At 39.0% G+C, this 288,358-nt stretch overlaps 1 protein-coding gene across 1 annotated transcript; it reads right to left on the reverse strand.

The window, feature by feature from the left end:
• Positions 1-15,421: 15,421 nt before the first annotated feature.
• LOC149170017 (protein RADIALIS-like 3) lies at positions 15,422-214,452 on the reverse strand. Its single transcript, XM_089427208.1, has 2 exons — positions 213,707-214,452; positions 15,422-15,812 (listed from the first exon to the last, which is right to left on the reverse strand). The coding sequence occupies exons 1-2, from the start codon at positions 214,045-214,047 to the stop codon at positions 15,785-15,787; spliced, it is 369 nt and encodes a 122-aa protein (XP_089283334.1). The 5' UTR covers positions 214,048-214,452; the 3' UTR covers positions 15,422-15,784.
• Positions 214,453-288,358: the final 73,906 nt, after the last annotated feature.

Here is a 288,358-nt window from a genome sequence, read left to right on the forward strand (position 1 = left end):
AAATGATACAAAGAGAAGATGAGAGCTTAGAAGATTTACTTGAAAGATTTCAATATAACTTGAAGAGAGCAAAAATGAGTACCTTGGATGAAGAGACCTTAAAAGCCCTCTTATTAAAAGCCATTAGGGATGAATGGATAGACATCTTAAACATGATGGGGAAAGGGGATATTTCTCAACTTTCTCTCAATGATATAGCAAAACTTTGTATTCATCTCTCAAGGGGCAAATCAAAAACTCAAAAAGGGCCTAGAGATCCTTCTCTCCTTAGGGCAAATAAATCTGCAACAGGATCAGTAAGTAGGGCTGAAATCGGCAATATGCTTGATGAATTTAAAACTGACATCTTAGGGAGTCTTAGTGAACAACTTGATACCCTTAAGATTCACAATAAACAAAAAGCAGAAGCTGAAGCTTTGGCTATCTTTTGCCCGAAGTGTAGAAAGAAACATGCTTTAAGGGAATGTCCCTTAGATGCACACGTTGTAGAAACATGTGTAATTTGCTCAGAAACTCATGAGACCAAGGATTGTCCTTCAATTCCTGGCCTCAAAGCAGTCTTTCAAGAGGATCCAGATACACTTGAATCTCTCTGTTTTATTGCAAGGAGACCTTGGCAAGGACAACAGAATCAAGGGTTTAACAACTCTATGAATTCTCAATCCCAACCAAATTGGAATCCTTGGCAACAACCTTGGCCTCAACCTCAAAATGCTTTTCAAGCATGGATGCAAAGCATGCAAAATCCTTATGGGAGATTTGCTCAATTCTATCAATATCCTCCATCATTTCAGAATCAGCAAGCTCCACAACTTCCAAACCAAGGTCAACAACTATCATTGCCATACCCTCAACAACAACAACCTCCTCCACAAAATCAAAATTCTCAACTATCGCTTCAATCCCAGCAGAAATCAAATCAACTTCCCTCTCAGCCATTACCAAATCCAAATAATAGGAACCCTCAAAATGCTTACATGATGGAAGGTCAACCATTCCCTACCTATATGGTTGTTCCTCTCAATGAAGTACAACTCAGATCAGGTAGAATCTTAGATCAACCTTCCACAAGTGTTCAACAACCAAGCATTTCTGAGGAAGAATCTCTCAAAGTCAATAAAGGTTCTGAAGTATCACTTCAAAACCAAAATATCCAAAAAGAAAAAGAAAAAGAATCAACCTCTACAACTCCCATAGTTGAGCAACCTACACCTGTAGCTACACCTCCTTTTCCTGAAAGATTGCAAATTGACAAAGGAGTGGAAAAGCAGATATGGGTGCCTGACTATAGTTTCCTAGATGAATTGAAGAATGTCTGTATCAAGATCCCCTTGTTACAAGCCATTAAAGAAATTCCCATTCTAGCAAAGACAATAAAGGAGTTGAGTTTGAAGAAAACAGGAAAGAGAACCAGAGATACAAAAAGGATACATCTAGTTGGAAAAATTGCAGACATAATGATGGGTAAGATTACCATGCAAAAATATGTAGATCCTGGTAGCCCTATTGTCAAAACTCATATTAATGGGGTTGAAATCCCAAATACTCTGATTGACTTAGGAGCCGCGATCAACATCATGAGTAGACAGACCATGGATCAGTTAAAGCTTCCTAACCTTCTCTTTACACCTACTTTGCTGCAACTTGCAGATAGATCAATCATTAAACCTAATGGTGTATTGGAAGACATTCCAGTCTCCCTAGATTCTTGGGAATATCCAGTTGATTTTATGATTTTAACTCCCAAGAATAATCTAGGAGGACATCCTCTTATTTTAGGAAGACCTTGGCTGGCCACAGCTGATGCTTTCATAAGTTGTAGGTCTGGGGACATGTATATATCCGATGGTAATTCCACCAAGAAATTCAACTTGTATCCTCCAGCAAAGGCAATAACAGAAATAGGAGAAGATGAATGGGTAGAGGATGAAGATACTATTCAACCTGTTCTAACCATCTCTGAGATCAGTGAGGATAGTCAAATTCTAAATACATTAGAAAATTTTGAAATACCTTTAGAATATGACTCTACACAGTTTCAGTTAGATGCAGACATTGAATATCTTTCCTCTAGACAGATGTCTCTCTTCTCAATGGAAGAGTTTGGTAGTTCTACAGTTGAAATCCTTCCAGGAAAAACATTGAACATTAACAAAAACTTGGGAAGACCACAACAAGAAGAATTAACTAAACTGCTGCAAAAACATTCCACTGCCTTTGCATGGGAATACACTGACATGAAAGGAATCGATCCTAAGACTTGTATTCATCACATCTATATTGAAGAAAACAGCAGATCTATTAGGCAACCACAAAGAAGGATGAATCCAAACCTTAGGGAAATCGTGAAAGAAGAACTCCAGAAATTGCTCAAGGTAAACTTCATTTACCCCATTTCAGATAGCCAATGGGTTTCTCCCTTGGTTATAGTGCCCAAAAAGAATGGTAAGTGGAGAGTTTGCATTGATTATCGAGAATTGAACAAGGCAACCTTAAAGGATCATTTCCCTCTACCTTTTATTGATCAGGTACTAGACACTTTAGCAGGTAAAAAGTATTTCTCATTCTTGGATGGTTTTAGTGGGTATAATCAAATTCAGGTAGCACCTGAAGATCAAGACAAAACCACATTTACTTGTCCTTGGGGAACTTTTGCCTACCGAGTACTCCCTTTTGGATTGTGCAATGCACCCGCTACATTTCAAAGGGCTGTATTAGGAATCTTTTCAGATCTGATTCATGATTGTGTAGAGGTATACATGGACGATTTCACAGTTTATGGTAATACATTTGAAGAAGCTTTGGAAAATTTGGAAAAAGTACTGGTAAGATGTAAGGAAACAAATCTTTCTTTAAGTCATGAAAAGTGTTTTATGATGTTTACTGAAGGGATTGTTTTAGGACATCATATTTCAGGAGATGGGATTAAGGTTGATAGATCCAAAGTTGAAGTCATCTCTAAGTTACCTGTTCCAAATTGCCAGAAGGATGTTAGGAGTTTTCTTGGGTTTACTAGGTATTACAGAAGATTTATTGAAAACTTCACTAAGATAGCATCCCCTCTTTTCAAATTGCTTACCAAGGACTGTGAGTTCAAATGGGATCCTGAGTGTCAATCTGCCTTTGAAGCTTTAAAGACTAGAATCTCTGAAGCACCCATCTTAAGGGGGCCAAATTGGAAACTCCCTTTCCACATTTCTACTGATGCTTCAGATACAGCTCTAGGAGCTGTTTTGGGACAAAAGGATTTGATCCCTTATGCCATTTATTACACAAGTAAGAATTTGACTCCCACTGAGTTAAATTATACTGTTACAGAAAAAGAGTTCTTAGCTGTGGTACATGCAATCAACAAGTTTAGACACTACATAACCGGCTATGAAACCTTTGTCCATACTGATCACTCTGCCATAAGATATTTAATGAACAAACCTGTCACTAATGGTAGAGTTACAAGATGGCTTTTACTTTTACAAGAATTCAACATTACTGTGTTAGATAGACCTGGAAAACAAAACACAGTAGCTGATTTCTTGTCTAGAATCCAAAACACTAATGAAGATTCTCCAGTAGAAGATAAGTTTCCAGATGAATACTTGTTTGCAGTGACTACCAAGACTCCTTGGTATGCAGATATGGCTAATTATCTTGTTACAGGGAAGCTTCCTCTACACTTATTTCCTAATGAGAAAAGGAAAATCATTCAGGAGAGTGCACATTATTCTTGGATTTCTAATGAATTGTTCAAAACAGGGCCAGATTGTATAATCAGAAGGTGTGTCCGGGAAGATGAAATGCCTGACATCCTTAAGGCATGTCATGATGAACCATGCGGCGGGCACTTTGCTGACAAGAGGACAGCCTATAAAATCCTTTCTCTAGGATATTATTGGCCTTCTCTCTTTAAAGATGCAAAGCAGTATGTTAGAAGGTGTGACAGCTGCCAAAGAGTTGGGAAACCAACTCCTTCAAATGAAATGCCTCTACAGCCTCAGGTATGCATCGAACCCTTTGAGAAATGGGCTCTAGATTTCGTTGGACCAATTAATCCTCCATCAAAGCAAAAGAAGTATATACTGGTTTGTACTGATTATGTTACTAAGTGGGTAGAAGCAAAAGCATTGCCTTCTGCCACTGAAAATTCAGTTGTTCAATTTCTTTTTGAGGATATTTTCACTCGTTTTGGTGTCCCAAGGGAAATTGTGACAGATCAGGGCAGCCAGTTTACATCTAAATTAATGGAGAAGCTGATGGAGGAATGTAAGATCAAGCACAGAACATCTACTCCATACCATCCACAGTCAAATGGCCAAGTGGAATCTACCAATAAAGTTCTTGAAGGCATTATCACCAAGACTGTTCATCTTCATAGAAGAGATTGGGCGGAAAGGCTCCCTGAAGCCTTATGGGCCTATAGGACTACATGGAAGAACACAACAGGACATTCTCCCTATGAACTTGTTTATGGGAAGGAAGTCCTGCTCCCCATTGAGTTCCAAATCAAGACCTTCAAGATGGCAGTCCAATTGGGAATGAGCCTCTCAGAAGCTCAAAGACACAGAATGGACCAGCTAAATGAGCTAGATGAAATAAGACAAGATGCAATTCTAAGGACCGATCTAGTTCAGCACCAAAGATCTAAATGGCATGATCGTCATATCAAAGAAAGAAAGTTTCAGAAAGGAGATTGGGCTCTATTGTTTGATTCAAAGTTCAAAGACTTCAAAGGAAAGTTTCAAACTCATTGGCTTGGGCCATATGAGATTGATGAAGTCTTTAGCAATGGAGCAGTTCGAGTGAAAACTATTGATGAATTTCATACTCCTCTTATTGTGAATGGCCATCGCTTGAAAATCTACCAAAAGCCATTCTCAAAAGAAGAGTTTGTCAAGTTGTTTAAAGAAGATTCTGCAATCAGGTTGGTGGAGAAGGATTCTTCTCCTCCATCAGCCTAATCTTTGGTTTTTGAAAAAAAAAAAAAGAGAAAAAAAAAAGAAAAAAAAAATGTATGAGCCTGAAAACCAATCTCTGATTGGCAGTCTCATGCAGAAAACCTGAGGTGAAAATCAGGGTCACCTGACACCTCATGTTTTCCAAAAAAAAAAAAATCTCTCTCTCTTCCATCTCATTTCGCCATTTCATCCACCTCATTCACCATCTCATTCATTTAATCACTTTCACTTCACCTCATTTCTTTTCATCCATCCATCCATTCATTACATTTCATTCCATCAATAAAGTTATTTTTTTTAGACAACTAAAGTTATTTTGTGCAGCCGGAGGGTACCACTGCAGATTCCGCAGCCATCTGGAGATTCTGCAGCCATCTAACGATTCTGCAGCTCTCTGCACCTGCATAAAAAAAAAACACAGTCTGTTTGAAAAGAAATTTACAGTTCAGAAGTCATCAACAATAAATGGAAAAGAGTCATGCAACAGCAATAAAACAATGAAGGGTTAGTGGAAAATGATCAAAGGCAATCCAAGCGCGAATCTGAGGTATGATCTAAATCTTAAACTTACGGTTATCTCATTTTGCAAAGTTTCCGAGGTTATGTTTCTTGCCATTTAATGTAATGATTACCAGTTTTCCCATCATACGACAAAAAAATCCACGTATCCCCCACACTTATCGGTCATGATCCTCACGATTTTGAAACTCAACTGCGGTTGCTCCTCCATTAAAGATTTTTGTACCTAAGTGACGTAGAATACTGTACTACGTCTCTCTAAGTCATAATCCCGCAGCCAAGTGTGAACCTATGACCGAAACCTAAGGACCTAACCGTTTCTACCCATCATTTCATAACCCTCATATTCTCGTATCATTCCATTCACGCTGTTTCATTTCCGCAGTTCCCTTATTCCGCTGTGCTCACTACGCTGCTACCTTAGCCATACTCCGTTTTACGTCTTCCTCTCTGCTAATTTTCATTATCAGTGTTACGGCTGTTACATTAGAGCCGTAAATTTACGGTGTTAAGGCCACTGTTGAAGCCGTATAACCTTTTGATTTAGAACAGAGCCGTAAATTTACTGTGTTAAGGCCACTGTTGAAGCCGTGTAACCTTCCTTTTCCAAAAGTTTTAAGAACAGAGCCGTAGAGCCAATGGGTAAACTCTTAAGGGCAGAACCCGAGGGTTCAAAATTTCTGGAGGGATATCCTCAAGTTAAAGAGGCTTTGCAAAAAGCAAACTGGCTTCAATGCATCCAGAAATTCAGAGGTTACCACAAAGAGGTTACGAAGGCCTTTGCACGTTCCTTCAGAGACAAAGACAATCAAGTGGAGATAGGGGACCTGAAGTTTACAGTCACTGAGAGCAGTATAGCACAAGCCACTTCACTCCCACAAACTGGAGAAAGATGGTTTAAAAACCGATCAGTACAAGACCAACAGTGGAAGCAAATCTTAAAGAACCCAGGTATGGATACCAGCATTTTTACAAAAGGGATTCCTGTTACTTATGTCAAGGAAGAATGGACAACATTACTGTTATTAGTGCAAAAATTCTTTACTTGTGAGGGAAGGTTTGGAGTTTTATATGTTTACCATGCCAAAGTCATGATGCATTTCTTAGGAGATGATATTAACCTTCCATATTTTCTACTCTCAAGTCTTAGAAAAATGTGTTCAATTGTCCAAAGGAACCCAAGAAACATTGAATCACATCTGTATCATCATGGTCTTGTTAAGATGCTAGTTGAGGAACAGTTGAAAGCAAAAAGAGATACCTGGGAGAAATTTCTTGTGAGAAACCATTTTGAAGAAGCAGGAGAAACCTCTGTGCCTAGAAAGAGTAGAAGAAAAAGAAAAGAGGCTACCCCTGAAACTGTTGTCCAAGAGGAAACTGTCCAAGAACAGATTGAAGAAGAAACTGATGTACATCATTCTGAACATGAAATTGATCCTGAGCCTGCTGTGGACATTGATCAAACAGCTCAAGGAATCATCACAGAAACCCTTTCAGAACTTGCCCAAGAAGTTGCTCAAAAGAGAAAAGGGAGTAGGATGAAACAAAAGAAAGATAAAGGCAAAGTTGTAGCTCAAGAAACTTACGCTACTCCTGAGAACTCTAGTGAAGAAGATACTCAGCCCTTAGCACAAAGAATGGCCAAACTCCATGAAACTGCCCTTTCAAAGAAGGTAAAAAAACAAAAGCAAAAAGCATAAAAAGAAAAACAGAGCACCACCACCGTGAGAAGGAGCAGCAGGTTACAAAGAAAAGTGGGGGCCACAAAGGGTAAATCACTCATCATTGACTTGAGCACACCTGAAAAGGTTGCTACAAGTCCTGACTTTGAGAAAAGCTCTCCACACGCTGAGTATGTTGACACCAGTCTTCCACGTGAGGAAAGTCCTTTTGAGCATGAACCTGAATATGAACATGGATCCGAATTTCAGTATGAGCCTAGCCCAAAGCGTTCACCAGAGGTTGACCCTGATCAGCAGAAAGTTTATAATTACCTGGAGACGCTAGAACAAGCAGTTGTTGGGCCAAGTACTGCTCAACCTTTGGAGCAGCAAGTCCAATCACTGAAGCAGGAAATATTTGAGCTAGAGGTACTAAATCGCCACATCAAACAAGAAAATGAAAAACTGAAGATACAGAGCAATGTGGACAAGATGGTTCAAGATAACACCATGCTTCATATGGGCCTGTGGCAGAAGGAAAACAAAAAGCTCAAGAAGAGATGCAGGAAATTAAACAGAGCTTTGATCAATCTGAAATTCAGGTGTTTGATGAAAAGACCAAGAGTCAATGTGGCCACACAGAGAAAGAAGAGAAGGCTGGATGTCTTAGCAGAGGCATCCCAGCAGGTGGACTGAACCATGTTTTTGATTGCATGAGGACATGCAATGCCCTCGTAGTGGGGGTATGTAGAGCCTCTACTTTACACTTGATTATCCACCATTACCTACAGTTTTCCCTCATTCATCTCTCACTTTTGCCTCATTTTCCTTGCAAACCAACCCAGATCATTACATTATATGACTTTAAGCATGATTAAGGAATTTTGCTAATGTGTGACTGTTTTGTTTAGATTTTGACATATTTACAGGCATTCCGCAGCCATCTGCTGATTCCGCAGCCATCTGCTGATTCCGCAACCATCTGATGATCCCGCAGCCTTTTTGTTAATCTCAAGGTTCCACGTGTCATTTTGCCAAACCAGCCACATGGGTACTTAGGAATCAAGGTGCTCGAGGTTCCTGTGCTATTTTTTCAGCCATCCACGTCATTTGTACCTCCGGTCAACGAGGGTCAAGTTACGGTCAACAAAGGCAGCTTAACGGTGATACGTAAGCTGTTGGGTCACGTCAGTTCAAACGGTGATTTGTCCGTGTTACGCAGGTTGTGGGGGACATAATCCAACTCTGGATTCAATGCCCATAACGACCAGAACCTCCAGCTCATCCACGCAGGCTTCTGACGTGTTATTGAACCTTAATTACGCATGACAGTTAGTTTACTTTTCAGTTTTCGCTGTACGCATTAGGCCATCTTTCAGATGCCTATAAAAACTTGCGTCTGCGTACGCTTATGTTACTTTTTAGTTGCTGTGTTTTATGAACTTGTTATAATTTTAGTGCATTCCAAGGCTCTGTTTTGATAGTGTTGTTCTAGCACTCTTGACTGTAATTTTCTGCACATGGAGTAATAGAAGCAGTGTTGTTCTGAAGTTTTCAATACCTTGAGTCTTCTTTGGGTTATATGAATGGAGGGCCCCTGTTCATGTTAGCCTTGTATAGTATTTTATGTTCAGCATTTCCTTATTTCCATTCAGCATTTCCTTTTCTTGACACATGTACAGCGTAATTTACTTTCATGTTATTTCATTTCCAGCCTTTATTTTAAGCTGATCAGCATTGTTCTTTTGCAGGTTTTTAACCCGGGATTGCTTGTGTGTTTGTGTATTTGCTTTACATCTAGTGGTAGTTTCAGTTGACAGATTCAAAGTTGCTGCCTTTACTTTATTTTCATAGCTGATTTTTAGTTTTATTTCTCAAATCTGTCTGCTAACATATGAATGGTCTCTTTATTATAAATTGTCTATCTTTTAGAGATCAGAATACTAATAACTTGCAGCTGGCTTTGGGTACTTTTTAGACTAATCTTTAACTACTTTCTAATCGTGCTTTACACAGTACTATGTGTTAGAGGCAGAGAGTTAGAAAGAGCAAAACATTATAACTAGTCTTTAAAGTAGATTTTTCTCATTTTTATCATTTCTTAGACTTATCTTTAACTACTTCCTAATCGTGTCTTACACAGTACTATGTGTTAGAGGCAGAGAGTTAGGAAGAGATAAACATTATCATTGGTCTTTTAAGTGATTTTCTTACCTTTTATTTGCAGCAGCATGAATGGTGTCTAATGCCATTAGAAAGTGGTTCTTTACTTTCAGTTCATTTTAATTTATTTATTTCTTTCAAGCTTTTCCTTTTCAGCAAGTAGTTAGAAACCACTAATCACACACTCTCACTCATCTAGAACTCACCTTACACACACCATCACTCATCTGTTTATAAATCACCACTCCATCTTAGGAAGATAAATTAACCACAAACAACACCCCAAACGACAAAAAGCTCTAAGAGGTTGCTTAAGTACATATAGTACACCTTCACTTCATCAGCTTACGAGCCCCGGGTTGACAATTAATGACATCAATTTAGGAACACTAAATTGACTAAACAGGGCTATGAAGAAAAAGGCACTTTCAGTACTCGGGAGGCTTATAACATCATTATCAAAGATTATATTGTCAAAGATCCTCTCTGGAACAAAGTCTGGAACCCAACTATATGGCCGAAAGTCTCAACCTTTTTATGGCTTTTATGTCAAAACAAAATCCTCACGTGGGACAATCTTAGGAAGAGGAACTATCACGGGCCCTCCCTATGTCCCAACTGCAAGCAAGAAGAGGAATCCACTAAGCATCTTATGCACTCTTGTCAGCTGGCATGCAAGCTCTGGGAAAAAGTCAGCTTTCGATGCCAAAAGGAAGGACAGGTCCAAGGAGACATCATAGCCACTATTCGCAATTGGGATCAGAATCCATTTAAAAGCAAGATTTTAAATTTCTTATGGAAGCTCATTCCGGGCTTTCTCATGTGGACGATATGGAAGGAGAGAAACCGGAGAATCTTCAAGGATCACTCCTCGCCCCTGGAAACTCTATGGAACATGTTCTGTCAAAATATCAAGGAAACCTTACTTCTCCACACCTAGCATGAGGAGGACTTTCCTTCTCTCCCTCAGGAACAAAATATATGGGCAAACTGGAACCTTCAGTGGAATCAAGAATTGATAATCAAAGGAAAAACTCCAGTAAAGAGCAAGACTCGTGAAAAGTGGCTCCGTCCTCCCATTCATATGTTCCAGCTAAACTTTGATGGAGCCTCGAAAGGAAATCCAGGCAAAGCAGGTTTTGGAGGAATATTTAAAGATCATAAGGGAGCTCCCCTTCTAACTTTCTTAGGTTCAAAAGGATGGGACACAAATAACTCGGCCGAACTTGAAGGACTATGGCAGGGACTCATTCTAGCTCAAAAAAATGGCTATTTTCCGCTTATCATAGAAGGCGACTCTCAAATCCTCATAAATATGGTCAACAAAATTATGCAAGGAACATCTTCAAGCAAAGTGAGCAACAGCTGGAGAATGGCAAATAGGCTTGAACTTATTGAAATCTAGCTCTCTTCTCATAGAGCGATCATTCTCAAGCACATACGTCGGGAAGGAAATAAAGTGGCTGATTTATTGGCTAATATCGGAGTGGAAAGTGGGATGGATCTACATACAGGTTCACTCTCTATGTTGGCCACTGAAGACCAATCAATGGAATACCAGAATCTTGCGAAGAATGAAATGGAACAAGGAGGCGAAGCGCACCTGGATGCGGGTGAAATTCCAGAACATTAATGGTGAAACGATGGCTTGATGACACTCGGCCCAGCCAGATGGTGGCCAGCGCACCCTCCCAGGTCCAGTTATGGCACCTGCAGACTCACTTCAGGCGAGAGCAGGCCAGCCTATAGGAAGCCTTTAATGCTCGCTCCGGCCGAGGATTGAAGGATGTTCGATTTAACATGGCACCATCAACCCATCGGTTTGCCCTCCCTCCTTCAGCATTTGCCCGCTCCAAGCAGGAAACCCCAGCAGTAGAACTGTTACAGGAAAACGTTGTTGGCTTCTCTGTTGTCTTGTCTTTGGCAATGGGTTCCATTACTCCCATTCTAAGCACTGCCCTTTGAACCCTATCCAGGAGCCCTCTTCGCATCCTCTACTTTTCTTCCAGGCCCCCAATTCTCCTGAGCTTCTCTCCCGTCGCAGTGTGATGGTTCATCACCACATGCGGAATCGCAGAGGAGGTGACCGAGGTGGTAGCGCTCGCTCTCAGGGTGCGCATAGTGATGCTCCGCCACCACCACCTGTTTCTCCGCCTCCTTCTCAGGCCAGCTCTCTCCCTCCTAGTCCGCCCCGCAGACACTATCCTCACTCTGCCTTCCATTCGAATCATTTCAGGTTCCAGAGCAACCTGAACCGGCCCATTATTACGGCTAATGTCACTATCATTTTCTCAGAAGAAGAAGAACAACACAGTGCTCCTGCGCGAAACTCTGCAGAGCAACCTCAGGACATTCGCAGAATGGAAGTTTATCTGGGCTCTGAGCAGCTCCCGTCGGATGAAGGCAGGGCAGCCAGGCGTGGCGGTCAGAATGTTGAAGGTGATATTGCAGGCGACACTCGGCATCCAGGTGGCAGCGCTCATGGAGCCACAATTTCGAGGGCTATTGCTGGTAGTTTGAGCGGCATTCCTCAAGCGACGGAAATTCCAGGTGGCAGCGCTCATGGAGCCACAACTCCGATGGCTATTGCTGGCAGCTTGAGCGGCATCCCTCAGGCGATGGAACTTCCAGGTGGCAGGGCGGATAGCAACGTGGCAAAGGAAGGCGAGATTTGGTATGGGAACGCATGTCCCGTTGTCGAGGAGGCTCCTGACCAGGACATCCCAATGTAACGCCATGTGGCCTCCCAAGTGCCACCTCAAAGTTTTGCTGCTGACTGGTCAAGTCCTATTGTCTTTGGTTTTGTTTCTCATTCTCTGGTTAGGCAATTCTGTCTTGTTTCTCAACTGTTTCAAATGGTGATGTCTCAAGTCTTCATTCCGGTTTTGTCGATGTTCTCCCGGTCTTCTGCTTGGTTTTTTGTAAGTTTAAACTGGTTTCCCAAATATGGGGCAGTTATGATTCCCAGAAGGAACTTAGTTGTTCTCGATTGAGGCTGCAGCCTCATTGTAATTTTATTTTTCTTTCCTTTTAATAGAATTAGCTTTTACAGAGAAAAAAAGAAAACAGGTTTTCCCCGTAGAATATTGAAGGGGATTTGCTTGGGTCTAAGTTGACCAAAACTCTGTGTACTTTTATGTGTATTGCTAGTTTGTTTATGTCCATATTTATTTTCAACATGTGTTGACAGTGCCATGTGTTTTAATCTGAAAATTTAATTTCCAGAATTCTATATGTTGAATGTATGTTTATGGGAAAGGGCATTTAACTAAATGGGAATGATAAGGTGAAATTAAAACTGGGTTGGGATTGCAGGAAAATTTTTAGTCATCAAATTTCAACATAAATGTGTGGGAAGTTGATGTTGCAAGCAAACAGAGGTCATGATGAAAGGCCATCATAAAAGGTAACTTTGATTTGATGTTCATTTTGATTTTTTGAACAACATCTGGTTGGATTGATACAGGGCCACTAAAAGAGAGTTTTAAATGTCACCTACAACTAGCACTCATGTGGTTGGAGGGAAGATCCTAAAGGAAACATGACTTGGAAGATGTAGTTGTATGAAGAAAAGGCAGATGTGGACTAGAAGATCACTTTCCGATGAAAAAAGTGATGACATGACTCACATGGTTTGTGAAGGAAAGTGATGGATGGTTGATGCCCTACAAAGAAAAGATGAAGGCTCCATAATGATGAATATGAAATTTATGACATTGAAAGAAGGAGCTCTACAAGCAGTTGAAGGTACCATGATCTCCACCAAAGAGCAAAATGTTGTTGGAAACAAGTCCCTCTTTAAGAGGGAGCCTAGACAAGTCCCAGGTTAAGAGGGAGCTTGGGTACATTCCTTTTATAGGAATGGGTTGGCCCTCCCTGGTTAAGAGGGAGTGGCAGATATGGTTTTCTACTTCATGTGTCATGCACTAGACTAGGACTAACAACCGTAAGTCTTAGTGAAGGCCATGAGGAGAGATAGACACATCATTCTTGTTTTCATATTGTGAAGGAAGAATGGAGGATTGGGTAAGCATCTGCAATCGTTCCCGATACAGTTTGAGGATGAGGTAGGGCATCCAAGATAAGAGTAGTCAAAGAGGAAATTCCTTGAGGATGTGTTATTCCAAGAGAGGAAATGTCCTAAAAGGACATACCTTGTGAACACTCAGGTGGGTTGTGTGCCTTGAGAGACAATGATGATGGTGTCTATCAGTCATTGGTCTTGCCAGCATTGTGCTTTGATCTTGTGGAGATATAGAGTTCTTTATGAAGGCCTTGCTAAGTGACAATGTTGGTTGGTATGATGAGATGCTCTGGCTTACCAATCTGACTCTTATGAGAATTCTTCAATTTGAGAATGTTCAAGTACCTTGTATGGATTATGAATACCTCCCTAGTTAAGAGGGAGTGTTGAAATATGTAACTAGGTTTGGTCTTCATAATGACATATGTAATCATGATTTTATGTATTTGATGTAAAGAGACAAATAAATTTATTATTGTCATTCTTGAGGCATGGGTTTCACGCTCAAGGAAAATTTATTTTCAGGTCAAGCACTCATTGAGTGCTTCTAGGCCTTGTTATTGAGTCTACAAGTCAATTGAGTCATTGTCATGTATGGAAGACCATTTTGGGCATGTTACATATTGTAAAGAAAAATTATTTGAGTCAAAAATAGAGTCAAAGACCCTCCAAGACCTTGTCAAACAAGTAGCAAAAAATTGGCCTACATGACAGGACAAGTCGGCCTAAAGATAGCAATTCATACCCCTCAAAATCATATATATAAGAAGGAGCTCGACCTCATTTGGATACACTCGCAAGAAAGTTCGATCTCCTCAAAATAGAAGTTGGAAAAGGAAGAAAAAGAAGAAGAAAAACAAGATCGAAGTTGTTCGGGCTTTCTCTCCCTTTTGTGTTAGGGTTTCTAAACTTGCTGGAAAAGCCTAGTTGGTGGAAAGTTGTTGGGAAAGTCGAATTGCTGGAAATTTGTTGGGCAAGTCGAAGTGTTGGAAAGTTATTGGGCAAGTTGAAGTGTTGGATAGTTGTTGGGGCAAAGTTGTTGAAGAAACTGTTGGGTCAAAGTTGCAGAAGAAACTGTTGGGTCGAAGTTACAGAAGAAACTGTTGGGTCGAAATTGCAAAAGAAACTGTTGGGGTCAAAGTTGTTGAAGAAGTTGTTGGGGTCAAAATTGCTGGAAAGAAAGCTCATCAAGGAGAAATGTTGATTTGCTCTTAGTGGGGTCTTTGTCAAGGGTCTTAAGTCTTGGAATTCGTCATTTGAAGATTCTATAAGAAGAGAAGAATTCTTGTGGGTTTTCCTCTCAAGTGGAGAGGTTTTTTGGCCCTAGCTGATCGCCTACATCTTGTTTCCTCGTCTCATTGTTCTATATGATTTGGTAGCTGTTTGATGATAAAAACACTAAATATAATCAAGAAAAAAAAGAAGTTAATCAAGTAAAAATACATCACAAACAGTTATCAAAGTAACGGAAATCACCTAATCTAGCTTCCCTAGATTTCTCAACATCCCTTAGCTTAAAAGGCTCGTTAATCTTAATGAACTTGCTAAGTTGTGGGTCCAGATGTCTTGATGAGGATGTTCATAGTTTTAATCCTGACTTAAATCTAACATAAACTTTAGAAGTGGAAACTGTCACTTCTAAATCTTTATGGATATCATGTATGGTTTGTCAATATTGGATAAAAATTTGAAATGCATATTACATGGTTGTAACTCAACCTGCTTCTGCCCTTGATATGACTGCAGTGATGAGCATATTCCAGACAGGAAATCAGCCAGCCCAAGCCCCCCAAACTGAAAAACTGATATAATGCTTTGTATAAAATTCTTCTAAATAAATGATAATGCATGGTACTGAAGCAATGTAACCGTGTGCCAACATAAAATTCATGCCTTCGCAGCACTCAACTATTCAGACATTTTCTTAAGACCAAAATGATATATACCTACAACTCAAGGGGACCAACTTGATACCAAATTCAGGTTTACAAAATACTAAATTTTCAAATTCAGTTTATACTATTTGCTCGGAAAAGGAAACAGAACAAGGTGCATGATTGATAGACTAATGTCACGTTGAAAAGATGGCTTTCAAATCAACATGACAGTCCAATACAATCCAGGATTTATGATCAAAGTTGATATGACACAAACAGACGGTAAACCACAAAAGATGTCAATTGTGAATATCTGATATTAAAGGTCAAATATAGCTAACAAAATAAAAAATTGCAAAAGGCTTAAGAGAAACAGATAATATGGTCATAATATGTTCTTGTCAGTAACTTATTTTTCTATGAAGAGGGTTTCCTAGTATACACATTCCCACTTCATGCTTACTCGTTCTACTTGGATTAGTTGTCATACATTTCTCCATTGGCTTTTGTTGTTGCTACTGGGGACATCAGGCACATATATGAAGAAAAGATAAAAGAAAGCCATATCAATGAAATGCTGGTTCATTTTCACTGTATCTTCAAGTGCCTTAAAACCCTGTACAAAAACATTATGGTTCAGTACAATGATATGAAAGCAACCTGCAACTAACCTCCCCACTGATAACATTGTGGGCGGGGTGGGGAGAGGAATCATAACATGAGAAAAAGCATTGTCATGAATGTAGCTTGCATTAATCACACTATAAGACTTGCTAAATATCCTAAATGATTTATGTGTCATTTCAGTAATAACCTGAGATTCAAGTACAATATGTAGATACCATAACAGATAATCTGGTTTATGATGTTTGTTTCATTCCAAATTTAATTCTGTGATATCAAACATACCATCATCCGTACCGTACTATGTGCTATATCATCATTTCCAATAATAATTTGTCTCCCAGAATTGTTATGTCACTAAACAGACAAACAGCAAAACTATAACCCAGGAGGCCTCTTGCAGAAAGAATTCTGATCTCGCCCTTTTTTCCAAGTTTTCAGCTTAAATGATAGTTCTGTTGATTTTTCTCTTGACTATAAGACTACTTTAAGGATGGTTTTCTCTAGTAAAGCTTGTAAATGGTCCATGTAATGAAATTCAAGTACAATAAATAGATACCATAACAGACATAAACTGTTTCGTGAAGTTTGCTTCCTTCCATATTTAACTCTATGATATAAAGCAGACTATCATCTGTACCATACTATGTGCTATATCATCATTTCCAATAACGATTTGTTTCCTATAACTGTTGTGTCACTAAACAGACAAATAAGTAAAACTACGATCCAGGAGGCCTCTTGTAGAAAGACTTCTGTACTCCCCTCATTCCAAGTGTTCAGCTTAAATAATAGTTCTGTTGGTTTCTCTCTAAACCATAAGACTGCCTAACGTTGTTTATTTTTCTCTAAACCGTAAGACTACCTTAACGTTGTTGATTTCTCTAGTTCAGTTTGTAAATGGTCCATATAGCGACATAATGCTGTCATCAAGACATTACATTCATACTTGTTTGCTGCTATTCCTGTTAACTATCTTCTGCTAGCTGAAAATTGACGAAGTACTCGTTACTGGTTGCTATAAAGTTCAGTTCTTGGATTAAATAAATAGAAACGTTTTCAGTGTTTTGATTTGTCTTTAGTAAGTCATCTTTTTTCCTCAGAGTTAAGATAAACAAACCTCTGTAACCTAATTTTTTAACTTTGGCTTGATGTTTATGGTACAGCCTATGCCATATTTTATACATTTTTTTGTAGCTGATATATACCTACAAATCAACGAAGCTGACTTGATGCCACATGCCACAAATCAAGGGGACTAACTTGATGCCAAATACAGTTTTACAATATGCTAATCTTTCAAATCAGTTTAAATTAGTCACTCCTTAAAGGAATCTGAACAAAGTGTACGATTGATAATCTAATGTCACCCGGAATGGATAGCTTTCAAATTGACATGACAGTCAAGAACAACCCAGAAATTTACCCTCCCAAAGTTGATGGTGCAGCAAAAAGTAAGGATGTCAATGGAAACTATATCATATTAAAGGCAACAAATGGCTAACAAAATAAAAGATTGCAAAGGTCTTAACAGAAGCAGATAAAATGGTTCGTGTTTCCCTTATTTTTGTATGACGAAGGTTTCCGAGTATACATATTCCTATTTTATGCTCTCTCATTTTTCTTGGATTACTCGTCATACATATCTCCATTGACTTTTGTAGCTGCAACTGGAGCTATCACTCACGTATATGAAGAAAAGCGAAAGCTATATTAACGAAAGACATTCATTTTCGATGCATCTTCAAGTGCATTAAAAGCCTGTACAAAACTTTTATGGCTCAGTACAATGATAACAAAGCAACTTGCAACTTCCCTCCCCACTCGTATCATTGTAGCCAGGGTGTTGAGGGGGGGGGGGAATCCACAACATGAGAAAAAGGGTTATGAATGTAGCTTGTATTAATCCCACTATAACGCTTGCTCAATCTCCCAAATTATTCATGTGATGTCATTTTCTTAATAACATGAAATTCAAATAAAATAAGGAGATAGCATAACAGACAATCTGATTTATAAAACATGCTTCCCGCTCTATAATATAAAACAGACTATCAGCCTGGCTATGCTATATTCTATATTATCATTTCCAATTACAATTTTATTTTCCACAATCGCAATGCCAATAAACAGATGAAAAAAATAAAAGTATGATCCAAGAAGCCTCATCTAGAATGATTTCTTACGTTGATTCTCTCTAAACTGTAAGACTACCCTAAGGTTGTCGATCATCTTAGGTTTCCCATATATTCCCAGAACAATGCTTACCTGTTTGTAACTGGTCAATGTAATGCCATACAGCTGCTATCAAGGCATTACATTCCAAGGTTGCTTAGGTTTCCCATATATTCCCAGAACAATGCTTACCTGTTTGTAACTGGTCAATGTAATGCCATACAGCTGCTATCAAGGCATTACATTCCAAGGTTGCTTGGGAGCGGGAGTGGAAGTGGGAGCGGAAGTGGAAACAGAGCGACATTTTCAAAAGTTCCTAGGTCGGGAGAGAATTTTTATATAATATATATTTTTGTATATTTTGATGCATATATGTCAACAAAAGCATGTAGAATGATGAATTAGATATAAAAAGCATAAAAACATAGATTGAATCATATAACATCAATCATCTAGAAGTTATAATCTTCATCGACCACGTCCACAAGTTAGTAACATATAACATATTGAGTCTCATGATTCATCAATCTTAAATATTCAAGCTTTCAAAATTCAATATATAACATTTAATCATCATTGATCACTAAAGTTGTAACTTGTACTTGTAACCATTACCATTACCAAGTAACCAAATGATAACATGTTGATTTGGGGTAGCATCGGATGTGCTCTAGCCACGAAAATTGATGGAGAGGCTAAAGCACATGAGATCTCCAATACTAGAAATGGTTTGGGCAGAATCTAACCAGTTTGAGAGATATTAAAATAATTAATATTTTTAATGAAGTCCCTAAGTCTAAACTTAGGGAAAATAAAATATTAATGTGAATTAATATAAAACTGAGTGAGAATGGTCCAAAAGTCATTGATCAAGCCAGATCTAATCTTAACCATTGATTAGGGACTTAATCTCGGCCGTTGAAATGTCAATGAGAAAAGTATAAGAGGAGGCTTGAGGGTCACTTGGAGAACACACCAAGAGATCAAGATTTCGACTTTCTGGGGCTGGGTTTGCTAAGAAAGTTGAGAAAGTGATCTGGAGTTGTCGCTGAGGGGCAGTGAATACAAAAGCAGAGAGGCAGAGATAGTGCCCGGAGAATCAGCGCAGCAGCCGGGAAAGATAACGCAGAGGGCAAAAGTAGGAACAGCCAGAACTGTCGGGAACTATCAGGAAAGCTGACGCAGAGGGTAGAAGCCGGAACTGCCAAGAACAGCTGGAACTGCTGGGAATTGCCGGAACAGCTGGGAAAGCTGACACAAAGGGCAAAAGCCAAAACTGCCGAGAATAGCCGGAACTGCCATAACAGCCGAGAAAGTTGACACTAAGGGCAGAAGCTGGAACTGCCAGGAACCGCTGGAACTGTCGGGAACTGCTGAAACTGTCGGAAAAGCTAACACAGAGGGCAAAAGCCGAAACTGTCGGGAAAGCTAACACAGAGGGCAGAAGCCGGAACTGTCGAGAACAATCGAAACTGCCAAGAACTGCCGGAAAAGCTGATGCAGAGGGCAGAACTCGGAACTGTCGGGAACAGCCGAAATTGCCAAGAACGCTGACACAGAGGGCAGAAGAGGCTGACGCAATCCCTAGAGGTGGACATTGGGGTTTTTCATGGGGCAAATTGGAGCTGAGGACTTGCCGGAGTGTTTATCCGGGGTTTCAGCCAGAGCATCTGTCTCCGAAGGAGAGGTACTACTGCCGAAATTTTTCTTTGTTGGGTAAGCCATATTTGGCACCCAGATTGTATTATGAAACTGCTTAATAAATCAAACCCTCAAGTAGTTGCACTGGTTTTCCCGCATTGGGTTTTCCGGGGACATTAGTCCAAAAATAACGATGTCATTTGTGTGCTTGTTTCTGTTTCCTTCAGTTGATGATCTGTAATGTGTTGAGCATGTACTTGTGTTTATTTTTAGTATTTACATGGTAAATAACTTGTTAATTAATCAGAACAAGTAGGAAGAAATAAATCAGAAAGTACATGGAGGGTTTCTAACTGTTAGACTTAGAAACTTCAACATAACAAAGAATATCTAACATGAAATGAAATGTTTCAACTTTCACGATGCATCATATTCATAATTCATTACCAATGAGTTATAATTGCCAACTTCAAACTTCAATTGTCATATATTGTTTACAAAAATATCATAATAAATATGAAAGAGTCAACAGTTATAAAAACTGCTAGAAACTAGAAAAGACAAGTAAATCTATTATCTATTGCATGGGCATTGTTACCACTCAAACTAGCAAGGGACCTAAAGGGGATCCCTAAAGGGCAAATGGTAGACCAAGGGCAACAAATGGAGACTTAGCCCACTGTCACCTCAGATAAGGCTCCCTACTATTTACGGACTTTCACCGATGGGAGGCGACCCGATATATTATGGAGTCACCAATGGAAGATAAACCAATGAATGGATGTGTTGTGACCCAAATGGTTCCTTTTTAGAAGAGGTTGAAGGATTGAACTTGCTTGCTTTTAAGCAAGGTACAATGACTTCTAGGAGAGGCATGAGAGGATTTAAGCGTTAGGTTTAAGGGATATGATTCGTGAAAATGTTTCCCAATCCCTACAATCCTTATTGAAATTGGTATCCCAGATGGTTCTTAAAGAATTGTTTTTTCAAAGGAGTAGGACCACATGAGACCAAATGGACCCAGTCTAGGATAGGAGGAAAGAATAAGACTATGAAACCAGATTCGTCTCGTTGGCCCATTGTGTCCCGAATCAAGCGAATCGGACACGATTCGATCGAATTTGTGGCCTTCTGATCATGTCTGGTCGTGTCTAATCGGGACATGACTGTGTCCGAATCGTGTCCCGATCGGACACGAATCCCGAAATTCGGACCTCTGCGCAGCATTAAAAGGCTGATTTGGCCATTCTATTTCACATTCACCTTTCTTCTTTGTTGTGGATATGTGAGAGCAAAGAGAAAAGGGTGTGGGAGGATTTTATAAGAGATTCAAGCAATAGGTAAGTGCATTTTCTCTCTTTTTTTTTTGCATTTTTATTACAATAATTCGCATGTGCATTTCTTTTATAAATTTGTGCAAAGATGACTTTGGATATAGAGAAGAAGGATGTAGCAGAGGAGAGTAGTGGTGACCATGATGATGAGTACAGTGATGTTGATTTTGATGTTGAGGATTGATGACTCATGAGCTACCCACTGCTTTGAGGCTTAGAAAAAGGTTTAATTGAACCAGCCCGATCCCAGTGGGCATGCAGAGCATTCTATGTAAACAAGCATAGCGAAATCAAGTGAGGCAGACCAAGAATGGTGATAAACTACAAGCCTCTCAATACAGTTCTGAAGACGATTTCCTATCCCCTTCCGAACCAAGTAGCTCTCCTACAGAAGATGAAAGGGTGTACAATCTTTAGCAAGTTTGACCTTAAATCTGGTTTTTACCAAGTTGGTATAAAGAAAGAAGACAGATACAAGACAACCTTCGTTGTCCCACATGGACAATATCAATGGAAGGTAATGCCCTTTGGTTTAAAAAATGCTCCATCAGAATTCCAAAAAAGAATGGAAGATGTGTTCAGGGGATTAGACTGGTTAATCATTTATATTGATGATTTACTTGTTTGTTCTAAGAATATTCAAGAACATCAAAAACATCTCCAAATATTTTATGAGCATTGTTTTAAGCATGGTTTAGCTCTGTCAAAGACCAAAATGGAGATTGGTCTAACTAATGTGGATTTCTTAGGTTTACATATTTCTAATGGCAACATCCAGTTGCAAGATCATGTTCTCCATAACCTGCAGAAATTTCCAGAGAAAATCACAGATAAAACGCAGTTACAACATTTTCTTGGAAGCTTGAACTACATCAGATGGTTTTATAAAGGCCAAGCTCAAGATCTTGTCATACTGCAACAAAGATTGAAAAAGGCACCTATTCCATGGAATGAAGCTATGACACAAGCGGTGCGTACAATCAAGGAGAAAGTTCAGTTTCTCTCTCCATTAAAGCTTCCTACAGACGAAGGGTTCTACATTTTAGAAACTGATGCATCAAACGTTGCATGGGGAAGTGTTCTACTTGAAAAGATAGGTTCCATCGAACATATTTGTGCCTACATATCTGGTTCGTTTCATGGTGCAGAATTAAACTATCCAAGTAGTCATAAAGAAGTTCTGGCAGTAAAGAAAAGCATTCATCATTTTAGGTTGTATCTAAAACCAGTCTGATTTCTTGTCAGAACCGATCTTAAGATTATGCCAGGCATGATTAAGCTAAACAAAGAACTAGCTGATAATAATGCAAGGATATTACGATGGGCAGCATGGCTTGATAGCTATGATTTCAACATTGAGCACAAGGCTGGATATCTCAATTGCCTAGCAAATCTTCTGACACATGAAGCAACGACCTCTCCAGCATAGTCAAAAAGATGCATTCCAAGGCCTACATTTACTTTATGTTTTGTCTTAATATACATTCGGTCCCCACATGTCGAAAGACTTTCTCAACCAAGATAAGGGATGAGATAATACAAGTTGTCCACTTGTACCCGAATATTAGGTCGAAACTGGCAGTCCCCAGTTTCTTGTCACCGGACAACCGGTTGTAAATCCTATATAAGAGTGGCTGTGTCCCTCATTTTATTCACGCTGAGTAGTCTCGAGTTCCCAGAGCTATTAGTAAGCTTTCTTACTTCTCTTCTTCTCAGAGATATGCTAGATTGCCTCTTGGTGTCATGCCTTGCAGGAATAAAGTATCAGTATCTTGCCAAGTCGTATGAGTCTGTAACTCCGAGTTTATTAGCATCCTTATAGAAATAAAGTGTTCTATTTTACTGTGAGCATCTGTGCATGCCCGAGTAGAAAATTGGCTATTTCTATTTGCCATTGGCATTGCATTACCTATGTAACACATTTTATTTTAACGACTTAATAAGAAAACTACAATATCTTACTATCTTGTCTTTCTACCTATTGGATCATTGATGAATTGAATATGTATTATGATTTATCATTTATGTCACAATTGTATTTTATGCATAATGTTACTTTGTAAAACTTACATCTAGATGAAGATCTATGTTTGAATTAATGAATTTGTATCATGAATGAAAATTTGTGTAAGAAATGTCTAAATTTTAATATATATATATATGTGTGTGTTATATATATATATATATACGTATCCAAACGTGTCCTGTCCCAGGGGGTCAACGTGTCTGTGTCCGACACTCGAATCCCCATGTCCTTCATGTCCCGTGTCCCCATGTCAGGTGAGTTAGGAATATGACAACCAATGATGTTCTTACCCTAGACAAGGTGGAGAAAAGAATCAAAGAAATATTTTTTCCTTAAAGGTATTGAATTGATCCTATGAGGCACTAGCCTTGGCGATGCTAGGAAAATGTTTGATCTTAGAGCTAGGGCTTGTCTTTTCTCACAACTCCACCGTCGAAATGGCCTCAAATTTGGAGGAGGGCTTGAGGAGACACCGGCGCAGAAGAGGCTAAGAGATCGAACTTTTTGGAGGGATAGTTTGACGGGAAAATAATGCCCTAGGTGACCCAATTTGGTTAGACCTAAAAAAGGGTGAAAAATGTATGATTTTAGGTGACCACCTCTTGGTAGATCAATGTCTTATTCTTGGGAGAATGGAGTCTATGATGAAAATAAGTGAGGACCTTTGGTTCTTGGTCAAGGAGGCCTCAAGGCTACTTCACTAGCCTTCTACGTCAAAGAGAAGCAATCTTGCAGCTTTTATACTTCAATGTGCAAAAAGTGATGGCTTATCAAGATCAATTCGTTGTTAGAATTACCCCTCGAAGATTTCGTTCACATTACATGGCCCATACATTGAGAGATGTTATAATAGAGACAAATTCCACAATTCAAAACAGTAAATCCATGCAACAATTAGCCGTAAGAATAGCGAAAATCATAGTCCAATGTATATGAAAAAGTAAAACAAGAATAACATTAAAAGCATGTACTTACATGTAAAAGAATGTATCCAACCATCCACAATTTGACAAGAGAGAAGCTCCAAGATAAGATAGACAAAATCCACACATCAAAATTCATCCATAAAGCTCCAATTCATCCACTGAGAAAAAGTGTGAAATTCTCAAGAGAGAGAAGAGATCCAATCCAAAGTGATGATGAGAAAATGAACTCATCTCACTTGTATTTATACACTAATGAGGAGTTTGAATTAGTCCCCTAGGCCTACATAAGCCCCAAAAATAAAATAATGTGCTAATAATCTAATTTTTGGTGACAAGCCCACCAAACTAGCTCACAAATGAAAGAATAAGCCTCTTAAGAGGTCAGATGATGAATAATACATGTCGTAGGGCCCTCCAAGAGGCTTGATGAGGTCCATGGGTGCCATAATGAAGAGTAGGACCCTCAAAAGTGATGGACAAGGGGTTGGCCCCTTGTTCTCCAAACAATAAACCTGTGGTACTCCCAATGGGTGTGGGGGCACAATAATAACCTCATTAGTCAAAGATGCCTCTAGATTGTCTGCAAGGGCTCTGATGATGGTGTAGGGGATGCCACATCATCCTACAAGTCCTGGGTCAACTGCCAAGTGCATGGTACATTTGTGGGGTCGGTTGGGAAAAGGTGAACCAGGTGCATCTTCCTCATCCAATAAGAGTATCTCGAGCGTCTCAGACCATCCTCAGGCATCCATGGAATGTTGTCTACTGCTGTGGTGGCCCATGGCTCTCAGCACACAACCTACATATGCCAATGTAGCCTTCTGGAGGATTAGGACCCCGTATAGGGAAACCAAACCCAAGATGTAGACCATCTGCAATCCTGCATAAGATCCAATGCATCCCCTAGCCTTCCAGTACAACAAGTCATTAGAGAAATCGAGTAAATGAGCTTACCAACCATGGACCACAGGGGGGGACTTCATAATTGTCTACCCTTTCATAATGGGCTTCGAGATGTGCCAATGTCTCCTAAACTCCAAATGGGGTTAGCCAAGAATCATATTATGTGGTTTCTACTTCTAAAGGGGATAATATGTTCAAGGTACATCCTTCGAAAGGCGTTGGCATGTGACAGATAAATGAATGAAGTAAGGGATGAGAAGGGGTAGCCCTGGGCCACATGCTAGTGTACAAGGGTAGCTAATAAAAGGTAAGCCCACACCAGGGTTTATAATGTATAGGACTAAGTCACCGGATTCGTCCTAAATCCCCTACGAATCCCGAATCCAGCGAATCCGACACGATTCGGTCCGGATTCGTGTCCAAATCATATGACATGTCGTGTCCTTTTCCGACACGTCGAATCCGAGGTCGTATCACGATTTTCAAAAGCGTGTCGCGATTTTGGGAAACGTGTCCTGTTCATGGTAATGTTAAATCCTCAGAGTAAAAGTGACATTCTCCTTAATCTTCATTTTCATCCTTTTAATTAAATTTAACATTACCATGAAATGACTCAGGATGTTTGAGAGTGGTTCCGGCCCCATTGGATTTCATATGGAGAAAGTAGAATTTTAGATTTCATTCAAAATCCAGCAGACTTATCAGTTTTTCAGGATTTTAGGATTGGGGGATTGCAATGTTTCCATTGAATTTTGTCATGTATTAGGGTATGGAACTCGTATTTAATCAAGAGCACCAATCCCTCTATGTACCTTGATGTTAGTGACATTGGTTGTCGAACTCCTGTATCATGACCCTCCTAAAAATGTACGCATCACTCAAACAAAATCTTGACTTGACATGTTATGCTTGTTCTATCTTATGTTAATGCTTAAAGGGTGATATTAATGACAAAGATCCCTATACAGATACAGAGGTAATGACAAAGATACCTCTAGATATTAATGCTTAGAGGGTGATATTAATGACAAAGATCCTGATTTTCCAACAAGACTAAAAAATTAGACATTTCTCGTGGTGCAAGAGGGCCAAGCATAAGAAATAGATAATAGATTGACATGTATTTGAATTTTGTATGTACTATGCATGCTAATAGCTATAGATGAAGATCTATGTTTGAAAACAATAAATTTGTATCATTAATTAAAATTTTTGTAAGAAATATGATAATATCTAATTTTTAATATATATATTTTTAAATATATATATATATATATATTTAAATATATATATATATATATATATAAAATAATATATAACGTGTCCTGTTCTGGGGGGTCAGTGTGTCTGAATCCGACACCACGAATCTTGAATCCTACGTGTCCCGAATCCCCGTGTCAGGTGACTTAGGTATAGGAGGGAGCAATCGTGGTACAGGAGGTGCACCGGCCTTGATTTTTCCACCCCTTTCTATGGCTTTTGCCTTTTTATGATTTTCTTTGACAAACTGCTCGGGGCTCAAGCGGTAAGAGCATGATGCATAAGATATAGCAGTGAATACCCCCTTTTAAGGTAGGGCGGTTCATTGCCCACCAGGGATTGGAACAACCATGGGTTCCTATATGATGAAGGAGGCTCATAGAACCTGTAGAAACTAGGGTGATGGACATGATGATGGGGTATAGATCATGTATTGGCTTTTCCCCACGTGCTAAATGTGTTTGTCCCGCTATCTTTTGCATTTTGTGGTACATTTTCTTGTTGAATGTAGCCAAATATGCTTTTATCTTTCTTTTTAGTTGCATCAAGCTCTGAGGTATCATTCCAGGCTTGACCCAAGGTGCGGGAAAGGGTAAGGGGCAAGCTAACCCTATGTGGACGAAGTGGAGGAATGTGGACCCAAGTGGGAAAAATGATGAATGGGGTAATAATGAGTGGAAAGGGGGTAATATAAGCAGATAAGGGAGTGGGACCACACAACCAAAATCGGGGTTTCCCATGAAATACGATCCTTAAAGCCAAATGGTCAGTAAAAAGAGATCCCACATGACTAAAATCCAAGGTTAATATCCAAAAGGGGTCTAGGGGACAAGAGCACATACCTAGCCCATTCTTTCTATCGAATCCCCCCCATTAATGCATGCCCAGAAGTGTCCATGATAAGCAAACTACAATACTCAATTACCAAATGACAAAGCATACCTTTAGGTTTGGGAGGCCCACCTTCAAACATATGATCATGGCAGATGGGCAAGGGACCACATGGCTAGCTCAAGTGGTGGAGAAATGGCACAATGATCTAGCCGGTGGCTGCAAGGGGTTGTTCGCGGTCGGCTGAGGACCATCTTGGGGAAAAAAATTCTCCTAGGGATATTACCCACAAAATGGTGGGCAAAAGTCCGCTTGCCACGAGAAATGTCTAATTTCTGAGAAGGTCGTGGTGGTCTACTGGGAATCTCCTCTTGCATAGTCAAACGACCATGTCCAAAACTAGAATCAACAAGCACATAACATCCACATGAGGATGTAGATGGAGGTGGCAGCAGCAAAGGCAAAGATTGTGGAACTCAAGCACTGCTACTGGATGATGGGGATGGCATGGTTGTTGTTGTTGTTTCATCATCATCTTCAAAAGTTTTGTTTCCAATTCTTCTAGATGTAGATCGCCATCCTCCAAATTATCTTCGTATAGGTTGTTGTCCCAATATACATTTGATGTATCATCACGAGCCCACTCACAATAATGTGTCGACAACCTCAAGTTGTAGTGCACATAAACCAAGCTTTCTACCTGGTTTTCATAGAGTTTGTTTCTTCTCACATTATGGATGAAGCTATAGGTGCTCCAACAGCTCTCTGCAGAAGAAGTATTTACAATCTGTGAAAGCACCTTTTTTGCCAATTTTGCCAAAAGCCCCTGGCCACCATACATGTTCCACCATGCAACAGCATCAAATTTGTCCCTATCTTCCATTTCATGCAAAGAACCAAACACTACAATGCTAGTGAAGTATTTGCCTAATTCAAGACACAATCTAGCACACTCCTCCCTGTCAGGGACCAACTTATCTAATGTTATCATATACCCATTTTGAAACTCTAGATCTGTATGAGGTTTGGCCCTAACCCCACCCCCAAGTGCAGGTGTGCCAACCAAGAGTGATCCAAGAGGATCTTCTCAGATCAATTACACAGGTTTAGTTTCGTCGACAACATTCAGTGTCCGGTATCTTTAGCTTCGACAGTGATGTTTATGGTTCAGGTTGTCCGGTGATGTCAATGGTTTTCATGGTGTTCGAATGATAGGGTTTTGTACCTGCTTGTCGAAACTTTTTTGTCGTCAATTCCGCCAAGGTTTGGTTGTCGACACGCCTTCATCGTCAGTTCCACCAGGGTTTGGGTTTCCAAAAAGGATCCATGGTTTTCATCATATGGGTTTAATGTCACATTGTGACTATTGATTGTAAAAAGGGTTGTTTTAAGAATAAAGTGATGTAAAGTCTTAAGGACTAAAACCTAAGACATTGTTCTAAAAACCTAAGTCTAAAACCTAGCACTACAAAGCTATGGTGGAAAAATGCATTATCCTAAGTCTAAAACCCCTAAAACCTAACCTTTCGAACCATTACAAAATATATTGCAAACCCATTGTATAAACAATACAATACAACACCTAAGTCTAAAACCCTCTCGGCCTTTGTAAACACCACAAAACATTACAAATTATATAAAACAGTTCTAACCATCGAGCTTGGAGACCGCAGTGGGACCACGAATATGTGAACAAGAGTTGACCGGGCGGAGATTAATCGAGCAGTCAGGCTATAAAACTGTTGGCGAAATACAAGACGCATGTGAACACATTTACTGCACCATCAACTGACCATCGCGGTTACTGCCTTGTTGCCGAAACTGTCGAGGAGATGTGTTGTCACATGGCACGTCACAGACCGCTAGCCGAAACCGCCGAGAAATCAACGTCAGGTGTCAACCTGCGGTTAGACCGCGGCTGGTCACACGTTGACAATCACCTATTCCGCCTGATTAGCAAACCGCCTGCAGGTTTATGTTTATCCAAAGTTCTAAATTGGGTTTTTGGTTATTTTTGTCATTAAACTAATTCGAAGACCATGTAACAAATCCCTAGGTGTCTTTATGACATAATGGCAAACCCTAATTTCAGCGCATTCATCTCGAACTCAACCTAAGGAGGTTAGAGTGCATTTGCAGGGTTATAAAGGCAATTTTGCTCGTTGAAGATGGAGGATTAGTGGTTTTGAAGCTCGTGTGCAGATTCTGGAGGTTATAGGCAGTTTTTGTTTTCAGTGTAACAGGGGCATCGGGAGTCAGAATTGGGAACCGAGACAAGTGTAAGAAAGCTAATTCGGAGAGCTTTCTCGTAACAGTGACCAGAAGTGCCTATGTGCACGATCAGTCTGGTCAACTTTTTGTGTAATCGACCTCCTCAGATTCAATCCTAATAAAGCGGTCGCCCATCTTGAAAGTGGACCCGGAGACGTAGTCCATCAGGGACGAACTCTGTAATCAATCTTGTTGTCTGGTATCGCTATGTTTTGTTGCTTTTCACTTCTATTTTACATCTTTCTTATGTTTCTCATCTATCGTAAAATCTTTCTTCTCAAGCAATTCTCACGGTTTAAGCACTTTAAGTTAGCATTCTGTTCACTATTGGCATTAATAAATTCTATTTCAGTTTAACATATGATCATTTCAGATCATATAATTTGGTATCATAACAGGTTGCATTTGTAGAATTTGTCAGTGAATGTTAACCAAGTCAAAGTCGCAACGTGGAGAAGGAATCCTCGAGGAGATTAATCCAGAGATTGGAAAGCGAAGAGTCGCTCATAAGTTGACCATGACAAGATCTGATGCAGGTGAAACTCCAAAAACTAAGATAAGCAAGGAACAGTTTCAGCAAGCATTCTTGACTATGCAGCAGATGTTGGGAGAAATTTACGAAGATAAGAAGGTGAGAGATGCAGCTTCTTCTTCAAAGACATCAAAGAAGGACAAAGGTAAAGGCAAGGTTAATAAACCTCCTTCACCTCCATCATCTCCATCATCATCTTCTTCTTCTTTTTCCAGTTCAGAATCTGAAAGAAAACATCTCTTTTGAAACTTGATGTAAAATTTGAGTTATTATGATGGCGAAATGAATCCTGAAAAGCTAGATAGTTGGATTAAGCAATTAGAAGTGTATTGTCGTATTCAGAACATTTCTGACGATAAAACGAAAATTCAGTTATCTACACTTAGAATGGGGGGAACAACTTTAATCTGGTGGGAAAGTAAAACTCAGATAGATGTAAGGCGAGAAGGTAAAGTCATCTCTTCATGGTCTAAGTTTTTAAAAGCTTTTAGGAAACAATTCTATCCTTTAGGATACATGCAACAAGTTGTTATTGATTGGCAACATTTGAGGCAAGGTAAAGGGTAGAGTGTTCAGGAGTTTACTCGGGAGTTCAGAAAAAAAGCATTGGTGCTTGGTATTTCATTGGATACACGTGAAACTTTATTAAAATACATCGGCAATTTACATTCATATTTGCAGCATACATTATTGATGTTTAATCCTGATGATTTTGATGAAGTGTGTGTTCAAGTCATACATATTGAATTAGGTGGCTGACCATTCAAGTTTTCATCGCAATCATCCAAAGAGTTGGAAATCAAGGATTCCAATGACAGTAAGGGAAGAACAATTCGAAGAGAAAGAAATCAGTGATAGCTTTGAAGGAAAAACCTATTTGTTCTCATTGCCAGAGAATCGGTCATGATGAATCTAAATGTTGGAAACTTCATCCAGAACTTAAGCCCAAAAAGTTCCTTAAGGAGAAGGATGAAAAGAAGGCAACTGCAGTAGTCCAGCAAGATCTAGTTTCTGATTCAGGTGATGAAAGGAGGATAATTGTCATAGTTTCGACAGGTAAAACTTCTGACACTGGTTCAAGTTCGAATACTATTGCATCTTCATCAAACATAAATCCTTCAAATGAGGATAAATGAGTGGAATTATTTAACATAAGGATAACTTCTAAGCACACAAAGATAGATACAATGTTTGACAATGGATCACAGGAAATTTTAATATCTAAATATTTAGTTAAGAATTTGGGTTTGGAGACACGGAATCATCCAAGATCTTACCCATTAGGATGGCTAAATAAATCAACTCAGATAAAAGTCACAAAACAATGTCAATTACGATTTTCCATTACAGCTAATTACATTGATGAAGTGGAATTAGATGTGGTTCCTATAGACATATGTGGAGTTGTCATGGAAAGTCCTTATCTTTATGATCGTGATGCAGTGTTTTATAGGAAAGAGCATAACTATCACCATAAAAAAGATGTGGTTGAATTTATTGTTAGGGCACATCAAAGTAAAAATCACTTGAATTTAGTTGTTGCTAATTAAATGAAGCAATTAATAAGTTCAAATAAGAGATTTGTAATCATATGTGTAAAGGAACAACATAAGAATCAACATGATGTTTGTTCAAGTTATGAGTCTCAGCTTAACGATAGTTTGATCCAAGAGGTAGAAACATTTTCAGTTGTATTTAAAGAAACCAAACATCTTACTCATAAGCAGGGAATACAAAATGAATTACATTTGATGCCTAAAGCTCCTCTTCCAAATGTCAAAATGAATCAATTCAGTCCAAGTTTGGAAGTTATAAGTTACGGGGATGCAGGTCAGTATTGGGGAAAGTCAGTGTTAAATTTCTCTTGTATTGTGTCACCATTTCATGTCTCAAACAGTCTGGAAGCCTCTTTTCAAGTGGAGAGGAAGCCCATTTGTTTTCATATCAAAGCCTTTTCTAAAGCAGTGTCAAAGTATCCAATACATCTAAGGGAAACTTATGCATCAAGGGAAAGTTCTAATGCATGGAAACATCATTTAATGAATGAAGAAACAGTGATTCAAACAAATCAACAGACATTTCAATACTTTCAAAAACAAACTAAGTTGCAGCAGTTGTCACCTCATAGTTTGATGAGTTTATTGCAGCAAGTTCACTTAGTACTCATGAATCAAGAAAGTATATCAAGTCAAGTAGCTGGTTTGATGTCAAAAATGTCTTTGATTGTCTTTGTCATTCCGCAATATAGATTGTTAATACATGTCAATAGTATTGAACAATTTCCTGTAGAGACCGTTTTCAGAGATGTTTATGAATCACTAATTCATGGTATTTCGTGGAAAGAAGTCAATTGCCATGTTCATAACAGGTTGTTTGACCATCTTCGCAAGTTGTGCATACTGCAGATAGATGGAACAGTTCACGAATTCAAAATGTGCCATGATCAGCATCATCAGGGTCATCACTTTTAGGTGGTTGATCGAATGTATTGGTACATCTTGTTAAAATTGGCAACTAGGGCCAAACTCCATGTGGGTTATCTTATTCATGGCTAACAATATTTTTATTAGATTCCTCTCATCGAGAGGTGTAGGATTGATCTAAATATCATCCGATTTCAATAAGAATTTATGGAGATATGAATTTATTTTGATTATGGAATTATTATCAAGCCGACCTACAACTCATGTAGGCTCAGAATCCCAACAATCGCATCTATTCAAACATCAACAGTTGTGTATAAATACAGGAGGACTTTTCCTCATTTCCACTCACTCATCTCATCAAATCTCTCTCTCTCTCTCCTGCACAGAAAAGAGGCTCTTCTTTACTGCGCAGAAAAGAGACTCTCTCTCACACATGTGGAAGGAAGCTGTTGAACCTGAAGCTACAACTGCAGATCCAAAATTTGACCAACGTTGACCATCAAACCTCCTCTTCTGAACTGCACTGTAAGCCCATCTGGACCTCCTCTGAAGGCCGCATTTTTTGGTGGTGCAATCAAGTCGATTCGACGGTCGGTTTGCGAGATATCAACTGCCCTAGTTTTGATGATGAAGCTGCTAACGCTGATGATGTTGATCTAAGGTTTGCTACTACTGATAAAAATCAGATTTATTGTACTATTTCTCTCTGCTAAATTATTGAAGATAAAAGAAGATTTGATCAAAGGGTTTCCCCACACATTGTGAGGTTTGTCCCTGGCTAGCCACCATATGTTGTGTCTCTTGTCTTGGCTTGTTTTCTATTGATCGTTTAATGTTCTATCTTCACTTTACTTATGCACATGTGATTGCTAATCTATGAATAATAATAAGAAAGAAAAGTAAATTGCTCTAAGCATAGAACATACCATAACTTAACATGGTATCGAAGCTGAGGTGAAGACAAAACCCAAGCAAGAGCAAGAGCAATCACCGAAGAGAAGATTGGCAAGGTTATCCTAAAAGAACTATGGGGTCCTCATCACTCTTTCCTGCCGAAGACAAGCTTCGTGAGAAAGCTGACTATCACGGATGGAAGATGTCTATCGATCTAACCTTAGAAGATCAAGGAGTGTTGGACCATGTGAGAGACAATATTGTTGAGCCTCCATCAAATGCATCCGCTGCTGCCAGGAACAAATGGAAAACTAGAGAAGTCAAAGCAAAGAAGATCATCCGAGACTCTATTGACAAGCGCTCGGTGGCCTACATCTCCAACCTGAACACCTCCAAGGAAATCTACGATAGACTTGTGAGTTTATTTAAAGTTAATGATGCAAATCAAGTTTTGTTTCTTAGAAATAAGTTGAAGAAAATTAAGAAGGGTAAAGATGAGAGTATGCAAGCATACTTCTTAAGAATCACCAAGATCAGGAACAATCTCCTATCTATTGGGGAGACTACTACTGATAGGAAAATGGCACTCACGACTCTTGGAGGATTACCATCCGAATGGTACGTGTTCAGGACTACTCTTTTGAACAATAATGTAATTCCTGGTTTTGAGGAATTAATGGCTAGATGCATCCAAGAAGAAACAAGGGTAGAAGAGCAAGAAATTCCCATGCCTAAAGGTCCTCCTGCTGCCTTTTCTTCTCATGCTAAGAAAATAAATAATTCCGGGACTAAATCAAAAAGAAAGGTTGGACCTAAGGGTGGAAGAAAAGGACAATGTTACATCTGCGATAAAATAGGTCACTATGCAAGGGAGTGCCCTAATAGAAAGGACTCACACTGGGACGATGATCAAAATCCCTCTGATGGCAATCAAAGGAATGTCAAATTCAATAGCAAAGGTAAAAGGAGCGTTGGAAACCAAGGAAGAGTATAACCATTCAAGAAGGCTAGAAATTCCAGGTATGAATCCAACATTGTTGAAATAAGCAGGATAAATATTATCTACTAGCTGCTCTATCTACCTCTGCTCCTTCGGACCCAATGGGAATTTGGCTCATTGATAGTGGTTCCTCAAGGCACTTCACTGGTTACAAAGAAGTTCTCCATAATCTGATAGAGAAAGAAACTAACCTAGAAATTGTCCTCGGAGATAATATGAAATATCCCGTGAAAGGTGTAGGCAATGTCTCTCTCAAATTGAATAAAGGTAATACGATTCACTTACTGGATCTATTATATGTACCTGACCTCAAAAAGAACCTGGTGTCCATCTCGGCAATGGAAGACAAAGGCTACAAGTAACCTTCAGCAATGGCAAGGTACGTATATGGAAAAATAATGTTAAAGATGCCTTTACTCTTGGGTTTCGTGTTGATTCATTATATTAGGTCGGTGGAAGTCCGCTAGGTGTCATGTCTTATGACACATCTCTTCAGACCGAACTTTGGCATCGGAGGTTTGCCCACCTTCATTATAAAGCTCTATCCAAAGTAAGACAAATGGTGACAGGGATGCCCGAATCCCGAGTAGAGAAAGGTGGTGTATGTCCAGGATGTGTCGAAGGAAAACTCAAAAGGGGACCATTCCCCTCAAGCCAAAGCAAGACCTCCGACATATTACAGTTGGTTCATTCAGGCATATCTGAGGCTGACATTAAGAGGAAGACTACTACATCACATACTCCTGAGCAGAATGGTGTGGCGGAAAGGAAGAACCGTACGACTGTGGACGTTGTCTATGCCATGCTTCATGATCAAAGACTTCCGAAATTTCTATGGGTAGATGATGTAACAATGCCTGATGTGGAAGAACCCATGGATCCTATTTATCCATCTAAGCCTTCCTCTTCTAGGAAGAGGCCTTCATGGCTTAGGGGGCTACTTGATGATGCTGAAGGACATGTTGCACCGCGAGGAACCTTCCGTGAAAGTAAGAAACCTAACAGGTATCAGGGATACCTGACTATCATGAGCACCATCATACAAAATGAGCCTTCATCATTCTCAGATGTTGTCAAAAATCAAGCATGGCAGGATGCTATGACCGAAGAATATGAGTCTATTATGAAGAATGATGTCTGGAAAGTAGTTCCCAGAACCCAGGTCAAGACAGTTGTCACTTCAAAATGGCTTTACAAGATAAAGCATGCAGCAGATGGAAGTATGGAAAAGTATAAGGCTCGTTTTGTTGCTCATGACTTCCCCAGAAGGAAGATATAGAATATGATGGGATATTTGCACCTGTTGCCAGATATACGACCATCGCTCGATCATAGCCCTTGCGGCTTCACAAGGATGGAACCTACATTAGATGGATGTCAAGAACGCGTTCTTGCATGGTTCGATCAAAGAAGAGGTTTACGTGGAGCAACCCGAAGGATTTGAGATTCATGATCGAAAATATCATGTATGCAGGTTAAAGAAAGCTCTCTATGGGCTGAAACAAGCACCTCAAGCATGGTATGAGAGGATCGATAGCTACTTGATGAAGTTGGGATTCACTAGGAGTGAAGCCAATCCTAACCTTTATTTAAGGTTGAAGATGACAAACCTCTCATACTGGTGTTGTATGTGGATGACCTCTTCCTAACAGGTGCAGACCCTCTTATTCACAAATGTAAGAGGGAGTTGGCTTCTGAATTTGAAATGAAGGATCTAGGACTGATGCATTATTTCCTAGGACTTGAAGTACGACGGAAGCCAGGGGAAATTTTCCTATCTCAAGGAAATATGTGGTGAAGATATTGGAAAGATTTGGTATGGTAGACTGCAAGCCTGTAACTACCCCAATGGAGCTTGACTTCAAGAAGTTAAGCGGTAGTGCTACTAGACCTGTTTTACAAAATGCTACAGAGTATCGGCAACTTGTCGGATCATTAATGTTCTTAGTGAACTCCTGTCCAGACATATTCTTTGCAGTCAACACATTCAGTCAACATATGGTTGAACCTCACCTCATACATTGGATTGGTGCCAAGAATCTGTTGAGATATCTTCATGGCACAATCACTTATGGGTTAAGATACACTGCCAGAGATGGGAGACTACTTGGATATATTGATGCTGATTGGGCAGGCAATGTGGAGGACCATAAGAGCACTTCCGGGTGTTGTTTCTCCTTGGGATCTGCTTTGATATCCTGGATGAGAAGGAAGCAGAAGTCAGTGGCTTTGAGCACCGCCGAAGTAGAATATATTACTGCTAGCATGGCCTCCTGTGAGGTAGTCTGGTTGCAAAAGCTCTTCAGTGAGCTGTTTGGATTTACATTGGATACCACCGTGATCCTATGTGACAACCAGAGTGGGATTCGTTTGTCAGAAAATCCCGTATTTCATGATCGCTCCAAGCATATTGATATCAGGTATCACTATATTCGAAATATGGTGCAGTGGGAGCTATAAGGCTCCAACATATCGGTACAAATGAACAAGTCGCCGACATTCTGACAAAGCCCCTAGGGAAAGTCAAATTCCTAACTTTCCAAGAACAACTTGGTGTTGTTCAAAGACCCTCCGATGAGGGTCCTATATGATGCATTGAGCTCTGGGAGCTCCGGGGGGTGCAGGGTACTTCTTGGAGCGACATATGACCACAGGGTGATTCACTATCCCCTGGTGGTGTACATGTACACCCCGTGGCGACTATGTAGCAGGATGATTGGTTCTCCTGTGAGGTCTGGATGATGTGTTCTCCATGACGATTATGTAGCAGGATGATTAGTTCTCCTGTGAGGCCTGGATGATGTGTTCTCCATGGCGATTGTGTAGCAGGATGATTAGTTCTCCTGTGAGGACGGGATTGATTAAGTTCTCCTGTCAAGGCATCCTACCCATGCAGTCAGGGACTCATGGGAAGTACCTCTCATCTGATCAATGAGCAGGGAAATGAAGTTAGGGACCATAGTAGTACCGACGGATGCATTGTTGTATCTACCGTACTCCCTATGCTAGGATGACCTTCATTGATCTGGGATCAATGATACTAGTCTGGGACTAGTGGTAGGAGTTGTACCCACTATGATGCTGACTTCCGGTCAGTTGAGACTGGTCTGGGACCAGTGGTACATACTCTGAGACTAACCTCGGGTCAGTGCAAGACTAGTCTGGGACCAGTGAGAGTGGTACATACTATGACACTGACTTCGGGCCGATTGAGACTGGTCTAGGACCAGTGGTACACTCTCTGAGACTGCGATACTAGTCTGGGACCAGTGGTACATACTATGACGCTGACTTCGGGTCGGTTGAGACTGGCCTGGGACCAATGGTACGCACTCTGAGACTGACTTTGAGTCAGTGGAGGATGATACTGGTCTGGGACTAGTGGTAGGAGTTGTACTCGCTATGACGCTGACTTCGGGTTGGTTGAGACTAGTCTGGGACCAGTGGTACATACTCTGAGACTGACTTTGAGTCAGTATGATGCATCCACGATCATTTTTTCTTCTTCATAATTCAGTCAAAAGCATAGCAGAACAGAACAAAGCAAGAGCAGAGCAATACATATCAGTAGAGGGCAGAACAAGACAAAGCAGTACAGGCAGAATAGAGCAGAGCAGGGCAAGGGTCAGGCTGTACAGGGCAGTGCATTTGATGGATGAATAGTAGTGACCGACAGACAAATTGCATATGGAGCTCTCCCTAGTTGAGAGGGAGTGTTAAAATTGGCAACTAGGGCCAAACTCCATGCGAGTCATCTTATTCATGGCTAACAATATTTTTATTAGATTCCTCTCGTCAAGAGGTGTAGGATTGATCTAAAGATCATCCGATTCCAATAAGTATTTATGGAGATATGAATTTATTTTAATTATGGAATTATTATCAAGCCGACTTACAACTCATGTAGGCTCAGAAGCCCAACAGTCACATCTATTCAAACATCAACAGTGGTGTATAAATACAGGAGGACTTTTCCTCATTTCCACTCACTCATCTCATCACATCTCTCTCTCTCTCTCCTGCGCAGAAAAGAGGCTCTTCTCTACTGTGCAAAAAAGAGACTCTCTCTCACACATGTGGAAGGAAGCTGCTGAACCTGAAGCTACAACTGCAGATCTAAACTTTGACCAGCGTTGACCATCAAACCTCCTCTTCTGAACTGCGTTGTAAGTCCATCTAGACCTCCTCTAAAGGCGCATTTTTTGGTGGTGGAATCAAGCCAATTCGACGGTCGGTTTGCGAGATATCGACTGCCCTAGTTTTGATGATGAAGTCGCTAACGCTGATGTTGCTGATCTAGGGTTTGCTACTACTGATATAAATCAGATTTATTGTAATATTTCTCTCTGCTGAATTATTGAAGATAAAGAAGATTTGATCAAAGGGTTTCCCCACACATTGTGGGGTTTGTCCCTGGCTAGCCGCCATATCTTGTGTCTCTTGTCTTGGCTTGTTTTCTGATGATCGTTTAATGTTCTATCTGCACTTTACATATGCACATGTGATTGCTAATCTATAAATAATAATAAGAAAGAAAAGTAAATTGCTCTAAGCATAGAACATACCATAACTTAACACATCTTCTGGACAAGGTGGAGAGTGAGGGAGCTCTACCCTCATTTACTATCTGTTTAAGTCAAACTTTTGGTCGTCCAAAAGCTTTCAAGTGGAGAGGACTGATCTAGGAGGATCTAGTCAAATCAATTACACAGGTTCAGTTTCGTCGTTAGCATTCAGTGTCCGGTGTCTTCAGCTTCGACAGTGATGTTTATGGTTCAGGTTGTTTGGTGATGTGAATGGTTTTCATGGTGTTCGAATGATAGGGTTTTGTACCTAGTTGTCAAAACGTGTTTGTCGTCAATTCCGTCGGGGTTTGGTTGTCGACACACCTTCATCGTCAGTTCCACCAGGGTTTGGGTTTCCAAAAAGGATCCATGGTTTTCATCATATGGGTTTAATGTCACATTGTGACAATTGATTGGAAAAAGGGTTGTTTTAAGAACAAAGTGATGTAAAGTCTTAAGGACTAAAACCTAAGACATTGTTCTCAAAACCTAAGCCTAAAACCTAGCACTACAAAGCTATGGTGGAAAAATGCATTATCCTCAGTCTAAAAACCCTAAAACCTAACCTTTTGGACCATTTAAAAATATATTGCAAACCCATTGTATAAACAATACAATACAAAACCTAAGTCTAAACCCCTCTCCGCCTTTGTAAACACCACAAAACATTACAATTATATAAAACAATTCTAACTGTCGAGCTTGAAGACCGCAGCGGGACTGCGGATATGTGAACAAGAGTTCATCGGGCGAAGGTTAACTAGGCAGTCAGGCTATAAAACCGTCGACGGAATACACAGTGGATGTGAGATGCATGTGAACATGTTTACCGCACCGTCAACTGACTATCACGGTTACCGCGCTATTGCCGAAACTGTCCGGGAGATGTGTTGTCACATGGCACGTCACAGACCGCTGGCCGAAACTGCTGGAAAATCAGCATCGAGTGTCAGCCTGCAGTTAAACCGCGGCTGGTCACATGTTGACAGTCACCTATTCCGCCCGGTTAGCAAACTGCCTGCAGTTTATGTTTATCCAAAGTTCTAAATTGGGTTTTTGGTTATTTTTGTCATTAAACTAATTTGAAGACCATGTAACAAATCCCTAGGTGTCTTTATGACATAATGGCAAACCCTAATTTCAACTCATTCATCCTAAACTCAACCTAAGGAGGTTAGAGTGCATTTGCAGGGTTATAAAGGCAGTTTTTCTCATTGAAGATGGAGGATTAGTGGTTTTGAAGCTTGTGTGCAGATTCTGGAGGTTATAGGCAATTTTTGTTTCAATGTAACAGGAGCATCAGGAGTCAGAATTGGGAACCGAGACAGGCGTTGGAAAGCTAATTCAGAGAGATTTCTTGTGACAGTGACCAGAAGTGCCTATGTGCACAATCAGTCTGGTCAATTTGTTGTGTAATCGACCTCCTCGGATTCAATCCTAATAAAGCAGTCACCCATCTTGAAAGCAAACCCAGAGACATAGTCCATCAAGGACGAACTCTGTAATCAATCTTGTTGTCTAGTATCGTTGTGTTTTGCTGCTTTTCACTTCTGTTTTACATCTTGCTTATGTTTCTCATCTGTCGTAAAGTCTTTCTTCTCAAGCAGTTCTCACGGTTTAAGCACTTTAAGTTAACATTCAGTTCACTGTTGGCATTAATAAATTCTACTTCAGTTTAACATATGATCATTTCAGATCAAAGAGGGAGAGTAGTATTTTGGCATAAGGATATGCACCAAGGCATGTAGTGGAACATTATGTTCATCCCGCCATGCACACACAAAATTGTGAATAATATCATACAAGTTGGGATCTTTTCTCTAAACAATATCTTTTATTTGCCCCAACATGTTATCCATCTGCTCATACACCTCCCAAATCACTAGTGCATTTATATCTGCAAAACGAATCATGTTATAAATGGGCTTGGTGTATTGCAGAACATCCTTCACACGTGCCCAAAACTAACCATCAAGAGTGGTCTCCTTGTTAAATTATGGTATGTTCCAGTGTTACTTGGGAGCGGGAGCGGGAGCGGGGAGCGGGAGCGGAAGCGGGAGTGGGAGCGACCATTTTCAGAAGCTCCCGGTTTGGGAGCGAATCGGGGAGCGATTTTTTAAAAATATATATATTTTTTATATTTTTTAATTTTTTATACATATATGTCAACAAAAACATGTAGAATGATGAAATAGACATAAAAAACATAAAAAAACATAAATTGATCATTGAACCATATCACATCAATCATCTAGAAATTATAATCGTCATCAACCTTAGTAAAATAATAAATTAAAATAACATTCAATTCAATAACATTTATCATCATTGATCACCAAAGTAACAAGTTGTACTTGTAAGCCAAGTTTAACCATTACAAGAAGTAATATCGAAGATATTTCTAAGTCCTAACTTCTAACTGTTAACATGATATGAAATGTTAAAAATTTATAAAATGAAACATGAATAATGAGATGAAATGAAACAACTTTAGTCTTTCACAAAGCATCATATTCATAATTCACAATCATTACCAATGAGTTATAATTGCCAAGGCCCAACTTCAAACTTCAAATTTTCATTGTCACAGTCACCAGTGATATAATGTTTACAAAAAATATCATAATGTCATAATGATATGAAAGAGTCAAGAGTCAAGAGTCAAGGACTCAAAACTCAACACTGAACAGTTATGAAAACTAAAGTGACAAGTCACAAGTCTAATAGAAACTAAAAAAGACAAGTAAACTGTAAATCTACAAGTGGCCCTTGCCACGAGAGTCTCCAGGAGTATAAGTAGGTCTTGGCGGTCTTCTAGGAGTCTCCCGCCCAGACCGACGACCATAACTAGAGCCTCCACGCGAGGGTGTCGATGGAGGTGGCGACAGCAATGGAACAAGACTCGGGCCCCGAGAACTGGATGGTGGAGGTGGAGGTGGCATGGCTGCTGCAGCTGCTTCAGCTTCATCCCGTACAAGCTCATCTTCTAGTTCTTCCATATGTACAATGCCATCTTCCAAATTGTCGTCCTCAGGGTGATTGTCCCAAATTTTATATGTGGGATCTTCATTAGCCCGATCACAGTAATGGCTCAACAACCTCAAATTGTAGTGCACATAAACCAAGCTTTCTGCTCGGTTTTCGTTGAGCCTGTTTCTTTTCACATTATGTATATAACTGTAGGTGCTCCAACACCTCTCTGCAGAAGAAGAATTTACAACCTGTGCAAGAACTTTCAATGCCAATTTTCGCAAAAGTCCGTCGCCGCCATATGTTTCCCACCATGTGAGAGAATCAAATTTATCTTTGTCGTCCATTGCATGGAAGTTACCATACAAACCACTGCCAGTGAAGTATCTGCCTATTTCAAGGCGCACAGCTGCACATTCCTCCCTGTCAGGCACCAACTTTTCTAATGCATCCAGATATCCTTTAGTTACCTCTCGATCTAAATGGGGTTTGGTCCTAACACCACCCCCTGCTGCAGGTTTGCCCAACCAAGAATCTGAGTAGTATTTTGGCGTAAGGATATACGCCAAGCAATGTAGTGGAAGGTTAAGCCTTTTCCACCGTTGACACACACAATCGTGAATCAGATTGTACAAGTTGGGATCTCTGTTATTAACAATGTCTTTTATTTCCCCCAACATGGTATCCATTTGCTCATACACCTCACCAATCACTGGTTTGTCTGTATCTGCAAACCGAATCATGTTATAAATTGGCTTGGTGAAATCCAATACCTGTCTCACAGTTGTCCAAAACTGCCCATCAAGAGCGGCCTCCTCCACCGTTTCAAAACCTGCAATGTCAGCTACATTTGTAGCCCTTTCCTTTAACACCTGCCAATTTGGACTTGATACCATGCTAGCTAAACCCTCTCTTACCTTCAAAAGGCGCCTGAAGGTGAGGTAATAGCTACCAAATCTAGTCCTCGCAATCTTCAGCAACTCCAATCTCGAGTGACTGCGGAAAAGGCCATGGGTATTGCTATGATTTGTAATAAATTTTATCATTTTTTTTCCTTTCTTGTACAAATCACCAATCCATTGGTATTGTTCATTTTTGTTTTTGACAATATCATGCAACAGAAGGTTCAATGTGTGAACCAAACATCCAGACCAAAATATGTTCGGGTATCTATCCTCAATAATTGCTCCCGCTGCCTTACAATTAGGAGCATTATCAGTGATGACTTGGATGACATTGTATGGGCCAATACGCTCAATTGTTTCAAGCAATGCTTCTGCAATGTTGATCGCGGTCTTGAACTTGTCTGAGTAATCATGTGCAGCTAGAAAAATGGGACCACTTCGGGACACAGCGAGAACACTTATCAATGGCTTGCCTTTTACATTTGTCCATCCATCAGATACAATGGACACCCCATTGTCAGTCCAAGAACTTGTCATTTTATTCAAAGAATGTGATATTTTTGTTTTTTCATGATCAAGGCCAACTGTTCTTGCCTTGTCATACCCAGGGCTCTTGTATCCTTTAGGGGCATCATTTATGGCAGAAACCATTTCGTGCCAATAAGGTGAGCGTAGAACATTGAATGGTATCCCATTTGCATAGAGGAACCTGTAAATTTTTGAATCCACATCATTCCTACACCCCTCATCAAGGAAATCTGATATGGTTCTACGGCGTAAAGATGATGACCCTGAGCCTCCATGTCCATATCCACTGCCTTGGGAGGATGCTGAAGGAGTTCTTTGTGAGCTTTCAAAGAAACCCCTTGATCTTTTTGCTTTGTATTGGGCGTCCTCCTCTTCCTTTATGTATTTGGCTCTATCTTCTGTTGACACCTTGTCGCAAGTTCTGATTCCTATTTGTTTCTCTCCATCCCATGCCCTTTTCCCGCAAAGGTGTCTTCTCAAACGGGTGTATGAGCCTGTGAAATCAGAATTGCAATGGGGGCAATGAAATTTAGTGGTTCCACCCCCTCTCCCTGCTTCAGGCCTCTGAACATATTTCCACAATGGAGTTTGGTCTTGTTTAGTTTTTTGACCCTCATGTTCACCCTCCTCCACATCCTCCTCACTGGGGTTTTCACCTATTTGACTTCCTCCGGCTTCTTCATCCACCTCTTCAGTTTCAGGCCCCCTCCGTTTCCTACTCTCCACCACCATAATAACCAGAAAAGGGACCAGGAAGAGGAAAATGCCAATAAAAATCCCCAGGTCCATCGTGTTTGATGTTTGTAGGGTTTGAGTCTTGAATCTGCAAATTAATTTAGTTTATTGGGATTAATTCATTTAATTTATTAATTTAATTTAAATTAATGATCTTTAAACTCAAACAGGTAAATTAAACTAACCAAACTAACCACCTAACCAGCTAAACTAACTAAATGATTAAGTTACTTACCTCTGCAAGCTTGCTCCTCGCTCCTTGGCACTTGCTCCTCGCTCCTCAGCTCTGGCTCCTTGCTCCTCAGCTCTTGCTCCTTGCTCCTTTGCTCTCAAACTCAAGCTCAATCTCATTGAAATGATTTTGTTTTGGCCCATTGGGCTTATAAATCCAAAAAAATAAGTTAAATTTTTTGTTTTTTTCGGGTCCGCGGAATTTTTTTCCGCCGAATCGCTCCCGAATTTTTAAAATTCGCTCCCGGAGCGTTTTTTAATGCCCGGGAGCGATCAGGGAGCGATCGCTCCCCGATCGCTCCCGGGCATTAAAAAGCGCTCCGGGAGCGCGGGAGCGATCGCTCCCTGAAGCGCTCCCTCACAGACCAGGGAGCGCAAATTTTTTTACGGGAGCGCGCTCCCGAAAATCGCTCCCGTCCGGGAGCGATTTGGGGAGCGCGCTCCCGACCCGCTCCCGAGCCGCTCCCGCCCGGAGCGCGCTTCGGGAGCGGGTTCGAAGGGGGGGGGGCGCTCCCCCGCATCACTGGTATGTTCTATGCTTACTGCAATTTACTTATTTTCCTTTTATTAGCAACAAATTAGCAATCACATATACATTAAGTAAAGTGCAGATAGAACATTAAATGATCAACCGAAAACAAGCCAAGACAAGAGACACAAGATATGGCGACTAGCCAGGGTCCAGGGATAAACCCCAATTTGGGGAAACCCTTTGATCAAATCTTCTTTTATCTTCAATAGTTCAGCAAAGAGAAATAGTACAAAATCTGAATTCTGTAATTTTATATCAGCAACAGCAAACCCTAGATCAGCAAAGTCAAACTTGGTCAAACTAGCTGAAATTGACCTCTAAAATACTTGGTCAATTTCTGGTCAACTTGTCCTCGAACAGCCTAAAGAAACAGCCCTAGAACAGCCCCAAAAGTTCAGTCAAAGTGCAGATTTCTGAAGTCAACTGCAGCCCTAAACTAGGGTAGTCAATACCAGTCAAACCAGAGGTCAAATCACCTCGATTTTTGTGCCAAAAATTGCGGCCTGCCTAGAAGAGGCAACCATACCCAATTCGCACTCCTTGGAGGGTCAACACTAATCAATGCTAGTCAAAGATGCTTGCTGTCCTGTTTCTGTGTCCTTTTTGCCCTAGGACGTCTTCCTTTTCAGCCACACATGTGAGAAAGAGAGAGACTCTTTTTGTGCAAGAGAGAGAGAGAGGGAGAGATGTGTGTGAGAGTAAAGTGTCCAAATGAGGAGAATTCTCCTTGTATTTATATGCAAAACATTGAGGTTGAATAGACATGACTGTTGGGCTTTTGAGCCTACATAAGTAGCTGGCCGACTTGACCATTTGTCCATAATCAAAATAAATTCATATCTTCATAAATAATTATCGGAATCGGATGATCTTTAGATCAATCCTACACCTCTCGACGAGAGGAATCTAAGAAAAATATCAGCAGCCATAAATAAGGTGACCCACATGGAGTTTGGCCCTAATTGCCAATTTTGACACTCCTCCACCTCATGAAAACCTTGCCTGACAAGTGCAGTTGGAGCCCTATCCTTTAATACCTGCCAGTGTTGACTTGATACCATGCTACCCAATGACTCTCTTACCTTCAAAAGGTGCTTGAAGGTGAGGTAATAGCTAGCAAATCTGGCCTTCACAATCTTCAACAACGCCAAACTTGATTGATTGTGGAAAAGCCTATGGGTATTGCTATGATCAGTAATAAATTTTATCATTCTCTTGCCTCTCTTGTACATATCACCAATCCATCTGTATTGAGGGTGTTTGTTCTTAATAATATCATGCATCAAAAGGTTCATTGTGTGAACCAAACACCCAGACCAAAATACGTTGGGCTATCTATCCTCAATAATTGCTCCCGCTGCCTTACAATTAGAAGTATTATCAGTGATGACTTGGATGACATTGTATGGCCCAATACTTTCAACTGTTTGAAGTAATGGTTTTGCAATGTTGATGGCGGTCTTGAACTTTTATGAGTAATCAAATGTTGAAAGGAAGACTACACCACTAGTAGACACACCAAGAACACTCATAAAATAATAAAACTACTTTTTCAACTCGTATTGTCCAGCCATCAGATAAAATGGGTACCCCATAGTCATTCCAAGAATTCGTCATTGTACCCAAAGCATGTGTTATTTTTGCTTTTTCATGATAAAGTCCAATGGTTCTACCCTTGTCAAACCCAAAGCTCTTGTATCCTTTGGGGGTGTTGTCACTTACTGCAAAATGTGTTTCTAGTTGTCAAAAGAGTAAATGAGCATAGAAGTTTGCAGTCATTTTCCAAGCAGCAGAAGGACTCAAAACATAAACCGAACTCTCTCCATTGGAAAGTGCTCTGAACAAGCTTTCCAACGATATGTGGAAGTCCAAAAATGGACTCCTGGATAAAAAGATATGGTCTGTTGAAGTTCAAGGATTATAGACTTAGGAAGGAATATCAGAGATCGCATATCGAAGGTCTAGGGATATCGGTGATCGCAACATCAAAGCATCAGCCATATTGGCGATCGCAAAATCAAATCATCAGGCATATCGGCAATTCCAACATCGAAGCATCAAGCATATCAGCGATCGCATATCGAAAGTCAGGTATATCGGCGCATAGCATATCGGAGGTCCTGAATATTAGAGCATCGGCACATCGGAAGGTCAGTGAATCGAAGAATCAGAACTACTTAAGGTGACAACCTTTAAAAAGTTGTGATATGCATGATGTGTCGATAGTGTTCAAAACTGCCGAGAACGCCGACAAAGGATTAACAAAGGATTTCATCGCAAAACCAAAGGTGGGCGGGCCCTTTTCTCTCTCCTCTAGTAGGAGACATGGTGGCATATGATTGGTCCTAATAAGCTACAATGGCATCTTACGCCAGTATGATGTGGCGGTACGGAAGGACATGTGGCAGGCAGTTTTGGCATTTTGAGGGGGCCTAAGGGGACAAATCTGGGTGACACATGTCACCACTCATGAGGTGCCATGTGGAGAGATGATGTCATATCGGAGGTTGAGGATGTCGGCACTTTGTAACACTTGATACTTGAAAAAGTTCCAATAAGGGGGCTCTGATATTGGGTTGGCACCACGGTCGCAAAGACTCAAAGAACCAAGGGCATTGAGCACTTAACGAAGGAAAAATAGCCCCCGACAGGAACAAAAATGCTCTAGCAACTCAAGGCTAAGTGGCTAGTCACGGCCCTCGATCCTATGGTGAGAAATGTTGGAAGGACTAAGCGGAAGGAACTCGTCATATTAGAGGTCGGCAATCAAAAAATTAGAATATTGCACCACTGTGAAAATTGCGATATGGAATTTCTCCGATAAGCACGGTACAGAGAGTTAAAGGCATATGGGTCGGCAACTGCAAGATTGAATGCGGGAACGGAGGAGTTGGTCTCAAGAGTAATGGCGGTTGCAAAGATCGTTGGGTCAAGGGAGCAAGGACCACGATCCGCAAGAAAGAGTGTTGGGTCTGCCTTGAGGTGATACAAGCCATCTCTGTGTTCCAACGCATGTCTTCAGTGAGTAAATAGAGGTATGGGACTCAGGAAGCAATGTGCAGGTCACCTGAGAATTAATTTCTTAACATGCAACTCCACGCAGTCAGGCAATGAAATACTGCTAGGTCAATCTCTGTTTTTGCATTGTAGCAAGCAACCGACAGTTGATTGCTTCCAGCTCCAGATAGTGGGGAATTCAAGCAGTTAAGGTGAAAGCAACAAGTGAACCAGTCAAACAACTAAAGAGGAACATCATGGCAAAGACGTGCCCTGATGGGATGCCATCACAAGAATGGCAGGGAGATATTTTCCTCAACCATCATTCGGTTTTCTTTATGTCTATTATTCTGTAATTTTTGCATTTTCAAGAACAGCATCAAATCTTATTGTAATCATTTTGGGCAGCAGAACCTTCACACCCTGAGACAGCTAGTTGATTAGACAGTTGGAGCTCGACTGAGATATTTTGTAAATGTTGTTCAAAGCTCCCCCTCTCCTTATAAATAGAGGGAAGAAACACTTAAAAGAGGTTCCCAATTTCTACAATCTAGAGGCCCAAATTCTGCTTTTGCAATTTTTGAGCTCTGTTTGCAGAGAGAGTGGTTCCACTTTGGTTCAATTTGCTTGTTCATAAGGTGCTCGAGCACATACAATTATTAAATGTAATGGACTGGTGATTTGGACTCCATCTTCAAATATTAATGAAGCAGTTTTGTTGATTCCAATCGGAGCAATGCGCAATATGTTTTCCCCTTTGTATATCATTTCATGTATGTCTTTCCTCTTCTGAAATTGTGTAATGAAGTTGTCAGTTTCACTCTCATGGTTGTATGTATGCTGCTAAGTAGTGAGAAGTACCTGTGTAAACACATATTTACTTGTGTTATTTGATAGCTTGCAGTACCTGTGTAATCACGGATTTACTTGTGTTATTTGATAGCCTATAGTACCTATATGTAAGCACAGATTTACTTATGCTAATTGGTGACAAATGTATTCATGAGGCATACAGCTTGAGACCTTAATTCGCACTCCACTTTTTCTGCATTTTCACCTCCTCACTCTTCCATATTTCTGTTGGAGATTGTTGCTTAGGATTTTGTGTTATGTCCAGCCCTCTGCATCGATTTCCCTCATTTCCCTCCTCCTATTCATCTATACTATAATAACAATATTAAACTGTGTATTGTTGTGTGTTGGCCACCAAAACCAACACATTTCTCTCTGAGATTAACCATTATCTATCAATTTGTTTGCTTGAGTTTACCTTGGCGAAGGGTTATTGATCCAATTACGTGGCAGATGGAGTGCAGCAGAAAGCCTTTAGATAATCTTCAAAACCACTCCTCTCGAATGCCCTAGGCACTGGTATCCTATCAACCTAGAAGTTGTCTTAAGGAGGCTTCTATATCTTCTGAAGCAATTGTGTGACAGCAGATAGAAAAAGCTACAACATTTTTGTGGCGCAGTTGCCGGGGAACGAATCATAATATTTTTCCCTAGGTACGACAATTTTTACATTCCCTCTGTCAGGAGAGCAAAGGAAGTGTGGGTTGAAGATCTCTCACCTTGGCGACTCCACTGTTTGAACCTTATTGTAAACATCTTTCTTTGGCCCGCAACAGTATATATCAATTCCAAGCCCAACTAGAAGGTTCATGGAGGAGATTAAAAGAGTTGAGCATCAAATATCAATTTGGGGGCAGTGGTGCATGCATGTTTTAGTTGTTGACTTCCAAGAGAACAATGGCATAAAGTCTAGTACTCAAATGTTGGGTTGGTATCATTGGACGGTTGACCTCACTTGGGTGAATTGAGCCCTATGCCTAAGCAGGAGTTGTATATAAATAAGCTCAATATGTGAGTGTTTAATTTCTAGTTTTTAGAGTTTGTAGTTTTTGCATTTCAGTTTTATGAGGAAATGACTCCCAACAAATAAAGTTGCATGGAGATTTCCAGGTTTTATAGGTTCGATATATTTTTGACGCCATGCCCAATGGTGAAAGCTACTAGTCTACAGGTTCTCAGCACCTTGCCAGCAAGGCACTATCCCCAATTGGAGCCAATGTTGTCACTTACTGCAAAATGTGTTTCCAGTTTTCCAAAGAGTAAATGAGCAGAGAAGTTTGCAGTCATATTCCAAGCAACAGAAGGACTCAAAGCCTAAATTGAACCCTCTCCATTGGAAAGTGCTCTAAACAAACTTTCGAACGATATGTGGAAGTCCAAAAATGGACTCCTGGATCAAAAGATATGGTCCGCTAAAGTTCAAGGATTGAAGCCTTAGGAAGGAATATTGGAGGTCCAATATATCGGAGATCCAGAGATATCGCAACATTAGAGCATCAAGCATATCGGCGATCACAACATCAGAGCATCAGCCATATCAGCAATCGCAACATTAGAGCATCAAGCAAATCGGCGATCACAACATCAGAGCATCAGGCATATCAGCAATCGCATGTCACAGGTCAAGCATATCAGCGCATTACATATCGGAGGTCCTGAATATCGAATAACCAGCACATCGGAAGGTTAGCGAATCAAAGAATCGGAACTTCTTAAGCTGACAACCTTTAAAAAGTTACAATATGCATAATGTGTCGATAATGTTAAAAACCGTCGGGAACGCCGACAAAGGATTAACAAAGGATTTCATCGCAAAACCAAAGGTGGGTGGGCACTTTTCTCTCTCCTCTAGCAGGAAACGTGGTGGCATATGATTGGTCCCAATAAGCTACAATGGCATCTGACGTCAGTATGACGTGGCGGTACAGATGGACACGTGGCTAGCAATATTGGCGTTTTGGGGGGGGCTAAGGGGACAAATCTGGGTGACACTTGTCACCACTCGTGAGGTGCCACGTGGAGTGATGATGTCATATTGAAGGTCAGTGTATCAGAGGTTGAAGATGTCAGCTCTTTGTAACACTTTATACTTGAAAATTTTCTAATAAGGGGGTTCCGATTGGGTTGGCACCACGGTCGCAAAGACTCAAAGAACCAAGGGCGTTGAGCACTTAGCCAAGGAAAAATAGCCCCCGGCAGGAACAAAAACGCTCTAGCAACTCAAGGCTAAGTGGCAAGTCACGACCCTTGGTCCTATGGTGAGAAATGCGGGAAGGGTTAAGTCGAAGGAGCTTGTCATATCAGAGGTCGGCATTCAGAAAATTAGAATACTGCGCCACTGTGAAAATTGCGATATGGAATTTCTCCAATAAGCACGGTATAGAGAGTTAAAGGCATATGGGTCAGCAGCTGCAAGATTGAATGCGGGAATAGAGGAGTTGGTTTCAAGAGTAATGGCAACTGTCAAAGATCATTGGGTCAAGGCAGCAAGGACCACGATCCACAGGAAAGAGTGTTGGGTCTGCCTTGAGGTGATACAAGCCATCTTTGTGCTCCGATGCACGTCTTCAGTGAGTAAATGGAGGTATGGGACTCAGGAAGCAGTGTGCAGGTCACCTGAGAATTAATTTCTCAACATGGAGCTCCACGCAGTCAGGCAATGAAAGACTGCCAGGTCAATCTCTATTTTTGCACTGTGGCAAGCAACTGACAGTTGATCACTCCCAGCTCCAAAGAGTGGGGAATTCAAGCAATTACGGCGAAAGCAACAGGTGAATCAGCCGAACAACTAAAGAGGAACATCATGGCAAAGACGTGGACTGATCGGACGTCATCATAGGAATGGCAGGGAGATATTTTCCTCAACCATCATTCATTTTTCTTTATATCTATTATTCTGTAATTTTTGCATTTTCAAGAACGAAATCAAATCTAATTGTAATCATTTTGGGCAGCAGAACCTTCACACACCGAGACAGCTAGTCGATTAGACAGTTGTAGCTCAACTAAGATATTTTGTAATTGTTGTTCACAGCTCCCACTCTCCTTATAAATAGAGGGAAGAAACACTTAAACGAGGTTTCCAATTTCTGCATTCTAGAGGCCTGAATTCTCCTTTTGCAAGTTTTGAGCTTTGTTTGCAGAGAGAGTGGTTCCAATTTGGTTCAATTTGCTTGTTCATAAGGTGCTCGGGCACATACAATTGTTAAATGTAATGGACTGGTGATTTGGATTCCATATTCAAAGATTAATGAAGCAGTTTTGTTGATTCCAATCGGAGCAATGCGCGGTATGTTTTCCCCTTTGTATATCATTTCATGTATGTCTTTCCTCTTCTGAAATTGTGTAATGAAGCAGTCGATCTTACTCTCTCATGGTTGTATGTATGTTGCTAAGTAATGAGAAGTACCTGTGTAAACACAGATTTACTTGTGTTATTTGATAGCCTGCAGTACCTGTGTAATCACGGATTTACTTGTGTTATTTGATAGCCTACAGTACCTGTATGTAAGCACAGATTTACTTGTGCTAATTGGTGACAAATGTATTCATGAGGCATAGAGCTTGAGACCTTAATTCGTGCTCCACTTTTTCTACATTTTCACCTCCTCACTCTTCCATATTTTTGCTGGAGATTGTTGCTTAGGATTTTGTGTTATGTCCATCCCTCTGCATTGATTTCCCTCCTTTCCTTCCTCTTGTTCATTTATACTACAATAACAATGTTAAACTCTGTATTGTTGTGTGTCGGCCACTAGAACCAACACATTTCTCTTTGAGATTAGCCATTATCTATTAGAATTTTTGCTTGAGTTTACCTTGGCGAACGGCTATTGAACCAATTACGTGACATATGGAGTGCAGCAGAAAGCCTTTAGATAATCTTCTAAAGCGCTCCCATTAGATGCCCTAGGCACTGGTCTCCTATCAACCCAAAGGTTGTCTCTAGGAGGCTTCTATATATTCTAAACGCAATTGTGTGGCAGGAGATAGAAAAAGCTACAACAGGGGGCATCATTAATGGTGCCAACCATTTCATTCCAATAAGGTGAGAGAAAAACATTGAATGTTATCCCACATGCATAGAGAAACCAATAAATTTTTTCATCCACATCATTCTATACCCTTGGTCAAGGAAATCTGATATGGTTCTACGCCTTAAAAGGGATCTATGTTCGTATGCCTCCATATCCACTACCATGGGAGGATGTTGATGGAGTTCTTAGTCTATGTGATTGTGGACTAGTGGTGTCATGTTCACAGTCACCCTTTGATGTTTTAGATTTGTATTGGGCTTCCTCCTCTTCCCTTATGTATTTGGCTCTTTGATGTTGTGTCACACTTCCACAAGTTTTGATTCCTATTTGTTTATTTCCATCCCATGGCATTTTCCCACAGAGATACTTTCTGGCACAGGTGTATGAACTTGTGTAAGTGTTTTTTCAATGGAGGCATGTAAATTTAGTGGTTCCACCCCCTTTCCCTCCTACAGACCTAGAAACATATTTCCACAATGGGGTTTGGTCTGGTTTGGTTTTTGTGCCCTCATCATCTCCACTCTCATTATCCTCCTCCTCCTCACCAAGGTACTCCTCTTCTCCAGGGTTTCTTATTCCACCACTCCCCACTTCTTCATCATTCCTCCTTCTGCTCCCCAACATCATCATAACCAAAAGAGGAACCAACAAGAGAATGCCAAGCCACATACCCATCATGTTTGAAGTTTTGAACTTTGGTGGAGTTATAATTTTTTGCCTGCAATAAAATGGAGGAATGGGAATGGCAAAGAGAGAAGAGAACATTTTTATTTAACAATGAACATATTAAAAAAACAAATGTTAGATTAGAGTCTAGATCCTACCTCTTTGGCCTTCAATTCCAAGTTCCAATCTCCCTTGCAAGCTCCTCAAGCTCCCAATCAACCCTTTCAATCTTCCTCCTCAACTCAAGCTCTAACTCCAAAATCCCTCTCTTGCTCTCACAATATGCAAATGGTGAATTGTGGGAGGGGAGGAGGGCCTTTTATTTCTTTTTCCCCTCCCCTCCTTCCAAAAATTTGCTGCACCATTTTCACCCACAAGGAGTGAATTTTTTTAAGGCGGGTGCAGTCAGGAGGCGATTGCTCCCACCTTAAAAAAATTCACTCTGGGAACGAACAGGCGAGGTCAAGGAGCAAACGTTCCCTGACCACTCCCTTGTTCGCTCCGGAAAACCTAGGAGTGCACTCTTGATGTCGCTCCGGATCTACTCTCAAGTAGAGCGCTCTTCTGGAGCGGATTCGAAGGGGGGGTGCTCCCCCACAACCCTGTTACATTCATTTTTGTTTGTTGCTATTCCTTTTCCTTATCTTCTGCTAGTTATAAATTCACCACATACGAATTATTCACTAATACGAAGTCCAATTCTTGGATTGAAATATGAAAAAATTCCCAATGTTTTTAGCTTTAGCAATTTATATCCTTTCTCAAGAGTTACTAAGATGAACAACTCTTTGTAAACCTACACTTAATTATTCTTCAACACTTCCTCATTTATGAAAACCAAAAGGACCTTGGTACTTTCATTCCACCATGAAACGTTATTGGCCTTACAGGATGGCAAACATCATCATCCTCAGCATTTATGTTACAACCTAACTCAAGTTTGATACATATTATGTAATGCATCCACCCACTTGTTGGAAATATTGAGAGGGGAGTAAATCAATATTTCACTTAATTTTTATTTATTTTGCACTTTCAGAGCATTAAGCACAAATCAAATCAGATAAACAGCATCACATCACATGAAAAATACACAAGAAATTTTACTTGGAAACCACATGCGGGAAAAATCCACAAAATGCTTTGTAATATATTTGATGAGTATGATAATTTATCAGCTCCAACTAAAGGGAAGCACCAACTCCCTAGTCCTCAGTGAGAAAAGCATTCAGTTTTATCAGGAATCCCCAACTCTCTGAAAGGATGCGCCAACACCTTGGTTTTATCAGCTCCAACTGGAAGGATGCTTCAAGACCCTACTAGCATCAATCTACTTCCCTAGCACCACCACCTTTAAGTGTTTTCAAGCTCCAACCTAAAAGAGACTTCAATATCCACCTTGCACCACCCTTAAGATAATAAATAAAATAAAAATGTACAGGCTCTCATACCAGGGATAATGACCCACTCACAATGACATACAATAATACTTCTTTGTTATCTTTGTTAATATATGCCAAGTTGCTACTGTGTCACTGTCTAAGAATTTGAGCAAACAATTTAAAATCTATTCCTTAACCTTTAGAAATCATTAACCTTTTGTCTAGATATTTGATCACATTGGAGGATTAGAGCTTGATCTTGCTCACTGTTAGTTTTTGACTAAGTAACCTGACACAGGGATTCAGGATTCATAGGATACGGGGATTTGAGTGTCGGACTCGGACATGTTGACCCCCTGGAGCAAGACACGTAGGATTCGTTATTTATTATTTTATTAAAATATATATATATTAAAAATTAGATATTTCTTACACAAATTCTCATTAATGATACAAATTCATTGATTTCAAACATAGATCTTCATCTAGATGTTAGTTTTACTGTATACAAAGTAAGTTAGTAACATTATAGCATGCACAGTACATACAAGATTCAAATACATGTCACATAAATCGTGATTCATAAATGAAACACAACTTACAATATAGTAAGATAAAGACACTGACAGCTGTAGTTTTCTCATTAAGTCATCAAATCAAAATGTGTTACATAGGTAGTGCAATGCCAATGGCAAATACAAATAGAAAATATAAAACAACTACAGGTATACAAGCCTCAAGGCAATAGGTAGCCCATGACTCATGAGTCATCAATCCTCATAGTCATCATCAGAATCAGCATCAATGTCCTCATCATCATGGTCACCATTGCTCTCCTTTGCATCCTCCTCCTCCCCTGTATCCATAGTCACCTCTGCATCTGCTGGTGTGGAGGATGACCCCTCTAAAATATCACCGTCATCAAATCTAACAGGCTCTAGCACTGGATCATTAAGATCCATGTTGGCCAATGCCAACTCAACACTGTTGTCCAGACCGATATCATCAGGAAAGACATCCCACATCTTTGTCTTTCCCCTCAACCACTCTTCCCTCTGCTTGTAAATAAGATGAAGGTTGGTGTGCACATACAACATTGTCTCTGCCCTGGACTGCTCAAGCCTGCTCTTCTTCACACTATACAAATTCCCATTTGTGCTCCAATTCCTCTCGCAACAAGAGGATGAAGTCACCTGAGAGAGAAGCCTCATGGCTAACTGTTGAAGAGGAGGGCTTGTTGCCCCATGGTTTGCCCACCAAGAATAGGGCTTCTTAGCCCGCTTGTCTCTGATTACATCATATCCTGCAAATCGACCAGTGCCAGTGGAAAAATCTGCAAAGGCATCCTTCACCTCATCAAGCACTGCTCTATCCTGGAAAACCCGCCTGAATACATCTTTCCTCCCCTGTGAGATTTCGCCATCCATGTGAGGAGGGAATCTGCAAGAAGGTCCACCATTTAGCCACTCATGGTTGTAGTATTTTGGGTTCAATGACTGAGCCAAACAATGTAAAGGTGTGCAATTCTTGTCCCATCTACTAACAAGAATATCCTGTATAGTACCACAAAAGGCCTCTAGTGATGTCTCATACTCGGGGCACTCACTCTATATAATAATGCTCCTCACAAACTCAATCATGGAATTCCATCCCTCAGAAACCTCTCCTAGAATGGGTTGGTCTGTATCTGCAAATCGAAGCAAAGAAATGATAGGGTCCATTATCTGACTAATTAGATATACCCTCTCCCACCAAGCATCATCTAGGATTGTGTCCTTCACTCTTCTAGAGGCTACTTGATCTGTCTTTCTCCAAAAAGACCAAAACTCAAAAATTACCATGGCCCCAAAAGTGGTCTTGACCTCCCTCAACCTCTTCAACATGATGAATGAAGAGGAAAACCGTGTATCAGCAATCTTTAACAATGATAGATTGTTGTACTCCTTGTAGATAGTGAGGGCATTTGTATGATCTTGCACAAAGTTACGGATATGTCATGCATCCTCAATAATGTTGCCAATCCAAAGCACATGAGAAGCAATGGATTTCAGTGCTAAGTTCAATGAATGGACAATGCAAGGTGTCCAAAACACGTGTGGATATTTAGCTTCCACAATCATGCCAGCAGCCTTGCAAACAGGTGCATTACTTGTAATGATTTGCACACAAGAATCAACACCTACATCTTCAATAACTTTAATAAATAGCTCACCCATAAATTGTGCATCCTTGTATTCTCCAAGTGTATCCACTGCTTTCAAGAAAACTGAACCATTCAAGGAAGACACCATGAAGTTGATGAGTGGTTGTCGTGCTGGATCTGTCCATCCATCAGAAACAATGCTAACCCCAGACGTTGGCCATGATGCTTTAATAGGCTCAAGCATTTTTTGCACCTCTTTTTTTGCCTTCGTCAACAATGTGGTTCTAAGCTTCTCTGAACCAAGAGGCACATACCATGATGGAGACCCGTGAGTTAGAGCTTGACACATATCAATAAATAGAGGTGAGCGTGCAACATTAAATGATATGAAGTTTTGATTAAAAAAGAAGGCAATGGTGCGATCAAGCTCTTCCCGTTTCTCTTGTTGAAAAATCTTGTCCATTGGACCAAGTGAAATTGCTTTTCTTTTTGCTGCTTATCCCCCAATAGAACTCTCAAATGGAAATTTGGTGGTGCCTTTCCTCAAAAATGGAAGGGGGTCTTCATTCTTGGTTTTTCTTGATTTTGCAGCCACATTTGCCATACCAACAGTGAACTCTTTTTCCATTTCTTTCCTCTTTTGTAAAGGAACAACTTTACAAGCTCTAACTCCACAACCTGGTAAAGCCAACAAATGGCCTTTCACACAGTAATATGTGCTTTTGAAAGAACTGTAGCAAAATTTGCATCTCCATTGCACATTGCCTCCTCCCTCCCCTTGGTGCTTGTCCCATCCTCTCTTGTGACATATTTCCACAAGGGATATTTCTCAATGTTGTCTTTAGGAGGAATTCTTCCCTCAATATTACTTGCAGCAGACTATGATGATATTGGGGGAGGAGGGGCAGCTCCAATGGAGACATTATTCCCCTTCCTTTGCCCCCTACCTGCTTCCCTTGATTGAACCATGAACACTGTAAAAAAAAATAAACAAAACATGCACAAATTTGTAAAAATTCATATACAAACTACTGTAATAGAAATGCAAAAAAATAGAGATGAAATGCACTTACCTGGTGCTTGAATCCCCTTGCCAAATGCTCCAAACCCTTAGCTCCTTGCCCACAACTCACTATTTGCAAAAACAAATGAGAGAAATGATAAATAATGAAAAGAACAGCGTTGTTTTTATGCCGCGGGTTTCACTTTTTTGGGATTCGAATCGCAAAACTAGGACACGGTGTGTCCTAAAGGAACACAACCGAGATTCGATTGTGTCCCGTTAGGACACGTCTTGTCCCATTTTTGGATTCAAATTCCCATCGAATCATGTCGGATTCATGGGATTCAGACACGTGACCTGTTTTGGACGAATCTGGGTTCAAAAGTTTTTGATTGATTTGGTAGCATTGGACAAGGGTTCTAGTTTAGATTTGCCTCTAAGAGGCTAAGGAACACGAGATCTCCAAAACCCAAAAAAGGTTTCGTGAGATAAGCTTGTGAAACGCCTTAATTAAATTAGTTAACCAGCATATAAATATTTCCTAATTTTAACATAGGAAAAGTGGTTAATTAAAGTGAATTAATTAAGGAGATCGACTTATGTTCTAAAGACTTCCAGAAAATGACTTGGATCGATTCTAAGATGATCTTAGTCGTCGATGAGGATCTAATCATGGCCTTTGAAGCTCCAATGAGAGATAATAAGAGCAAATTGATGGAATGGAGAAAGACACAAGAGGGGAGCGAGTCACCTCAGCAGATCAAGCTATCCAATTGCAGTGATTCAGCAAGGAAGAGAGTTCGAGATAGAGGAGAGCATCAGTGATTGAGGGAGTAGCAAAGGAGAATTCTAGAGAGTTTCCTAGCATTTTTCTAGTACCGGAGAGGCAGGAAAAGGGAGGCCAAAATCTATCTACAGAGAGGTCGAGTAGCCAGTGCGAGCAGCCGGAAACCCCAGTGTGAGTGTTAGAAAAGAGGGCGTTTCAATTGTTGAAGGCTAGGAGATCATCCAGAAAGCAGAGCGAGTCATTTCTAGAGGCAGAGAGACGTTGGACAACTCAATTAGAGCCAAGTAGCATGCAGTATGAATTTCCCAAGCTAGGTAGTGTGAATTCCAGGGAGGTCGAGTTACCAATGAGAGGGTTCGAGCAGGCCACAGGAAGGCCAAATTGATTGTAGAAGGGAGAAAATTTATCAAGTTGATTTTGCCAGTGTATTTTCCAAGGGATTCCCAATTTGGCATCCAAATTATTGTACTCCCAGAATTTGTTGCATAATAATAAATAAACCCTCATCTGCCGCATCGGTTTTCCCTTCAGGGTTTTTCCACAGACATTAGTCCAAAATATTGGTGTCAATTTTATTGTGTGTGCATCTATTTCTTAGCTCCTGATTTTATTTTCTGCAACGTATTTTTATGGTGATGATTGCAATTGTGAATTATTTGTTAATTACCGTAAACAATTAAACTGCTAATAATTCGGAGAATAATATCCAGTAATTGCAATCAAGGAATTTTCACATGGTATCAGAGCATTGAAGATTAGATTAGAAGCAAGATCAGACTTCAGTAGATCGTGCAGTTTCAGAGGGATATCTGAAGCACAGATTTCATATATGTGCAGGCCAAACAGGAAGTGTGAATTGTTGGGCAGGAAAATCGATTTCCAAAGGATGCAGAGTGCAGGAAAAGTTCGATTTTCCCAGAGCGAGTTCCAATAGGTTGTAGATTTGTCGGGTAGCAGTTCCGGTGAGCAAATTAGTTGATCCATTGAGCAGATCTAGGCGCAGTAGATTTGCAGCAAGGGTTGCAGTTGCATATCTGGTTGGCAGGAAGAGAAAAGCACAATATAGGGAATTTCCAGAAATTCGAGTGTTTCCAATTTCCAAGAGGAGATCTAAGATTTCTAGTTGTAGCAGACCATTCGAGTTTGCTATTATAAACTTTAGCCAGTTCAAGTTGTAGAGATTACAATTCGTGTGCCAGTCACTAGAGAAGGACATTTGAAAGGTAGAGCGAGAAGTCTCAGTGAGCAACTAAACACAGTGTATTAGCTGGAGAAGGACATCCGGAGGCAGATCTCTGCATTCCTCAAGGAGTGTGATTAGCAAAGAAAGAAGGTCGGGCAAGAAAGGAGAAGGATATTTCCAGATCTAGTCTCCAATTTATCTGAGTTTCGCAGAAATGGCCACAGCAGGTCTCAGAGATCAGGATAGACTTGACGGAGCTTCTAGCTTTGCCATCTAGAAGGCCCAGATGCTATTTCTATTGGTTGAGCATGGTCTGAAGGAGATTGTGATAGTATTTGTAGTTGAACCGACAGATCCTATCCAGTATCTTGACTACAAGAAGGATATGGCCAAAGCCAAGAGGATGGTCCTAGACGAGTTTTAGGATCATATCGTCTAGCATATTACAGAGAAGAATATAGCAAAAGACATGTGGGAGGTCATTGTGAAGTTATACCAGGATCCATCATAGAATCGTAAAATGAATATCAAGGAGAAGCTAAGGACCACAAAGATGTAGAAGGGTGCAGGAGTTACTTCCTATCTCACCAGACTTCAGAATGTCTGTGATCAGCTATCAACTATAGGAGAGGAGCCTGATGACAAAGAACTTGTGTGCATTGCTATAAATGACTTTTCAAAAGAGTGGACTACTTTCGTTCAGGGAAGTATTGGACGGGATAAATTGCCAGATTGGGAACACCTATGGAGTAACTTCACTCAAGAGGAGCTAATGTTCATTCTTATTGGGCGTACTACTAGCAAAAATAGCAGAGGGCCAAAGGTTAAGAAGGCAGAGGAGAATGTAGCACTTGCTAGTGAGGAAAAGGTGAAGAAAGGTCCCAACTAGGGACAAAACTCAAAGGGAGACGAGAAGAAGAAAATGAACCTGTTGAAGGTCAAATGCTTAGGATGTAGTGATTTTGGTCACTACATCACCCAGTGTCCCAAGAGAAAGAAGGACAAGAAGGGGCATCAGTAGACAACAGTTTCGGCAGAGATAGATGAGTTGACCTCTAGGTTGGAGGAGTTTTCATTGATAACAGCAATACCTCCAGATGGAGGAGGAGCATGAGGCTTCAGAGTTGTAAGATCAGGCAGGGTCCGAGTAGGCACAACATCAAACAGGTGTTTCCTCATGGATCATTACCTTAGCTACGAGGGCCCACAGTATTTAGTAGCAGGGGGATCGAGATTTCAACAAGGCACAGTCAGATCTTGAGAGATAATGCAGAGCTAGTTGCAGTCAGATACTAGAGGGACACAGAGACAATTAGGTGCAATCAGATACTCAATAGACAGAGCAGGGCTAGTTGTCGTCAAATACTAGAGGGACACAAAGACAGTTAGGCGCAGTCAGATACTCAATAGACAGAGCAAGGCTAGTTGTAGTCAGAGAGTTAAGGGACAATTACAGAAGCTAGTTGCAGGGACAGTAGATCACTTCTCAATTGCAGTAGTTGCAGCAGCAGCATGAGATTAGATGCAACATAGGCAGTATTGGCAACAGTGCAGGAGGCACAGTCTAGTGTCAGCAGTAGCGCAAATGCAGAGTGGTTCATCTACAAGGCTAGCAGGGGAATCAAAGTATGCACAATAGCTTAGTGAATAGTGATAGTACATTGCAGATGTCAGACATCAACAACGTGATCTGGCTATAAAGGAGAGTTGTTGGAGAGAGAACACCTTCCTCGCTAAAAGAGGGAGCATTAATTTTTTATTGATTTGGTAGCATCAAACAGGTGTTCTAGTCTTGATTTGTGTCTAAGAGGCTAAGGAACATGAGATCTCCAAAAGCCAGAAAATTTTTCATGAGATAAGCTTGTGAAACGCCTTAATTAAATTAATTAGCCATTATTTAAAAATTTACTAAGTCTAACTCAGGGAAAGTGGTTAATTAAAGTTAATTAATTAAGGAGATCTACTTATGCTCTAAAGACTTCCAGAAAATGACTTGGATCAAGTCTAAGAAGATATTAGCCATCGATGAGGATCTGATCATGGTCGTTGAAGCTCCAGCAAGAGATTATAAGAGCAAGTCGATTGGATGGAGAAAGACACAAAAGGGGAGCGAGTTACCTTGGAAGATCGAGCTATCCAGTTGCAGTGATTCAACAATGAAGATAGTTCGATCCAAAGAAGGAGAGCATCAATGACTGAGGGAGCAGTAGAGGAGAATTTCGGAGTTTCCCAGCATTTTCCCAGTGTCGGAGAGGCAGGAAAAGGGAGGCTGAAATCTATTTCTAGAGAGGCCGAGTAGCCAGTGTGAGCAGCTAGAAACCCTAGTGCGAGTGTTGCAAAAGAGGTCGTTTCAGTTGTTGAAGGTCGGGAAATCACCCGAAAAGCAGAGCGAGTCATTTCTAGAGGCAAAGGGAGGTTGGACAACTCAGTTAGAGCCAAGTAGCGAGCAATACGAATTTCCCAGGCCAAGCAGTGTGAATTCCAGGAAGGTCGAGTTGCCAGTGAGAGGGTTCGAGCAAGGCCAACGGGAGGGAAAATTGATTATAGAAGGGAGAAAATTTCTCTAGTTGATTTTGCAAGGGTATTTGCCGAAGGATTGCCAGTTTGGCATCCAGATTATTGTACTCCCAAAATTTGTTGCATAATAATAAACAAACTCTCATCTGCTACACCAATTTTCCCTTCAAGGATTTTCCAAAGACGTTAGTCTAAAATATTGGTCTTGATTTATTGTGTGCATCTATTTCTTAGTTCCTGATTTTATTTTCGGCAGCGTATTTATGGCAAAGATTGCAATTGTGAATTATTCGTTAATTTCCATAAATAATTAAACTGCTAACAGTTAGGAGAATAATATCCAGTAATTGCAATCAAGGAATTTTCACATTCATTGTCTTACCTCAGATGAATGTTGAGATTGATCTTCAATTCTGCTCTCTAATTCAGGATTTAAATCACTTTTAACTTTGCCACAAACTAGGTCTTGGTCAGCTCTTCAACAGCTGCTCAACAGGCCTTAAAACAAGCCTTACTCAGGTCTGATCTAGACCCTTAATTGTGGCTTTAAAACATCCCTTACTTCTGCTTCAGATTTGTACTTCAATTTGTCCTTGGAGAAAAGTTTAACCAACCATTTGAATTTAGGTCTCACACCATGTTTTAATTCTGCCTTTGACTTCAAAATACAAGCCACGAATTAGCCAGGCAACTCGGCCTTGATTAAACCTCAGAACAGACCCTCCAAGACCGCCTTGAAACTCAACCTAATCAGGCCTTTCTTTATGGCTACCATAGGCCTATTTCAACCTCCTCTTGCGGCTGCTATAGGCCTGAAATTCGCCCCTTCTTGTGGCTACTATAGGTCTATTTTGGCCTCCTCCTGTGGCTGCTACAGGTCTAAACTTCAGCCCCTACAACAGACCTTACACAAGTTCATACTTGCCCTTAAATAACCTTCACAAAGCTTGGTCTCAAGACATCAAAAGCAGCCACAACCAAGTCGAAAACAACTCTAGGAAAGTTTCTACTCATGACACAAATCAGGCCAAATGTCACTTCAGGAAAGGCCTCAAATGTGCTTCAAGAACTTGGTCTATCAAAGACAAAGATAATAAATAAAATCCCAAAAACCCATGGAAACTCAGCCCTGCTCCAGATTTGCGTTTTAACCCTTGGCCTTCAATGTTTCAGAACAAAATGACACGAATGATGAGAGTGGAATGATGCTTTTTGAGGACAGATGGGTGCCTTATTTATACTTGAGCGAGGGGGGTCTAGAGGGGAGCCAACTTGAGACATCCTTTTTGAAGCCATTTTCGTAATATAAATTTCTCTTTTTGAGGCTGACTTGGTCAATGATTGGTAACAACCACGACCCATGTTTCCATCTAATTTCAATATATTTTCATTTAATTTTTTATGCCAAAATTGGACCAATGATAGAGTTGTCTTTTCCATTCATCTGGGGCACCTTGACCAAACTCTAGGCCTTCAGCTTTAAGATGGCATAACTCCTCAACCGTGAGGAGTTACGAGGCATGCCACCTATTGTTAGAAACGACATGATGAGTACTATTAGATGATGATGGTATGGCATGCATTCTCACAATCATATGCCATAACAATAGAAGGGAAAGTGGGGCTTCTTCTAGCTTCTGTTGGAGTTGACATCAACGACAACCAATTTACAACAATCTCCCCCTTTAGCATTGTTGGCAACACTTATACTCCCCTTGCGATAGTTTCTCCCCTTGTCTTCATCCTTCCGATTTTTCTCTCCCCCTTTGACATCAATGGCAAAGGTGACTCCCCCCGACAAAATATCTTCCTTTGGCTTCCTACTATTTTCCTTTCTCCCCCTTTCTACTTGGCTTGACGGAATGCAGATCAATGTTGTAGTGCCCCACTCTAGTTGATTAACCTTGATGTGACATTAGTATTGATTTAGCCTTAAGGCTCACACATTATTCTTTGAGGACCTCAAGCTGAGGATCCGTACACTTGACTCTACTATTAGCAGATGTGATGGTTATGTTTGTTTCCTAATGATGACAACTGTGATGGATGTGTTTATTTCTTAGTCAGTGTTATGATGATGATAGCTTTGATGGATATGTATGTTTTCTATTGATGTTATGATGATGATAGCTTTGATGGATATGTATGTTTTCCACTGATGTTATGATGATGATAGTTGTGATGTATGCGTTCATTATGATGGCTACTTACATTAGTTCTAGTTCACGATGAACAACGATGTGGATGACTATGTCATGTTGATGGTTTAACATATGCTATTATGTCAATGACTAACACTGTGAAACATTGTTACTGATGATTATCGAGTATGACAGGAAACCACCAAATGCACTCGCATGTGATGAGTCGACGACATCTAGTTTGATGGAATTGAATATTTTGTCTTTGAAATTTTAAAGTTCAGTTTGAATCTTGCTATAACTTCTAATGACATGTTAGTGGCTACAAGCATAGGTTAGTTGCTTGGCCGAATGACTCACACATGGGTGATGGGGCTGTACAAATAGATGGAATTGCATGGGAGGGGTGGGACAGTGTCCCTGATTTCACCTGCTAGCACTCCCACCATGACTTGGGCTAGAAGGGTTGGGACACCTTCGCCTTGAAGATCACAATGTTGTGGGGGAGGTCCCAAATTGGGTTGCGCACAACGATTTCACTGGGGGGTGCGCATCAAAGTGAACTCCTTGATCCCCAACACCATTAGTCTCACTATAGAGGGCAACATGAGAGATGATAGTGGTCTTTGTAATTGCACTAGATTTCCCCCTCGTAGTCACTAGATGTTTGAAGGGCAAGTAGCATGGCACCCATGGAACTTCAAGTGAAGTTCTTGAAGGGCATGACCGACTTGGCACCCTTGGCATCAACAAGAAACTACTAAATATAATCAAGATATGAAAATCCTACCAATTCACATCAGGTGGTAAATGAGGTTAGAATCAAAGAAATTAAATCAAGAATAAAACTTGGGGAAAATCGAGAATAAGAAGAAATAAAAATATTGTACATTGAAAACTCTACCCTTCCCATGTTGGAAAATATTAGGTAGATAATGTACATAAGTATTTTAATAGGTAAAAGGGGGGAAGAGGGACATAGAGTTAATTATAAAGATTAATCCTAAAATAGTTAAACTTCATTAAGAAAAGAGGGTGGTGAATTAAAATAAAGATTAATAAATTAAATTAGAGAAATTTAGAGAACCTCCATGTGGCAAGAGCCAACATAAGAATATTCATCTAAGAGACAAATTGAGTTAAATTAGGAGGTAGTTAGGGGACCAAATCTGAAACTTATCAATTGACTTCAGTAATGAATACAAATTAAGGAGTATAAAAGGGGGATCAAGAGACAACTAGGAGAAGAAAAAGGGAGTCTTGTTTAGGTGAGGAAAAATATTATTTTTGAATTAAAATTTAAGTAAATAATTTTGGAGAGCTTTGGTGAGAGGGTGATACATGGGTGGGTGAATAATCAAACTTATGGATTAATAAAAATAATTAATTATGCATGAAGTGCCAAGTGTCACCTATGAAGCCTCCTATAAAAGAAGGGGCAAGTCATGGGAGAAGGGACTTTTTGCTTACCCTATTGTTGGATGGATGAGATTATGTCATTGTGAGTGGCTACGAGCTATAGTGAGTTTGGTGAGGTGGAGGTCTTTAGAGAAGGGACTCTTGAGCCAAGGAGTGCTCACCTCTATCAGCTAGCACACTTCCTCTATTGTACAACCCCATTGCAACTCGGGGGTCTGTGGGGAAGAAGAGTACACAAGGAGTAGGCTAGGAGGTCAATCGTTGGGTCACTAACATTTGATCGGAGCACATCAACATTCACATTTGGACGTGCATGATAGCAAGGAGTGCAAGGAGTGCAAGTAGCGGCAAGGCCAAGATCGAATCTCCTCTCTGGATGAACATTACCTATTATATTCATGATGTTCTATTACATGATTTTGTTGTATCTATGGTTAATAGAATGTAAAAAGAGATGAAATGTGGAATGCTTTGTAATTCATGGACATTTGAAGTAAATGCCTTAATATCTCTACGTTTCCAATGTCAGTGGGTGTTTAAGGTGTTTCGTGATCTTGGTATGGATGTTACTAGCTAATGATTAGTTAAATTGAAATTACTTATTTTCTTAAGGTTGTAATCTAAGCTTAACTGCATTGTTTATTCTTCAGTTTATATATATATATATATATATAGTGTCATAGGGAGGGTCCCTACAAATGTGAACCCGGAAGTACTCCGAGCTTTTACTAAAGATACTCAAATGTCTCTCGTGGAAGAGGCTTGGTGAAGATGTCAGCTATTTGTTCCTCTGTCCTAATGTACTCTACCTTAATATTCTTTTCTACAACTTGTTCTTGCAGAAAGTGGTATTTGATAGGAATATGTTTGGTCTTGGAGTGCATCACAGGATTCTTGGAGAGACTTATGGCGTTAGTGTTGTCACAAAATATCGGAATGGGCTCATCGTACTTCACTTGTAGATCTTGCAGAGTTTGCTTCGTCCAGAGTTTGCAATACTAGTTTTTATTGCTACAACACAAGATTCTTTTGGTGTTGCTTGGCACCTTGCCACTCGTCCAACTACCTGCATCACATCTGGTCTTGAAGTTGTCACATATAGTAGGCTACCAATCATCAATCTATAGTCTTTGGTCTTCTTCCTTGGATTCATTGTCCTTGCTTAACTTGCAACTGGTCACCATGTGAGTGCTTACAGGTTTACAATCTTCCATTAGGAACCTTTTCTTACCTTGATATAATTGGTTTGGGAAATGAATATGCCTTTATCTTCCTGAGATATCCAGAGTCTTAAGAAGGTGGTCAATTCTCCAAGTAGAGACATCTCAAACTCATTCTACATATCTTAGCCAAACTTCTGACTCAACCTGTCATCGTCGCTTCCAAAGATATACTTCAATAATAGTCACGTTGTCTCAATCAACCTTTACATATAGATTACTATGTGCACTACCTCTTCATTTTTGTTCCTTAACCTTTATAAATCATTAACCTTTTGTCCAAATATTCGATCACACTAGTGGATTAGAGCTTGATCTTGCTCATTGTCTTGCCTCAGATGAATGTTGAGATTGATCCTCAAGTTTGCTCTCTAATTCAGTCTTTAAGATGGCATATCTCCTTAACCGTGAGGAGTTACGAGGTGTGCAACCTACCATTAGAAACGACATGATGAGTACTATCAACTAATGATGGTCTGGCATGCATTATCATGATCATATGCCAACAGGTAAAATGGGGCTTGTTGCACTCATTTTGTCAAATTTCAAGGAAGCAGAAGTACCAATTTTTTCAATAGGATCGGATCATCTATCAGCAGCTTGTGTCATTGTAAACTCATTCTGCAAGTTATGTAATGTAAACGATGCTAGTAAGACCATGAATGTATGTAACAACCTAGGTAAGCCTATTATTTTGGAAAGAGTTTCATCCTAGGAGGTTTTTCGTCTCACTAATTCATTTGTATTTTTAAACATGGATGGTCGGCAGGATTTTTTCCTCCAACATCACCCCAAAACTAGGGTCTAATTCTTCTTCAAAGTCTTAGGTGAGTCCTAGTGTTCTAGTCGAGTCTTATGTAAAAGTGATTTTGGAATAATTTAAGCTAATTGGCTAAATTATTTTATTACAAATCACTTGGTCTACTAGATCTTATTGTGTCGCAGATTGTGTATGTATTTTGAGGGTCTAAGTTGAACCGGTATTCCCCCTTTAAGTGTTGAAATCTATGTTGCAGGAAACACCTATTTTGGTGACGTACAAGTACTCGGGACGCATAGAAACGCCGTCGAACGGTACGGTCGGTGGCGTTTTGGCGGAGTTTCAACGCAACAAGCCGAGCTTCAACAGCGGAGAAGAAATGAATTTTTTTTTGTCTTTTTTGGCCATCTCAACTTGTGGAAAGAGGGGCGTGGGCCCCATCTAACACCAAAACACACTATTAAATTAATTTTTATGTGGTTGTTAGCTAAATTTAATAGATAAATTACAAATGGAATTCTCTAGAGGATGAGAAGAATAGAACTCTCTAGAAACCCTATGAGCCTCTTCTTTTCTTTAAAAAGGCACTCCATTCACTCATTTCTCACACATTGTTTTGCAATAAGAGATTCCTATAGCAGCAGCAAGGAATTTGTTTGTGTTTTGGAGCGTGAGCAGCAAGAGGAAGGGCGTGGGCAGCAAGAGGAAGAGTGTGGATAGCAGCTAGTTGGGTGAGTTTTCATTTCCTAATTTTGCATCATTCATGGCTTCTCAAAGTAGTGTTTCAAGTGCCTCTAGATTGGGTGAGTTTTTCATTTTGTATTATTGTAATTTTGCAGCAATCATGGCTTCTCAAAGTTGTGTTTCAAGTGCCCCTAAAGCCACTCAAGCCTGGAGTATGCCGTAAAACTGCTTCTGCTTGGCTAAGAGCTCGTCTTCCTCGGACGTAGGAAACAGGTTAACGGCAAGACCCAGAGGCATCTGGCAGGAGTGAAAGCCTGCTCCCTTATTATTACAGGTTGGTTATGGTAGTGTTCCTACTGCTGAGTTTGATAACCTTCGGAATTTACTTCTTTTTCTTATTATATTCCACCGATTAGCAATCACATGTACATAAAGTAAAGTGCAGATATAACATTAAATGATCGACAGAAAACAAGCCAAGACAAGAGACACAAGATGTGGCGGTTAGCCAGGGACAAACCCCACAATGTGTGGAGAAACCATTTGATCAAATATTCTTTTATCTTCAATAATTCAGCAGAGAGAAATAGTACAATAAATCTGATTCATATCAGCAGTAGCAAACCCTAGATCAGCAGCATCAGCATTAGCGGCTTCATTATCAAACTAGGGCAGACGATATCTCACAAACCGACCGTCGGATTGACTTCATTCCACCACCAAAAGTTTCGGCTTCCAGAGGAGGTTCAGATGAACCTATAGCGCAGTTCAGATGAGGAGATCTTCTAGGCCACGCAAGTCAATCTTTACTTCTGCAGTTGCAGCTTCAGTTTCAGCAGTTTCCGGCTTCAAACTAGGGCAGTCGATATCTTGCAAACCGTTCGTCGGATTGACTTCATTCCACCACCAAAAGTTGCGGCTTTCAAAGGAGGTTCAGATGAACCTACAGCACAGTTCCAAAGAGGAGATCTTCTAGGCCACACAAGTCAATCTTTACTTCTGCAGTTGCAGCTTCAGTTTCAGCAGTTTCCGACTTCAAACTAGGGCAGTCGATATCTTGCAAACCATTCGTCGGATTGACTTCATTCCACCACCAAAAGTTGCGGCTTTCAAAGGAGGTTCAGATGAACCTACAGCGCAGTTCCAAAGAGGAGATCTTCTAGGCCACGCAAGTCAATCTTTACTTCTGCAGTTGCAGCTTCAAATTCAACAGCTTCCGGCTTCACATGTGTGAGAGAGAGAGACCCATTTCAGCGCAGTAGAGAAGAGACTCATATCTGCGCAGTAGAGAGAGAGAGATGTGATGAGATGAGTGAGGCAAAATGAGGAAAAGTCCTCTTATATTTATACACAACGTTGGTGGGTGAATAGATGCGACTGTTGGGCTTCTGAGCCTACATGAGTTGTAGGTCGGCTTGATAATAATTCCATAATCAAAATAAATTCATATCTCCATGAATACTTATCGGAATTGGATGATCTTTATATCAATCTTACACCTCTCGACGAGAGGAATCTAATAAAAATATTATTAGCCATGAATAAGATGACACACATGAAGTTTTGCCCTGGTTGCCAATTTTAACACTCCCTCTCAACCATGGAGAACTTCATCTGCAATCTGTCTATCGGTCGTTACTATTCATCCATCAAATGCATTGCCTTGTACAGCCTGACCCTTGCCCTGCTCTGCTCTATTTTGCCTGTTCTGCTTTGTCTTGTTCTGCCCTGCACTGATCTGTATTGTTTTGTTCTGTTTTGCTCTGCTCTTGCATTGTTCTGTTCTACTCTGCTTTTGTCCGAATTATGAAGAAGAAGAAATGATCGAGGATGTATCATACTGACTCAAAGTCAGTCTCAGAGTATGTACCACTGGTCCCAGACTAGTCTCAACCAACCCAAAGTCAGCGTCATAGTGAGTACAACTCCAATGGTCGCAGACCAATATCATCCTCCACTGACTCAAAGTCAGCCTCAGAGTATGTACCACTGATCCCAGACCAGTCTCAACCAACCCGAAGTCAGCGTCATAGTATGGTACAACTCCTACCACTGGTCCCAGACCAGTATCATTGATCCTAGATCAATGGAGGTCATCCTAGCGTAGGGAGTACGGTAGTTACAACGATGCGTCCATCGGTACTACTATGGTCCCTAACTTCATTTCTCTGCTCATTGATCAGATGAGAGGTACTTCCCATGAGTCCCAGACTGCATGGGTAGGATGCCTCGACAGGAGAACTAATCAATCCTGTCCTCACAGGAGAACACATCAATCCTGCTACAATTGCCATGGAGAACACATCAATCCAGGCCTCACAGGAGAACACATCAATCCTGCTACAATTGCCATGGAGAACACATCAATCCAGGCCGCCATGGAGAACACATCAATCCAGGCCTCACAGGAGAACTAATTATCCTGCTACACAGGAGAGCAGATCATCATGTTCCACAAGAGAGAGAATCATCTTGTCCCACAAGAGAGCGAATCATCTTGTTCCAGTGTGCACCACCAAGGGAGGGTGAGTCACCCTGTGGTCGTATGTTGCTCCAGTAATAACCGCAAGCACTCAGAGCTCCCAGAGCTCAATGTATGCAACATGCAGGACCCTTGTACAAGGGTTTCTTACCGACTCCAAGTCGTTTGGGAAAATCAAAATCACAGATTAGATCTTTCCTCGGGGCTTTGACAAGGTGTATCAACCTGTACATCATCTTAATGCGATGGAGCCTCCTTGCTCATCAACTTACCATATCCAAGATGATGTCTATCTGCTGGAGCAACTGACGAATATGGGATTCCTCAATAATCGAATCCCACCTCTGGTTGTTACAGAGAATCACATTGGTATCCAATGTAAATCCAAACAGCTCACTGAAGAGCTTTCGCAACCAGACTTCCTCACACAAGGTTATGCTAGTAACAATATATCCTACTTCGGCAGTGCTCAAAGCCACCAACTTCTGCTTCCTGCTCATCCAGGATATCGAAGCAGATCCCAAGTTGAAACAGTACCCGGAAGTGCTCTTACGGTCCACCACACTGCCTACCCAATCAACATCAGTATATCCAAGTAGTCTCACAACTCCGGTAGTGTATCTTAATCCATGAGAGATTGTGTCCTGAAGACATCTCAGAAGATTCCTGGCATCAATCCAGTGAGGCTCAACCAAATATGAGCTCAAACAATGCTAACTGCAAAACATATGTTCGGATGGAGGTTCACCAAGAACATCAATGCAAATGAGTTTTTGAAACTCAGAGGCATTTCCCAAGTCTGGTCCGACATCACTACCATATAACTTCTAAAAGTTAAGATCCTCGAGGTAGTCACAGGCTTGCAGTCCATCATACCGAATCTTTCCAATATATTTACCACATATTTTCCTTGAGATAGGAAAATTTCCCTTGGCTTCTGCCACACTTCAAGTCCTTGGTCCTTCATTTCAAATTCAGAAGCCATCTCCCTCTTACATTTGTGAATGAGAGGGTTTGCACCTGTTAGATAGAGGTCATCCACATACAACACCAGTATGAGAGGCTTGTCATCTTCAACCTTAAAGTAAAGGTTAGGATCAGCTTCACTCCTAGTGAATCCCAGCTTCATCAAGTAGCTATCGATCCTCTCATACCATGCTCAGGGTGCTTGCTTCAGCCCATAGAGAGCTTTCTTCAACCTGCATACATGAGATTTTCAATCATAAATCTCAAATCCTTCAGGTTGCTCCACATAGACCTCTTCTTTGATAGAACCATGCAAGAACACGGTCTTAACATCCATCTGATGTAGGTTCCATCCTTGTGAAGCCACAAGGGCTATGATCAAGCGGATGGTCGTATATCTGGCAACAGGTGCAAATATCATAGTCTATACCTCCCTTCTGGGAGAAACATCGAGCAACAAAACGAGCCTTATACTTTTCCGTACTTCCATCTGCTGCATGCTCTATCTTGTAAAGCCATTTGGAAATAACAACTGTCTTGTCCTGGGGTCTGGGAACTACTTCCCAAACATCATTCTTCATGAAAGACTCATATTCTTCGGTCATAGCATCCTTCCATACTTGATGCTTGACGTCATCTGAGAATGACGAAGGCTCATTTTGTATGATCGTGCTCATGATGGTCAGGTATCCTTGATACCTATTAAGTTTCTTATTTTGATGGAAGGTTCCTCAGGGTGCAGCATGTCCTTCAGCATCATCAAGTATCCCCCTAAGCCATGAAGGCCTCTTCCTAGAAGAGGAAGGCTCATGTGGATGAGGATCAATCGGATCCATGGGTTCTTCTACATCAGGCATTGATTCATCATCCTTTTCTTTCGGTTCCCTGGTGTCGGCTTCTTGAGAGCTACTCAAAGTCAGCAGATTGTCCACCTTGCTGAGAGCCATATCTTTGTCAAAGGTGACATCATGACTAATCACGACTTCCCTTTGACCAGTGGTGAACATTTCTTCAGGAGTTTAGGAACCCAATGCTTGATGAGGGCATCGATTTTGTACATATACGGCGGTGATTGTAGTTTCATCCCATAGAAACTTTGGAAGTCTTTGATCATGTAGCATGGCCCGAACAGCTTCCATCATCGTGTGGTTCTTCCTTCCCACCACACCATTATGCTCAGGAGAATGCGGTGTAGTAGTCTCCCTCTTAATGCCAACCTCAGGTATGCCTGAGTAAACCAATTGTAATATATCAGAGGTCTTGCTTTGGCTTGAGGGGAATGGTCCCCTTTTGAGCTTTCCTTTGGCACATCCCGGACATACACCTTCTTTCTCTACTTGGAATTCGGGCATCCCTGTTACCATCTATCTTACATCGGGTAGAGCTTTGTAATGAAGGTGGGCAAACCTCCGATGCCAAAGTTCGACCTAAAGAGTTGTGTCACAAGACATGACACCTAGCGGACTTCCATCGACCTGATATAATGAATCAACACTAAACCCAAGAGTAAAGGCATATTTAACATTATTTTTCCATATACATACCTTGCCATCGCTGAAGGTTACCTTGTAGCCTTTGTCTTCCGTTCCCGAGATGGACACTAGGTTCTTTTTGAGGTTAGGTGCATTTCATACATCTTGGAATTTCTAGCCTTCTTGAATGCTTGTCCTCTTCCTTGATTCCCAGCTCTCCTCTTACCTTTGTTGTTGAATTTTCCATTCCTTCGATTACCATGAGAGGGATTTTGATCATCGTCACGGTGAGAGTCCTTTCTATCAGGGCATTCCCTTGCATAGTGACCTGCTTTATTGCAAATGAAACATCGTCCTTTTCTTCCACCCTTGTTTGTTCTTGAATGCATCTAGCCATTAATTCCTCGAAACTAGGAATTACATTATTGTTCAGAAGAGTAGTCCTGAACACATACCATTCAGATGGTAATCCTCCGAGAGTTGTGAGTGCCATTTCTCTGTCAGTAATGGTTTCCCCAATAGATAGGAGATCGTTCTTGATCTCGGTGATTCTTAAGAAGTATGCTTGAATACTTTCATCTTTACCCTTCTTGATTTCCCTCAACTTATTTCTAAGAAACAAAACTTGATTTGCATCATTAACTTTAAATAAACTCACCAGTCTGTCGTAGATTTCCTTGGAGGTGTCTAGATCAGAGATGTAGGCCACCAAGCGCTTGTCGATAGAGTCCCGGATGATCTTCTTTGTTTTGACTTCTCCATTTTTCCATTTGTTCCAGGTAGCAGCAGATGCATTTGATGAAGGCTCAACAATATTGCCTCTTACATGGTCCAGCACTCCTTGATCTTCAAGGGTTAGATCGATAGACATCTTCCATCCGTGACAGTCAGCTTTCTCACGGAGCTTGTCTTTGGCAGGAAAGAGTGTTGACCCCATAGTTCTTTTAGGATAGCCTTGCCAATCTTCTCTTCAATGATTGCTCTTGCTCTTGCTCAGGCTTTGTCTTCACCTCAACTCTGATACCATGTTAAGTTATGGTATGTTCTATGCTTATAACAATTTACTTCTTTTTCTTATTATATTCCACCGATTAGCAATCACATGTACATAAAGTAAAGTGCAGATAGAACATTAAATGATCGACAGAAAACAAGCCAAGACAAGAGACACAAGATGTGGCGGCTAGCCAGGGACAAGCCCCACAATGTGTGGGGAAACCCTTTGATCAAATCTTCTTTTATCTTCAATAATTCAGCAGAGAGAAATAGTACAATAAATCTGATTCATATCAACAGTAGCAAACCCTAGATCAGCAGCATCAGCATTAGCGGCTTAATTATCAAACTAGGGCAGACGATATCTCACAAACCGACCGTCGGATTGACTTCATTCCACCACCAAAAGTTTCGGCTTCCAGAGGAGGTTCAGATGAACCTACAGCGCAGTTCAGATGAGGAGATCTTCTAGGCCACGCAAGTCAATCTTTACTTCTGCAGTTGCAGCTTCAGTTTCAGTAGTTTCCGGCTTCAAACTAGGGCAGTCGATATCTTGCAAACCGTTCGTCGGATTGACTTCATTCCACCACCAAAAGTTGCAGCTTTCAAAGGAGGTTCAGATGAACCTACAGCACAGTTCCAAAGAGGAGATCTTCTAGGCCACGCAAGTCAATCTTTACTTCTACAGTTGCAGCTTCAGTTTCAGCAGTTTCCAGCTTCAAACTAGGGCAGTCGATATCTTGCAAACCGTTCGTCGGATTGACTTCATTCCACCACCAAAAGTTGCGGCTTTCAAAGGAGGTTCAGATGAACCTACAGCGCAGTTCCAAAGAGGAGATCTTCTAGGCCACGCAAGTCAATCTTTACTTCTGCAGTTGCAGCTTCAAATTCAACAGCTTCCGGCTTCACATGTGTGAGAGAGAGAGACCCATTTCAGCGCAGTAGAGAAGAGACTCATATCTGCGCAGTAAAGAGAGAGAGATGTGATGAGATGAGTGAGGCAAAATGAGGAAAAGTCCTCTTATATTTATACACAACGTTGGTGGGTGAATAGATGCGACTGTTGGGCTTCTGAGCCTACATGAGTTGTAGGTCGGCTTGATAATAATTCCATAATCAAAATAAATTCATATCTCCATGAATACTTATCGGAATTGGATGATCTTTATATCAATCCTCCACCTCTCGACGAGAGGAATCTAATAAAAATATTATTAGCCATGAATAAGATGACCCACATGAAGTTTTGCCCTGGTTGCCAATTTTAACAATTATCCTCTATGGAAGTATGTTACCAAAGTGAAGCAGATGGGTTTCGGTGGTACATGGGAATGGAAGTGCAATTTGTGCAAAAATGAAAAGACCTTCAAGGGCTCTTACACAAGAGTGAAGGCTCACATTTTGCATGAAGAGATAAAGGGTATTGATGTGTGTGCACATACCAAAAATGCAGAGGTGAGGGCTAGATTCAAGAAAGAGAGTGATGATGCTCAAAGGTTGAAGGATCAAAGAAGAAAAATCGGCATGGGCACTACCAATCCTCGCATGTCTGATAGCGTTGAGCCAAGGATTGTTCAAGAAGCAAGAAAGAGGAGGGCACTAGAAGTAGAAGTTGAGTTATCAAAGCCATCAACTCCAATTCAAGACAGCAGATTGGTGAAAATGCTTGATAGTCAAGGGAGAGAAGAAGCTGACTCAAGAGTGGCAAGGGCCATCTTTGCTTGTGGCATCCCCTTTAATGTGGTTCGATCCCCATATTCGCAGGATTGGTGAGAGCAATTAACAAATATCCTCAAGGTTACAAAGGCCCAAACTATGAAAAAGTCAGAACAGTTTTGCTGAAGAAAGAGAGGCAACTTCTTGATGATATTCTCAAACCAATTCGTACCTCATGGGGTAGTACAGGGGTTTCTATTATCTCAGATGGTTGGACTGATACAAGACACGGGCCTTTGATTAATGTCATTGCATCATCACCAAAAGGAGCCATGTTTATCAAAGCAGAAAATTGTTCGGGTGAGATAAAGGATAGTAAGTTCATTGCTAATATTTTAATTTCTGCTATTGAACAAGTAGGCTCAGAAAATGTGGTGCAAGTTATCATAGATAATGCACCTGTTTGCAAAGTTGCAAGCTTGATTGTTGAGAGTAGATACAATCACATCTTTTGGACTCCTTGCATTGTCCACAATTTGAATCTGATTTTAGAAGAGATCGAGGCAAAAACAAAATGGATTAAGGAGGTCACGGGGCAGGCTAGGGAGATTATAAAATTCGTCACCAACCACCACCAATCTCGAGCAATATATCAAGAATACTCCAAATTGGAGTTGTTGAAAGTTGCCAAGACACGGTATGCCTCAAACTTCATCATGTTGTGTCGCCTTGTTGATGTTAAAAACTCATTAATGAGTATGGTGGTGGGTCCAACTTGAGCCGAATGGAGACAGGTAGTTTCAGAGAACGGAAGTATGGTGAAGAGGGTGTTGGTTGATGAAGATTGATGGAGCAAGATTGATTTCTTGCTCAAGTTCACATCGCCTACATTTGATCTTCTTCGAGTTGCAGACACAGAGAAACCTTTCTTAGGAGAGGTTTACGCTGGCATGGATACCATGGTTGAAAAAACTGTGGAAATTATTATACAGGAGGCCCCCACTCTTCTTTTTGTGGATTTTGATTTTGCTGAACAAGTGAGGTCCATTATTGTTACCAGGTGGAATGGCTTCAACACTCCATTGCACACTTTGGCACATGCTCTGAATCCAAAATTGTATGATGAAGAATTCATTGTTGGAAGCAATGGAAAGAGGAAGGCACCACATAAGGACAAGGAGGTGGCCAATGGAGTGAAGAAATCCTTTCAGACGATATTTCCAGCTTCTTTACAAACTGATGCAAGGCAAGAATTTTGTGTTGCTGCTGAATTAGAGGATTTTGCAGACATATCAGCTTTGGATGAGAGGAGGGCCATGGACCCAGTTAAGTGGTGGACTCGTCATGGGGTAAGTGGTGTTCATTTTCAAAGTCTTGCCACTCATATCCTATCACAAGTGGCAAGCTCTTCATCAACAGAATGGAATTGGAGCACCTACAATTTCATTCATAGCGTGAAGCACAACAGGTTGGGATCGCAGAAGGCAGAGGACCTTGTATATGTGCATTCAAACCTACGCCTTGTGTCTCGTAGGGGTGAAGAATATATAAGTGGACCTCATAAAGAATGGGATGTGGATGCAAAATGTTCAAATTTAAAGCTCTCTCTTTCTGCTCTTGATATTTCTGTCAGTGGTGATGCAAATGCATCTGGAAGCACTAGTAGAGTTGTCTCTTCTACTGAACAAGCATCTCGTTCTACTTTGCTGATGAGGATGAGAAGTTGTATTAGTAATGATATGTTGATGTAGCCATGATTGTCTTTAGTTCATGTTTTATTTCAGTTTGTAAAGCCTCATCTATAAAGGTTAATTTTGAATATTTGCATCATGTAATCATCTGTTAGAGACTTGGAGTTAATATATATTTGGATTTCCTTCTAAAATGTCATTTATATGTCTCATTCTTTCTTTTCTTGCAAAATAATGTATTATAAATTATAATTTATTTAATATTGTCTATATATATATATATATATATGACGTTTCGGTCATGTTTCCATTTTCCGGGGGTCGCATTTGGAGTTGTCCCCATTTCGGAAACTTCTAGACGTTTTGGCGTTTCCTGCAACTTAGGTTGAAATTGAAAATCTTATGTAAAAATTATTTTAACGCATGGTCCCTCATACTTAGACATCATGGTTAAAATATTAGAAAGGTCGAAAAAATAATTAATCCCCTCAAGTGTCAATGAATTAAATTTTCTGGCAAAATTAAATTAAAATGCTAAGCCAAAAATTTAATTAATTAAAGTTCAATTAAAATGTCTTAAGAAAATTAAATCCTCCAAGTGAAAAATTCGTTAGCCTTAAAAGAAATTGTTTTTGGAGGTCTTCCACCAAGGGAATAATGGATATTTCAAGAAAAATTGGACCCTTGGACCTTGATGGTTAAGTCAAAGACAATCTTTTTAGGAAATTAGCTCAGAATAATTAATTTTGAGCTAATAAAAATGGAATTAAATGATAAATTCGAAAATTCCTCAAAATATAAAATTCAATGGCTAGGAATAAAAGATGATCAAGTATTTTTCAACAGTCAAGATTATTTTGACAAGGAACAAACAAACTCGCCGTTATTTTTCACTTGGAGGATTTATCTATAAATTAGAGTCATTTGAATCTCTAGCCATCCGATATTTTGCTAAGAAATTGCTGCTGAAGCATTTATGTAAACTATTGTCCCGCTGGGGAATATTTTTTCTATCATAATAAAGACTTTGGGGTGCAACTCGAGGTGTCCATGTTCATTGATTTGTGGTATGTACTGACTACGGGCTTTTCTATGTTGTGCTAATAAATATTAAGATATGCTTTTCATTAGAAGGAGATAAAATCATTCTATTGAAAGTTTTGGGCTAATTTTAGGTGATTTGATTCGCCATATTATTAACAGATTATCTTGAGATAAATACATCGTGTTTGCAGGTATTTTAGTCCTTGGTATCCAAGTTCACAAACTGTGAGTAGGTATCAACTTTGCTTGAATCTTGAATATTTATGCGATGGATTAAATCTCCGCTAAGGCTATAGTGTGCATGGGGTTTCTAAAGTGTTTTTAGCCATTTATAAAAGAAAATAGCCATAAAAAAATTATTTCTCAAAAAAAATATTTTTCAAAACCCTTGTATATTTGTATATTTGTAAATTAATTTGTAAACTATTTTTGCTAATTGGGGTTTTGGGGTTTTAAGATTTTGTATATATCTGGTGTTTGGGTGTTTTATTTTCAATCTTTGCAGGTAAAATCATGGGAAGAGGTTGAAATAGAGCTAGATCTAGGCCCTTGAGGGTAAGATCTAGTCTCCAGAAATTTTTTGTAGGGCCAGCCATTGAGAAATTTGCACCAAAATTCAGATCTAGAAGAGAAAAAAATTTATGAAGCAATGGTTTCATTTTTTAGGCCTCCTGAACCTAGATCCAACCCTCCTAAGGCTAGCCTCTCCCTTCCTTGGCCTACATCAGCCTTTTTCAGCCTCTGCATCATCCTTCAGGGCCTCTAGATAGTTGGGAATGTTCTTCAACTATTTACACTTCCTTGCTTGCTAGTCTAGATACTCCTTGTCCTCTTGCTCTTATGTCTCACAATCATGCTCGTCGAGGTAGGTATGCACTTCTTTTTCATAGTCTTCTCAGTTTCTTATAGCAGCCTTCTGACATCTTAGCCTCTGGCTAATGTCTTTTCTCTGTATTTTTTTGCACATCTCATATAGATCCCTATTGTTTTGCAGACATAACATCCAGCAACAACAAACCAATAATAGCCGTATATGTTTCAACATTCAACAGAATATAGCAACTAAGCAATTAATTTTCTTAGTAACACCAACCAACTATAATGCTCGAAATTAAGATTCAACAACAAAACAAATTGCACAGCACAATGTTATCATCAAATTTCTAGGGCTATGTTTGAAAGATTCCACTCTCTGCCTTAAGATTAAACAGTAGAAAATTATATCATTTTCGCCTTTGCAGCCTCTTCATCCGCGGCATGGGAGGTAGGCCGACTTTTTGGGTTTAATCGGGAGTATAACGATTAAATCGCGATTTTTTAAAAAAGTCAGGGGATTAAATCGTTTAGTTTAAAAAATTGCATTTTTAGGATTAAATCGGGATTTTTTGCAGACATTTTCCACACTGATTTTAGTAGACATAGGGGTATTGTGTTTTTCAAGGAAGTTGGGTTCCTAAGAGTGAATTAAATGTAATTATCCATGTTTTGAGTGATTTTAATGTGAGAAGCTAGAATAGGGAATTAATTGAATATTGTGAGGCATATTTGTAAATGTTCTCGAATATAGGAGAACATGAGAGATTTAAGATAGTAGAGAGAATGAGGGATTGAGAATTGATTGTAAATCCTAGATTAGGAGTCAGTTCCTGATTTTAGGGATTAGAGAGGAGTTTTCGGAACAAGAAGGAGATTTAGGAAATTTGTTAACGAATTCATGGATCTAAACCAGGAATTGGTTTAAGAGTCCTTATGTATAAATGTAAGACTAAAAGGCATAGACAGAGGTTAGATAGGTTAGATATTTGGAGTGATTGTAAACTTACAGGCAGAGTTGGAATAGAGTGCCACTGATATTAGAAAATCAAGCCAGAGAGACAAAGATCTCATTCTACAATTAACTGTTTGTGTTTATATATACAGGGATTGGTTAAATCTATATAAAAGTGTGATTGAGTGTTGAATGATAGATTGAATGCATCAGAGAATTGCATATGTATATTCAATGTCACACGGTTTGAATTCGAATTCGAGTTCGACAACAATTAAGTTCGATTCGAATTCGAATTTTCCGATCAGGTTCGAATGAGGTTCGACATTAGGTTCGACTATACATATTTTTCAATATATATATATATATATATATATATTTATATATTTATATATATATATATATATCTATATATGACAAAATAATAGAAAATTCAAAATCGATCCATAAACACATGAATATAAGTTATTTCTGCTCTTTCAAACATTCAAATAATTAGCAGCCATCCAAGATATGGAGAGAAGCTATGACCAACCATGTTTCAGTTTAACTAAATAGAACCAGAGTTGTGTAACTAGTACGTACTACAAATATCAGTGTTTTGCAAAAATGTACAAGTAATGATTTTCTGTACGCACAATTAACTTTATTTACTATTGGCATGAAAAAAATATAAACACCATTTGAAGAAACCTCGAATGCATTCTTAGTCCAAGTCACTTAGTTACCATGTGTTCCTCTATAGCATCATGTTATCCAGGAAAAACCATTTCTTCTGAATGCAAGAAGACTAAAAAGATTCCATGGTCACAACAAACTATAGACACCTATGTGGTCCAAAGAAGGAACAAATGAAAGTTCTCTAAAAAGATTCCATGGTCACAACAAACTATAGACACCTATGTGGTCCAAAGAAGGAACAAATGAAAGTTCTCAAGGAGAAGCTAGTAAAAAAATGCAAATGGAAAGGGCATACAACGGTGCCATTGAAGTTGAAAAGCTCTGGAAATGAGTCGTTGAAAAACAAGTAACATGCCTCACTAATTCCATAAGTAATAAGCCATAATGCTATTTTCCAGAGGAACACTTCAAAGCTCAATATCAACATTTTTTAAATATACAAGATCTTTGTCCAGCCAAATCAAACTTAATAAAATAGTTGGTTCAGGAACCTTGGTGTTGATCCTGACAAGATATGATAGGGTGGGCAACTGCCAGCTCCTCTATCCTTGGTGCATTCTATTATTAACATAGACAAATATAAAAAGCCTTAGAACCTATTATTTTTAAACGAATAAAACAGTATAAACCTTAATCAGAAAGATGATTGAAAATCCATAAAAAATAGGAGGACAAACTTACTGAAGATATTTATATATATGTACAATATCGACTTTCTCTTGCCTTTCAGGCCTTACAGTCTACAGATACTCAAAGTACAGTGAATGGCTAAAGCTGCAGGGTAAGGTATTGCTAAAACCAGCAAAATACAACACCACAATCGTGTTGAAGATTGATGTCAAAGACAACTAAGGCATGGTAAATTTTTGAATAACCTGTAATATGCTTCAGAGAGTGGGAATCTTCTTGCTATATTTGCAAACGATTAAGTGAACCCAACTAAACAGCTCCATCACAGATCTGTCAAACCACACTCACAGCGATCTCAAACGCAAGACCACAGCATACAGCGCAATGACAAATTGACAATCAAACGCACTCGACAGCTTGTGCCAAATCCTTCCGGCACCATCGTTATAAAGAAAATTTTGGCGGGAAGCGATGAAGAAAACCAGTATGCGACCCAAGGTTTTCTCGTAAACAGGCAAATAAAACTGCCAAAAAAACCATCGAACCTAAAAAAAACCGTTGAAATTCGCGTTAAAATACGTTCAGGTTCAATTTTCAAGTTTGATTTTTTAGGTTCGATTTTCAGGTTCGATTAGGTTCGAATTCGTTCAGGTTCGCCGTTCAGGTTCAACTTTCAGGTTCGGCGAACCTGAACGAATTTCAAAATTTTTTTCAGGTTCGGCGAATTTCGAACCTGAACCTTTAGGTTTGCTGAACCCTGTGACATAGTGTATATTTATGCAGGCGAAGCGCAGTGAACGCAAAGAGGCGGAGTTCAGCGAATGCACAGAGAGGAAGAGAGCGATATAGAGGTTCGTAAAGGTCATTGAACCATTCGAAGAACCAATCAAAGGCCAACGGGGGCAATGATAAAAGAAGTCACGAAGTTAGAACTCAAATGGAAGTGAATGGAAGGCGAAAGGAAAACCTTTAGAAAACCCGGAAACCACAGAAACCTTGAATAAATGCGCTAAAATCTAAGTAAAGAGAAAGGCAGAAGAAATGGAGTATGGGCGAATCAAAGCCGTTGGATCTTTAATGATCAACAGTCGGGATTAAATCGTAGTGGCAATTGGAGAGAACTCGCCATCGGACGATCATCCAGCGCTAAAGTAATTGAAGTTTAATTGAGAATCCAGACCCAAAATTTATTAGGGTGGGAGTTTATAATTCCCATCGGGTCCGAAAGAGGTGTTAAATGTCGGGCTTGTTACCAACCTGAAATGATTGTGAACCGTTGGATCTACTAAGCGCAGATCAACGATAGAGAACCGTCGGAGCAGCTTTGGAGATTGGGAGCATTAATGACCGTTGGATCAGGATAAGGATCAACGGTGGAGATGTGATCGGATCGCAATGTTTTATGGGAATAGACCGTGGCTTTAATACATGCGATATGCAATTATGAGAAGGGCCGATAGGAGCGGACCCAATAGGGAAATGAAACATGGTTAACAATATTTGAAGTCCGGAAGGTTATGCATTATCGCATATCGGCGGAGACGAGGGAACATATGTTAAGAAACCCGCAGAGGATGCGATTGTCGATAGCGATAAAGTTAAGCCTCGAGGAACATGTAGAGTCCATACCAAAAGAGGAAAAAGGTATGATTTGCGTATGTTTTCTTTTGTAAATGGTTTATAAGGAAAATAGCCCCGATGGGAGAGTTTATGCCAGGAACATATATTAACCAAGGGTTAACAAAGGTAAAAGTTATATATATGCGAGTAAAGGGTTTTTAAAGGTTATGAAAGGGTTTATAAAGTCCCGATAGTCCCAATATTAAAGGAATGGAAGGTCTAGAAGGGTGTATGTGTTCTGATAGTAACGATAGGAAGGATTTGAAAGGAAGACTTTAATAAAGTCCTAATTGAAGGCTTAAGGGGTGATTTAAATTCTGATAAGTGGATATTGCCTAGGAGTTAGGCATTGATGGAATTTTAATGAATTATTCCACAGAGTTTGAGAAAGGGGCCTTAAACCTTAGAATTGATGACTTAACTCCTTAGTGAGTTAAAATTCCTGGGACAGACAGCTATATGCATAATCCATGCATATTGTGGGTAAAGCAGGGGTAACCCTGCGTCATTTGGTATCAGAGCATAATTATTATTGAAACAATTGATAGCAGAATAGAATAAGGGAATTCTGTAGAAAAGGACTTAGAACAAAGTTGTGTTTTAAGGTGTGCATGCAGGCAAAGAGGAAGGATCAGATTTTAATCTGAGAAATAGTAGGCACACAGAGATGATGTGGAACAGAACTTGCAAATGCAAGGAAAAGGAGGACAATCCACTCAAAGTACAGGTAAATGGTGGAACAAGATCATGCAGAGATCTTGGAGGTGAGATGACATGTTTTGTTTGATTTGAACATTGGAGGATGTGTGGATTTTATATTGATGCACAGGTAATAGCATAAGGAGGTGAGAAGATTGCAGCAATAGCCTAAGAGCAAGGAGTGCTCAAATGGTTCCAGAGGAAAGAACTAGAGAGATGCTGAAAGACTGAGCTCAGAGGAGAGAAGCTTAGTGAAGCATATGTAGCAAGGAGGAGACTTGTTACTGCAGAGATATTGTTGCAGATCACAAAAGCAATTCCACAAAGGATGTGGGTAGAATTGCCAAGGTAATGAAAGAAGCTGGTAAGACTTTCTAAGTGAACGAAGAGGTGGTCAGAACCAAGTATTTCATGGTAATTGAAATACAAGAGGACAATTGTGTTCTTGAGAAGGTGCAGATGATTTGAAGCCTGAAGGAGCAGAGAAGAATGCTCAAAGGAGGTTCCAGAGATAGAGAACCAATTGCTTGCCAAAAGACTGAGTGAGTAGAGCTTGGTGAGGTAAGTGGCAGTAGGAAGACTTGCTGTTGTAGAGGCTTTAATGCAACTCATACTAAGTGAGTAAGGAGCTCACAAAGATAGAGAAGAAGATGGCTACTGGTAGTCACAGTAGAGGTTCTGAGGAAGACCACAACAAAAGAGAGGTGAAGAAAGAGAATGTCAAAGCAAATGGCAAGAGGATGAGTCAAGAGGAGCTTGACAAATAGATGACAGCAATGAAAGAACAACTCAATGTATTGATGATGATACTTGAGGAAAGTCAGAGACAAGGTTGGGTCTTGAGGAAGAAGCTAGTGAGGTGGCATAAACTACAAAGGAGGCTACAAAAGAAGAGAAGTCAGTAGGTGAATATGCAATTAGCAGAAGAGCTGATTAAACTTGAACAGGTACTAGGTGTTCAAGTGAGATCTAAAGAACTTAGAGAAGCAGAGTTAGAAATGGAAGTATCCATTTGTGAACCAGAGCAGGGTGAACTTCTGGGTGAAGATGAAGACTTGAAGACGGAAACTTCAAGTGAGGGCAAAAGGTCTGAAGATTTTAAATTTGATAATTTGTGTATGTTTACAGGTGAAACATGGAAAGAAGGACAATTTGCTGATATTGTCATAAAGAGGGAAGAAGACAGGCAAAATCTAAATTTTGTTTTAAAAGAGGAAGTACAGAAGGATATTAAGCAATCAAGTAAAGGACTTGATGAGATTGAGGAGAATACCATCGAAATATTTCTAAGTCATGCAAAGGGCTTGGAACAACAGGAGGAATTGGTGATTGAATCATCAAATGAGGGTATGATGTCTTGTGGTTTTATAACTGACAGGTTGTGTATGAATGCAGGTATTGCAGAAGATAAACCATTTTATGGAAATGACTTGAATGACGCTGAAAATTGGCTGGTAAAGTATGATGATGACTGTCTTTCAAATGAATATCAGGTTGATTTATTACAGCAAAAGGAGTTCATAAATTCCATGCTTAATGGAGGAAATATCTTCAGTAGAGATGAGACAGTTATGTCCTATGGTAAGAAATTTGCTATTGAAGAGAATAACGAGGAATTTATTTTGTTAATTGATCAAAGGGAGAGTAATGGGCAGACATCTAAAACTATCAAAGGTGTTGACCACTACATATCAACTACCCATAGTAGTACACCCCCTTTTTCGCAAAAGGGATAGCGCTTGATCGACATGTCCGTGCCATTTGACAGTCATCATCGACCTAATCACGTTATGTTGTAAACCCAGTCTACATATGTAAATTGTAAATAATCGTAGCAGATTTGAGTCTTGTATGTAAATTGCCTAGGTGGACCTAATTTTCTAGTGATAATCTACGTTCCGGAAGGTTTTTTGTCTCACCGATCCATGATCGACAGAGTTTTCCTTTAGCCTAGCCCCAAAGCCGAAATGAATTTTGTCATTAGAATCTTAGGGGAATCCTAGTGTGTTGATCTGCTAGATTATATTTGTGTCGCAAGACTGAGTGGTCTATGAGGGTCTATGTCAAATGGGTTTTCCCCCTTGAGATGTAAAATTGTAAAAGTCATGATGTAAAGTGTCTTGAGGGTTAGAAAATGTTTAGTGATAATCCCCTCATAAGTCCTAAATCCTAGGTCCAAGGTGATTTTTCCAAAGGCTAAGTTCGAGGATCCAAAAATTAAAAAATTAAAATATTAAAAAAATATATATATAAATAATAAAAAAAATTAAAAAAATTAAAAATAACTAAAAAATAAAAAAAATTAAAAATTAAAAATTAAAAAAAAATAAAATAAAAAAAAAATAATTTAAAAAATAACTAAAAATTAAAAATTAAATTAAATTAAAAAAAATTGAAAAAATTAAAAATTAAAAAATATATATATATAATAAGTCAAAATTTTGAGTAAATAAATGCAGGATTTTAATTTTTTAATATGTTAAAATGCATTTAAAAATTTGACGGATGAAATTAAAATAGATTTTGATCCTCATCGACGGTCGAAATTAGTTTGACATGGATCACTCGAACTAGCCGTTGGAAAATTTTCCTTTAAATAGGGTGTTAGGGGTCATTTGAGATCAGATTGGATCCGAGAGTCTGGTGCTAAAGAAAGCTCTCTTGTAGTCATTTTTTCTGTGCAATAAAGAAAGACTTTGGGGTTAAAAATCTTGCTGGTGTTACTCTTATGGAAGTGTTGTAAGATGATTTATTTTTCTGCATAATTTTATTTTCAGCCATTGATAATACTTGATGAAGATTGATTTAGGCACAAGTATCTTGTCTGATCTTTGGGGTTTGAATGATAGTTTAGATTCTGAAATATAATGGCAGGTATCTCCATTTGATCTGAATTTCACTACTGTTTTCTCCCTCTATGTCAATGGTTGATTTTAAGTTGTGCAGGAAATCTTTTTTTTAGATTACTGGGCGTTCGGGGAAGTTCTCAGTTGAACCAGCCAACTCCCGGAATGTATTTTCTGAAAGAGCCCAGCCAGTTTTAATTCCGAGCTTATCATTTGAAATTTTCTTATGAATGCAAGAAGGGTTTTCTGAAGTATCTCACATTAAGTTTAAAATTCTGAAAATATTATTGTGGATTATTGACAAATCTAGCTGCTTCAGAGTCGAAAATCTGTATATATTGTAAATTTTTAACTGGTTTTAGGGTTTTCAGGTTTGTTTCTTTCACATTTTACTTCTTGGTGTTCTGTTTTTGCCATTGCAAGTTGCAGGTATAGATCTTAAAATTTTTCGGGGTTTTCAGCAGACAATCTGAAGTAGCTCGTTCAAAATTTTAAGAGCCCTGGTAAATCTTAAGAGGGTTTTCCGATCCATTTATCTACTGTCTAGGGTTTCATTATTCGCAGGAAGTTTGTTCGAAATTTTTTATGTGCTGCCCTGGGCCTACAACAGTCTCCCCATCAATTTCCCGCGCAGCCTTCACGCTGCCATACATATCTGCTTCTTCCCCATGCTGTGTCCTTCTCCACACTGCCTGTACGCTGCCACAGCTACAAAAAACCTACGCGCGCATCCGTCCACCATTCAAAACTCACGTACCCTCTGCTTGCAGTCATCCATCCTCACGCAGCTCTATTCTGCTCTCCACTCTTCTCAGCCTTCACGCTGCTCATTCCTCTGCTCCTCACGCAATCCTCGCACCTACAAACAACACTTCATTCCCTTGCTTTCACTCTCCCTGATCCGCATCTCCATTTGTGTTCCACGCAGTTCCTTCCTCCTCCGTCAACCCTCGCCAGCCCTCAAAACTCCGTTGCTCTACGCTGTTGTACCTCTCTCACCCGCAGCCCCATCTCCACGTTGCCATTTCCATTCCGTTCCTATGCAGCTCCCTATGATTTCTTTTTCCACGTCGTCCGCTTATCATCCACCCCTGATTTGCAGTCGCACCTCTCCAGCTCCACATCTACAGTTCATCGACCCTCCATCGCTGTTATCCATCGCTAAGCCTGATCTTCCTTTCCGCCGTCAGACCTGCAATTAGATTTTTGTTACTGTTGTGTGTGCGTGCGTTTGGTCAAATAAAATTTCGATTTTGGTTTGAAAACTATGCGTAAGTTTTTTTGGTTAATGTATATATGATTAGGGTAGATTTAGATTCTTAGTTTTTTTTATCGTATAGTTTAGATTTCTATCTGATTTTCATTTAGATTTAAATTTCTTTTATTTAGATTTTTAGAATTAAATTTTTATTTTTAGATTTTAATTTCAATTAGATTTATTTTACTTTTTCTGTAGTTTAGAATTTAAATAAAAGAAATAGAAAAATATATATATAATAAAATTTTGGGTTTATATATATATATATATATATATATATATATATATATATATATATATTCATGTGTTAGGCCCTTTTAGTTAGGTTTTAAATTTAAATTAGAGTTATGTTTTAGCTTTTAGTGTAGTTTAGTTTAATCCTCATTTTTTTAATTTAGTTTTGTTTTATTTTATTTTAGAATAAATCAATAAAAAAATAAAAAATTCATAAAAGGTTAAAAGGTTCCTTTTTATTTTTATTAGACTTTAGTTTAGATTAGATTTTATTTCTATTTAGGATTTTAGTTTTAGACTTAGACTTAACAAAAAATTAAAAAAAATCATTTTGGTGGTATCTATGTGCCAATTTTCCATAGTTAAATGCACTTAAATGTTTATTTGAAGTTAGCTATGTGAAAGTGGTAACTGGTCAGCGTTTAAATTTTATGATCATTTAAAGCATTTGATTTTTCTTTAAGTTTAATAGTTGGATCATTGTTAAAGTGTTGAGTTTATTGAATAGCCTGTATTGCTCGAGATATTTGATGATAAATGATTGCTTTACATGGTTCATATTTCTGCAACGTTTAATAAATAATCATTTAATCATTAACTTCATAAGGCACTGGTACATTAATTTCCAAAATCAATCAAGTGCTAAATTGCCTTGTTGTGTCTCCCAACCCAACTGGTTCACAGTTGGTCTTCATTCATCCCATAGGGTCTATCCCCCTTAGCCTCGGGAGACAGCTTAAACGGAGGGATCGGGAATCAAGGTAACAGCCCCCGGTCTGAGCGTTCTCGTGACAATATGTGCGACAACAAAAGGTATAGAGGATCAGAATTTTATTCTAACCGAGAATGAAGAAATAGTGTCAATAAGTTATGCTTGTGACAAAGGAGAAGATAGTGAGGATTGTAGAGAGCTTTTGGGAGAAATCCCAAGTGAAATGGCAAATTTGTGGCATGAGTTAAGTCTTTTGGAGAAAAGGCTAGAAGAAGAAAAAGTAAGTGTTCAGGTTGTAAAGTCAGAATTGAACGAGAAGGAAGGAGTTCACTACAGTGGACAAAGGCAGAAAGACATCATAGAAGCAGATGGTGTGGAGGAGAGACTAGTTGATAGTCTCATGAATTCTGCTGAGAATTCAAATCAGCATACTGATGTGCTGATAGAGGAGGAGAAAACAGAGCAGCAAATTGAATTGTTGCCAAAAGGAGATAAGGCATAGAAGCCTTATGATTTTTATTTTAACAAGTGTTTTATGAGTGTAGGTTTAGTTGCAGATGCTGGAGGAATTTTGGCACAAATGAGCAGCCAAATAAAAATGGAAGAAGAAGATTCTATGGAAGAATTCAATCCATGGAACAGAGGTGTTCAATTGCTGGAGAGAATGTTGGACAGTCATGATTCAATGCAGACAGGGATAATCATGAAAGAGGGTAAGGATGAAAGGGAGGCAGTCAAAGTCATCATAAGAGTCAAGGTAAGCGTGGGACTCAAAGCAAGAGCAAGAGCAATGTCTACAACAAGAGTAAGAGTAGAAGAACAAGTAGTAAGGAACCAGCAACTACACGGTGGAAGTAACCAACAGCAGTTTGAAGAATTGGTGGACAGCAGCAACAACCTGAAGCAGAAGGAAACAAATAGCAGTAAGTGGCAAAGTATGAACCAGTCCAAGGATGTGCTGGACACAGAAATTGAAGAAATGTGGCAGCTAATGATGAAACGAGCCATAGGGAGGAGAATGATAGCAGCAAGAAGGATGATCAATCAGAGTATGAACTTGATTGACAAGGAGAGGAAGATAGAGCAGAAAACAGCAAACATGCAGCAGTAGCGAAGGAACAAAACATTTGGACAGTTACAAACTAAAGTTTGGGACCCTGGAGGGTTTATATGAACATATGAAGACACATGATCAAGAGATCATGGAAATTTTCTACTTTGGGAGTCTGATGCAGGAGCATTCAGGCCAAGAAAACTCATTGTATTTTAGTAGACATAGGGGTATTGTGTTTTTCAAGGAAGTTGGGTTCCTAAGAGTGATTTAAATGTAATTATCCATGTTTTTAGTGATTTTAATGAGAGAAGTTAGAATAGGGAATTAATTGAATATTGTGAGGCATATTTGTAAATGTTCTCGAATATAGGAGAACATGAGAGATTTAGGATAGTTGAGAGATTAAGGGATTGAGAATTGATTGTAAATCCTAGATTAGGAGTCAGTTCATGATTTTAGGGATTAGAGAGGAGTTTTAGGAACAAGAAGGAGATTTAGGAAATTTGTTAAGGAATTCATGGATCTAAACTAGGAATTGGTTTTAGAGTCCTTATGTATAAATGTAAGCCTAAAAGGCAAAGACAGAGGTTAGATAGGTTAGATATTTGGAGTGATTGTAAGCCTACGGGCAGAGTTGGAATAGAGGCCACTGATATTAGAAAATCAGGCCAGAGAGACAGAGATCTCATTTTGTAATTAATTTTTTGTGTTTATATATACAAAGATTGATTAAATCTATATAAATGCGTGATTGAGTGTTGAATGATAGATTGAATGCATCAGAGAATTGCATATGTATATTTATGCAGGCGAAGCGCAGTGAACACAAAGAGGCAGAGTTCAGCGAACAAAGAGGAAGAGAGCGATACAGAGGTTTGTAATGGGTCGTTGAACCATTCGAAGGACCAATCAGAGGCCAAAAGGGACAGTGATAAAAGAAATCACGAAGTTAGAGCTCAAATGGAAGTGAATGGAAGGCGAAAGGAAAACCTTTAGAAAACCCGGAAACCACAGAAACCCTGAAGAAATGCGCTAAAATCTAAGTAAAGAGAAAGGCGGAAGAAATGGAGTATGGGCGAATCGTAGCCGTTGGATCTTTAATGATCAACGGTCGGGATTAAATCGTAGCGGCGATTGGAGAGATCTCGCCATCGGACGGTCATCGGGCGCCAAAGTGATCGAAGTTTAATTGAGAAGCTGGACCCGAAATTTATTAGGTTGGGAGTTTATAATTTCTATCGGGTCCGAAAGAGGTGCTAAATGTCGGGCTTGTTACCAACCCGAAATGATTGTGAATCGTTGGATCTACTAAGCGCAGATCAACGGTAGAGAACCATCGAAGCAGCTTTGGCGATCGGAGGCATTAATGACCGTTGGATCAGGATAAGGATCAATGGTGGAGATGTGATCGGATCACAATGTTTTATGGGAATAGACGTGGCTTTAATACATGCGATATGCGATTATGCGAAGGGCCGATATGAGCGGACCCGATAGGGAAATGAAACATGGTTCACGATATTTGAAGTCCAGAAGGTTATGCATTATCGCATATCGGCAGAAACGAGGGAACATATGTTAAGAAACCTGCGGAGGATGCGATCGCCGATAGCGATAAAGTTAAGCCTCGGGGAATGTGCAGAGTCCATACCAAAAGCGGAAAACGTATTATTTGTGTATGTTTTCCTTTGTAAATGGTTTATAAGGAAAATAGCGCCGATGGGAGAGTTTATGCGAGGAACATATATTAACCAAGGGTTAACAAAGGTAAAAGTTATATATATGCGAGTAAAGGGTTTTTAAAGGTTATGAAAGGGTTTATAAAGTCCCGATAGTCCCGATATTAAAGGAATGGAAGGTCTAGAAGGGTGTATGTGTTCCGATAGTAACGATAGGAAGGATTTGAAAGAAAGACTTTAATAAAGTCCTAATTGAAGGCTTAAGGGGCGATTTAAATTTCGATAAGTGGATATTGCCTTGGAGTTAGGCATTGATGGAATTTTAATGAATTATTCCACAGAGTTTGAGAAAGGGGCCTTAAACCTTAGCATTGATGACTTAACTCCTTAGTGAGTTAAAATTCCTGGGACAGACAGCGATATGCATAATCCATGCATATTGTGGGTAAAGCAGGGGTAACCTTGTGTCACTAGGCTTTGCTCTCAAAACCCTAGTTTTTTACTGTTTTATTATTGTTGTCATTTTTGTTTCATAAAAGTGATAATTAAGCCCTAAAATCACTTTTAATCGGTCAAAATAGCAAAAATTGAATTTCCAAAATTTTGGCCACTTGCACATCAAGGATCTAGCCTAGATCTAAGTTTTTGTTTGTTGGAAATTACTGCATAAATCACTGAACCAATTCTGAAATTTTCTGAATTATACACTCTAAAAAACCTAAAACTTGATTTTTTCAATTTTGGTAAACTTTTCCTAATTTTGGGCATATTGGGCACTTGTTGTAGCATCATTAGTTTGTTGATGTATTGATTTGTTCACTGCTGTAATAAGTCACTTCAGATCTGATTTATCACTGAATACTTCATCTTAAAGTGGGCTAAAATCATAAATTTACATGTGTTAATCATTGGAAAATTTTATGTTTCACATGCTTGGTGAATTTCATGATCTAAAGTGATTCTTTTAACGTTGTCATAAGATTAATAAGCGCTGAAATTTCTAAAGTATTATTGCTGATCTGAGTTGTTGGAAATCTAAAATTTGTTTATCTCATCTTGGTCATGAGAATTGTCTAAGTTTGCACTTGAAAACACTCAAAAAATCTAAGTCTAATCCTGTTGATGAATAAAGTTAACTTGAGCATCTAAGATCTAATTGGCATAGGAATATTATTGAGAAACTTTGATTTGCATCCCGTGTTGATAATCATTGGTGGATAAGTGCTCTACTTTCTTTAGATTGGTTAAGCATCATGGATTGATCTATAGTTGAAGCTTGCACTTGTATCTCTAAACACTTATCTTGTTTAAAATTGTTGTCTAATCTTGTTAAGTACTTTTGCTACAAGATAATTCACATTAAGTACCTAAATAACATAAATTAATCTTAACTCACGATAATTTCACTCATAATCATTGCACAAGCATCCTAGGACTTGGTTTGCATTGATAACTTACCTCCAAGCATAAGTTTGGTTGATAGACTCCTAGGGAAACCCTTTTACAATTAACTTGAGAGATTATGCCCTTCTTAGTGGTTAACGCAGTGACCTTGCTATTGGAATTTCTAAGTCTAACTGTTAGAAATACTTCATGTACTTTCTGATTTATTTCTACCTACTTCTTCTGTTTAATTAACAAGTTATTTACCATGTAAATACTGAAAATAAATACAAGTACATGCTCAACACATTATAGTTCATCAACCGACGGAAAAACAAGCACACAAGTGACACTGTTATTTTTGGACCAATGTCCTCGTAAAAACCCAATGCAGAAAAATTGGTGCAGCTATCTGAGGGTTTTATTATTAAGTAGTTTCAGAAAACAATTTGTGTGCCAAACCGGCTCACCCAACATAGAATGATCTCGACAGTAGTACCTCTTAATCGGAGAGATATTATGGTTAAAACCCCGGATGAACAACCCCACAGCTCTCAGCTCCAATCTGCCCCACAAAATCTCCCGCATCTACCTCTAGGGACTACGTCAGCCTCTCTGGCCCAACATCAGCCCAACGTCACCTCAACTCACCTTGCATCAGCCTCTAGAGTCTCTGTGTCACCCACATTGGCTCTCTCTGTCACTGCGCAGCTCTTGGTTGCCTCTGCATGGGCCCTGACTGGCTCTGCGTGGCCTCTAGCTGGCTCTGCATCCCTCTCTCCCAACTTCTGCGCTGATGCTCCCAGTACCCTCACTGCCTCTCTGCTTCTATATTCACTGCCCCTCAGCTGCTAGTCTGATCACTTCTTAGATTTCCTTAGCAAGCCCTACCCCAGAAAATCGAATTCTTGATCAACTCAGTGTATTCTCCAAGTGACACTCAAGCCTCCTCTTATACTTTTCTCGTTGACAATTCAACGGCCGAGATTAAGTCTCTAATCAACGACTAAGATTAACTCTAGCTTGATCCATGACTTTTGGACCCTTCTAACACAGTTTTATATTAATTCACATTAATATTTTATTTTCCCTATGTTTAGACTTAGGGACTCCATTAAAAATATTAATTATTTTAATATCTCCCAAACTGTTTAGAATCTGCCCAAACCATTTCTGGGTATTGGAGATCTCATGTGCTTTAGCCTCTCCACCAATTTTCGTGGCTAGAGCACATCTGATGCTACCCCAAATCAACACTTGCAGTCATCAGAGCCATAGTTTCTGCAACGCCGGAGACACTGGGTGGTAAGAACACAAGGGGAGGTATCGTTTAGCAGGCCACTGCCTGCTTCCCGTTGGCTTCTATCTCGCAACCTACTCTGAAGACTGTTTCTCAAAATAGTTAAGGGAGAGGTTCAACCTAGACTAGGCATTTAATCTAAAATTAACCAACACCCTTGAATCACACCTAGTTCTTAGGACTTGCATCTCATATAGGTTAGTCTATTATGCTAGGCAGTGGGTGTCCATCAAGTTACTTGGAATTAATTTACATTAAGCAATAATTGTGACTCCATAAGGCACTAGTCTCATACTTAAAATCTAATCTAATCATTAATCTTGCTAAATTCTACCGAGTAGCTAGGCCACTCATCTGTGTCTCCCAAACAAATTGGTTCCCGACTTGTTTTCCTTCACCTCATTTCCATAGGGACTACCCCCCATAGCCGGTTGTTGGGAGACAGCTAGAACAGAGTGGGCGAGGATCAGAGTGACAGCCCCCGCCCTGAGCAATGGTCGCAGTGCTTGTGCAATCCGAGCAACAACATTTTGTGGCGCCGTTGCTGGGGACCAATTTATTGGACCTTGGTGTTGACGACACTCTCATTAATCTTCCATCATTTTTGCCTCTCATCACCTTATTCTCTCTCCTCTCACTAATCCTCTCATCTTGTTCATTCACACCTTTAACACCTAGACATTTAGGTTGGTTTCCTATTTGGGTGGCAACTCCACTTACTCATCCATTTTTCTCAGACAGGAAGCTATCCTTGATATCCATCTGCTTGATCCTTGACTAACCTTTCAATTTTTTGCCTTTTGGATCTTGGAGCTAGATTCATGTTCAAGTAGCGACACCACTTCTTCCATTTCTTACAAGAATTTCTGCTAGAAGCTCGCTTCTTGTGGATCTCTTGATTTTCTTGAGTCAGGATCTCTTTCTCTAGCATCCATTTGGCCCCTCTTCCCCTCAAGCAGGCCATCATGAGTAATTTCACCCCTTGTCGCTTTACTGACATTCTTCATGATCTTCCAGGAGAGGCCCTTGATAATTTGCCTTCTTTCATGGGTAATGATGCAGTCACTACTAATGATCATCTTACAAAGTTCGTTTTTCGTATGGCAAAGTTCGATGGTTGTACATATGATGAACATGAGGATGTCAAGATGTGACTCTTTATTCTTTCATTAGAAGACAATGCACAGGATTGGTTTTGGGAGTTCCCTGATGAAACTTTTGACTCCTTACAATCAATTTTTGAGGCCTTTAAAGACAAATATGGGGCTCGCCTTGTGCCTCTAGCACTGATCAAAGAGATGAGATTAGTCATGTGAAAGACCCAAATATCATAGAAAGATATCAAGAGGATGTGCCATATTGCAAACCTTGCGAGAAATTTCATGATGAATCCGCTTGTCATAGCAAGACGAATCCGCGACACATCGACAGCAGAAAAGTAGGGACAAGTTGTCAAATTGGTACCGATGATGAAAAGGAAAAAGATAAGCAACTAATCAATAAGTTAACTCAAATGATGAAAACCATGGAACTAAATCAAGAGAAATTGATGGAAGATCACGCCAAGGATATGAGAACCATGTATACCAAATTATTGGCCATAGAAGAAAAGCATGATGAGGAGCTAGAAATCATGAAAGTTAACCACTCTAATCAGATGACCACCATGCAAAATTATTTGATCACTATGGAAGCAAATCATAAGGAAGAAATGAGTTCTATTCAAATAAATCATGATAAAGTGATAAAGGACATGCAAGCCAGTCAAATGGCTCTTCATAACGGGTTACAGGTTATGGAAGTTACGCAGCATAATCAGATGATCACCTTTCAAAATATGATGAACACCATGGAGGAGAATCATGCCCAGAGAAATCAATGCTATGAAGGATGAGCATTCTAATCAAATGAATGCCATAAGAAGCAAACGAATCATTCTTCAAAATAAGTTGCAGATAATGGAAAAATCACAGGTTCAGGAACTCCAACCAAGACCAAAGGATCCAGAACACGAGCCTCCAGCTCACAGAAGCAACCTTCATCTTATTATGAAGTCATTGATTCCATTGATGCTTGCAAGGTTGATCCACCAGTCATAACAGCTCAAGTTCATGAAAAAGCAGAGCAGGTCACAAAAGTCTTGGACGTTCCAAATTTTTCGTATAAGAGTTGTCCAAATCAGATAGAAAGTTGCACATCGATCACATCAACATCAACATCGCATCTTGCCGAGAGAAAACGTAAAAAGTGAAAGAGAAAAGGAAAGAGGTTCGATGCATCCGATGGCCAGGAGCAGCTCGATATTTGGATAAGACAAAGTCCTTCGATATGCAGGATCGGGCATGGCACATCCAAGAAGCAGCCCACAGAATTGTCGGAGAGTCGGCAGATGCTCAGTATGAACTATCTTGAAAACATCTGATGCCATGGGGCATCGTTTGTATAGTATCTCTAACCCTACTCTCGTTTATTTCATGTCATTAGATAGTTTTATTTCATGCATTTATATTATGTCTTTTATATTTCAGTTTGCTAAAGTAGATTTTTCTATTCCAACGAATTTATTATGTATACATGATGATCTGGATTTTGAATGGATATCTATTTGATGGACTTTTGTTTTCTTGGATGCAGGATTCTAGGGTTCTCACGTTCCTTCGTGGAAGCAACGTGTCCCCAAATGGAGCCAGATGTTGCACTCATTTTGTCAAAGTTCCAAGGAAGCAAAAGTGCCAATTTTTTCAACAGGATCGGATCATCTATCAGCAGTTTATTTGTCATTGTAAACCCATTCTACAAGTTATGCAATGTAAATGATGCTAGTAAGGCAGTGAATGAATGTAACAACTTAGGTAATTCTATTATTTTGGCGAGAATTTTATCCTAGGAGGTTTTTCATCTCACTAATTCATTTGTGTTTCTAAAAACAGAAGGTCGACAGAGTTTTTTCCGCCAATCTCACCCCAAAGCTAGGGTGTAATTCTTCGTCAAAGTCTTAGGTGAGTCCTAGTGTTCTAGTCAAGTCTTATGTAAAAGTGATTTGGGAATAATTTAAGCTAATTGGCTAAATTATTTTATTACAAATCACTTGGTCTACTAGATCATATTGTGTCGCAAATTGGGTATGTATTTTGAGGGTCTAAGTCAAATGGGTATTTCCCCTTTGAGGGTTAAAATTGAAAATCTTATGTAAAAAATATTTTAATGCATGGTCCCTCATACTTAGACACTATGGTTAAAATATTAGAGGGTGGAAAAAATATTTAATCCCCTCAAGTGTCAATTAATTAAATTTTCTGGAAAAATTAAATTAAAATCCTAAGCCATAAATTTAATTAATTAAATTCAAATTAAAATGTCTTGAGAAAATTAAATTCTCCAAGTGAAAAATTCATGAGCCTTGAAAGAATTAATTTTTGGAGGTTCTCCACCAAAGGAATATTGGATATTTCAAGAAAAATTGGAACTTTGGACCTTGGTGGTTAAGTCAAAGTCAATTGTTTTTGGAAATTAACACAAAATAATTAATTTTGAGCAAATAAAAATGGAATTAAATGATAAATTCGACTCAAAATATAAGCATTCAATGGCTAAGATTAAAAGATGAACAAAGTATTTTTCGATGGCCAAGATTATTTTGACAATGATCAAGCAAACTAGTCGTTATTTTTCACTTGGAGGATTTATCTATAAATTAGAGTCATTTGAGTCTCTAGCCATCTGATTTTTGGCTAAGAAATTGTTGCTTAAGCATTTGTGTAAACTATTGTCCCGCTAGGAACTATTTTTTCTATCATAATAAAGACTTTCGGGTGCAACTCGAGGTGTCCATGTTCATTGATTTGTGGTATGTACTAACTACGATCTTTCCTATGTTGTGCTAATAAATGGTAAGATCTGTTTTTCATTAGATGGAGATAAAATCATTCTATTGATAGTTTTGGGTTAATCTTAGGTGATTTGATTTGCCATATGATTAACAGATTGTCTTGAGATAAATACATAGTATTTGTAAGTACTTCAGTCCTTGGTATCCAAGTTCACAAACTGTGGGCAGGGATCAACTTTGCTTGAATCCTATATATTTATGTGGTGGATTAAATCTTTGCTAAGGCTATAGTGTGCATAGGGTTTCTAAAGTATTTTTAGCCATTTATCAAAAAAATAGCCATAAAAAATTTATTTCTCAAAAAAAATATTTTTCAAAACCCTTGTATATTTGTACATTAATTTTGTAAATTAATTGTAAATTATTTTTGCTAATTGGGGTTTTGGGGTTTTAAGATTTTGTATATATTTGGGGTATGCGTGTAATCAAGAGAAGGGACTGAAGTAGAGCTAGATCTAGGCCCTTGAGAGTAAGATCTAGTCTCTAGAAATTTTTTGCAGGCCAGCCATTGAGAAATTTGCAGCAAAATTCAAATCTGCAAGAGAAAAATTTCTAAAGCAAGGGTTTCAGTTTTTAGGCCTCTCGGGCCTGGATCCAACCCTCCTAAGGCCAGCACCTCCCTTCCTTGGCCTGCATCAGCCTTTTTCAGCCTCTGTGTCATCCTTCGGGGCCTCCAGAGGGCCAGCGTCAGCCTTTTCGGAATTTGACCTTCCCTTGTGGGCCCAGCGTCAAGGTTTTAAGGCCTTCTAGGCTTGGCTGTGGGGCTTAGAGGCTCCGGCCTCTTTCTGCGGCCCTCTTTCCTCCAGTCGTGGCCTTTGTGGCAGTGTTTTTAAAACCGGAACCGGTGACCGGACCGGTCCACCTAATGAACCGGTTTACCGACCGGAACCGGTCTAACCGGGACTGGTTTGGTCTAAACGAACCGGTTTTTAAAAAATACATTAAATAATTAATTTTTAATGAAACAAAACTATTTTTAAGATGTAAAACCATGATTCCAAGCCAATAGAGACAAAATATGCAAAGTTTGCTCATTTATATACCATGCAAAGGTGAATATATCAAAATGGCACCGAGTGCAATACATATCATCGACAAAATAGCAAAATACATAAGAAATGAGGCTCTAAATGGCCTATAAAGTCCAAAAACAATGCTGCAAGCTATGAGGCCATTGGCCTACTACAAGTCTACAGTGTACACATGATCAATCATCAAGTCCATCACCACTACTAGACACAGGATCATCATCAGGAGCTACATAGACATCATCTGGTTCAGAGTCTGAGGATGCCTCTGCCTCATCTGCAACATCAGTATCAATGCCACCAATGACAATAGAAGTGGACCTAATGGAAGCACGAGTTTTTCAACCTGCACGACTAGTGCCTTCCATTGGTTCCTTGCCTTTCCTTGATGCCGCTACTGATCCTGGTTCTGATGCCGCCACATAATCTGCCTCATCCTCCGCTAAAGCCATGTCGATATCAAAATCAGCCTCAAACACAGGATCTTCAGTCTCCTCCACCCATTCTGATGTTGGATTAATATCGTCCAACACAATGGGATCTAGATCAGGTGATTTGCTCATCATTTGGTTCCTCCTCAGTCGAAGGTTGTATTGCACAAAAACAAGATCATTTAACCGTTTTTGTTCCAAACGGTTTCTCTTCTTTGTGTGTATGCGCTCAAAAACATACCAATTGCGCTCACAACCTGAAGCACTGCAAGTTTGACTGAGGACTCTAATTGCAAACCTTTGCAATTGAGGACACTGGCCACCCAATGACTCCCACCAATGTGCTGCAAAGAAAAAGACAATAATTAGTAACTTAGTTTATAATTTGAATTGTAAAGAACGTAAACAATTTTAACTTGAAATGAAAAAGAAAATGGAAATTGGAATTGCTTACCTGGTTGGTCCACATCTCTTGCCATCTTTGCCAAGTTTTTGCCAAAAGTACCACTTGCTTGATTGAAAATAGTAAGCTGTCTATGTATTTCCAACTGGTCTACATGGTTAGGGACCATGCGCTCCAAGCAATCAATCAATCCAGCTCTGACCTCCCCATCATGCTGATCTCCTAGCCGATTTTTATAGTGATACCTTGGGTTCAAAAAATACCCGGCTGCATGTATAGGACGATGGAGTTGATTGTTCCATCTGTTATCAATGATCTCCCATATACGGCCATATTTAGCTAACCTGTCATTGTAAGCTGCCCGTATCTGCTCCTTTGCCTGATCCATAGCTTCATAAATGTAGCCCATGGCCAATCTTTCCCCATCCACCAACCTTAGCACCTTAACAAGGGGCTCGGTAATTTTCACAAGCTCTACAGACCTTTTCCAAAAATAAGTGTCTAACACTTTCTTTTTGGTGTCTTTTCCATCTGGTCTACGAGCCCACCGAGATTCAGACCATTCTTCAGAGGAAAACATTTTCTGCAAGTTTCTATGTTGACCATTGAGACATTGCAACGTGAGGAAGTGAGTTGCAAATCTCGTAATTGCAGGCCTAACAAGCTCTTTGCCTCCAGTGTGTTTCCTCATTAGGCTCAATACCCATGAGTGGTTGTAAATGTATTTTGTAATGCACTTGGCATGCTCTACAGTGTTTTTTACCCACTCCACTTTGCCTATATCTTCAAGCATGAGGTCTATGCAATGTGCAGCACATGGAGTCCAAAATATGGTCTTATATTTGGCCTCAAGCATCTTTCCAGCAAGAACATAGTTTGAGGCATTATCAGTGATGACCTGCACAACATGCTGCTCCCCAACTTCCTGAATAATGTTATCCAAAAGCTCAAATAGAAGGCTTGCATCCTTTACCCTATCAGATGCATCAACTGATTTCAAAAACATGGTTCCTTGAGGGCAAGAAATAAGGAAATTAATGATAGTGCGGTTCTTTCCATCGGTCCATCCATCTGACATAATGGAACAACCTGTTTTGAGCCATGACTCTTTAAACTCAACCAAATACTCATCAATGGAAGATATCTCTTTTTGCAAAAGAGCTCCCCTCAAGTCATGCATACTAGGGCCTTTGAAGCTCTTTCCTGCAGCTATAACAGAGTCCCACATAGCTTGGTAATAAGGTGAGCGAGCAGCATTAAATGGGATATCTGAATCATACCACCATCTAGCAATGTATTGGTGAGAAGTTTCTTTGCATTGTTTTTTCCAATGTTGATCCAAAGTGGGTTGAGAACTTGGCTGGGAGGAAGTGGGATTAGATTTAGAAGAGGCAATGTTGGCAGAAGATGAGCAATAACTTTGGATGTTTGGTCTCTTTGTTCCTTTTGATGGTTGGTCAACTCCAACAGAAGGATGAACATAGTGAAAGGGGTCATTGGTGGAAGGGATAGAAGTGGAATCTTCAATCTCATAATCATCATACCCACTTTCTTTCATAAGATTCATGGCTTCCATTAATTCCCTCTTCCTTGCAATTTCATCTTGGATGGCCTTCTCCCTAGCCTTATCCTCATAAAATTTTTCAAGCTTGGCAATGTATTCTGCCCTAATAGGACCTAACAGTTCTTTTGGTGCATCACATGGCTTTACTTGGCCTCTTACCCCAGCCAAGTGTTGTTTCAACCTAAGAATATCCCCACCTCCAATAGATTTATGGCATAATTTGCATATCATTTTTCCCTCAATTACATCACAATGAACCCATGCACTGTCCTTTCCTTTTGGAGCCATGTTTGCTTGAAATAATAACAATTTGCAAAGAAATCTGCCATTTAAAAAAAAATTGCAGCTAAGCAAAATGGAAAACCAAAGATAAATGTAGGAAAACAAATGCACATGCAAGGCTCAAGCTACAAAATTTGATAGCATAGAGGCTTAGAGCTAGAAGTAGAGAGTTTATAGCATACATGATAGATGATAGATCATAGAAGTGAGAAGTTTATAAGTAACACATTAAAAAAAAATTCATGGACAGCAGACTCAAATGAGGAATTATCAAGTGAAAATCCTTACCTGGAAATGCAAACTAGCTCCCTTAGCCTCCTCTTGAAGATGGCAACTCCACTGACAGCTACACACTATCTCCAAAATAGCTCCAACTCCAACTCCAAGATGACTACTTCAGCAAAAACTCCACACTCTCCAAGCTCACAAACAAACTCACAAACACTCACAAACACTCCAAATCAGTTGTGTGAGACAAATGAGAGTGAGAGGGGTGTCTTATAGCAAGTGTGAGGGTGTTTTTGGAGGGAAAATACCTTTCCCTGCCCCCCAAAACCCCTAAACCACCCCTAAAACCAAAAACCGCTGCGCTTTTTCTTTTAACCGGCGGGCTGTCCATAAACCGGCCGGTTTAGGACGGAACCGGCCGGTTTGCTATAAACCGGCCGGTTCCGCCCTAAACCGGCTGGTTTTTACCGGTTAGGGCCGATTTTTGGGCACATGAGGGTGTAAACCGGGTTAGATGGGCCGGTTCGGACCGGCCAGGCCTCCAACCGGCCGGTTAGGCCGGTTACCGGTTTTTTCCGCCGGTTTTTAAAACTATGCTTTGTGGGGCCCATGGTAGCACTTTTAGGGCTTTTTCCCTAGTCGTCCAACCCTCTGGGACTTCCTTTGTCCTACGTCAGCCTTTCTTAGCCTCTTCCGCCCTCCATTCCCCTTTCTTTAGCCTCCTTAGCACTCAACGATAGCCCTACTAGGCCTAGTGTTGACCCTTCTTGACTCTAATCTGACCTAAATTCATCTATGTTTTTTCCGGCCTGAATATTTGGTGGTTTTGCAGGTTTTTTGGCCCCAAAAGATCTATTTTTCAAGTGGCAACTTGATCCAAAGTTTCAACAAATTTTGGCCAAGGGATCTTCAAGGCCTTTGGGCCTAGGGTTTGCTCTCTAAACCCTAACTTTTCACTGTTTTACTACTGCTGTAAATTTTGTTTCATAACAGTGATAATTAGGCCCTAAAATCACTTTTAAATTGGTCAAAATAACTCAAAATAGCAAAAATTGAATTTTCCAAAATTTTGGCCACTCGAGCATCAAGGATCTAGCCTAGATCTAAGTTTTTGTTTGCTGGAAATTACTGCATAAATCACTGAATCAGTTCTGAAATTTTTTGAATCATACACTCTAAAAAAAACCTAAAACTTGATTTTTTTCAATTTTGGTAAATTTTCCCTAATTTTGGGCATATTGGACACTTGTTGTAGCACCATTAGCTTGTTGATCTGTTGATTTGTTCATTGCTGTAATAAGTCACTTCAGATCTGATTTATCACTGAATACTTCATCTTAAAGTGGGCTAAAATCATAAATTTACATGTGTTAATCATTGGAAAAAATTTCTATTTCACTTGCTTGGTGAATTTCATGATCTAAAGTGATTCTTTTACTGTTGTCATAAGATTAATAAGCGCTGAAATTTCTGAAGTATTATTGCTGATCTGAGTTGTTGGAAATCTAAAATTTGCTTATCTCATCTTGGTCATGAGAATTGTCTAAGTTTTGCACTTGAAAACACTCAAAAAATCCAAGTCTAATCTTGTTGATGAATAAATTTAACTTGAGCATCTAAGATCTAATTGGGATTGTGGCACTGGCAAAGGAATATTCTAGATTAACATTGATTTGCATCCCGTGTTGATAATCATTGGTGGATAAGTGCTCTACTTTCTTTAGATTGGTTAAGCATCTTGTGGATTGATCTATAGTTGAAGCTTGCACTTGTATCTCTAAACACATATCTTGTTTAAGATTGTTGTCTAATCATTGTTAAGTACTCTTGCTACAAGATAATTCACATTAAGTATTTAAATAATATAAACTAATCTTAACTCAAGATAATTTCACTCAGAATCATTGCACAAGCATCCTAGGACTTAGTTTGCATTAATAACTTACCTCCAAGCATAAGCTTGGTTGATAGACTCCTAGGGCAACTCTTTTCCAATTAGCTTGAGGGATTCAACTCTTCTTAGTGGTTAACACAGTGACCTTGCAGTCGTCAAAGCCACAATCTTTGCAGTGTCGTAGGCACTGAGTGGTTGGAACACAAGGGGAGGTATCGTTAATCAAGCCACTGTCTGCTTCCCGTTGGCTTCCATCTCACAACCTACTCTAAAGACTGTTTCTCAAAATAGTTAAGGGAAAGGTTCAACTTAGACTAGGCATTTAATCTAAAATTAACCAACACCCTTGCATCACACCTAGTTCTTAGGACTTGCATCTCATATAGGTTAGTCTATCATGTTAAGCAGTGGGTGTCCATCTGGTTACTTGGCATTAATTTACATTAAGCAAGAATTGTGACTCCATAAGGCACTACTTTTATACTTAAAATCTAATCTAATCATTAATCATGCTAAATTCTACCAAGTAGCTAGGCCACTCATCTATGTCTCCCAAACAAGTTGGTTCCCGACTTGTTTTCCTTCACCTCATTTCCATAGGGACTACCCCCAATGCCTGTTGTTGGAAGACAACTAGAACAGAGTGGGTGGGGGATCAGAGTGACAACCCCCGCTCTTAGCAGTTTTCGCGGTGCCTATACAATCCGGCCGACAACGGGGCTTCTTCTGGAGTTTACATCAATGGACACAAATTTTCAACACCATTAACCCATCCTTCGATTCAAGCTGTATACCTTAAATTTCTCCATGATGCACTAAATTAGAGCAACAAAAATAAATTCTTAGTTGTCAATTCTGTATCACTGAGCATATGAGTGAAACCAACGCTGCTTGGAAGCGGCAGTGAAAGCAGAAGCAAGAGAAAGGAGTGCCAATTTTCAAAAGCTTCTGGGTCAGGAGCGAATCTGGAGCGAATTTTATATAATATATATTTTTATATATTTTGATGCATATATGTCAACAAAAGCATGTAGAATAATGAATTAGTTATAAAAAGCATAAAAACATGGATTAAACCATATAACATCAATCATCTAATAGTTATAATCTTCATCTACTGTAGGTCCACAAATTACAAGTTCTCGTTTATATAGCATGTAAGGGTGCACATAACCAAAATAGCATCCAGTGCAATCCATCTATGAACCGAAAATACATCAACAAACAGTCTCTAGATGGCCCCTAGCAATTAAAAAAGTCATGCTACAACAAATACCTACATATCATCAAAATCATTGCCTATCTTGAGATTTTTGTCACTAATAACACCCTCTAAGCATTAACATAAGTTAGAAAAAATGTAGCATATCAAGTCAAGATTTTGTTTGAGTGATGGATACACTTTTAGTAGGGTCATGATAGAGGAGTTTGACAACCAATGTCACTAACAACAAGGTACAAAGAGGGCTTGGTGCTCTTGATTAAATACAAGCTCCATACCCTAGTACATGAGAAAGTTCAATGGAAACATTGCAATCCCCCCAATCCTGAAATCATGAAAAATTGATAAGTCTATAGGATTTTGAGTGAGATCTAAAATTCTACTTTCTCCATATGAAATCCAATGAGGTCGGAACCACTCTCAATCATCTTGAGACATTTCATGGTAATGTTAAAAATTTAAGTAAAAGTGACATTTTCCTTTATCTTATCTTTTAGTTTCATCCTTTTACTTTAAGAATTTAAACTTACCATGAATTCATATCAATACTAGGGCCATAGGCTTGAATATTAGGTTGCCCCAATAAAAAATTCTTGTTTCTTTGAAAAAAATTGTGTTTGGAACGTCTTTGCAATTTTTTTTTGTGAAGAAAAGCTAGGGAGTAATTTAATTTGAGGGAGCGCGCTACCGAAATTCTCTCCCAAATGGGAATATTTCCGGAGTGCACTCCCAGAGTCACTCCCTGAGCACTTCAAGAGCAAGAGCGAGGGGGGGAGGGGGCACTCCCCCGCAGTAATGAGTGAAACCCATGAGCCTAAAATGCAGTTTAATTAATTAAAAGCATCACATCAAAACTAAAGCCTCAGATAAAGAGTGAAGTAAAAAAGATAATCACACCATAAAACAAGATACCTAAAACAAAGACAAGAAATTACCTCTAGAAGATTCACTAGCCAGCCATAGGATTTTCCTCAAGTAGAGCCACCCCCAATCTAAGGGTCATAGTGTGACAAGGGTGAATTTCATAATCTCCCCAAGCATTTATTAGATGCACCAAATAAAAGACTCACACAATGTCACAAGACAGACCACATATATCACAAATGATACAGATATGGCATATAGATTATGGCTAAGTTAGGACAAAGAACTTCTTGGGTCCAACTAAATTAAATTAGTATAATCATGATTCAATTTATCTGCATAAGCATGGTCCTAGCAACACTATAGGATACCCCCTTCTAGTCACTACCAGATGAAAGCCAGTTTCATCTCTAGTACATCAAAAATTAGGAAAACTAGAGTCCTCGCTGGTATCAAAAACGCGTGTGCATTAGATCTTGGACTACCAATTATTTGCAATGTTCCACCAAGACTCCGGGACGGGGAGACGCAGGTGCGAGGAGATGCACAAGGGGGACATGTGGGAGTACCCCCAAATTTTAGGGAAATTTAGGGGGAACGGGGGGACGTCGAGGTAAATATTTTTTTTTCTTTTTTAATATAATATATTTCAAAACATATTCAATAATGAAAGCATAAATACAATGATACATACATAACTGAATTAAATAATTAAATACATTGATCCATACTCATCATTCTTACTAATACATACATGATTCATCCATAGACCACGAGATTCAATAATGAAATACTCTGATCCATATTCATCATTCATTAGTCACCATTCTAGAAACTAAATTGATTTAAATATTAAATTCATCATTCATCATTCTAGATTCTAAATTGAATTAAAATTAAAATTCATCATTCATCATTCAAGAATCTAATTAGTACTAAGCAAAATAGACTATAATAGATACTGAAATCTGAAGACTGGAATAGTAAATTGATATAACTAAAACTCAAAAGCAATGGAGTGATGGGTCTAAAAGTCACTCTAAAGTACACAGAGGACTTGGTGCTCTTGATTAAATACTAATTCCATACCCTTGTACATGGCAAAATGCAATGGAAACATTGCAATCCATTGAATCATGAATTCCTGAAAAACTGTTAAGTCTGTTGGATTTTGAGTGAGATCTAAAATTTTACTTTTCTCCATATGAAATCCAATGAGATCGGAACCATTCTCAAACATCCCGTGTCATTTCATGGTAATGTTAAAAATTTAAGTAAAATGATGGAAATGAAAGATAAAGGAGAATGTCACTTTTACTTTAAGAATTTAATATTACCATGAATTTCATAGCATTAGTAGGGCAATTTGGTCAAATACTAGGTTTCCCTGGTCATAAATCATTGTTTACAAGCAAATTTAAGGGGGCGCACATAGCCCATTTTGAGGGGGGGCGCTTTTGGGGAGTCGCATCCCCCAAACTGGGGAAACGTCCCCCCTACGTCTCCCCAAAAGGGGGATGTGGGGAAACGTTCCCCTAAACGTCCCCCCGTCTCGAATGCGTGGGGTGCAAGGGGTGCGTGAACCCGACCCTGGGGGATGTGTCCTCATGGAACACTGATTATTTGGGAGTGGCACCTACAACCATATCGAAGCCTTTGCCTCCATTCCTACCATCCATCCTCTATTAGAATGGTAGAACCAAGAGTTTGTAGTTTTGTTATCTCTTATATTTGCTCCAGCCAAACCTAGGAAACAACTATGAGTAATTAGCCCAAGGTCATTACTAATTACTCCCTTTGAATTGATGTTTCTGGTCAGAGGGGGGTGTGCTGAATAACTATGTGTTGATTTTTCATAGGTCTTCTAAACTGATAATTACTTCTTATGATTTCTTAGGTTAATCTTTTCTTGCATTCACATTCATCATAAATCAATTACAAAAAAGATCTCAACAGTAGAAACAAAATGCCAGTAGGATCATAAAGAGACAACCAAACAAGAGACACAAGAATTTACCCTGGGAAAACCCACATGAGGAAAAACCCAGCAACCTTTTTCCTTAGAGAAATTATTCAATTCAACAAATATACATCTAATCTTTTCAATCAAAGACAAGGTCAAACTGACCATAACTAAACCCTAGTCTGACCTGGATAAACAGAGATAAGTGACCTCAAAATTTTAGGTCAATCTGCTCCAAAAGAATTCTTCTTTAAGAAAACTCAACTCCCTTCCTTCATGAGTATAAATACAAGATATGTTCATGTGTGATCCGAATAGTTCTTCCATTTTAGCCTCAGATTTGGTCCTTGTATTTGTTGGATTGTGTTATATTCTTTCCATATTAGGTGGGCGAACCTATCTATGGTTTTGTGCATGGTTTTCGCACATGGTTTTGGGCGCGATGGTTTTCGGTCCATGGTATTTTGTAGATCCGGTCAAGGGAACTACTGTTATGTTTTAATCCAAGGTTAATGGATTGGGGTTTATGGATGCTTCAGCGTGTATATATATATATATATATATATATATATATATATATATGTATTGAAACATTTAAAAAAATCAATCTAGTAGTTTTGGTTTTGGGATCCAGAGGAAAATCTCTGTGTATATTTGTTTTATGTGTTTTTTGTTTTTTAGAATTCTTATATAGGTAATTTTTGTACGGGGTTAAAACCTACAGTGTTTTCCTTCAGATAATGCCTCAAAATTTTGTCCTTCTTGTGATCCGAAATAAGCCTCAAATGATCTGAAAATGGATGCCCAAATTTGAGAGAATGAACGCCAATATATATAGATGCTAAAAGGGCCGAATGGGCGTATCCCTTCAAGCTAGGCGACTTGACATTGGGGAGGCCGACTTGATCCTTTTGGAACCAAAATTCAAATTTCAAAAATAAAGAATTCTTTCTTTTGAAACTAACAAGAAGAACATGTCTTATATAATTCAAGGGCTAAAATATTAATTATGAAGACCTGTCGTAGCTACAAAATTTTACACTATGAACTGTCAACACTTGCAAAAATTTGTGGTTAGTATGAGTGATCGATGCATGAAGTATTAGTCCATGATATACATGCAAGAAGTCGAGGACACAAGAAAGTTTTAGTTAAATAATGTGAGGGATTTCACTTCACAACAACTAAACTATAACATTAGAGGAAATTTCAGCCTAAAAGTGGCCTCCTAAGGAAAAATAATAGTTATAATAATAAAATAAGAGTTATGAATTTTGGAGGGAAAAGAAGAAAACTACTTTTTAAATTGTATTTTTGGTTTATCTCCTTATAGGTTTACTCAAATCTCAAGTGTAGACTCCCTTGGATGCGGAATTTATCCATGCTTTTTAGAAGACCCACATTGATAAAAATTGAAGATACATTAAAAAAATGTGTTGAAAATGTTTTTTTAATATATCTTCAATGTTTATCAATGTGGGTCTTATTAAAAGTATGCGTAATGGATATTCGTTGAATGCGGAATTTAATTATGCATCCAACGAGTGTCTACACGTGAAATTTGAGTATACCTGTAAGGAAATAAGCCAAAAATACAATGAAAAAAATATATATATTTTTTTTTATTTTCCCTCCAAAATATTTACATGTACCTCTTTTTAAATTTAAAAGATTTTGATTGGCTTACATATTATGACATGGAAATTATGTGAAAAATTCATGGGCACTTTTAAGCTAAAATTTCCTCTAATGAAGATGAAAGAAGAGATGGACATGCACTCTAAATGAAATGTCAAAGTAAAGGCGCTTGGGCCACCCACACCACTGTAATGAAAGCTAGAATAATTCAACCAACAAATTTGAAAAGATGTAACACATGGCATAATCAAACCTTATTTTGAACTGACCAAAAGACTATTTGCATCATGATGGCAAGTACAATATTGGCTATATAAGTAGCATTGCACAAAGTGGAGGCAACAATGAAAGGAAGAATGGGAGAGAAGGAAACAATGGTTGTAGACTGCTACCCAATAAGATCTCTCTCTAACTTTGTCCTCTTCACTCAATTCTTATAGAGTCAAGATGTCATAGCACAAGTTTTCCTACCTGTGGATGCATAGAAACCTAAAATTTCCCCCTCCATGCACGTTGAACATCGAACGATTAGTTACCAAACAAAGAATGCTATGAATAAAGAACTCAAACCCAAGTCCAATCACACCAAAATAAGTGAATACATTGCTATCAATTGGGTTTATCTTGGGTGGTTGGGAGGAATGATTGTTAACCTCTTGAGTCTCCACCCAAGTTCAATTCCAGCAAGTGACATATTGAACACATATCAAGTATATTGTTGTAATGGCTTTGAGCCTTGTTGATGTATGGCCTTGAGCCCTAAAGAATATCTCACCTTATCTTATCGGTTGGAGGGTGGGTTGCTTGGTATATGGAAAAAAAAAGTGAATACATTGTCGTTATGGTGAATTGGATGGCACACTTGTTACACATGTCGAGTAGAAGCTTATCCTTTATCATAGCAGTAGTAATACATCAAGTTATAAAAATGGATCATTTTTCTTGAGAGAAATTTGATTTCCAAACTTGAAAGGGGACTCGACCTTGTAACCCACCAAAAGTGGGTACCCCTAAGAGTTCATCTTCTTCCAACTGACAATCAACATCCCCTGAGAACCACTTTGTAGCCAATGCGATGTGCCATTTTATCTCTGACACCTAGATCAATTATATGTTTCCTTGCCCCATTTGTCAAGAGCACATGTTAAAAGGTGGGCAGTCTGACCCAAAAGGTATGCTTTTCATTATGCAATCAGGTGCTTATGCTTGTTTTTCATTTGGGCATTTTGGGCATGGACCATTGGGTGACTTGGAAGAAGGAATGGCTTTGACCATGGTTTTGTTCCCTCACCTTAAATGGGGGGTTAATATTCAATCGTAGTCCTGTGGGATCTCCCCTTTGGCCTATGGATTTAGGAAGGGCACTACTTAGGAAACCTCGATTTTGGTAACATGGTCATGTTTTCTTGTTCCATATTCCACCATTCCTCTTCTCTGGGTCCACATTACCACTAGGTCCGAAGGGCACTAGCACACCCCCTCCCCTTGTCTACAAATTTGGGTTGGGCCTGGAAATGTTGCCCCAGAGGTTGATGTAGCTAAAATAAAGTTAAAAGCATATCATTGCCACAAGCAAGAAACAAAAGATAAAAAAAAAAAAAAAAAAACATAAAATGCAAAAGATGGTCAGGACATTAATAATAGCACGTGGGCAAAAGTTGAGCATGAACTCTACCCCTTATCATTATGGCCATCACCCCGGTTCCTAGGGCCACTTATTGCCCCATCACATCATTAAAGGAACCCATGCATGTCCCAACCCCTGGTGAGTGATGAACTGCCCCACCTTTAAGGGAGTAATAACTGTTATACATCATACACATCATGCTCTCATTTCCTAGAGCTTCAAGCAATAATACAAAGAAAAATCAAAAGGAAAATGAAGAGGGGTGGAAAAACAAAGGTTGGGGTAGCTTATGCATTCAGGATTGCTCCCTCCTTACATCTATATACCCAATATGTGGACTTCCTCATTATTGTTATCCTTCTACCCATGGCATTTGGCCCTGAGACCCCTTCATCCCCATTTTGTTCCATCATTATTCCATGCCACCTACTGATTGAAGGATGTATTAGGGACATGTCTTTTCCCTTAGGGTCTGGGAACACCTAATAGGATCATTTATTAGCGACTCCTACCTAGGGAGGTAACATTGTTACATGATCAAAACCCCAAATTTGGAAGAGAAGCCCCATATGAAGTCTCAATTTTCCCTTGACTAACAAGCTTGGTTCACTTAAATGCACTAATCATTAATTGTACCTAATGGTGAAGATGCAACACTGGACATTGTGTGTGATTGGTAGGTGGTTTTCATCATGGGTTGGGCAACTTAAATGGGGCCTAAGTCCACTAGAGGAGCATATGACACCCTACAGGTGAAGCATTGAGAGCCATGGGACTCCTATTACTTGCAAAGCATCACTCCATTCCATGGGCACCTGCAACACCCCAGCATTTTGTGCTTTGCCCCACATTATTCACGAGATGATGCACTTGGACTAGTGTGCCCCCAATCGGCTTAGCAATATGTACAAGTTGTGGAAGTTGATCTAAGGCCCAAATGAGGCTTGTCTCACCCCTTGAGACGTGGGAGGGATAGCACCATAGTTTGAAACCTCAATGTTGGAGCAGAACTAGATTATTCTATCACTAAAAGACCTATGGTCAAAAGGGTAGAAATGGTGAGGAATTCCACATTCTAGGCATACAGATGTGAGCAGGGAGCAATTGTGGATGCATAAGTTACCTTGGACTTTGTTTTTCCACCTGTCTTATTGCCTTGTACTTTTTCTTAATTTTTCTTTGTATTAGTGCTCAAAGCTCTAGGAAATGAGAGCGTGCTTTTAATGAAGTGTAGTAGTGGTTACCCCCTTAATGGTCGGGTAGTTCATCGCCCACCAAGGGTTGGGACATGCAAGGGTTCCTTTTTAATGATGTAATGTAGCAACATTGGCCCCAGGAACTGGGGGATGGCCCATAATGATAAGGGGTAGAGCTCATGCTTGGCTTTTGCTCATGTGCTAATGTTAATGTCTCAGCCATCTTCTGCATTTTATAATTTTCTTTCTTTTGTTTCTTGCTTGTGGCCATGATATTCTCTTTCTTTTTATTTTAGCTGCATCAACCTCACAAGGCAACATTTCTAGGCCCGACCCAGATATGTGGAAAAGAGGAGGTGGTGTGCTAAATCCCAGTGGACCCAGAGAAGGGAGGTGGAATAAGGGCTTGTAATGTACGAAGGGGATTGATAAGTATGGAAATGGGATATATGGGACACGTTGTCTCGATCTCGGATTCCCAAGTAGTGCCCCTTCCTTAAAGCAACAAGCCATTAGAGGCAGTCTCGTTGGACTAGGATAGAAAATTAACCCCCCATTTAAGGTGAGGGAACAAGACTATGGCCAAGACCCTTCTTTCTTCCGAGTCACCCCAAAATTCATGCCAAATGCCCAAAATACAAACAAGCATAAGCACCCGGATGCAAAATGAATAATGTACCTTTTGATCAGAAGCCCACCTTCCAACATGTGATCCTGACAAATGAGCGAGGGGACTTATGACCAATGCAGGTGGCAAAGATATGAATGGCACGTCACATTGGCTACAAGGTGCCTCTCAAGGGTTGTTGGCTGCCAGTTGGAAGAGATGAAGAGGAGAAAAGTTTCTTCTAGGATTCACCCACTTTTGGCAGGTAACAAGACCCTTCTTATCTCAAGTTAAGGGACAATGCATATGGGACCTCTTATCTCAAGTCACTCTCCAAAGCACAATATTGGGATTAGCATTGGCACTTTCATTATGATTCACAGAGTTGTTGGCACAATCTTGCTTCAGACGTTGGCTATATTCTTATTTCTCATGACCCAATCATCCTCTCCTACTACAAAATATATTTCCTCATAAAGAGTTTTTGTCTCTACTACATTGTTTAGGGTTTACACTTTTGGGTCCAGACTCCATCTTCTATCAAGTTTTTTATTTTGATCCTTTTCGTTTCTTGTTTTAGGAGATTCTTTAACCACTCTTGCAACATTGTTGTTACTTGATGTACTTTCAAGCCCCATTGACCTATTTTCATCATTCTTGGAAATTGATTTAATTTCCTTCTTTCCTCCATTCTATCTTCTCCCATTATCTTGCTTGAAAGCTTCTCAATAAATCCTCAAGGGACCAATGCAAACCACAAAATAGATCTTCAAGTGGAATCCATAGGGTAACACATCCAAGCCCAATGATTCTCCCTTGGCCACATCTTATACATCCTCGATCAACGCAAGTTTATCTAGGGGTCAAAACAAGAAAGATTGCTCATGCTTCGAAATTTTAACAAGAATAAAGCACGTGAAGTAGAATTTCTTTGCAAGTAGATAATGAAAAATATCTTTTATGATATCTTCCTTCTTAGTTAGTATTCCATATTAATCTTTAATGATGAGGTTTCAAAAGCATATTTTTATTTTAAGCATTGAAAATATGTTTTCATGGAGACATTACCCTCTTCATACTAATTATACTCCATCTTGATTCATCCCCATTGGCTCTATAGTCCTCACATTCTCTAAGTTGATGTTGAATAATTCCAACAGGACTACTTTTTTAGGTTGAAAATATTCACCTCTAATTCCTTTTTGGCCTAGATTAGCTAAGTTTTGAAATGCATCTCCTTAACTTCATTGTTCTATGTAATCATCTCCCCCTTCCATTAAGAAATGTTGTTGTTTTTTAATAGAAACTTCCCACCATAGGATCCAATTTGAGTTACTTTTCAAGTAAGGCATAAGATTCAATATCTATGAAATAGCATGTACACACTCTTGGGATTCCAAAAGGGAGACATTCATTATGTAAGGAAAACAAAGTAGAAGGCCAACTTTCCCTCCTGCAACCATGGTGCTACAAATGGCTACACGATTTGACCCTACAATGGAATTCTAAACTAGATAGTCTTTCTAGATTTACTCATGAAGGTGGGAATTTCATGGTTTACATAAAATCAAATAGTTGTGCTTGAAGACTAGTCAAAATGCTTTGTCGGTTGGACCATGTACACCACCCTGCTACTTACAATTGTTTCTACTTAAGATTGATATAGAAAATCCCCAACAAAAACTTACATTGTATCAAGATTTTCTTTTGTGGGACCTAGAGAACTAGGTTTACCCCCAAATTGATCATTGTCCCCATCAACCTTGTTAAAATTGTCACCAATATTCCACTCAATCAATTGTAAAGACTAGGATATCCAATTGAGATTCCAAAAAGGCCATTAGAAATGTACACAAAGAAAAACCCACATAGTATTCCAACAAATGAAACTATTATCCAACAATATGTAACAAGAAAGTCCTACCTTCTACCAACGATGAAGGAAACCAACCTAGTAATGTTTACATTATTATATCTCAAGCACATACTGACGAGTTACAATATTTATTATAGTAATAATGAAAATAATATTAATAAGATTTAAGGTTAAACCTAGGAAAACGTCAAACTAGCATATGAGACCCCCTTGTTTGTGGGACAAGGGAACCACTTTATGCAGTGATTTGACTACTTAGTCTATAGAGGTGTGCTAATTGAAATTAGAGAAGGAAGGGTTAGAAGAACCCGCATGTGAAGCTAAGGCACAATCTTACTTTCTCTTAGTGTTGACTTAGGAAAATTCTCTAATTTCCCTATAGTCAAAAATAGTAAATCGAACTCAGCATGCATGGAGATTTTATCTCAATTCGACTTCAATCACTGAGGTAGTTTGGCTCGAGTTCAAGATGTTAGTTAGACTTGAGTTTAGTGAGGTTGTTCGACTTGGGTTTAAGAAGCCAATTTTCTTGAGTTGAAGAGTAGTTTGATTCTATATAGAGAAGGGCACAGACTTGGTGAGACATGTGATTATGCACTAGTGAGAATTTGTGTTTTTTGATCTTAGGAAAATAGTTCTAGATGAGTGCGTGAGGTCAAGGAAAGCCGGAGCATATCACTTCAAGAGACCGAGATAGCTTGTCCAAGGAGGTAGTTCAACCTATACAATTTTTATAGCCTACGCAAGAGAGAGGTCGAATTGGTCTAGGGTGTGCAAGATATTGTGTTAAGGAATAGAGAGTTGGAAGATAATTTTTCAAGTGCTTTGTAAATAATTACTAAGATTTTTTTGAGCAGATCAATAAAAAAACACAAATTAGAAGGTTTTCTCCAGTTGAGGTTTCTTGGGTATTTTTGGTGTTTTGTTAATTGTGTGCTTTAGTCTTCATAAATTTATTTTCTACTACAATTTCGTTAGAATACTCAGTATATTGGATCAGTGAATTTCGCAGTTCAATTTCTAGTTCTTTCATCTCAGAATAAGTGTTCAAATTAGTTGTTGGGTATTAGAAAACTTACATATGGTATTAGAGCTACGGACTGATTGAAGACCAGAAAGTCGTATATTTTTTCCTCAAAATTGAGTGTCAGTTATAGTACAAGGTGTGTAGTTTCCGCAATCTTCTCCCATGAAATCAATTGCGCAGGTATTTTCTCTAGCAGGCTTGCGCAAGGGTGTTTCTGAGCAATTCAAGTTAGAGCATGGCATACCTAGGTCTAAGATTTGAGGACCACTTTGATGGGGCCTTGAATTTCTTTTCTTGGAAGGAGAGGATTGGTATAGTATTGGAGGAGCAGGGAGTTTGGGAATTTGTGGAGATTCCACCAACTTCTCCAACAAATCCTCAACAGTTAGGCCAGCATAACAAGAAGGACGCAAAGGCAAGAAAAATAATCCTTGAAGGAGTCAAGGATAACATCATATCTCACCTTTATGGAAAGAAGACAGCTTGGGCCATGTGGACAACTATCTTAGGGTTGTACCAAGGTACGAGTGAGGTCAGGAAGTTGGTACTCTGAGATAAGCTCAGAAATATCAAGATGACTAAGTCTGAGTCCGTGATCTTTTACCTAACCAGATTCACCCAAGTGAAAGACAAGTTAGCTAGGGTTGGAGAGAGTCTCGAATAGAGACCTTGTCAATTTTGCACTATTGGGTTTTCCCAAGTCATTGGAAAACTTCATTGATGCAGTGAGTGGTAGAGAAAAGTTGTCTAATTGGGAGTGCCTATGGAGTGATTGCATGCAAGAGGAGATCCAAAAGCAAGCTAAATTTGAGTCTCATGTGAAGACTGAGGAACAAGAAAACTTTTCCCTAGTTGGTAAAGGGGGCAAGGCCAAGAGCAAGAAAAATGTAGGAGGAGTTGAGTCTAGTTCAGGAGGTAAGAAGAAGAAAGATCTCAACAAAGTGAAATGCTTCTCTTGTCATCAGTTTGGGCACTATTCCACCAAGTGTCCAAACTTCAAACAAGAAGAAGGGATCCAAGAAGGATCATGTGGCAGCATCAATAGAGATGGAAGAGTTCACTTCTCAATTTGAGAAGGAGTTTTGGCTCATAGCTTGCATGGCAAGCTCAATGGCCAACAGCATATGGTATATTGATAGTGGAGCATCCTTTCATATGATTGGGAACAAGAGTTATTTCAGACAGTTTACAGAGAAGGATATGCAGTTCATAAAGAGATGGGAGATGATGGCAGGTACCTAGTGCAGGGCGTGGGTACAGTTAAATTTGAGAGGGAGTCTGGAAAACCTCTCTACCTTAGAGATGTCATCTATGTCCCAGGGTTGAAGAAAAACCTTGTTTCAATCTCAACCTTGGAGAGCAAGGGGTATGAGGTTATCTCCAGTAGAGGGAAGGCCTTCATCAAGCCTCTCAACTTTGGAGCAATTAAGAAAATTGGAGTTAGGGTGAGGAACCTCTACAGGCTATAGTTTGAGACAGAAGTAGCCTTGAGCAGTAGAGAGATCAATGCACATAGATGTGACTTTGGAGAGCTTTGGCATATGCGTATTGGTCACTTACACCATGGAGCACTAAAGATTTTGAGGGAGATTACCAAAGGGTTACCACAATATAGTGTAGATCAACATGACGTGTGCAAGGGTTGCACACTTGGAAAGTATGTCAGGACTTCCTTTTCCAGCAAAGACAACATGGCTAAGAGCATCTTGAAGTTGGTACATTCAGATGTATGCAAACCATTTTCCTCTCCATCCCTGAGGGGATACAAATATTATGTCACCTTTATTGATGACCACTCAAGAAAGACATGGATCTTCATCATGAAGAAGAAAGATCAGGTCTTCTCGAAGTTCATGGAGTTCAGAGACTTGGTGGAGAACTAGACTAGTAAGAGGATCAAGGCACTGAGGTCAGACATTGGTGGGGAGTACATCTCCAATGCTTTCAGAGACTTGTGTGCCAAGGAGGGCATCAAGAGAGAGCTCATCGCATCTCATAATCCTCAGCAGAATGGGGTGGTTGAGCACAAGAACTGGAGGATTGTTGTAGGCAGGAGTATGTTGCATGACCAAGGGCTACCCATGTTTCTTTGGGGAGATATGCAACATTGCTAATTTTTGCAAAACAAAAGTCCACACAGGGTGCTAGGCAGAGTCACACCAAAGGAGACTTTCACAAGCAAGAAGTTTGGCATGTCTCACTTCGGGAATTTTGGCAATCTTGTTTACTACCATGTATCTTCCAATAGTCGAAAGAAGTTGGAGCCCACAACAGAGAAGGGAATTTTCATGGGCTACAATGAGACATCTAAGGCATACAGGGTGTATATTCCAACACTCAGGAAGACAGTGATCAGACATGATGTGAAATTCGAGGAAGGGCTCTCAGGAAGTCCTTGGAGCGTGAGCAAGGTGCAGCATAGGAGGAAGAGCAGGAGGCTCAGCCAATTTCTTAGGCTCCATCACAGCCAATTGTTGGGCAGGCCGACCAACACGCAATTGAGGAGAAAGCGCGGGAACAGGAGGAGAGAGAAGAGAGGTGGATCCCACTTAGCGAGTGACTCCTAGTGTAGGGAGAGGTCGAGCCAGGTGGGTAGACCAATTAATTAGGGAGGCTTGGGAGAGAGTTGGAGCTCCCAGTACCACATTTAGACAGAGTAAACAACCATAGAGATATACAAGGTACATGGCACTTATGATTGAGGTGATAGACTATAACGACCTATCTATAAATATAGAGAACGCAAGGATAATAGCGGGCATACGATGCATGCATATGATAGCTACATATGCATGTGTCGCATACACCGCACTAGTATTATATACTGAATTAATTATAAGTGCTAAATACCATGACACTTCTTTGAATAGAGATTCTACTCATCCATCAATATTGCTTAATGTATGGGTAAATATTAAAAGAGGACTATATAAATTATATATTCCAGTTTATTAAAAAATTATATTAATAAATTAATAAAATAAATTTTTAAAATATATATAAGAAATTAATTAAAAGGGGCACTAAGTATAAAGTTATAAGGTTTATATTAAAATAATACTTAATAAAACACAATGTGATATATTAAATTAAGACATATATATACGATATAAGGTTTATATTAAAAGAATATTTTAATAAAACATAATATGATTTATTAAAACATAAAACATATACATACGTGACCTTTAAAAAAGGATAAAGGAAATGATACGTGACATGGAGCGTGTCACTAGCAAACAGAGCGGTGGGCTGCAGATGGAAGAGCGGCCACCGCCAAAAAATAATATAAAACCACGGGACAGTGACTTGGGAAGGGGGAGAAAAACGGAGGGAAGAAAATGGGAAGGAGGAGGAACATCATGTACGGAAATCATTCACAGGAAGAGCTTGAGTCGTTCTGAGGTTCTGGGCACGGGGGAATAGTCAGCTTCTGCTAAGAAGCTTACTGGATTGAGCAGCCAGGTTCTGCTCAGTTTGGCTGGGTGGATTCGATCTTTTGGTAACTGTAGGCTAGAGGCATCTTCAACCACAAGGCACAGGTAGGTATCTCCATAGTTCTGTTAGTTGATTTTTGTAAGATTTTCAGGAAATTGTTTACAGGTTCATGATATAAATTCTTTTATTGTATTTGCTCTGTTAACGGTCTTTACATTTGGTATCAGAGCCTTTAATCCTCCAACCTCAAATTATTAAAACCCACTTGCGTTTTCCTGAATTTTGACTTGAATACTGTCTGTAAATTCTTCATTGCCCTGCCCTGCCTGTATTCGAATTATAGAAAGTAATTTATTCCTTACTGGTTCGTGGAAATCGGTCTTTATGCTACAACCTAATTGTCTAGCAAGATAATACAAAGCATTAGGAGGTCCAGAATCAAAATTGAAGAACAGTTTCTCAAATATCAACACTACTTTCTGTTCTAACCACTTGATGCAAGGTTCCAGTTCTACCACTATCTATCTGGCAAGTATATAGCTGTATAAACTGTCTTAGCAAAATAACAATTTTCCAAAACATTGCATAATTCAAAATCTAGTGATGTTCAGGCTCACTGTCGGCTTTTAGATTGTCATCGGACTTGGTTGACCGAACAACAGAGGATTGTTTCATTGCTTAGGCTAATCGTTGTTGCACAATAGCATACTCGAAGTGGAATGATGTGCAGACAATTTTCCATGTATATCATGATGATTGTGCATCTCTCCCCTAGGCTCTTTAAAACTACCTGACCTACCAAATATTGAACTGCAAGATGACAAAATTCCAGAACGTACCCATTTTAAAGGCTTCCACTCAACTGAACTGCCTAAGTGGTCTTCCGGATGATTATGGGCTTCTGTAACATGATTATAATAACTGCTAAAGCTTCCATACCTGTCAAATCTGGCCTCGAAATCATTCTCAGATAATCTCCCAATATCATTTCCAGATGCCCTCCTCTGTGCATCAACTGTGTGGTCCATACTAGAATACTCCACACCTATGTTTCTTGATCGTTCCTTGGATTGAACTTGATCCCATGAGCTCTCTGAATCAGAAAGTAGATGGGGGAAATGCAGAGAAATATGATCCACTGATTTTCCACTTAAAATATCATATCTAACTGTGGAAAACAAACTTGTGTCTCTAGTGTCCCACTGTTGCAATTTCTGGTCTGTATGAAGATATCTGGAGCCAAGACTTGATTCCATGAGTTCCCTGCTATTCTTACTGTACCTCCCCTCCACATGGAAACCCGAGTTCTCATCTTCATGCACTTTCTCCCGCAAAGGGACATCTGTGGGAGGGCTGAGCGCAAACCTCTCATTTTTCTTTTCATTGAGATACTCCTTCCCGTCCCCAGGTGAAAGTTCTGAAGGCATGTGATGTGATAGGGTTCTAGAGCATACAATCCAACCAAGTCGAAACAAGAAACTCTAGCTCTGCATCATACCGAGAAAAGAAATCCTACAGCTGTTAACAGTTTGTACATTTAAATTTGTATTTGAAAACCAGAAATTTGCCAGATCTTCATACATAATAATACTAACACCAATAAAGACGCTGTGTTTAAAAACAATATCGTACCAAGAAATACATATTAAGGAATGAATAAGTCATCTGCTCTGATGGCGTCGGCGTCTCTGTAAATCCACGACAACTACGGTAATATTGTCTTGGCTACCTCGAGCAATCGCCAGCTTGTCAGCAATGCTGCAGCGATAGCAGCGGGAGTGTCATCTCAGCCCTCTGCCTGAAGACCGTTGTAGCTTCCATGTGATCGACATAAGGATGCTCAATGGTTTTTGGAATATATTGACACTTTTATTCACAATCGAGGGCCAGAGACTATTGTGGCATCAGTGAGCGTATTTCCCCTAACAATGCACAGTTAAATTCATCTCCCATAACCCGAATACAATTATAGTAAGTGGAACGCACAGAGCATAGGAGCAGTTGTTTGAATTTCCCGGTGTGGTGGCAGTATCGATGCTACGTGGAAGGTAGTTGGAGTAACACCATGTAGTATGTGACACGTAGCATCTTATAATGTTACACATTTCAACCGGTGGTATCAGAGAGCCTAGTCTCGAGCACCATATGTCTCATTGACTGCAACAATGATCAAGGTGAAGTCGAATGAAAAGGACACATCTCTGTCGACTATGGACGTCATTGATGTAATGTATTATGAGCTTGGCAGGTCATGCCGACAAACCCCAATGTCGACCATGCGTTAACACTCCCTTCACATTTAGGAAAACTGCAAACCTAACACTACTTACTGGGTGCATAAGCTCTTTACATTGAACTCACGTGAACTAAAATCTTTTGTAATGCTTTTTACAATGTACCAAGATACAATTTTATCCAGGTCTAACCTGTATGGTATATTGTATGGGATAGACTCGTACGTATTAATGGCTTGTTAAATATTCGTTGTTTTTATATTTGTTGTAGTTCAAAGTAAATGATATTGTTTAATTAATTATAAATCAAAATTTGATAAGAAGAATAAAGAATGTAAATACTATGTTAGATAAATAAATATGATATTTTGTTTAAATTGGTACAGACTAAGTTACTTGGTTCTATTAAAGTTTGACCCTTATATTTATCTAAAAAAAAGAATAATTGTTATAATTGATATTCCAGTAGTATACATTTAAGTAACATATTCAACATTGTAACTATATGTGTTCTTCTTTAAAGGTAATAGTTAGAGGCGTGATGGGTGTGTTGATGATATTCATTATAACGAGATATTTAATATTTAAATATTTAATTTTGTGGATGTTACTTAGTAATTAATTTTGGATGATCTACCTTAGGCATTAATAACCATACACTTCTGCATTATTTCATATTAGGATAGAATACCCTGCATTAGGACAAGGAGGTCGTGAGACCACCCTCCTTGACCTCGGTACCAGTAAGATCTGCCTAGCAGATAAAAATAACAACAAAAAAAACTATACCCGTTTATGAATGTGAAATTGCAAAAAGAAAACTATATGTTAAATTCGAATGTCTACCTCAAATTTTTATGGAATTTTATTATGTACACAGGAAACATTACAATGATAAAGACATATGAGCGACAACGACGTGATCAGGCAGCATCACCGTCACTAATGCCGCCACCGTCGCCATCATCATCCCCATCGCCACCACTATCATCATCATCTCCACCAAGACCATTATCAACACCAATTGCTCCAGACCAGAGTTGACCGTGATGATGAACTCATTGGAAGCCTTATTGGAGACATTAAAAGAATCAACTAAAGCTAAGACCAAAGAAGAACTTCAACCCTTAACTACCAATTCAGTGGAACCAAAGAATTTTGACCACAAAAGATCAAAAGAAGATATTTGTAGGGAGCTTCAGAAAATTAAACTCCCAGAATTTTCAGGAGGGCGAGCAGGTGAACGCGCTGAGGCATGGTTAGAAGGAATGAACTGATGCTTTAGATTAAGAGAATATTCTTCTTCTGCAAAAACAAAAATTGTTGTATTTCAATTAAAGGAAAGTACCTTGATTTGGTGGGGAAATCTGGAAAAGCAACTGCTCCTTACATCGGATAATGTCCCTTGGGAACTATTTGAGGAAAGATTCCGCGCAAAGTAATTACCTCCATATTTTCAACAACAACAAGCCAGAGCCTTCCATACCTTAGTTTAGGGTAATAAAACAGTGGAAGAATATGAGATAAGGTTTATGGAGCTTGTAAAATACATTCACTACTTAGATTTTGATGAACGTCAAGTTGAACGCTTCATATTTGGGTTAAATCCTCACATCAAAGCCTTGGTGAGCATGTGGAAACCATCATCAGTAGCTGAGGCGGTAGAATGTGGTCGTTATGCAGAAGAACATCTAGGGATCAAAAAAGATGTAGGGCCAGCAGAACCTTTACAATCAGGATTTCCAGGAAAGACTCCCCGAAATTTCTTCAGAGGAGGTAGCTCGAGGCCACCTTATGGTAATAGATTTACCCCAAGAAATGTAGGAACAAGAGCTCCCATGGCAGTAAACACTATAGCCACTGAATCATCAAACACCAGTCCATGGACATCTCGTGGAACTGCCAGTAGAGGAAGAAATTCGAGAGGAAATAACATGAGAGGACGAAGCTCTTTATCTAGAAATTCACGTCCTGATTCAAGAGGATCAACGCAACTTAATTGTTGGGGATGTGGAGGACCGCATTTTCAATGTGATTGTCCAAAAGCTTCGTCAAATATATTGCATAGGACTGGAAAGGAACCAATATCAAATAATCAAGGTAATCATAGAATTCATGCAGTAGTCAACAACGACCAAGTAGCACATCAATCCACTATAGTGGAATCTTCAGGTATTATTAATGGTATAAAACTCAAAATCTTATTTGATTACTGGTGAAACCACAGATAGTTTTTCATTTCGTCATATGCATTAAACAAATGTGGGTTGGCAGCTCACAGACAAAATGATTTCAAACAGGTGGAAATGGCCTCAGGAGAACTCCAATCCGTAGACTTAAGTGTGGATCAATGTAAAATTGACCTAGGGGTCTGTACAACTAAACTGAAAGTTTATGTCACAACCTTAGGAACTTATGATCTTATCATAGGTATGGATTGGCTAGAAGCTCATCAAGCTTGGGTAGACTGTTATGGGAAAATAATTCTAGGTATAAATGATGAAGGAGAAGCAATCCAAATTCAAGGAATCAAGAGGAAAGTATCTTTACGCTACATAGCAACAATGAAAATGAAGTGTTGTTTAAGAAAAGGTTGTCAGGCATATGTAATTCAAGAAGTAAGCAAAGAAAAAGTGCCATCCCTAGAACAATATCCGGTGTTAACCCCCTGTAAGAGAGCTGGATCTCACTATTGAATTGAAACCTGGTACTCAACCAATCTCTAAAATGCCTTATAAAATGACAGCTCCAGAACTTCAAGAATTGCAAATTCAATTGAAGGAACTACTGGATATAGGACATATTCGACCCAGTATATCACCTTGGGGTGCTCCTGTAATTTTTGTCAAGAAGAAAGATGGATCCTTAAGATTATGCATAGATTATCGAGACTTGAATCGAGCTACAGTAAAAAATCGATATCCTATGCCTCGAATCGATGATCTTTTTGATCAAATGAAAGGAGCCGCTGTCTTTTCAAAAATTGATCTTCGGTCAAGCTATCATCAGCTAAGGATTTCTGAAATCGATATTTCTAAGACTGCATTCCGAACACGTTTTGGACATTATGAATTTACTGTGGTACCATTTGGATTATCAAATGCACCAGCAATATTCGTGAATCTTATGAACAGTGTTTTCCGTGAATATCTTGATCAATTTGTACAAGTCTTTTTAGATGATATTCTCATCTATTCCAAGAATAAGAAAGAGCATGAAGATCATTTACGGATAGTATTGTCCTGCCTTAGAAAACATCAGTTGTATGGAAAATTATCCAAATGTTCATTCTTTCAGGAAAAGATTCATTACTTAGGTCATATCATATCAAGTGAAGGGATTTCAGTAGACCCTGAGAAGGTTAAAGCAATTATGGGATGGCCAATACCGAAAAACACACATGAAGTACGAAGCTTTATGGGTTTAACCGGTTACTACCGAAGATTTGTGGAGGGATTCTCCAAAATTGCAAAGTCGATTACAACCCTTCAGCGTAAAGGTGTTAAGTATGAATGGCCTGAGGAATGTAATAAAGCATTCTCTGAACTCAAAAGACTACTCACCAGTACACCAATCCTAAGAGTCCCTGATATGGACAAGGATTTTACGATATGTACTGATGCATCCAAACAAGGGCTGGGTGCAGTATTGATGCAGAATAGAGGAGAGATAGCATATGCTTCCAAAAAGTTAAAACCTCATGAAGAACTCTATGCTACTCACGATTTAGAGTTAGCCGCTGTAGTACTAGCTTTAAAGATCTAGACATTATCTAGTAGGACGAAATTTTATACTTAAAAACAACCATCAAAGAATACAATATTTGTTCACCCAAAGAGACTTAAATGCCAGACCAGAGTTGCAGGAAGCGCCCCCCCCGCGGGATCCGAGGCCGGAATCGCGCCCCGTACGGAAGCGTTCCGGAAGCGACAGGCGAAGCGCGATTCCAATTTTGGCGAAGCGCGGTTCCGGTTTTTTTTTGCGCTCCCTGGTTTTTCGGAAGCGTGGGCCCCGAAGCGCGCTTCGGATGGCGCTTCGGGCCTCCGAAGCGCCACGCTTCGGGCCCGGAAGCGTACGCTTCACGATGCGCTTCCGAGCGCTTCCTCCATAATCCGCGCGGGCTGGAAAATACGCATCTTTTTTTTAATTTTTTTTTGAAGTTAACTTAACTTAAGAGTGAGGGGGTGGGTTAGGGTGAGTTTAGGGTGAGGAATGAAAAGAATAAAGCCCCCATTCATTCCTCATTTTCTCACTTTGAGTTTATGAGAGTTGGAGAAGAGAAGAGAGGAGAGGAGAAGAGAAGAGAGGAAAGGAGAGGAGAAGAGAGGAGAGCTTGGAGGAGTGAAGAAGAAGAAGCTAGGAGAAGGAGGAGGAGCTTGGAGCAAGAGCTTGGAGGACTTCATCTACAAGAGCTAAAGAGGTAAGTTCAAACCCCAAACTCCCTTGTTTTTTTGAAAAAAAAATTGTATTTTTCTCCTCCCTCTCCTACTCTTTCCCATTGTTTCTACTTGCTCCTTTATTTACAGGTTGTCCACCACCTATATCCATATTCCAAGATGGTGTTCTTTTGGCTTCTATGTATCATTCCACTCTTGGTTTTAATGATGGCAAGGGTGAGGAATAGAAGGGAAGAGGAAGGGGATGAACTTGGTCCTAATAGTAGTGACCCAATGTATGATGAGGAGGAAGGGTTTGAAGAGGAAGGGGATGAACTTGAAGGGGACACTGAAGCACAAGATGGGAAAGGTACATCAACACCCTTGTGGAACTATGTGACCAAACTTGATGGGGGAAAGGGTGGTGGATCTTACAAATTTGTGTGCCCTCATGGTTGTCATGGAGGAAAACCATATTGTGGTTCATATACCCGTCTGAGGAGGCATCTTTGTGGGGTGCTGGATAGTGATGAAAAAAAGGGTTCTGTGGGGGTACAAATTTGCCCAAACATTTCAACTGAAGAAACAAGAAAATACATCCAAATAGAGATGGCTGCACAACAAAAAAACAAGAAACAAAAAACTCATTCTGAATCAAGTGCAACCTCTAAATTTGGTAGTTGCCCATCTCCTCATGGTACTTCTGCAACCTCTGGAGGTAGAAGAACAATAGGGGATTTCCTTAATGTTGCTGGGAGGGATGATGTGGATGGAAAGATAGTCCGTTTTCTTTGTGCTTGCGGTGTACCATTCAATGTGCTTCGCTTTCCCTATTGGCATGACATGGTAAAGGCCATCAATGAAGCCCCAAAAGGATACAAGGCCCCCAACTATGAGAAAGCTAGAACAGTGTTATTAGAAAGAGAAAAAGCTAAGGTTCAAAGAGCTTTGACACGTTTTACACATGAGTGGGTGGATTCTGGGGTATCCATTGTATCAGATGGGTGGACAAATATTAGAAACCAACATTTGATAAATGTTCTTGGTGTTTCTTCTAGTGGTGCAATATTTATTGCATGTCATGACTCCTCCTCCATCAGTGCAACTGCACAAAACATTGCAGATCTCCTATTGAAATCAATCAAAGATGTTGGTCCGAATAATGTGGTTCAAGTGATCACAGATAATGCAGCAAATTGTAAGGCAGTAGGAAAAATTATTGAGCGTACTCATCCACACATCTTTTGGTCTGGGTGCCTGGTTCACACATTGAACCTTTTGATGCATGATATTGTGAAACACAAAGATTGTGGGTGGATTGCTGAGGTTTACAGGAAAGGGAAGCAGCTCATTAAATTCATCGCAGGGCATACAAGGGTAAACTACTTCTATGGCACTTACTCCAAGTTGCAATTGCTTAAAATTGCAAAGACAAGATTTGCTAGTTATTACCTCACCTTTAGGTGGCTAGTGAGGGTGAGACAAGCTTTAACTAATCTGATGTGTGCTGAAACATGGGATGAAATTAACACTGACACAGATGGTGCTAATGTAGTCAAGGACACTGTTCTTGACAGTTACTTTTGGTCACAGGTTAAATATGTTTTGCAATTCACCAAACCAATTTATTACATGATCAAGTTTGCAGATTCAGATCGACCAGTAATTGGGGAGGTGTATGAGCAAATGGATAGCATGTTGGGGCAGATTAAAGACATTGTTGAGCCTAGAGATACCACCTTGTACAATTATATTCGTGTAGAGGTGCAAAACCGATGGGAAATGCTAAATATTCCATTGCATGCATTAGCATATGTTTTGACACCTAAATACTATCATCCATCATGGCTTTCAACACCAGCACCTGGGGGGGGAAGCAGGAAAAAACCACACCAAGATAGAGAGGTTCACGAAAAATATATGGCTGCATTGAGTAGATTAATCCCTGATGATGAGGAGGCTGCATTGGTACGGAGACAGGTGAGCAACTATACGCTCAACACTGATCCATTTGGGAGCATGCATGCAATTCAAGATCGAGAGACTTTTTCTGCTCTTGAGTGGTGGAACATGCATGGAGGGGGTACTCCACTTCTACAGAGTTTGGCATTGCGGGTGCTATCACAGGTGGTAAACACTTCTTCTGCAGAGAGGTGTTGGAGCTCTTATTCTTTCATCCACAGTGTTAAAAGGAACAGGTTGAATTTAGACCGGGCAGAGAGCTTGGTTTATGTTCATTACAACTTGCGATTGTTGTCCCATTACTGTGAAGATGCAAAGTCTAATAAAGACTTGTTGATTTGGGACAAGAATCCAGAGGAGCCCAATTTGGAGGATGGAGTGTTGCGACTAGAGCAATTAGAGGATGCTCTTATCCAGGTATGTCCATTGTGGTATGAATTTTCCAATTTTCCCTTATAAAGCATTTCTCTAATTCATGTTTTTAATTTTTTTGTTAACTAGTGTTTTTTTTTTTTGCATGAATTTTTTGAGCGATTCTAGGATGATGATGACCGTGTTGATATGCCACCACCCCCACCCCCATCTGGTCCCTTGGTTCCTAGGTTCCATGGTTCAACACCAACAGTAAGGGGTTCTTCTTCATCAGTTTCAGTGCCACGACTTACACAGGGACCATCTTCTTCATTGCCACCACGTGGAGGCCCGCCATCACGTTCTATTCGTGGTGGAAGGAGGAGAGATTAGTAGATATATTCACAATCTACTTCTTTTTGTCATAGATTACTCATTAGACTTGTAGACTTGTGAATTTGAATTTTGAACCTTTTTGGCTTGGCGGTGACCAAGTGACATATTTTGTAAACATTATTATTTGAATTTTGGACATGACAAATGTTGACAGTTGCTCACTTGCTAGATAAATCATAATATGTTCTATGTTTTATGTTTTATAATATGCTTAAATGTTTTATGTTTTATAATATGCTTAAAAATTTGATGTATGTTTGTAATAGCTAGAATATAGATGATTGTTGTACATACTAGTAACTACAATGGAATCATGGAATGCCATATCTATCTTGATTTATGCAAAAATATGCATGTTTTCATGTCTTCTACAATTAATTTGGTATTTGGGATGTTTGTTTTGAGTATAAATGCAAAAAAATATAAAAAAATATATATATATAGCAGACGCTTCCGCGGACGCTTCGCTTCCTAGATTTTTGGAAAATGACGCTTCCGCGCTCCGCGCTTCCGCTTCGCTCCCGCTTCGTGCAACATTGTGCCAGACAAAGGCGATGGAGTGAATTCCTAAGTGAATATGACTTTGGAATATTATACATTAACGGAAAAGAAATTGTAGTAGTAGATGCTTTAAGCAGAAGACCACGGATATTCTCTCTCATACCTATCAAAGTAGACTTAAGGCAGCGAGTACTAGAATATCTCATAAAAGATAGTTGGTATTTAAAGGTGAGATCTGGTCTTGAGGGTAAAAGGCCAAAAAAATCTAAGTTTGAAGGATATGAAGTAGAAAATGATGGAATCTTACGATTCCATGGAAGGATGTATATTCCTAATAATAAGGATCTTCGAGACACTATCCTTATGCAAGCCCACAGAGCAGTATATTGTGCACATCTTGGAGTAAAGAAAATGTATTCGGATACTAAGTAACTCTTCTTCTGGTCAGGCATGAAACATGATATCGCCCAATTTGTTGCAAAATGTTTGGAATGTCAACAAGTAAAAGCAGATCATTGTCATCCAACAGGTCTTTTGCAACCTCACGACATTCCTATGACCAAATGGGAGATTATTTCTATGGATTTTATCACTGGGCTACCTCTTACTTCTCAAAGACACAATGCCATTCTGGTAGTAGTGGATAAATTAACAAAAAATGCCCATTTCATTCCCATAAGAGATACTTACAAAGTTGCTGATGTAGCTCGAGTATTCATAAATGAAATTATCAAATTTCATGGAGTACCTAAGAAGATTATATCCGATAGAGATTCGCGATTCACTTCAAGATTCTGGACTTGCATGCAATCAGCCTTAGGAACTCAACTAAATTTAAGCACTGCTTACCATCCTGAGACTGATGGGCAAACAGAAAGGGTAAATCAAGTACTTGAAGATATGTTGAGAATGTATGTTATGGATCAGCAATCACACTGAGAAAAGTACTTACCCTTAGTCGAATTCGCATACAATAACAATTACCACAGTTCGATTGGAATGCCTCCATTTGAAGCATTATACGGCAAACCTTGCAGAACACCGTTAAGTTGGGACAGGTTAGAAGATCGAGTGATAATAGGACCAGAATTAATCCAAGAAATGGAAGAGCAGGTAAGACAAATTAGACAACGATTAAAGGAAGCACAGGATAGACAAAAGAGTTATGTTGATGCTCACAAAACTGATAGGAAGTATGAAGTAGGGGATCAGGTTTTCATCCGCATCAAACCGAATAAAAGTACTATTCGATTCGGAAAAGGGACAAAGTTATCACCCCGATTTATTGGACCATTTAAAGTCACGGAAAGAGTTGGACCTGTCGCCTATCATCTTGCCCTGCCACCTCACTTGCATAAAAATCATAATGTATTTCATGTATCTGTATTAAGACATTATATAGTTGATCAATCTCATAACCTTCAATGGAAGGAATTGCAGGTATCGGACGAGGGAATCGTATCGGTCAAACCATTACGTATATTGGAACGTAGGGTTCAACAGCTCAAGAATCGCCTGGTAGACCAAGTTAAGGTCCAATGGGACAAGTATAGTCCTGGATCAGCTACTTGGGAAGATACAGAAGACATATGTCAAAAATACCCAAATCTGTGTCAATTTTGAAGAACTTTAAATTATGTTTAGTATATATTTACTTCACTACAAATCAGAGACTCAAAACCATTTTGAATGATCATATATAAACGTGAATTTTTATGACATAATATATGTTTAAATTATGCTGGTACATGGATACCAAAACGAAATATGTTATTGATTTTACTAAATTATAGTTGTCAAAGTAAAGTTTAAGACATTTAAATGATTTTACTTCTTATGGGAATTAAGATATTATAATTCTGTTTTATTTATGCATGTCAATATGATTGATGGAATAGAAATCAAAGAATAATTACATTTTAAATGGAAGTCAATGACATGAATAGAATATGGCAAAATATGTTACACTGTAGTTGACATATGTGAATTATACATAAATTATTTTGAATATGTTAATGCACATTTTATAAATGCATAGATAAGTGTATAATTGCAAATAATATCTGTTACCAAAACGACCACGTGATGACAGAACCTCAGAACAATTAAGGCTCGAAGAGATTCTATGATAGGGTATTAACCCTAATTCTACTAAGAGGGGTGGAGGTATTGCCCACCGTTTATACTCCGAACACTGGAGTCATGGGAGGACTGTGCGAATCACGCTCCCCTAGATGTGTGATGATGACTACCGGATGCCTACTGGAAATCAGGTCGATATAACCGACGTTGTCATCCTTAGAGTTTATGAATGGTTAGGTCAATAAAACTGACGCCATGGCGTACTCCAGTAGAGGACGGATAGGATGGGAGCAGAAGAGATTAGGAAGGATAGGATGATTTTGAATAGCTTGGGAACCTAACCATTAAAATTATAAACCCAGAAGTATTCAAAACACCAATTTTATAGTACCCTTATATTAAATAAGAATTTAACCTCAGTTTACAATCCTAAGAAGAATGTACTAATTGCTATAATAAGTAATCATATAAAAAAAAAACTCTAACTTCGGGACGAAGTTTTCTGAAGGGGGAGTGTATGTAACGACCTATCTATAAATATAGAGAACGCAAGGATAATAGCGGGCATACGATGCATGCATATGATAGCTACATATGCATGTGTCGCATACACCGCACTAGTATTATATACTGAATTAATTATAAGTGCTAAATACCATGACACTTCTTTGAATAGAGATTCTACTCATCCATCAATATTGTTTAATGTATGGGTAAATATAAAAGAGAACTATATAAATTATATATTCCAGTTTATTAAAAAATTATATTAATAAATTAATAAAATATATATAAGAAATTAATTAAAAGGGGCACTAAGTATAAAGTTATAAGGTTTATATTAAAATAATACTTAATAAAACACAATGTGATATATTAAATCATAAGACATATATATACGATATAAGGTTTATATTAAAAGAATATTTTAATAAAAAACATAATATGATTTACTAAAACATAAAACATATACATACTTGACCTTTAAAAAAGGATGAAGGAAATGATACGTGACATGGAGCGTGTCACCAGCAAACAGAGTGGTGGGCTGCAGATGGAAGAGTGGCCACCGCCAAACAACAGGATAAAACCACGGGACAGTGACTTGGGAAGGGGGAGAAAAACAGAGGGAAGAAAATGGGAATGAGGAGGAACATCATGTACAGAAATCATTCACAGGAAGAGCTTGAGTCGTTCTGAGATTCTGGGCACGGGGGAACACTCGGCTTCTGCTAAGAAGCTTACTCGATTGAGCAGCCAGGTTCTGCTCAGTTTGGCTGGGTGGATTTGGTCTTTTGGTAACTGTAGCAGCGTAGCTGGAGGCATCTTCAACCACAGGGCATAGGTAGGTATCTCAGTATTTATGTTAGTTGATTTTTGTAAGATTTTCAGGAAATTGTTTACAGGTTCATGATATAAATCCTTTTACTGTATTTGCTCCGTTAACGGTCTTTACATAGACCCAAAGCCTTCTTGTTACAAGGAGGCAGCTTCTCAGCAGTTTTGGTGTGATGCTATGATGGAAGACTACTCTTCTATGATGCAGAACGATGTCTGGGAGATAGTGCCAAGACCAGTTGGAAAATCAGTTGTGGGATCACGTCAGGTGTACAAGATCAAGCATGCAACTGATGGGAGTGTGGAAAAGTGTAAGGCTAGATTCATGGCCAAAGGGTTCTCTCAAGTCAAAGGGATTGACTATGATGATATGTTTGCACTAGTGGCCCGATATTCGTCCATTAGGATTATTCTAGTGATTGCAACACCAATGGGGTGGAGGATCCACCAGATGGATGTGAACACCACCTTCCTTAATAGAGTTATTGAGGAAGAGATTTATGTTGAGCAACTTGAGGGATTTGAGACTTTCAATGAAGACATACACATTTGCAAGTTGAGGATAGCTCTTTATGGGCTCAAGCAAGCAATGAGGGCATGGTATGCCTAGATAGACAGCTACCTTCTCAAATTGGGCTTCACCAACAGTGAAGTTGACCCTAACTTGTACTATATTTTGGTTGAGGGCCAACCTCTCATTCCTGTGTTGTATGTTGATGGTATGATATTGACAGGGGCTGAGGAGTTCATCTGTGACTGCAAGAGAGATCTTGCAAAAGAGTTTGAGATGAAGGATATAGGGTTGATGAACTATTTCCTTGGGTTAGAGGTATAGCAAGGTGATGGACAGATATTCTTGGGATAGGGAAGATACACATAGGAGATTCTCAAGAGGTTCCACTTGCAGGATTGCAATCCCATGACCACGCCTTTAGTCACAAACTAGAGGAAGGTAGATGCTACCATAGATGAGCAAGTGGACGCCACTCTATAGAGGCGAGTCATAGGGTCGTTAATGCATCTTGTGAACACACTATCATACATTTGATTTGTATTTAACCAGTTGAGCCAACCAGAGTGCATTGGGTTTCCGCCAAGCACGTGTTGAGGTATCTCAGTGGCACAGCATATTATGGGTTGTTGTAGAAACAACTTGATGTAGTGAGTCTTTAGGGATTCACAAATGCAGATTGGGCAGGGGGTTCAGTAGACAGGAAGAGCATTTTAGGTTGTTCTTTCAGTGTTGGGTCACAGTTGTTTCTTGGTTTAGCAAGAAGCAAAAATCAGTGGCATTGAGCTTAGCTAAGGTCGAGTACATGGCTTCCAGCTTAGCAGTTTGCGAGGCTATTTGGTTGAGGAAGGTACTTGTTAGGTTGTTCAGTCAGAGGTTGGATCCCACGGTCATAAACTGTGATAATTAGAGTTACATCAAGCTCTTTGAAAATACAATGTTTAATGACCGCTCCAAGCATATCGAGATTAGGTACCACCATATCAAAGATTGTGTTCAGAGGGGTAAAATCAAACTTCAATATGTACCTACAGAAGAGCAGACAACAAATATCTTGGCCAAGGCATTGGCAAGAGGCAAATTTGTCTACTTTAGAGACAAACTGGGTGTAGTGCAGAAGACTTTCCTGTCTAAGAGGGAGTGTTAATTGAAGTTAGAGAAGAAAGGGTTCTGCTAAATTTAGAAGTGCACAAAATTTGGTAGAAAAAATCGCATGTGAAGCTAAGGCATAGTCTTATTTTCTCTTAGTGTTGACATAGGAAAATTATCTAGTTTTCCTATAGTCAAAAATAGTAAATTGAATTTAGCATGCATGGAGATTTTATCTTGGTTCGACTTCATTTCAATGAGGCAGTTTGACTCAAGTTCAAGAGGCCAGTTCGCTTGATTTCTGTAGGAATGTACAGAAATCCAAACTCTGATAGGATCTGACGAAGCCACAAGGCTTCCTTACTGGCTTCTACAGCACCACGATACTCTGCTTCTGTTGAAGAAAGAGAAATGGCACCTTGTTTCTTGCAAGCCCATGTAATAGGTCCTGAACCAAGAGTGAACACATAACCTGCAGTAGACTTCCAATCATCAGGGTCACCAGCCCAATCGGAATCAGTGAAACCAACCAATAGAGGAGATGCTTCGGCACTGTAATGAATCCCAAACTGAACTGTACCTCGAACATAACGAAGTATTCTTTTAGCTGCTTTCCAATGACTTTCACGTGGGTTTTGCATAAACCAAGCAACAAGGCCAACGGCAAAGGAAAAGTCAGGACGAGTATGGGTTAGATACAAAAGTTTTCCTACAAGTTGACGGTATAAGGTAGCATCAACTTCAGGAGAAGTACAAGTGACTGAAAGTTTGACTCCAGACTGAAAGGGAGAAGGGGTTGGCTTACAGTCTTCCATGTGAAAATGGCGTAGAATATCACAAGCATACTTGGACTGGGAAAGGGAAATACCTTCCTTGGGTTGCAAGACTTGAAGACCAAGAAAATAATGTAAGTGTCCTAAGTCTGTCATTTCAAACTTCCTTTTAAGGCTAGACTTCACATGGTTTATAAGGTTGGGATCACTACCAGTCAGGATAAGATCATCAACATAAAGAACAAGAATGATAAGAGACTTGCCCACTTTCTTGGTGTAGACAATATTGTCTGAATGACACCTAGAAAAGCCATTTTCTAAAAGAAAGTTATCCATTTTGGCATACCAAGCTCGAGGAGCTTGCTTGAGACCATAAAGGGATTTCTTAAGCCGACATACAAGGCTGGAGTCTGTTTGCATAAAGCCAATAGGTTGTTCCATATAGATTTCTTCATGCAAGTCCCCATGCGAGAAGGCAGATTTAACATCCATCTGATGGACTTCCCATTTGAAAGAGGCAGCAAGGGAAAGAACAAGGCGGATAGAGTTCATTTTGGCAACAGGGGAGAAGGTTTCAGTATAGTCAATGCCTTCAACTTGTGAAAAACCCTTAGCAACAAGACGAGCTTTATGTTTATCAACTCTCCCATCTAACAAGTTTTCATCCCTTTGGTAGAGGAACAAGATCCCATGTATCATTTGCCAATAATGAATGATATTCTTCATTCATAGCTGCTTCCCAATCTGGATGGCCTGAAGCTTCTGCAAAGGTGTCAGGATCATAATTCACTGAAGCTTGAGCCAGTAAAGAAGAGGCTCTATCAAACTGAGAATGTGTACGTCGCTGATCTGTAGGATCACCGGCAAGATCACCTGCTGCATCCCGAGTAGCACGGACCCATTTTGGAAGCTGAGGAGCTGAAGGAGGATCCTGAGAAGGTGGGGGAGGATTTTCATCCTCGCTTTCATCATCTGAAGAAGAAATATTTTCAAAAGTAAAAGAGATAGGGAGAGGTGGCACATCCGCCGAACTAGGCTCGTAGGCCAATATATTTTCAACAAACTTTACATCTCTTCTAATGATAACATTTTTGGACTTAAGTGGAATAAGTCTATATCCTTTGACATCTTCAGAATATCCAACAAAAATACATTTTTCACTCTTAGGTTCTAAAGCTTTATGTTTCTCATCTGGAATATGGGCCCATGCTTCACTTCCAAAAACACGAAAGTGACTTACATCTGGTTTGATTGAGCTCCATGCTTCTTCTGGAGTGATATTCTTTAAAACCTTAGTAGGAGTGCGATTTATTATGTAATTTGCACAGTTAATTGCTTCTGCCCAATAATTAAGACTAAGTCCTTTAGATTGAAGCATACAATTAGCCATTTCCTTTAAGGTGCGATTCTTCCTTTCAGTTACACCATTTTGTTGTGGAGTATATGGAACAGTATGTTGCATTTGAATTCCATTCTCAGTGCAAAAGTTGATGAATTTGTTGTTAACGTATTCTCCGCCATTATCAGATCTTAGCTTAAGAATTTGATGTCCAGATTGTTTTTCAACAAAGGCCTTAAAGGCCAAGAACATGTTAAATACTTCACTCTTGAGTTTTAAGAAGTATACCCAAGTGCGTCTGGAGAAATCATCAATGAAAGTTAAGAAATACTTGTAGCCAGAGAATGAAACAACTGGAAGTGGACCACATAAATCACTATGCATGAGCTGTAAAGGGGCTGAGGCGTGCCAAGAGGCACGTTTTTCAAAACTATCCCGATGATGTTTTCCGAGTACACATCTGGAACAAACACCATCTCTGCAAGATACCATTAGAAGACCTGTCACCATATTTTCTTTACATAGATTCTGAAGGGAGCGATAGTTTAAGTGACCAAATCGCTCATGCCAAAGTTTGCTCACTTCATCGTTATGAGCAACAAATACTGAGGGAAGATTTGATGACCCAAAGTTGTGAAACTTATACAACCTTGTAGAATCATCAGCAATGCCAGTAGCTAAAATCTGTCTAGGATCTCTTAGGTCCTTAATTACAACATCGTGAGGTGAAAATTCAACGATTTTACCTTCACCTGAATGCGTTATCTGATATACAGATAGAAGGTTGCAGGAGAAGGTTGGAACACATAATACATCATTAAACTGACCATTGTCTATATGAACAGTTCCAGTCCCTACAACACTAAGAGATCTATCATCACCAACATATATATTTTTGGTGTTACAATCATTTAAAGAAGAAAACATGGCTTTGTATTTGGCCATGTGATAAGAAGCTCCAGAATCAATGAGCCACTCATGAGAATGAGAAGAAGAAGATACATTTAGTGCATAGCCAGACCGAGATGCTTGACAACCACATGCAGAAAGTGCCATTCCTGAAGATGAAGTTGAAGTTGAAGAGTGCTCCAAATGGATATTATGCTTCTTCATTGCTGCTTCCAAGGCTTCCATCTTCTTAAAGCATTTGGATTCTAAGTGGCCATCTCGATTACAAAAGTTGCAATGTCTATCAGTCTTCTTCCCTTTGTTTTTATTTATCTTATCATTTTGTTGAAATGATTTTTCATTTTGAGGCTGAGATTGCTTAGGACCCTTGTTTGGTTTAGAACCATTCCTTTTAGGATACAACTTCTTAGGATTCTTTGGATTTTGTTGCTGCTGGGCGGCTAACGCTTTCTTGGAAGAGTTTCCAAGATTAAGAAGACCAAGGTGTAAGAGTTTTTCTTGTTCTCTTATTAAAGAATCACAAAAAGAATCAAAGGAAGGGGACCTGTAGTCTTGTCTTTGAGAAATGAAGGCTTCTCTTGTAGAATGGAAGGTGGAAACAAACACAGAGTAGGCTGGTCCCAAATTAGTAAGAATGGAATAGATAAGGTTACTATCTTCTTTCTTAACCTTAACACCTTCCAAGAGAAGTCTAAGGATCTTGAACTTGGACAAAAAATCTTCAATGCAAGAAAAATTATTGGGGTCCAATGTAAGCAACTCATTTTCAAGTTGATAGACTCTAAGTTCATTTTTTATTCCAAAAACTTTAGTAATCTGTTTCAATGCTTCATCAGGAGTATCAAGTTCTGTAATATGGAATCTAAGATCTGGAGAAATAGACATCCCTATCAACCCACGTGCTTGATCTTGCCTATTTTCCCATTTCGTTGCCTTATCTTCATCTTTCGGTTTGGTTTCTTGGCCTGAGGCTATTCTGTAGAGACCTTTACTTCTAAATAAATCCACAATGTAGGACCACCATTGGAAGTAGTTGGTGCTGTCAAGAATAACTTGGCATGGAATTTCCATTTTAACAGAAACTGAAGCTATAGATGCTGAAACTAAGTGTTCCAATGGAAAGATCTCGAAAAATTAGGCTGTTTCAAAAAAACGGTTCTGAAAACGGCTTCCGGATGAAGAAATTATGGCTTTTTGAAGAAAATTTGATGAAGATGCCGACGAAGTGCGAGAATGTGCGGAAATGAAAAATCTACCCCCACAAAAAGGAGACTTGAACTCAAGACCTCTACTCTCATAAATTAGCTTTGGACCAAGTGAGCTATACAAAAAGTTTGAGAGAGAGAGAGGGAGAGGGGGGGGTTGAAGCTTTGGGTTGCGTGCTTGCTTTGAGAAAGCTCTTTTTCCCTACAAAACAAAAAACACAAAACCCAACACGGACATACAAAAAAAAAACGAACCTTGCGGCTCGAAGTTAGCTTTAGCCGGAAACTAAATATTTTCCTCAATGTTTCTGATTTTCCGAGATCACACTAAGGCGCAGCGGAAAAGAGCATACGCATGAGAAAAATCCTTCCTTTATGTTTCTGATTTGCCCAGATCGCACAGAGTCGCGGGGCAAAGAGCATACGCAGAAATGAAAGGTTCAGATCCGGTAATAAAAAAGCTAAATAAACCGAAACCGAAATAAACAGAGAAAAAATAACTGTAAACTGCAAATAAACACTGTATACCTCCAGATCTTAAAAATGACGTAGCTAGGGCTACCGAAAACCTTTTCGCATGAAACAAAAGGGGTTCCTCACTGGAACAGATGCTCCCAACACAATAGAGCAGTCCTCTCGGCCCGAAAGTAGTCAGAAACAGTAGATCTAGGAAACAACAGTCGGATGCAGTTCTACCGGCTTCAGATTTGGATCACCAATGGACGCGGCCCTCAAATAGCTCTGATACCATGTAGGAATTTACAAGGTAAGTTCCTCAGACAGAACACCAAAGGACACCGCTCACAAACAGATCATAGATCAATACACCAGTACTTTTGACGTGGTTAAAACCCTCAAAGAGGGAAACAGTCCACGGCCTGAGCCAACGCGGCCACTTCAGGCAATTTATTAATAAAAGAATGAAATTTTACATAAGCTTCTCTCATGAACAGTTAACCTACAAATGACCCTCCATGCTCTTTAAATAGAGATCATGGACCAATCGGGTGTTAAGCCACGGATCAAGTGTCGGTAATACCGAGGAGAGAATGAACCGTCGGATCACTACATATCGTGACCGTCGGATTGTAAGTTACAAAATGTACATAGTAAAAAAACACACTTTACCTAACTCTATACTAGACCAAGTTATACTTAACTATTTCCTATGTGTCGGAATATCCTAACAAGTTCAAGATGTCAATTAGACTTGAGTTTAGTGAGGCAGATCGACTTGGGTTTAAGGAGCCAGTTCACTTGATTTGAAGAGGAGTTTGATTCTATATAGAGACGAGCATAGACTTGTTGTGACATATGATTATGAACTACCAAGAATTTGTATTTTTTTGAGCTTAGGAAAATAGTTCCAGATCAGCGTGAGGTCAAGGAGAGCCAAAGCACATCACTTGAGGAGGCCGAGATAACTTGCGCAAGGAGGCAATTTAGCCTATACAATTGGTACAACTTGCACAAGAGAGAGGCTAAATTGGTCTAGGATGTGCAGGATATTGTGTTGAGGAATCTATGAAAATTTGGATGCCCAAATTTCTACTACAACAACTGATTATGTTTCTTCTATTTTTTAATTACTAAACAAAGTTATTTATTGTTTCCTATAGTAAACACTGAAACTATTACACTGCAGCCTTCACCATTTAAACAAAATGCAAAACCAAGAAACTGAACAAGAAAGAAATACACAACACATCTACATAGTTATTTTTGGACAAATGTCCCCGGAAAAACCTGATGCGGGAAAACCTATGCAGCAACTGAGGGTTTTATTATCATGTAGTAGTAATTCTAAATACAATCTCTGGATGCCCTCCTGGCTATCCAGTACAGAGAATATCTTTGACAAAGAGATAAGTGAGATTACCTCACACTATCACTGGAGATCTGACTAATCCAGCCACTTAATGAACAGCCCTTGGTTGCCTCTACACAGTCACTACATCAGCACAACGTCACAGCCTCTAGGAATTGCACTACCCCTTCTGCTGATCAATTTGATGCCCAGGAACATCAATTTTCACCTCCCAGACTCACACCCCGGCTTTTGGCCTTTGAAATTGATTCCTCTAGCAAATTTTTGGACCTCCTCAGGGCTCTGCGTTGCTTCTGCGTCAGCCTACACTACCTCTGCATGGCCCTGCATCAGCTTCTTTTGCCTCTGTGTTGCCTCTCCGGAATCTCTCTCTGCCTCCTCTGCTGAGTATTACCGAATAAGGACAAATCTCCAACCAAAACTATCCCTGCCCCTCACTACAACAACTTACTTCGAATTTCTCACCGGCAGCTACTCTGCATCAGAAATTCAATCTTCTGAACTCTTCTTGATGTGTTCCCCAAGTACCCCTCAAGCCTCTTCTTATATCTTTTTGTTAGACAACCAATGGCCCAAATTAACTTATAATCAATGGCTTATATCATTTTGGCTTGATCCTCGTCTTCCTCTAGAAGTTTCACCCACAGTTAGATTAATACCCTTTAATTATTTTAATACATTAAAAATAATTAATTATTTTAATAAAACTGTCTCCAGGTGGAATTTCCCAAAACGATTTATGGGTATTGGAGAATGCATGTGTCTAAGCCTCCCTACAAATTTTGAGACTTAGAGCACATCCGATGCTACCAGAAATCAAAACTCCCTCTTAGTGAGGAATGTGCTCTAACAATGCACCCCGTTGAAGCATCACTCTGTTTTGTAACATCTCCTTCTGTGCTTCCAATGTTTGACATCCTATCCACCAACTACCGCGCAAATGCTGCATTTGTACTGCTGCTAACCCTACCACTGTCGACACTGCATCCGTACTGCAACTCCCTCTCAATTTTGCGTATGTGTTGTTGTTGGCACTGCCACTGCCAATATTGCATCTGCACTGCAATCTTCTCCAACTGTTGCTGCTACAGCATCAGCAACGGAAAAGCATCCCAAATTACTAAACAAGTGTTCAGTATGATGCATCTCGTTGCTGGATTTTTAACTGCTATTAGTCTCTACGCTAACCCTCTAAAGCCTTTACACTGTTGCTAACTCTGCTTTGTGCCAACTGCACTGCTGTCAACTCTAGCTCTGCGTTGCTCAATATCTGGCGCTCCTAGCCACTGCAACTGTCATTTCGACATTCCTCTGCATCAACTGACACTGGTCCATCCTACTACTTTTGATTTGTTCTCCCGTAGCAAGGAATTGATCTGAGAGGTGGGCTCCTCAAGGATCTTGCCCATCTACAGTCCTTTCAAACTACAGCTCTAGATCACCCCACCTCCCTCTTGGAGATACCTGGTCTATCATGGCGAACTCCTCCTCCTCGATATTTGCTGCTGCAACCTTCAGATCATGCTTCTCATCTTTGTCCTTCTTCCTGAGAGGACATTGTGTTGCGTAGTGACGGAATTCACCACGCCTGAAGCATTTAATCTTCAAGACATCCTTATTATACCTCTGCTGCTCCTACTGCCCCTTGGATACGAGGGTTGCATTCTCTTCGACCCACTGTTGTTGCTTCCGTCAAGTTTACACTTAACCAAGTCTCTCCTCAGCTCCTCTTGCTTAAGAGCTGCCAACATTCCTTCCTAGTCCGGCAAGTTCTTCCTGCCCAATATGCTCTAGACAAATACTTGCCACTCCTCTGAAACTAAGTGGAGGGCCAGTCTTACGATCTCGAAAGACTGAGGTGTAGACCCCACAACTGCTAGCTCATCTCGGGTTTCCTGAAGCTTTGCAAGGAACGGATCAATGTGTTCCCCCTTCTGCATCTGCGTGGACCTCATCTTCTGCTCTAAGTACATCTTCCGCTGCTCAAAAGATCCCTAATATAGTGTCGACAAAGTATCCCACATCTCCTTGGAAGTGTCTTTGCTAGCGATGTGACAAACTATATGATCCTTCACTCGGTCGAGGATCATTCTCTTGGTCTTCGCCATTTCTCCCTTGTACTTCTTGAGCGGATCTAGATCCGCAGGCTCAGCTACCACATTTTCGACGTAGATCTTGAGAAAATGCTCATCCAGAAGGCATGACATCTTTGCCTTCCACATCACATAGTTGGATGCACCATCCAACCTATCCTGGTCTCTCAATCCACTAGTTTCCATATCTGCCTATCGAAAAAGTCAAATGACCTCCTCTCTCCTGCTGTTGCTCAGCAAATGAGAATTTGAATTCCCTAGCTAGGAATTCTCTGAGGAAGAAATTCCCTCAAGTGTCTCTTCTTCCTTATGATGTCTCTCTGCCCAGCAACTGCTTGCAAAACACTGTCACACCAGGATCCCCTCTTCGTTGAAGCTTTTGTTGCATTGCTCCCTCTATCGCTGAAAAATCTTGATATGGAAATCCTACCTCTCTGTCGACTCACTCAGAGAGAGATTTACCACGAAAATCTTGCCCTCTTGGCCTGAACTGTGCACTCCCTCTGGGGATTCGATTTGTTGCCTATGCAGCACTTCGACTTCTCTTCTTCCTTTAGCATTGGGCTCTTCTAGTACTTCTCTCTTGTTTCACCTGCAGCTCTGATACCATGTGAAAATTTGGATGCCTAAATTTCTATTGTAACAACTGATTATGTTTCTTCTATGTGTTAATTACTGAACAAAATTATTTACTGTTTCCTATAATAAACACTGAAACTAATACACTGCAGCTTTCACCATTTAAATAAAATGCAGAAACAAGAAACTGAACAAGAAAGAAATACACGACACATCTACACAGTTATTTTTGGACAAATGTCACCGAAAAAACCCAATGCAGGAAAACCGTTGCAGCAGCTGAGGGTTTTATTATTATGCAGTAGTAATTTTGAATACAATTTCTGGATTCCCTCCTGGCTATCCAGTATAGAGAATATCACTGACAGAGAGATAAGTGAGATTACCTCACACTATCACTGGAGATCTGATTGATCCAGCCACTGAATGAACAACCCCTGGTTGCCCCTATGCAGTCATTGCATCATCCCAGCGTCATAGCCTCTAGGAACTGCGTCACCCCTTCTGTTGATGGATTTGTTGCCCAAGAACTTTGAATTTCACCTCCCAGTCTCACACCCCACCTTCTGGCCTCTGAAATCGATTCCTCCAGCAAATTTTCGAACCTCCTCAAGGCTCTGTGTTGCTTCTGCGTCTGTGTGGCCCTACGTCAGCCTCTTCTGGTTCTGTGTTGCCTCTCCCAAATCTCTTTGCCTCCTCTGCTGAGTATTCCTGGATCAGGAGAAATATCCAACCGAAACTATCCCTGCCCTCACTACAAAAGCTCACTTCATATTTCTCACCGGCAGCTGCTCTGCTTCAGAAATTCGATCTTTTGAACCCTTATTGATGTGTTCTCCAGGTGCCCCTCAAGCCACTTCTTATATCTTTCTGTTGGACAACCAACGGCCCATATTAACTTCTAATCAATGGCTTAGATCATTTTGGCTTGATCCTCGTCTTCTTCTAGAAGTTTCACCCACAGTTAGATTAATACCCTTTAATTATTTTAATTTCCTAAGTTTAGACTTAGGGACCCATTAAAAATAATTAATTATTTTAAGAAAACTATCTCCCAGTGGAATTTCCTAAAATGATTTATGGGTATTAGAAAATGCATGTGTTTAATCCTCCCTGCAAATTTTGAGACTTCGAGCACATCTGATGCTACCAAAAATCAACAGAATCAAGAGTTGGAAGAGAATTTTTCCATTGCTTTGTAATTAATATTGAGATTTTTCTGAGCAGATTTTTGTTAATTGTGTGCATTGGTCTTCATAAATTTATTTTCCACTGCAATTTCATTAGAATGCTCAATATATTTGATCAGTGAATTTCACAGTTCAATTTCTAGTTCTTGCATCTCATAACACTGTTCAAATTAGTTGTTGGGTGTTAGAAAACTTACAAGGTGTGTATAGTATAATCCCCCTTCAAATTTGAACTTGTGACCTATAAGGAGGAAACACATGTTCTTAATAGTTAAGCCCACTCAAAACATATATCTCAAACACATACCAACAAATTACAATATTTATAGTTGAATTGAGGCTTCTGTGATCCATATCAAGTTTATGAGAAATTGTTCGGCGTAAATCACATGATATTTCATTTGTCGACGCGATGAACCACACTGGTTGGTTCGAAACGCATCGACAAATGAAATATCATGTGATTTACGCCGAAAAATTTCTCATAATACAATATTTATTTTAGTATATCTCAATCATTATTAGGTATCACCACACCTAATCAAGGCCCCAAAATTGTCTAATATTGGGGGTGAATTCCCTGAAAACTAAATTTTATTACAAGTACCACAAATTACTTTATGCCTAAGGAATGACCCTTTTCATGCATTTGAAAAGAATATGTTCTTGAGGATTGCACAGTAAAGGATTACTACATGCAAGTCCTCAACCAAGTTCTTTCGGATATGTTTTGCTCCTCATGAGCCAATTGTTAACTAAGTTTCTTCATGAATCATGAGCTATGAGAAATATCTCACCCTTGCTTACAAGCAAGCTTGTAGTGTGGTTGGTTCATGTAAAAAAAATAGAGAGAGAAAACAAAAATGCATAAAAACTTGAGATGAAAGAGGACACAAGTTAATGAGGTAGCAGGAGTGGGTCGGGTTCTCAATAACCAAAAGGGAAGATGAATACTCCTATGCATGGAGTCTAGGAATTTGTTCCAACAATCTTGTCAAGGATTATGCCCTTCTGCAAGATTTAAAGCTTGCTAATTCTGTTAACTTTCAAAATTTGATTGTGGTGGAGGATTCAAAGAATGTCATTTGACATATGGTTTTAGACACAAAGCCAATGGATTTGAGACTAGCAGAAGTGTTTATTAGAATTCAGCAAGCCTTAACCCACACTCCGAGCACAATTTTTTTTTGCATGTGCTTCGTGAATATAATCAAGTTTTGGAACGTTACACAAATAAGGCTATGCATGAAAATCGGGGAGCACCATTATCAACAACAAGGATTATATATCTAACCAATCCCGTGAAGACACTTGTCCCCTAACGAATTGCCAAATAGAAGGGGCACTCAGCTCCTTTTATGAAGTACAAATCTCAAGTTATAAGACCAATGATGTGATGGCTCTCATGTCGCACACCTCATTTCCATTATTGCTGCAATTATGAAACAATGAACCTCTACTCACACAATTGAGGTGGGATTAAGAGCATGGATCTAGATGCAGTTGTTTTGGGCTTCTGGTTTCTCGGCTTTTAGTTTGGGTAGGAGAGTGTTGGTGTGGCCTTTGGCCTAATGGAATTTTGGCTCTTGGATTGGCCCTTAGCTCAATGGCCTAAAGTTTCTTGGATCAAAGGTTTCATGGCTCAAAGGAACTACGATCTCTACTTCTGCTCTATTTTGGGTAAGAAGTTTGCTCTTTTGTTCTATGTTTTCTAGAATCAAGGGCTTGCTCTACTTATGACCTTGCTTGTTCAATGGCATCTCTTTCTGGTGGGATGTTACTAGATGCGGTGTTTTCCCATTTCCCATCTTGCTTCTAATGGTCTGGTTTGGCCTCTTGGAAGTCGACCCTTTGTGTCATGTAGGGTTTTCAATTTGGAATTTTACCTTAATCGAGTTGCATTCAAGAGGGGGCAATTGCTTTTGCAGCCACACTCCTTCAAGTCATTGGTTGAGGCTTTTAGGCTTTGGATTGGAGTCTTCTCTCACCATTTTCCCTAAGTCATTCTTGGGTAGTGACTTGTTCTTTACAGATCTCACGGATCCGAGGAATGATTTTTGGCAATTTGTTTGAAGGCCATAGTGCCTCAATACAATTTCTTTCCAAGGAAGCTACAAGATCAAGAAACAAACACAGCAACACAATTGGAAATTGTTATAGGCATACCAATTCAACAAAAGAATCATATCAACAAGCTAGAAGAAGAATGTGAAGCTATGCGCCGCATTGTTCGTAAATTATCTCAAGGGAATCAAGTTCGCCCCTCTGTGATAAAAGAAACCTTGGCATCCAATCAGGACAAGAATGCTTTAGTTCATCCACTTCCAAACTTGAATATGTAGGTGTAGGACAATGACAATGAAGCGGTGGATGAAGCACCAAATGAAACCAGTAGCAACCCCATAATAGTAAGGCTTTTACGGACATTTTGTAAAAATTACACAATCAAGTTCTTCCTTGAAATTTTGTATGTAAAGCTGCTTGAAGTGGACATGTTACCCATCAATTTGCTGGGTAAAGTGATAGGTCCATAGGGTTCCATGGATGCCATGTTTTCATGGAATAGTGCATCCATAGAGATATTTAGGTCAATTTTTTACTGAATAGAAGACTCAGCAACAAGTACAGTTTTAACTTTTGATAAATTGCCTAGCAAGGAAAGTTTCCTGTGGGTTTTAAGAATTGTATATGCGGAAGGGCGTTGATGGAAGCCTTATGCTATGCCTCTACCTCTAGGACGACCCTCTTTTTGGCAAGACCTAGAGGTCCTTAGGCCAGGCCATTGTTGGCCTTGGTGGGTATGAAAGGGCGGAGAACTTTGTTGCTGAATACTTCATACAGAAATTCTCTTACTTTGCAACTATATTTATATGTGGGTGGTCTGTTAACAGGGTCTAAAACCTGTCTATTAATTTGGGGATTGTGTCATTATCTATGTTTTGAAATTGAACAGCAAAGATTGGCAAAGTAAACATACAGTGGAGTATAATTTGTTTGTCATATTTCAGACCACATAAGAAGTGGGGTGCTGGTCTTATTTTGAGTAAGGATACAAACTGAAGTCTCAAGTTAATGTAATGGAAGTGGTTACATACATTATAAGCAATCAACAAAATTTCCACGGGTAAGATTCATTAGCAGATTTGCCAGAGAATGCTCCTTGAGTTGCATCTTTTTCTCAGCCTTTGAACTCATCACAAGTGCCGAGCAACCTGGAACAGATTTACCCAACATCAAGCTGTTGCATTATCTTGGATCTGTGGTGCGCTCTAATTTTGAGAACAGTGTAGACAGGTGCCCAGTGATTCTGGCAACAGAACAGGCCGAGCTATGAGGAAATTACAGAGTTTGAAGAGACGAGTGCTCCATAAATTTGTTTCTAACACAAGAATATTTGACGTGTGTGTGTGTGTTCAATGTGGGCAGAGATTTATTTTGGGGGAAAGGCCGGCCTGTAATATAGGCTAAGGCTGACCTGGTGTTTGACATATGTGTGTGTGTGTTGACCGCAGGCAGAGATTTATTTTGGGGGAAGGGCTGACCTATAATATAGGCTAAGGCTGACCTTATGTAATGGAAATATTCATGAGGTTTTCAAAAAGAGTTGAATGGAGCTGACCTTTGCATTATGCCTTCAAGTTGGAGTAGGTCCATATTTCAAGGATTATTTGTGATATTTGCAAGGACCTTTGGGGTTGGACAAACCATCTTGAAACTCCACCTTTTGTGTCATGAAAGAGTGCTCAGTTGGAAGAGGGTTACTTGCCCACCAAGACAGCCCATCTTGGTTAGGTATATACACTTCTATAGAATAAGCCTGGAGAAGGAGCCTAGAGGCTAATGGAGGACCAAAGTGTCCATGTTGAAGGCTAGTGTTGCACCTTTATGTAGGCTTGAAGGGCACCCTTAGAAATGACATAAGAGTATTTGTACATGCTGGAAACCATTTGGGTCTGTGTACCCAAATTTAGAGGCTTTGGGGTAGCAGATTGGAAGACTTTTGGAGGAACCCATGTGGTTGAAGGGCCTTTGGAGGCTAGACACTGCACCAGCGCCCCTTATTTTCCCTTCATTTGTGGAAAAGGGCCATATTTAGAGGGCTTATGTCCATAGATTTTGTACATGTGGCCTTAGAAGCCCAAATTTGTATTTGGATTAATTAAATCGTAGAAAGGGCCTTTTGCCACTCAAGCTAATTTAAGGGATTTTAGCTTAGGAAATTATTATTTATTATGAAAGAAGTTGAGCACCTCCTCTATATATAGAGGTGTACTTCCTCTCATTTTCTCATGGAGTTTTTGGGAGGAAATCCCACAGCAATCTGAAATTTGTGTGATTTTTCCTTGTAAAAATTTGGCTTTGGATATTTCAAGTGAGCAAATTGTCTTGGGGAAGATATGTTTTGCAAGGAGGAACTTTCTTCGGATTGAGCAAGTGATACTTGGATGAATAGCATTATTTTATTGCGAGTATTATCTTCCATTTCGCTACAATTGTTCAATTGGGGTTTATCTTGTGCCATATTTAAAATTGTAATATCTTTTTATGAGCTTTGATTCCTTCATATGCAAAATTTGTCCTCAAGTATCCATCAAGGAAATTAGATTGCATTTTGTGACCCTAAGTCTCGTATTTTAGAAAGACCTAGAGACGGAGATTCTCTAAGGAAAGCTGAGAAGGAGCAGTAAGAAGGATAGAGACAGAGTTTCTCTAGAAGGAGCCGAGGAGAGTAGTTCTAGATCAAGAAGAAAGGCAAAGGAAGGAAGAGGCAAAGCATCAGAGTTAGTGACAAGATTCTTGGGAGCATACAAGAGTCAAGGGTCTATGTCATGGTCTTGGTACTTCCCAATTGAAGATCTAGAAGAAGAATTTTGATCAGGTTTTCCCCTCAAGAGGTGAGAGGTTTTGGCCCTGGCTAGAGAAGCCTACTTACTATGTCACTCATCTTTTATTATGCATATTGGTAATTGTCTTGATGAAAGAACACATTAATAAGCTAACAAAAAAAAGACTATAAGTAAAAGTGCATCACAGGCAATTATCAAGCAGAGAAATTGTTAACTTTGAATGCCCTAGATTTCTCAACATGGTATCAGAGCTTAGGTGCTGAAGACAAGAAGGGGCAGTCAAAGCAAGCTGACACAAGAGAATGGATCTTCAAAGAATGATCAAAGCAAGTAAAGAGATCTAGTTCTTCATCAAACCGAAACCCTAGATCAAAAGCAAGAATCTTGAAATTATCTTCAAGAAGGAAGCAAGAAGAAAGACCAAAACCCTAGAAGCACTCTAGTAATCTTACATCACCCAGGAAGTGGAAGCTCTTCAAATCTAAGGAAGATTAAATCAAAAGTCAATCCTCCCTCACCGAAAGGTTTGAAGTAAGAAGCAGCAAGTTCATCATCAAGTTGAAGATTTGATCTTCACAAGTAAGTACCTCTTATTATAATACAATCTAGTAAAAATGACTTCATGTTTCAAGGAAGACCAAAAGCTGGTTGGGATATCAAACTTCCTTGTATGGAAAAGAAGGATAGACATTGTCCTCGAAGTAAATGAATTCATTGATCATGTCCATGGGAAGGTCTCTAAGCCATCCGAAGAACAAGCATTATCTGAACACATGGAAAGGGATCTCAGGACTCAAAAGATTCTTAAGGAATCTATCAAAGATCCACTTATTTCCTATGTAGCCAAGCTGGAGACATCTAAAGAAATATATGATAAGCTGGGAGAATTTTTCTCTAGAAGCACGATAGAAAAGATCTTATCACTTAGATTTGATCTTCATAAATTGAAGGTGTCAAAGGATGAAGGGATATTGTCATGTCTCTCAAAGGCATCTCAAATAAAAGATCAATTGAAGGATCTAGGAGAGATGGTATCTGATAACGAAACATTCTTCGTTATTCTAAATGCATTAATTGATGAACAAGGTAACCTCATTTCTACTAGGGAAGAGGAAGCTATCCCATTCATCAAATTATGGTCTCTCTGCAAGGCAGAAGAAGACAAGGTGAAGAAGGAAAGTGACGAAAGATCAGATAGAAGGAAACAATTAGTGTCAATTCAAAAGGGAAAATTTGGAAAGTATAGTACTCTAAAGAAGAACATGGCTAAGGAAAGATGCTATGGTTGTCATAATCTTGGGCATTATAGAAAAGATTGTCCTTATTGTAAGAGAGACAGGGAAGAAGACTATTCTACTAAAGTGAAAGAACCAAAGACAAAGAAGCATAAGGAAGAAGCAAAAGGATGATAAAGATTATCTTCTTCGTTAGAAAGTACCCTTCACTTGTAATTTATAGGTAGGAATAGTGTAAATAAGATAGGATGCATCAAATTAGAAAGAAGCATCGTGATAAAATCATTAGAAGCAAGAGATCGTGACATGGGAAGCAGAAAGTCTGTCTGGTACAAATCCTACTGATTACAAAGAATAGGAAGCTCTTAGGAAACCTCATTGATACTTATAGATAGACTTGTCATTTTGGACTTCACCTGGGAAGGTAGAATGGAGGGTTGTGTAATCATTTGGCATCCGATACTCTTATGGGATGAGATAGGGCATCCCATGAAAGGGTAGTCGTGGAGGACCGATATTCTTTGTGGGACTAGGGAGTACAAGAAAAGAAAAGTCTTCATGGAGCATATCTTGAGAGAACCCAGGTGGAGTATGTTCTGAGAGAGACAATGATGAGTATGTCTATAAAGCATTAGTCTCGCTAGCATTGTGCTCTGATCTTGTGGAGAGATAGAGTTGTTAGTCAAGGCCTTGTTATATAACAATGTTGGTTCATATGATGCTATACAAATGAGTTACAAATTCGAATTCTTCTTATGAGAGATTCTTCAGATTGAGAAAGTCCAAGTACCATTATGAATACCTCCCTAGTTAAGAGGGAGTGTTGAAAAGTGTAACTAGGTTTGGTCTTCATAATGACATGCAATTATGATTTTATGTAATGAGATGTAAATAAGAAAAATAAAATTATTATATTGACTTGCTTCATGGGTTTCGTGAGCAAGGGAATTTGTTTTTGAGTCAAGACTGTTCACCTAGATTGTCATTGATGTCAATATGGCAATATTCTAGGATACTAAATGATGATATGAAGCCAAGGAGAAGCAGAGTAGATCCATGAAGAAACAGGAGCAAGAAGCCAAGGAGCAAGGCCATCAAGAAAGCCAAGCCATGAGTAAGAGTTTGTTAATGGAGGAGTTAAGAAAGAAGGCATATCAAAGCTATCGCTTATGCTTAAGAGTATTGCAGAGTATCAGAGGAGTTAACACATCAGAGGAGTATTGCAGAATATCAAAGCAAGAGAGGCATATCGGAAAAGATATCAGAAGCCATCAAGGTATGAAGGTATCAGAGAAGTTCATTGAAAGACATTGCAAAGCTAAAGGAAGACCTATTGGAGCAAGAGGAGCCATATCGGGAGTATCACATGTATTATATGCCCAAGAAGTCCCGCAAAGAGGAAGAAGTCATCAAAAGAGAAGGAACAAAGAGGAACACGCATCAGGAGGAGAAGCCAGCGGAAGAGCAGTTAACAAAGGAACCATATCATGAGATATCGGAGGAATATCAGAGAAGAGCTATTGGAGCAGTGTATCGAAAGCCATAGGAGCGACAAGCCAAGAGCAGATAAGAGCGGAGCAGTATATATATATCGGAGAAATCACATCGGCAGGTTCTATTAAGTACCACATTCGGGTAGATAACAAGCTCAGGTGTTAGTCGCGAAGGAAGGCGGTTTTATAAACAAAAGCGGGTTATCGGGCGAGAAAGAAGTGGTAAGTGGTATTGAAGGGTGAGCACCCGATTCCACTAACCGAGCGACACGTAGCAGCGAGGAGGAGAGAGGAAACCGCTTTATCGGGCGGTTAATCCCCGTGCTTGTTGTCTACCCGAAATCGTTGTGAACCGTCAGATCCATTGAGTGCAGATCGACGGTGGAGGATTGTCGCGCAAGTTTGATTGATCAGGCTAAGAGACAACCGTCGGATCGAGCGCCAGATCAATGGTCCTGATTTAATCGGAGATCGGAGAAAGGAAGGAGTCGCGCTGCAGAGGTGTCTTTGATGTGCGGACCCGACGATTTATGAACGCGGTTCATTATTATTTGAAGTCCGGCTTATGTGTTCGGAGCAGGGTTTTTCCCATCAACCGTCAGATCTGATGGAGGGAAATCTACAGTGGAGAATGAGCCTGATAAAGGTAAGCATCGATAAACGCGCCAAGGCTATGGAAAAGCGGAAAATGTAAGTTTCCGTGTGTTTGTGTATATTCCCATTATACGAGGGTTATAATAGAATTAAAGGGGATAAAGGTTTATGGGTTAAGTTTACGCATAAACAACGTTAAGAGAGGGTTTTGTGGTTAAGTCTGATATATCAAAGCAAAGTGTGAAGTTTGATTATATGCGGCTTAAGCATATCAGGAGTTATGTATCACAGGGTTTAAAGCCTTGTCACGTTAAAACTGCGATAGCGATATGTATGCGGACCCGACTACACCATTGCAATATGATTTAATATATTATCGCATCCGCCTATCGGAACTCTCAAAGCGCAAGTTATAAAGGTCTGTCACCCCCGAAACCTCCGATTGTGATAATATATGCGGACCCGCAACTCCATTATAAACTGCCCTAATGTAATATCGCATTCGTTGTGTCACTAGTCTCTAAGGGATGTTAAATCCGCCGATTGCGATTGAACTATGGACTCAACGGATTTATTAACAACAGTTTATAATCATATCGCATCCAGTAGAGGCAATCGGTAATCGGCCATCGGCGATGTTATAGACATGACTTATCAAAGACCTCCTGAAAGCTACGATTGCAATTGCGAATATGACGTGGCATGTGGGACCTCCCTGTTGGTATAGTCTCTCCAATGAAATCCTCCGTAAATAATGAAGTCTAATGTATGAATATTATTAAAGGAAAAAGGACCTCTCTGATATTTTTTAATAAGCAACAATTCTTTGTATTTCGGCCTCTCTTCCTCCTGAACGTGTCCTATGAGTATTGGAACACTCGAATAGACAGAGGAAGCCATGGATCGGGAAGCCGAAGTGTCAAGCAAGCATAGATGGTCGAGCGAGCACAGAGGAAGCTAAAGCGACCAGAGGAGGGAAGCCAGAAGGTCAAGCGAGCGTTGAGGAAGCCGAAGCTCAAGCGAGCGAAAGGGAAGCCAAAGGTCAAGCGTATCAAGATAAGAAAACAGAGAATTGTCTTTATGCAGTAGTTGTTGGCGAACTGGAAGAAAGAAGGAAGCCGATGGTCTAGTAGGATAGAAAGAGGCCGAAGGTCCAGCAAGACAGAAGGAAGATGAAGGTCCAGCCGGACAAGAGTCAGTCGAAGGACGAGCAACTCTGTTGATCGTGTTACCCTGTGAAAGACTCAGATTTGTGTTGAATTAATCAGGTACATAATGCATACTGAAGAAAAACTCTGTGATATAATAAATAAAGTTTCATTTGATATCGCTTGAAGGGAACAGTAGCCAACACCAATATTGAAGCATATGTGACCGTATTTCTGGGAAGTAAGAGATTGCAATAGCAAGAACAGTCACGCTGGAAGCATTCACCATGACAGTGAGAACAGAGGCTTGAAACAGAGAGTTGGTTCTTGTGCAGAGCTTAGTGTAGCTAATAGTAGACTCACTAAAGCTGTGTGGAGACATTATCAGAGATCATGATGACTATTTGATATCATCATGAGATAACTTTTGCAAATTCTGTGTGGACAGTATGAAGAGTTGTAAAGACTTCTTCATATGAAGACTGGTTGCCATTGATGTTGTAGCATGGAGACTACAGTAAAGCTGTAAACAGACAAAATTCAATAAAGAAGAGTTTTGGGAGCAGAAAATCATTATCAAACATGCCTTGACAAGATTGGGGCGGAGCCCTTGGGGTTGGAGCCTCAGAATTGGAAGGATTGGTGTCCTTGAGGTTGGTGCCTCATAAATGGAAGGATTAGTGTCCGGGGAGTTGGTGCTCCTAAGTCCAAGGTTGGTGCCTTGACAAAACAGAGTTGGTGCTCTGGAGGTTGGAGCCTCACAAAAGTCCAAGTTGGTGCTTGGCAACAGATTGGAACCATATATCTATTGTATCTATTTATTGCAAAGATTATTTTAATAAAAGCATTTATTCATGTTGTTCATCTTGTGTTCTGAATATAAATGCTTTAACTGGTAAAATATCAATTGAAAAGAAATACTGATTCACCCCCCCAGTGTTTCCAACAAAGACTCCCATTGAGAGTCTTTAGGATTTATTTGTCATCTAATCATAAAATGTTAGAGTCATTGTCATGTAAATGAAGTCATGATACACTTTGAAAAAGGTCATATTGTCTATGTAAAGTATCCTCCAAGAACTTGTCACCTAACCTCTTCAAGTCGGCCTACAAACGATGAAGGAACTCTCTAGATGAAGTCGGCCTAACTCTAGCTGTCAAGTCAGCCTAAAGATCATGTGAAGTGGTGTATAAATAGCCTAACTCGGCCTCCATTCTAAGCAAAAAACTCGATCTGAATTCGGTCTAGAAAGAAGTGTGAAGAAAGGGTGGAAAGGAGTGTAAAGGAGCTGTGAAGAAAAGTACGAAGTTTCTTCTGGGAAACTATCTTCTGGGTATAGTGAAGTTTCTTCTGGGTAGCAAAGTTTCTTGTGGGCAAGTAAAAGAAGAGGTTTCTTTTGGGGCAGCAAGAGAAGGATTCTTCTGAGAGGTCGAAGTAAAGATCTAGAGACCGAGTTTCTCTAGAGGAAACCAGTGAAGACCTAGAGACCGAGATTCTCTAAGGAAAGTCGAGAAGGAGCAGTAAGAAGGATAAAGATCGAGTTTCTCTAGAAGGAGCTGAGGAGAGAAGTTCTAGATCAAGAATAAAGGTGAAGGAAGGAAGAGGTAGAGCATCAAGGTTAGTGACAAGATTCTTGGGAGGATACTAGAGTCAAGGGTCTGTGTCATGGTCTTGGTACTTATCAATTGAAGATCTAGAAGAAGAATTTTGATCAGGTTTTCCTCTCAAGAGGTGAGAGGTTTTGGCCCTGGCTGGAGAAGCCTACATAATGTGTCACTTGTCTTTTATTATGCATATTGGTAATTGTCTTGATGAAAGAACACATTAATAAGCTAACAAACAAAAGACTATAAGTAAAAGTGCATCACAAGCAATTATCAAGCAGAGAAATTGTTAACTTTGAATGCCCTAGATTTCTCAACAACCTTGCCAGTTAGCCTGGAGGGTGTCTGGAGACTTGGAGCAACATGATTGTTGGGTTGGCACCTTGGCCGTGAAGGTACGATTATTATCAGTTATTGTTGCCTGTGGAGTTGGAGCCCCAGCTTAGGGGTGACCTATGGTTGAGAATTTATGAACTACAAGGTCTGTGGTTGGGAGGAACATCAGAGGTCCACAGCCAACCAACAACATTCACAGATAAGTATTTGAAAATTGGTTTTACGTTTATTCCATTGCATTTACATATGGTTATGTAATCTTGTGGTTAACTATGTGAAATTTTGGTATTATGGTTAATTTATGCATATATTTTTGGTTATGCTTGGATCTATTCGATGTATTTGGTCCTTATGTATATATATTTCTGGTTTAATTTTGCCTAGGGTTTTAAGCAAAATGGTAAAATTCTAGGGTTTGTGTGAGTGTCCTTACCTAGGGGTGGTTGGGGACATTACATTATACTTTATGTAAATCAATAAATTCAAAGCAGCATGTGTTTGGGAAACTGTTTGAGCATTCTCCAAAGACTACCTTGAGCCATCAGTTCTTTGACCTCACTACTCCATTCCACCCAAAGCCATACTTTATTGAAGATTATTCTGAAGTGTAAAATTTGCAAGCTCATTAGAGAGCCATTTCACTTAGGAACCCTTCTTCATCAAACCTCTAAGTTTTGTCGAGGAAGCCTCCCTTGTGGGGATAACATTTTCCCACAAACAACAAGGGAATTTGCTACTAATGTGATAGTGGAGGTGGATACCATAATTCATAGGGATCTAGTGCGGTCTAGCACTAGGGTGCTAGATTTTGTAGTAACATGATACTTTCTGGCCATATTCAAACTCTATTTTCATCTATAGATATAGGCATTCAAAATTTCTTATGTAACTCTGTTGCAAACAATTGTTGCATCTTTTTTGCCTAATATAATCATTGTTGATTTTTGTAGCATCAGAAGGTCTTCCACATAGACTTGGTGTCTTAGCATGTGGAAGAGATGGTCCTCTTTAAGTGGTTGCCCATGAAGAGCAACTAATATGATTTCCTTCCTAAGTTTAACTTAGGGAAAGTACATTGATTAATTTAAGAGATTAATGTAGACTTGGGCTAATGCTTTATCTAAGCATAAATAATTAATTATTTAAGTGACTTAGGGATTTAGTCTTGGAAAATTATAAACAAGCCTAAGGAGAGGATGAAGATGGTATTGCACCCTTTGGAAAAGTATAAGTACAAGGGTGAGTGATACATTCTAGTGTTGAGTGATTAGGAGAGAGAGTTTCTCAAGCGCAACTCAACTTAACTAAAGAGGGGCAAGAATTTTGTTGAATGGAGGTTGAAAGGAGTCAAGTGGAGGAGAGAGAGATGGTTAAGTACAACCAAAAAGAAGGCAAAGTTATTTGTTGAAGACAGGTTGATTTAACAACTAGCTAAGCCCACACATGCACAGGTTATAAGTGTTGAAGAATCAAGAGCAATTAGGTGTAGTGTGATTCTTCTTGACTTGATAACAATTTGTGGAGTCTTTTTACTTTTCTTGTTAGCTTAATCTTCTTCTTCTTATTAATGCATGTGTGTGTACTTCATCAAACTACTACCAAAAACATAAGAACAAGAACACAAGATGTTGGCTCTCTACCAGGGCCAAAACCTCTCTTCTCCTAAGAGGAAAACCCTTTAGTAAGTTTCTCTTACTAAAGCTTCTTATTGATCAATGCCAAACCGTATACCCTTGACTAGAATGTCCTCCAAGCACAAGTCAAATCCTTTCACCTTTCTGCACTTTGTTCCCTGACACTTCCTTCTTCCGGCACTTCGTTCTTCTTTCAATTGTTGGTACACCTTGTTGCACTTTCTCTAGATGAGATGCTTCTCTTCTATACTTAGAGATATCCTTCACTTATTTAGACACCTTCCTTCAAATGAAATCCTTCTTGAGATGTAGGTGTAGACTAAAGTGACTATACAGCAGCCCTAGATTCTCGCACGTGTGGGAGGTTTACTTGATGTTGTATACCCTTTTCTCCTTCACTTGAGTACCCTTCTTCTACGCTTGAGTAGGAGGCCTTGTAGGCCTAGATTTAGCCCCAAACAAAGAGAGATAGATGACTGTGAGTTGTTGTTGTCATAACCGCAGTGACAGCCCTCTGTTTCTACGTACGTGTGACTGCAGCTACCCTAGAACAGACCTCTTAAACTTGGTTGTGTACCCTTCTTCCTCGTTGCACTCGGAAACCCTTTTCCTTCGCTCTTTTCCACCCTTTTCTAGTCCCTTTACTTCGCTAATTACAGAGAGGATTGCTTGATGTTATGGTGGAGTGGACAGCCTCTATATATAGAGGAATGCCCCTCCTTTTAGGCCAACTAGAAGGCCGACTAGCTGTTTGTAGGCTGACCTGATGTCTTAGCTTCCGTTGGCTTCTTTTGATGGTGTCTTTGCTTTGGAGGAGACTCTTTGATGGTGCCTTTGCTTTGGAGGAGACTTGGTTTTGCTTGGAAGAGTATTCTTTGACTCTTATACAAACATATACATGGTGCAACATGCCCTTAAGGTCTTCAATATTTTCTTTGTTGATTTGTGGTAGCATCGGATGTGCTCTAGCCACGAAATTTGGTGGAGAGGTTGGGGCACATGAGATCTCCAATACCCAGAAAGGGTTTGGGCAGATTCTAAACAGTTTAGGAGATATTAAAATAATCAATATTTTTAATGGAGTCCCTAAGTCTAAACTTAGGGAAATTAAAATATTAATGTAGATTAATATAAAACTGTGTTAGAATGGTCCAAAAGACATGGATCAAGCCAGATCTAATCTTAGCCGTCGATTAGGGACTTAATCTCGGCCGTTGATATGTCAACGAGAAAAGTATAAGAGGAGGCTTGAGGGTCACTTGGAGAGCACACCAGATGATCAATCATTCTATTCTCTAGAGCGGGGTTTGCTAAGAGAGATAGAATCAGTGATTGGATTTGCAGTTGAGGGGCATTAAGTACAGAGAGATAGAGAGGCAGAGATAGTGCCAGGAGAGCAGCGCAGGAGCTAGAGAGAGTGACGCAATAGCAACCAGAGCTCACGCAGAGGCAACCAGGAGCTGCACAGTGCTTCAAAGAGGCCAACGTTGTTGACGCAGAGGGCCAAAAGGCTAACGCAGGGCCTTTTGAGGCTGACGTAGACCCATCAAGGTGATGCAGGGCCAGTGCTGGGCAGAGAGAGGCTGATGCATTCCAGAAAGGCAGACGCTAGGGTTTCTTGGGCAGATTGGAGCTGAGGAGCTGCCAGAAGGTTTATCCGGGTTTTCAGCAGGGACATTTGTCTCAAACTGAGAGGTATTACTGCCAAGGAAATTCTCTGTTGGATACAGCCGGGTTTGGCACCCAGATTATACTCTAAAATTGCTTAATAAGAAAACCCTCAGATAGCTGCACCGGTTTTCCCACATTGGGTTTTTCCGGGGACATTGGTCCAAAAATAATGGTGTCATTTAGTGTGATTGTTTTTGTTTCCTTCAATTGATGATCTGTAATATGTTGAGCATGCACTAGTGTTTATTTTCAGTATTTACATTGTAAATAACTTGTTAAGTTACAAAAACCAGTAGGTAGGAATAAATCAGTAAAGTGCATGGAGGGTTTCTAATTGGTAAACTTAGAAACTTCAACATTCTTTTGACTATTTGACTCACCTATAGCACTTTAACATGTGCTAGACCTATTTCAATGAGCAAGAAACTCATTGTCATATATTATAAAAATAATATTTCTTTACTTGAATAAATACAAATATCAAAAGTACATTTATGAAGACCGAACCTAGTTAAATTTCCTTCAACACTCCCTCTTAACTAGGGACATATTCAAACAACATTACAAGGTGTTTGGCTATGTTTCAATCTTGAAGAATTCAAATAAGAGAAACCGGATTTTCAATCCATCTATTATAGCATCATGGTAACCAACATTGTTTCCACAGCAAGGCCTTGACTGACAGCTCTCTCTCAATAGATCAGAGCACAATGTTGGTGAGACCAATGACTTATAGACACCTTAGTCATTGTCTCTCAAGGTACATACCCACCCAGGTGTTCACTGAGTATGACCTTCTAGGACTATTCTTATCTTGGGTTCCCAGCCCTCAAAGAATATCGGTCCTCTTGCCTACTCTTGTCTTGGATGCCCAACACATCCTTTAAGAGTATCGGATGCGAGATGATTACCCAACTCTCCCATTCTTTCTTCCCAAGTGAAGACAAGAATGTTGTGTCTATCTCTTCCTCTCAATTGAGGAAGACATGCCCAAGTATCCTTTGACAAGGTACTTGTCCAAGTTCCTTTGTAATTGGGAACTTGTTATAACTCCCTCTTAGCTAGGGACTTGTCCATTCATCAGCAACTTCTTCTTCGTGGGTCCTCCAGTTGCTTGATCTCCTTCCTTCCTTTGATGTCATGAAGTCTTTGGTTGAACTTCTTCCTGGTAGGGCACCATCCATCGATCACTTTCCTTCCCTGTTTGTCATGCCATTGCTTCCTTCTTGGAAAGTGGCCTTCTTGTCATATATCAAGTTCTCTTGTCATCTGGTCATTCTTTGTCATCTTGTCTATGCTTCGGACTACTCTTCACATGGATGCTTCTTTGTACTTGCTTGTTCCCATGCTTTGATCTAGTAGCCCTTCATGACTTCATCCTGATATTGCTTCAACATTAAATGGTGCTTTTGTTGGATGGCTTCTTCATCATGACATCTTTGTAGAGTAGAATCAGTTATCTGCACCTTTCATATCTCCAAGGCCTTCATAGGTGTCAAGGGTCCTTTGATCTTTTTCTTCCTTTGTCAAAGTTGTCATGCCTTCTTTCGGGAGATGTCTTCAAAGTATCTTTGTCAGATAGTGATTCTTTGTGATCATGGTGTTCTTCACATGCTTGATCTCTTTCTTCATTTGCTTCTTCATGGATAGATTGATCAACCACCTTCTACTCCTTGTGAGAGCACTTCTTCATTGCTTGCTTCTAGGACTAGTCAACATTTCTTCTTGCTTCTTAGTCAGCAATCTTATACTCTTTATGTGAGTATTTCTTTTTGTTGACCTTCATTGTATTGTAGTACATGCCTTCGTGCATGTTATTGGTGAAAGAGATTCTTTCATACTTGATCATGTCATAGAACTATTCCCATAACTCAATAATATACATATAATAACATGACTAAAATTTGATGCATACATACCTCATCTTGATTCTCCTTTGATCATTTTAGCTTCATTTGGTTGTCCTTGGTTCCTTGGTGTGGTCCTTCTTGTTTCATCTTAGCTTGCTTGCATATCATCCTTTTCTTGAATCACATGAATGGGATTCCCAATGAGACATCTGCTTTTGTTTATGAATCTTCTTTTGAAGATTCCATCATAGGATCTTGAAGACCCTTACCTTGCAAATGTTTCTTTCCTTTTGATGATGGAGGCCTCCTACGATTCTTAATCATGATCAATTTTCTTTCATTGTGGATGAGGTCCTATACTAGGTATGCTCCTTCTACATGAATATCTTGAGCTATATCTACCATTCTCCTATATTCTACAAGATATTTCTAATCATGCATTTAGTTCTATTATAAATGCTCCTTCTACATGAGTATTTAGAACTCTATGTACATCATGCTTCTAGATTTTAGAAGATGTTTCTAGCCATGCAATATTATTCTATTCCTAAATGCTTCTATCCTACTCAAAACCTTGAAAGAAGACCTTAAGTAAAGAAGTAGACTTAATCATAGTAGAGATCCGGAGGATCTTCCTTCTTTTGCTTCTTCTCTTTTTCTTTCATTTCTTGAGTCACGTGAGCTTCTTCCCTTTTTCTTTTGCTGTTGTTGTCCTTCTTTAGTTTAGCACAATTCCTCTTGTAGTGTCCATATTCTTGGCATCCATAGCATTGGAATTTGGACATATCTTTGTTGTTTGTTCTCGTGGACCAAATTTGCCAAACTTTCCCTTTCTCTTGACCATGGTAGCAAATGCTTGCTCCTTTGATCCCACATCTTCCTTTGCTTTAAGTCTTGTTTCCTCTATCTTGCATAGAGACCACCATTCACTTAGTGGGGTGGATTCCTTCTTGGCATATATGTTTGATGTGAAGTTGCCCCAATCCTCAGGTAGAGCATTGAGTACTACAGTTGTCATTTCTCTGTCAGACATGACTTCCCCTAGCTCTTGAAGTTGATCCCTCATCTCAGAGATCTTCATAAAGTAGGGAGCTATTCCTTCCTTTGATATCTTCATCTTGTACAATTCATTTCATAGAGAAATCACTTCTCCAGTTGTGGTTACCGAGAATAGCTCTACTGGTTTGTCATAAATTGCTTTGGATATCTCTAACTTTGAGACATAAGGAATGAGAGAGTCTTTGATGGATCCTATTAGAATCCTTTGAGCTCTTGTCTCATCCTTATTATACTTGGCTAAGGCTTGAGTTTGCTCCTTAGCAGGAATAGTAACATTCCCTTTGATGTGTTCTAGGAGTTCATTCTCCTTAAGAAGTAAATCAATCCTCTTCTTTCATGCAAGAAAGTTATTGGTACCTACCAATTTATTACTTTCCTTGCAAAAAGACATTGTTGTATATTCAAAAGGGGACATATACTTACTTGATAGATTTTTGTTAAAATTGGCAACTAGGGCCAAACTCCATGTGGGTCATCTTATTCATGGCTGATAATATTTTTATTAGATTCCTCTTGTCGATAGGTGTAGGATTGATCTAAAGATCATCCAATTCTGATAAGTATTTATGAAGATATGAATTTATTTTGATTATGGAATTATTATCATGCCGACCTACAACTCATGTAGGCTCAGAAGCCCAATAGTCGCATCTATTCAAACATCAACAGTTGTGTATAAATACAGGAGGACTTTTTCTCATTTGCACTCATCTCATCACATCTCTCTCTCTCTCCTGCGCAGAAAAGAGGCTCTTCTCTACTGCGCAAAAAAGAGACTCTCTCTCACACATGTGGAAGGAAGGACATAGTTTTGGGGCAACAACTGCAGAACCAAAGTTTGACCAGCATTGACCAGAAGACTCCCTCCTCAGAACTGCGTTGTAGGTCCATCTAGATCTCCTCTGAAGGCCGCATTTTTTGGTGGTGGAATCAAGCCGATCCGACAGTCGGTTTGCAAGATATTGTTTGCCCTAGTTTGGGACTGATCTAGGGTTTGCTACTACTAATGTAAATCTGATTTATGTACTACTTCTCTCTGCTGGCTTATTGAAGATAAAGGAAGATTTGATCAAAGGGTTTCCCCACATTGGAGTTTGTCCCTGGCTAGCCGCCACATCTTGTGTCTCTTGTCTTGGCTTGTTTTCTGTGAATCGTTTAATGTTCTATCTGCACTTTACTTTACGTACATGTGATTTCTAATCTATGGATAATAATAAGAAAGATAAGTAAATTGTTATAAGCATAGAACATACCATAACTTAACATGGTATCAGAGTTGAGGTGAAGACAAAGCCCGAGCAAGAGCAAGAGCAATCACTGAAGAGAAGATTGGCAAGGCTATCATGAAAGAACTATGGGGTCCTCATCACTCTTTCCTACCGAGGACAAGCTCCATGAGAAAGCTGAATATCACGGATGGAAGATGTCTATCGATCTAACCCTAGAAGATCAAGGAGTGTTGGACCATGTGAGAGGCAATATTGTTGAGCCTCCATCAAATGCATCCACTACTGCCAGGAACAAATGGAAAACCAGAGAAGTCAAAGCAAAGAAGATCATCCGGGACTCTATTGACAAGTGCTTGGTGGCCTACATCTCCGACCTGAACACCTCCAAGGAAATCTACGATAAACTGGTGAGATTATTTAGAGTTAATGATGCAAATCAAGTTTTGTTTCTTAGAAATAAGCTGAAGGAAATTAAGAAGGGTAAAGATGAGAGTATGCAAGCATACTTCTTAAGAATCAACGAGATCAGGAACGATCTCCTATCTATTGGGGAGACTATTACTGATAGGGAAATGGCACTCACGACTCTTGGAGGATTACCATACGAATGGTACGTGTTCAGGACTACTCTTCTGAACAATAATGTAATTCCTGGTTTCGAGGAATTAATGGCTAGATACATCCAAGAAGAAACAAGGGTAGAAGAGCAAGAAATTCCATGCCTAAAGGTCCTCCTGCTGCCTTTTCTTCTCATGCTAAGAAAAGAAACACTTCTGGGACTAAATCAAGGAGAAAGGCTGGACCTAAGGGTGGAAGAAAATGACGATGTTACATTTGTGACAAAGCAGGTCACTATGCAAGGGAGTGCCCTGATAGAAAGGACTCACACCAGGACGATGATCAAAATCCCTCTCATGGCAATCAAAGGAATGGCAAATTCAATAGCAAAGGTAAAAGGAGTGCTAGAAGTCAAGGAAGAGGACAACCATTCAAGAAGGCTAGAAATTCCAGGTATGAATCCAACATTGTTGAAAATAAGCAGGATGAATATTATCTACCAGCTGCTCAATCTACTTCTGCTCCTTCGGACTCAATGGGAATTTGGCTCATTGATAGTGGTGCCTCAAGAAACTAACCTGGAAATTGTCCTTGGAGATAATATGAAATATCCCGTGAAAGGTGTAGGCAATGTCTCTCTCAAATTGAATCAAGGTAATACGATCCACTTACAGGATGTATTATATGTACCTAACCTCAAAAAGAACCTGATGTCCGTCTCGGCAATGGAAGACAAAGGCTACAAGGTAACCTTCAGCGATGGCAAGGTACGTATATGGAAAAATAATGTTAAAGATGCCTTCACTCTTGGGTTTCGAGTTGATTCATTATATCAGGTCGGTGGAAGTCCGTTGGATGTCATGTCTTGTGACACCTCTTCAATCCGAACTTTGGTATCGAAGGTTTGCCCACCTTCAATATAAAGCTCTACCCGATGTAAGACAAATGGGGACAAGGATGCCTGAATTCTGAAGTAGAGAAAGAAGGTGTATGTCTAGGATGTGCCAAAGGAAAGCTCAAAAGGGGACCATTCCCCTCAAACCAAAGCAAGACCTCCGATATATTACAGTTGGTTCACTCAGGCATATCTAAGGCTAGCATTAAGAGGGAGACTACTACACCACATACCCCTAAGCAGAATGATGTGGCGGAAAGGAAGAACTGTACGATTATGTAAGTTGTCCATGCCATGCTCCATGATCAAAGACTTCCGAAGTTTCTATGGGCAGATGATGAAACAATGCCTGATGTGGAAGAAACCATGGATCCTATTGATCCTCCAGAGCCTTCCTCTTCAAGGAAGGGGCCCTCTTGGCTTAGGGGGCTACTTGATGATGCTGAAGGACACACTGCACCCCGAGGAACCTTCCGTGAAAGTAAGAAACCCAACAGGTATCAGGGATACCTAACCATCATGAGCACAATCATACAAAATGAGCCTTCATCATTCTCAGATGCCATCAAGCATCAAGTATGGAAGGATGCTATGACCAAAGAGTATGAGTCTATTATGAAGAATGATGTCTAGGAAGTAGTTCCCAGACCCTAGGACAAGACAGTTGTCACTTCTAAATGGCTTTACAAGATAAAGCATGCAGCAGATGGAAGTACGGAAAAGTATAAGGCTCGTTTTGTCGCTCGTGGCTTCTCCTAGAAGGAAGGTATAGACTATGACGAGATAATTGCACCTGTTGCCATATATACCACCATCCGCTCGATCATAGCCCTTGCGGCTTCACAAGGATGGAGCCTACATCAAATGGATGTCAAGACCGCGTTTTTGCATGGTTCAATCAAAGAAGAGGTCTACGTGGAGCAACCCGAAGGATTTGAGATGTATGATCAAAATCTCACGTGTGCAGGTTGAAGAAGGCTCTCTATGGGCTGAAGCAAGCACCCTGAGCATGGTATGAGAGGATCGATAGCTACTTGATGAAGCTGGGATTCGCTAGGAGTGAAGCCGATCCTAACCTTTGCTTTAAGGTTGAAGATGACAAGCTTCTCATACTGGTGCCGTATGTGGATAACCTCTTTCTAATAGGTGCAGACCCTCTCATTCACAAATGTAAGAGGGAGTTGGCTTCTAAATTTAAAATGAAGGACCTTCGACTAATGCACTATTTCCTAGGACTTGAAGTGTGGCAGAAGCCAGGGGAAATTTTCCTATCTCAAGGAAAATATGTGGTGATGATATTGGAAAGATTCGGTATGGTTGACTGCAAGCCTGTTACTACCCCGATGGAGCTTGACTTTAAGAAGTTAAGTGGTAGCGCTGCTGGACTTGTTTTACGAAAGGCCACCGAGTATTGTCAACTCATCGGAGCATTAATGTTCTTAGTGAACTCCCGTCCAGATATATGCTTCGCAGTCAACATATGGTTGAACCTCACCACATACACTGGATTGGTGCCAAGAATCTGTTAAGATATCTTCGTGGCACAATCACATATGGGCTAAGATACACTGCCGGAGATGTGAGACTACTTGGATACACTGATGTTGATTGGGCAGGCAGTGTGGTGGATCGTAAGAGCACTTCTGGGTGTTGTTTCTCCTTGGGATCTGCTTCGATATCTTGAATGAGCAGGAAGCAGAAGTCGATGGCTTTGAGCACCGTCGAAGCAAAGTATATTACTGCTAGCATGGCTTCCTGTGAGGCAGCCTCGTTGCGGAAGCTCTTCAGTGAGCTGTTTGGATTTACAATGGATACCACCATGATCCTATGTGACAAATAGAGTGGGATTCGTTTGTCAGAGAATCCTGTATTTCATGATCGCTCCAAGCATATTGATATGAGGTACCACTATATTTGAGATATGGTGCAGCGGGGAGCTATAAGGCTCCAACATATCGGTACAGATGAACAAGTCGCCGACATTCTAACAAAGCCCCTAAGGAAAGTCAAATTCCTAACTTTCCGAGAACAACTTGGTGTTGTTCAAAGACCCTTTGATGAGGGTCCTGTATGATGCATTGAGCTCTGGGAGCTCCGAGGGGATGCCGGGTACTTCTTGGAGCAACATATGACCACAGGGTGATTCACCATCCCCTAGTGGTATACATGCACACCCCGTGGCGACTATGTAGCAGGATGATTGGTTCTCCTGTGAGGTCTGGATGATGTGTTCTCCATGATGACTATGTAGCAGGATGATTAGTTCTCCTGTGAGGCCTGGATGATGTGTTCTCCATGGCGTTTATGTAGCAAGATGATTAGTTCTCCTCTGAGGACAGGATTGATTAAGCTCTCCTATCAAGGCATCCTACCCATGCAGTGTGGGACTCATGGGAAGTACCTCTCATTTGATCAATGAGTAGGGAAATGAGGATAGGGACCATAGTAGTACCGATGGACGCATCGTTGTATCTACCGTACTCCCTATGCTAGGATGACCTTCATTGATCTGGGATCAATGATACTGGTTTGGGACGAGTGGTAGGAGTTGTACCAACTATGACACTGACTTTGAGTCGGTTGAGACTGGTCTAGGACCAATGGTACATACTCTGAGACTGACTTCGGGTCAGTGAAGCACTGGTCTAGGACCAGTGAGAGTGGTACATACTATGACGCTGACTTCGGGTTAGTTGAGACTAGTCTGGGACCAGTGGTACACTCTCTAAGACAGATGAAACTGGTCTGGGACCAGTAGTAGGAGTGGTACCCACTATGACGCTGACTTTGGGTCGGTTGAGACTGGTCTGGGACCAGTGGTACACACTCTGAGACTGACTTTGAGTCAGTGTAGGATGATACTGGTCTGGGACCAATGGTAGGAGTTGTACCCACTATGACGCTGACTTCAGGTCGGTTGAGACTGGTCTGGGACCAGTGGTACACACTTTGAGACTGACTTTGAGTCAGTATGATACATCCTCAATCATTTCTTCCTCTTCATAATTTCGACAAAGCAGAACAGAGCAAATCAGAACAAGGCAGAACAGAACAGAGCAGAGCAGGCAGAACAGAGCAGAGCAGACAGGATAGAGCAAAGCGGAGCAGGGGTCAAGCTGTACAGGGCAGTGCATTTGATGGATGAATACTAGCGACCGACAAACAGATTGCAGATGGAGTTCTCCCTAGTTGAGAGGAAGTGTTAAAATTGGCAACTAGGGCCAAACTCCATGTGGGTCATCTTATTCATGGCTGATAATATTTTTATTAGATTCCTCTCGTCGAGAGGTGTAGGATTGATCTAAATATCATCCGATTCCAATAAGTATTTATGGAGATATGAATTTATTTTGATTATGGAATTATTATCAAGCCGACCTACAACTCATGTAGGCTCAGAAGCCCAATAGTCGCATTTATTCAAACATCCACAGTTGTGTATAAATTCAGGAAGACTTTTCCTCATTTGCACTCACTCATCTCATCACATCTCTCTCTCTCTCCTGCGTAGAAAAGAGGCCCTTCTCTACTGCGCAGAAAAGAGACTCTCTCACACATGTGGAAGAAAGGACGCAGTTTTGGGGCAATAACTGCAGAACCAAAGTTTGACCAGCGTTGACCAGAAGACTCCCTCCTCAGAACTGCATTGTAAGTCCATCTGGATCTCCTCTAAAGGCCGCATTTTTTGGTGGTGGAATCACGCCGATCGGACAATCGGTTTGCAAGATATTGTTTGCCCTAGTTTGGGACTGATCTAGGGTTTGTTGCTGCTAATGTAAATCTGATTTATGTACTATTTCTCTCTGCTGGATTATTGAAGATAAAGGATGATTTGATCAAAGGGTTTCCCCACATTGGGGTTTGTCCCTAGCTAGCCACCACATCTTGTGTCTCTTGTCTTGGCTTGTTTTCTGTTGATTGTTTAATGTTCTATCTGCACTTTACTTTATGTATACGTGATTGCCAATCTGTGGATAATAATAAGAAAGATAAGTAAATTGTTATAAGCATAGAACATACCATAACTTAACAATTTTGAGATGTAGTAGACTTGCTTTCTCCTTGAAGACTTGATGGCTTGCCTTCCTTAGATCTTGATGTTCTTCAAGTTGCTTTCTCCAAGTGCACTTGCTCGATGATGAGATTTGCTTGATGACTTGTAGCTTGATGTATGTCCTTCTTTGATCTACTCATCTTGTAGGTGCCTTTGTGTAAAGATCTTCTTCTTGCCTTGTAGTCTTCCTTGATGAATGATAGCTGGTAGACCTTTGAAGTGATTAAGACTTCTTGGCTAGATGCTTCAACTTTTGTAGATGTCCTTCCTTGATTTGTGTTCTTGAGATGCCCTTTCCCTGATGTGTCACCTTAACTCTGATATCATGTTGAAGAATCAAGGGCAATTAGGTGTAGTGTGATTCTTCTTGACTTGATAACAATTTGTGGAGTCTTTTTACTTTTCTTGTTAGCTTAATCTTCTTCTTCTTATTAATGCATGTGTGTGTACTTCATCAAACTGCTACCAAAAACATAAGAACAAGAACACAAGATGTTGGCTCTCTGCCAGGGCCAAAACCTCTCTTCTCTTGAGAGGAAAACCCTTTAGTAAGTTTCTCTTATTGAAGCTTCTTATTGATCAATGCCAAACCCTAGACCCTTGACTAGAATGTCCTCCAAGCACAAGTCAAGTCCTTTCTCCTTTCTACACTTTGTTCCCCGGCACTTCCTTCTTTCGACACTTCGTTCCCCAGCACTTCATCCTCCTCCTTCTGGCACTTCGTTCTTCTTTCAACTGTTGGTACACCTTGTTGCACTTGCTCTAGATGAGATGCTTCTCTTCTATACTTAGAGATATCCTTCACTTATGTAGACACCTTCCTTCAAATGAAATCCTTCTTGAGATGTAGGTGTAGACTGAAGTGACTGTACAGTAGCCCTAGATTCTCGCATGTGTGGGAGGTTTACTTGATGTTGTATACCCTTTTCTCCTTCGCTTGAGTACCCTTCTTCTACGCTTGAGTAGGAGGCCTTGTAGGCCTATATTTAGCCCCAAACAAAGAGAGATAGATGATTGTGAGTTGTTGTTGTCATAACCGCAGTGACAACCCTCTGTTTCCTTGCACGTGTGACTACAGCTACCCTAGAACAGACCTCTTAAACTCGGTTGTGTACCTTCTTCCTTGCTGCACTTGGAGACCCTTTTCCTTCGCTCTTTTCCACCCTTTTCTAGTCCCTTTACTTCGCTAATTTCAGAGAGGATTGCTTGACGTTATAGTGGAGTGGACAACATCTATATATAGAGGATTGTCCCTCCTTTTAAGCCGACTAGAAGGCCAACTCGATGTCTTAGCTTAGGTTGGCCTCTGTTGATGGTGTCTTTGCTTTATAGGAGACTCTTTGATGGTGCCTTTTCTTTGGAGGAGACTTGAATTTGCTTGGAGGAGTATTCCTTGACTCTTATACAAACATATACATGGTGCAACATGCTCTTAAGGTCTTCAATATTTTCTTTTGACTATTTGATTCATCTATAGCACTTTAACATGTGCTGGACCTATTTCAATGAGCAAGAAGCTCATTGTCATATATTATAAAAATAATATTTCTTGAATGAATGAATACAAATATCAAAAGTACATTTATGAAGACCGAACCTAGTTACATTTTCTTCAAGAATAAGGGCTTGAGGAGGCCAAGTTAGGGGGGGACAAGAGTGTCGTACAACGTTGGAACAACGCCATACAACAGGATTAAAGAGGTCGACTTTATTGCAGAGAGGGACCAAATTTTTTAGGCATTTTAGAGGGCCATTTCTTCCTACAACAAGGCAAGTTACAGGTTTTGCTACAGTTGATAAATTTCTATGTAAAATTCTTTGAGGGTCTTGTTACTGCTCAAACTAGAAGGGGTCCTAAAGGGAATCCTAAAGGGGCAACTGCTAGGACAAGGGCAACAATGGAGACTTAGCCCATTGTCACCTCAGCTAAGGCTCCCTACTCTTTACAGACTTTCACTGATGGGAGGAGACCCAGTATGAGGACTCACTTACAAAGAATATATCAATGCAATGGATAAGAAGTGATTCCAATCACCATTTCCAAGGAGAAACTCAAAAGTAGGGATTGCTTGCTTTATAAGCAAGGTGTAGGGTTTTTCTAGGAAAGGTTGATGAGGATTTGAGGGTTAGGTTTAGGGAGTATGTCATGCAATGGAGCTTCCTATTCCTCAAAATCCTTATGGAACTTGGATTCCTAAGTGATCCTTGAAAAGTTAGCTTTGATAGGAAATGGGACCACACAGGAACAAATGGACTCCAGGTTAGGTCAAGGGGGAAGGGTTTAGCAACCAATAATGAGCTTGACCTAATCAGGGAAGAGAAGGGGATCAAAGAAAAAAAAATTCAATGAAAGGAAGCACAATGATCCCTATGAGGTAACTAGCTTAAGGAAAACCAAGGGCAAGAATTGGTCTTTAAGCTACGGCTTGCGATATCTCAAGATCCCACCGTCAGAATCTCATGAAATTTGGAGGACTTCTTGAGGACACACTAGCGCAGTTATGGACCAAAAATCGAAGTATTTGGATGACTAGATTGTGAGATATTCGATGCCCTAGGTGACCTATGGGGTTAGGCCTAGAAAGAAGAGGAGAAGGTGAAGAAAAATAAGTTTTAGGGTGATCACCTATGGTAGACCAGTGCCTAGTCCTTTGGAGAGATTGGAGTCAAGAATGATTATGAATTTAGATTTGATTTTCTTGGTCAAGGAAGCCTTAAAGGCAGCGTCACTTAGCACTAAGGAAAAGGAGAGCAGCGTCAAAGACTTTATACTTCGTTTTGCAAAATAGATGGCTTATCAAGATAAATTTCAACCATGAAATATCCCTAGTAACATTCACTCATCATACATGGACCATACATGAAGCATCACTATCTAGAAACAAAATTTCCATAGCTTCGCAATAATAGATGCAGCAAATTAGCCCTAGAATAGCGAAATCCCGGCAACAATGTATGTGAGAGAATGTATGTTTTCACAGTTATTCATAATTTCATACTGGGATAACTTTTTTGGATGAAATTGTGTAGAGGATTTTATATCCTTTCTAACGTTTCAGGTGGACTCTCCACGCATCATTAGGGACCGAGAATTTCTCAGTCCCTGATGATGGGTGGAGAGTCCACCCAAAACGTTGGAAAGGATATAAAATCCTGTACACAGTTTCATCCGAAAATTATCAATCCCTGATGGGTGGAGAATCCACCCGAAATGTTGGAAAGGATATAAGATCCTCTACACAATTTCATCTGAAAAAGTTCTCCCAACAACCTATGCAACAAAAATAGAGCAAAGAATAGCATTAAAATTGCACTTACATGTATTAGAGTATATCCAACCATCAAAAATCTGCCAAACAAGAAGCTCTGAGACGAGAAAATAATCCAAACATCAAAATTCATTCCATGCTCCAAAATTTTGTCCACCAAGAAGGATAGTGAAGTTCTCTAAAGAGATACAAGTCCAACCAAGTGATGATGCTAAAATGAATTCACATCACTTATATTTATACACTTCTAATGAGTTTGATTTAGCTAATTAGGCCTACATTAGCCCCTAGAATAAAATAATATGCAAAATAACTAACTTTTGGTAACAAGCCCACCAAACTAGCTCATAAACAAAAGGATAAGCCTCTTAAGAGGTCGAATAATGAATAGTGCATGTCGTTGAGCCTTGGAGGAGGCCTAATGGAGTCCATATGTGCCATAATGTGTAGTTGAACTCCCAAAAGCAGTGGAAAAGGGGTTGGCCCCTTGTAATAACCTGTGGTGCTCCAAATGACATGTGGGGGCACACAAGTGTCCTCATGGGTCTCCAAACAAATCGAATATGCATGTAGATTTCCTGCAAGGGCTAGGATGATGGTGTAGGTGATGACACATCTTTCCAGTGTATGGTACAACTCTGGGGCCAATTGGGCATGATGGATCAAGTGCATCTTCCTCGTCCAATAAGTGAACAACAAGTAATCTCTGAATGGTTGTGGGGATCCATGGAGTGTTTTCTACTACTGTGGAGGCCCATGGCTCTCTACACACACCCTACATGTACCAATGTAGCCCTCTGGGGTCAGGACCCCGTATAGGGAGACCAAACACAAATGGAAAACCCCTGCAATCCTGCATAAGATCCAATGCGTCCCTGTGCCTTCCAACACACCAAGTCGTTAAAGAAATCAAGTAAAAGAGTTTATAAACTATGGATAACAAGTGAGCACTTCATAATGGCATGCCCTTCCATAATGGGCTTTGGCATGTACTAATGTCTCTGAACTCCAAATAGGGTTAACCAAGCATCCTATTAGGTGGTTTCTAACTTCCTACCTCTAAAGGGGGTGGTTTGTCCGTGGTACATCCTTCAAATGGTGGTGGCATGTGGCATAATGATGGAATGGAGTAGGGAATGAAAGGGGGTAACCTGGATCACATGCCATGGTACAAGGGTAGCTAATAAAAGGGAAACCCACACTTGGGTAAATAATTTGTAGGAGCGAGCAATTGTGGTGCATGAGTTACCTCGGCCTTGATTTTTCCACCCTTCTTTATATGCCTTTTGCTTTTTTATGATTTCCTTTGGTTAACTGCTCGGGGCTCTTGGTAATGAGAGCATGATGCGTAAAGTATAGCAATGGATACCCCCTTATAAGGTGGGGCAGTTCATCGCCCACTGGGGGTTGGGACAATCATGGGTTCCTGAATAATAAAAGAGGTTCATCAAGGGCCATGTAGGAACCAGGCTAATGGCCATGGAATGGGGTAGAGCTCATGTCATGGCTTTTGCCCACGTGATAAATGCTTTTGTTCCAGCCATCTTTTGTATTTTGTGGTACAATTTCCTATTGAATGTGGCCAATTATGCTTTTTATTTTTCTTTTAGCTGCATCAACCTCCAGGTATCATCCCAGGCCCGACCCAAGATGTGGGGCAAGGGGAAAGGATGGCTGACCCTATGTGGCCCCAGTGGAGGAATGTGGACCCAGGTGGGACGAGAGATGATTGGGGGTGTAATGAGCAGAAAGGGAGTAATATATGTGAATCAGGGAGTGGGATCTCTTTTACTAACCTATTGGTTTTAGGGATGGTACTACATAGGTTAAAATTCCAAAAGAGACCTAGGAGACAAGAGCAAAGACGTAGACCACTCTTTCCTCCAAATCCCTCCATTAATCCATGCCCAAAGTTCCCATGATAAATAAACTAGTATACTCAATTACCAAATAACAAGGAATACCTTTAGGTTTGGGAGGCCCACCTTTAAACATACAATCATGATAGATGGATGAGGGACCACATGGCTGGCTCAGGTGGCAAAAAAATGGCACATCGAGCTAGTTGGTGGCTGCGAGGGGCTATTGGCTGCCGACTGAGGACCATCATGGAGAAAAAAATTCTCCTATGGATATCACCCACAAAATCGTGGGTAACAGGTCTGACCCTAATTTTCCTTATTAACATGAATGTGAAGGAGGATAGTTTTGGGTCATTTCTCTATTGTTTTATGTCTAATTTATCATGTTCTTTCTGTCACAAATTAATTTTCAAAATTTAAAATACCAGGGTATTTATTTTACAACAGTTTCAGAAATTTTATTTGGGTAAAATATTTTTCTGGGTTTTGTGTAAATTGCTAAGATAAAATAGATCTGATCTAGTATTAAAGAATTAACATGGAATTAGAGTAATAGAAACTGGCAGAGATCAGTGACATAAGGGTTTCAACAATAGAAATTTTGTTTTATTTTTTAAGGATTTTGGGGCCAAGGTTGATTGGTGACATGGCATCATTCAGCTTGAGGTATGAAGATAAGTTGGAAGGTGACAGGACCGTAAAACAGATGTAAAAATAGTAAAGGAGTTTTTGTCCTGAACCTGTAATTAATTTCCTGAAATCTTACAAAATTAACTAACAGAACTGCTGAGGGTACCTACATGTGCACCTGCGGTTGATGATGCCTCCAGCTACCTTGCTTCGGTTACCAAAAGACCGAATCCACCCAGCCAAACTGAGCAGAACCTGGCTACTTAGTCCAGTAAGCTTCTTAGTTGAAGCAGACTGTTCCCTCGTGCCCAGAAACCTCAGAATAATCTGCTCTCTTCCTATGGGTAATTTCAATTTATGATGTCCTTCCCCTTCAATTTCCTTTTCCTCCGTTCTTTTCCTTCCTTTCCCCCCCGGCCCCTTCTAAAATTCTACTCCGTGGTTTTTATCTGGTTTCTTGGCGGTGGCCGCTCTTCCACCAACAGCCCACCGCTTAGTATCCTGGTGACACCCTTCCATGTCACGTATCATCTCCCATATTTCTTTTTAAGGTCACGTATATATATACTTTATGATTTAATAAATTGCATTTCTTTATGTTTTATTAAAGTAATTCTTTTAATATAAAGATTATAACATTATACGAAGTACCCTTTTAATTAATTTCTTATATATATTTTTAATCATTTTATTAATTCATTAATATAATTTTTCTTAATAATCTGAAATATATAATTTATATAGCCCTCTTTTAGTATTTACCCATTAATCATGATACATTAAGCAATATGGGTGTTGATGGATGAGTAGAACCTCTATAAATACTAGTGCGGTGTATGCGACACATGCATGTGTAGCTATCATATGCATGCATCATATGCCTGCTATTATTCTTGCGTTCTCTATATTTATAGATAGATCGTTACAGAAGGGGCCAATAACTTTAGTCCATGGAAGGAACACATAACCCTTGTCTTGAAGACTAATGGTTTGTGGGAGTTTGCAGATCATGAGGTTTTAGTTCCTTCAGATAATGTCCTATCAATTGAGCATGAATTAAAAGATGTGAAAGGGAGGGGTACCATCTTGGATTGTGTGAGGTATCATGTGATCCCTCACATAACAATGAAGACTACAGCACACAAGATGTGGATGACCTTGACCAATCTATACCAAAGTACAAATGAGAAAAGAAAAATGGTGCTGAGAGAGAAGTTGAACATCATTCATATAAACAAATCAGAGATCGTGACCTCATATCTCACCGAGATCCAGCAAGCTCGTGATGAGTTATCAACTATGGGATACCCTGTGAGTGATTCGAAGCTAGTGAAGGTAGGTATCAAGGGTTTCCCTAAACAATGGACCACCTTTGTGGAGGGGATCCTTGTTAGACAACAGCTTCCTGATTGAAGCCAAATGTGGGATGACTTTATCCAGAAAGAAATCTAGGAGAGTTCAATATCTATTGGATAGCGTAGGAGTGGAGGTGGGGATGAGGAACTTGTTCTTGTTGTGCAAGCTAAGAAAGGTAAGGGGACAGCCAAGCAGAACCAAGGTGGAGGAGGATCTTTGCAAGGAAAGAAGGAGAAGGACATGAGAAAAGTCAAGTGCTTTGCATGTCACAAGTTCGGCCATTATGCCAAACAATGTCCAAACAGAAAGAAGGGTAAAGAAAAGACATCTACAGCAGCCACAACATAGATGGATGAGTTATCAACTATGGGAGAACCTGTGAGTGATTCAGAGCTAGTGAAGGTAGCTTAAGGGTTGCACTAAACAATGGACCACCTTTGTGGAGGGGATCCTTACTAGACAACAGCTTCCTGATTGAAGCCAAAAGTGGGATGACTTCATCAAGAAAGAAATTTGGGAGAGTTCAATAGCTATTGGATAGCGTAAGAGTGGAGGTAGGGATGAGGAACTTGCTCTTGTTATGCAAGCTAAGAAAGGTAAGGGGACGACCAAGCAAAACCAAGGTGGAGGAAGACCTTCTCAAGGCAAGAAGGAGAAGGACATGAGCAAATTCAAGTGCTTTGCATGTCACAAGTTCGGCTATTATGCCAGACAATGTCCAAACAAGAAGAAGGGCAAAGAGAAGACATCTACAACAGCCACAACACAGATGGGTGAGTTGGTCGAGAAATTTGAGAAGAAATTTGCCTTGGTGTTATGTCTTTTTGGCACTGTTACAAGAGGGGTGTGGTTTGTGATGAGTGGAGCATCATGTTACATGGTAGGAGCTTGAGATATATTCACCTATATGGCCAAGGAATCGATAGATCTACATGCAGAGCTTGGTAACAACACTAGGTATGCAGTAAAGGGCATTGGCACCATACAATTTCAGATGGACCTAGGGAGTATCACGGAGGTGAAGGAGATGATGTTTGTACCAAGGTTGGAAAAGAATCTCCTTTCAGTTTTTGCCATGGAGGACAGAGGACTAGAGGTAAGCTTCATGGGAGGTGAAGTAGTTGTTAGGCCGAAAGGGGTTGCATAGAGAGCAAGGAGAAAAATCTATATATGTTGAGAGGTCAACCAGTGAAGGCCCTTGTGCATGATAGTGACAACCAGAGTGAGCTTTGGCACAAGAGGATGAGACACCTACACTACAAGGCTCTTCCTATATTACAGAGGACGGTTACAGATTTTCTAGAGATTAGGGTGGAGTAGGAGGGAGTGTGCAAAGGGTGTGCGCTTGGAAAGCATGCCAAGGCAGTGTTTCCTCATTGTGATTCCAGAGCCAAGGGAGTGTTAAACTTGGTGCATTCAAACATATGTGGCCCTATGTTAGTGGAATCAATCACAAGGTCTAGCTACTTTGCGACATCATAGATGATTATTCCAGGAATACTTGGATCTACTTCCTAAAGACAAAGGGTGAGGTCTTTAGTCAGTTTCAAGAGTTCAAAGCTCTTGTGGAGAGCCACAATGGGAAGAAGATTCAGGTACTGAGGTCTGATAATGGGGGCAAGTATACCTCTAATGAATTTCTAGATTTTTACAGGGAGGCAAGGATCAAAAAGGAACTCATAGTGCCTTACAACCCTCAATAGAATGGGGTTGCAGAAAGGAAGAATAGGACCATAGTGGGAGCAGTGAAGGCAATGATCTATGATCAAGACTTGCTTATGTTTTTGTGGGTGAAGGCCTGCAATACAGTTGTTTACTTGCAGAACAGGAATCCTCATAGGGTATTGGAGGACATGACTCCTAAGGAGATGTTTACAGGAGAGAAACCGGAGGTGAGTCATCCGCGCATCTTCAGTAGTACGGTTTATGTCCACATTCCTACAAAGAAGAGGACTAAGCTGGAGCCTGAATTAGAGACAACGTTTTTGTGGGCTACAATGAGGTCCCTGTTACCCACCACCAGTGAGTGACACCCATAGGAGAAATTTTCTCCTAGATTGTCTTCAGCCAGCAACCAGCAACCCCCATATAGCTCGATGTGCCACTATCTCCGCCACCTAAGCCATCCATTATGCACCCTCGCCCATCTGTCATGATCGTATGTTTGAAGGTGGGCCTTCCAACCCCGAAGGTATGACTTTCATTATGTAGTTGGGTGTTTTTGCTTACTTATCATGGACACATCTGGGCATGGATTAGTGGGGGGATTCAGCGGAAAGAATGGGCTTGGTTCGTATTCTAATCCCCTTTGTCCAAATTGGTGGTTAACCTTGTATCCTAGTCCCGTGGGATCTCCTTTATTAGCTACTAGCTTTAGGAATGGCACTACATGGGAAATCTCGATTTTGGTTGTATCGTCCCGCTTTCCGACATCACATACATCACTCCTCTCCGCTCATTATAACCCCTTTTCACATATTTCCCATCCAGGTTCGCACTTGTCCATTAGGTCCACAAGGAATTAGCCTCCCCCTCCCCTTGTCCACACTTTGGGTCGAGCCTGGAACGATGCCCCGAAGGTTGATGCAGCTAAAAAGAAAATAAAAAGCATAATTTGGCCACTCTCAACAGGAAATGTACCATAAAATGCAAAAGATGGTCAGGGCATACAAATTTAGCATGTGGGCAAAAGCCAACATGAGCTCTACCCCTATCATCATGGCCATCACCCTGGTTCCTAAGGCCCCTCATATTGGCCCCCTGCATCATTAAGGAACCCATGATTGTCCCAACCCCTAGTGGGCGATGAACTACCCAACCTTAAAGGGGGTAATCATTGTTATATCTTACACATCATGTTCTCATTCCCTGGAGCCTCGAACAATTCTTAAAGAAAAATCAATAACAGGCAAAAGGCATATGAAGAAGGGTGGAAAGACAAGGTCGAGGTAACTCATGTACCACGATTTCTCCCTCCTACATCTATACACCCAAGTGTGAGCTTCCCTCATCATAGCTACCCTTGTACCATGGCATGTGGCTTGGAGCCTTCCCCAATGCCCCACTTCGTTCCATCATTATATAACATGACACGTGCCATATGACCGATATACCATGGACCTGTCACTCCCTTAGAGGGTGAAACCACTTAATAGGATCCTTAATTAACCTCCTTCTTGAAATTGGAGACACATGTACACTCTAAAGCCCATATGGAAGGGCATGCCACTCTGAAGTGCCCACTTTGTTCCTTGACTTGTAAGCTCATTTGCTCAATTACACTAATGATTTGTTGTACTGGAAGGTGAGGAGATGCATCAGATCTTATGCAGGATTGCAGATGGGTCTTCATCTTGAGGTTTGGTCTCCCTATACGGGGTCCAAGCCCTCCAGAGGGTCATATTGGCATTTATAGGGTGTGCGTTGAGAGCCATGGGCCTCCACTATAGCAGAGAGAAAATAGCCATGCCATGGGATCCTTCAACACCACTCATTGCTCGCTCGTGTTCCACTTATTTGATGATGATGATGCACTTGGATCACCTTGCCCAACCAGCTACACACTTGCACCACACACTTGGCAATTGATCTCGAGCCCAGATGGGGTTGTGTCTCACCATGGGAGACAAAGGGAGGGCTTGCATCATTGTTCCAGCCCTTGCAGATGGGATACATGCTTGTTCAATTTAGTTGGAGACCCATGAGGATGATTTTGTGCCCCCACAGCCACTTAAGGGCACCACAGGTCATTTTCTTGGAGATCAAGGGGTCATCCCCTTCATCAGTATTTTTGGAGCCCTTTTATTTGTTTTCGCACATGTTGGACTCCATTTGGCCTCCCAACGGCCCTCCTAGCTACTTGTCTATCATTTCGGCCCTCTTGAGAGGCTTATTTTTCATATTATGGAGCTATTTGGTGGGCTTGTCACTAAAGGGTTGTTATTTGTACATTATTTTATTATTAGGGGCATCATTAGGCCTAATTAGGCAATTTGAATCCCTTAGAGGATCATATAAATTGATGATAGATTCATTTCATCTCTCATCATCACTTGGATTTGTATCTTTCTCTTCTTGAGAACTTTGCACTACCTATTGATGAGCGTGTTGACCACTATGTGTCAACTACCCATAGCAGTACCCCCCCTTTTTTCACAAAAGGGATAGCGCTTAATCAACATGTCCGTGGCATTCGACAGTCATCGTCGACTTGATCATGTTATGATGTAAACCCAGTCTGCATGTGTGAATTGTAAATAATCTTAGCAGAGCTAAGTCATGTATGTAAATTGCCTAGGTGGACTTAATTTTCTAGTGATAATCTACATTCCGGAAGGTTTTTTGTCTCACTGATCCATGATCTGCAGAGTTTTCCTTCAACCTAACCCCAAAGCCGGAATGAATTTTGTCATTAGAATCTTAGGGGAATCCTAGTGTGTTGATCTACTAGATTATATTTGGTCGCAGAACTGGGTGGTCTATAAGGGTCTATGTCAAATGGGTTTTCCCCCTTGAGATGTAAAATTGTAAAAGTCATGATGTAAAGTGTCTTGAGGGTTAGAAAATGTTTTAATCCCCTCATAAGTCCTAAGTCCTAGGTCCTAGGTGATTTTTCCAAAGGCTAAGTTCGAGGATCCAAAAAATAAAAAATAAAATTTAAAAATTTAAAAAATTTAAAAAATAATTAAAAAATAAATTAAAAAACAAAATAAAATAATAATAATAAGTCAAAGTTTTGAGAAAATAAAAGCAAAGTTTTAATTTTTTAATATATTAAAATGCATTTAAAATTTCGACCAATGAGATTGAAAGGGATTTTGATCCTCATCGACGGCCAAGATCATTTTGACATGGATCACTCGAACTAGCCATTGGGAATTTTTCCTTTAAATAGGGTGTCAGGGGTCATTTGAGATCAGACTTGATCTGAGAGTCTAGTGCTAAAGAAAGCTCTCTTGTAGTCATTTTTTGTGCAATAGAGAAAGACTTTGGGGTTAAAAATCTTGCTGGTGTTACTCTTCTGGAAATGCTATAAGATCTTTTATTTTTCTGCATAGTTTTATTTTCAGTCATTGATAATAGCTTGATGAAGATTGATTCAGGGACAGATCTTGTCTAATCTCTGGGGTTTGAATGATAGTTTAGATTCTGAAATATAATGGCAGGTATCTCCATTTGATCTGGATTTCACTATTGTTTTCTCCCTCTATGTTAATGATTGATTTTAAGCTGTGCAAGAAATCTTAGTTTTGAGTTTATCGGGCATTAGGGGAAGTTCTCCGCTGAACCAGCCAACTCCCGGATTGCGTTTTCTGAAAGAGCCCAGCCAGTTCTTGATCCCAGGCTTATCATTTGAAATTTTTATGAATGCATGAAGGGTTTTCTGAAGTATCTCACATTAAGTTTAAAATTATGAAAATATCATTGTGGATTATTGACAAATCTAGCTACTTAAGAGTCGAAAATCTGTAAATATTGTAAATTTTTAGCTGGTTTTAGGGTTTTCAATTTTGTTTCTGGCACATTTTACTTCTCGATGTTCTGTTTTTGCCATTGCAGGTTGCAGGTATAGATCTTAAAAAAAATTCGGGGTTTTCATTAGACATATCTGAAAACAGGGAAATTTAAAATTTACTGGAGAATTTGCAAGGTTTTTCTGAAGAAATTCGAGGTTCTCCAAGCCATTTGTCTGCTGGAGTTTCACTAATAAATCTGAAGTATAAGTGAGAAATTCGTTTTTCCTGGAATTTGGGATATTCATCTGAGGGTTTCAAAATTGTTTTATCATTCTGGCAGATACACACAACGCAGTCCAGCTTTTCATTCACGTTGTTCTTGACGGATCCCACAAAACTCCATGCAATCAACCTGCAAAAAATTAGAGGAACCTGCTCTATACGCAGCATTCTCCACCATACCCTTGTTTCTGTCTACGCTGCTCTCTTACCCTTCGCTGCTCACCCATTACGCCCTCCATTTCCTGTGTACCATCACCTGCAAAAAACGTGCCCATTGCCAAATCCCCGCTCCTGCAATCCTCGATTTCCCCACGCTTCTCCTCTGCATGCAATCACCTCTTCTCTCCCTCACGCATCACCTGTACGCTGCAGCAACCATTCTTTCTACGCAGCTCTTTCCTTGCCATTCCTCCTTGTGGCCAGCTCATTTCCCCTTGCGTAGTCACTCAAATCCACTCCAGCCCACGCCTTCGCCTGCAAATTGGTTCAACCTCCTCCATACACTGTCGTCCAACCTTCACGCCAACAGTCCCTTCACGCTGCAATTACTGCGTCCATCATCGAGCTGCCACTCCAAAATCGAATTTCGTTGCCCTCGCCGTCGTCGAGAACCTGCACACAAGCAACAGTAAAAAAAAATATATATATATATATATATATATATGCTCATGTTTTGGTTTATTTCCTTTATGCATTTAGGCTTTAGTCATATTCGATTTTTTCATTAAATTTTGTTATGATTTGGATTTTAGTTAGTTTAATTTTTTGTATATTTGTATGAGTTTAGATTTGATGTTTTATTTTACTTTTTCTTTCTTATTGATTTAGTTTTGATTTCCTTAATAAAATCAAAAAATAAAATAAATAAATAAAAGGGCATAAAAAAAGGTAAACCTTAGGCTTTTTTGTTTTATAGTTTAGATTTTGATTTAGATTTAAATTTTATTTATTTAAGCTTTAGTTTTAGTAATGAGAAATTTTTACTTTGGTTTGGTTTTATCAAAAATATAAAAATATAAAAAAAATCTAGAAGTTTGATTTTTATTTAGATTTAAATTAGATTAGACTTTGATTTTGTTAAGTTAGAACTTTGTTTTTAGAATTAGAATTTTTTAATATATTTTAATTTTTCATCTAGTTTAGAATTAGTTTTATTTCTTTTAAAAAAATATAAAAAAATAAAAATAAAAAATAAGAAAATATATAAAATATATATAAAAGGTCCTTTTAGTTTTTAGTCTAGTTTTGTTTTATTTTAAAAAATAAAAATATATAAAAATTAAAAAATATTTTGAAAAAGCTTAACAAAAAATTGAAAATTTCATTTTTGGTGTCTCTATGTTCCATTTCTCTATAGTTAAACACACTTAATGTTTATTTTGAAGTTAGCTATGTAAAAGTGGTAACTGGTCAGCATTTAAATTTTATGATCATTTAAAGCATTTAATTTTTCTTGAAGTTTAATTGTTGGATCATTGTTAAAGCATTGTGAATTTATTGGATATCTTGCATTGCTTGAGTTATTTGATAAATGATTGTTAATAGTGGAATTACAAAGCTCATATTTTTGCAGCATTTGATAAACAATTATTTAATCATTAACTCCATAAGGCACTGGTACATTAACTCCTAAAATCAATCAAGTACTGGTATTGCCTTACTATGTCTCCCAACCCAACTGGTCCACAATCAGTCATCTTTTATCCCATAGGGTCTACCCCCCTTAGCCTCGGGAGACGGCTTAAATGGAGAGATCGGGGATCAGAGTGACAGCCCCCGGTCTGAGCGTTGTCGTGACAATCTATGCAACAACAGAGCGAATTGGAGGATCTTTAATGCATTTTGATGTTTAGATTATTGCTACTCTATCTTGGAACTTCTCTCTTGCAAATATAATGGATGGATATACTCTTTTTGTCATGTAAGTTTCTCTTTTATGCGAAATTTTTTATTATATGTCTAATGTATGGAATACTGTATCATGATGTTGCTTGTGCTCTAAATTTATGCGAAAATCTTGAATCACTTGGTAATCTTGATCTATTGCATGTGTTATTCATTTGGCAATAAGAGTGAATATTTCTAGGGGTTAACTTAGGTGGTTTAACCTTGAAACTCGATCTAGCTTTGTAAAATGAAGTATGAATTCCTTGTGTGACTTAACTAGCACCTTCTTAGGCTAGCGAAGTTACTATTGGACTCCTTGATGAAGCAAAGGTCTAAAAATCAAATTTCATTCTTGACTCCATTCTCCCAATAGGCTAGGCACTAATCCTTGTCTTGGTGATCACATTAAACCTTTATTTTCTCCTTTTCTTGCCCTAACCCTTGTACCCTCTAGGGCCTAGTGCGAATTGCATTAGTGAGCTCCTCTTCAAGTGTGAGTTGATCCACTATTGCGCTAGGGTTTTCTTTAGGTACCCTCAAGGTTTCAACGAAATCTCGTGGCTAGATCTCGAGATATCCTAAGCCCTTGCCCCAACTCTATTGTTGTCCCTAGGTGTCCTTGGTTAGTGGCATCTTGGAGAGTCTACTTGCCCAAAAACTCAAAGGAAGTTAATCATTCATTTGACTTTCCTCCATCCTTTCTTAGCCTACACATCCTCTCAAGAATCATTCAAACCCTAGGCCAAGCTAGGGCTTTCCCAAGGCTCCCTTTGTGGACCCACAACATAACTTTTCCTTATTCCACAAGTCCACTTTGGGAATCTTGTTTCTAAAGGGAATCTTAGGTCTAGGACATTCCTCATTAAGGAATACCTTTAATCCCTAGGTCCTAGCATCCCTCAAGCCTTCTCTAGAGAGCCCTTCATCTCGCTTCCAAAGCAAGCAAGCCCTATTATTTGAGTCTCTCTATTGAATGGGCTCTAGAAATCACTCCCTATCCCATCATTGACTCGTCATTCCTAGTGATTTCTCTATATCGGGAAAGTCCAGAAAGAGCAGGGGACATCGACTAAGGTGACAGTGGGTTCTTGTCCCATTGTTGCCACTTGATCTAGTAGTAGTCCCTTTGGAACCCCTCCTAGGACACCTGCTAAATTGAGCGGTAACGGTTCCAAATGCCTATATGATCTACATTCCATGACAGAGGAGAGTCATTGTCAATTAGGATGTCAGATTCGAGAAGGGTAGGAACTTTTGAAGGTCTCATGACATAGAGCTAACAAGGGTAGAGGATCAGGGGCGAAAGGCTCCTAAGGTTGAGTAGGGACTAGTAGCACCAACAACAAGGACACAGTCCATAGACAAGGAGTAGCAAGAGGCTCTTTCAAGCTCTACCAAGATGAGGCCAAGATGGGCCAAAGTTAGAATGTATCATATATGCTTTATGATTGCACATTTTTCTTAAATGTCCTAATATATATATATATATATATATATATATATTGTGTTTCCCCGTTTCCAAAATTTGGGGGGGTCACGTTTTGTAACCGTGCCCATTTCGAAAATTCGTACCCGTTTCCCCGTTTTGTGCAACTTAGATACAAACAGTACTCATCCATTCCATGATGATGGGGAAATGATAAAAAATACATGCTTAATATTATCTTTAATATTTGCTTTTCCTTTATTTGAAGGGAATATCAATGATTGATATAATCAAATGAGCTCCTAAATATTATTTCATTGATCAATTTTATGCCAAACAAAGACTATAGACTTCTAATATGGACTCAGCACCCTCAAACTCCGAAATTATGCTTTGTCCTATTTGAGAATGGATACTCTTCCATCAAATCTGTTTTAATAATGTTACCATCCAAATTAGTGGTCTTGTCAATGACCTTACAAGACACTAAGATGGCACACACAAGACAAGTGCCCACTATCACCTTAGCATAAGTCCCCACTCTTTAACCTCAACTCCTACTAAAAGGCTATGGGAGGATTCCCTAAACAAAATGCTTCACCCAAGGGATTCGCAAACTAGTACCTAGTAATGGAGTCTAGGATGAAGATAGAAGTTAATTGTTTGAGTTTATGCTAATCTGAAAGTGATATTAACACAGAAAATAGTGCAAAGCAAAAACTAAAATTACTCACAACTCAAAATAATTTAACCATTATGAACCCAAAAGAGTGAGTAAATATTGTCCTTACCAAATATAGAAGATATTCTTGAGGTGTAGCTTTGACAAGGGGCTGTAATGTGTAAATCTGTTCGTTGTCCTATAGTTTCAGATCTAGATAACACACGAATAGCTGGATAAATCCCCTTTCGGGGCCACCCAAAAGTGTATATATACTCTAGATTGATAATCTAGGGGTGTGGGAAACTAGAACAGCAAGGATATATCAGTATCTACCTTATTAAGCTGTAGGTATGCAACAAAGTCTGTGTTTCCAGCAAGCTGGAAACTTGTTGCAGAGATTTAGGGTTAAATCCCCACTAGGTAAAAACCCAGTAATTTATCCCAGCAAATATATATATGATTTCTAATGTCTGGAACGTGTCTAAATGACCCAAAAGTATTGAAAATAATACTTGTAAAAGAATTATGGAATCTAAATAAGGGTTTGTATGAAATAAACTTACTTGGATGAGTCTCTTGTGTAAAGTATTTTGTCAAATCTGGTTTGTAATCTGCTGTAAGTTATTGCAGATCTGTAAAACTACTTGGAATACCTTCATGAAATATGTAACTTAAGTGCAGAAAATAGAAGGCAAATACTCCTTGGATAAAATAGAAAATTTAAGCTGAAAACCACAATCAGTAACCAGCTAACTCAGGATAGAATTTGAAGTACAAGGCTAGCAAAATAATTTTTTTGTTTTTTATTTTACATAAAAAGTAAAAGAAAAAGATTTTGAGATTTTTAAATAGGTTGGTTGTTGTAAATGAGACTCACCTTGGCCCAATATTGCCTTTTCAATTTTCAGGTCATGAATCACAACCCCCTCTAGGTTAGCCTTGCAATTTGAACAAGAAATGGGCCTAGAGTCAAAAATACTAATCGCCCCCACTCTTGTCTAAGACAGGTCCACAAATTTCCAAGTTCAACAAGGAATCATTCCTGGTGAAATGTCTCTAAACTATGGGTCGACTATGGGATTGGTTGAGATCTTCACCTAGTCAAAGATATCCCCAATAAGGATTTTTGTCCAATCGCTTGCATCCAGTAACACCAACCTCCAACAAAGGGTATAATGAGGGTGAGTGCCCTGGTTATCCCATCTATGTGACTGTGTAGCCCCTTGATGGATCAACCCACAAATTGCAGTGTAACCTGGATCTACCTGTGTCCATCTTATTAAGTACAATTACCACAAGTGCTAAGAAGAAGAAGGACAGAAAAAATGAACCCACAATATACACAATGTTTGCAAATGGAAAAGTTCTATTATGGCATTATGATCTCACGGTTCAACAACAAAAAAGAAGAGAGTAGGGACTAGCCTTATATAATTTCTCTAGTAATGGCTAGTTGGACCTCACTCTCAAGAAAATAATTTCCTACCCTATCACCCACAACTAGGAGACTAATTTATTCATGAGAAAATATTTTTTATTACAAAATTGCCCACATAAGGGGCTTCAATTTGCTTGACTTGACCATGGAATCCACTTGGGGAGGCAACGTTTCCCTTGCTTTTACCTTGGAAGAGCACAAAGCGATATATAGTAACCTTAAGAGGCTCAGCGACTTGCTTGACTTGGATCAACGGCTAGTAGATGTGGCTTGATTGCTTGACTAGGGTCTCAACTTGCTTAAGGAGAGGCTTGATTTAGTTGCCAAGGGGGTCAATTTGCTTGGAAGGAGTCAATCCACTTGCAATGACTATTTTCTTGTCTAGAAATGGTCCAACACTCCCTTAATTGACCTCAACCACCTCAATGTTCCACTTTGGAGATCAAAAAGCTAGTAGAAAGGGGATCAAATTCCTTCCAGATGCTTTATTATCAATGCCCTTGAGCTTTTTGACTTGGTGACTTGACTTTCATTGAATTTTTTACCATATTTAATGTCCATTTGACCCTCAATCACTAGTTTTTGACCTTTCAAATGGCTATCTTGACCTCCACATGGCACTAAGATAGGACATCCACCTTGCATGGATGGCTCACTTGCTAGATCTCCAACACCCTTGAGAATTTGAGGAATCTACCACATGGGTTTCGCTAGATCTTCAACTCACTTGAGAATTTGAGGAATCTACGACATGGGTTTTCTTTAGCTAATTTTTTACATAATTTTTGACATAAATTTTTCCTCGACATGCCAAGTATTCACACTATTTTGCTACCTGGAAGCCTTATGTGTCACTTAAAGAGGGTATTGCCACCTTTGATTGCAATTTCTGAATAATACCTTCATCCTTGCAAAAACAAATTTGTGGCATATCATCTATACATCATTCTAAGCAATTTGAGACCCTATTGACTTTTCAACCTTGGGACCACATACATTAGGAAATGTGGATTGCCTCAAGAAATGTGAAATGCAAAGAACTATGAGACTACCATGTTGAGAACTGTCTCATGAATATTGCACCAAAGCCAAGGATGTATACAGACTCTATGACACATGACCATGTGGAAGGACATAGGTGCACAAGATACGGGTTGGACTAGCCCTACAACTGCGATCAACCCTACATAATGTTGAAAATGGTAGTGAGAACGAGTTTCTTTGACTTGTGCTTAAGTAAAAGAGACCTCAACGAGTTATTCCTCAGCATGCTCGAATTTCCTAAGAATTAGGACGAGTGATGAAGTAGTTCAGCTAATGTGCAGATGTGGAAAGCTTAGTTACTGTCTTCTAGTGTGAGTTAATTTGGGAAAAAAAAGAGTGACAAGTCTCTAATTCTAGATCGAGACTTAGGACGAGTTGAATGAGCCACTTCAACTCAGTTAACAACTCAATCACCAGTTTGACTTTCCAGAAATAGAACTTTCCAGATTTAGCCATTCAATTTGCTTAAAAGGAGGAACGAAGGCACAATTTGTATCATAATTGTATGCACAAGATTTGTGTGTGAGCTTGTGAGAGGAAAAGCATCCAAGAGGAGCTTGTGCGCCGCTGCAAATTTGTAGGAGAAAGAATTCCTTGGGAAGTGCACAAGAATTTAGGGAGACTCCCTAAATAATAGGAGCATCCCATGTGCTAGAAAATAGGGGTTCCTAGTGCGCACAAATTTAGGAAGCAGGATCAAGGTTATGTGCAAGAGTGTTTCGGCTTAGAATAAGCAGGGAGAAGGTTGTATTCTCGAGTGACACAATATTGTACTATAAGAGATTTATTGTTTTCATTCTTCTATCAATAAATTCTCAATCAAGCAAACGATTTTCCCAGTTGGGTTCCCTAGGCAAAATTTTGTGTTTTGCTATTGTGACTATGATTTATTTTTGTTCTATTTCACTGCAAATTAGTGGAGAAATTATGTGTCTTATGAATAAAAACTAGTTTTCATAATTGTTCATTACGCAGTCGCAGAATTTCGAGGAATTTCTACATGGTATCAAAGCAATGAACAAAATAAACACCAGCATGAAAGAGATCACTTTATTGTTGGAGAACAGAGATCAAAATTTTGAAGATCAATTCCTTGGATTTGGAGAATCGCGTGTCAAGGATTGAGATTTGATCATTATTTAGGGGGAGCATCAAATTTCATCTCTTGGAAAGGGAGGATCACAATTGTGTTGCGGGATAATGGGGTTGGTGAGTTTATCAAGCAGGCGATAGCACCACCTCCCCAACAATTGGCCTAGCACACTAAGAATGACATCAAGGCTGTTGAGAAATCTAGGGGCAGCAGCATAGGTGATTTCTCAATACATATGATAACTGCTTGTGAATGCTTTTTACTTTTCTAGATTAGATTTTTCTTTAGCTTGATTATTATTGTGTTCTCTTCATCAAACAGATATAAAAATATAAATAACAATGAGACAAAGGACACAAGATATAGGCTATCATCCAGGGCCAAAACCTCTCCAAACTTGAGAGGAACACCCACCGAATTCTTCTTCTTATAGAATCTTCAATTGACGAATTCCAAGTCTTAGACCCTTGACCAAAACTCCTCTAAGACAAAATCTATGCTACTCCTTGATGAGTCCTCTCTTTAGTCAAACTTCCTTCCAGTGACAGTTGCTTCTTTGACCTCTTTTTCAACCCCTGCAATTTTCGGTCACTGCAAAAACCCTATTTTCTGCACGTGTGGGAGAAAGATGGGGGTCTTACCCTTTTCTCTTTTTTGCTTGGATAGAGGATTTTTCCATAGCAACTCAGCTTGCTAAATTGCTTAACTTTCACTTGTTTTTCGGCCTCCTTAGATGATTGTCATACTTCGGCTTCTACTGCAACAAATGCTGCCCAATATTCTTCGCACCTGTGAGGAACTTCAGCCCAAAAACTTCCCAAAAATTGATCTTCTTCTCTTCCTTTTATCTTCCTCTTTCTCGCTTATTGATGCTCCTTTTATCAAACTTCTTGGTGTATGAGATTTGTCTCCTTGAATGAGGCCAAGTGCCCTATATATAGGTTTCCTTCCCATGCTTGTAAGACGACTTGTCTTGATCCTAGGCTGACATATCATCTCGGTGTAGGTTAATTGCTTCATTTGACGGCCGACATGCTAGTAGCACTTGGACTTGGTCTTGGAGGGTCTTTTGACTCTTACAGTAACTCAAATAAATGTGTTACATGCCCAAGAAGGGTCTCTCATACATGATAAAGACTCAATTGACTTTATGACTTAATGACCAATCCTAGGAGCTCACAATGGGAACTTGACCTAAAAATAGATTTTCCTTGAGAATGAAACCCATGCCTCAAGATCAATAATAATAAAATTACTTTTCTCATTACATCAAATACATAAAATCATGATTACATATGTCATTATGAAGACCGAACCTAGTTACATATTTCAACACTCCCTCTTAACTAGGGAGGTATTCATAATCCATACAAGGTACTTGGACATTCTCAATCTGAAGAATTCTCATAAGAAGAGTCGGATTGGTAACCCATTTGTTTAGCATCATATCATCCAGCATTGTCACATAGCAAGGCCTTGACTAACAGCTCTATCTCTCCACAAGATCAAAGCACAATGTTGGCGAGACCAATGATTGATAGACACCATCATCATTATCTCTCTCGGAACATACCCCACTCGGGTTCTCTCAGAGTATGTTGTACTAGGACTATTCTTATCTTGGATTCCCAGTCCTCAAAGACTATAGGTCCTCTACGACTACTCTTATCTTGGATGCCCTACCACATCCTCAAAGAATATCGGATGCCGAATGCTTACCCAATCCTCCATTCTTTCTTCCCGAATGAAGACAAGAATGATGTGTCTATCTCTCCCTCTTAACCAGAGAGGATATACCCATTCTTGTGAAGGAATGTACCCGCTCCTCTAAAAGGAATGTACCCAAGCTCCCTTTTAACCAGGGACTTGACCAAGCTTCCCTTTAACCAGGGACTTGCTTCCAGCAGCTCTCTAGGTGGAGACCATGGGACAACCAGCTACTTGTAGGACTTCCTCTTTCGATGTCATGAATTTCTTCTTTGTTATGGAGCCTACATCTTTTGGGACTTCTTTATAGGGCATCGACCATCCATCACTTTCATTTATGAATTATGGCAGTCATCTCATCCTTCTTTTCATCAAAAAGTGATCCATTAGTCCATATATGGCCTTCCTTCATACCTTGCTACCTTCTTCACATCATGTTTCCTTCAGGATCTTTCATCCTACCACATGAGTATCAGTTGTAGATGACATCTACAACTCTTCCTTTGGTAGCCCTGCATTAGCCCATCCAGATATTGTTCAAAAATCAAGAATGAACATTAAATCAAACTTACCTTTGTGATGGTCTTTTCATCATGACATCTGCTTGTTGTCACATCAACATCCTGCATACATATTGACACATCTCCAAGATATACAATGTCAAGGGTCTCCTTCTTTTTCAAACTTCATCAAAGTCTTCATACCTTTTTCATGGAGATGTCACGGTCAATCCTTTTAGTCATCAGATGTTGATTTCCTTTTCTATGTGACCATAGTTGCATCTTTCACAATTTCTCCTTACTTTCTTCACATATTGCATCCCAAGAACTTCCATCCATAGTTCCTTTATTTTTGTCAACCACCTCATATTCCATATGAGCTATGTTGCATGAAACTTCAAAGAACCCGGCGTTTTGGGCCGTACCCATACCCGAAACTCCAAAACTTGGCCGAAACTCGACCATCATGTAATCATATATTAGAGTTAATATAAGACTTCTTTTTCCTTTTAAATTGTCATATATGGGTCTTATTCCCTTTTTTCTGGCAAGATAATTTGTTATTCACTTATTTCTTTATATATATATATATATATATATATATATATATATATATATATATCACGTTTCCGCTGACGTTTCGGCCGACGTTTCCATTTTTGGGAGGTGACGTTTCTAAACGTACCCATTTCAGAAACTCCGAAACATTTCGGTGTTTCATGCAACTTAGCATATGAGGACTTAATATGTTGATTTCATCTTAGTCAATATGTGAACCATGACTTCATGCATCCTTTTAAAGGAGGCGATCCCTTTCTCTTGATCATGCTCATGAGGTAGAGAATTTATCCATGCTATCTACAACTATATGACATGACTCAATTTTATCAAATTTAAGCATACATACCTCATCTCTTCCTTTTGGTCATATTCCTTCAGCAACTTCCTTGATTGAAGGTTCTTCAATCATCTTAACCTGCTTCATTTCTTAGTCATCATACCATCATCCCATGAATCCCTCACAAGGTGGAATTCCCGGCAAGACACTTGCTTCTTTCAATAGGTGAATCTTCCTTTGAAGATTCAATGGAGGATATTGATCATCCTCATCCTGCAAATGCTCCTCTTGAATGATGTATGACGAGCTCTATACTAGATGACTTTCTTCTATCCATAAGTACTACTTATGCTTCTAATGAGGTTACCAAGAGCTCCTTTTCACTATAGGTGACTGCCATAGACTTCTACTTCAGCTCTTTTGCAAGCTTCTTATGATGTCCCGAGCTCTTGCTTCATATTGTATGCTTCTTATGATGCCATCTCCTAACATGACGATCCTATGGAGCCTCCAATGATTCCTATCATGATAGTTATACAAGAACTAAATAACAAAGACTTGAAAAGAACTAGGTGAAGAAGATCATCTCAATCATAGTAGAGATCTCTTACTTCTTCCTTTTTGGACTTCTTCTTTTCAGCTTCTTCCACTTCTTCAATGATATGGGCTTCTTCCCTTCCTCTTTTGTTGTTGTCCTTCTTGAATTTTGGACAATCTCTTTTATAGTGCCCATACTCATGACAGCCATAACATTGAACCTTGGCCATATTCTTCTTCTTTTTCTGAGGACCAACCTTCCCAGACTTCCCTTTTCTTTTAGTCATGGTAGCAAATGCTTGTGCTTGTTCACTTGATCCTACATCAAGTTTTGCCTTCAGCCTAGTTTCCTCAATTTTGCATAATGACCATAGTTCCTTGAACGGAGTAGCTTCCTTCTTTCCATAGATGCTTGATGTGAAGTTGCCCCATTCCTCTGGTAGTGCATTGAGCACTATGGTAGTCATTTCCCTATCAAACATTATTTCTCCCAACTCTTGGAGTTGGTCTCTTATTTCTGACACCCTCATAAAATATGAGGTTATTCCTTCTTCCTTGGATATCTTCATTTTGTAGAGTTCTTGTCTTAGTGATATTACTTCTCCAGCAGTACTCACGGAGAATAGTTCCACCAGCTTGTCATATATCTCTTTAGTCATTTCCAACTTTGATACATAGGGTATGAGGGGATCCTTGATGGACTCAATGAGAATCCTTTGAGCCCTTACTTCCCCTTTCATGTATTTTGCAAGTGCTTGAGCTTCTTCCTTTGGAGGTTTAGTTATTGAGCCCTTAACATGTTCCACAACTTCATTTTCTATGAGGATCAAATCAGTCCTCTTCTTCCATGCTAGAAAGTTAACTGACCCAACCAACTTGTTGCTCTCCTTGCAAAAAGACATTTTGACTGATTCAGATGTAGACATAAAATTACTTACTTGAGAAGATACTCCTTGATGACAATATCTTCAATTTGTTGCCTTCTTGATCTTTGATGATGTGGTTATAGAAGATTTCTTCTTGAAGAAGATGTCTTCCTTCAAAATGATCCTTGACCCAAAGAGAGGGAGATCACCTTGAATCTTCGATGATGATAACAACTCCTTTATTCTAGCTTCCCTTGGATGAGTAGACTTCAAGATGCTTCGCTTGTAGGTCTTCTTGAATTTTTGTAGAGGTAGGATCTATTGAGGTCTTCTTTCTTGAGATGAAGATTTGAGCGAGGTTCCAAAAATGCTTCAAGTGTAGACTCTTTCCTTGAGCAAGCTAGGGTATTGATACTTCCTTCGAAATGCCTTGGAGATGAAAGGATCTTCTTGATGCTTTGATGCCCTTGATTGCTTTAGTGTCCTTTATTGAGCTGCCCTTCCTTGACTTGTCACCTTAGCTCTAATACCATGTTGAGAAATCTAGGGGCAGCAGTATAGGTGATTTCTCGATACTTATGATAATTGCTTGTGAATGCTTTTTACTTTTCTTGAGTAGATTCTTCTTTAGCTTGATTATTATTGTGTTCTCTTAATCAAATAGATATCAAAACATAAATAACAATGACACAAAGGACACAAGATATAGGCTATCCGCCAGGGCCAAAACCTCTCCAAACTTGAGAGGAAAACCCATCGAATTCTTCTTCTTATAGAATCTTTAATTGACGAATTCCAAGTCCTAGACCCTTGACCAAAACTCCTCCAAGACCAAGTCTATGCTACTCCTTGATGAGTCTTCTCTTTAGTCAAACTTACTTCCAGTGACAGTTGCTTCTTTGACCTTCTTTTCAACCCCTGCAATTTTTGTCTGCAATTTTCGGTCACTACAGAAACCCTAGTTTCTGCACGTGTGGGAGAAAGATGGAGGTTTTACCCTTTTCTCTTCTTCGCTTGGATAGAAGCTTTTTCCATAGCAAATCAGCATACTAGATTGCTTGACTTTCACTTGTTTTCAGCCTCCTTAGATGACTTTCATACTTCAGCTTCTACTGCAACCAATGATGCCCAATATTCTTCGCACGTGTGAAAAACTTCAGCCCAAAAACTTGATCTTCTTCTCTTTCTTTTATCTTCCTCTTTCTCGCTTATTGATGCTCCTTCCTTTTATCTTCCTCTTTCTCGCTTATTGATGCTCCTTCTTTTATCGAACTTCTTGGTGTATGAGATCTATCTCCTTGAATGAGGCCGAGTGCCCTATATATAGGCTTCCTTCCCATGCTTGTAAGCCGACTTGTCTTGATCCTAGGCCGACATGTCATCGTGGTGTAGGCTGATTGCTTCATTTGAAGGCCGGCATGCTAGTAGCACTTGGAATTGGTCTTGGAAGGTCTTTTGACTCTTACAATAACTCAAACAAAAATATAACATGCCCAAGAAGGGTCTCTCATACATGACAAAGACTTAATTGACTTTATGACTTAACGACCAATCTTAGGAGCTCACAATGGGAGCTTGACCTAAAAATAAATTTTCCTTGAGCATGAAACCCATGCCTGAAGATCAATAATAATAAATTTATTTTTCTCATTACATCAAATACATAAAATTATGATTACATATGTCATTATGAAGACCGAACCTAGTTACATATTTCAACAAAGGCTAGGAGGATTATTCTAAAAGGGGTCAAAGATCATACAGTTCCTCATATCCATGAGGAGAAGACAACATTTGAGATGTTATATGTCATCTTAAAGTTATACCAGAGTACCAGTGATACCAAGAAGATTGCTCTTAAGGAGAAGTTGAGGAGTATTCGGATGAAACAAGGTGAGCCCATTATCACATATCTTACTAGGTTCACTCAGTTACGAGATGAACTAGGTGGTGTGGGTGAAGTTGTATCTGATCATGACGTTATGAGCCTTGCCTTACTTGGACTACACAATTCTTGGAAAGGGTTCCAGGACGTAGTTAGTGGGAGAGAGAAATTTCTCGATTGGGAAAAGTTTTGGACTGACTGCATACAAGAAGAGATCCGAAGAGGAACCATAGAAGGGAGATCAATCGAGACCGAATGAGGAGAATTTTGCTCTTGCAGGTAAGGCCAAGAGCAAGAAAGGCAAAGGGAAGGGCGAGTCCAGTCAAAAGGGTGACAAGAAGAAGAAGGATTTGAGCAAGATCAAGTGCTTCCATTGCCATGAGTTTGGGCACTATGCTACTAAGTGTCCAAAGCGAAAGAAGGGATCAGGTAAGGATCATGTTGCTAATGGGTTTGCTTCTCAGTTTTAGAAATACTTCTCATTGATAGCTTGCATGGAAAGCTCGATAGGCAGTAGCACGTGGTATATTGATTCAAGAGCTTCTTTCCATATGATTGGGAACATGGAGTATTCAGCCAACTGGAGGAGAAGGACATGCAAGTTCATATCAAGCTTAGAGATAATGGCAAGTACGAGACCAAGGGAGATAGTATTGTCAGCTTTGAGAGGGAGTATGTGAACTCTCTCCATCTCAAGGATGTTCTCTATGTTCCAGGGCTGAAGAACAACTTGATTTCAGTAGCTACCCTTGAGGACAAGGGATATGATGTCATATTCAGCAAAGGTAAGGCATATCTCAAGCACCTAGCTTCTAGAACAGTGAAGCAGATAGGTGTGAGGATGAGGAACCTGTACAAGTTGTAAGTAAAGACTTGTGCAGCCTTGAGCAGCAAGACAAGTTGTGAGAAGAATAGTAATATTGGAGAACTTTGGCATAGGCGCATGGGACACTTGCATCATGGGGCGCTGAAGATTCTTCAGCAGATATCCACAGGATTACCAACATGCAGCTTTGACAAGAATGGAGTGTGCAAGGGATGCACGCTTGGCAAGTATGCCAAGACTTCTTTTCAGGGCCGAGACAACAGAGCCAAAGGTATTTTGGAGCTAGTGCATTCAAATGTATATGGACCTTTCTCTTCTCCTTCTCTTATGAGACACAGGTATTATGTTACTTTCATTGATGATTATTCTCATAAAATTTGGATATTCTTTATGAAAAAGAAAGATGAGGCTTTAATCAAGTTCTTAGAGATTAAGGCCTTGGTAGAAAACTAGACAAGGAAGAAGATCAAGTTAGTGAGAAGTGACAATGGGGGATAATATGTCTCTAATGCCTTCAAGGAGTTGTATGCGAAAGGGTGCGTTAGGAGAGAGTTGATTGCGCCCCATAACCCTCAACAAAATGGGGTGGTTGAGAGAGAACGACAAAATTGTTGGAGCAGTTAGGGCCATGTTGCATGATCAAGGACTGCCTATGTTCTTGTGGGCAGAGGCGTGCAACACCGCAGTGTTTTTGCAAAATAGGAGTCCACACAGGGTCTTAGACGATTTACACCAGAGGAGGCTTTCATAGGCAAGAAGCTTGATGTTTCACACTTCCGGATCTTTGGAACAAGAGTTTAATGCTAGGTGTCTAAAGATAGCAAGAAGAAGCTAGAGCCCACAGCAAAAAAGGGTATTTTTGTGGGATATAGTGAGACAACTCAGGCATACAGCATGCATTTACCAGGGCTCAAGAAAACAGTGTTGAGGCAGGATGTGAGGTTTGAGTAGGACAAAGCTTTGAGTGAGTCTCTAGAGAGAGAGCAAACAGTAGTACCTCAAATGGAGGAGCTACTCGCTTCTAAGGAGGAGCCTCAGGCAAGATCACAGACAGAGTCTCAGATAAGTGGAAAAAGGCTCGCACAGCAAGATCCACAGTAGGTTGCAGAGCAGAATGATGAGGAGAAGAGACCAGGATGAGAGCAGGAAACTACTCAATTAGAGACTCCTGGCATAGGGAGGAAGAAAGCCAAGTGGACTAGGAGGTTGACTCAAGAGGCCCAGGAGCATGTTGAAGCTCCTAGCACCATGTTCAGGCAGAGTAAACAACCATAGAGGTACATAGGTTATATGGTACTGATGACAGAGTTGGTGGAACTGGACACTAAGCCTTCTTCTTACGAGGAGGCAACTTCTCAACAAGTTTGGCTGGATGCCAGGGTGGAGGAATATTCCTCCATCATGAAGAACAATGTATGGGAGATTGTGCCACGACCTAGGGGCAAATCAGTAGTTGGATCGAGATGGGTGTACAAGGTGAAGCATGGCACAGATGGGAGTGTAGAGAAGTACAAGGCCAAGTTTGTGGCCAAGGGCTTCTCATAGATTGAGGGCACAAACTATGATGAGACCTTTGCCCTAATAGCATGGTATTCATCCATCAGGACTATTCTAACACTTGCAACACAAATGGGGTGGAAGATCCACCAGATGGACATGAAGACAACATTCCTAAATGGAGTGGTTGAGGAGGAGATTTATATGGAACAGCCAGAGAGGTTCGAGCAATTCGGCAGAGACACACGTGTGTGCAAGCTGAAGAGAGCCCTTTATGTGCTCAAGCAGGCTCTAAGAGCATGGTACACTCGTATTGACAGTTATCTTCAAGGATTGGGCTTCACTAAGAGTGAGGCGGATGCCAACCTATACTACATCATGGTTGGAGGGCTTCCGCTCATTCTAGTGCTCTATGATGACGACCTTATATTCACTGGGGTAAAAAGCTTGAGCCGGGATTGTAAGGAGGACCTTGCAAGGGAGTTTGAGATGAAGGATATGGGGCTTATGCACTATTTCCTTGGCTTGGACGTTTGGCAGGGTAATGGTGAGATCTTCGTGGGACAGGGGAAGTACACTACAGAGATTCTCCATAGATTTCATATGCAAGATTGTAGGCCCAGGCCACGCCTCTAATCACAAATTAGAGGAAGGTGGATGCTAGCACAACGAAGTGAGTGAATGCTACATTATATAGGCAGCTCATCGAGTGGTTGACGTACTTGGTCAACACATGACCTGATATTTGTTTTACAGTCAACCAGCCGAGTTATTTCATGGTGGAACCGACCAAAGTTCACTGGGCTACTGCGAAACATGAGTTGAGATATCTCGAAGGGACAGTGGATTATGGATTGTGGTACAGAAAAGTTGATGGAGTGAGGCTTGAAGGCTTCACAAATGCAGATTAGGTAGGGTGCTCCATAGACAGGAAGAGTACTTCAGGTGGCGTCTTCAACATTGGGTCAGCAGTTGTTTCCTGGTATAGCAGGAAGCAAAGATCAGTTGCACTCAGTTCAGTAGAGGCCAAGTACATGGCTACCAGTCTGGTAGCATGTGAGGTTATTTGGATGAGGAAGTTGCATGTGGGAATTTTCAAACAGAAGATGGAGCCTACCGTGATACACTATGATAATCAGAGTTGCATCAAGCTCTCTGAGAACCCAATGTTTCATGATTGCTCAAAGCATATCGAGATCAGGTATCATCATCTCAAAGATTGTGTGCAGAAAGGGATAGTGAAGCTACCATACATTCCAATAGGGGAGCAAACAACAGATATCTTGACCAAGGCATTGGAAAGAAGCAGTTTTGTTCATTTCAAAGATAAGTTGGGAGTTGTACAGAATCCCTTCCTCACTAAGAGGGAGTGTTGAAAATGGTAGCGAGAAAGGGTTTCTTTGACTTGTGCCTTAGTCAAAGAGACATCAACGAGTTCTTCCTTAGCATGCTCGAGTTTCCTAAGAATTAGGACGAGTGATGAAGCAGTTCAGCTAATGCGCAAATGTGGAAGGCTTAGTTATTGTCTTCTAGTGCGAGTTAATTTGGGAAAATAACAAGTGACAAGTCTCTAATTCTAGATCGAGACTTGGGACAAGTTGCATGAGCCACTTCAATTCAATTAACAACTCAATCACCAATTCAACTTTCCAAAAATAGAACTTGCCAGATTTAGCCATTCCATTTGCTTAAAAGGAGGAATGAAGGCACAATTTGTAATTGTATGCACAAGATTTGTGTGTAAGCTTGTGAAAGGAAGAGCGTCTAAGAGGAGCTTGTGCGCAGATTTGTAGGAGAAATAATTCCTTGGGAAGTGCACAAGAATTTAGGGAGACTCCCTAAATAATAGGAGCAGCCCATGTGCTAGAAACTAGGGGCTCCTAGTGCGCACAAATTTAGGAAGTAGGATCATGGTTAAATGCAAGACTGTTTCAGCTTAGAATAAGCATGGAGAATGTTGTATGTAAGAGATCTATTGCTCATTCTTCTATCAAGCTGAGGGTTTTCAATCAAGCAAGCAGAGGGTTTTCCCAATTGGGTTCCCTAGAAAAAATATTGTGTTTTGCTACTGTGTGATTGTGGTTTATTTTTGTTCTATTTCGTTGCAAATTAGTGGAGAAATGTGTCTTCTGAATAGAAACTAGTTTTCAGAATTGTTCATTAAGCGGTTGCAAAATTTCTACACATAACCAAAGGCTCCTTTAAACCATGAGTCCCAATGAGATCCACTCCAAGTCCTCCAATCCCATCCAGAATGAAAGGAGCTAAGAGCGGGAACCAAAGGGACCGACCATGGCCAACCATAATAGGCCTAGGACACCATAATACATAATCTCACATGGCCTATAAGGCTTCAATTTGCATCCTTTGGACTTACAATGTTGTTATCAAAAATTAACATGACCATATGCACCCCCATTGAAATGAGTGGTAATAGGTACTATTAGTACAAAATTCTAGCAGGTCCTGCAGAGGGAAATCCTATAGGACAAGGAGCTAGACTAAGTGATAACAATAGGACAATGGCCCACTGTCACCACAGTCAATCTTCACTGCTCTTTACAGACTTTCACCAATGGGAGGAGTCCTAGTAAGATGGATAATCACCTTTGATAGATATTCTAGGGTTTATGGTGCTAGGTGATGTGGTAGAACCTCTCAAGGGAAGCTTAAGGTGACGAAGTAATGCTTCTAAAGATGCTTTTCTCCCTCTAAGAGACCTATAAATGACTTGCGCAAGATCTAGGGTTTTATTGATAATCATGGATAGAGGCACTTCCAAGATCAAGGCAAGGAGGAGAAATGGCTTCTTGTGATTTACTTTACCAAGTACTAAGCTCATACAGCCCTCAAGGAAGTCCCCAAGTTGAGGAACTACAAGCTAAGGTTTCCCTCTTAGGGCAAACCTAGGGCAAGAGATTTTATAGATGAAAACCTATGGGATGCTCACCAAGCTTTGAGGACTAGGAGATAAGATCCTAAGCTTGGTGTCTATGCTCCCAGAATTCACCAAATCCTTCTCCAATTCAATTCGCTCTATGCCCTAGCCTAGTCGTCCTACTTTAGGGGACCAAATTTTAAGAGAGGAAAATTATGGAAAGAAATTGAGTTTGATCACCAAAGGCTTGGACCAATGCCTTGTCCTTTGGTCATATAGAGTCTGAGATGCTTTAGATTAGCCAGAAGTGTCCTTAAGGAGGTCAAGAATTGGTGCTCTAGGTACCAACCCTCAACAATTATCTACTCAAGACTTATGGAGTTTTATGGAGAAAAACAATATTTCACCACTAGGAACATTCATCACATGTCATATTATGAGTAACATATGCAATTGCCAACCAAATAGCTTTCAAAATTTATCTTGACAAAGTTAGGGCACAATGTAGAATTAATCTAGTTGCAACAATTCCATACATCAAACATTACTTCAAGAGAAAAAAATTCAACAAAAGGCACTTACAAGATGCCATGTAATATATCCATCCACAATCAAGAGATGGCTCCAAAAGAAGATCAAAATTCAGCTCCAAATATCGAAATGCATCCAAGATACTCCAATCGCCAATCCAAGAACAAGTTTGAATTTTCCAAAGAGGCCGAAATTCCCAAGAAATGATGACAAGAGATTAGAAATGATCTCTCTCCTATTTATATGTTTCTAACTAGGTCGAATTATGCCTACTAGCCCTTAACATTATAAAAAGGGGAAAGATACATCCCTTGGCCACAAGCTGACCACGTAGCTTTACAAGAATATGAATTAGCCATCCAAATGCAAGTTGAAATGATGACGGCAAGCTAAGGTAAGGTCGTTGGAAGGCAACGTTGAGTCCTCTTCATGCCAAAATGTGTGAGGGCTCCATATTACATAAATATCGAACGAGGGGATGACCCCTTAATCTCCATGTAAATCATCATGTGGGCCCCAATTTGTGTTTGGGGCACAAAAACTAATCTCATGGGTCTCCTAGTGATAGAATAGTCAATAATGCTCCAATATTGAGGGCTCTAAAGATGGTTCTTGCCCTCCCACGTCTTCAAAGGGTAAACCTCCTTTGTGTTGAGAAATCTAGGGCATCAGTAGTTAGGCGATTTCTCTCCCTATGATAATTGCTTGTGATCGTCTTTTTCCTTCTTGATTATGATCTTCTTTTCTTGAGTTATTATTGTGTTCTTTTCATCAAGACAATTACCAAATCGTGAACAATAAAGAGACAAGAAACACAGTATATAGGCTTGTCAACCAGCGCCAAAACCTCTCACTCTTTGAGAGGAAAACCCAAACGAAATTCTTCTTATAGAACCTTCAATTGATGAATACCAAGACCATGACAAAGACCCCTAACTCTAGTGTCCTCCCAAGATCATGTCACTAACCTCTTCTTCAACATTGCTCTTCCTCTTCCTCTTCTCGGCTTCCTTCAGATTCTCGGCCTCTTCTTGTAGGTCTGCGACCCTACAATAGAAACCCTAGATGACTTTCTCTCCTTGAATAATCTCCTTAAGAGAGAGACTCATTACACTTCTACTTGGCTTCTTCTAGCGAAGTCTTCCACCCAAACAAGATCACTTCAATGTGGCTGCAATCCTTCGACCTCCTCTTGACAACTTCGAATCTGCTACCTTCGTACGTGATAGGGTAAACTAGCCCAAAATAGTCCACAATGATCTTCGCTATCCTTCTTGCTTCATTGATGTAGAGGCTTCTTCTAGTATGTTTTGTGCACTTATATGAGAGACTTGCTTCACAAAATTGATTGCCTCCAAATGAGGCCAAGCATGGGTATATATAGTCATTGGTCCATGTCCATTAGGCCGACGTGATCTCCAGAGTAGGTCAACTTCATCTTCTAGAATTATTCCTTTGTTGTAGGCCGACTTGAGGGAGGGCTAGTGACAAGGTCTTGGAGGGTTACTTACAAAGACAAGTATGACTCTTTACTATGTGTAACATGCCTTCATTACATGACAATGACTCTTTAGACTTTTTATGACTTGATGACAATATCCCTAAGGGCTCTCAATGGGAGCCTCAACTAAAAAATAAAATCTCTTGCTCATGAAACCCATGATGCAAGCATTACAATAATTTTACCTTTCTTCTTTTCATCTATTACATAAAATCATAATTACATGTCATTATGAAGACCGAACCTAGTTACACTTTTCAACACTCCCTCTTAACTAGGGAGGTATTCATAATGGTGTTTGGTCATTCTCAATTTGAAGAATTTCTCATAAGAAGAATCGGATTGGTAACCCATTTGTGTAGCATCATATCAACCAGCATTGTCACATAGCAAGGCCTTAACTAACAGCTCTATCTCTCCACAAGTTCTGAGCTCAATGCTAGCGAGACCAATGATTTATAGACACTCATCATTGTCTCTCCCTTAACATACTCCACCCGAGTTCTCAGGGTGTATTCCATCAGGACTATTCTTATCTTGGATTCCTAGTGCTCAAAGAATATTGGTCCTCTATGACTACTCTTATCTTGGATGCCCTATCTCTTCCTCAAAGAGCATCGAATGCTAAATGATTACCCAATCCTCCATTATGTCTTCCTAGGTGAAGACAAGAATGATGTGTCTATCTCTCCCTCTTCGTTAGGGAGGACATATTTATTCCAATAAAGGAATTTACTCATTCCTACAGAAGGAATGTACCTAAGCTCCCTCTTGGCTTAGGAATTTACAAGTTTCTTCCAAGTAAGAAACTTGTTTCCAGGCTCCCTCTTAATTAGGGACCTACAACAACTCCTCAGGTGGAGATGATGGGACAACCAACCGCTTGAAGAACTCCTTCCTTCGATGCCATGAATTCCCTTTTCAATATGGAGTCTTCATCTTTTGGAACTTCTTCATCACAAACCATCCATCACTTTCATCCATGAGTCAGTCATGTTATCATTCCTTTCATCAGAAAGTGATCCATCAGTCTACATCTAGCCTTGGCCCTTGCTTCATGTCATGTTGCCTTCTTCATACTATCTTCTTCAGAAGGATCTTACATCCTTCTACATGATCCTCGGGGAAGACATCCACAGTTCTTCTTTTGGCAGTTCTGCATAAGCCCATCCAGGTACTTGTTCAAAAATGAGAGATGAACACTTAAACCACAACTACCTTTGTGATGGCCTTTCATCATGACATCTTCCTATAGGCATCAGCATCCCGCATACATGTTGACACATCTCCTAAAGATATGCATTGTCAAGGGTCTCCATTAGACTTCCATCAGAGTCTTCATATCTTTCAGGGAGATATCATAGTCAAATCTTCTTGGTCTTTCAGATGTTGACTACCTCTACCATTGTTGCATATTCCACGATCTCTTCCTTCCTTTCTTCACATATTTCATTCCAAGGAGCTTCCAATCAGAGTTCCTCAATTGTAGTCAACCACCTCATACTTCATATGAGGACATATTATGTTGATTTCATATAGTAAATATGTGACCCATGCATTCATGCATCCTATCGAGGGAGGAGATCCTTTTTCTTTTGATCATGCTCTTAAGATAGAGCATTAGTTCATGTTACCTGCAACCATGTCACATGACTTCCATAATATCAAAACTAAGCATACATACCTCATCTTTTCATTGTGTCATCCAGACTTCCTGTAGCAGATTCCTTTGAATGAAGAAGCTTCATTCCCTTGATATGCTTCTCTGTTATGTCATCACACCATCATCCCATGAATTCCACAAGTTTGGAATTCTTGATGAAACACTTGCTTCCCCTCACGATCAGTGAACCTCACAATGAAGATTTTGTCAGAGAATCTTGAGGATCTTGTATATCCTATCCTACAAATGTTACCTTTTGCCTGATGTATGATGAGTCTTGTCCTAGATGACTTCTTCCTTTTTCCATAAGTATCACTTGAGCTTTAAATGAGGTTTCCAAGAGCTATATCCTACATAGTTGACTACCATAGATTTTGTTCCAGACATCATGTTGCCTATGTCACGAGCATGCTTCTATCATGAGGCCATACTCTAATATGATGCATCCTATCTTTTTTTTTATAATGCCTCCTATCTATAATTTACACAACAAAAGAGTACTTTTAGTGAAGGAGATTCTCTCAGTCATAATAGAGATCTCTCACTTCCTCCTTCTTAGGCTTCTTCGTCTCAGGTTCTTCCACTTCTTCAGTAATATGAGCTTCTTCCTTGTTTCTCTTGTTATTGTCCCTTTTAAGTTTGGGACAATCTCTTCTATAGTGCCCATATTCTTGACATCCATAGCACTGCCCCTTAGCCATGTTCTTCTTTTTCTTTTGAGGACCAAATTTACCAAACTTTCATTTTCTTTTAGTAAATGTTTGACCCCTTTCACTTGGTTCTTTATTACTTTCTCCCTTCAACATGTCTTCTTCTTTCTTACATAGAAGCCACAAGTTGTTGAATGGGATAGCTTCCTTTTCCTTATGAGTATTAGATACGAGGTTACCTTGTTCATCAGTTAATGCATTTAGAACAACAGAGATCATTTCTTTATCAGATATCATCTCTCCTAGATCTTGCAGTTGAATTCTTATTTGAAATGTGTTTGAGAGACATGTAGATATCCCTTCATCCTTTGATACCTTCAATTTGTATAGATCATATCTAAGAGATATGGTCTTTCTTATCGTACTTTCAGAAAATAGTTCTACCAACTTATCATATATCTCTTTTGATGTCTCCAACTCTGCTATATAGGGAATGAGGGGATCTTTGACAGATTTCATAAGAATCTCTTGAGCTCTTAGATCCCTTTCCATGCATTCAAATAGTGCTTGATATTCAGATGGTATGGAGACATTTCTATGGATATGATCAATTACTTCATTTACTTCGAGGACTATGTCTATCCTCCTTTTCCATGCAAGGAAGTTTGATGACCCAACCAACTTATAGATATCCTTGCAATATGAAGTCATTTTATTAGTTTCTAGAAAAAAAGATACTTACTAGTCAAGTGAAGATAGAATATTCAGCTTGATCCCTTTGTTGAAGATGATTGATGAAGATGTCTTAATGCTTTTTGGATGACCTTCTTTCTTAATGCTTTTTGGATGACCTTCTTTAAGGATAAGGAGGTCCTTGCTCCAATGAGGGGGAGACTGCCTTGGAACCTTTTGATGACAATACCTTTAGCCTTCTAGCCTTCAAGATACTTTGACTTCTTCCATGGTGAATGAGTGCAGTTTAGAAATGCTTCTAGGGTTTCGACTTTCTCTCTACTTCCTCCTTGATGATGATTCCAAGACTCTTGCTGAAGTGGATTTCTTTGATCTAGGGTTTCAATATGAAGTAGATCTTGAACTTTCACTTTGGTATTCTTTGTCTCGCTTTCATCCCTTTATTGATCCTTGTGAGCCTCCTTGATTAGATGCCCCTTCTTGACTTTAGCACCTTAGCTCTGATACCATGTTGAGAAATCTAGTGCATCAATAGTTAGGTGATTTCTCTCTTTATGATAATTACTTGTGATAGTCTTTTTGCTTCTTCATTACGATCTTCTTTTCTTGAGTTATTATTGTGTTCTTTTCATCAAGGCAATTACCAAATCATGAACAATAAAGAGACAAGAGACACAGTATATAGGCTTGTCAACCAGGGCCAAAAACTCTCACTCTTTAAGAGGAAAACCCAAACGAAATTCTTCTTATAGAACCTTCAATTGACGAATACCAAGACCATGACAAAGACCCTTGACTCTAGAGTTCTCCCAAGACCAAGTCACTAACCTCCTCTTCAACGTTGCTCTTCCTCTTCCTCTTCTTGGCTTCCTTCAGATTCTCGGCCTCTTCTTGTAGGTTTGCAACCCTACAATAGAAACCCTAGATGACTTTCACTCCTTGAATAGTCTCCTTAAGGGAGATACTCATTACACTTCTACTCAGCTTCTTCTAGCGAAGTCTTCCATACAAACAAGATCACCTCAATGTGGTTGCAATCCTTCGACCTCCTCTTGACAACTTCGAATCTACTACCTTCACACGTGATAGGGTAAACTAGCCCAAAACAGTCCACAATGATCTTTGCTATCCTTCCTTCGTGCTTCGTTGATGTAGAGGCTTCTTCTATCCATGTCCACCATTAAGGCCGACATGATCTCTAGAGTAGGCTGACTTCATCTTCCAGAATTATTCCTTCATTGTAGGTTGACTTGAGGGAGGGCTAGTGACAAGGTCTTGGACAAAGATAAGTATGACTCTTTACTATGTGTAACATGCCTTCATTACATGACAATGACTCTTTAGACTTTTTATGACTGGATGACAATATCCCTAAGGGCTCTCAATGGGAGCCTCAACTAAAAAATAAAATCTCTTGCTCATGAAACTGATGATGCAAGCATTACAATAATTTTATCTTTCTTCTTTTCATATATTACATAAAATCATAATTACATGTCATTATGAAGACCGAACCTAGTTACACTTTTCAACACTCTGGGCCTTGGATCAACTACCACACCACGTGGTAAATGCTAAGCCGGCTAGGGCACACTAGTCGAAGTGCATCATCTCATGAATAATTTCAGGTAATGAGCAGACTGTTGAGGGCATTGAAGGTGCCCATGGCGCGAAATGATGCTTTGCACATAGTGAGAGCCCCATGGCTCTCAACACTTCACGTGGGGGTGTCAATATGATCATCTGGTGGACTTTGGCCCAATTAAGTTGCCTAGCCCATAATGAAACCACCTGTCAATTACATATAATGTTGACTGTTGCATCCTCACTATCAACTACAATAATTCATTAATGCATCTAAGTGAAGTAAGCTTGTTAACCAAGAGAAAATTGAGACTTCATATGGAGCTTCCCTTCCAAATTTGGGGCTTTGATCTCGAAGTAGTGTTACCTCCTTAGGTAGGAGTGGTTAATAAATAGCCCTATTAGTTGTTCTCAACTCCTAAGGGGAAGGACAGATCCCCGGTACATCTTTTAATTGATAGGTGTCACATGAATGATGATGAATGGATTGGGACACAGGGGTCTCAAGGTCAAATGCCATGGGCTCAAGGATAGCAATGATGAGGGATGTCCACTTGTTGGGTATATAGATGTAGGAAAGAGAAATCATGGATACATGAGTTACCCCTGCCTTTGTTTTTCCACCCTCCTTTATCTGCATTTTGTCTTTTCTCGATTTTTCTTTGTATTACTGCTCGAGGCTCTAAGAAATGAGAGCATGTTGTGTATGATGTAAAGTCATTATTACCCCCTTAAGGTGGGGCAGTTCATCGCCCACCAAGGGTTGGGACGTGCATGGGTTCCTTAATGATGTGGGGGCACTCATGGGGCCCTAGGAACCAGGGTGATGGCCATGATAAGGGGTAGAGCTCATGTTTTGGCTTTTGCCCACGTGTTAATTAATGTCTCGGCCATCTTTTGCATTTTATAATATTCTTTTCCCTTTGTTTCTTGCTTGTGGCCATGATATGCTTTTATCTTTCTTTTAGTTGCATCGACCTTTGGGGTAACATTTCCAGTCCCAACCTAGATATGTGGACAAGGGAAAGGGGTGTGTCAATGCCTTGTGGACTCAGTGGTCATGTGGGCCCAAAGAAGGAGAATGATGAAATAGGGCTTGTAATGTGCAGAGGGGAATGAAATTATGGAACAAGAAAATGGGACCACGCTACCAAAATCGGGGTTTCCCAAGTAGTGCCCTTCTTAAAACCATAGGTCAATAGGGGAGATCCCACAAGACTAGGATTGAGGATTAACCCCCCATTTAAGGTGAGGGAACAAAACCACAGTCAAAGCCCTTCCTTCTTCCAAGTCACCCAATAATCCATGCCCAAAATGCCCAAGAAAAACAAGCATAAGCACCCGATTGCATAATGAAAAACATACCTTTTGGGTTGGATTGCCCACCTTCTAACATATGCTCTCGACAGATGGGCAAGGAGACATATGACTGATGCAAGGAGCGGAGATCAAATGGCACAATATATCGGCTACATCAATGGTTGTCAGGGGTTGTTGGCTACTGGCTGAAGAGATAACTAGGAGAAAATTTCTCTTATGGGGTCACCCACTTTTGGTGGGCAATAGGTACAAAGTGTTAAAACTCCTTTCTCTAGTTAGAAGTCTTCTAGCAACGTGGAAATACGTTTTAAAGCTTTGTCTCATCTATAGATTATGTTGAAATTCTGATTTTCTATGTTGAAACAATTACTTATTCCAAAAAACTTCTTTCTGCTACAATATTAGTTAAGCAATTGTAGACAGAACATAAACCAAATGAACAATAGAAGACAACCAAGAACAAAATGAGACACAAAGAATTTAGGTCCAATGACCAAGGCAAAATCCACAAGGGAAAAACCCAACCAGATTCTTCTTCTATTAGATATTAATTGTTTAGCAGAGATACAGAGTACAATGAGAGATCAAGATAATAAGTAAGTTCACCCAAATCTAAACAAGTTGTAGCATGAAGATCACTGGTAGAAGAAGCAAATGCAAACACTGAATCAACCTTCCCTTCAGCTAAATCAACACTAAAGCACTGAATCAACCTTGGTTCACCAAGTTCTGCTCTTACTCTCCAAGTCTCTCTCTCTCACAATCTTCTTTAAGTCTCTCCAACTCTCTCTCTCAAGTTCGAATTCTTCTTTCACAATGCACAAGTGGTAGTAGTTAGGTGAGAACACATGAGACACATATATAGTAGGAGCAACGAATTCTTGCCAAAAAGGAGGATCAATACGCATGCCTTGAGGAAGATTAACATATGCCATTTAGGGGAGTGTAACTCATGCCATTAAGGAAAGAAATGCATGCCTTAGTAACTTATGCCATTAAGGAGAGGTATGCATACCTTTGTAACTTATGCCATTAGGAGAGGAACACAAGTATTAGTTAAGGAGAGTGTAACATATGCATTAAAGAGAGCGTAAGAGGAATCTCTTATGACATGCCTTTAATGAATGTCAGAGAAATATGCCATGTCTTTAATGAGTGCGTAAGAGAGAGTGTAACATATCATTAAGAGAAAGAGAGAGTTACGTAGTGCCGTGTGAGTCATCAAGGAAAGAGGTGCGAAGTGATTAGGGTGATGAAAGTAAGGTGACTTGTAATTCCTTTTAATAATAATATCATAGTATCATAAAGGATAATAATAATAATATTAATAGTATTGATGATTAAGTCGAGATTGAACTATTAGGATTGATTAATGATAAGTTAAATTATTTACCAATTGAAGCAAGGTGATTTACTATTTTTGGAAAGTCATACTTGAGATGTTAGACGTGACTTTCTATTTTTAGAAAGTCACTCCAGAATTGTTAAAAATGAGATTTTATTTAAGGAAATTCATCCCTGAGCTGCCAATTTCCACAGTCAAAGCCCTTCCTTCTTCCAAGCCACCCAATAATCCATGCCCAAGATGCCTAAGAAAAACAAGCATAAGCACCTGATTGCATAATGAAAAACATACCTTTTGGGTTGGATTGCCCACCTTCTAACATATGCTCTCGACAGATGGGCGAGGAGACATATGACTGATGTAGGAAGCGGAGATCAAATGGCACAATATATGGGCTACATCAGTGGTTGTCAGGGGTTGTTGGCTACCGGTTGAAGAGATAACTAGGAGAAAATTTCTCATATGGGGTCACCTACTTTTGGTGGGTAATAGGTATGAAGTGTTCAAACCCCTTCTCTAGTTAGAATTCTTCTAGCAACATGGAAATAAGTTTTAAAGCTTTGTCTCATCTATAGATTATACTTCAACAACCCATGTTGCATCAATGTTGACATGTTCGTATGACATGGTCCAAAGTCTTTAATGTCCTTAGAAACCGCTCCTCCTAAAGGTGAACGATAACTTCATGACCAATAATGCGGTGCTTTTCTTCTTTGAGTTGACTTATTTCATGTAATCTAGGTTGCTACATTCATCCTCTACTCAACATCCTCAAACCATCAAACTTGTGTTTTCCATGCTTCTCTACCAAAAGAAAATGGCGCCTTAGACTCCTTGACAAATTTCTTTGCATGAAGAACTTTATCGTCCTTCTCTTTCTTCATAAAAACCAACTAGTTGGCTTTTCATCAATCCCAAAGAAGTATACATTGGCTCTCTCATGATGCATAATGCCATACCGCCAAGATCTTCCCAAGCTTATATGGAAATCACTCTTAATCCATATTCACACCATACCTTATCAACTTTGGAACTTATGTTGAATCATGAATGCAACTAAGCACCAATGTAGTGATTAATTTCATCACCACCTTGCAACCGCGCAAGTTTTTAAGGATGAAAAATGGCATCTTGGTTGGATTCAAAGGGGTTAAATAAAAGTGTAAAATCTTCATCTATATCACAGAGAATACCTACTCTACATTTAGTATGAACTTCTCTCATGTCATTGTGTTGCTTGGCTCTACTAGGTTCAAATATTTTGAACATCACAATCTCTCCATCCTTAGGAACATTCAATATGGTCTTCCTCATCAAGTCGGGCTTCCTTATGTGTAGTTGCATTATATTTGTTCTTGCTCCATTATGTTGTCTATTCTGGTCCAAAATGTACTCCCAAGGCCATTTAATCTACAACTATAACAAATCATGAAAACCCTTCCCCTTCCTTTCGTAATAGAATATGGGAACCCTTTCCCTTCAAAACCTTCACAATGATTTCCTTGTCCTCAATCTTCTTGAAAATAGGGAACTAAACCTTGGAAAGATCCACTTGGAAACATTCATTTTCATCCACCATAACCTCTTAAACTCAAGATCCACCACGTCTCTCCTTAGGTGAATTCAATAGAAGCTCCTCTAATTTTTCTTGATTAAACAAATTTAGCTTAAATCTCGAGTCCTTAGAAAAGGCTTGTTCGAATATAAAGCGGGTTAAGAAGTTGCACCTAATCTTGAAAGTTGTATAAAAGCTTATTTATGATATTCATGGTCATTGGTCAATTGACAATTTATATGGGCTCTCCTTTAGTAAGATGGCAAGATTGAAAATATTCTCCACATTATTTCACACTTCTATCCTCGTTTCCATCCCCCTGGTTAAGATTCTAGAACTCTCTATAAACTTGCTGCTCAGTGTTGAATTTATGTAACTATGTTCAGTCTTCATAATGTATATTTGAGTCATTAATGTATTTGTGAGCATGTTCTTCATGCTTCTTTTTATAAGAAAATAATTTGAATTTTCAAATAGAATTTTTGCCTACAAAATGAGCCAAGTCGGCCTCCTCCTAGTCAAGTCGACCCCTTCAAATGATCAAGTCAGCTCAGCCCTCAAAGCCACCCATTTGGCCAGCAAAATTTGTATAAATAAGTGTGATTCGTCCTCCCTCAAAAGGCGATTTGGATCTGTGGAAGTAACTTTGAATTTCTGAGCTGTAATCTTCTCTCTGAGGCATGCGAATGAGACAAGGAAGATGGATGGATTCAAGCTGTAATATCTATCTCTGTAACTGGTTTATCTCTGTGGAAAGGACCAAGGATCCTGTTGTTATTTCTGTGGAAATGACTGAGATTCTGAAGCCGAATTCCCTGTGTTATCTCTGTAATCAAGTCTGAACTCTTGTAGAACACAGACCTCTGTTGCAGACAGTTTGACTTGGACTCTTGGTGAACGTATTTACTGTCCAGAGCAAGTTTCATGGGCCAGCTAAATGACTTGACTAGGAGGATGGACCATTGACCAGGTTTGACCTAGTTGTTGACTAAGATGTATCTCTTTTGAATTAAAGAATTCTCTATTGAAAAGGTTGCTGGGTTTTTCTCCATGTGGGTTTTCCCGAGGTAAAATATTGTGTTCTTGTGTGGCTGTCTCTTTAATATCTTCTGGCATATTGTTTTAATGTTGAAGTTCTTTGTATAATTGATTTATGATGATCAATGAATGTGAGATAAAATTAATCTAAGAAATAATCATAAGAATCAATTACAGTTTGGAGAACTATGCAAAAATCAACACTCAGTTTGATGGCAACACTATACCTTGATCTTTTTCAGAAACCTGCTTCCTCTTCTCACCACTCCTTTTCCGTCCAATTTTCTCTACCTTAAACATTCACAAACCACAAGAGTGTGCGGCACTTGAGTTTAGACATCGAAAACAATACTAGTTGGATATCTCCAATCCCTTCAATATTCAAAGTATGTTTGAAGGTTATTAGCCAACCCAAGATCTCTCTGTATTTTAGACTCCTTAAATGGTTCTCGAGCTCTAACCTTGAGTACAAGTTCCAGACCTTTTTCCACCTTTGTATCTTTTCAACGCTTTCATTTGATGATAAACCCTGAGCCAGATCTCAACTCACTTTGCAATTGAGATCTTTCCTCTCCACTTTCTTTTGATGCACTGTTCCAAACTTTAGTGGTGTTGAAATTGACATCTCATATCTTCTATTACATCGTCTATTTAGTAACAACTTGTTTCGACAATGAAATTATACAGTTCTTCTTGAGCACACCCTTTATACCTTAGCCAACAATGAGCAAAATATCCGACCAGCACTCCCTAAGACTTAAACAGACAAGAAATTATGAGTTGAATTGAGAAAAGAAAAAGGTTATGAGAATGCCTGCAAGTCCTGCATCACCTCATCGTTGGCTTATTTGGTCAAGAGGAGGCCGCTTGGCCCACAAGGTAGAGATCCTGTTGTAGTTTGTTTCATTACTGATCAGTTTGAATTCCTTCAACGGAATAGAACCAACTGTATGTCCCTTGCTGATCCAAATTTGGCAATTACGCCTATTTTGTGTGCGGAAGTGGAAGGGCTTTTGGGTATTGAGTGGACATTGCTTGGCTATTGCAAGGTAGTGAAACGAAAAACAATTTGAAACCCACAAACAAAAAGTATTTTGAGCCAGACCCAAAATAGTACAATTATACTCCAAGAAAGAAAGCCTCTCAGAACCATAGTTCTAGCAAATTTCAGACACCGAGAAGGAAGGGTCTTAAGGTGTACTGTATCACATACCAATAAAAAAGGAACTGTAAACGACATAATACACAGATAGAGAGAGTGAGAGAACATTAAATACCTTTGTTCCTCATCAGTCCAAACAATATTATTGCTGCTTCCAGATGCAGTGACCTGCCCTTCTCCTCCCTCATTTTGGTGATGAACAGGGACTTCATCATCTGTTGCAATATCAAATATATAGTTGGGAATTGGCACTTTTCCAGCCTCAATGCAGTTTAAATCCTCTAACAGAATCTCATAATGTCTCTTCACTTCCTCTGGGCTCTTCCCTCCAACCATGGAAGACACATTGTGCCATCGATCAGGCGTGTCCTTGTCGTAGATGGCCAATGCATTCTCGAAAATCTTGTTCTCCTCGGCACTCCATTCCACCAGAGCTCTGCTGCACCTTTCCAACATAATTAAAATTAAAATAGGCTCTCCTTCCGCTGCTCAGAACTCACATTCTACCCTATAACCATTGATGGGTATTATGAAATTCATCATCTATCCTCGTGAAACACTAGTCCAGGTAATATGAAAACTTGGCACATCATAGTATCCAACTGGCCAATCTGCTTACTTGTCTGATAATTTAAGAATATACACAGCCAGCCAAGCGAGACAACCAATGTCCGACGAGAGTTTAAACAAAACTGTACTCTGAGTTGTATGAAATTGCGCCAAGTCTTGCGCATAACAGTGAACGGATTTGATCAACCTATCAGAGCCCAGAACTGCCCAAAGTTAGAAAGGATGATAGTGATATGAAACCTTTCGGAAATTTCCACACGCTAAACACGACCATGCATCCAACAGAGGCTTGGATACCAAACAACCGCCCTTCAAAACAATTTAAAAAAAATTATGTTGAAAGGGACTTAGACTTCTTCAAATTAGTATTTAATTCTGCATTGCTTTAGATTAAGAAAGTATTTAGTCCCAACTAATGACTAACAGTGTTGGTGCTGTGAGAGGACATTGCTTTCACATAGATACGCCTAAGATCTCGGTGAAAATAAGGCGTTGGAAAATTTTGGCATTCAAGGAGTAGGTGGTAAGTACACAGAAATTAGCCCAAGTCAGAATTCAAAGTTCTACCCAGGTTATAACCAAGAATTTTTTTGGGAGGTAGTTGGAGTTTACCATGGTTGTACAGTTTTAAAAATTCATTTGACATCATAGTGAAAGTTGTTTGAAGCGTGCGTTAGTTTAAAAATTCACTTGACATCATAGTGAAAGTTGTTTGAAGCGTGCGTTAGTTTAATTAGTTACTGTTAATTTTGTTAAATATTTAATTAGTTTTATATTAAAAGTAGTAGATTTAAATTTTATACATTAATTTATATTAATAAATTTTAAAAGTATTTGGAAAAAAAAACTTAAGGTTAAATAAATATATATATTATTATATAATGAGGTCTGGGGGATAGTTTATTTGTTCAAGTTATTATTGTTAAGTACTTTGTTCGTTGGAAGGGCACGGGTCGAATTTCCTCAACTTGGAGTTAGGCCCAACATATTAGGCCGGTGAGTAGATCCCTGCCCAGAGTATTGTTTTAGTCTTCTAAATTTGTATTTGTGGTGAAATATTATATAAACATAGAATAATTCTCTATTTATAAGAATTGTGCATCTTGGAAATTGATATTAAGTTTCCAAACTAATGATAGAATCATAGTATTTGAGTGAAACTAATGAGAATCAAAGGTTGTCTCATCACTATGAATCGAAGCAATGTTTTTCTTTGGAGAAATTGATAGATTTGGGAGTGTTATACTAGCACCTAATTATTGATAAGTATAAAGCAATTCTAAATCTATAGCAAATCCTAAAGAATAGAGATTATATGCAATCACAACATTTTAAACATATTTGTCATCTTCAAAACAAGCAAGTAGTTGTTTTTTTTGGCTAGTTAAGAACAGAGATTTATCAATGGCCATAACTTGGTAGTCAATGGCAGTGTCATTTGCATTTGTTCGAGCATGTGCCTTGTTGTGGTGGTGGTCTTGTGATATGACATTCTAGGTACATGCCAAGTATTTGATGTTTTTGGATACCGAAGAGTTTGAGGTAGCTTGCCAACTATTGACAAAATGCTTGCTTCACTTGAGTGTCAAGTGTTTTAGAATATGATTGCCCAACAAGTGTTTGCCAAAACACTTGAATGTAAAGTGTTTGATGCTCAACAAGTATTTGTTGAAACCATTGTTATAAGGAAAGATTTTAAAAGATGATAACATCCATGATTGGGAATGACATACTTTTGTGGGTGAATTCATATGATTCAATGGTAGATTTGAGGTAATAATTGGAGGTTTTACAAGTTCCTATAGACCAACAATGTCTCATTTTTTTATTGTAAACAATTGGAATGTCAATCTCTAATGTCTGGTTGTAGCTTATGCAAATATTCAACTATCCATTTGATATTGTGATTATGGGGAGAAGCAGTTGGACCTAGGGTTTCTTCAACTTCAAAGCCAATTTCCTTCAAGGATGTAGTCAATAATAATAATAATCCACTATAATCGCTTCTACTTATCCTTTATCTACTTCCAATATATGGATAAATTGGAAGATGAGTCATTGGTTGAGATGACAACAACAGAGGTTACTCTACATCAACATTGTGAATTAGATGTCGTTATTTGAAAATTTAACGGCTACTAGTCTCCTTCATCAAATTTATACTAGTGAATCCACTCAACATGGGAAAAGAACTACAAGATATCTCTTTGTTCTAAAGGTTTTTGTATTATTCATTTTTTTATCACGTGGATTGTGAAGAAGTTTTGGGAAAGGTCCTTGGTTTTGGGGAAGTGCAAAACTTTTTATAACTCCTTGGTCTAGGATATGATTCAAACTTTTAAGTTATTTGAATTTCATATCTTAATAATAGACAACATGGAGAATACTTTTGATTTTGAAAAGCTATAATAAGACTATGCCCATCTGTTTTTCTTTTTATTAGGAATATCCTAAGTAAAGGTCTTCAAGAAAAATGTTTCTCAAATGAAATTTGTTTGCATGCAGTCATGTTTTGGATTATGAGAACAATGTTTTGATGTACAAAGTACCATATTCCATGGCATCTACAAGATTATTTTCCTCACGCATAAACTCGTGTTTCGTAGAAAAAGAGCTAAATTAATTAAAGATAAAGAAAATGATGATTAAAATCAACAAACAACAAATTCAAAGAAGGTTAATATCACTTATTTAGAAATGTTTGATTAGACATCCTAAATATCACTTGTTTAGAAATGTTGATTGGGAATCCTGACCTATTTCTAAGGATAAAGAAAAATACATGGACACTAGGATGGTAATTGTACTCATTATTCCTTTTGGGGGATTTGAACGAAAATCTGTAATTCCAATAAAGAATAGTTCCCCTCTTCAATTCTTAATCTCTCATCTTCTAAGTTATAAGTAGCCACTATGGGTCCTTCTTCAAGGGATGGGATAAGGTTAAAAAGAAGAAGGGGAAAAAGTACAAGATTGATGATTATTTTTTAAAAAGAAAGAAAAAGCATGTACATTGACTATGTAATTTCATTATTGTCGATGCATTCAACTGCATTTGCATTATATTTATAATATGTTTCAAGTACATGAATAATGTGGTTTTCTTTCTAAAGTGGAATAGAAAAATGTGATTATTTACTTGGAACAAAAACTATTGTGCATTAGTGAGATAAAATGATTTTAATTAAATTCTCACTACATGTGTAGAGGTGAGGTTTATCTAACCTTGTTGTAACCTTAGTGAGTATTTTGTTATATTATAATTCATTTGTGTAATCTCCAACATTGAATAATGTTATAAAAGATACATTCAATATTCTTTAAACTTGACCTTTACAAATTTATAATCAACAAATTTCACATTTCAGTATGAATATTTCTTTTTAATTTATACTTTGAACATTAATTATGAATTTGAGTTAGTAATAATTATTAGCTATTATTTAAGTTTATTAATATTTTTATATTTAATAATATATCAGCAATCTGTACATATACACAATTTTATTATACAATATTTTTAATTTACCTAATTTCAAATGTTGAATAATGTTCTAAAAGATATATTCAATGTTCTTTGAATTGACTCTTGCACAAATCTATATAAAATGAGGAATGATTAATTTCAAAGAATTCCATATTTTGTTGTTTACATTATTAAAAAACTATAGCTAAATGAAAGTATCTATCACATCATAATTATTTAAAACATATCATTAATATTATCAAAATTTATAAGCATATTTAAAACATATCATTAATATTATCAACAATTATAAACATGGATAAGTATAAATATTATTATAATTCATTTATAATAAACAAATATAATATTGAAAAACTTAAGCTTTACTAACATTTTCAACATACGTATTAAGTGTATTTTTAAAATATAATTATTCAAAAAAGTAAAGTTGGAATACAATATTCAACGATTAATGAAAAATGGTAATGAGGTTCTTATTACATCACATTCACTCAACATGTGTCATGAATATTAGTTTTTTTTTTTAATTCTTTTTTATCCTAAGAAAAAAATAACTTTCTTTTCATTTAAGAAAAGGAAAGCTAACAATTATATAGGATTTTTGGAGTAGCATGATCCGGATTATCCATAGATGTTCATTTTGTCGACATTTCAAACCCCAAATGGGGTCTATCATCAAGACTAAATTTGATAGAATATGAATGATAGTTCCTTGAGAGAAGAATCTTTCGACAAGAGTATAAATAAACCTAGACCTTGATAAATTTTTATATAGAAACCGACCCCATATATATGTGAATTCTTTATTATTTTTTATTTTAATTTATTATAATAATTTTATTTTAGTTATTTTAATTTTGATTATTCTAGCTTTAATTATTCTAATTGTTTTACTTAATTGATTTTAATTATATGTTAGATAAATAGATTAATTAATTAAATATATTTTAGATAAATAAATAAATAAATTCATAATCCTTAATAAATACTAATTGTAGGTTCCCAACCAAAAACCTAGCCTCCCGAGCTCTGCAACCTGAGAAGCCCGCAACCCGCGGGAGCCGAGACTGCGTGCGCAGCCGCTCCCCTCGCGCCCTGAGACTGCGTAGGTGCCCCCGGGTAGACCTGCCTGGAACCTGCGTGGGATCTCGCGGAGGTTTCATTTCTGCGCCTGCGGGGATCCGCCGAGAGACCTGCTCCAGGCCGCGGCCGCCCTGGCTGGTGTTTTTTCTCCATGGAGGAGCCTTCTCCTCCTCCCCCTTCTGCAGCGGAAGCCTTCAAAGCCCTCCTAGCCTCTCTGCCCAAGAAGAAATGCTCGGAAGCAGCGAAATTTGTGAAAAGGTTGGAAGATATCCCAGAGATCGCCCTCCCGCCGGAAGGGCCGATCCAAGTAGCTCTCTCCCTGGCAGATCGGGCACTGGTAGGGCAGTTTACAGGACTCTGGCCTTCCCCGAAGACGACCGAGAACTGGGTTGCCAGGAACTGGGCACCTCTGATCCAAAACAAGGTAACCTCTTACTTCCTCGGGAGAGGCTACTTCTTGTTTGAATTCTCTGCAAAAGAAGACAAAGACCTAATTTTCAGGAATGGCCCCTACTTCATGGGCCCCCAAGGGCTGTACTTAAATAAATGGACTCCGGACTTCGATCCGGCGGTGGACGTGCCAACAGCAGTCCCGGTTTGGGTAAGGCTTCCCAACCTACCAGTTCATTGCTGGAACTGGGATTCGTTGAAGCACATTGGCAATACCCTGGGAAAATTCATAGACAAGGCCAACAACAAGGATCAATACGACTGCACCAGAATCTGTGTAGAGGTAGATCTGGAGGTCGGACTACCAGAAGCCGTCAAAATAGTGGTTGGTCCCTGGACTCATGTACAGAAACTGGATTATGAACAGCTGCCATTCAAATGCCGGAAGTGCCACGTCTACGGGCATTTCGCAAGGGACTGCCCGTCCAAAGGGGGGGAAGAAAAAGGAAAGGAAGAGGGATGGAACCAGGCAAAGAGATCCAAAACCTCTCACAGGAAAAACACAAATGGCAGTGCCAAGAACCCGCAAGAGGGTATTGCTCAAAAATCAGCCAGGGAAAACCAAGGTAACAAATTTGAAATCCTTGGATCTGAAGTCATGACCACACAGGAAACAGAAGTGCCAAAGGAGATCTCTGCCTCAAAAGCTTCCCCCTCCATCAAAAGTATACCAGAGGAGAAGGCCTCCGAAGAAGAAGGGGAAACCCAAGAGTCCGAAGATTCAGAGGAAGAAGGGGAAATTGGGGAATCCCAATCCTCTCCCAGAAGATCTACACGAGGGCGCAAGACGGCAAAAGAAAAAAGAGAACAAGAAACTTACAAGGACAAACTCCAGGGTAGCCAGCCAACGCTAGAGAAGCTCCTTTCAAAAACCCCGAAGGTGACTAGGATTCAATCACAGGGCTCTAAGGGAGCCCACCAAGGCAGAAATAAATAATGAAGTTTGTCTCCTGGAATTGTAGGGGGATGGGTACCTCAGCAAAGGAAGAAGCGATGAGTAGCTTAATAAGATTGGAATCCCCAGATATCCTCCTCATCCAGGAGACCAAGTTGGAGGAATCAGCCTTCCTCCAAGCAAGCAAAAAATGGTGGAAAAAGAATGGAGCGCATGCAGTGTTAGCCCAGGGAGCGTCGGGAGGACTTGGGACGCTCTGGAACTCAAACAAGTTTTTACTAATCTCTGAATCCCTAAATACCCATTGGATCTTTTTAAAATTACAACATCTAGAAACAAAGGAGATTATTTGTATTTTCAATGTGTATGCTCCTAACAATGCAGGTGAGAAAAAGAACTGTTGGGATTCCATCAAAAACCTAGCAGATCTAGAAAATTTGGGAAATATTATCATTGCCGGAGATCTAAATCTCACACTCCGAGCCTCAGAAAAAAGAGGAGGCAGCATAGTCAGGGATCCGGCAAGAGAATGGGCCGAAGATCTCATGCAAGAATGGGATTTGCTAGACATAAAACCAGTCACAGGCACGTTCACCTGGTCAAACAAGAGAGTGGGGCCGGGATACATAGCAGCGCGACTGGATCGTTTTCTGGTCCAAAGCTCCTTCCTTCTCTTGGGGCTGGAGGCTAAAATGCGCATTCTCCAAAGCAGTGTCTCGGATCATAAGCCCATCTGTCTAGAACTGATTCCTTCTAAGGATCTAGGGCCTATACCGTTCAGGTTTAGTTCCCTATGGACCAAAGAGGCAGATTTCATGCAAAAGATTAGAGAATGCTGGATGGAGCCGGTCAAGGGATCTCCATTCTTTGTTTGGGAAGAAAAGCTGCGCAGGGTAAAAAAGATGCTAAAGGGCTGGATAAAAACCTTACCTAACCCTGCAGTGGACAGGAAAAAAATTCAAAAAGAGCTGGAAATTCAACACCTTCATCTGGAAGTTGCCGACATCACCAAAGAAGAGCTAGAGAAGGAATATCAGCTGCAGCAAAAATTCCATAGGGCATGCCTGGCAGAAGAGGAATTTTGGAGGCTCAAGTCAAGGAGTCTATGGCTCAAGGCTGGAGACCGTAATTCCTCCTTTTTTCACAAGCAAGCCCAAGCTAGAAAATGTCGTAACAGTATTTCAGAAATTAAAAATGAGGAGAACACCTTAAAAGACTTCGTCAGCATCAAGAAGGCTGCATCAAAACACTTTGAAAAAATGTATTCTGAAGTCGAGGAGATCACCCAAAACGGCAATCTGTTAGACAATGTCCCCAAGCTCATCACCGCAAAGATGAACCAGATGCTAGAAGATAAAATTTCGACAATGGAAGTCAAAGAAGCGTTGTTTGCTATGGAACCCGACAAAGCTCCGGGCCCTGATGGATTCACACCCAGGTTTCTTCAAGTATGCTGGCAGATAGTGGAGAAGGATTTTATGAAAATGATAAATAAATCCCAAGAATGCAAGAAAATTGGGGGCTGTACAAACTCAGCCTTCCTCGCCCTTATTCCCAAAGAAAAAGGCGCTAACACCTTCAATAGATTCCGTCCAATATCCCTATGCAATATTGGATACAAAGTGATCACTAAAGTTATAGCTAACAGATTGAAGAAAATTCTCCCAAAAGTCATCCCGGAGAATCAAGGAGGCTTTATTCAAGGCAGACAGTTGGTAGACAATTTTATCTTGGTCCAAGAGGCGATCCACTCGAGTCAGCGCCGCAAAGAACAAGGTATGGTTATTAAACTCGATCTAGCTAATGCATTTGATCGTGTGAGACATAAATTTCTGTTTGATGTTATGTGCAAACTGGGTTTTGGACAAAATTTCATTAAATGGATCAAAGCTTGTATCTCCGAACCCTGGATTGCCCCTCTTGTGAATGGCAGGGCTGCTGATTTCTTTAAAGCATCTAGAGGGCTGAGGCAGGGGTGCCCCCTGTCACCTCTCCTCTTCGTGCTGCAAGCCTCTGCCCTTAGCTTCCACTTAAACGGGAAACAGCAAGACCAAGAGATAGCTGGGCTATGCATAGCAAGAGGGACAAAAAGTATCAATCATGCCCTCTTTGCAGATGATACGCTGCTCCTGGGGGCTGCTTCTCAACGGATGGCAAGGAAATTCAAAGAAGTTCTGGAAGACTACTGCCAAGCTTCAGGCAGTGAATTAAACAGGGGTAAGTGTCATACTTATTGCTGGAATGTCCCGGTAGTTGTTGCTAGTGACATAGCCAGATGCCTGGGATTTGCTGCTTCAGCATCTTGGAATTCCTTCAAATACCTCGGGCTACCTGTCTTTCACAAGAGAGCTACAAGCAAGGACTGGCTCCCTCAAATTGAAAAAATCAAAGCCAAAATGCAGGCCTGGGGGTCAACATGGCTCAACTTGGCCGGGAAATCAGTGCTAATTAAATCAGTGTTGAGCAGCTTGCCTCTCTTTCAATTTTCTGTTCTTTTGGCACCAATGGGCATCATAAAAAGCATAGAGGAGCTAATCAGAAAATTCCTTTGGAAAGGAGGAAAGAATAATGAGAAAAGGCTCTCTTTAGTAAACTGGGAAACAGTCTCAAGGCCGTTACAAGAAGGAGGACTAAATTTTAAGGATCTAAACACCCAAAATTTAGCAATGGGAGCCAAACTAATCTGGAAGATTATAGCGCCAAAGCCTGGTTGGGTTCAGTTGGTGCTATGGAAGAAATACTTCAGAGGCCAGAGACTCAGGTGTTTGGAATAGCAAAAAGAGCACTTCAGAACCCCTCTCAGCAACCTAATCTCCAAAGTCGGGCCTCTTATAAGAGAGAACGCCTATTGGATTCCCGGAACGGTAAACACATCAAAATTTGGGAGGATAACATCATGAACAGACCTCCTCTATCGAACTCGAGCCTAAGCAGAGAGCTGAAAACGTGGATGGACGAGGCCAACATTAAAACGCTATGGGATATTTCGACCTGGCATGGCGATAGTTGGGCAGGCTGGAAATCAGATGTCCCAGCTGCGTGGATGCCAGAATATGCCACGCTGCTTCAGCTACTCCATGGAGCAGCCCCTACGCATGCAAAAAAGAAGGATACGAGAGGCTGGGGAGAAAAACAGTTTGGTTATTCGGTTTCGCAGGGCTACATCAAAATCAGGGAGAGACCCCACGTTCCACCCAATCTGGCGCCTTGGAACAACATTTGGAATTTCCCCACTATTCCAAAGATTGACTTCTTCTGTTGGCTGCTATGCCACCAAAAAATATTAACAGAAGATAGACTACAGAAAAGGGGCTTCCATGGCCCATCAAGATGCGTCCTATGCAAAGAAAATTCCGAAACTGCTGGTCATATTTCTCTGGATTGCAAATACATAGTCCATGTCTGGCAGGAGCTCCTTGGATCGTGGAATTCGATGCTCATTCTTCCCCATGCTGTCCCGAATTTGTTCGAAGGGTGGTTGGCAAGATTCCCAGGCCCAGGTCCAAAAAATAAGATTGTCAAACTTGCTTGGACTGCCCTGCCCAAATTTATCAGTTGGCATACCTGGTTGGAGAGAAATAGAAGGATCTTCAGAGGTAAGGATCAGAACTACAAGGTAGTAGCAAATACAGTTAAGGGGCAGTTAAATGAATGGTTGAGTGATAAAAAGGATGATACAAATCTAAGCCAAGATGACAGAGAGTTCGGAGCAGCTCTCAATCTTAGCTTCCAAAAGTCGATGACACCTCTCAGATGCCTTAAAGACTGGCAAATAAGGAAAAACGGGACAGAGTTTCAAGCTTGGTTATCCAATCAAGGCCTTCCCTCTCTGTTCTTTGACGGGGCAGCTAAGGGGAATCCAGGAAGAGCTGGAGCTGGAGGCATAATTATAAACCCAAAAGATTCTTCCACTCACAGATTTGCATGGGGTCTAGGCCACACCACTAGTATCCAAGCTGAAGTCATGGCGTTGTTCCAAGGGATCAAAATGCTTAAGGCCCTGGGACACACAGAAGCAATTGTATTGGGAGATTCACAAGTCATTATCAATGCTATGTTGACCAAAACAAATCTGGTAGATCTTCGGCTGGCTAGGACAATCTCAAGAATTAAAGGTATGATCAAATCCCTGAAGCTGGAATTTTTCCATGTCCTGAGAAACAACAATAAAGAAGCAGATGTAGAAGCAAATAAGGCAGCCCAGTTAGATGCTGGAACCATTCTCAGAGACAGTGAAGTCTCATGGGACCCAATCCCTTAAAAATCGCTATGTTCTATCGCCTTTTGCTGAAGCAGTTCGTTTGTATACATAAGCTTGGGAAATCAGCTGGAAAAGATCAAGAAAAAAATTGTAAAAAAATGAGATTCATAAATGAGTGTGCCATGTTCAGCTGGTTGGAGACAATTCAAGAAACCAGTCTCAGCTATTGTAACCGAATCTATGGCATTTTGCCAATTAGTTAATGAAAGACTCATACCCGTTTCTGTTAAAAAAAAAAAAATACTAATTGTAAGTTTATTTTTATAATGTAATGTATTTTTTATTATTTTTATAATTAGTTTTATTTTATTTTATCTTAATTAAAATTAATTTTATTTAATAGAGATGTAGATTATTAATCCTATTTATTCCATTGATTATAGGTTAGTTTTATTGTTTTAATTAATTTTCTTATTTTTATTTAACCTAAGAATCTAAAAATATTTTAATTAACATAATTAATTCATAAATTAGTTTAATTTAATTAATTTATAATTCTTTCTATTGTTTTTTATTTTTATTTTAGTTAATTAATCCTAAGTATCTAGTAAAGAAACATTATTGTTTAATTGATTCAATTAATTAATTAATTAATTTAATTAATTTAATTCATAATTTCTTTTTAAATTTATTATTATTATTTTCCAATTTCTCCCAATGTTAATTTTATTTAACCCTAATTGTCTAATTGATAAATAAGTAAATTATTTTAATTTATTTGATTAATTAATCAATTTTTAATTTTATTTTATCAAATGTTAATTTTGGTTATTATTAATTAATTTTCAGTTTTAATTAATTGACTAATTTTATTAATTTTTTAATTAAAATTAATTAAATTAATTAAATTAAAATTAAATTTATTGATTTAATTAATTTAACTAATTTAATTTTATTAAAATTAAATTAATTAATTAATTAATTTTATTAATTTTGAAAACATATGATACTATGCTTCTAAAGGTATGGAGGGTTTTATTTGTCTAATCAAGGGAAGCCAATTTCCACTAATTTCACTCCCATTGTCCCTGTTGAGGTTCTGAGGAAATTTCATAATTTCGATGGCCTCTCTGATTTTTCTTTTTTGATAATTATCCTCTCTTGCAATTATTTTTGCATCTTCCAAACACACATGATGTTTGGTTTTGGATGAGTGTTCTGCAAGGGTTGATGTACCCATTCTTTATATTAGCTTCGTGCTCTTTAAGTCTTATTTTCAGAGACCGTTATGTTTCCCCAATATAACTCTTGCCACAAGAGCAATCAATCTTGTACACACCCTTGAGTTGTTGATGATCGATGTTATCCTTGACTAACCTCATCATTTGCCTTATTGTTCCACATGTTGTAAATTGAGTGTTTATGTTATTCTTTCTTAAAAAATTTGCAATCTTATCCGTAATCCCTTGGATGAATGGAAGGTATACTTTCCCACAATTTTCTTTCTTTTTTTTAGGAGGACGCTTAGAGAGGACCTTATCCTGAGCTCTTCTTATAGCTTTCTTAATACTGAACTCTTTGTATCCTAGGTTTTTGAAGACATAGGTTAAGTGTTCAATTTCTTCATTTAGGTGATTAAGGTCAGAAATCCTGAGAGCCCTAACAATTAGAGTGTTTAAGACACCAGATTTTTGGGATAGATGATGGTATGAGTCAGCATGAAGATAGTTATTAGTATGTGTTTTCTTCCTATAGACCTGGTGTCCCAAAGTACCATCCTCTTCTCTACTGATCAATACATCTAGAAAGGGGATTTTACTGTTCTCTTCAAGCTCCATAGTAAACTTGATTTCGGAAGATATAGAGTTAAGATGATTGAAAAACCTCTCCAGTTCAGTCTTGCCACAGAAGCTTAAAATCTCACATAGGAATTTTTCAGTGATATCCTTCCCATCAAGCGCACATTTTCTAGAAAGGTGTGGGTGGAGGTGGCAGTCGCGGGAATCCTTGTCTTATTAACTGAATAGCACTTCGCGGAGAAGCCTGCACTACTCCCTTTTCATCACCTCATGGTATTTAGGACCCTTTCTTCCTTTTCATTTAAGAAAAGGAAAGTTTACAATTACATAGGATTTTTTTAGTGATATCCTTCCCACCAAGCGCACATTTTCTAGAAAATAAAAACAGGGGAAACCATTTACTATTTGTAACTTCCATCTATGGGCTTTCAAAAAAACTATTAATCTATATAGTACCTAATCATTTCAGATCCCAAAACTGAATCCCATAAACAGAATAAAGACTTTTGACCAAATATACAAACAGGCTCGAGCCCCTTCTGCACAAAAAAGACAAAAAAAAAACGAAGTGACTAACCTCATATATCCATTTGTCCATTCCTCTAGAAAGTTCCATTGGAAAATATCGGGTAATATATCTTTCCTTGGATCTCATTACACCCTTATTTTGATAATAAGTCGGCTTCAACGTTCTATTCTCTATATATGTGGGAGACAGAGATCATAGGAAAAGACGAAATTGGAGACTCGATCTTTATCATCCAGTGTGAAAGGGTTGGAACCTGGAGGGTGGATTGCTAATTCGCTCACTCAACAATCACCTTAAAATCTCCAAACACATTGATCTTGGTAATGTCTAACCTCTTTGCACAATATAGGATACCCCAAAACGCTAGTAATTTTTCTCTTGTATTATAAGCACTTTTGTTGCACCATTTAAACTTATAGAAATCACCAAGCCTCATGACAATCAACATCTCGTTGCCATATCTCCCTAAAGATGATGCCCCATGAAAAAAGCCGACTAGGAACCTTTTCCAAATATCCTTCATAAAAATGCACCTTCTTGGTTCCTTGTTGAACACAGGGCCCTTCTCTAAAAATAATGTTGAGATCTTAATGCTAGTGACCCTCACGTCCTGCTCCTTCTGGTAAAAAAATCTTATCATTTCTCACTCTCCAAATGCCCCAAATTATATTAAAAGGGAGGGATCTATATATGTCGTGCTCCACGAATGACTTTGATAGGCAAGCACCAACCGAGGATTGTTCCCATGTTGCATATATATGGAGAATGTCTAGGACCTCCTTCCAGACAACAACAACAAAAGAGCACTTAAGAAAAAGGTGGTTTATGTCTTTCGGAGATACCAAACATAAAGCACATATTTTGGTCCTAAGAAATCCTCTCTTAAGCAGATTTTTCCATGTGAGGATTTTATCATGGACCACCAACCAACAAAAACATTTCAACTTTAGTGGGATGTCCCACTTCCATGATACTTGAAACCAACTAGTCCTAGGATCCAATGACTGCTCCTTAGATAAGTATGAGTATATTTCTTTGACTATAAGTTGTCCTTTGACCATATTGCCATTCCATGTTAACCAATATTCCTCCTTAGCTAAAGTAATACCAATCAACTTAAGGAGAAGAATGTATTTGTTCCACTCGTCAACTAACTCACTAGAGAGACCTATGTCCCTTACCTCTCTCCAAAAATTGAGTTGTAAATTAGGGCCTTTGTCCATGAAAATATCCTTTATTATGGAACAAAGTTTGTTGTGAAGATAGTTCAAAAGGAAAAGTGACAAAGTATTATTTTTGGGCATACCTTTGATGGTTGCTAGACTAATCTTTTCCCTCTCTCCATTTCCAATTACCCATCTTAAGTTACCTAGAAACCATGGATTTGTTTTCATTAAGCTCCTTCAGGACATTGATGCCTCCTTTTTCTTTGAAGCACCTGCCCTTATCCAAGACACCAAAGGCTGGTTCTTCAAGTATTTATCCATGATTAATTGGTGCCAAATGCCACCAACACATACAACCCTCCACGAGTTCTTTATCAGCAGTGCACAATTGAATCTTTCCAAATTAATGATGCCCCACCCGCCTAATGAAACATGTCTGAACAAAGTTTCTAATGTCATGAGAATTATTTTCCTCTAGACTTAATTTTGTGAATGACAACAATTGGAAGATGAATAATGTGCATCCATTTAATAACTATGTTTTGTAGCACTGCCTTAATCATTACTAAACGAATCCACAATGACAGTCATTTAACTGACCACGATCTCAGCGTCTTCTCAAATTTATGCACCAACCAATCCCAATCTCTATTCTCATAGCAATTTGGTTTTATGAAAATACCAAGGTATCGAAAGCCTCCGATCAAGGAATAAGACTTAACCCCAAAGAGGGTTGAAATCTCCTTGACCAAGGTCGATTCCTTGTCTAAAGAATACATAGCAAATTTTTCTTTGTTCAATATGAGCCCTGAAGCTTCCCCAAAATTAGATAATATTTGATAAAACACCTTCCATTCCAAAATGGATCCCTGCCCCATCAAAAGAGCATCATCAACAAACATTACATCAGACAGAGTAATATATCTGGATAGCATGAGGCTCGAAGCTTCCCCAAAATCAGATAATGTTTGATAAAATTCCTTCCATTCCAAAATGGATCCCTGCCCCATCAAAAGAGCATCATCAACAAACTTTAAATGAGACAGAGTAATATATCTAGATAGCTTGAAGCCAGAGATAGTCACCCATACCTTGCCTCCACATCAATCAAATGCAAAAACAGATTTACATTAGCCATTTGATTGTCAGTAACCTCTCCATCTTTGTCTCAATATACTTGACTAAAATATCACACTGCCTCCCTTTCAATATCGTCTTGAGTGGTTAAGGAATTTCCCTCGTCATCTCTAATGAGCCAAATAATGCTCTTTTTCCTCCTAAAGGATGCCTAATTATGGAAGAAGCAATTATTTCTGTCACCTTCTACCACCTAATATGCCCTTCTTTTAAAACGCCAATCCGCTTCCTAGTCCAACAAAATCTTGTTCTTTCTCCCTTCCAATGCTATAAGCTTTTCCGTTGAAGTTGTTTATAAGAACTCTGAATTATTCAGATCAAATAGATGCTCCATTTCCACGTCTATATCCAATAATTCGCCAGCCATTTTCTTTTTCTTGACCCTTAACCAATGCCTCACTACCCTCTTCAATGACTTTAGCTTATAACAAATAGATTCCATACCTGAAACCCCGACCCCCAAATTCAACGAAAGCTTGGTGTTGTGAATTAGCTTAGAGAAATCCATTTCCTTTAACCAGTTATGGTTGAATTTGAAGGGAAGGGATCTCCCTTTAATATCTCCCTTCCATTCTTGATCCAAGTGTATTGGTGGCCACCCACCTGTTCCACCTAGACCTCCAGTCAGTTCATCTATTTCCTTGATTTTAGCATCATTTACTATTTTTAGCAATTTTTTGGGTTCTAAACTTTTGAAGTTGTTTTGACCCCTAAACGATGCTTTTTTGAGGTCTGCGGCAGGCCCAAAGCCATAGGTAGGGGCCTGTGGCAAATCCTATATTACTTGGAGAGATATTTCCAATGTGGTATCGTATGCGCCAAACGAAGATCATATGGCCAAGCTATGACCCTAGGAAGTTGGTTGCCTAACTAACCCCAATGGGGCCCACAAACTCTTGGTGTTTCATCTCCCCAGGTTAGGGTTTCGGTTGTTTAGGGTTTTCCTTTGTTGTTCAATAATAAGAGGGCCCTTGATCCTCATTGTAACATAGTTTAGAGGCATGTAGCCACCACATCTCTTCTCATAGATATGCTACCATCTCCCGAGCTAGTTTATTTCCATTATGTATGTAAGCATATTTCAGTTCTTTGATATTAATGAAATGGAGTTTTATTTCTGTTGCATCTCTGTGTTTATGTTTATTTCTATATTTTGTTGTGCTCCTACATAAGTCCGAATCATTTCCAAAACAATAGGAAAATGATCTTATCACTACAAGGAAAAGACCTTCTAGTGGAGATTTTTGTGGAAGCACCTATAGAAATAACCCAAAAATCCGTTTGTAGCAGAGGTGTGCGGGCGAATGTTTTAGCATATGCTTTTTGAACGGTGCTTCCAAAATATGCAAACACACTAGTGCTTTACTATCCATACAAGCACTGGTGTTGCAAATAACATGGTGCACTGTCAAAAATTTATTTTTATAAAATAAAAATAAAAAGAACGATGTGCTAAATAACATAACGCATCGATGCTTGAACCATCGATGGCACTGGTGCCCTTCACGTAGTAAAACATCTCGGTGCATACTAGTGAGGAGCACCACTATAGTTTTAAATTTTAGAAGAATGTAGTGTTATTTTCCAACGAAGCCCCGGTGCATAAATCTTAACAAAATGCCTAGGACATCTTCTAAAGAGCACCACTAGGCAATTTTTAAATTCTAAAAAAATAGCAGTGCTAGAGTAGAAACACAACACCAGTGTGTACTTGTATAGGAACGCCTCGGGGAATCGCAAGAAAAGCACCGCGCTATTTTTAATTAAAAAAATGTGGTTCTTTTGGACATATCCCACACCGTATGTTTCTCCAAACCCATTGGAGGAGGGTTAAATAAAAAAACCCTCCTGACCATAATTTTTATGTTTACAATCTACAGTGCAGGAGAGCTTTGAAGAACCGATGCCACTCTTGCCACATACAAGCGCCCTGATGTCCATGCTTCTCTTGCTCACCAACCTTCCATATCATGTTCACTATTTGAGTTTTCAATTTTTTCAAACCGTCCTAAAATTTGTTTTTCTCCATTATGTGTCCACAATGCCTCCCCAACGACAAAATGTCCAGGTAATGTTTATGTTTCTTTGTAATTGATTTTTTTAGTGGATTAGAATTGTAAATTAGACTAGATTTGTGACTATTTCTAAAAAAAAAGTCATCGCGCGGTGCGTTCGATACGTTCAGATTGCACAGATAGCGGTTCACCTTGTAAATTTACAGGGTGAATCGCAATTCGATGCGTGAACATAATGAATTTTCATTGTTGTTGTGTGTTTTGTAAATTAAAACACATCGGGATTAATGCAACAGATTGTACGTTAGTGCGTCATGCCCAATGCATTTATATTTACCAAAAACACTGCAAACTTAATATTTAAAAATATTGCCATAGCTCGGTGCATTTGATAACTTGAACATTTTGTACCGGTGCAAAAAAGTTATACGTGTGCACCAGTGCACAAGTGTGCCACACTGCTATAAAAAGTTCAATTTGTGGACCAACAATGATGTGTCATACTTATGTGCACATCAATAGCAATGTGGTTATAGTTGAAAGTGCACCGATGTCGGTGCATGAGTGTGTTTTGTGCGCACCAGTATTTTTTTTTAATTGAAATTTATGTTTCCATATTTAAAAATACATGTCTCATTTAATAAAAAAAATATATTTTTTATGATTGATGTTGATGTATTTTATATGTCAATCATGTAACATATACATAAGTAGAGGGAGAAACAACAAGAGCATGAGCAACAGACGAACCCATACAATATGGTCCGGACATGACATGTCAGAGAGGGGAGAGGAATTTAAATCCTCGCCCTATTACTGTAGTGACCCAAGTGCTCTTGAGGAATGTAGGCCTCCTCAAGTACTATGAGGAGGCTACATCCCTAAAGGCGCACTATGTTTTATTGGCACATTTGATCCACTGATGGAGTGCCCAGGAGCAGGCTTTCCATGATGGTCCTATGGCGTGGTATAGGACCACTGAGGAGGTCATATAATTTATCATTGGCCTATCTAAGAGAGGGGAGGATTTTCTCCAGTTCCCTAATGTCCCCCATACTGAGAGTCAACTTGCATACACTCAGAGATATGTTAGGCCTCATGCGGTCTGTCCATCAGATTTTTCAGGTCCGTGGTGGACAGCTAAATATTTCTTCTTTTGCTACAAAGGATGTTAGGTGCCTCTTGTTATTAGTCACGACCATTGCACACCCTAGTAGTGATGGGAAGCACATTAGTTTCCCGCTTTTGTATCATGTTGATTCTTTGATTTAGATGCCATGTTGCATCAAATGGTCTGCCATTTTTTTGAGGCAATTTTGCATGGCTTTAAATAGATGTCTTACATTGAGATATGGGAGGGAGACCTTCCCTTTCGCTTCCGAGCTTTTTTCTTTATTTTTTGAGAGGTTTCTAGATACAAGGCCTACATTTGACCATCGCCCTCCTAGGCCAATTTTTGAGGTCCAGATGCACATGTGGGGTCAGATGATGCCTAGGATGGACTTGCCAGAGTCCCTCTTACATTTTTGAGGCCTAAATTTGACCATCGCCCTCCTAGGCCAATTTTTGAGGCCCAGATGCGCATGTGGGATCAGATGATCCCTAGGAGGGACTTGCCAGAGTTTCTGACCATGATTTCTCCCAAGGCACTAGCGCTATTGGGCAGTGAGGATGACCATGCATTTGTCACATTGTTGTTTATGTACATGGGGATTGATTGGAGGGGGTGTCCCAACATCTTCTTCACAAAGGATGAGCCTCCAAATGATAGAGGTAATATTAGTATATTCTTTAAATTAATCTAGTTTCATTTTCTTGCAGTTTTTGATGAATTAAAATAAAATTTATTCTAGCATGTTCTTTAACTTTTTTTATTAAATTGCTTAATGAAATTGTCTAATTAATTTTCGGTACTATATATTTTGTAGACATCAGCACATTAGATGGGGACATGCCTCCTCCCCCACCGGATGTCACAGGAGATGAGGAGATGGGCGCGACCCACGAGGGTGAGGCACATCCTCAGGGGGACGTGGGCGTCTGATGTCATAGGCTTGGTCTGTGAGTTCATATGGACTACTACGATAGATTGGTCAGAGTTTTGTTTGATGCGGGAGTCCACCCTGCCAGGGCTCGAGATATCATCGTGGATCCTAGTTTCGTGTGTCTGTAGAGAGACTATCCACGGGAGATGATGTCTCTTATGTGGGATATCATCAAAGCTAGTAGGGTATTGACAATGATGAGTGATGCAGTGGTAGATACATCAAATGAGGTTGGTGATGATTATGATCATGATCATGATGATGAGGGTGGTTATGATGATGCTTTCGGTAGTACCACCCCATCGGATCATGGGCGTTAGGGTTTTAGTGATCCATCTGGTGGTACACCTCCTTAGTCGCCCAATGATGAGATGCCAAAGCTAGAGGATGTGCCTCGTGTTTCTCCTGACATAGCAGACCAACCACCTCCTCCACCTCTGAGTTTGCCAGACCGCGTTGAGGGCGTAGACGTAGTTGACCATCCATCATCTTATACTCATGCAGACTAGACACCTCCTTCTCCACCTCAACCGAGTTTGATAGACGGTGATCATGCAGTAGCTGACTATCCATCGTCTTCTACTACAGACTAGCCTAACACTACGTTTGTTTTATCGGATATTTGGTTGCACTTATTTGACTTGATGTAGTTATTGCATTTTTTGTTCATGTTTATGTACTTAATTTATATGTTGGCGTTGATGTGTATATTGTTAGGCCATGTTAGATATGTTCATTTAATGTGCTTGCAGATAGATATGTATGTGATAGTAGTTATTTGACATGAGATTTATATTATTTTGAGGATGTGTGTGGTGATGATGTTATATTAGAATGTTTGTGTTTTGTTAGATGTGATCACGATGATGATGCCATGCTAGATTATTAGATTTGTGTGCCAGCTAATGACGTTTATATGTGCTAGATGTGTATATAATTAGATGATGGTAGTGAATTCGAATGTGTATCTTAGATGATGTTTATGATTGTTAGATGATTATCATCATGATGTTTATTTTTATGAAATAATATTTATTATAGATTATGTATTGGTGAACTTATATCAAACTTTTATATATAAAATTGCATGCAAAACGACTTACTTTAAAAAAATGCAAAGATATTTTTATAAATTACAAAGTTTAGCATGGTTGAAACTATGGTTGTAAAATTACGCTGATATAGATTTAAGTTGGTATAATATATATGTAGTTGACATTGAAATATTTTATTTATAATTCATGTTCTCCACATTAAAATGTTAAAATATGCCCCCTCATAATATTTTCCTATATGTATACATTTAATTATTTTTATTGTTAATGTTGTGTGAAATATTACATATCAAATCCATATTAAAGATTGAAAAATTTACAAACATCCCTCATAAATTGAATTAGAAAAAAACTATTAATGGAGTAAGAATTCTCTCAATCTTTCTCACTAGAGTGAAAATATAAGAAAATTTTCAATTTAAATTACTTTACTTTTCTCTATATAAAGTATCTATAAAATTATGTTATTTAATATGGACATTGAAATATTTTACTTATGGTTGTAACTAACATATTTTTTGTTTTAAATATTACATGTAAATGGAACATAAAATGAATTACACATAATGTAATACCAATAATATTATTTCTTGTCATGTGCAAAAATTACATTTCTTCCTTGTAGTAAAAAGTAAATTATATTTTCAATCTTTTGGGTGGTGTTTGGATTGTGTACCGTCATTGTGGTGTTTTGGGTTAGTTTCTATCTGGGTTGAATATTATCTTACAGGGGTCCATTCTGGGTGGGATTCTGAGTCTTATTGTCTGCGTTCGAAAAGTGTAGCCGATTGTTACAAGTGTGTCCTAGCCCAGGTTGAGTGCGGAGAGATTCTCTTCTGGAAGATGGGTGGTCTAGGTGTTTTTAGGGTTCTTCTATCCTTGTTTGGAGTTCAATGGGGGCTCAAGTTGAGGTTGTGGTGCCTAGTAGTGTGTGTTTGGAACTTGGGTATTATTTTACTGAGGTGGTTGCTAGTGCTCGAGGCTCCATTGTGTCTAAGGTCTTGGGTGTGCTATGTTACATCCATGTTTAATCGAATTTGGTGTTCGGTTTTGGCCCTGGAGAAGTCCATTATGTCTACAGACTCCTCCACTGCCAATTCTTTTGAGGATGGTCTGCTTTTGTTTGGTGGCAATTGAGAGGTTGGTTTTTTTTGGGTTGGAGTGCACGTGGGGCTCTCATTTGTTCGACGGGAGTGCTCAGTGGACTAGTCAGGTGATTTTTAGTTGGGCTTTTGTAACACTCTCCTCCCACATTTACCCAAGCTAATCAGTCCACTGGGGTAAACATGAGACAAAGAGTTACTATGATATGATTCAAATCCCCATGTACAATTAAGGAAGTGGAATTGAAAAACCAAAAACAAACTGACCTTCCTCAGAAGCTACAGGACCCGTAGGGGCTAACCAACCACTTCAGGTGCCAAACCCCTGAATTAACCTACTTTTTGACTGAACTAGACCTCCATCCACACCCATGACAAGCCCTCTGATGGCTACTATCTCAGCAAACCACAATGTTTTTACAGGATGAACAACATATATTTTCTCTCACAACAAACTACAGTGTTGTTATAGACCCTCTCAGCAAACTACAATGTTGTTACAGACTCTCACAACAAACTACAGTGTTGTTATAGGCTCTCACAACAAACGACAATTTTGTTACAGACACTCACATCCAACTACGGTGTTGTTACAGGACTCTCACAGCAAACTACGGTGCTGTTACAGGAAGAACACATTTTTTTTAATCATGCAGTCTGTAAAAACACAGTTTAAAGATCCCTCAGTAACTCCCAAACGAAGGATATTTTTGGGAAATCGTTCATGGATTACCAAAGAGATCTCGTTCTGAACAAAACCTGGATGCCAAAATTTCAAAATTTGTCTTCCTTTGATCAGAAATCGACCCACAAAATTGGTGACAATTTTCTTTTACAAATTTTCTTTCTTCTGTTTGCTGGATACAGAGTGCTCTGTATTCTCGGATAGATTCAATTTTCTGCTACAAAAGCCATTAGTCTAAGAAATGTTGTTCAATTAACTTCAATCTCACACCAAAATTTACAACACCCCAAAAATGTTCCTCCTCTCCCCTTCCCAAAAACTCAAAATCAATTATCCAAGAAATGAATTCATGGATGTGAACCAATTTTCTTTAGCCCTAACTACCTACTAACTATAAAATCATTTCTTTTAACTAGATATTCCTAACTAATCTTAACTAAATATCAATTTTTTTTCAAAAATAAACTTTAAAATGTTCTAGCCTTGACATGTGACCAATCCATCACATTGCTAGGCTCTTGGACTGACTTTAATAACTTATCACTTTTTATGTTCTTGGCCTAATGCACCTGCATCACCCTCCATGCGAATGAGACCCTCTAGGGTCTCTCATAGCAAGGAATCCATGAAATTGTGGCTTTTTTTCAGGAAGTTTTGTGCCAGCGACCCCAAATTCTGAGCCATTTTTTTCAGAGCTAGGACTCAAGCCTTTGGCCAAAACTTCATGAAACTTCCAGAAATGATAAATAACATTGAAACAAGGCTACTAACACAAAAATTTTAACAAGGGCTTGACCTAAACCCTAACAACCATGACAGGCATTCTGTTAAACACATCATGAACATGTAATCTACAAGTCATAACAACATATCTAAACATAGGGACCTCATACTTATCTTAGATTTGTCAAGAAGGTCTGATGCCCTCTCACAATAGTTGCATTATCGTCTATTAGTTCATTCATTCATTAACAGTTCATTTACTAATTGAAACATGATGACAACCATAACCAAAGTCTGTCATAAACCATGCTTCTATCCAACATATAACCAACAGAATAACAATGATAAAACAACAATTAAAACCACATATTAACCAGTACAATTACACATGAAATAAAAGGGAGAAATAACTCTTATTAACATATGCAAAAGCCAACCAAGTTAGGGACTTCCACGTACCACCCGACCATAGATCTGGCTGAACCAAATCTTTCTTTTAGCCAATCACCCTCGTGCCATATATCAAGCATGAATATGGGACTTACAACAAAACAACCAGGGCTTCCTCTAGCTTTACCACAATCTTCCAAGGGATTTTTAGGCCCAAGCCCTCATTTATATAACCAGGATTTACCACAATTCCACCGAGGAATTCCTAGGCCCAAGCAAGAAACATACACTACCAGGCTTTATAACAATCTCACCTAATCCGAACTTAAATAGGAACGTAACAAAATACATATATAACCACAAATACAGAGATGCAACAAAAATAACATTTCATTTCTTTAATATCAAAGAACTACAATATGCTTACGAATGGAATGGACATAAACTAGCTCGGGCGATGGTAGCTTATCTCTGAGAAGAGATGTGGCGGCTACATGCCTATGAACTATGTTACAATGAGGATCAAAGGCCTATTTATTATTGAGAAATAATGGAAAACACTAAGCATCCAAAAACCTAACCCTAGGAGATGAAACGTCAAAACTGTGGGCCCCGTTTGGGTAAATTGGTACATCAACTTCCTGGGGTCGTAACCTTGGCGCATGATATTTGTTTGACGCGCACAATACTTGTTAAAAAGATCTATCTGAGGACTACAAATTTCGACTGCAAAAATCAAATAAACACATGTGTTTGTCAGTTTTCCAAAAAACGTCGTTTAGGGCCTCAAAATGTTTCCTTAAACGTCGTTTAAGGAAATAATTTCCTTCAGATGTTTAAGCATTGTGACAGGTGTTTTATTGATTTTGGTTGTATTCTGGTGCTTTTGGCCTTTCAAGCTTCAAACTTTTCCCTTTAGTCTCTTTTTGATTGTATGTAATGCCTAGCTAGCATTGGTCAACAAACCTAGTCGGGGTGAGACAAGTTATTTTTTGTTATCTATGTACTCCTTTTTTAATTAATGAATAGATAATCGACTTACAAAAAATAAAAAAATAAAAATTGTATTTCTTTATTCATTACATTTCTTCTTCATAATAAAAGCTATTTTTTTTTTTTATATATATACTTTAGGTTACTTTATATCTCTATATAAAGTTATATAAAATTAAAGTGTAAATTGAAGTATTGTAATTATGACCGACATTAATTTCTTTTGTTATTACTATTTTTAATTTTGTTAATTTAAATTATTATTTTACTATTTTTAAATGTAACATTTCATGACAACATCTCTCCCATGTTGAGTTGTAGAGTGGCTCTTGGCGCAATTAATTTAGATTTAATATAACTTTAATTATTTTTTTTTATAAAATTTAATTTATTGCTAAAGTTATGAGGTTTTCAAGATTAAATTTAATATTTATTGCAACTCTTACCAATTCAAATTAGAAATTTCTCTCTCTAAAGATGAGGATAAAGAAACGTAACATGATAAGGCTTCATGTGAAGCTACTTGTAGTTGGAGATTTTCTTTATTGGAAGTTCTCCCTTAAAGAGACAAGGGATTTTTTTTCTAGTTATAAAGATATAACATTTGATGTTATTTTGGTTCTTTATTCACTACTGTACTGGTTTAAATTTAACTCTTTTTAATAATAAATATGATTTAAATAATACAAAAATGATAATAAATTATATTTAAACTTTTGACAAATAATATGTTTGACTATTTCTTAATGAGCAACTTAGAAAATATTATTTTTTCCACATACTTATTATGGGACAGTCACTAAAATTCATGTTTTTCACACTTCTCCTAGCTAATATTATATCATATTCACAATGATAAATACATGCCTACTTTAAATAATTTAGTTATAAATACATAAAAAAATAGATATTTATTTCATATAATCTACATAGGAGACAAAAATGCATCACCGAGTCTATTTGAAAGTCAAACAAATGCCTCTTAATCACCATCACAAATTTGGTGTGCTTGATATGTTCATATTTGAGAAGTGTGACCTTGAATCCTTATTATGATAGATAATGTACACAATTGGAAATACTTAGCTTTAAGTACTATAAAAATGTTTCCACTGCAAAAGAACGTGAAAATGTTTGCGAATCTTACCAATTATATTATAAAATGTCAAGAAGAATAAAAAAATAATATAATTAGTGAAATAATGACAACAAAAACATACAACAATAGTATAAATGATGAACTAACAAGTGCATATCACTCTCCATTGTCTTCACCTTGATTATCTTCCTTGCTTGGCATGATAACAGTGTTGTTCTCAAAAACATGTTTTAATCTAGGTTCGTGTCTTAATACGAACCACCAAACCCTATCCACTCTTCTGGGTAAAAAAACACCTGTTGTAGTGTTTTGGGAAAACATAAGGTTCCCTAGCTTCATGCCACATCTTTCTAGAGTTGATAGATATCATCCCACTATCACGATCTTCCTTCACATTATTCTGATCAAAGGCGTCCCACCACTTGCACCTAAAAATAACACATTGGAATGAAGTGAAGTCCACTTGAGTGATCTCTTATATCTTTTCAACGTAACCTAATGTCCCCTGCATTAGGTTTTGATCGCGGTGGCTAACATGACTAGATTGGTCGAAATTGACTTCCACTCCACAGTCTTGTGTCATGCATCCATCATTGACATCCTCTGTATGAAAATGATGTCCATATGTCCACATAGATGGGAACAAATGCACCTATAAAAATGTGAAAAAATCATAGTGTCATGTGTCTAATAACTCAAACATAATTAAAAATAATATATATATATATATATATATATATATATATATATATATATATATATATATATATATATATATAGATGTTACAATTCAAAGGTGCAGTATAAAGTTAAAACCATACAAAAAGAGAATATAATTACCACGTTCCTGCACTCAATCCCTATGTTTAGTGCATCCTCTTCAATATGTGGGTAATGACTAGATGCATCATCTTTCTCTTTGACTTGATCAGTAACCCAATTGTTAGGGCATGTCATTGGCATATTTTCTTTTAAATTATCAGGATAAGGCACACGTCTACCATTCAACCGTTTGAATTATTTCCTGTCATTGTCCCATTTCCTCCGCTTCTCTTCTCTTCGTACAATTCCACCCGCGATTGTGTGCCTGCCATATTGTAAAGAATGAATTTGTTGATGGCTTCAATTTCTGAATTCGCTAATGATAAAATCAAACCAACATATATATATATATATATATATATATATATATATATATATATATATATATATATATATATATATATATATATATATATATAGTACATATCGAATCAAAATTTGCATTAATATGAAGTTTAGTGTGAATAGTTATTGTCTAGTAATTTAACAAATGATAAGCTTGCACTTACTCTTTATCATGCACCTCTTTGCATTCGTTTCGAGAAGATCCCCTTCTCTTTTGTCTTTTTCTATTTCATTGTCCTAAATCGCCGCACATGGTGTTTTATTGATTTTCTTAATGTACCCACTAGGATAATATAAAAACTCATATGATATATACCCCTCTGCCATAGACCCCTCAGGTTTTTCCCTTTGTCGAACAAAACCTTTCAATTTCTTCATGTGCCTCTCTAATAAGAACATCCAACGACAAGAAATGACCCCAACTAATTCAACCTCATCTACTAGGTGAATTAGAAGATGAACTTGTAATTCCATGAAACTCGTCAGCAACTCCTCAAACATAGAAACAATCTCAACTATCTCTTGACGCCATTGTGGAATGCTAGCCATATGAATCTCCTTTGATGTGATCCAACGTACAAATGCAAATAATTTAGATATGGCATGTCGTAGGTCATGGGGGAAGTCATGGTTCACACACCCACGCACGAGTAGAGGATAATAACACTACACAATAGATAGTACATTATACAAAAATTAATTCTAAAATATCCCATTACATAATATATATATATATATATTCATATTTTTGACATACGTACTCTTAGAATGTTCAAATGGTCATGCGATTTCAACCCTGAAAAACGATCCTCCAAAGTGAAGCAGTGTCGTAGTGAAAACCCATATAAAGAAGGCACCCTCACACTGATTATAACTTCCTTTGCCAAAGAAAGATCATCATTTTCTAAAATCCATAGGAAATCACCTTCTTTGAAAGGCCAAGAGGGACCAACCTCTCTTCGAGTTTATTGTCTTGGCTAATGTTTCTTTTTAGTTTTTGAAGAAATAAGATCTCTCCTAACAACCAATGTGTCACTTTCTTTCGATGATATGTGCCTCCATAAAGAAGATGAAGCATTTTTAAGTATATGCATGGGATCTAGTAAGTGGGCAATCTTAAGATGCTCCCAATATGGGAGCTCATAAAAGACATATTTCCTTTTCATCCCAGTGGGAAATTTCTCAACATAGGTGTCAAAGAATTCTATATCATCGAACATAGGCTCCCATTTGAATCGAACATTTCTACAAACTATTTCTCCTTCTCTCTCATATGCTCTAAGCCATTCAACTAGTTTCATTATTGTAGGCCTTTAGTTTCTCTCTGGTTTACTATTGAAAACAGATGTTGCTCTTCTGTAAGGGTATTCTTCTGGGAGGAATACCCAGAAGCAGTCATACACTAACTTTCATAGGTGGTCGAACCACCTAACCTTCAGACAAGGTCCACAACATTTACATCCATGATACCCTTTTGTGACAAGACCTCCGAAATTATTTTATACAGGCTGACATGTTACCAACCATGGAGATCTATAATTAAATGAATCTGTGAAACAATATTGTTACTAAACAAATTAATAAGAATGTAATTTATCATAACAAACTCCTAAGCCTCGATAATCATATATAGTGTAAGCATATATTCCATACAACATAAAACTCCTCTCTGTTGTGATTTGTCTTGATACATCATACATATGTATCCCTTCCCATAATTCCTTCATTTCATCTACCAATGGTTGTAAGTAGACATCCATATTCTTCACTTATCTTCTACTAGGGACTATGAGAGTCAACATAAGATGTTCATTCTTCACGGACAACTATGGGGGGGATATTGTTATTGATCACTACTATTGGGAAAACATAATAGTTGGTGGTTTGGAGGGAATATGGGTTGACACCATCCATGGCTATGCTGAGTCATAGACTTCATACTTCATCCTTGAATTTTTTAGGCCATGTATCCTTTATATGCTTCATGTAGATTGAATCTGTTGGGATTTGCATAACTCCTAACTCACTTTTGTGTGAGGCGTGCCATCCCTACAACATAAATAATTCTTTGCAATGAAAGAGTCATTGAATCCTAAGGATTATAGGAATGTGCCTCAATATCTTATGAGGAGGACCATGTGATTTACCCTTTTTTTAATTATGGTACCTATGATGTCCACATTTTAGACATATCTCTTTGTCTGCATATTCTCCTCTATATATAATACAATCATTCAGACATGCATAATATGATATGTACTCAACACCCAAAATTTTTAACAACTGATTTGCTTCTTCGCAGCTACCTAACAAGACATTATCACTCGAAAGAGCCTTATCTTTGAATATCTTGTAGTTAGTGGGGAATACAATTGTACAATGTCAATATTTAACATTCATAAAATCGACCATTTTTAAATTTGATTATGTGGAAAAATATAAGGAACTTGATCAATCATGCATTTCAATTACCTCAACATTGTTGATAAACACGCATTTGACATGCCAAACTTTGCTTTCACATTGTACAACAACATCGTTGTCCCCAAATGTGTAGAATTTTACTTGCCACAAGGTCCAAAGAGAGAGGTGGTGGAAACAAATTTCAAGCTTTCGAATAAGAGAACGGTGATATGAGCATCATCCCCTAGCTCGTCATTCTGGAATGAATCTAACAACATTGCCTTGATGGCAGTCATATCCCGTAAGTAATAATTCATACCAACCTCCATTTGATTTCCTCTTACATTTCCAACTTGTGATGAAGAACTATTATTGTTGTAGTCATTCTTAATTGGTGACTCTGGATGTAGTGGGAATTGAATAGGTGGTTGATTCAACCATTCTTTGTATTCTTCCTCTCCTATTATTGCTCTTAATGCAACCCCCTCGAGTTGACATTTTTGTGGGGTGCTTCGAAAGATGTGGGTTGCTCATCATCACTAGAATCCTAATTTCAAAAAATATTGAATGTCATTAGTACAATATCAATGATATTAGTAAGCACACCAATGCAATTTGTTTGTTGAAATTACATTATACCAAACAATTATTACCATCGTTGATCCAGGATTGTGGCTGGAAGATGCCATGTTCCAATTGGCAGGGTGAAGAGGTTATCCATTTTCATCTACCAACTGCTTGCGATATGTTGCTCCTGATAAGAGCTTCCGACGTTTTTGAAAATATGGAGTAATATTTTCTACATCTAAACTCGATTTGAATCAGGTTCCTGGAAATTTGGATACATTTTTATTCAAATTGACATGGATTAAAAAAATATTCAATTAGATAATCAAAATATAAATAAAATTTGAACTTACTGGAGATGGAAAGGGAGAACTTCGTGAAGGACTTTGATCAACAATATGGAATGAGTTGGAATTTGAAGAATTGGCCATTTGCAGATATTATTGAGATTTTGTCCCCATATTTGAGAACAATCAGAAATAAAAATTTGTGTGGATATCCAAAATTAATCTCGAAAACTATATGACCACAATATGAATTTCAATATAGTTTTCAAACCATTTTTCAAGAATAAAGCGACTTTAAGAGAAAAAGTGTATACTATGAACTACTGTAATTCATGTGGATGCATTCTAAAGTATAATTTGAGATTAATATTCCATTTTATGTGAAATTGAAATCCCAGATAGCTTTTACACCAAATTGGTGCGCTTATCAGAACAAAGCGCATCAATGTGTTTAAAACATTAATAACACTAGGGCATTCAAAAAATACTCTCATCGGTTTCCGACATTCCAAAAAAAAATGTTATCATATTGATGCTCTTCTATAGAAACACACTGATGCGTTTAAAAAAAAAAACACTACTACACACTTGTTTCCTGATTTAAGAAAATAAAAACCAATTCAACCAACTCGGTGCTTTTATAACAATAAGAGCATTGATGCTTTTAAATAGTAACCACACCGTTGCATTAAAAAAAATAATCTCACCATTTCAGGATTTCGAAAATAAAACAAAATTGTATCATGTTGGTGTGTTGAAAAACATTTTTGCCCCAACAATGTTGGTGTACTTTTTTTTATAAACACACTGGTGTGCTTAACTATCAAACACATCGATGTGCAGAGAAATTGAAAAAAAACACAATTTTTTTTCTTTTTTTTTGAAATTTGAAAACTAGCGACAATTGATTTTTCGAAATCTAATTTCATGAAGTGTTTTAAATAGTAAAAAATTATTCACCATTTCATTATTTTACCCAAAATTTCAAGTGAGTGAGTTGCAAGAAATATATACCAGAAGCATCGTGCAACAACAAAGTACTTTGGAGCAGCACAACTATTCAAAAGATCAAAAGCTGAAAGGCATGGCGATTCAGTCAAAAACCTACATAATAAAATTTTTAAATTTATTATTTATTTACTAATAAAAAAATTTACAATTTCTGTTAGGGTTTAATTAAAAGATAGATCATTTGCAAGAGAGACATACTGAGAGCACTATGGAGCTGCAAAATATTTTGGATCCGCCAAAAGATCAGAAGTTGAAAGGTATGGTGATTCACTCAAAACCCTAGATAGCAAAAATCTTAAATTTTACTATTAAAATATTTTACAATTTCTGTTAGATTTATTCACAATTTAGAAAAAAAAATATTTAAAACTTGTATAATAAAAAAATTCCTATAGATTTTACTAGTAAATTTTTTTACGATATGTTTTCCTATTTAAATTTAATTAAAATCTAGACAAAAAACAAAAAAAAAAATCAATATTTACCTTAAACCCTTCATTCTTTCTGCAAAATTTTACCTTAGAGTTTAACTTCCTCTACCACTTCACAATTAGGGTTTTCAATTTAGGGATTTTAGATTTGATGGGTTTGTGTACTTACTATATGTAAGGTGTTTGACATGTAAAGTACGAGAATTAATTATTGAATTAGATCCAAACCCTATTGGTCGTCTTTTTTTTTTTAACTATACATTTCGACGCATCAGTGCTCCCTATGTAATACAACACACCGACATATTATAACACTCTCTATTATGTCTAGTTTGTTAATCATTGCTCCCGGTGTAATATAACACACCGACACACCTCTTTCAAATAACACCATTAAATCATTTCAGTGTGTTTATCCTTACAAATCGCACCGTAATAATTTAAAATTATTTTAAAAATAAAATTTCCATGACGGTGTGCCTGAACAATTAAATGGCTGGTGCGTTTAATGGTCTAAATGCACCAATGCGTTTATTTATATAAATGCACTGGTTACCATAGCTTTTTTGGTTGGAAATTGACTTATTTGTAAATTATCTTTAATGACTTCTATATTGAATGTTATAGCTTATATCACCATTGCCAAAGCTTAAGGGTTCTGGTTGCTCATCGTAGAAGGTGACTCGACTTTGGCTACCTTGGCAGGCTGCAAGCTCCAACAAGGCACTGTCGTCACCAAGGTCACAGACAACTGACGATTGATCAAAACACTCCATCAAATCAACCAACATGTCAGCGTGCTTAGTGGGCTCCACTTCCAAGTCATGAGATAGAAGGCTAACAACTTGACTGATAGGTTAGCTAATGAAGGTATAGGTGGCATCATTAGGCTTTGCTCCCTTACATGGAAGGACCTGGAGGAAGGTCCTCTCCGCCAAGAGTGTGAGGTTATAAATGGCAAGGACAACAGGGTATGGGACAATCTTAGTTCTGGGGTGCTAGTTAGATTCTCAAACCTCATTGGTATGATTCCCCTACCTTGATATTATGAATTCCAATGTGAGCATCAATTCCAATCATCCACATGAGGGAATGAAAATCCCGATTGTAATGTTGTTATCAGATTGTCACCTCCTCTACCTGTTGCCCAATTGTACATTGTTATGGCCGTAATCAATGACACATTCATTGTCGCCTCTCTCCCATTAATCTCGGTCACCCGCACCCCCTATGAATACCTCGACCCACTAGCTCCTCTTCATCATTATTGCTGCCCGATCACCCCTACTTCCCTCCTTTCCCCTCTTCTGCTCTGAAGTTTTCCTCCGACTCCCATCCCCTCATCATGGCTCCTCGTCATGGCTTGGCCCCTGCTCCATGTCGAGGAAGAGGCTACACTAATGAAAGATGGAATGACCCTGACATCCAGCCTTGAACCCGATCAGAAGCATCAGCTAGGAGATCCATGCTCAACTTCAATGTTTCGGTAGCGCCAGAAAGCCAATTACATATCCAAAATCTAGAGCTCCAGGCTTGAAATATTAGATGGCGGGTTACCACAGAAGAGGTTGATGCTCAATTAATGGATCCCACACCCTGGGGGCCAAGGAGAACTTGTATAGTCAGACCATTGAGATCTCCTAGCATCTCAAAACAATGTTGGCCTTTCTTTGCAGGAGCAAAGTGAAAATACCAAGACTCTAGAGACCAAGATTGACATGCTGAATGACAAATTCACAGTGTATGTGCAATCTGTTCATCATCATCACTTTGTAAAAAAGGATTCGTCTATCTACATGTTGCTGAAGCGCCGCATCGCCACCATGAAGGCCAATGGAGGAGGTTCACCGAGCATTAAAATAGAGATAGACGGGGTTTCCACCAGCCACCAGGCTGTCGAAGATGCCCCTGCCGGAAACACCCCTGAAAAGTCACTCAGGTTGGACAAGTACCCATCAAACAACTAAGTTTGATGAATTGTGCTTACTTCTTGTTTTGGGCACTTTCTGTGTTTTCTCTGTTTCAAACATTAGTCCTATTTGGGACACGCTCTCTAAGAATATCACATGTAAAATTTGGTACAATAGTTAAGTAGCAAGTTGATGGCGAGGCTAAGAATTCTGCAAGCATTCAAGCTAAAAATCATCTGAAGGAAATCAATCTCTATCAGACCACTCAACCCAGATGGAAGGGAAATTTTTGGATATTTTGTAAGAACATAAAGCAAAATATCTACAATTTTTGTACAAGATGTAAGCTCATGACACACCACTTCGATTGTAATTACCGCATTTTAATATAATAGAACTTCTCTTACTTACAAAAACAAAATGTTACAGGTTATATATTAATAAAAAATGTCTCAGAAGGTCTCAAGTAACAAAAATACTGATTGACATAGTGATAACACATAAAAAAAAGGCGGAGAAGGCAAGTTCTTTGTAAATTCTTTACAAAATTAATATGTTGGATCTACTTATAAACGACCGTATAAACATACTTTCCACTTACAATATAAAAATCAATCCAATGATTTTAAGAACCAAATTATATGTAAACTACAATAAGTGTTTCCAGAGCAATGGTCAATGAGACATGTCAAACTTGCAATAGCAAAAACATGCAACAACGAAAAAGAATAATTTAAAAGGTAATATTCCTAATCGTATAAAATGATTTTATAGAATTATATGTATATCTTACTACAAACCATTAATTTATTAATGTTGATTTTGTTATATTTACTTTTCGTATATCATTATAAAATAGTTTATTACTTTTTTAAGGAAGATTATGAAAATCCCAAATGATAATGCACTGATATGCGAAACATGCTGGTAGGAATGTCCAAAGTCAAAGAAATGGACATAATTGCATCACAGGAGGAGCCATCTCAACAACAATGTGCTTCAAATGTATGTAATCATGATTGACTTTGTACATATAAAAATAATAATTTAGCATTAAATATTAATTTTCAAGTATTTTCTTGCAGAAAAGAAAACAAGATGGAACTCATTCAACACATAAAATAGGACGACAAGGAAGAAAATGGTTGATTTCAAAGTTTGTGAGTAATTGTTAATATTTCCTTATAACAACTCAAGGTTTCATTTTTGTATATTTTAAGTTGTTTTACAACAACCATCCTTGAATGTCTTCAAATAGGTGCTAACATACAAACAAGAGCCATCAGAAGAATTGATTGAAATTGGGTTAAATAAGGGTTGTGAATATATGTTGGCATATCAAAAACTAATTGTGGAATTTGTAAGTATCTATGTTGTTTTACCTCTCTAAGTTTATAATTTATAGAACAAAAAAATCCTTCATATTAAATCTATGATTTATAATGAGGTTTAAAACATGCAGGAAACAAAGTATGGAACTACATCGGCAAAAAACTTGTTGCAACAAAGCATGAGACTTGGTTTTAAAACCATGTGCACAGTTTATGACTCACTTCTTGCTATCGTACATTGCTATTCAATTTAAATTGATGTATAATATTTATTTCAATTTTCATTATTCTCACCAATGTAAATACACTCTTTACACTTAATTTTTATGTTTGTAGATGGAATTGCAAGATCAAGAAGACGAAAACAGTTGATGCAATTAACAAAATATTCCTCCAAATAAACCAAGTCATGGAAGTAGCTCAAGCAGTGACAAGAGTTCCAGTGAAGAATGATGATCGATTTGGTATCAATGCAACCTGTTGTATTTTTTAAAATAATTATATGTGAAAATCAGACATTTTGTTTAATGTAATGGACATAGTGTCCCAATTGAAAGACAAGGGGTTACCAATAAAAATCCCATTTTGTATGACAAAGAGCCTCTTATTGATATATAATAAAATACATTTTAATTTATTCTATTCAATTTCGTTTTGAAATGTTACACCACTGATTAAATATATGGATGATTAAATATTATAATGAAGAGATGTGAAATATGATAATATAACAAATTAATCCAAACATCATATACAAATGCACTAATCAAATTTTAATTTATATGAATATTGTTATAAGATATATGTCGATTTTTCGATGAATAATGGATTTTAAAATTACAATAATTGCACTATCACAAGTCGATCTTTCCAAAAAAGAGAAAATCTCATTCAAAAAATTGGTGCATCTATAACATAAAAAAACACTAGTGTGTTGTGTTATATAAAAGCACCGTGACGACATCTTTTTGCATGCCCGATGCCTTCTAAGAAAACGAGAGCACTAATGCGTTTATCACTTGAAGCACCACACCTGTTTGCGATTAACACCTTGGTGCATTGTAATTCTTAACACACTAGCGCTTTCATATAACTAACTCCTCGGTCCTACAAACTATTATTTCCAGGCCAGTGCTTTATAAAAAATAACAGCATTAGTCCTTTTGTATAACTAACGCACCGGGGCCTTTGTACTAACGATATGCATTGGTGCTGCAAGTTAAAAAAAAGCACTAGCACAATAATTACTTTTTACGTGCCCCGATGTGATTCCTTAGAAGAATGCCTCGAGGCTTTTTTATCTTGTAGCACCGATACGGTATATATTATGCATCGATGTCTTTGCATTCAACACCTCAGTGATTTTAGTTATGTATGTTGCTCGGTGCTTTAATGTATGTAGCGCACCAGTGCTATATGTTCCATTAAGCATGAAAAAAAAAACAAAAATACAAAAACAAAAAAACAAAAAAACAAAAACAAAACCAAACAAAACAAAAACAAAACAAAACTAGAACCTCTGGCTGCCTAGATTTTTTTAGTTGTAATGAAATTCCGCTAAAACCTCCACTATCCCAAACAGATGTTTTAGAAAATGCTTTTTTGACAAATTTTGTCATTTTTATAACACTAAAAACTTCCATTATAACCTCCACTAGAAGGTATTTTCCTTGTAGTGGATATCAGATAGGGAAGTGACCATCATTTCAGATGCTCTTGGAAGCCTATCAATCCTGATTGCACAAAGAATCTATCCACCCTTTTTGAGATCCCCACATTGCTAGATGTGCCATTACTCCTTGCAGTCCCTAGAGAAATAGGGCGAATATTCACCAACGCCTTCTAGGAGAAAAGATCATTTAGAAAGGTACCCATGGGTTGCTCATTTTTTCCCACCCCCCAAGTCTCTTCTTTATCTAGAGTGAAACTAAAATCCCTAGCTACGATCAAAGAGCTAAGATATAAAATACTGTAACCCTCGCACCTCTCCCAGGATTCACTTCTTGTCAAAATATGGAGTGTAATGTTTATAATGTGAAGCCTCCTCACATCACCTCGTTGATTACCAATCAGTATGATCCCCACATATGATAAGATTTTATATTATAAAAGGTAAGGTTCTACATTGTGACCATGCCTCCTAGCAGTCCGAAGGCATTGGTCGCACAAACATGCCATTAGGGACATACTTTCAACATACCATCCCACGCCAATTCCCTGCTAATCATAGTATCATGAAGAAGGACTATATCTGGATGGTGACACTTTGATCAAATGATGAAGGGATTTAAATTTTGACGTTGATCCCAAACCATGCACATTCAAGGACATAATAATCATTTGGGTGGTCTTCATCAAGAGTATATGCTCTAAGGACTAGGTTATCAGGAAGAGGCACATCTACGTGCCCCAACTTAATGCAAGCAAGATCTTTGTTATTTATGAGTGTTTCCAAGGGGGCATCCAGACCAGAAGACCATATGTCAAAAGGAATCGTAGATACATTCGAGATTTTTTTAAAATTCACCCCTATTTTCTTCCTCGTGGTCACAAATTTTTGGGTTGTCAAGCTTAGATATTTCTCCTTCTTATCAAAAAACATTTTTTTAATTGTCAATGGCTTGACACCACTCGTATCCTCCCTAGCCAGATATTCTAATTCTAGATCCTTAGACACAGATCCTTTAGATGGGTCAACGTTTCCCCGAATTTGATTAGGGAATCAAAATAGTCCTCTTTTGAGCCAAGACCTCTATGCTCCCATACCTTATCTGACCCATCCTGAGAAGAGGTATCTCTAGAAAAATGTGGCTCCTCTGCCTCCCTATGGAGTAGAAAATCAGAAATACAGGAACTGTTCCGACCCATATATCAGATATTCCTGGAAGATATATGAGATGGCTCCATAGGGGAGAACATAACATCTGAGAGATTGGGTTCCTCAACTAAAACAGAGGAACTCTACATGTGCATCGACCGGGTCATTAGTGCCTAGATCAGATGAATATATATCATTCTCTAGAGCCTGTATGTCCTCCATAATATGACCAAAATCATGAGAAGCTTGACAAGACCCATGATGAGCACCCCACTTATGACGCTTCGTGAAGCGATCTGGACAATCAACTAGGAGGTGTCCAGTATCATGGAAGCATATACAATGAAAAGGAACAACTCAATAATCCAAGCATTGTCAGAAGGAAAATGGTCCCTAATAGGGATTGATCTCAGCTGGAAGCCCCCTCTCCCACCCGAGAATTTCGTTTCAATGAGCACCCATGAAATCCTCTTATCAAGGCACCCCAAACTACCGTCCTCCCATAAATAAAATTTCTTGATTTTGTTAGCTATAGCCATGAAAACCTTCTTTGACCACAACTCAAACAGAAGACCTAGTATCTTAACCTAGATAATGTTACACCTGGGCATATCCCACAAGGGATTGAAACTTGCATTCCACTTGTGAAGTAAAAAGAAACCCTTGTTGTTAACCCACGGAAAATCAACAATAATAGCCACATCCTCCCAGCATAAGAAATTAAAGGTGAACCAACCATTGAATAAGTCACTTAGCTTAGGTCTATATGAAATTATGGGAGACCAACATTAACCAACCCATGTAGTCACCCTGTCCCCTATCATCTAGGTATTTGACCATCTACAACCCAATGTCTCCTCCTTTATATTTTCCACCCTCTCCCTAAAAATGTCCTCCCTCAAAACCGATTTATGCCTCTGCTCGGTTGCCTTGATGGCTTTGTGCTACCGCCCCCAACTAAGCTTTCCATTCTCAGTAATATCCTATCACATAGAGGAGATATTAGTTGCCCCAAAACAATCTGTTGTAAATATACACCTCCCTCCTTTTCCCCGTGCGAGAAATGTAGCCTAGCGCCACTATGACTAGAGTTTTTCACTGCCTTAACCACCAACTTAATGAGCGCTTCTACGTTTGGGGAAAAATCCTGCATCAAATACTTTTTCGACCCCATCCTCTAGACATCAGGGAAATTTTGAGGTCTAAAATGGGCCTCCTAAGGAAATTAGAAAATAATATTGGAAATAATAAAATAATATTAGATTACATCATCAAATTTTAGAGGGAGAAATGAAGAAAAAAACTATTTTTGTTAACTCGTATTTTCAACTTATCTCCCTATGGTTTACTCAAATTTCGAGCGGAAACACTCGTTGCATGCATAATTTGGTTCCTCATCCAATGAGTACCCATGTTGCATACTTTTGATGGATCCATCTACACGAAAAATGAGAAATACATGAAAAAATGATTGCAATTACATTTTTTTCATGTATTTATCATTTTTTGTTTAGCAGGGTCCATCGAAAGTATGCCACGTGGGTAATCCTTGGATGAGGAATTAAATTTTGCATCCAACGAGTACTCTTAATTGAAATTGGAGTAAAATATTTGGGAGATAAGTTGAAAATACGAGTTGAAAAAGTAGTTTTATTATTTATTATTTTTTAATCTTTTTACTTTTTTTACTCCAAAAATGGTGAATCATCCTCCATGGTTGACATCATCATATTGAATCCTATTGGTTCTTATAAAGTTTATTTTGGTTGTACATTTTTCTTAGGAGGCCCATTTTAGACCTCAAAATTCCCCTAATGGCTACTTTGGTCTGATAAAAGTCCAAAAAGTAGAGACAGTCAAGGACACTGCATGCCCACTGATCTAGACAAAAATAAAACCACCCCTTATGCCACCTAGGATGGTCTCGTAGGCCACAACTTCGAATGAGAGGGATAAATTTTGACCGGTCACACCGTAAGAATATAATCGATGAGAAAACAAAGCCCTTTAATATAATAATTAGAGATGTAAATCGGGTGATACAACGAAAATCACCCCTAGGATGGAAGAAACAATCAATCATGTTTGGAAAAGGAGAAATCACTAAGCGACAATGGAAATGTCCAAGATTGAGACTAAGTGGAAATTCAAACATCAAAACTCTAATAAGGTGTTGCGAGGGCCAAAAGACTCAGCATGACCAAATGGGTAATGTCTATCGGCCCAATGACAATGTCAAATGGAGCCATAAGGGAATAAGACAAAAGGGGTATCGTCAGGATGGGGCCCGCCGATCATATAATATTCCCAACAATAACTTCAAAAGTAGACCAAAACCAATAAAACATTGGAATGTCGGCGCAACCTGGAACAAAGATATGTCTGACACCTAAATGTAATCCAATTGATATGCTACATAAATTCCCTTCAAATAATTTCCCATCAACCATAAATGGAAGGGAGGAAAATTCAAAATAACTTACCAACTACACAAACCACAATAACTTATGTAGGCATTTGAACTAAATGTACTTTCCCTCCAATCACTAACCACGAAACAAAGCCGAGCCAAAACCAACCTAGTGCGAGAGAAATACTCATAGGAACCTTGCCATGGATCCCATGAAAATTCAATCCCCATCCCCTAATCATTCAACAAATATGGCCCAAGTTGGGAGAAGAAACTATCATAACCAATGCAAGAACAATAATGGATGCAAAAATCCTCACACTTATCGCTATCATTAATAGCATGCAAAAATAATATGAACCTTCCAATATAATACAAAAACACAACGCTACAACAAGGGAATTGACCCCAACTATTATCAACACCCCACCTTCTGAAACTTCATCTACCCAAGTAACCAATGGAGCCAAACAAAGGGGCCATAAACTACATCCAAAACATGAACCAGAGATAAAGCCACCAACTACAGTAACTGAAAAAGCCTTCACAATAGACCTTAAAACCTCTTACCGACCACAACAAGAGTCCATTGTCAAATACATGTATAATTCGCACAACATCAACACCACTTACAGTCACACCAACTACACCAAAACCAACAACGCCAACATTTCCATCCAAAGCTCATCCTCTCTCACTTAAGGTGTCTACCTCCTTTCATGAATCGTTCACCTCCTCCATGGGGTTGATCCACCATATTCATAACAACACCCAGGTTTGCCATATATTCTTACCATTCACCTGGACACCGTTGTTGGGTTGTGTTATATTCTTTCCACGACTAGCCCACGTAGTTCACTAGGGGGTTAGAGGGGGGGTGGAGCCCCTCTTCAATGCGCCGATTGTGTGGGGGGGGGGGGGGGGTCACAAGGGGTTTGAGGTGGACCTGTAACCCCAATTTATGGGGTATGGGGCAATGCCCCAGAAAATTTTGGTTTTGGACCCTATGGTAGGATGGGCGGACCCACCTATGGTTTTGTGCATGCTTTTCGCACATGTTTTTGGACGCGATGGTTTTCGGTCCATGGTATTGGACGCGATGGTTTTTGGTCCATGGTATTGGATGCTTTGGCATGTATAAATATGTATTATAACATTGAAATGAACATAATGAAAAATCAAGCTGGTAGTCCCGGTTTTGGGATCCAGGGGAAAATCTATGTGTATATGTGTTTTATGTGTTATGCTCTCGCATTGTTTATTTTCTGTGTTTTAGAATTCGTATGCAGGTAATTTCTGTACGGGGTTAAAACCTACATTTGGTATCAGAGCAGTTTTGGCTTCAAGGGGACACCTTTGTTGCTGAGGGATTTCGCTCGGGCCTATGGTAGACCCTGTTCAGTGGTGATCTGCGAGATCAATTCTGGTGGTGAAAGAAGATAGCGAGCAGTGGAAAGATAGAGATCGAGAAATTTAATGGTTAGAGTTTTGAGATGTGGAAACTCAAGATGGAGGATTTTTTGGTGGATAAAGATTAGTAGATCGTGGTAGATTCGGGTATTAAACCAACAGGAGTTTCCGATGAAGAATGGAAGAAGTTGGATCGGAAGGCAAAGAGCACAATACGATTGTGTGTCTCAGATTTAGTATTGCTGAATGTATCAGGGGAAGCTACGACGAAGGCTTTGTGGGATAAGTTAGGGACTTTGTACCAATCTAAGTCTCTGGTGAATAAACTATTCTTGCGGAAAACGCTGTATAACCTGAGGATGAAAGATGGAGACTCGGTGATAGAGCATCTGAACTCTTTTAATACTGTGGTAAGTCAGTTAGCATCTGTTGATATTAAAATTTCCTATGAAGATAAGTGCATCAGTTTGTTGTGTTCTCTACCAGATTCGTGGGATAGTCTGGTTATGCAATAGGTAACAATGCAAATGCGTTGCATTTTGATGAAATAGTCTCATCCTTGCTGACGGAGGAGATGAGACAGAAAAATATGGACAACCAGAATGGTGATGCCTTGTCTGTACGAGGACGGTCACAGAACATAAACAAAAATAATTCATCGAGTGGGAGATCTAAATCTAGAGGGAGATCTGAATCTCCAGGAAAACCTGTAAAGGTGGTGTGTTGGAAATGTGGAAAGGAAGGGCACTTCAAAAGGGACTGTAAATATAAAGCTCCTAATAAAGGAAAGGGATCTGATGATGCTCCTTCTGTAGAGGTGAAAACCACCTCAGATGAAGGTGGGGATGTGTACTTGGCTTCTTCAAGTACACATGTAGATTATGAGGCATGGTTGATTGACTCAGGTGTATCCTTTCACTTAACTCCCCATAGAGAGTGGTTCTGCAAGTATGAGAAATACGATGGTGGTGATGTCTTCTTGGGGGATGATAGGAAGGCTAGAATTGTTGGTCACAGAAAAGTAAAGTTGAAGTTGCAAGGTGGAAGGGTTAGAACACTTCCGGGTGTTCTGCATATTCGTGCATTGGCCAGAAATCCGATTTCTGTAAGCAAGCTAGATGATGCAGGTGTAAAAATAGTGTTTGAGAAGGATACCTACAAAATGGTTCGGGGAGCACTAGTATTGATGCAGGGAGTTCGAATTGGAACTCTGTACAAGCTGCAAGGTAGCACTGTTGTTGATGGGTGCAACAGTTCTGTGGTTCCTGAAAGTGGAGCATAAAATCTAGTGGTCTTTGGAGAGAAGACCATGTTGTGGCATCAAAGGCTTGGACATATTGGAGAGAAGGGCCTTCGAATACTTCATAGTAAAGGTATGGTAGAAGGTATGAGTAATAGCTCTCTGGACTTTGATTTCTATGAAAATTGTGTATATGGGAAGTAGAATCAGGTGAGTTTCCCCTCTGGTAGTAAGAGGGCAAAACAAATATTAGAACTTGTGCACAGTGATGTGTTTGGACCTGTGAAGGTTCCATCACTGGGTAAGTCTGTGTACTATGTATCATTTATAGATGACTTCTCAAGGAATACATGGATATATTTCCTTAAGAAGAAATCTGAAGCCTTTGACAGGTTTAAAGAATTTAAGGCTCTTGTGGAAAATCAGACAGAGAAGAAGATAAAGGTGATGAGGATAGATAATGGTGGAGAGTTTTGCAGCAAGGAATTTGAAGAATTATATAAGAAGTGTGGTATAGCACGACAGAAGACTACTCCATATACACCTCAACAAAATGGAGTTGCAGAAAGAATGAATAAGATGTTGATGGAAAGGGCAAGAAGCATGCTCAGTGGTGCTGGGTTAGGATAGGAATTCTAGGCAAAGGTGGTGGATACCGCATGTTACCTGGTTAACAGGTCACCTTCATTAGCACTAGAGGATAAGGCTCCACAAGAGGTATGGACTGGTAAGAAACCCTATCTTTCACATTTGAGGGTATTTGAATGTGATGCATATGTACATGTTCCAAAGGAGAAACGAACCAAGTTGGATAGTAAATATGAAAAGTGCATCTTTATTGGGTATAAGGATGGTTTAAAGGGTTATAAGCTTTGGAACCCAGTCACAAGGAAGGTTGTGTACAACCGAGATGTGGTGTTCAGAGAGGTAAAATATGTTATTAAACATGAAGTTCGACCAAAGGAACCTGAGAAGATAGAGTTTGAGCTTAAGGAGGAAGAATTAGACTCTACAACAAAGGAGGAATCAAAAGATGAAGAGCCACAAACTCCGAGTGTGAGAAGATCAGTTCGAGAAAGAAGGCAGCTAGAAAGGTATAGTCCATCTGCTTTCTGTTTAAATTTTGCTTTATCTATTACTGTCGATGATCCCAGAACTGTGAAGGAAGCAGTAGATTCAGAGGATGGTAAACTCTAGAAAGAGGCCATCGTTGATGAAATGGCATCTTTGCACAAAAATGAGGCTTGGGATCTGGTGGAGTTTCCAGCTGGAAGGAAACCCATTGGCAGCAAATGGGTGTTCAAGAAGAAGACAAATGTAGAAGGAAAGATGGAGAAATACAAAGCTTGGTTGGTAGAAAAAGGTTATTCCCAGGTGTCGGGAATTGATTTTGGTGACATTTTTTCTCCTGTTGCCAAGGTAACTTCTATTAGATTACTTTTATCTATTGTTGTTGCTTTTGATTTTGAGGTAGAACAGATGGATGTGAAGACGACATTTCTTCACGGGGATCTAGAAGAGGAAATATACATGAAGCAACCTGAAGGCTTTGCGGTGGAGGGTAAGAAAGAACTGGTATGCAAGTTAAAGAAGTCTTTGTATGGGTTAAAACAATCACCAAGGATGTGGTATCAGAAATTTGATACATTTATACAGGGACTTGGCTTCACCAGAAGCAAAGTAGATCACTGTGTGTATTTTAAATTAATTGGTGACCGTGTTATTTATCTAGTCTTGTATGTGGATGATATGTTGCTAGTTGCAAATGACAAAGAAATTATCCAGGATTTGAAGACCCAATTGTCCTCCAAATTCGACATGAAAGATCTTGGTGTTGCAAACTATATTTTGGGCATAGAAATTAAAAGAGATTGAGCAAAGAGGAAGATCTGGTTAAACCAAAGGAAGTATTTTGAGACAATACTGCAGAGGTTTAATATGCAGGATAGTAAACCGGTGAAGGTTCCTATTCCTGTAGGTGTGAGGTTATTTGCTGAACAATGTCCCAAGACACAAGAAGAGGAAGAGGACATGTCCCATATTCCATATGCAAGTGCAGTCGGTAGCCTGATGTATGCAATGGTCTGTACTAGACCAGACATTGCACATGCAGTGGGAGTATTAAGCAGGTTTATGTCAAAACCAAGGAAGGAGCACTGGACAGCAGTGAAGCGGGTTTTCAGGTATTTGTGTCGCACTAGTGATTATGGTTTGTGCTACCAAGGAAGATCGAGATTGAACAGAATTTTGGATATTCGTGGCTTTGTTGATGCAGACTGGGCTAGAGATCTGGATCAGAGAAGATCTACAAGTGGGTGTGTGTTTAACCTATTTGTAGGTGCAGCCAGTTGGATGAGTAAGAAACAATTTGTAGTGGCACTATCAACTACAGAGGCAGAATACATGACAGCCACTCATGCAAGCAAGGAAGTAGTTTGGTTGCAGAAATTGTGTTCAATTATGGGTTAGTACAGGGAGCTATAAGGATAGACTGTGACAGCCAAAGTGCAATTTTCTTGGCAAAGAACCCCACATATCATTCAAAGACAAAGCACATTGATGTTCGGTATCACTTTGTGAGGGATATGATAGAAGACAAAAAGGTGTTGCTGGTAAAGGTGGACACTTTGAAGAATACTGCAGATGTATTGACAAAATCTGTGAGCTCTGAGAAGTTCTCTTGGTGTAGAGAGACAATGGGCATTTCAGAGCTGGAAAAATGACTAAGCTCTCTTGTGGCCCCCTGTGGAAAGAAAACAACAAGTGGGAGAATGTTAGGTTGTGTTATATTCTTTCCACGACTAGCCCACGTAATTAACCGAGGGGTTAGAGGGGGGGGGCAGAGCCCCCCTTTATTGCGCCGATTGTGTAGCGGGGGGGTTCACAGGGGGTTTGAGCTGTACCTGTAACCCCACTTTATGGGATCTGGGGTAGCGCCCCAAATTTTTTTGGTTTTGGACCCTATGTTAGGATGGGCAGACCCACCTATGGTTTTGTGCACGCTTTTCGCACAAGTTTTTGGACGCGATGGTTTTCGATCCATGGTATTGGACACGATGGTTTTTGGTCCATGGTATTGGATGCTTCGGCATGTATAAATATGTATTATAACATTGAAAGGAACATAATGAAAAATCAAGTTGGTAGTCTCGGTTTTGGGATCCAGGGGAAATCTTTGTGTATATGTGTTTTATGTGTTATGCTCTCGCATTGTTTATTTTCTATGTTTTAGAATTCGTATGCAGGTAATTTCTGTACAAGGTTAAAACCTACAACTGCAAAAAACACATGAACATGGGATTCAAATCCACTTCCAAATCCACTATGTTGCTTCGTCGCTGCATTAGCATTTGAAATACCATAAAACTCCACTATAAAAAAACTAAACTCAACTCAACTACTAAAACAAGTTACTAGCATCTATTTTTTTTTCACCCTCTATGCTAATTTTATAGCTAAATCATGGAAATTTCTTCATATTTATGAAATTATTGGGAAAATCCTAACCATTGGTTAGTGTTGGATAAAGTACTTCACATTTTCTAAATCTAGCTAGGCAAATGGCCTTATCTGTGCTTGTTTTAATATGCAAATATTATAAAATACATGTGTCCTGAGAACATCAAATTTCAATCTTCACAAACATGACAATATTTCTTAAATGGTTGAGAAAAAAATTCAAGTCCATGTCATGTGTTATCACTCTAAAATTTCCTTAGGGTTGTCATGTTTTGTTTGAAAAAATAATAGATGTAACCACGAACCTACTTTTTGAGATCAGGATCTAGCCTTCCTAATGCTCAGAGAGGGCTCTCTCTTAATGATTTAACTTTGTTGGATTAATTGATTTTAGGCTAGTTATTTAAGCTTGGTTGCTTTTTTATTTGATTTGGTGGTGGAATAACTGATTTAGATGGATAAATAAGTGTCTTTTTACCATTGGGCCATGGAGTCAAAATGTCAAGAAAACCAGACTGAATCAAGTTCTAAAGATAGTGTTCACAGGGCAAGGTAGCTGAGTAAATTCACATCTTTTAGGATGGATGGTGAAGTGGTTTTTCAATAGGGGTCAAGGAGCAGTTAAGGATTCCTCAAACCGGATAATGAGGGAAATGAAAGAGATCAATCGAAACTAGGGAGCAATGAAGACTTCCCTACTCTAGATATCAGAAGAAAACATCAAAATGAATAACTGTTCAAGACAGAGTGTACTTAAACAAATTCTAAAGTAACATTCCAATTATTTCATTGAAATTGGAAAACATGTATGTATGTGAAATACCTAAAAATAACAATATAACAAATAAAAGATACTTCACTGAAGTGGCCCAACGCATGAATCCTGTAATGCAATGCCTTTATTACTCAGTCCAGTCTACGGACTTGAAAATGTTACAATAAACCCTCAGGTTTTCAGATCAATAATAACTATAGAAATGTTCAGCAATCCACCCCTCTATACTTCGAATTATGAAGTATTTATACAAAAAAAAAAACTTATTACAAAATATCCCAAACTGTTTTAGGAATTATTCAAGGAAAAAGAAATATCTTCATGCAAGAAGATAGAGACAAATATGTAACTGATTCAAGTTGTTCCTCTTTTATTATTTATTGTTTTGATCTTTTGCTCCTATCTCTCTTTTGTTGTTGCTCTACTCTGGTTGTCCTTTTATTCTGCCTTTGGCTGATACTCTTAGACTTAGCTAATCTGCTATTTTACCTTCACTACTCTGTATTCACTGTTTACCTTGCACTTTTACAGTTAATCATTCAAATTTTCCCAAGTCTCTGCATCTGGTAATTCTGTGTATTTTTCAAAAGTGGGCTTGTTTACAAAAAGATGTTTTACCTCATGCTGGAGGTAAAAGAGGTTCTCAAAAGTCGGGTAATTCTTGTAGGCATCCCTTTCATAGAGGAATTGTTGGTTTGTTCCTTTGCCACTTCTCTAATTTTCTTATCATAGTCTTCATGTGGCATCAACCTGTCATTAATCACCAATGGATTAGGCAGACCTTTTTGCCTCAAAGCATCAAATTTTACCATAAACCTAACTATTGCTAGCTCCATTGTTTGGCATTTATCCTTAAGTTATGTCATCAGGTTCGTCTTGGTGATTACCTCCTTTACCTCTAGTATGGTCTCAATTCTGTCAGCTATTCCAAGCTCCTGCAGTTCATACTTGTTCTTTGAGTTAAGGAACTTGATTATTATTGAGGCTTCTTTTGGCATATTTGCAAGTTCGGATCTAGCCCTTTGAATTGCCTCACCAACCTCTTTGACCACATCATTCGTCTCAAATATCACCTGTATAGATGGCCAAAGATCATTGACTGAGTCAATGATATTGGCCCATAAAAGTTGTTTTGGTTGGGCTAGTGGCTCTTTGAGTGTCAATTCTTTCTCTAACTTTTGTATCCTTTCATTCAATCTGCTTGACTTCTGAGCTTCATTCTTATGCATGATTTGATCCAGTTTCTTTTCTTCCTCTAGAATTTTTATTTTTTTCCCATGGAAAATTCGTAATTTCATTAGTTTAAGAAATTACATTCTGTAGATGCAAAAGCATATTCCGATATTTCTATCAAAGAACACTGCGTCGGTAGAGGCAGTAAACAACAACTACCCTCACAATGCAGGGAAGTAGCCCAGATAAAGTCTGAAAGAGAGTCAAAATGATACAAAATAACAACTGAGAATATTATCTTGATCCACACAGGGAGATAATATCAAAAACATGAATAGTACCAAAAACTATGGTCGCATATCAAATCAAAAACAGCATAGGAAATATGTACAAAAATATATTTCTGGTCCAAATATTATATCAAAATGTCCATAAATGGCCTGTGATAGAACTGGTGGTGTTCTCCATCAATCTGTTCAATAATCAGCCAGTTGCCTTGCTCCCTGATCGCGCCTTCTTTGGAAAGACGGTTAGCCTCTGTGTTCCGCTCCCTGTATATATGATTACAGGAAAAATGGTCAAATAATGAAATCAATCTTAAAGCCTCATCAAGAATGTGTCTCAATGTGAAAGTCCTGCAAGAAGATACTCTATTCAACCAATCACAGACAATCTTTGAGTCACCAAACAGCTGTAATGCAATGCAACCCTTCTCCAATGCAAACCGAATGATATGATAAGCTGCTGAAAGTTCTGCGAAGTTATTTGTGCCCCTTCTAAAGCCCATAGATAGGCTGTAAGAGTGCCTCCCAGATAAGTGTAGAATGGCCCCTCCACCACAGCCAACTTCTTGAGCTGCCCCGTCAAAGTATGCCCAGGGTCTACCAGGGACAATCTGTTCCCGAGAGATAGATCAGGGAGGAGGGGAAGAAGGGTCATCGGGAATGAGATCATAGTCTGCTTTGATCATGGCCACCAAACAAGGCCATCTAGGGGGGATGTTATGGAAAATCAATCGATTCCGAGCTATCCAAATAGCCCAGCAGAACAACAGGGGAAGGTTTCTCAATTTATGAGGCAAGACAGATTGGTACCACAAATCCCAGGCCTCAACCAGAGAGTCTGAAAGCCAATCACAATTAGAGGGGACAACAACAGACACCAGATGCCAAGCACTACGCACAACGTGGCAATGTAGGAAAATGTGAGAAGCAGACTCCTCAGCATTGTTGCAAAAGTAACACCAGTGAGGGCCATAAAAAGCTTGTTTCAGCAGGTTATCCCCCGTGGGGATCTTGTTCTTCAAAATACACCACATAAGAACTCTGGATCTAGGAGGCGCTTTAAGCTTCCAGAGGAGTTTCCACCATTGTAAAATGACCAGAGGCTTACGCAGATTAGCCAGGACCAAATAACCCTCCTTGGGTGTATATCTCCCAGATTTCGCCAGGGCCCAGATAATCTCGTCCTCCCCCTCTGTGATATGGATATGTGCCTCCAAAAGAGCCTGTGTAAAGTCCCTCCAGTGCTGCCTCCAAAGTGGTGGGATATTAAGCTGGCCAACTGTTTTCCAAGCCTGTTGAAGGAAGGAGGAGTTGTGTTCATCTGCAATATGAGCCAGGTGTGTGATATTCTGCTCCTTTAAGAGTGCTAATAGCTCTGGAGGCAGTCTATGCATGTCCCCACAACCAATCCATGGATCAATGCCTATGCGCACACTGTCCCCCGAATGAATCCTCCAAGTAATGCCAGAGCGTATGGGCTCCAAAGCCTTTAGGACAGCCTTCCAAATAATCGAAATGCCTGTGAAGGGACCAGCCGGCCTTCTGATCCAATCCACAACTCGAGCCGGAGCAATGTATTTCGAGTAAGCAACCCTGGTCCATAAACTGTCCGAAGCCACCAATTGCCAACCAAGCTTCACAGCCAGTGCAGAAGAAAATTCATCCAGCTTCTTGAGGCCCCAACCCCCCCATTTTTTAGGGAGAGTGAGCGCATCCCATTTAACCCAAGCATATATCCTCCCTGGTTGTTTACCTCTCCATAAGAATCTGCAGCAAATATTTTGGATCTTGGAAAGAATGCCTCTAGGGATCCAGGCCAGGGACATCCAGTAAATAGGAGTCGCTTCCAGAACGCTTTTGATGAGGGTCAATCAGCCAACATGAGAGAGGAACCTATGGTACCAAATGCTGAGCCTTTTCTCCAGCTTGGCAATGAGCCAAGTCCAATCCGCAATCTTGTACCCAATTGGTTTCAACTTGTACCCCAGATATTTCAATCCCTCTACCAATTCCAACTGCGTGAAGTGGAATCTGTCAAGTGCATAATTAATTTCGTGCTGAGAGCATGCCGTGACCGTCAAAGTGGATTTTCCTTCATTAATGAGCATACCCGTGGCCTTCTGGAATAAGGAGAATATATTTCTGATCGATGTGATGTCCCCAACGCTACCATTGAGAAAGACCAACACATCGTCCACAAACAGAAGGTGTGTAAGGATGCAGTTCTCCGTAATCTTTATTCCCTTGAGTCTACCCCGCCTATGTTCCTCCGAAATGATCCTACTGAAACCTTCCATAACCAGAAGAAAGAGCAATGGAGATAGAGGGCACCCTTGTCTCAGTCCCCGAGCCGAGGTGAAGAAGGGGGTAGCACTACCGTTAACCAAAACACTGAAAGGTATGTTAGAGATGCATCCCATGATCCATTTAATGAATGAGAAAGGAAAACCAAGATGGGTAAGAAGCATCCTCAGGTATAACCAGTTAACCCTGTCAAAAGCTTTAGATAAGTCCACCTTCATAATCATACCTTTACCTTTTTTGCAATGTAGGGTGTGCAAAACCTCTTGTGCCGTCCCAATCGCCTCATGAATTTGCCTGTCCTTCAGGAATGCAAATTGTTCAGGGAGGATATGCTTTGATAAGATAGGCTTCACACGATTAGCAATAATTTTAGCAATAATCTTGTACAAACAATTACAAAGCGAAATGGGACGAAAATCATCAAATGTAGAAGGATTATCTGTCTTCGGAATGAGGGCTATAAAGGTGGAGGTGATGGTAGCTTCCAATCGCCCCGAGGTCCGAGACTCCTCAACAACACTGAGAAGATCCGACCCAATCACTTCAAAGAAAGATAGATAAAATTCAACGGTCCAGCCATCAGGTCCAGGGCTTTTGTCTTTACTGAACCATTTCAAAGTGGCTTCCAGTTCATCCAATGTGACCTCCCGAACAAGATCCTCCTCATCTTCAAGCTCCACATATCTGGGGAAAAGCTGAGCAACTCTGATAATCTCTGCTAAATTAGTGTCTCTGGTGTCCCGGAAGGCAGATTTAAAATGTGAGTTTGCAAGGGAGGCAAGCTGAGGGAAAGTGTTAGCAGTACCTCCCTGACCATCCTGCATTTGCCAAATAGTATTAATAGCCTTCCTACCATTAGCAAACTTGTGATAAAATTTTGTATTAGCATCCCCTTCCCGAACCCAAATGGCTCTGCTCCTCAATCTCCAATTTTCTTCTCTATCCTTGAGAATATTCCCTCGATTCAAATAGAGGGTAGAGATGTGGTGCTTGTGATCTTCTGAGCTATATAGACCACCTTGCTCCTGCTCAAAAAGCCCTAGCTCGACCTCAATTTGTCGTAGTTCAAGGTCCTCCTGTAATCTTTTATGATGAGCCCAATTTCTGGACATCTTTTTCAGCTCAGCTAGGTTGTGGATAAAGCCAGCTGTAACAGAGCCCCTTACCCCTGGAGGGTTCCTTTTCCAATAATCAGTGACCATGCTGATGTATGATGCATCCTTAAGCCAGGTAGAACTGAATTTAAAAGGCCCTTTTGGCTTGTCTCTACCATTATCCAACTCCAGAAAAATAGGAAGGTGGTCCGAGAGACCACCCGAGCCAACCCAATGCCGGATGTTAAGCCCCAAATCCATAACCTGTTCCTTGACAAGAAATCTGTCTAGCCTTCTAGCTAGACCATTCTCCCCCACTCTATTGTTCCTCCAAGTAGCATGCAACTTTGCAGCCGGGATGTCTATGAGATGGTGTTGATCCAAAATGGAGGAAAAGTAGTCCGAGAGGGGATCCCTTTGTGCTCGGTGTCCCTAGGATTCCGCATGGCCAATAGAAAAATTGAGGTCCCCTCCAACAATAAGGTTCTCAGCCGAAAAAAGATCCATCTTCAGAAGGCGGTCCCAGAAGTCAGGTCGGTTCTGGCAAGTCCCATAAATGTTAACAATCCTGAAGGAGAGCCCCAGCTCCGCAGAGAGAACATCTGCTCCAAGGAATCCCTGACCACCCCAGCCCTTGATTTCCTCAATAGAACGGGTATTAATGCCCACAGCAAGGCCTCCAGATCGGCCATGGGCATCTAAACCAGAAAATCTCCACCCTGGCAGAATATGTTCAAGAGTTCGAGAAATGTCCATTGCAGGACCCAGGGTCTCTTGAAGGAATATGATGTCCAAAGCTTCAGCCGCAAGTAATCGGCGAAGAGCTAGTTTTTTATCGGGCCTAGCTAGCCCTCTGCAATTAAAGGATAGAATCTTCATGGAGGGGGATCTGAAGGGGTTGTTCTTGCTCTAAGAACCCCAGGAATGGTTGATTGCTTTCCCAATGCAATGTCAACATCTGCTTGGGCTTGGCCGATTTTGAATTCAGATGGGCGGCCTTGGGTAGCCTTGAAAGAGGGTAGAGGGTGGAGGATATCAAGACCCACCAGATCAGGGTCCATGTTCCTTAAGCGAGACCGGGTGATGTATCTAGGAACCAAAGCCAACGACAAGGATGTCGAGGGTATAGGGGAAGGGGTGCAAAAGGTAGAAGGGGAGGAGAGGGGAAGAGGGGAGGGGGGCAAACTTCGCATGCATTATGAACAGGGGCTTCAAATGAGAAAACAGAGCCCAGACCCAAAATCTGCTCAACATTTGAATTATGAACATCAAAAATACAATGAGAGGGAGGAAAATGGGTGGATTGCATACCCGAAGTGATGGAATCCCCTGAGGCAGCAGCGGCCGAACCAGGAACAGAAGGCGAGGATCGATGGGGCGGCCGACCATGCTTCCTCGGAGCGCTGAGAGCCGGTGCCGGAGATCTCAAAACAGGTCCCAAGAGAGTGGTAGTACCACCAGAGCGAGGGGAAGCCAACCTCTGGATATCCACCGAAGCTTGAGGCAAATCCTCATCGACCGGGTCTTCATGAGCCTGAGCCTCCTGCTCATGTGCATTCATAGGGGAATGTCTCACAAAATGTCTGTTGTTCCACTTGTTCAGAGGACAGTCTTTAAATAAGTGCCCCACCTTGTGGCAGCGGCGACACCTGAATGGGACTCCCTCATAGTCCAGCAACTGCCTCCTCGCAACATCCCTCCACTGTATGTTAATAAATTCTGAAAGCCCATCTGTGAGGTCCAAATAAACTAAAATTCTGGCAAATGCCATTTTCCCGGAGGAAATAAAAGAGTCATCATAGGTGAGGAATTTTCCCATGGCATCCCCAATTTGTTTAAAAATCTGCTCAGTCCAGAAATGAATGGGAAGACCAGGGAGACGAACCCAAATCGGTCCCGCCCCCACCCTTTCCAGTTCTGGGTCAAACAAAGGCGTCCATCTTTGGAGGAGGACCGGAGCCTGGTCTATGTGCCAGATTGTGGAGAGAACCCAGTTAGTGTGGGCAAGACATTTAAACCTCAGAGCAAACCACCCACAAACAAAAGTTTGTACCCTAGGAGGTTCCGACAGGTGGTGACCCCAAACCTCCATAGCCCATTTTTGGAGCCGCTCCACACTGTAGTGCCGGCCCCTCACACGCCCCACCAGTACCTTCTCCGCCGAATCCATGGCTTCACTGAATGTCGTGTCCTCGACAAGCTTGAGAAAGATTTCGTTACTACACAGAGGGAGGCGCTTTTTTCTCTTGGAAGTCCCTTTCTGTTTGCCGCTCGTGCCACCAGCCAAATTTTCCTCCTGTAACGCCTCGTGTGAAGCCTAGACCTTTTCTGTCAGAGGGCCTTTAGCTCCAAGGTTGTCAAAATGCCTCGAAATGATCCCAATATCAGTGAAATTGCCCGTAGAAGGGTTTCCCGAGATCTGCGGTGGTGTATGTGCCTGCTTCCTACCCACCTTAGACGAAGGGTCCTCCTCCAAGGGTTTTTCCCCAACTATCTCCACAGGAATGGAACCCTGTTCTAGCCCAAGGGTTTGAGACACCGGGGCGTTCCAAAGCGCGGCTTCTGCTTGAGCGTCAGTGAGAAGCGGTGGACCTGAGTATTCTCGAATAGCAGCCGCTCCAACCGGAACCGAGATGGAAGGAATGTGCCGAGAGAGTGTAGGGAGCGCGTCAACCTCAGCTGTTAATTCATGGTCGAAGACTAAAAAATCATCCATTGTGGTCCCCGACTGCACCCAAATCGGCTGGTTTTCTGATGGAATCGCTGAAGAAGCGGTTTTATCCTCCATGCTTGTCTAAAACCTATGCTGACAGCTGCCTGCTGGACTGTCGGAGGGGAACCACAAACCATCTAGGGGAGCTCAAAACTAACCGACCGTAACTGCTAAAAGCTACCCCAAACTGCGAAGGGTTGAGACCATGGTTGAACTGAGGAAAAACGCTAACAGTTCATGAGGGTATCCACCGAGAAGCTTCGCCACCGAACCAGGAGCACAACAAGGCTCAGAACCCTAACCCCAGTCTCCACGCGCTAGAGCCATTCCAACTGCTTCTCTCATCCCCCAAAAACTATGTTCATTATCTCTTCTCCTGTTATTGAATTTGATATCAATGTAATTTCCTTTAGTTTATGTTTGTGTCTTGTCAGAAAATGTTGAAAATTCTTCATATTTAGGATGAAGGACAATCTCTAAAATTTTTATTTGTTCCTTAAGTCTATTTATTTTAGTGGTTTGGATGGACATATCCTCCATGGCTTTGACCAGTTTACTTGCTTCATCACTAGGATGACCTGCTGCTGTTGTTGATGTAGTTGCTGATGCAATTGGAAGTGTTGTAGCTACTGTAGCTGGTGGGGCCAATGATGCTGCCAAAGCAGAAGGAACTGTTGTAGTAACTATAGGAATAGCAGTGACAATAGCTGCTTCCATGCTAGCCTGTTTCTCCTGCACTAACTTATCCATTTCATTCTTCATTTCTTTTAATTGAGCATTTAACTACAGAATGAGGTTCATCATCTCATCTTTTTGGCTTTGGCTCTCTAGAACTTCCTTATTCTGTGGATTTTCAGAAGGAGGAAACTTTAGTTTCTTCTTTAATGAAGCAAAGTCTTCATTCTTCTTTTTTATGAGCTTTTCTGCTGCCTTAATGTCATTTGGATTATATCCAATCTCAATAACCAATTCTTCTAGTAATTTAATTATATTGTCCTTTTCTTGTGTGGATGCTTGCTCTAGTTTAAACTGCGTTGTGACATTCTCTAGAGAAGTTTGAAGTTTTTGTACACTCATAGCTTTGTTGGTCATTGTTGAGTATATCATTTCTCTTACCTTCTTATGAAATTCAACCTGATCTATAGGATGAACATTCTTGGCCAAAACTTCAAATTTTGTCTTGTTGTAATCTGCTAATGACTTAGGCTATTGTATTGTAGGCTGCAAAAAGGTCATTTGCATTTTCCTTGTTTTAACGTCAAAAGTTGAAAGTAACTTGTTTTGATTGTTAGGAGTCTATTTGAAATATTGGGCATAGGTTTCAGCTTTCAATGCTTCATTTCTCAACTTGATTTCTTTATACTTCTCATTTATATCTTTTTCTTTATCCTTGAATTGGCTATGATTAGCCTTGTAATATTGTACATACTTTTGCTTTATGCAAAATGTTTTCCCATATTAAAAATAAAAAATGTAAAGAGGGTAAGTCCTAAAAGAAAAATCAAAGGACTAAAAGAAAAGGATCAAAAAATAAAATAAAATATGAACCCCACCAAAAGATATATATATATATATATATATAATCCCTCTTTTTACCCTTACTTCACAAAAGCCGATTAATATAAAGTTTTGGACTTTATATTAATTTCTCCCTGTAAGCCTCTACTACCTCTTCCCCCTACAAAGTCAACCAATGGCCCACCCGACACTAAGAATTAAACCCCCTTCATTTTTATTTGCCTCAAGATTCGTAAAAATAAATGAACGGTTAAAATTCCATATCGCGCGCTCATCTCATCCAACACTTAACACTCAAAAAGCACGCGAGATTAGTGGTTTTCCTAGCCCACCTTTTTGCTACGTGGTAGCCCCACGTTATATCCTGTCCTCCAAAATAATACCACCTACCACTTTAAAGCTGTGAATAAACCATTAACTATTTTGATTTTGAATCTTATAAATGTTACATGAATATAGGGTGGATTAATTTCAAGTGAAATACAGAGATATGAGAAGCGTAATATTTAGCTATAAGTGAAACCATACATGAGGTAGAATTATATAGCTACAGGAAATATGAGACTAAGGTTGTGGAATGTACAGGAGAGCAAAGATAGCATTCATGTAAATGCATTTCACAATAAAGGATTAAGGTGAAACCAATTTACAGATGTAAAATCATGTTGCAGGTGAAAGTAAAAGAGTAAAGTGAGAATACTCTTCCAACCATACAAATCAACACATGGTTTTGCAAAACCATCTAGGTATTCTACAAGGGTAAAAGGAATTTAGATACAGATAAAATGAATTTACAGGAAGGAGTAATAGAAAGAATTCAAGGAAAGAGAAAACAAAACCACAGATTGGAAACAACACATGGTTTTGTAGAAATTTAATTATAAATTTCATTTAAAATATTTTGGAAATATTATTCAAATATATATATTATTATATATTTTCCAAAATATTTTGTGACACTAATGAATGATAAAACAACAGGGCAATCACAGGATCAACCATCAATGAGGGAAGTCTCAGATTATCAAGTCAGAGGATCATCAAGCAATTGAGTGAATTACTAAGAAAAGAGAGATACATCTACATCTGCTAGTTCATCTGCCAGCACAACCACAAATTTGGGTCCACATCCTACCTGCTCCCACTTCCACAACAACAACATTTGCACAGCACAGTCCCCCAGAACTATTAATCTGCGACAGTTAGAGCTTTTAATTCATCTATAGTCTAAAAATGTCCTGTTTGTTAAGAGACAACATTTATTGTAAACAATTTGTAAATTTTGTATAAATACTTTTGCTTTTGAAGTATTAGAGGTTGATTATTTGAGATTAGAAATATTAGTGATCTGTTGGAGCATCAATACTAAGAAACCATTCATAGGATTCTTGTTGCTTAAATACTGGTGATGTTTTTCTTATGTTAAAGTGTTTCACTGTCATCTCTTCACTATAATCATCTAAATTCTAATTGCAAAATAGAAAATGTGATGAATAGGATTTACTTTTGAGTACCTTATTTTGGCTGCTTTTGCAATCTGTATGTTTTCTACTGAAGGCCATACTAAAGAATTCTTGACTGCTCTTTAGTTCTGCATGATTGATTTAATGCAACACTAAAAAATTCTTAATTGCTCTTTATTTTTGATGAAGGTTTTCATTGTTCTTCCATCATCCACTTATTATTCTGAAAGATCTAGTAAATATTCCTAACTTGCCCTGAGTTTACTCTGTGAAAAATTGATGCAACCATCCAGTTTACCTTTTGACTCCATTTCCCAATAGATGCTAATTAAATTGAATACAATCAGTCTTCCAAAACCCAAAACACAAGTACTATCATAACTAGTCTAATATTTTCAAGCAACAAAGATAAATTTTACTGGGATTGGAAGGGTTAGATTCTCATCCCGAAGTTGGTTTGATGTTACATTCTTGTGATTTGTCCTACAACCTTCAAATTACAGGGTGATAACATCATGAATATTAACTACAACCACACAAACACAATCTACATACAACCATAAATTATTTATAAACAACCAATATGTTCTTAAAAAATTTCAACTTTAATAATAAAAACAATGACAACTTCTCCTTTATCGTCCAATAAACATTTCTTATATGAAAAGGAAAAATGAATTCATTTTGGATAAATATTTTAACATTAATTATAAGTTTATCTATCTTTGAATTAATAATTTTTATGAGTTATTATTTAAGTTTATTTATAAATTTTTATATTAATAAGTAAGTCAAAATATATTATTATTACACTACATGATCCAGATCTTTTACTTCAAGGATGCATACAAAATTACATTTAAAATAACATTTAACCAAGTGAAGTATAGATATAAAATAAGTGGAAATAAAAAGCAACCATGAGATCAAAGGCACACAAACAAGTTGATAACGGAGTTCACCCAGTGTGGGCTACGTCTCCAGGCTCTGCTCAATGTGGGGATGCCTCTTTCATTAATTGGTGGCGAAATCAAATTACATGCAAATTAAAATTTACACCTTATACCTCCACTTCCGGGGATGACCTGAAAATGTAGACCTCTGCTGAAGAAACAGACTACATGTTTTTATTCCTGGCGAAAAAATGTGAAAAATGACTATAAAGTCAGTATTGTTCTGTGTTGGTGACCTTTGGGCCTGTAGGAAATCTTTTAGATTACCTACAAGATTCCTTGTGGGAATATTCCCCAAGACTCCCAAGGAATATGTCTCGAAAAATGCACCCAGGAGGGGTGCCAATTCGACTCTGGTCTTCCCCACACTTTCTGAAATTCGGCCTCACGCTCCCACACGTCCTCCTCTCCCGTTCAATGGTTTGAGTGGTGTTTAAATAAGAGTGGGTGGGCGGACCTATCAAAGGCTACCACCCGTGGCCCATCGTTACTGCGCTAGATTTGGGTCCGGGTGACCCAGTGTCGAACCCCAACTTGTGCAAGTGGAATGGAACGACACATTGTTTTTTATTGGAATATGGTTCACGGTGTCGGTGTCGGCAAACTTGACGGGCGAGTTTGACTCCCACTGTCAGCTTATGTAATATATATATATATATATATATATATATATATATATATATATATATATATATATATATATATATATTGTTACCTCCAACCATTGGTTAGCCAACTAACCAGTCGGTGGGGTTTGACAATCTAGTTGTTGACGACCGGTAATTTTTAAATTTTAATATAAAATAACCCAATAGACTCGATTTTTGTTCCATTTTTTAGGGGTCACTGTGCATTTTAAACAAGTGACAATTTGGTCATCATTGAAGGTCATAACGGTGAAATTTGTTGCCTCCGTAGCAGAATCCAACGATGCTGACTAGGATGCCACGTGTCACGCGTTGATTGATCCATACCACTAACTAGGCTACTGATGTCACCTTCCACATGTCATGCTCTGGTTGGATCTCCTCCGTCCATATGGCCACGTCACCCTGCTAACATCATCATAATACGGTTGATATCAGCATCCATACTGCTAATGTCAGCATGCCAAGTGTCCCTGTGGGTCCTGCCTGTAAGAAATTTAGTTGTTTCCAAAACACTTTAGCGGTCCATAACTTCTTCATACAATGTCAGATTGAGGTGTCGTTCATGTCGTTGGATTGAGAACGACGAGCTCTTTGATTTGAGACTAGTTTCACTATGTTTTGAGGACTTTGAAAATTTGGCCTTTTAGGATCCTCTTAGATCATTCCTCCCCACTAATGAGATTTTGGGCCACCAAAAGCTTTATCATTTAATTGGAAAGTGAGGGAATTTCTCCCTCACTTTCTCCTTTTCAATCCAACGAGACTTACTTGGATGCATTCTGTTGAAAACAATGCGAAGGTACTCCACATCTCCCCATCATGTAGTCCTGGTTCTCCTATCAAGAATGATATCTTTAGGTAGTTTGTCCAAGTATTTAGGTGCAAAATCATCCACTATAGGAACCTATCCAACCTCTTCGGTGTCCATGATCAAAGGAGGCTCATAATGTTTCAAGTTTTCAACGTTCACCACTTAGTACAACTGCATGTATGCTGGAAAATCAAGACAAAAATCATTGTCTCCAATATTCTCTAATATGGTGAATGGGCCTATTGGATTGATCTCAACTTCCTTCCTTCCCTTTCATTCTGTCTTTGCTAATGTGGAGCCACACCCTATCTTCAACTTGAAATTGGTGATCAACCCGGTGCTTGTCATGTTGATTCTTGTATTGAGCTTGGATTTTCTCCAATTTCTCCTACACTACTTGGTGAATCATCTGAATTCATTGAATGAACTTCTGTGCCTTGTCCCTGTCATTTGACTCACTTGAATCTTCATCTCTCCTAAATACCATGTCTAAGGGATCCTTCGGAAAATATCCAAAACACATCTCAAACGGTGAGCTCTGAGTGGATGAATGCACAACTTTGTTGTATGCATGTTCTACATAAGGAAGTTGCTCATCCCACAACTTGGGATGCTTTCCAGAATAGCCCCAGAGTAAATGTATCACTGTGCGCTTGACAACCTTTGTTTTCCCTTCATTCTGTAGATGAAATGTTGTACTCCTATTGAGCTTGGTGTCCATCATTATCCACAAACTCATCCAAAACTCTCAAAGGAAATAAGAGTCTCGATCAAACACCATGGATGTGGGCAACCCAAAGTGGACCCATACAAATTGGAAGAAGAGATCAGTAGTCTGCTTTGCAGTGATCTGATTTTTACAAGGCATCAAGACACGCATTTTACTAAATCGATCCACAATGACATACAAATAGTCATGACCTCTCCTAGACAAAGGAAAACCACCAACAAAATCCATTGACACACTTTCCCATGGATGAATCGGAACAGGGAGTGGTGTGTAGAGCCCTAATTTTCTATTAATGGGCTTGCAAATTGCACACAACACGAATCCATTTACATATCTTGTTACAATGTTTTTTTATGTGAGGCCAATAACAAAACCTCTGCAAATGACATAAATTTTTCCCTACACCAAAATGACTCGACACAAGAGAGGCATGTGCCTCTCTGATTACATGTATTCTTTCATTGGTGGGGATACAAAGTTTGCCAAGGTGGTACAACAATTTTCCCTGCAAATGGTAATTGTCTACCTACGATCCATGAGCCAACTTTTCATAAATCTCTTTAAAATATTCATCATCAACGTATTGTTCAACATAACTTTCAAAATATAAAGAAGCATTTTGCAAAATAATCGATGCAGAAATAGGAGGGTGAGAAATCATATCTGCCACTTTGTTGTTAGTGCCCTTCTTGTTCTTTATTACAACGTGAAACTGCTAAAGAAACCCCATCCATCTGAAATGATATGCTGGTTGAAGCTTGGTTTACGACTATTGGTACTGCACGAGCCGGTGATCGGTATGAATGATGGTCTCCTTGCCAATCAAATAGTGCTTCCACTTATTCACGCTTTGGACCAAGGCATACAACTCCTTGTCATAGGTGGGATAGTTCACAACATCTTGGGAGAATGTCTTTAAATGGTAACATACATGTTTCCTCTACTACATCAACACGAATCCCATGGTGTATCCATTGGCATCTGCCTCAATCTTAAAAGGCTACTGGAGGTCGTGTAAGGCCAAAACTAGTGTCGTACTAATCTTCTCGTTTAGTGTATCAAAGGATTTTTGTTGCTTTCCTCCCCACTGAAAGGTTTGCTTCACACTCATCAATGCATGCAAGGGGGATGTAATGGTGGAGAAGTTGGCAATGAACCTTCTCCAAAATTGTACTGCACACAAAAAGCTAGGAACCTTTGTAACATTGGTGGGTTTAGGCCACTTCACAATCACATCAACTTGAGAAGGATCAATTTTTAACTGTCCACCTCCAACAATGTGGCCCAAGTAAACCAAAGAGGTCTTACCAAACTCACACTTAGACATTTTGACATACGATTTCTCCTTTTGAAAAACATCAAGCACCTTTTTAACATGACTCACATGATCTTCCCATGTTCTACTGAAAACAAGAATGTCATCAAGATACACAAGTACAATCATCAAAAAAAGGTATAAAAATATCATTCATCACCTTCATGAATGTGGTTAGAGCATTGCATAGTCTGAATGGCATCACCATCCATTCAAACAACCCTTTTTTTGTCATGAATGCAGTCTTCCATACATCCTGCTTTGTAATCCTGACTTGATGATAATCCCTGCGCAAGTCTAGTTTTATGAAATAAAAACATTTTTGGTCTAATAAATCATCAATGCGAGGGAGAGGGTACCGATTCTTCATCGTTATTTTGTTCAGTGCCCTATAGTCCACACACATCTTCCATGTGTCATCCTTCTTTGGCACCAACACAATGGGTGAGATGCATGCAGAAGAACTTGGCCTTATGACCCCTTGGTTCAACGATGCCTACACTTATTTATTTATCTCCTTCATCTCAATGGTTGAAAACTTGTACATACCAATAAATGGTAAAGGAGCATCTTGGTGCAAGTGAATTTCATGTTGGATCTCACGCTTTGGAGGCAACCCACTTGGTTCTTGAAAAATCCCGTTATAGTTAGAAACAATTTCATACAATTCTTGTTTATGAGTGGGATTGCAACCTTGGAAAGCTTCAAATGTCTCCACATATTTTTCTCTCACAACCATGAGCATCCTCCCTTTGTTGGAATTGATCAATCTCTTCATCTAACCTGCTTACAAGACTTGCACTAATCTTGGCACGATGAACTCTAACAATGTCTTCCAGCTCATCTTTCATGAGATGATGCTTATTTTCATCGCAAAATAAAACTACTTTCTTGTCATACAAATATGGACTCCCCAATATAATTCCAAAGATATCCAAAGGTACAACATCAAGTTCAACCTCATCTACTAGTTTGGATGCAATCACAAATCTAGCCCTACACTGTTTGGTTACATGTAATTTGGATTTGTCACACATCCAACCAAGAGGGTAGGGTTTTAGATGAGGCTTGGTCTCCAATCCTAGTTCCTTAACCAAGGATTTTGAAATCAAGTTTACTTGTGAGCCTGGATCAAACAAGGTTTCCACTTTAGTATGTTTCATCACAACTCTAATGTGAAACAATTTAGTCCTCTTTCGTTCATTAAAAAGAGACTAATTTGAAGAAATTGTACTTGCATCCAATTCATAATTTTCATTAGCATGAAGAAAAAGGTTACCTTGTATGCCCATTGCTGTGATTTGTGTCTCGTCACTGGAGTCAGATCCAACGTCCTACTACACAGTTTTCATCGTCTTTTGCTTTCACTTTCCACCAAATCTCTCTGGCTTCAACTCTAGATGCAACTTCCAACAATGTTCATCATCATGGCAATGTGTGTAACATGGCTTTGCTCCTCATTATTTCTTGGTCGTAATTGCCTTCTTGTTCTTTCCCTTGCCTTTTCCTTTGAACTTTCCTTTATGAGGTTTGAAATATGATTTCTTGGGTTGATCCTTTTTGTCAGTCTTGCCCCTGATTGCAAGGTGGGTGGCCTTCACACTAGCCACATCAATAGTAGTAGGCTCAAATAATAACAAAGAATGTCTGATGTAGCTATGTAAAGCACCAATATACTTTGTTATAGTTTCTAGTGAATAAAGTGAAATGCCCAAATTTAAAGCTTGTTTTCTAAACTCTTCTATGAAGATTTGTACGTTATGACCCTTTCCTTGTCTCAAATATTTCCATTGCATTAAATCCTAGATGGAATTTATCTTTTAATGGAGAAACAAAATTGGACCAAGAAGAAAGGAGATTACCCAAGTTTTTGCTACCTTTCTGCAACTTGCTCTCCCACCAGACGAGAGTGGTGCCACTCAACCGAAGAGATGATAATTGGATCTTGGCCTCATCTTCCTCAATCTGTTGAATCCAAAAATAGGCCTCGATCTATCTAATCCAATTGTTTAAATTATCTACATTACATTCTCCATTATATACATACAAAACAAGCTTTACATGTAGCTTAAAAAATGGATTTTTAGATGCATTCCTATGATGTTTGTTAGAATGATGAGAAGAGGAAGAACAAGAATTGTCACTAGAAGATGGAGAGGGAGGGGGCTCTTCTCCTCCACCTCCATGGTTTATCGAGGCATGATCATCTGGCTCTTTCTTCTCAGGCTTTATTGTATTCTCATATTCTGAAAACAATTTGTCCACTTTCTCTGCTATGGTGAAGAAGGCCTTGCAATAATTTTGTTCTTCCTCCATTCAAGCTCCCTCATCTGTCATTTTCCGTCTTTATGTTGCATGCCTCGCTTTGAAATCAAAGGATTTGAGTTTTCCTTTACCTTTTTGGATATTGTTCTTAATTAGCATTCACTCATGCAACTCACATCAAGAAGAATTGCTCTGATACCAAACTTCATCCAGATATTTTACTTCAAGGAAGCATACAAAATTGCATTTGAAAGATCATTTAACCAAGTGAAACATACACATCAAATAAGCGGAAATCAAAAGCAACCATGAGATCAAAGGCACTAAAACAAGTTGATAACGGAGTTCAACCAATGTGGGTTACGTCTCCAAGCCCTTATCAATGCGGGGAGTCCTCTTTCATTAATTGACAACAAAATCAAATTACATGAAAATTCAAATTGACACCTTATACCTCCACTTCTGGGGATGGCCTAAAAATGTAGACCTCTGCTGAAGAAACAAATTGCACGGTTCGATTCTTAGCGAAAATTTGTGAAAAATGACTATAAAGTCGACCTTATGTGCTAGTGACCTCTGGGGTTCTAGGGAATCGTTTACATTCCCTGTGGGAATATTCCCCAAGATTCCCAAGGAATGTGTCTTGAAAAATGTGCCCAAGAGGGGACCCATTTTGTTTTGGTCTTCCTTGAATGCTCTAAAATTTGGCCTCACGTGCCCACACGTCCTCCTCTCGTGTTTAACGCTTTAAGTGGTGTTCAAATAAGAGCGGGTGAGCAGACCTATCAAGGGCTGCCACATGTGGCCCATTAGTAGCGTGTCGGATTTGGGTCCGGGCGACCCGGGGTCGAACCACAACTTGTGCAAGTGAAATGGAATGATGCGTTGTTTTTTTGTTTGGAATATAGTTCAGGGTGCCGGGGTCGGTGGACCCGCTGGGTGAATTCGGCTCCCGCCGTGGGATTATATATATATATATATATATATATGTTATTGCCAAACGTTGGTCTTTGGTCGACTGACCGATCAGGGTGATTTGACCACCCGCTGGTCGATGACCGCTAATTTTTAAATTTTAATATAAAATAACCCAACTGACCTGGTTTTCATGCCATTTTTTAGGCATCATTGTGCATTTTAAGCAAGCAAAAATTTGGTCGCTGTCGATGGTTGGAACGACGCAATTTGTCACCTCCTTAATAGAATCCGGCCACGCTGACTGGGCTGCCATGTGTCATGCTCTGATTGGTCCGTACAACATACTAGATTGCTGATGTCACCTACCATGTATCACGCTCTGGTTGACTCTCCTTAGTCCATACGACCACATCACCCTACTGACGTCATCATCCGTACGACTGATGTCAAAATCCGTACTGCTAATGTCAGCATGCCAAGTGTCCTTGTGGATCCTGCCTACAAGAAATTTAGTTGTTTCCAAAAAACCTCAGCAGACCATAACTTCTTCATACGATGTCGGATTGAGGTGTCATTTGTGTCGTTGGATTCAGAATGACGAACTCTTTGATTTGAGACTAGTTTTGTTGTGTTTCGAGGACTTTGAACATTTGGCCTTTTAGGATCCTCTTGGATCAATATAAAGTGGGCTTCGTGGGGGATCAAACAATTATGCAGAGTTTACAGCCTAAAACTCCTACTTATTTTCGCTTCTAAAAAGGGATGCATGCAACTCAGATTTTTGGGGACTCTCTTTATTTGGATCAATAACAAACGTGCCTTGGAAGTATAGATTTTCAGGGACTCTATGTTTATTATTAATTGGTTTAACATGGTCACTAGATGTCACATGCACACACTGCTTCCCATTATAGACGAGGTTATGGATCTAAAGTAGGGTTTGAACATATTTATTTATGTCACATCTACAGGGAGAGGAACTCTATTGCCGACGATCTTTCTAAGGCAGGTGCAGAGCGGAACCTGGGCACATGGAAGATTATGGAACAAGATGGAAACACTTATTATGAGTACTTCCACAAACCTTTCGTAGAAGGCCCGCAGTTGGGCCTCTAATCTTTTTGGAGGATATTTTTTTGTTTATATTGACTGTGAGTCTCCTATGAGAACTTTTTGGAGGGCAGTGCTGCCTGTTTTTTGACTTGTGTATTTATACTGGCTATGTTTTCAGACAATGCTATAATTGGCCTCCTATTTTTTGGTTTATAGTTGTTTTCAAAACAACTTTTAGAATGTGCACAGATACATATACAAAAATGTAATTTTAAGCTCTCTTAACGAAAATTCTCATTTTTCTTCGGGGGAAATAAATAATATATATATATATATATATATATATATATATATATATATATATATATATATATATTATTACTTATTAAATTATAAATACACATAATTACAAACACAACTATAATTAATTTATAACGAGCCTAGATGCATCTTAACTCTAGATCTACAAGCACCAAAAGGGATCAAATCTCTTTTCACTCTAAAAGAGGTTTGCACCTTAAAACATTTGATCCCTCACAACGCTTGGTAGATGTAGAGTTAAAATGGATCTAGATGGGTTTAATTATTAATTTAATTTAATTTTTATTTTTATGTAATTTGACCGAGCAAAAATGTTTTAATTAATAATTATAATTATTTAATTTAATTTTTATATTTAATTTATTTTTTTAATTGTATTTTTATTGTTATGTAATTTGACTGAGTCAAAATGTTTACATAACATAATATAACCTTACAACATCTCTTCCATACTGGGTTGGAGAGCGTCTTTGACACACTAAACGATTATATCATTAAAATAAATTTGAACTTTCTCTCTATAAAATTAAATAATAAATATGTATTTTTAAATTTAATTAATTCAATAAGAGATTTGATCCCTCACAGCGCTTGGTAGATCCGAGTTAAGATAGATCTAGGGTGGGTTAATTATTAATAATTGATAATTGATAATTATTAATTTAATTTAATTTCTATTTTTATGTAATTTGACCTTGTGAAAATGTTTTAATTAATAATTATAATTAATAAATTTATTCTTATATTTTTATTTTTTTTTTTATTGTTATATAATTTGACCAAGTCAAAATGTTTACATAACATTATATAATCTTACATCTCGCCTCTCAACACAATAAAAATAAATAATAAATATATATTTTTAAATATAATTAACTCAATAAAATAACTATTTTAAAAAAATATTTTTTTTTAATATAATTCATTTTAAAAAATAAAAATATATATATTTTTTTCTCGTTAAAACTATTCTATTATTTACAGGGTCAAGAAAAACAGTTACATTCACAGTGTCATTTTACCAGAGGCCAACTGTGGCACTTTGGAATAGGAGTGACCAAAAAAGAGCAGCCCTCGCAGGGGCACCACGTCTGAGCGAAACAACCCTCGCAGGGGCACTATACCACAAAAGAGCAGCCAGACCAAAACTAGACATCCCTCGCAGGGGCGCTGGACCAAAAGTGTTCATCCCTCGCAGGGGCATCAAAAGACCTTCAGCATTATCCCTTTCGGGCAGTACAGACATAGCATGAACAGACTCTAAGCCAACATGACATAAACAGTAAAACCAAAACAAGACCTGAGCAACGATGGAGGTCATGATTCCGAGCAGATGGGTGGCTATTCGTCCGGCTCCTCCTCGATCACCCTGCACCAGCCATACTTCTCAATTTCCTCTGCAGTGGGAAAGGAGTCCATGTTGACATTGTCCCTTTTGGATGTCGACACCTCCTGAGCCTGAGGAAGGTTAGAAACATGCTCTGGAGCATCCGCAGGCTTCTCCATGACATCCTCTGGGCTTCCACCTGGGTGCTTCCCCTTACTGTGATGAACATCGCCTCCATCCGGAGAGTCCTCAAGGAAGAGAACCGATACGTGGGCATTGATACGGGGTTTGTTCAGAGATCTGCTAAAGGTGAAAATGGCAGAACCGAAGGCAGGCGTAGGTGCCGGATCAGAGTCTGGGGCACGTGAGTCCAGAAATTGACTTGTTTGGAGGGGGTTGGCCTCAGCGATTCGATGACAATGGCAAAGGCAACAGTGGGATTGGGACGCATCAACTGGAGGACGCGAAGACCCACCCCGGGCAGAACCTCGACGGCTGAGCAATCGCTGTCGAGGCCTCACCATATTTGCAGGAACACCAGGGGTATGGAGCAATGCGGAATAGGATAACCTTTCAGACTTGAGACGGCACCCAACAGTCAGGAAAATGGCTTTGATAGCAAGAGCTATTGCTTGAAGAACCATAAACCAGGCAAGAGCCTGAACACCGAGAACCATAAACTGAGCGTGAACCGGCGCATGGAGAGCCGACCCACCACCTTTTTTAACCTCCCCATCACCACCTTGAATCCTGTTCGCCATAACTGCTTGCTGCAATCGCACCAGTGAACCGGACAGAGCATTGAAATGTTTTTGTTGTTCTCCCATGCTTTTATTCCTTGGCGGCGAGCGTCGTATCAACTTGCCTGCCTTAATCTTGAGGCAGCACATGGCTAGCATGTGGCTCTTCATTAACACGCGTCTTGTCACCCGCATCCGGGGTAAAAAATAAAAATATTAAATATATATTCTTAAATAGATTAATTCAATAAACTAACTATTTTTAAGAAATGCATTTTTTTTAATATAATTTATGTTAAAAAGTAAAATTAGGTTATGCAAATAAATCTAAGCATCACATCTGCGTTGAAGAGGCTCAAATCGTTGCTAGGGTTAGTCATTTCCATCATCGTAAATTGAGGGAGGTCCCATAAATTGAAAAAAGACCCAATAATTTGAATAGAGATGATGGTTGGAATATTAGTAGTGCTAGGGTTAGTCATTTCCATCATCGTAAATTGAGGGAGGTCCCATAAATTGAAAAAAGACCCAATAATTTGAATAGAGATGATGGTTGGAGTATTAGTAGAAGTTGGGCCTCCGTCGTGTCCTCCTAGTTTTTTAGGCTTCTTTTTGGGATTTATTTTGTTTGTTTGTTTATCTATGTAGGTATTGGTGTCTTTTTTATAGTATTTGTTGTTGATTTATTCTTCATTAGAGTTTATTTTCTTGACCCTTTGTGTCTTTTTATGTATTTTATCATCTTTTTCGTTTTTAACTATTTTTAGTATTTTTGTTATTTGTTTAATGGGCCTTAACCCCATATTTGACCCTATTATATATATATATATATATATAGATATATATATCTTTTAACTTGTGTATATTTTTGTTTTATTTGTTTTTTCATTAATTATTTTTAATTTAGCTTATTTTATTTCCATTAATTATTTTATTTATTGATGATGATGATGATGATGGTGGTTAACGTCCGCTGAGACCAAACATTGGTGTATCGGACCTAAAGAAACAAATTATTTATTTTGATTTAAGATTTTATTCCTATGCTTAAAAAGCCTGGAAAGAAGCCTTCCGAGCTCACTATAATTTTGATATTGTAAAAGGCTAGGAAGGTCAGTATTGTAACAAATATTGTGAAATTGAGATCTAATGTGGTTGTACGCAGGGCATATATGTTCCTATTCTCACATATATGGCAGATCCTTTCCATCCATGGCGTTTTAGGAACTGATCAACGACCTGTTTCACTATGGAGCTCATGAGAATTCGTTCTAATTTTTGCTATATTAATTTTCTTCTTTGAGCTAGTTAAAATAGAGAGATACTTTTGATCTTCTAGAGTGGGGTTGATGACCTTCTTATAATAACTCAATTTTCTTTTAGCCGCTAAATCTTTCTCACACCACATTTTTTCTTTGAACTTAGAAGTAACAATATCTTTAATGTTATTTATCTTTTGCAATGCATCATTCTCGTTGATCTCCCAATAGTGTAACCAGGCCCTTGTGTCTTTATGCCACCCCCGATTGAGCCTTAGGTGGTTTTGGCTGGAATTTAAAGCTAGCTTAGGAATTCTATGATCATCTATGTTATTGAGTTTGTGCTTGTACAACAGAAACCTAATCATAGCTAGGCTCTCAATACGGGAAATACCTGCTTCTATAAGGAGAATAGGATAGGGTGTATTACTTTTAATTTTTAGGTTATAAGTTATAAAACGCTTCTGGATTTGCTCAATCTTTCTCCATGATTCTCTGGAGATGCTGCAACCCAAACCTCACAGCCATATAAGATAACAGGAGTGACTAAAGTTTCAAAGAGGAACTTCTTTTCATCCCACATTACAAGGTTTACTGTTTTACAATTATTTTCAAGACCAAAATAAGCTTTCCACCCCCCATTAATCCTTTTCTCAATGCTATGGTTCCAGTTGAGCTTGTGATGAATATCAATTCCTAGGTACTTGTAAGAATACACTTCCTCCAAGTTATTATTTTCATACATAAATTAGCGTAAGTGTCCTTCTTGGATTTGATAATCATAACTTTTGTTTTGTCAGTGTTAACAATCATACCCATGGTAGAGCAGAAATCCTTAAGAAGCCTGAGTTGCTTATCAAGATCAGATGGGCACCTTGCGAAAAGAACAATATCGTCAGCATAGAGAAGAAGGACGATGACTATCCCAGCTAAGATCGTGCCATCACATCCTGCTTCCTCTAAATAGTCTTCGAGCTTATCGATGTAAATGCTAAATAGGGTAGGGGAGAGGGGGCAACCTTGTTTAACTCCGATGTTACACTTAATATCTTTCAACCACCCCTCATTTCTCTTTAGCTTGGCAATTACATTCTCGTATAACCTTATAGCGGCAGCTCTCAACTCGAGAGGAACCTTTAGCTCTTCTAATCTATTCCGAAGGTTTTATCTAGGAACCGTATCGAAAACCTTTCTAAAGTCCACAAAGCAACAAAATAAATTGGATTTATCATTACGACATTCCTCCGCAATGATCCTAAGTGTAACAAGGTGGTCTGTTGTTGAGTGATGCCTTCTGAAACCTGCTTGGCCTTTAGCCCACTTACCTTCACTTTCAAGCCATATGCTTAACTTCTTTTCCAAAATACTACCATATAACTTGGCTAAGAGAGGGCTGATCTTTTCTCGATTAGGGTCTTGACTCCTTTTTATAATGTTTGAATTCCCTCTTTGTTTAGAGTTTGACATTTTTTTTTATAAATAAATTAATTTAAATATTATTTTTCAAAAACTAGTTGTTTAATACACTGGTTAGTTATTAATATTTGTTTTGATAAATTAATAAACTAATATCATAATCTAAATATTATTTACTAGCAATATTTTGTTTTAATAAATTAATTTAAATATTATTTTTCAAAAACTAGCGGTAAAATATAGCCCGCTACCTATTAATATTTTTTAATAAATTAATAAACTAATATCATTACTTAAATATTATTTTTCAAAAACTAGTCATTTAATATAACCATTACTTAATAATATTTGTTTTTAATATATTAATAAATTAATATCATAATTTAAATATTATTGTTCAAATATAGCCATTACTTGAAATTATGTCTCTACATTCTATTTAAGCCTTTGCCATGTTCTGTGGTCGCTAAAATTTCTCTTATGTAATTTTTACAAAAAACTTTACTTAATAAATAAGATATTTATTACACCCCATTCATTCAATACTTATTACTTTCATTAATAAATAAAATATTTATTATACCGCATTCACTCAATGCTTATTACTGATATTAACTACAATTACAAATACGTATAAACACAACAATAAATTATTTATAATAGACAAATATATCGTTAATTTTTTTATTATTATTTATAATATGCAAATATATTATTAAAAAAATATTTATAATAAACAAATATATCTTTAATTTTTTTTATTTATAATAAACAAATATATCCTTAAAAAAATTAAACTTTAATAATAAAAGCAACGACAACTTCCCTTTCACCCTCGAGCATCCAGATAATTCTTTATTATAAAAGAAAATGAAAAATTAACTTTGAAAAAGAAAAAGACATTTTTCTTAATCAATGTTTTAATGTTAATTATAAGTATATTTGATTTTAAATTAGTAATAATTATTGTAACAATATAATTTAAATGGTTAAGATTAATTTAAAATAAATATTATTTAAATTATTTAGAAATTTTTGTATTTAAATAAATAATTTAAATTATTTTCAAATTAAAAGTTTTTGTGAGAAGAATAATTTTGTTTAAGTATTTATGGATTATTTACATGGGACATTTTGATTGTCTAGGTTTATTAAGTGTGACTCATTATAAGACATAGATGTAGTGATGATGAGCCACACTCACTGGCTTGAAAAATAATCGGAAATGCTTGAATATAACTTAAATTATATTATTATCATTAATTAAAATGATAAATATACACAAAAATAAACACTTTTTTGACGAGGAAATATTCAGAAGAGATCATATCCCATCAGCTTATTAACATAGCCGACCTTCATCCTATCAGCTTATTAACATAACCAACCTTCCATTAAACTAACCCTCAAAACTTACAAAATAAAAACAATTATAATTAATTCAAAACAAATATTTTTTTAAATATAATTAATTTAATAAAAAATTATATTATTTAAAATTTCTTAAATTAAAAAAAAATAATAAATAATATCTATTACATTATAATTATTCAAAATATATCATTAATATTAACCATAATTACAAATACACATAAATATAAATACATTATAAATTATTTATAGTAAATAAATATATTTAAAAAATAAACTTTAACTACTTAAATTTTAAATATTATTTTTTTTAATTCAGTAAACTTCATCTACTCTGTTAAAAATTTTAAAAATTAATTGAATATAAAACACAATATAATCTGGGATATGAAAATAGTAAATGGAAATATGTACCACTCGACACATACAATTACAAGCGCATAAGTACAAACACTATCGGAATTGAGTACAAACAATTTTATCAAACCATTAGGAAGTCTCTGTTTTCTCGACCATGGTTTATATTATTCAATTATTTAATTGAAAAAGTGAATGAAATATTTAATATATCATAAATATTTAATAGGTGTCATGAAATATTTAATATATCATAAATATTTAATAGGTGTCTCGACCATGGTTTATATTATTCAATTATTTAATTGAAAAAGTGAATGAAATATTTAATATATCATAATTATTTAATAGGTGTCTCGACCATCGTTTATATTATTCAATTATTTAATTGAAAAAGTGAATGAAATATTTAATATATCATAATTATTTAACAGCGGTTATTAATTATGTTGATAGAGATGTTTATTTTAGAATAAGTTTATAGAGAATAGGAACATCGAGGATGAAAACCACTTCCTCTTAGAGTGCCCCGTGTACAACCACATTAGATCTCAGTGTCACAATCTTTGTTACAATACTGACCTTCCTAGCCTTTTACAATGTCAAAATTATAGTGAGCTCGGGAGGCTTCTCTCTAAGCTTTTTGAGCATAGGAATAAAATCTTAAATCAAAATAAATAATTTGTTTCTTTAGGTCCGATAGACCAATGTTTGGTCTTAGCGGACGTTAACCATCATCATCGTTATCATCATCAGAAATTTAATTTAACCACCTTAAATTTATTTTAAATCTAGATTTATCATTCGACAAGAGAGATTAAATCTTTCTCTTAAGGTGTAAACTTTTTTTATAGTGAAAAGAGATTTGATCCATGTATTTGATATATTCAAAGTTAAGATATATATAGGTTACTTTAATTATTAGCCTTTAGATAGGTCACATTAGAGAAGAAAATGGACCATTCTCTCTCTTTGGAGGTGCAAGCCTTTTTTTCATGTAAACTTCTTTTATGGTGAAAAGAGATCTCAGTGCTTGGTAGATTCAGAGTTAAGATGGATCTATGGTGGTTTAATTATTAGCCTTTAAATAGGTCACATTAGAGAAGAATACCATGAAAAATTGGTAGATTCAGAGCTAAGATGGATCTATGTTGGTTTAATTATTAGCCTTTAAATAGGTCACATTAGAGAAGAATACCATGAGAAAAAATCACAAATTAAAAATACTATAGAAAAAAACCACAAAGAAGATTTTATTTTATTTTACATTTTAATTTTAATTTTTAATTAAATTTAATTTTGACTAGAGGGTGCAATTATCAAGAATTATTAAATAGATGATAAAGATTTAATCTCTATGAAATATTCTAGATTAGTATTCACAAATCAAAGGTTACTATTTATCTCCAAAGTAGTTGTGCTTTTTTTTTTTCACTTTTAATTAAATCGATTTACTAAAAAAATGTGAAATAAAATAAGTTATGGTATTTTGGGAATGTGATATAGAGTATTAGCCCATAGTATTATAACAAAACCTATTTCTAAATTTAAAAATTCCATAATAAAATAAAAATAAATCTCCATAATTAAAAATCTCATATATATATATATATATATTTAATTTTTTTAATTAATAATAATAAATGAAAATTCAATTAATTTAAAAAAATAAAATAATATATCTTTTAAATTAAAATAATATATATAGATAGTAATATTTATTATAAATCAATAAATATCACTATTTACCAATTATTTCGTTTATCCATTATTAAATTTATATAACTATATTAGTATCAATTACCATTATAATATATAATTGAAAAAATTAATGACTTTCCACTTTCACCAACCCACTAACTCAAGAAGTCCAATTTTAAATAATAATAATATTGTAAGTGTTTATTATTTACTCGATATTCTTCATTATCCTTTCCATTCTTTCGCTTTTTACATACGTCACAAAAGGGAACGAATTATGACTAAGGGAGACCTTAGTTTTATTTGTGGTTGAAGTCGCAGTTGCGACGCGTGGCCCCTACGATGTGCCTAACGGAGAGGGACCAGTTTTGTCGCTCCTAAAATTTG

The sequence above is a fragment of the Pinus tabuliformis genome, chromosome 4_2, assembly GCF_031772625.1.
Source record: "Pinus tabuliformis cultivar Carrire ecotype Pingquan chromosome 4_2, CPIR1, whole genome shotgun sequence".
Lineage (NCBI taxonomy): Eukaryota > Viridiplantae > Streptophyta > Pinopsida > Pinales > Pinaceae > Pinus > Pinus tabuliformis.

Excerpts from the sequence above, each read along its gene's own strand:
- LOC149170017 (XM_089427208.1), bottom strand. The coding sequence starts at position 214,047 with ATGTTGGAAAGGTGCAGCAGAGCTCTGGTGGAATGGAGTGCCGAGGAG. Across the intron at positions 15,813-213,706 it reads TGGACTGATGAGGAACAAAG|GGTTTTAAGGCACTTGAAGA; the intron begins GTATTTAATGTT and ends GTTTTTGTACAG.